Below are 233,296 nucleotides of genomic sequence, written 5' to 3' on the forward strand. Positions count from 1 at the left end.
CAGTGGTCTCACAGCTCTCTCTCTCGGCCCTAAAACACGAGAGCTCTCCTGGGTGTTTATAATAACAGCGGGCAGCTCTCAGGGGAGCACATCTGGCAAGTGCGGAATGAGGCCCACCGACAGCCACCTTCCTGCTTGGAGGCTCCGGCCACTCTGAGGACACACAGCCCTCAGACCCGTGTTCCCACGGGGCAGGGTTCCTCCCCCCTCCCCCCCTGTCTAGTCCCCAGGAGCTCAGCTGGCGGACAGGGGACATTTCGAGTCCATTTCCGGCGGCTTCCTGCGCAGCTCATCCCTAAGAAGGTGCTGTGGATTGTCTCAACAGTGTCAAGACGTGAAATAAATTCTGATGCGAGCGAAAGGCCAAGAACACTCCTGCTGGGGGAAGGGGAGGGGGAGGGAGACGTATGAAGTTCCTGGTGACATACTGCAGACCAAAGAACCAGCAGCTGCTCTTCGGAGCCCTGAGAGTCAACCCCTGGGAGGCTGCACTCGCTTCCCTATTATGGAGATGCGCTTGGGCCTGGGCCTTAGGAAGGACTGGTCCCCAGGAATGAGGTGGGAAGGAGGTGGGAATGAGGTGGGCAGCTCTCTCTCTGCCTTTGGGAGGCCACAGGCTGGGTGATGGCCTCAGGAGCCCTCCCTCCCATGCGACACCCATCATTACATTTGTTAGACCTGAGGCTTTATTGCTGGGTTCAGGGCCCAGCCCCCCACTTGGCTTTGGAAGAGGACATGCCCCTGCCTGTTCACAGCTCCCCATATGGGGCTGGCCCAGGACGAGGACGCAAACAGGGGGACAGAAGACTCGAATAGGCCGGCGTGGCTCAGGGGTTGGGCGTCCATCTATGAACCAGGAGGTCAAGGTTCAATTCCCGGTCAGGGCACGTGCCTGGGTTGCAGGCTCGATCCTCAGTGTAGGGCGTGCAGGAGGCAGCTGATCAATGACTCTCTCTCAACACCTTTGAGATAGAAAATCTGTCTCCCTCTCCCTTCCACTCTGAAATCAATTAAAAAAATATATATCTATAATAATAAAAGCACAATATGCTAATTAGACCAGACAGCCAAACGACCTTCTGGACGTCCTTCCAGATGACCTTTCGGACGAAGCTGGGGCTGCGAGGGCTGAGCCCCTTGCACAAATTTTGTGCATCAGACCTCTAGTATATATATTTATATATATATATATATATATATATATATATATATATATATATATATATATTTAAAAAGACTTGAATAGTAAAGTGATGACATGGGCCAGCATGTGTGCTGTTTACCTCTGTCCTAAGGGCACGGTCGCTTACGTGGACATAGTTGACTGTTTCTTTGGTGAGTTGGCCACACAAGTGTCTGGAGCCTCAGGGTCTGTCCTGTTAGCTGTGGCTAATGCACAGAGAGGCGGGGGAAGGGGGGACAATGGGAGACTCGTGTGGCCAACTCCTGGCTCCTGGCCTGGTGGCTGTGTGCACCCCAAGACAATTGTTTAACCTCTCTGAGCCTCAGCTTCTCACCTGCAAATTCAGACTCAACTGCAGAAGGTGGAACCTGGCGTGTGGAGAGGGGTCGCCGGGGGAGGCTGGCTGGGCAGCCAGCAGGAGGCCTCCGGGGGTCAGGGTTAGCTTAGCGCGTTCACTGAGGCCAGGTTCAGTGGTGCAGGCTCGGGAATCTAAAGCCCCTCTAACGCCCATGAGGTGCCCATTTTTTTCAGGAGTCAATTAACACTAACGTGGCTGCAGGTCCCGATCTGAGTGCCCTGCTGCTGGTTCAGAGTGAGAAGTACGGTCACCAGGAGGGGTCACCGGGGAAGGCGTAGTTACCCAGGTAGCAGGTGCGGAGAAGAGCCTTTGGGAGCTGTCGCTAGCAGCCTCATCTGACCCAAAGTCCCATTTCCAACAGCTTGTATCTCCTGGAGTAGAATGAATGCATGCCACAACCTACATGCATACATACTTTAAATATATATATACATATTTATATCTTGATTTATTGATTTCAGAGAGGAAGGGAGAGGGAGAGATCATCAATACTGAGAGAGAATCACTGATTGGCTGCCTCCTGCATGCCCCTCACTGGGGATCGGGCCTGCAACCTGGGCATGTGCCCTGACTGGGAATCGAACCATGAACCACCTGGTTCATAGGTCGATGCTCAACCACTGAGCAACACCGGCCGGGACATACATACATTTTTCTAAAGTGCAAGAAGAGGCCCTACTAGGTCATAGAGGCTCCATAGAGGAAGAAAGAATGAACGTATTTACAATAAAACCATGTATTTCAATTTGTGAGGGCGAGATGTTGGCATTTGTACTTAGAACCCCATAAACGTGACCGATAAGACATGTTGTCTTGGCGACTCAAATATCACAAGTAGTTTTGCCGTCGTTGGTGTGGTTGGAAAATCCTGCATATTCTCACACTGTGAACAAAGCCCTTGGGCTTGTGCCTAAAATGGAATTAGGTTCTAAGCTCAATGGATGATTATCAGGTGCAGTCAGCTGCCCCGGGGCCCCTCACACATACCTTCGCGTCCTAGTTTCCTATGGCCGCTGTAACCAATTACCACCAACCTAGTGGCTTAACACAACGCGAATTTATCCTCTTGCAGAAGTCGGGATCCAAAACCAGTTTCTGTGCTGAGGTCAAGGTGTTAGCAAGACCGGTTCCTTCTGGGATGTGAGAGGAGAGCCCGCCCCCTTACCCTTCAGCTCCTGGCCCACCTGCCTCAGGGCTTATCACTTCAGTCTCTGTCCGGTCGTCACGTGGACCCCGGCCTCTCCTGGGTCCCTCCGATAATGGGTGTGGTGATGACATTAGGCCCAACCAGGTAATCGGGGGTAACTTCTGCGTCTCAAGGTCCTACCGTAACCACCCTGCAAAGTCCCCTTTGCCTGCGGTGACGTGCACAGGTTGTGGGGATTAGAGCGTGGACACATCTGGGGCTAATATTCTGCCAACCAGACTTTTTAAAAATATATATATATTTTATTGATTTTAGAGAGGAAGGGAGAGGGGGAGAGAGAGATAGAAACATCAATGATGAGAGAGAATCATTGATTGGCTGCCTCTTGCACGCCCCCTACTGGGGATCGAGCCCGCAACCCAGGCATGTGCCCTTGGCTGGAATCAAACCTGGGACCCTTCAGTCTGCAGGCCAACACTAACCATTGAGCAAAACCAGCTAGGGCTGCCGACCAGACTTTGATTCCAGCTCTGGCTGCAGCGTGCAAGCCCGCGAAGCCTTCGACCTTCAGTAAAGGGCAGCCGGCCCCCAGGGCACCCCTCGCCGCTTGGCTTCGCTCCTGGACTTCTCCCATCCTGGTGGCAGGGCACACGCACAGCACAGCCAGGCGGTGAGGTGCACGCAGCCGCTGGAGGCTCTTGGCCAACAAGAAGCCATGACTAGAGGCTCCTGCCTCTCACTCTCAGGTGGGGTGAGTCCCAGGCACCAGGGCTGGGTGTGCCGTGTGCGGGGCCCAGGGGAGGTGCGGGGAGAACCAGGGGAGGTGCGGGGAGAACCAGGGGGGGCCCAAGCTCGGGCCGTTACAGGGCCATCGAGTTTAATGAATGTCGTTGGTGCCCATGCTCCTCGGCCGTGTTTGCCAAGCCAAGTCCCGGTGACAGTTCCGCCTCCATGTCGCTCACCCATGGACGGGGGCCGCTTCTAGGCCTGGCCTGACGGTTTGCTGCCTGTGTCCTGCCGGTCCCCACGCCCTTCCCACGGCGCTCCTTCCACGTAGCCCTGATTCAGTCCTTAGATTCTTGCCCACCAAGCGTTCTAAGTGGCCCATTGTCTGGTTCCCGCGACGACGGCCCTTCTAACCCTGACGCGGGGGCCCGCAGCACCCTCTCCCCGCCGGGCCAGTGCTGGCTCAGTTGGGACACCCGCGCCTCCGAGGGCGTGGGCAGGAGCCTCCTCCCAGTTCCCCCCGCCCCGTGGGCACCACGCTCGGTGGCTGCACTGGGAGGCTGCCCCCATCCTCCAGGACGTGCCGCCCCACCCTGGGTGAGCGTGGCCGTGGGCGCTCCGGTGGGAATTTCCTTGTTGCTATTCCCAAGGGTAAGGTGGAACCAAAATGGACAGAAGCTCTTAGATGAAGACATTCCGTGTTCTCACGTGCTCGTATGTTTAACTTCCCTTGTCCAACACCATATGGAAAGAGCAGGTATTCTCTTAGTTTGCCAGGAGCCCGCCAGCCCTCGTCAAGGAACCCACGTTGTGCCAGGGGCCCGCCTGGCTCAGAAAAGAGCAGCACGAATCTCTAATGACTCCTTGCTTTGTTACCCTGGGAAAGGCTCCAAGTTCAATGAAATCCTTTTGATGGAGGAGGGTGGAGTCCCGTCACCATAACAACAACAAGGTTGGCCCAGTCCTCAGTTCATGGTAGAGAGGATGTCACTCGCTGTCACAGCAACACCCTGTGGTGGGCTCGAGCATCCCCACTGCAAATGGAGACACGGACTTCCCACAGATGGCGGGCGGAACTAGCAAGGGCTGTCTCAGAGCCCAACCCTGAAGGATGGGAATAAAAGCAAAAAGGAGAACAGGGAAGTGCGCAGAGCGGCAGAGTAACTCCTGCTGGGAACCCTGGGGAGGGCCTGGCAACGCTGATCTGGAACCGGGGCAAGAACCAGGGCCAGAGATTGTATGCCCAGCAAAGGGCGTCTTGTAAAAACAATGCAATAAAAACGCCGTGGGTTTCTAAATACTCGGACTCTCTGCTGCCTCTTCTCCAGGACAATACACACGCCTCCTGTGAGAAGAGGACTGCAAACATTAAACACGAACTCGCTGTTCTGAAAAAACGCACATACAGCATTCCACTCCCCGACTGGAATTGCAGACCTTATGGAGTTGGCTTGTGATGGAAGAGTGGATGCGCCCTCGCTGGGTTGGCTCAGTGGCTAGAGCGTCAGCCTGCGGACTGAAGGGTCCTGGGTTCGATTCCGGTCAAGGGCACACGCAGGGTTGCGGACTCGATCCCCAGTAGGGGTGTGCAGAAGGCAGCCGACCAGTGATTCTCTCTCATCATTGATGTTTCCATTTCTCTCTCCCTCTCCCTTCCTCTCTGAAATCAATACAATATTTGTAATAAAAGAGTGGAGGAAGGACCGTATGAACAGAGTATTTGGCTTGGACGCGTCCTGGGTAGAATTAGGTCCCTGAGCTGCAGGTGGGTGTGGAGCACACCCTTGGACAGGACTCTGTTCTGCCGGGCAAGGTGGTGTGGGTTCTGCACACCGAACACTTGTGCCAGGAATGACTGTATCCAGCAACACGCAGGAGGGAGGCTTGTCACCAGGGCCTGGCGCTCAGCGCTGGCCGAGCCAGGTCTGTAACCTTAAACACCCGTGTGTCGGCCAATACCATTGAGGCCCCAGAGAAACGCTGTTCCACGTCGCTTGCCCTATGTTTTCAAAACAAAAGGTGACTCCACCTGCAGGCCGTGGCGTTGTGGCTGTGTCGCTGTCAGCGTGGAGATGGCCACGGTTTGGGGGGGTGTGGGGAGATGTACGCAGTGGGAGGATTTAGACAACAGATGAATGAACCTGCGAGGCCCTCTTCTCTGTATGGAGGCGATGGGTTCTGGGACATGCATTTTCTTCATCATCTTCGGATTTCCCGCTGCGGCTGGAGGCCCCCGCGAGTGCAGAATCTGCCAGCTGCACGTGCCAGCCGGAGGGCATTTTGCAATATTAAGCATCATATTAAACATTTTCATCGACCAGTCAAGACATAACCTTGTTGTATGTGTGTTTCTGTTTAAAGCCGTCTTATTTAATTGATATTGTTGGCTCATTAACATTGACCTCATGGCCAGCAGCACGTTAACTCATGTCTGAACGAAGCTTACCCAACACACGTGTTTCCTTCTTGCTCTGAGGAACGCTCAACAGCATCGCAGCGTGGGGAAGGGACACGTGGTTACAGCGCGAGAGCTGACCCAAGAGGGCAGCGCCGCCCGGTTCCGCCGGCTGCGCCGTGTGCACGAGGCGGCTCTGTGTGTGTCCCCAAAGGATCAAAAAATGCTGCGAGTACTGATTTGGGGGTAACAGATTTCAGCAAGTAGGTGAGTTCATCAATACAGAATTTGTGAACAAAGAGGTCAACTGTATGTAATCTAGATGCAACTTGTATGAAGTGAGATACGAACTTTTTATATTGTATTAACTAGTTGGGCACAGCATGCTAAAATACAGTTTTATTTTTATAAAAAGATGTAGTAAGAGTTCATTAAATTTTGCAAAAAGTAAGTAAGAAAGTTTATCTTTAAAGAATTTTGATTAAAATATTTATATTCATTAATTATAATTTATAATCTGGCTTTTAATTTTTATAGGTAAATTTAAGTTTTTAAGAAAAAATAACTTTAAAAAACCATTTTAGTTTTTACATTTTCTTTATACTGAAATGAAAATATATTAAAATTTGGCTTTGGATTGAATTGCCTTTATTACTTTTTAGATCATTACTGTTATGAAAAACAAATGATGTGGCCATCTTTATTACAATAATGTAATTCACAATGTAGCTAAAATGAAGACAAGAAAAATTAATTATATGGTACAAATACTGTGATAATATGTGAATTACTAGAGGCCCGGTGCATAGATTCGTGCACATTGAAAGGAAATTAATTAGAAGAAATATTTTAGAGGCTGGGGAGGGACCACAGGAGGTTGGCCAGCTGGGGAGGGTCCATGGGAGGGCTCCAGGGCGTGTCTGGCCCATCTCACCCAGTCCCGATCGGCTGGACCCCAGCAGCAAGCTAACCTACCGGTTGGAGCGTCTGCCCCCTGGTGGTCAGTGCTCGTTATAGCGACTGGTTGAACAGTCAGACACTTAACATGTTAGGCTTTTATATATATAGATACAAAGATACATGGCTTTATTTTGTTACACATCTAAATATTGTCAGCCCATCAACCAGCCATGTCCTGCAATAATAAAATTTAGATAACTTTGAAATTTTGTTGACTTGCAGTCATATAAAAAATCATCACACATATTTTAAAAATTTGTTAGAAAGATAAATTTATCAAGATAGGAGGATGGATGTGTTTTATTTAACAGTTTATTGGTTTGACTTATTGCTTCTTACCATTTAGACATCTGGCGTGTGCTCTTGCCCTGGGCCCACGCACAATTAGGGTGGGCCTGTTACTATGGAGACCGAGGGTGGTGGGGGGTTTTGGAGTCTGTATCCAAGAGAAGCAGCAGACCAGCCTAGAGATATTCTGACATTCTGATCAGGTCTAGCCCCAGATCTCAGAACGAGAGACAGCGACAGCCTCGAATCAATCCAGAAACCCGCCTACGATAGTGCTAACATGGGCCCAAGGTTGGAGACGGCCGCCCTGCGGGCTGGTAGTTGGGCGTGGAGAGGTCCGAAAGGGCCTGGTGGCCGTGGGGCCATGGCGGGGAGAGGGTCCTCAGGAAGCTGGTGGGGTCAGAGGCCCATTTGTTCTGATCAGAACGTGAGATCAAAGCACGTTGCCATCCCCTCTGGGACATGCTGTGGACCCTCCAGTGGGGCTGCATCGGGTCCCAGGTGAGATGCTCCCCGCCCTGAGCAGGGGAGGTCCAGGTGAGAGAACTGTGCACCTGGAGCTCCCCCCTCTGATCAGCCTCGGCCCAGGGCTCCTCCAGAGCGTGTTTACAAAAACCAAAGACAAAGCATGGAGGCCACCTGGCCAGGTGACATCGCCGCTGAGGATTGAAGCTGGGGCTGTGAGCCATCTGAGGGGACAGTCAGCATGTGTAAGGCCTCAGGGCGCACAGAAAGTGGCCCGATTCTCCTTCCAGGTCTAGCTGCGCGACCATGGATCATTTCTTTTACCTCTACGGGCCTGTTTCCTCATCTTGAAAACAAAACCATGGTCTTGCTGGAGACGTCATGATTTATCTTCCAGAAGGATTCCTTCTGTGTGTCTTGGACTCCAGCCAGTACCAGGATTACTTATTCCGAAAAGCAATTATTTTTTTTGTTTGCTGGCTTCAGGGGGAACCCAGATATTTTTATGATGGTAGGAGAGAGCCAGGCCGGCAGGTGCCCTTTGCCTCTGAGCCAGCATCTTTGGCGTTGGCCCAGTCTCTCTGGTTGAGGCCATCCCACCCTTGTTATGTGCTCAGACACGCTACCTTCAGGGAAGTACCCACAAGACAATGGGTCCCTTTGACAACACCAAGTCCTTTCGACTATGATAGGCAGCCCTTGAGTTCTAGAACGGGTTTCAGTTTGTAACTTCTTTAAACCATGACTTACTGTTAGTAACTTATTCAAGACCTATGTCCATGGGGGCTAATTATACCTTTGGTATGGCTGTGAAGAGTGAACAAGTTCCCGTAGAACTTCGTACAGTGTCTAACACATAATAAATCCCAATAAACATTAGCGACTGAGTCTTGCTCCCCTGAGGTGATTGGCTTTTTCTGTCAAGATGCCTGAAGACTTCTTTCTTTATCACACAAGGTCACTAACTTAATTAGAATATATTTTGGTCTTTCACACTCTGCATCCTGTTTTCTTGGAATAGAGTTTGTTCTGTTTAGTTGTATATTCAGCCCTTCTTTTCATGCAGATTTACTTGATTATATATTTAAATACATCTCCTGTCCCATATGTTGGGCTCTTCACTTCAGAGCCATCAGTTATACATATATTTAATGTTTTTCTCTCTTCCATATCTATTTCTTTCTCTTTCTCATTTATATTCGCTGTGACTGTCTTAAGCCTTTCCTCTACATCAGTATTCAAATTCAGCAGCATCTATTCAGTTTCTTCATACTTATAATTTTCTAGAGGCCCGGTGCATGAAATTCATGCGGGGGGTGGGGGCTCTCTCAGCCCGGCCTGCACCCTCTCCTAACCAGAACCCCTCAGGGGATGTCTGAATGCTGGGACCACTGGCTCCTAACTGCTCACCTGCCAGCCTGATGCACCTAACTGCTCCCCTGCCAGCCTGATTGCCCCTAACCACCTCTGCCTGCCGGCCTGATTGCCCCTAACTGCCCTCCCCTGCTGACCTGATCACCCCTAACCGCCTCTGCCTGCTGGCCTGATCAACCCTAACCATCTCTGCCTTGGCCCCTGCCACCGAGGCTTTGCCTGGAAGGATGTCCGGAAGACAAAGGATGTCTGGTCTAATTAGCATATTACCCTTTTATTAGTATAGATAGTTTAATGTTGTCCTTTGGTTTATTAAATCTGAAATCTCTCTTTTCATTTCATTTCTCTTGTCTTACCATCTTGTCTGTGAGTCTTTCATTGGGTGCATGAAAAGAACTGGGAGGAATTTCCGTCTGTTGCCGGAGCTGTGACTTCTCACTCGGGCTGCTGGCCTTTTGCATGCTCTATTTCCCCACCTCTGTGGGGGTTGTAGTGCTGTCATGCTCTTTCTTTTCGCTTTGCTAATGCTTAGGGAACTTCGCCCATTGGCTTTATTTGTTCGGATAGAGTGTGGGTGACTTCTGGATTCTCTTCCTCATGTAAATGAGATCACTGTTTTTCTCTCTCAACTTCATGTCGAGGTTGTGAAAACTGGATGGGCAGTGGGCGGGGTGCTGGAGCTGTGAATGCCTGGGCTCTGCCCTCCCTGCTGTGATACCAGAGATGCGTCAGGACCGAGTGCTCAGGGCTGGGTCGTGGGCACTGCTCCCTGGGGTAGAACCTCAGGGTTGAATTACTGCCCACATTCAGGTTATTGCTCGGACGTCTTCCCTTTGGTCAGATCAGCCCCATTGTTCACTCCCCCATGATGCCCGTTTCTCCCTCAGCCACTTCTACCACTTGTCAGTCAGTGGAGGAAATGGATACAGATACTCCCGTGCCCGGCTCCCCTCAGCTTTGTGGGTATTTGTGAGAATCGCAGGACGTGGCAGATTCTCCACGGCAGCTTCCAGGGCAGTAGGAACTCAGTTAGGAGCCAAGCCTCGCGAGGTTTCTTGGCTCCACCCAGGAATCTTGTTTCTTTTCCTGGTTCACCATTTTTGAAGTTTATTGCAGTAGGTATGCCTTTTTCCTTATTTGATTGCTGTTGGTGAATTTCATTCAGTTATTAATACTTCTTTATTCTCCTGGCAATTTTTGAGGTATTGGTGGAACAAAACTCCATGAGAAAGTTTCAGTCTGCCACCCAGAGTTCGTTATTTGTTGTATGTCACCTGACCACCCCACTACAACGGAAATTCCATGGGGCCAGAGCAGCCCTTACTCCAGGACAGAAGTATCTCTGATTGTCTCCCTACTGCCCTGTACACACCAACAGAGACAGCAGTACCCCATCCTTCCCCCCCCACACACACACAATTTCATAAGGACATGGATCTTGTTTGGTTTATCTGTGTGTCCCCAGATTCTAAAACAGTGCTTGGCATAGAGTTGGTGCTCAATAAAAATGTAGGATGGATGGATGGGTGGCTGGATGATGGGTGGATGGATGGATGGATAGATGGATGATGGATGGATGATGGATGGATGGATGGATGGGTGGATGGATGATGGATGGGTGGATGGATGATGGGTGGATGGATGGATGATGGATGGATGATGGATGGATGGATGGGTGGATGGATGATGGATGGGTGGATGGATGATGGATGGGTGGATGATGGATGAATGATGGATGGATGATGGATGGATGATGGATGGATGGATGATGGATGAATGATGGATGGATGATGGATGGATGGATGGATGGATGGATGGGTGGATGGATGATGGATGGGTGGATGGATGATGGGTGGATAGATGGATGATGGATGGATGATGGATGGATGGATGGATGATGGATGGATGATGGATGGGTGGATGGATGATGGATGGGTGGATGGATGATGGGTGGATGATGGATGAATGATGGATGGATGATGGATGGATGGATGGATGGATGGATGATGGATGGATGGATGGATGGATAGATGGGTGATGGATGGATGGGTGGATGGATGATGGGTGGATGGATGGATGTTGGATGGATAGATGGGTGATGGATGGATGGGTGGATGGATGATGGGTGGATGGATGGATGGATGGATGGATGGATGATGGATGGGTGGATGATGGATGGGTGGATGGATGATGGGTGGATGATGGGTGAATGATGGATGGATGGATGGATGGATGGATGGATGGGTAGGTGGATGGATGATGGATGGATGATGGATGAATGATGGATGGATGGATGGATGGATGGATGGATGGGTAGGTGGATGGATGATGGATGGATGATGGGTGAATGATGGATGGATGGATGGATGGATGGATGGATGGGTAGGTGGATGGATGATGGATGGATGATGGATGGATGATGGGTGGATGGATGGATGATGGATGGATGGATGGATGGATGGATGGATGATGGGTGGATGATGGATGAATGATGGATGGATGGATGGATGGATGGATGGAATCAGTCAGGAGGCTATCACCATAGTTTCATGCAGGGATGGTGTGGGCCTGAGCACTGGAGGCAGAAATGGAGGGGAAGGTGTAGATCTGAGACACATTGAAAGTTGCAGCAGAACCGAGTTCGATAACTCAAGTGGGTGAGTGGCCATGAAGAGAAGCAAAGTCTATCCCTTAAGGAAAATGGAAGACTCGGATTTTTAGTTGAAGGAACGGGTGTTGGCATTAGGCTCTTAACTGAGAGAAGGAACACAGAAACAGCAGAGGCTACTGTGTTCAATTCGGACTCGCTGGGTTTGATAACACGGAGCTGCCTGAGACACAGGGTGGTTTTCAGGGAAGAACAGGACTGGACAGTCTGGGGTGTCCTCAGCACAGGTGGAGGTGGAGGCAATGAAGTTAGATAAGAGAAGGGGCATAGGAGCGAACCACTTATCTGCATTTAAGATGGGGGTGGGATCAGAAGCAAAAAACCCCACAAAAAACCAAAACACCCAAACACAAACCAATTCCATAAGCTCCAGGTCCTAGAAAATGTCTCTAGAAATAGAAAAAAAATGATTATGCAGATATATTCACATTTGTGCCCAATCTGACTTCCTCCAAGCTGCCCTCTTCCCTGTTCTGCCCTACGTCCTCACCCCCTCCTCAAGTGTTTCCACAAAACTCAAAGAAAATGCAGATTTACATAATCTCAACTGTGTGAAACCCCTGCTTCAGCAGTAGGAATGGTTCGCCTTCACTAAAGCACACAGTATGAGTCATATGAGGTTCTGAAATTCAGCAGGAACTCGGCATTTTCATGCCCTGATCGGTGGGACGAGGGGTGGGTGTAGACAAGCACCAGCAGGAAATGCTGAGTGTCAGACAGGGAAGGTCCCCGGAGGGTTACCTTCAGCGACTCTGGAAACAGTGATGTCAGCACAAGTCACGGCAGGGAGATGGAGTCTTTGCTGGAGCAGAGACCCAGGCTGGGGACACTCCCCCTGCCCTCCCAGCCTTCCCGTCCCTGCCTGCACCCCCTCTATCCTACAGCCTTAGACTTCATGTAGGGCTGGGACGATGATTTCATCCTGAACCTCTGAGTCCCACCTCTGTGAGCTCCACACGAGGTCACACTGACCCGTGTGAGCCCTGGGCATCGTCGCAGGAACCGAACACTGGGGATTTGGGTGGAAGTGGAGTTGCCTTGGACCCCTCAGGGCTTTCGTTACTGAATTGCCACATGCAGAGCTGAGACAGGAAGTCCTGCCCCATCAGGCAGGTGGGAGTTTCTGTTATGTGTTTTCATCCAGTCAATTCCCCAGTCAGCTAGCTGAGGACTTCAGCATAAGCCTTATTGCCCATGGTCACGAACACCACACTATAATCATTAATAACACAAATGGCTAATTATTGCTAAATTCTTCTCCAGGAGATTGCCTTGGCCACAGGGGACCTGGGCTGTGGGGCCTGCAGCGCATAGGCAATGGCTTGCTGACACACAGAGGTACGAAAAGGTGACTGCCTCCTTGTCTCACGGTTGGACAAACTCCGGTGTAGTTCTTGTTCTAGAGCGACCCGTGGAATGAGGCTGCAGAAACCAGCCTCCGGGGAAGACTACACCCTGCCCCTCACATCCTTCCCCGGGCCTCGCCCTTTCCCTTTCAAGCTCTTCATACGTCAACGGCGGGCACCGAACCCGTCTCAGGCTCTGCTTCTAGTGACAATGGGGCCGTGGGCAGACCTGCATCCAAATGCATCTGTGTGCTGTGCGATCTTGAGCAAGACAATTGACCTTTCTGTGTCCTATTGTCCTCATCAGTGTTTGAAAGAACACTACTAATTTACCCTTCATGCCTTCTCATTAAGCTTTGACATTAGTCTGTGGGGTGGGGATATAGAGACTAAAAGGCATAGTCTGGCCCCCAGAGGTGCGGTGTTTCTCAAAGTGAAGGACTGGGCTCTCTCGTTAGAGGTTCCTGGAATCAGCCTCAGGGGAGCTGACCTGCATTTTGAGGAAAAGGAGACAGAATAAATGAAGAGAAGTTATCAGGGTGCATCGGACTTAATAAGAGCAAGGTCAAGGAAGCCTTTATTGGACGTTTTCATTCTATCTATATAACATATCTATGTCCCCATAGATAGCTGACAGTGGACCTGAGGGGATGCTGGATGACGATATGAAATGCATTCCCTGCTGGCCATCAGCTCTTGTCTGCGGGAATAGGAGACGGCAGTGGTGGAGGGAGCATTTCATTTCAACATTCAGCTTGTCGTTGCAGTTCCCTAAGACATGTAATACTAAGGAGCTGATGCACACTCTTGTGTTTGTACACGTCTGAGTAACTTTATCCGGAAAGACTCTGCCAGTCCTGCGAGGTGCTTGAGAGCATTTTCCCTGAAAGGGATAACGCATTGATGAGTCATGTGTTCTAGTCATAAAGTTACTCTCCTAAACCTGTTTAAACCACTTTATTGAGGAATAACTGTCATACAGAAAGCTGTGCAGATTTAATGTATACAACTTAGGTTTAGAGTTAAGTATTCTTAAACGCTGCATTTCTTCAGAACATTATTCAGCAAATTAAGACACAGGGGAACATATGGATATGTAGATTAGACTCTGACTTGTTAAATGTGAATATTTATGCATATATATGCAGAGAGAAATGCTGCCAGGCTGCAGGACGATAGTGAGTGTTATCTCTGGGTGGTGGGGTCCTTAGCGCTTTTGATGTTCTCCTTGCTTTGCTTTTTAAGCTTTAAGCAATATATTATAGTTTTCTGCAACATTAAGAGAGAATTAAAGAATAATGAGTGCTTTCTATATGCTAACCCTTTACATATCACATCATTTAATTATTGCAACAATTCCATGCCGTAGGTACTACTATTCTCCTTATGTTTACACGTGGAGAAACTGAGACTTTAAGAGATTAAGCAGACTGCCCAATGCCACAGAGCTGGGATGTAAAGTAACCAGCACTCAAAACAGTGGAAGCTTGCCTTTCCGAACCTGTCCCAAGTCTACTTACCCTGACTTATTGCCTTTCTCTTGGATGGATGGATGGATGGATGGATGGGTGGGTGGATGATGGATGGATGGATGATGGATGGATGGATGATGGATGGATGGATGGATGGATGGGTGGATGGGTGGATGATGGATGGATGGATGGATGATAGATGGATGGATGGGTGGATGGGTGGATGATGGATGGATGGATAGGTGGATGGGTGGATGATGGATGGATGGATAGGTGGATGGGTGGATGATGGATGGATGGATGGGTGGATGGGTGGATGATGGATGGATGGATAGGTGGATGGATGGATGATGGATGGATGGATAGGTGGATGGGTGGATGATGGATGGATGGATGGATGGATGGGTGGATGATGGATGGATGGATAGGTGGATGGGTGGATGATGGATGGATGGATAGGTGGATGGGTGGATGATGGATGGATGGATGGGTGGATGGGTGGATGATGGATGGATGGATAGGTGGATGGATGGATGATGGATGGATGGATAGGTGGATGGGTGGATGATGGATGGATGGATGGATGGATGGGTGGATGATGGATGGATGGATAGGTGGATGGGTGGATGATGGGTGGATGATAGGTGGATTAATGGTTTGGGTGCCATAAATAGCTCTTGCTTGCCCTATAACACTCTTTGGTGACTTGCACCCATGTTGGGGAATATTGGCTCTGTAAATGAAAGAGCACAGTATTTCTAAATAAAGGAACACTATCAGACTAATTATAACAATTATTTAAGCAATAACATAAAAACTCATGAAATCAAGTTATTCTTTAAAGTAATCTTCAACGGCTCATTGTAGGCATTGAGGAAACATGAATTATTTAATGTTTATAATGCAAGGGCGGCAAAGGGACACTTTTCTTAGCGAGCACTGGCGGGTTCACAGAGAGTCACAGCTGAAGGACTGGAGGAATCATCCCTTCTGCTACCTCATTCTGCTGCGGGTAACGAAGCCACAGCGAGGAATGTGTTTGTTTAGTGGTTATTTAATAATTACTCCATCTTTCCTACCGACAAAACTTCATTTCTCTGCGAGTGGCTCTTCTCTAACCTATTAAGTGCTTCCAGAACTCCGTTTCATTGCCTTTAAAATGGAATAGTAGTATCACCCACCTATGGCACGCTGTGATAATGCAATGGCCGATGGTCAATGGCGGATGTAAGGTGCCCGGACAGGCCTGCACCCGGCAAGCACTCAAGCAACTTAAATATCATTCGGATTATTACTCCCTAGAGGCAGGGACTGGGAGCGGCACTAATCAACTCTTAGCCTCATAACTGGACTAATCTCTTTTCTTTGTTATCTGTATTTGGTTTACTGTGCACTGTTAACTTTGGAACAGCACTCTGGTTAGAATAAGATTTTCTTGTTTTGCCTAAATACACACACACACACACACACACACACACACACAAATGTATACTATATGCATATGTGTGTATATATGTATGCATATGTATGCATGTACACACACACACACACACACACACACACACACACACACACACACGAGATTGAGAGAGAGTATAAAACATCCAATCCATCCAATCCCGATGACTCCACTTGTAAAATGCATCCAGAATCTGCCTCCTTCATACCACGGCCACCCTCCCCGCGGCCGCCTCTGCCCTCCGCCTGGCCACTCAGGGCCTCCACGGGCTCCCCGGCCTCATGCGCCCCCGCGGGCCTCCCCACGCCTGTCCTCCGCCGGCAGCAGCTGCGTTCCCAGGTAGGTGAGCAGAGTCTTGGAGGAACAATGGCTGGAGCTGGACTCAGGAGACCAGGTGGAGGAGGAGGGGCCCAGCCTATCCCAGCGCCATCTTCTGAGCTCTGCCGCCGGGACAGAAAAGCAAAGCCCCAGCCTGAGAAAGGCTCCTTCCCCAGCCCCCGCCCCCATGTACCCCTGCCCCGCCCCATGTACCCCAGCTCCCACCCCGTGTATCCCCGCCCCCGCCCCGTGTACCCCAACTCTTGCCCCCTGTACCCCTGCCCCCGCCCCTTGTGCCCCAGTCCCCGCACCATATGCCCCAGCCCCGCCCCCTGTACCCCAGTCCCCGTCCCCTGTGCCCCAGTCCCCGCCCCTTGTGCCCCCGCCCCCGCCCCATGTACCCCAGCTCCCACCCCATGTACCCCCGCCCCCGCCCCGTGTACCCCAACTCCTGCCCCCTGTAACCTTGCCCCCGCCCCTTGTGCCCCAGTCCCCGCACCATATGCCCCAGCCCCGCCCCCTGTACCCCAGTCCCCGTCCCCTGTGCCCCAGCCGTTCACCTATGAAGCATAAATAAAGGAGCCGGGCTGGTGTGGCTCAGTGGTTGAGCGTCGACCTATGAACCAGGAGGTCACGGTTCGATTCCCGGTCAGGGCACATGCCCGGGTTGCGGGCTCCATCCCCAGTGTGGGGCGTGCAGGAGGCAGCCGATCAATGATTCTCTCTCATCATTGATATTTCTCTCGCTCTCTCCCTCTGCCTTCCCCTCTGAAATCAATTTTTTAAAAAGCAAATAAAGGAAACGTCATTTAACTTGGGGTCTGGCAGTCTTGAAGGGCAGCTCTCCCCATTGCCACCCCGACCCCAGCGGGAGGACATTGCCCAGCAGGGGGAGGAGACGCCTCCTTGCCCAGCAAAGTGCCTCCAGCCTCCACCACCTCCAGCCTCCACTGGGGCGATCCTGGCCTGAACTCTTTTGCTGGCTGCCTTCAGGATTGGGATCCCGGTTACAGCCAGTCAATGACAAACTCAACCAATGAGGAGCCGTTACCACCCTGAGTTCTTCAAAACAGCCCCTCCCAACTCCCTCTTTTTCGCCTATAAATGCAAGGCCCTCTCCTCCGTTCTCCAGATTGCCCTGGGTTCACCACAGCCTGCTGCAGTCCCTCTGCTGTTTTCAAATAAGCCCATTTTGCTGGTAAAAAACAAAACATCTGGCTCTTTTATTTTTTAAGGTCAGCGCATCCTTAATCATGTGTTTTCATTTAGCACAGGGCTGGGCACATAATAAATTCCAAAGTAACCCCAGCAAGGCCTCTCTCCTGCTGGGCTGTGGACGGCAGGTCAGAGTGGACGGAGAGGGATTTAGATAAACGATGGAGTGAGTAGGACTGAGCGTACGGAAGTCACGTCTGATGTCAGAGGCGGTGGACGCTGGGGCCTGGGACGGGGCCGTAGGAGCTCCCCTGTCATTTTGTTAAATAAGGTCGTTCAGAGAAAGGTGGAATGATCTGTAAGGACTTGGCTCTCTACGGACTTGCCATGTCATCCACCTTGAACAGGCCTCATAAGCGCCCACTGGATGGTGCTGGAGCCACAGGGGACCGGCAGGGCGGAGGGGGCCCGCCTGTTTCAGGGCCCTGCACGTTCTGCAGCGGAGGGCGTGGCCCAGAGCCCGGCCTCCGAGGCGGTCAGCGAGTATTTACCAAATGCAGCAGGTGGCCGCCAAGTGAACGGAGTGTTCGCACATGGGGGTGCCAGGGCCTCCAACCGCACCACTGAGGCGTCCGGGTGCTGGTGTGTCTGTGACATTCAGGAGAAGCCTGGGTGCAGGCTCTGTCTCAGCCAGGGCTTGCGTTGAATTGACCTTGAACAGCCCTTCAGCCAGGGCTTGCTGTGAGTGTGACCTTGAGCAAGCCCTTCCGTCCATCTGGGTCGGCGCCATTGGCCTTCGTTAGGATGTGGCCTTGTTTCCTGGGCAGGATCGGGTGTGGCAGGGCCTGTGCGGGGCGTTTTTACATAAGCATCTCACGCAGCCCCCCCAGACCCTGCGGGGTAGGCAGCATGCTCCCATTCTGCAGATTAGGAAACTCATGCCCAGAGGGGCTCCCTGACTCCCCAGTCCACACGGCTGCAAATGGCAGAGCTGGGATTCAGGCTTGAGTCCACCACAGGCTTTTACACTAACGGACACGATGGCCAATAAGAATAAAATGAACAGAAAAAGGTCAGGCATTTGGCATCTCCCAGGACCACAGCAACCACCTCCTCATCGAACCCCTTGAGGAAGCATCGCTTTATTGCTGGGCCGGTCCTAACCTCTCTTTGATCTCACAGCCCAGGGAGAATACCCACCTTATCTTTTCCTGATTTATTCAGAGTCGTTTCAGACTGACTCTAAAATGGTCCCAAACTCATCCTGCCCCCAGGTGTTTGTGCCCGTGTGTATTCCATTCCCTTCCTCCCAAGTGTGTGTGTGTGTGGGGGGGGGGGGGGGGGACCTGGGACTTGCTTCTCAGCAGAGATGATATAAGATTGCAACTTCAACCCTGGCTGGTTTGGCTCAGTGGCTAGAGCGTTGGCCTACGGACTAAGGGATTCTAGATTTGATTCTGGTCGGGAGCACATGCTGGGGTTGTGGGCTCAGCCCCAGTTGGGGGGGGGGGGGAAGGTGGTGGTGCAGGAGGCAGCCGATCAATGATTCTCTCTCATCATTGACGTTTCTCTCTCTCTCTCCCCCCTCCCTCCTCTCTGAAATCAATAAAAAATAAAGTTTAAAAAAAAAAGAGCGGCTGTCATTTAAAAAATAAAAGATTGTAACTTGGGTCTTGTGCGCACACCCTCTCCTCTGCCTCCTTAGCTGGCGTGCTTTCATGAAGCACATGGTCACGCCAAGGAGGCCCACAGGGAGAAGAGCACAGGGCAGCCCTGCAAAGCCAGCCCCTGTGAGCTCGGGGGCAGCTACTTCCCCAGTCGACCCTCAGATGAAACCGCAACCCTGGCCAACACCTTGACGGTGGCCCGAGGCAGAGGCCTCGGCCACGCCACACCGATCGCAGGTGAACAGAGGCAATTCAGATGTGCGGTTTTAAGCCTCTACCATCCGGGTGTTCCCACCGCAGCAGAGCCCTAATACTCTCGCTTGGTTGCAGCTCCTGGAAGGCAGGGATGGTGTCTACTCGTCTTTGAAGTCCTAGTGCCAGCATAGGCTCTAGAAATCTCTGTGGCCTCCCTGAGCGGGTCTGTCTGCCCCCTCCCCCAACACACCCTCCACATTGCCCCAGAGAGATTGCTCTGAAATGCTCGTTTAATTGTGTCACTCTCTGCTTCAAACTCCCTGGGACTCCCTATCACGTTTAATAAAAAGCTGAACTATTTAGCACAGCAATCAAGGAACTTCATCACATGTCCCTGGACTGCTACCCCGGGCCCTTCTCCCCACGGCTCCCCCCTCCCGCCGCTGCTCGCTCCAACCACACCAACTGCCCACTCACTCCTCCCCCTGCTCCTCCAGGGGTCAGGGCACTTGCCCACGCGGCGTCCCGGCCTGGGAGAGTCTTTCTTCTTTGCCCAGTGAACTCCTGCTTGTACTTGAAGACCCAGCTCGACCATTGCCCTCTCCTGACGTCTTCCCACCTCCTCCCCGAGCCCAAGGGCAGCCACGGGGCCCCCTGGTACTCCACGTGCTATTATACCGCGTAGGACGCTGCTGTAATTCTTTGTAACCTCGGCTCCCCTCTAGTCTGTGAGCTCTCTGAAGACTTCTGGCCCTCTCCTATCCTTTTTCATATGCCTCTTCAGGTCCTTCTCTTTTCCCTCTCTTTGCCTGAAAAACCCGGGTGGGTTAATGAGTATGAACGCCGTGGCGTTCATAACAACACCCACGGCGGAAACAAGGTGCCCGTGGGCCGAACCGGAGCTAAGAGGCCGCGTTGGTGGACACACAGGACAAGCGCTGCAGACACCTGAAATGCCGCTGAGTGTGGTTTGCAAACACCAGAGATAAAATCTCGTGTTGCTAATACTGTCCCCCTTTGTCAGGGACAGGAGCCATGGAGGCCGCACTTCCTTTTTCTGCTGGAGACAGAGTCTATTTGTGTTAGAGCACTGCAGGCTGACCTTTCCCGGGGCTTTGTCCTTAAAGGCCCGGATGGGAAGGTTACACTTCCTCTCTGTTCTCAGAATATCCAACGACGGGGCGGGTCTGACTCAACGGCCCTCTCTGGCTCTCCTGGGCTTGCTGATGGAGACCACTCAAACCCAAGGCTGGCTCCATCCAAACCTCAAAGCACATGTCTGTGAACTTCATGCAACTTACATGGCCCTGGTGTTCTTCCTCACTACTTCCGTTTGCCCCAGGGGGAGCACAGATGTCAGCTAGTCCGTGCACCCCGAGAAGGGGACCTGGGAAGGGTGTGGACCTGAGGCTGCTCCTCACCGCTTCACCCGCTGAGCTTCACAACAAGAGCCGTCCTTTGTCACCAACAGGCCCCGCAAACAGGAGGAGACAGCTCCCTGGGGAAGGGGTGACTGTGCTGCAAACCCAAAGAGCCGACATCTCAAACTGACGACTCGGTTGAAATTGAAACACAGTCTTGACCCCACATTTCAACATGAGTGTGTTAAGTTGGCCAAGTTCATGTTTAACATGAAAGGCAGGGTTGCATCCTCTCAGCCCACCTCTTATCAGCTCAGGGTTGTTTCCAGACCATGAAAACAGGATAGATAAACACCCCTGGCTCAGACCATGGCCGGCCACGGCTGTCGGGTCTCCGCGCTTGAGTCCGCTTCCCAGCAGAGCCAATCCAACTGTGCAGAACCCGTTGTTTGAACAGCTGAAAAGTCTATTTGAAACTAGATCATTGTCTCCGTGTCCACATGTAACTGGAACCCTGTCTACCTGTGAGTGTCTTATGTTTTGTTGCAGGAATATTTCCAATCAGATCAGTGTTTTCCCTTTCCAGCCGCCCCCCCCCCCCCCCCCCGCCACCCATACCCTCTGGATTTAGGAGAGAAAAGTCTGCTGGCTGCCCTTGCCTGCGTTGGAGTCATTGATCATTTACCAAACACTTGTCAAGTCCCTTCTCCACAGCAGGCACTGCAGGTGCCAGTGGGCATGAGGCGTTAGCACTCTCTGCCTCAGTGAGAAAGAAACAAGAGGGAGCAGATTACAGCAGGTGCCGTAGGAGAGTGTTTGGGAAACATTTGATAAGTGGGTGAGCAAATGCACATCTATCATCACAGGGAAGCCCCAGTCCCACGGGCTGTGTCCGGGAAGACAGCAGCGAGGACAGGGGAGGTGGGTGTCAAACGGACTTCGTCCTCCGCATCTCAGTCTGGAATCATACCATTTGCTCTTTGCATTTTGCTCTTCCAGATTCTGTCCCGTATTTATTAGTAGCGGCAGAGGGAAGCAAGACTCTGTGTGTGTTAAAATAAAGAAGGCTATCTCTTTTTTAAAAATAGTGTTTTTAGCCCTGGCTGGTTTGGCTCAGTGGGTAGAGTGTCAGCCTGTGGACCGAAGGGTCCCGGTTTTGATTCTGGTCAAGGGCTCATGCCTGGGTTGTAGGCTCGATCCCCAGTAGGGGGCGTGTAGATGGCAGCCGATCAATGCTTCTCTCTCATCATTGATGTTTCTATCTCTCTTTCTCCTCTCTTCCTCTCTGAATTCAATAAAAAATATATTTTTAAAAATAGTGTTTTTAAAAGATTAAGGAATTAATCATGAATATTTATGTGTGGGGGAAGGTATAGGTGGCTGGGGGCGGTGGGGTTGTTCATAGAAGTGCCACAGTTGCTCACATGATCCAAGGGCAGACACAGGACCTGCCGGCCTCCTGGGAATGGGCTCTGGGAGCCGCCAGCCAGCCAGGGAGCCCCTGCCTTTCTCTCTCCGTGGCCTGCACCAGGCGCTGTGGCTTGTTGTTGTCTAGACAGGCCCGTCCCTCACTACTCCCTCCACTCACCCAGACATCCTCTGCTCATTACTGGCTTCTCCTTCACAGCGCTCACCCTGCTGCACGGCCCCAGGTTCACCACGTGGCCTTTCTGCTCAGTTCTTGTGACAAGGCTCCTCGCGTTTCCATGCAGGTCCTTCCCCAGCCTGTGGGTAGCTCTGGGGCCTGGCCTGGTTCGCGGCGGGCCCCGAGTGGTCCTCTGATTCCCAGCATTTCTAAAGGGAACTGGGCAGAGATTCGCTTGGAGGGGCCAGGGGCTGTGAACAGGCATCCCTATGTAGCTTTATGGATGTGGGCATAGCCATCTTGATGGCACTAGATTTCAGAGTTTCAAAGACGACTGCTCGGTAGCAATCCAGGCCCCTCCACCTCTGCTGGTGCCGTCCTGAAACCAGGAGATCAGACCAGCAGGGGGAGAAGGGGTCTCAGGGCTCTAAAGAAGCTCATTCTCGAAGCAACTATTTATTGAGTACCCGCTGTGCGTAAGGCAGTCCTAGATCCATTAGCTCTTGGATTTTTTCGGTATGAGATGCTAGAGTTTGGGAGCCCACTTCTTAAAAGCGTCTATTTTTTTGGAGTGCTTGGGGCATTAACACGTTTTCATTAAGAATACGATGGCCCTAACCTGTTTGGCTCAGTGGATAGAGCGTCGGCCTGCGGACTCGAGGGTCCCGGGTTTGATTCTGGTCAAGGGCATGTACCTTAGTTGCGGGCACATCCCCAGTAGGGAGACGATGGAGCCCTAGCCGATTTGGCTCAATGGATAGGGCATCGGCCTGTGGACCAAAGGGTCCCGGGTTTGATTCCAGTCAAGGGCATGTACCTCAGTTGCAGGCTCCTCCCTGGCTCTGGCCCTGGTCAGGGCACGTGCAGGAGGCAACCAATCGATGTGTTCCTCTCACATCGACATTTCTGTCTGTCTGTCTTTCTCTCTCCCACTCTCTCTAAAAATCAATGGGAAAATATCCTTGGGTGAGGATTAAAAAAGAAGAAGAACAGTATGGAGGCGGTATTATAATGATTGCCATTTTACAGAGCTCAAACTGAGGCAGGGAGGTTTTCAGCTGCCTTGCATTTCTTTTTCTTATTGAACTGCCCTGACTAGGATGTCCAGTGCATTGCTGAACGGAAATGGCGACAGCAGATATTCTCACCTTGTTCCCGCTCACAGGGGCCAGGGGCCAGCCCTCCACCATTCAGTCGTATGTGAGCTGTCGGTCTCTTCATGGATGTCCTTTATCAAGTTGGGGAAGCTGCTTTCTGTGCTTAGTTTCATAGCGATGGTTTTAAAGATTCCATTTTAAACGCGGGAAAACGAAAAGCCTGAAGAGTTAGGCAAACTTTCCCTCCAGTTGTAGGGAACCAGTACAGAACGTGGAGAAACAGCGACGAGCACAGATTCTGGCCTCGCGCTTCCCAGGTTCAGATCCGGGCCTGCCACTCACCTGCTGGGGGTTACTCAGGGCTTTGTGCTTCCATTTCCCGGCTGTAAAACGGGGGGTAACAATAGCATCTGCCTCAGTAGGTTGTTGTGAGGTTTGACATGTAGAAATGTTTATAATATGCTTAGAACAGTGCCTGGACAATAAAAAGTGCTATATAATATTTTTCTTCTTATGTTCGCGTAACATTCATGAAAGACAACTAGATTCTGCTTCAGGAAGCAAGCCAACCATGCTGGCTTCCAGATGTGGGTTTTGCTCCATCTTTCGCCCACCCCTTGCCATTCGTGGTGGCACAGTGAGAGTTTCAGGCTGGTAGAATCACCATCTAGCTCTACCTCCAGCCCAACCGCGGCAGGAACCCCGTGTGTATGTGGCACCTGACCGGCCGCCGGCCGCCTTGTGAGTGAGAATTCTTCACGCTGATTGTACGCGCAGGCAGCCCGGGTTTCTCAGTCCTGGGGAAGGCCAGTGAGGTCTGTTGGGTGACAGTGAGCTTTCCCAGGGCTGGGAAGCTCCGGTTCCGTGTTCACTACATGCACGGATAGGTCCTCCAGTTGCTTCAGCCACGACACCTGACATGGTGCTTGCATCTTCTAGAATACTCCGAAATAAACTCCACGGAGATTCCTGAGGATGGCGGCTCCTCTTTCTTGCCACCAGGGAACTGATTTAGGGACAGGGATAGGGTTGGCTTTTCTGCTTAACAGCGACCCAGATCCTGAGTCAACACCTGAATACACACTGGGCCCTTTTTATTGAGCCCAACGGGGGGTGAGAGAGGAATGAGGCTCCGTCCTTTCCTGGCGCGTTACAAGGACTGCCCTGTGTCTGATTCCCAGGAATCCTTAGTTGGGAGACCTCTTGGTTTTAGATCGAACATGAGTCTCTTCCTGACTGGGCAGCAGGTTGCTTTGCTCACATAAACAGTATTGCTCCATAAACAAGCCAGAGGGGAGATTGCTACCGGCGAAGTTAACATTTCCGTTTAAATTCCAGCTCCTGGGAATATCAAGGCTGATTCAGCCTTTAGATGTTTTAATCTCCGGAGCCTGGCAACTCTGTTTTCCCTTTTCACTAAATGCTACAGTTGAGGACTTAGAGAATTATGCAAAACACACTTGCAGTACCAGAGTTTAAAGGGGTAGGATCCCCAGTCGTATGGGCTGATGCACCTTTACCCCCCCTTTTTTTTGCTGATTAGGGGTGGGGGTGGGGGGTCTTAAAAATGAGCTACAGGATCCTGAGCAAAGGGTCTCAGGTTTTCTTGGTCCCAGGACTATCTTTTTCAAAAAAACAATTTTGAGAATTAAGTGGAAACATATGCCAAGGTCACATTTGCTGTGTGCATGTACTAACAGATAAACGTGCAAGGCAGAAGAAGCCTGTTTATACCACTTGCAACTGCACTGCAAAACCATCAACAGCTCACAGCCCAACCCATCTTCCAAAATGTTGGTGTGATGCATTTAAAATGTGCAGCTCTGCAAGGAGGCGCCCACAAAGTCTCTTCTGTGATTTGCATATTTGTGTACAAGAACACAAACCGTTTACATGGGCTTTTAGCCCGTTTTAAATGCTCAAAAAAAAAAAGGTCCCCATGATTTGCTTTGCTTAAAATGCACACTCAAAACTTTATTAAAAACATTTTTTCAAAAAGAGTTTCATAAAGCTAGACACCAGCAAGGCTTTACCGAGCGGTGGAAAATGGATCGTATATCTTTAACCCGCAGAAGTTAAAAGGCTTTTTTTTTTTTTTTTTGTTAGCTAACAATGGAAACTTTTTTTTTAAAAGTGTTTCCCTCCCTCGGTCTTGCCAAGCAATAGAAAAAAAAAAAAAAAAAAAAAAGAAAAACTTGTTCCGCTGAGTTCAACCCCAGACAGGCTCACAACTTCCTTCCTGCTTTCCTCCCCCACCCCCCGCCTTTCACCCTCCTCCCTCCTCACCGCACCCCCCGCCCAAGCCTTTTTTTTTAAATCTCACATTGAACAAACACTGAAGTCGCCGGGAGCAGACGCAGACGGGCACTCTCTCCTGCGCCTGGAAGGGCGCGCAGGGCCGGCCGCGTCGTCGCCGCGGGATCGCCGGCCGCGGAACAGCAGCGTTCTCCGCCGCCCGGTCCGCTTTTGTCTGCGCCGCTCGGGGAAGCGGTCGCCTCGGAGCCTTTTCACTTTTCAGGCCATCTTGTGCCTGGGCCGTGTCGTCTGCACAGGACCCGGGGGTCGGAGGCACTGGAGGTAAGTTTGGCGGCTTTTTCATCGCTCCCGCTTGGAACCTCTTTCCTCTCCCTCCCGGCTCCGGGGCGAACCCGAGCGGCCCGGGCTCTGGAAAAGCGCAGCGAGAGGGGCTGGGGAGGCCGGAAAGGGGGTGGATCCGGAGGCTGGCGCGGAGTCTGGGTGCGGGGAGAGCGGGGCGAGCCGGGAGGGAGCTGTCGGCGTTTCCCCTGCTCGCCTCCCAGGCCGCGGGCTCCGCGCCCCTCCCCGGCGCGCCAGGCGCCCCCCGCTCGGGCGGCCGGCGGCTCCGCGGGCGACGGCGAGGCGGCCCGGGACGCGGGGAAGCCGTGCACTTGGCCGCGCTGCCCGGGGGTTTCGACCTCGGGCCCCGGGAGGTTTGCAGAGCAGGGGGTTCCCGGCGGCTGCGGCCACGCACGCCTTGGGTCCCTCCGGGTGAGCGCGGGTCCCAGAGCCGCCGAGAGCCGCGTCCTCCCCCACGGGGCGCGCGGGCACAGCGGCCCCTCCGCGGGGGGCGGCGAGCATTGGTTCCGGGACCCGGGCCGAGCGGCTCTTCGCTCCCGGACGCGCGCAGGCGCGCCCACACCCACAAAACTCACTTGTTCGGGGGACAAAGCGGGTGCGAAAAACACCTCGGTTGCGGCCCCGCCGGGCGCCCAGACCTTCGTGGGCCGCGGGACGCAGCCCCCAGGCAGGGTCAGGGAGGTTAGCGGCCGGCACGCAGGGTCCTCCCGGACCGGAGCGCAGACGGTGGCGAGGGGAGGCAGGTCCGACCGGCTCCGGGTCGCTGCGGGTCGGTCCCGGGTGGCCAGGGAGGGTGGAGCGGGGAGGTCCTGAAGTCCAGGGGCGGGGAGGCCCCGTTTTGCCCGATGCAACCTGGGTTCGCCCAGGCGGAAGCCCGGAGAGGGTGCATGGTGCCCTCGCTCAGAGGCCCCCAGCACGCTTGGACCGAGTAGTGGCACACCGCCCCCTGCCCACCCGCGTGGCGCCGGGACGAGTCTTGGAGTTGGGAAGACACTTCCTGGGCAATAACAAACCAGGGGGAGGGTGGGAGCGCGCTCGGGAGAGCCCCCCCCCCCCCCGTGCTGGCCACCGACACCCCCTGGGCTGTGTCCTCGCGCCGAACCAGTGAGAGGGCCAGGGGCACCGGATCCCCGACAGGTGGGAGTCCGCGGTTCGAGGCGCCCCCTCCCCGTGCCCACACCCTCCCCATGGGGTCCTGACTTTTCTCCTTGTGTCTCCACAGGGCGCTGCGGTGTATGGAGCTCGGGGCGGGGGCTGAGCCCGCGATCTTGCCCCTCGCGCGCCGCCCAGGCCATGCCACTGCCTCTGCGCGCCGAGCCGCGGCCGCCGGGCCTCCGGGGCTGAGCCGGGAGCCGCGGGAGGCGGCGGGGCCGGAGCGGGGGCCGCGGCGGCGGCGCGGGCGCGGGACCCAGTACTATGGCTGTGTACTGCTATGCGCTCAACAGCCTGGTGATCATGAATAGCGCCAACCAGGTGCGGAGCGGCGCCCCCCGGCCCGGCAGCAGCGAGACGCCCCCGCCGCCGGGGAGCGCCACCCTGAGCCCCGGCAGCGTGTTCAGCCCCGGGAGGGACGCCTCTTTCCTCTTCCCCCCGACCGAGTCGTCGTCGCCCGAGGAGCCGGGGAGCCCCCGGGGCTGGCGGAGCGGCCGGCGCCGGCTGAACAGCAGCAGCGGCGGCAGCGGCAGCAGCGGCGTGAGCAGCCCGAGTTGGGCGGGTCGCCCGCGAGGGGACGGGCAGCAGGGCGCGGCCGCCGGCGCCCGCAGCCCCCCGGGGCCGGAGGAGGCCCAGAGGAAGCTGCGCGTCCTGCAGCGCGAGTTGCAGAACGTGCAGGTGAACCAGAAGGTGGACCTGTTCGAGGCGCACATCCAGGCGCAGAGCTCCGCCATGCCCGCGCCCCGCAGCCCGCGCCTGGCCCGGGCGCGATCGCCCTCCCCGAGCCCCTTCCGCAGCAGCAGCCAGCCCCCGGGCAGGGCCCTGGCTCAGAGCGTGGGCCGGAGGACCAAGTCCTGGGGGGAGCGATGCCCAGAGACCTCGGAGGCCGACCCCGCCAGGAGCGCCGGGGCTCCCAGCCCAAGCCTCTCCAAGGACCAGGAGGGAGTGGCACCTCTTCCCTGCCCGGCCTCCCTGCCGGGCTCCGGGGCTCAGGGCACAGCCCTTTCGGTGAGAATGGAGGAGGGGGTCCCTGCCCGCCCCCCCTGTGGCTCACCGTCCGCGATGGAGATTGACAAGAGGGTCTCCGCTCTGGAAACTCCGAGCTGCCCAGCTCCCTCGTTGGGCCAGGTCGGAGCGAACTCCTTGATGGAAGTGGCAGCTAGAGCCACGTCCCCTGGGCCGCACCACCCGCAGGACCCTGCCCTCTCGGAGCTGCGGGAGAAGCCCCGGGGTGTGCATCCCCCGTCACCCCCGGCCGCCCCGGTGGAGGGTAAGGGGCCGGCTCTGGGCGGTGAGAGGAGCCCAGCCCCAGAGGGCGGCGGGCCCGGCGGTGGAGAGCCCCCTGGGACGGCGGGGAAAGGCCATCTGCCCTGTGGCCAGCCGGGCTCCGGGCATCCCGAAGCGGGCGCCAGGCCGGAGGAGAGGACTGTGGACGCGCAAAGCGCAGGGGATGTGGGCTTGGTAGGGCCCGGGGTGACCCCGAGTGCGGCCCCGGCGGCCCGGGAGCCTCCGCAGTGCTCCAGCCGAGTGGATGAAGGGTCTCCGCCGCTGGGCTTGCTTGGGGGCAGCCGCGCCGCACAGCCGGGTGCAGGGGAGGCCGAGGCAGGAATTCCCGGTGGCGGAATGCTGGAACCTTTGCCCTGTTGGGAAGCAGCGAAAGATGTGAAAGGACCTCAGTGCCTCCCTGCGGACGGGGTGGGCGTGCAGCCTGGGAGCTCCAGGGCTTGGCTGAGCCCCATGGAGGAAGCCTGCCTGGCCTGGACTTGCAGCCTGGGGGTACCAGCCCAGGGGACTTGGGGAAGCCCCCCGAAAGACAGAGCCACCCACTCCGGCCCAGAGCTGCTCTCCCCGGAGCAGGAGGACAAGCCTTTGCTGCGGGAGGCCTGCAGCCCCGGCAATATCCCCGCCGTCATCATTACAGACATGGGTGCCCAGGAGGATGGGGTGTTGGAGGAGGCCCAGGGCAGCCCGCTGGGCATCCTGCCCCTGCGGAAGCTGTCCTCTTCCTCGGCCTCCTCCGCCGGCTTCTCCTCCTCCTACGAGGACTCGGAGGAGGACATCTCCAGCGACCCCGAGCGCTGCCTGGACCCCAGCGCCGCCTTCCTGCACACCCTGGACCAGCAGAAGCCCAGAGTGGTAAGTCTTGCCCTGAGATTCTTCTAGAACTTGAGTTGCTTTCATGCCCTCCTGCTTTTTCCGACTTTCTACTGAGTCACGGAGACTGGCCCGGGCCCTGGGGCAGTCACAACTTACTATTCTCTCCGGGTGTTTGTAGCTATTTCCGTGAACATCTTAAAAAAAAAACACAAAAAAACCATTTGTATGTAGGTCGCCAGTCACGTCTTAGGAAGATGGTGTTCTCGAATGTCACCAAAATCTTCCCTATGAATCCCCAGCGGGAGTGAGCAAAGCTGCTAAGGGGAACCGCTTAATGCTGCGATTCTTTTCGGCAGAGGACAGACGACAGGGCGGCATTGAATTGGCTCGGCCTCTAGGCTAAGAGGCCAGGAAAACGGGTGATGCGATCTTGCAACAGGGCCTGAGCCGTGGAGATGTGGTTGTGGCGGGTCTGTTGGGTGAAGAGCCACTGGGCCTCAGTAAGTTAAGTCAGGACCTGGCAATGTTCATGGGCCGGTGTAACTAAGGTGCAGTTTTGGTGTGTCAGTGAAAATAAAAACCAGGCTTTGCGTTTGTTTAACCACAGAATGTTGCATTAGGTCAGATTGCCCAGCTAGGGACCTGGGTGATGTCTCCAGGGTGGACACCACCTCATGGACACGCGTGCTGACTGGTGCGGGTACATGTTCAAGGGCATCCGTCCCGGTCCGTCGTGCTGACATCTTGTTTATTTCTGTTGTGGTTAATCTCAGTCCTCGGCTGTTCTCGCTCCGGGGACAATCAGAGTGTCTTACGGAAGACACGCGGTGAAGGTAGCGCTTCTGAAAGGGCCTGGACTTTCTCTCAGCTTTTCCAGCGTCTGGGGAAATTCCTCGCCCCGCCTGCGAGGGCTTCTGTGCTCCTGGGGAAAGTCTGCATGTTCCTGTCGCCGGCAGCCTTCCGATTGCATCTTGAATACCCAGCACTGCTGGCTGTGCCTCTGTGACTTCACCCACGGCGCCGAGAACTTTGTATTTCTACTCTCCGTCCTTGTCTCGGGTATCTTGGGCCTCAAAGCATGTTTGTCCCTCGTTCCCACTTCAGAGATCGCAGTCTGCCTTTTGGAAACCAGGGCATTTCTTTTCCTGAAACTCCGCTTTCTGTTGGTGGTCGGGAGGCAAAACGTGGCCCCGGTCGGCCTGGCATTCGGTGGCCGGGACGGGGTGTCAGGCCCACCGGGAGGGTGGCGTACAGGACGGTGGAAAGCGCCGCTCCCGGGAGACGGGCCGGCTTTCTCTGCCTTCTTGCCCACAGTTACAGGCGAGGAGGACACGGCCCTCTGTTCACGCCTCCCGTTTGCGTTTTGAACCCCGAAGCGGCGCTGGCACAGCCCAGGTGCTTTAACTTGTCCTCCCGCTTTCCGTTCGCCGATTCTAGCGGCGGGTCCGCAGCGCCTATGGGCTGGTGCTCAAAACAGTTAGGGCGTCTCGGGTTTGAAAAGGGCTCTCGCCTGGAAGAGAGTGGAGGGGCGAGAAATAATGACAGGTGACCCTTGTGTGTGTCTGTGTGTGTATGTATGTCCGTGTGTGTGTGTGTGTGTCTGTGTCGGGTGCCCGAGGGGAGCTGGCTGAGAAACCGGAGGGTGGAGCGGTGTTTTCAGCCTGCCTCTGTCCACCGCCTTCCTGCCTTTAAACAGGTTCCCAGACGCCCCCAGAGCAGGGCCAGGAAGAGTCCCTGCCCTCCTGCTCTCTGACTCACACGAGGCTGAGGCTGATGGAGAATGTGTGTTGGGGGTGAGGGGGTAACCAACTGGAAATTATGGGATCCCGGGGACATTGGGGCTTCTGGTTGAGTGCTGGCATGATGAGCTAAGTTTTCTGTTTCTTGTACAGATTGTTATGGTGGAGCCGTACTTGCGACACCACGACATCTGCTCATTGGCTCAAAAATCCCTTGCTTACCAGGTATTGCTGTTTTGTCTGCAGACGGCCAGACATCTTGATTGGCTGGGCTCCTCAGTGTTTCATAGATAACCCTGAGCCAGCTCTGTCTCAGGCGCCGCGGTACCAACACCCCTTTCTCTCCTCTGCCTTTGCTGCTTGTTTTTATCCTGCACCCAGGTGCTCACGCCCTCAGACGTGCTCACACTCACACGCCCTCACACATGTCCACATGCACTCACCTTCACACTCGCCATTCATCCTCACACATACACATACATTCACGCATACAAATTCACACACACCCTCGCCTGTGCTCACACACACTTGCACCCTGTCACACACTGTCACACCCTCACTCCCACACACACCTCGCACATGCTCTCTCACACACACACACACACACACACACACACACACACACACAGGCTTGGAGCTGCATGTTCAGCCCTCCCGCCCCGGCCCTGGGGTTTGAGCTGCTCTGCCTCTCCTCTGAGAAACAGGCTGCGGGTGTGACTGAGGCTGTGCAGGCGGAGGGGCCGCCCAGAGGAGCCTGAAGCTGGCTGCTTTGTGGGCTCTGGCCTCCTGGCCGCCCACCACTGCTGGGATCTCAGAGCCGGTGAGCGGGGAATTCAGAGGGCCTCGCTATAGTTAACAGCACGGGGAGAAGCACGTCCCTTGGAAATGCACTCTGACAATTACTTCTCCATTTAGATTATGCAAATTAGCCAAGGCCTTTTTCCTGGCAGGGAATGCGGTGAGAAGGCCACTCTCCTCATTTGCCCCCATGGGAAGGAACCAGAGAGATCCCCGGGGAACCTGCACAGCTTGAGGCCTTCCCCGTGGCTCCTGATGAGCCTGACAGATGCATCTGTCCCTGAAGCAGAACGTTCCGAGTTTTTGCACCTGATGTCTGTTTATAAAAGATGGGACTTGAAATTTGTTCGGCAGAAAGGGTATTACATGCCTTGTGTTCAGTGGCTTAAGTTCGGGCCTTTATTCTTCACTGGGATCTGGACAGAAGCGAGTTTCTCCGTGTGAATTTCTCTTTTAGTCTTTAAAATAACTCAAAATTAATCAGCAGTTCTTTACTTTCCTCTAGTATTCCATTCACTAGTATCTGAGCCATTGAAACACCAGGCTCAAAGTACTACATTAAAATATGTGTGCATATTACTTTAAAAAGGGAGATTTTATTGATTTGCACCAATATTTTACTATTAATTATGGGTGCAAAAAAACTCCCACACAAATGTTGGCTTAGCTATCTGTGGGGTGGGGATCGGATGGATATACAAAGAAGGATAGTATAACATTTTTTGGTTTCCCGTGCTTACTACTTGTTAAGGGCTATTAGAGTTTTGTTTCTTTTGCTTTTTTTGGTATTGACTAGTTTTGTGTGTTTTTTCCAACTACAGTTGACATACAGTATTATAGTATTTTTAGGGGTGCAGCATGGCGATTAGACATTTATATAACTTAGCAAGTGATCACCCCGATAATCTAGTGCCCGTCTTTGTTGTCTTGTTTGTGAAAAGCTAACTCGCACATGTACTAAAAAATTCCGTTTATAAGGGTTCTATGTGGTTTTGAAAAGTATACAATTTTTATTTGTGGGCAAACCAAATTAAAATTTAAAGGCCTTAGAGGATTACTTAAAAAAAAAAAGAATGTGGTGGTAAGTACTTTTAAGTAGAAAATTCTTTTCTGGATGAGAATGTTAAAGGCCCAGATCTGGGGGGGGGGGGGGGGGGGGAGAGGGGAAATCTGAGTCAGGTGAGTATGCAGTTTTCTTGAGACGGGGCCTCTTTCTTCTTTGTCCGGTTCGTGGATCGGATCTTTCTGGCAAGGCCTCCGCACCTTTCAGGTCTGGGAGGACCCTGAGTCATTTATGCGAGGTTCTGGGTGTTACTCTGCTCTGTTTGGGGACAAAGAAACCCAGACTCAGCGAGACAAAGGGACCCATGCGTGGCTCCACTCTTTGCTGTTTCCTCCTCTTAAAATGTGTCTCTTGCGTGAGGGTGATGTCATCGGGGTCTGTCTAGTTCTAACTGTCTGTGACTACGCTGTCTGTGACTACGTAATTCTAGACATTTGACCTAAAACGTGGTGTAGGTGACATTTCAGGGTGTCTGGAAGTGTGACAAGATTCCTTTGGTGTAGACCTCGGGCCCAGAGGCCAAAACTGGGCACATTTAAGTCTGTGCTTTTACTTAAGACCCATCAATTGATGTGTCTGTCATCTCTCTCTTCCCTGGAAGACTGGTTCTTTGTAATTTCATGTTGAAAAAGGCATCACGATAAATCATCAGTAGGATCCCAAGATTCTCATTAGTAACTAGACTGATATTAGGAGCTGCCCTGGTAGGATGCCAGGACATGCACTGAAACGTAAAACAGGCTGATACCCGAGGGCTTTGGCCTCCTCAGATGTTTCTGTTTGGAAAGTGAGGCTTTGCCTGCATAGAGCCAAAATATCACTTCAGAAGTCTTTTGTTTTTTAACAAAGATAGAAGGAGATGAGCCAGCTGAAAATTCTTTCAAGTAAAGGTGGAGGGCATAGAGAAAAGGAGAGGCTGATGTTGAGGCATTGCAAAAACACAGCTCAGAACTCACCTAGCCTTCAGGTTTTATAAGAAAAACATACTCAACCAGTCAGTTGCTGCTTCGAGAAAAATGTCTTTCAGGTGTAAGAGAAATCGCTTCCAGAACTTCTGTTTTCAAGTGCTGAATTGCTATGGAGTCACGTTTGTGATTTTGTTGGCACATGCCTGTTACATGCAGTTACAGATTAGATTAGTTTATTTGTGTTCCTAGGAGCATGGATAACATTGCTTATTTTATTTTGTCAGGTTTGCCTTTGTTATCTAAAGGTAGAATTTTTAAATATTTAATGGAGAGAATTTTATATCTTGATAGAGAAAACTTTGCAGACTTCAGGCCATCGGCAGGAACCTGAATGAATTCAGGAACTCTTCCAGGTCCAGTTGTGCTTATACATTCGATGTGGACGGTTCTGTGGGTTTTGACAGGAGAGGAGACCTCGAGGTAGGGCATTGCACGGTGTGCCCTGGAATCCGTGACCAGCATGCCTTGCAACGATTGTTTTCCTGACGAGGTAGAATTGGCATGGATGTCATTTTCACGAATCCGGGAGCGCATTGTTGATGAAATCACACCAAGCCCAACTGTGAATTCGTTAGAAATATGGGAAGCCCTTTATGTAGTCGGCCAAGTACCAGTTTATTAGCTGGATGTTGGGGATTTGTGTGCCCAGTTCCCCCGGGCACGGTGGTGGTGTAAGCGTTCCCAACATCCTGGAGCAGAAACACCCCGCGTGCAGCTTTCGCGCTGCCCAGCGGGTCCAGCCTGCCCGAGTGTGGAGGCCAATCTTGAGGTCTGGCAGGGTCCACCAACCTCGTCACATGATCCTGGAGTCAACCCTGGTCTTGCTGTAGTTCTCCCGCCAACCTTGACCTCACGGTGGTCCTTCCAGACACCTGGCCACTCATTTTTCCAGGGGCGGATTGTTACTTTAAAGACCACTCACGTCTCCTTGGCTGAAAGATACCATAAACGTGTATGACTTTGTTAGGCAGTGAGGCCTCTGTTTTTACTATTAAAAAAATAAAAACTTTTCTATCGCTTATATAATTAACGTGATGTGAATTTGGGGTTGGGAAAGGCTTGAGAGCTCATTTCTTCCAACATCCACATCTTACAGACGAGGAAAGCAAGCCCAGAAAGTATGCCATATAGTTACAGGGCCCACATTTGCATTCTCCTTTTCACTAACAAAACTTCACTAGTGGATAAACTCCTTACTCACCTTGGGAGATCTACCTTGGCTTTAAAGATAGTGCATTTTTTAAAAAACATTGTTACAGGCATGGGTGAGTGAATGAAGCAGTAGATGGGAGACAATATCTCATTATCTGTCCATAAGAGAAATGTTGAACCATCTGGAAGATGAAGAACAAAGAGAGGGGGAAAGAACAATTCAGGCAAGCTCATGGCTTATTCCTGTGACCTGGGCCCATAGGCGTAAGGGTGACAGACTGGGGTTTAAGAGACTTGGGGTGAAACCTCAGTCTGCAAGCCCTCTGAAACATGGGGAGAGTGGGCGTGGCCTCATGGGGTCAGAGGTCAGTGATGCAGTGTGTATATAAGTACCTGGCAAGCACCTGGCCCATAGTAGAGGCTCGAGAGATGCTGGTCGAGGTGGAGTTGGGAGACATCTTGAGTGCTGGCGAGGCAGTGTCTGTCTTGGGAAGTCATTAGGTCCTTCGGAAGTGACGCTCTGCATTCTCCAAAAAGTGTGGGTCCTGTAACCATATTCCAGGGTTTTGTTTAGGCCCCGCTTTCCTCCCAGTACAACCCTGGGAAGTGATTCTGCCTCGGCCAGAATGTCTGGAATGAAATTAAATTTCTCCAAGTCTGGTACCCACAGGCTACTGTGGCACCACAGCGGTCCCATGAAGGAAGTACCTCTCAGGGCGTGTTGGGGTGAGGCTGGCCTTACCTGCGAGAAGTCTTGACTGCTTCCTGGTGTGGTTTCCTTTTGCTCACTTGCAGGGCTGGGGCTATTTTAAGGCTGGAAATGAAAGAGACACACGGGCTTGCAGCAGAAGCGCACGCTGCACAGGCCTCGAGGAGTGAGGTCAATGATGACACCTTCCTGCTGACTCTTCACAGGGAAGACCTCTCCCAGAGAGGTTTCCTACTTGAAGGCAGGGCCTTCCAAGCTTTCTCTGATGAGAAAGGACTTGTAATCACCACCATCACCACCACCACCACCACCACCATCATCATCATCACCACCATCATCATCATTTTGCTGGTAAGCAACACGCAGGCTGTAGACCAACCTGTCGGGCGTGTTGTTCAGCTATTTCATGAAGAAGTCACTGTTGCCCTCGCCGATTTGGCTCAGTGGATAGAGCCTCGGCCTGCAGACTGAAGGGTCCCGGGTTTGATTCCGGTCAAGGTCACATGCCTGGGTTGCGGGCTCGATCCCCATAGGGGGTGTGCAGGAGGCAGCCGATCAGTGGTTCTCTCTCATCATTGATGTTTCTATCTCTCTCTCCCTCCCCCTTTCTCTCTGAAATCAATAAAAATACATTTTTTTAAAAAGTCATTATTAAAAAACCTGATCTTTCCTCTTATTGAGCTGTATTTTATTGACTGGATAGCACCTGATGGAAAGACATTCAACAGAAGGCTACTAGTCAATATGTACTACATTTTTTTATTTCCTGAATGTTTTACTTCTATTTTGCTCCCAACCAGCTCATAATCTTCACAAGTAACCAAAAGATGGTAAGCAAAAGAACAAACCCCTATAATTTGTATTTATATAGTAAGTGTTAATGTGGGGAGAGGTATGGTTTAATCTCCCGTCTCAGATTATGTAAAAGAACTTTGCTCTCAGCCAGGGAGGGTGATGGTTAATTTTCGACTAAAGTGAAGTTCGCTGTTATCCTGTTAATCTAGCATTTTACCTTTGTGGTAAGATTCTGGGTGGAAAGGGAAAATCAAGTGTTACAGCATCTCAAACAAAGGCATTGAGGTTATTTCCGTTGACCTGGTGGTAAAGATTAGGGTCTGCCTGGCCCAGCAGAGAGACTGTGCATTAGCGACGCAGGGTCTGGTCCCATCCCGGCCAAGGAGAACTCTCCCGAAAGGGAGGGCCCTTTGCTCACGGTCATAAAGTTGGTCTTCATGCATCAGAGGGCCCAAGCGAGGCACTTCTGCCTTTGGCTTTGGGGCATCGGCAATATTTTTTTTCTTTGCCCTTCTTATGGGATGCTCTGCATTCTGCGCCGCCCCCCCCCCCCCCCCCCCCATCCATTTAATCAGTGAATAAACTGATTGTACTGTTTCCCCAGAAGAAGTTGTAATGCATTTCATATTACCGGCACTTAATATTTTCAGGTGCTCCGGGGGTATGCAGCCTGCCCCAGGGCGGAGGGGTTTGGTTCCCTGGTGACTGGCCATCCGCCAGCCCCATCTGCAGTCTCTCTTGGTTCGCCGGGGTCGGTAGACCTGGGCCATGACCGGAGAGGTCACCATGCCCCCAGGCAGTTCCCAGCAAGTGTTTTTCCAGTTTCGCCGACATTCTTTCCAGGCTCCATTTGTTTTTTTCCTTCTCTATGGCAATTGATGACCGTGTCTAGAGAGGATAATTCCGCAGGATCTCCGTTGAGTGCTGTTTCCACTGTGGCTGGGAGCTGGCGTGTGCCCAGCCCTCCGCTCTGCGTGGCTGTGCGCGGGGTTCTCTTCGCCAGCGTGCTCTCTGAAGAGCAGATTTAATAACATGCGCCTCAGGGCCGTGCAGAAAAAGGACCTGGGCTGGGGGTATGGGAGCAGCTTGGAGTATCGCTTCTGTCACCCTTATCTAACCTGAATCTATTAGCAGGAAACTGAAAGGGCCTGTGTATGACAATGAGATAAACAGCTTAATCTCTTAAACAATGTCAAGTGGAAAATCCGACCGCAGCCAACAGCTTAAGAAATAAATGGCTGGGAGGTTTTGTTGGGACAGCAAATCCTGAGGCCCTGGTTGCTGAGACGAGGGTAGGAAAATTGGTCGCTGGGTGTGAAACTGGGAGGTTAGGAAGACAGCGTTCAGGTTTGAGAAACCCCTGAAAAACATTGGCTGGTGGAGGGGACGTTTTGAATGCGTTATCGTGGATAGTTTAGTCTCTGTGAAACCGCTGACAGCTTTTCCTCCTCTTTGCCGTCGTCATTGCGGCCATCACAGTGGTAGGTCCCCATGGTAGTGAGCATGTGAGTAATTCCAAGTGGTTTAGGAGACGCGGGGCCTCCTCTGAGAGCTTTGCTGGGCGTACCCGAGGAGTGCAGTGAGCTGGGAAGACCAGCGGTTCCCAGATGTGGCCTCTATGGGCTTTGTCTTCATCTGTAAAATGGGTGTATTGCTGAAGTCTGCTCCTTCATGTGGTCTTTGTGAGTCTCAAGTGAGATAAGTCTTTGTAGAGCCATGTTGAGAGAGTGTGTTCTTTCCTGCCCAAAGTCGTTTTAAAAGAGATGATGGACCAGGAGAAGCTCCGCCCTCAAGCAGGGTGGTCCCCGCTCCACGTTGTGGAAAGAGACCTTGGTAAGAACCATTGTTAAGGGCACAGCAGGGCGCGCCCTGCCGGGACGCTGCAGTGTGGGTGGGAAGCAGGGGTGAGCAGACAGACATTCTGGATCCCCTCCTGGTTCCACTTCCGCTGGCTGCTCGGTCTCGCCTCCTCCTGCCTGAGTGGCCACCTTGACCGATGTGGACTGTGGCCGAAGCTTCCTGCCCCTGTGGTTTGCTGACCTGCAGGTGGGAATGCAAATGACGGACAAGAGGGAAGAGTGGAGCGAGCCAGGAGGGCGTCGCCAGCAGGAGTCTGATGTTTCTGGAACAGGGCTCTCAGCTCCTGAGTGATCGAGAGGCCTCTGCACCCCACCTGAGCTCAAGGACACCTGACGGGGCCTGGAGTTTTCCAGGACGATGTGGTGTTCTTCTCGCCTGTGTCCTGGGAAGTGAAAGGATGGAATTCAGCAAAGTCTTGAGCTTTCAAAGCAAACGGGAACCCTGGCCTGTTTGGGTCAGTGGCTAGAGCATCGGCCCATGGACTGAAGGGTCTCGGGTTTGATTCCGGTCAAGGGCATGTACGGCAGAGAGCGGCATATGTGGGAGGCAGCCAATGTGTCTCTCTCACATAGATGTTTCTCTCTCTGTCTCTCCCCCTCCCTTCCACTCTCTCTAAAAATCAACGGAAAGAATATAACAAAACAAACAAATAAATAAAGCAGACAAGACATTCAGCAAATACAAATACGTGGCACCTTCTAAGCATGACGGGTGCCGGGCTAGATCCGGAAACCTCTGAGCAGAGCTGGGCCTCCGTTCTGGTGACCGCCCGCGTGGCAGCGTGGACCTGCGCCCGGCGGCCGCCCAGACAGCAGGCCTCTGCCCGCACCTCTGTCTGCACGTACCGGTGCCACAGAGAAGGCCTCATCGGTGCTGTCCCTGGCCTTGGGGTCTGCCCTCTAAGCAGAGCGGATGCCAACAGACATATTTGAGATGTGCACAACTCAGAACAAAGTGGAGAGCCATGGAACACGCCCGTTCATTCACTGCGAGCTATAAACCACGGGCTGGTGCAGGCCCCTGACCGCGGGAGCTGCAGTCATGTCGTGGGACAGGGAAGAGGAATGAAATTTTGTCAACAGCCGCTGGGGAAGGCGTCTGGGTAAAGGCTGGGGGGGGGGGGGGGGTTGCTCTCTGTTAGAAGTGGTCAAGGAAAGGGATTATTCTGGATCCAAAGACTCCACACAGATGGACGCTCGGCTGACAAAAGGTTCAGTGCGTGGGCAGCTGCACTGTCACATGGAGACCCGCCACCCGCACCCCAACTGACCAGAGCGAGGTGGTCAGGACGACTGGAGAGGAACTAATGCCCAGTGCGTGCTCACTGAGCGTGAACCCGTGGGAGGGAGGTGAGGGGGTAGAGAGCTCTGGTGTGGAGTCAGGACAGTCCTGGGTTTGAGCCCAAACTCCACCCCTTCCTGCCTGTGTGACCCGAGAGAAATGTCTTACCTTCCTGCCCCTCAGTCTCAACATCTGTAAAATGGGACGGATAGCACCTGTCTGAAGGCTGTGAGCCTTCAGTGAGGTAATGCGTGAGGCACCGGCACAGTGTCTGGACGTCCTAAATGCTCAGTGAACAGTAACTAAACTGCACGGACCTCAGAGGCAGCCATGCTAGCGGCAGGCTGGCTGAGCCCACAGTTCCCCCTTCCTCCCTGTGTAGGTGGTAGTGAGGGTGATGGCTGAGGGATGGCATGTCGCTGCTTCCCAACCGGGAACAGGCAGGCTCCAGGCCAGGGGTGGGCAAACTTTGTGACTCGAGGGCCACAATGGGTTCTTAAACTGGACCGGAGGGCCGGAACAAAAGCCTGGATGGCGTGTTTGTGTGAACTAATATAAATTCAAAGTAAACATCATTACATAAAAGGGTACGGTTTTTTTTTTTTTTTTAGTTTTATTCATTTCAAACGGCCGGATCCGGCCCGCGGGCCGTGGTTTGCCCACGGCTGGGCTAGGGGCGCTTCAGAGGAGGTTTGTGCAGGAGCAGAATAGTTCTGATGCGCAAAGTGAGACCGTCTGTCCGGGGAGAGCTGGGCGGGCCGGCCAGACCTGAATCCGCACCCTCCCTGTGTCCCAGACCTCGGCGGGGATTCACCTCTCTGAGCTGTGTTTCCTTGGCTCTAACGCAGCGGTTCTCAACCTTCCTGATGCCGCGGCCCTTTCATACAGCTCCTCATGTTGTGGGGACCCCCAACCATAACATTAGTTCCGTTGCTACTTCCTAACTGTAATGTTGCTACTGTTATGCCTCGGAATGTAAATACCTGATATGCAGGATGTATTTTCATTGTTACAAACTGAACATAATGAAAGCATAGCGATGAATCACAAAAACAATATGTCATTATAGATGTGTTTTCCGATGGTCTTAGGCGACCCCTGTGAAAGGGCCGTTCGACCCCCAAAGGGGTCGCGACCCACAGGCTGAGAACCGCTGCTCTAACGTGAAGATACTGACCCTCTCTCGTGGGCCGTCGTGAACATGAAGTGAGATCAGGCAGCACAGGGACCTGGCACAGGACGCGGGCGGGAGGGAGCCCGGTCCCGTCCTCCCGCCCCCGGCTGATGCGCGAACTGGCCTGCGCTGAGTCCTCCCCGTTCCTCCCGGTGATGACAGCAGCGGGTTTACTTTCCAGGGAGGCTCTCAGGCGGGGGAGGCCTCACTGTTACCAGGGCTCAGAACCTGAGGTTAAAAACAATGGGCTGCATTCAGCTGCGGGAGGGGGTCAGGTTACTCGCCTCCCCCCTCCCCCCGCCCCCCCCCCCCCCAGCCTCATACCTTTTGGAGGTGGAAACTGGCTGAGGTCATCCAGGCACAGGATTCCCAGCTTTGGGGGCCGTGGAAGGCTCCTTCCCTCCTCTCCCTCCCCTGATTCCTCCCTTTCTTTCTTTTTTTTTGGTTAATCCTCACCCCAGGATATTTGCAACTGATTTTTGGAGAGAGTGGAAGGGAAGGGGAGAGACAGACAGACAGAAACATCGCTGTGAGAGAGACACATCGGTCAGTTGCCTCCTGCACGCGCCCTGACCAGGGTCGGGGATCGAGCCTGCAACTGAGGTGCGTGCCCTGGAGCAGAATCGAACCCGGGGCCTGTTCAGTCCATGGGCGGGCGCTCTACCCACGGAGCCACACCGGCGAGGGCTCCCTGTGTTCTGGGTGCCTCTCTCAGAACCCCGTGGCTCACAAGGGCAAGAACGAGATGCACATGTCCCCCCACTGCTTGGCACAGAACATGTGTGACCGAATGGCCTGCGTGGCTTCTGTGCTGTGCCGGGTGCCAGCGGGCACGTGTTGATTAGAACAGGATCTTTCCCAGGCGAAAGCGAGGCTTCCCTTCCCTGCGGCCTCGAGGGCCAGGCTGGGCGGGGTCTCTGGGCCCACGTTGCCCACCCACCTCCTCTCTCCTGCCCAGCACGTCCCGCGTCACAAGGCCGCTCTCTGCCCTCGTCCTGGTGAGGTGCAGGGACCCCAGGCGGACCTGGCCTTCTGGACTGTTTGTTCCTCAGGGCAGGGGTGGGTGGTGGGGTGGAGGGAGAAGCCGGCCAGGTGGCTGGGCCCAGCTGGATGGACCCCAAACACAGCAGCTCCCTTTGGATTCCAGGAAGGCCTGGGGGACCCTGAGTTTGACAGGAGGCGGGGCTGGGTGGTGACAGGTCTCTAGAGCAGCTGGGCTGTTCCTGGGCCAGACATGCCCCAGCCTTGGCACCCGCCCGCCAACACGGGCTTTGCGAGGCATTTGGCGTGTGACGTGGAATCCTCTTTGGCTGTAACACGGGGCGGGCAGGCTGCAGTGTTAGCCCTTGGGGTTCGAATCTTTCCTGGGCTCGCCCTGCAGTGCCCGCGGTGGCCGTCAGGAGTCCAGGCACTGAGCAAAGGGCTCCTTCGCGGGGCGGTTTGGGGCCCAGCGCCCTTCCGGAGCACGGGGTCTCAGGCCTGGCCTGCGCTGACGCCTCCCCTGGCTTCAGCCTCCCCCGGGCCTTTGCAAGGATGCAGGGGCTGACCTCTGGGAGGAAGGAAACCACCAAAAGCATTTGCTAGCCTGTGGCAGCCTTGACCTCGAGGCGGCTGAACGGGGAGTTCTCAGTACAGTAACCCGATGGCCCAGCCGGGAGATATACACAGACCTCATGAGCTTCCATCGGCTAAAGCAGCGGTTCTCAACTTGTGGGTCGCGACCCCTTTGGCGGCCGAACGACCCTTTCACAGGGGTCGCCGAAGACCATCCTGCATATCAGATATTTACATGACGATTCATAGCAGTAGCAACATGACAGTGATGAAGTAGCAACGAAAATAATTTTATGGTTGGGTCACCACATGAGGAGCTGTATTTAAAGGGCCAGAAGGTTGAGAACCACTGGGCTAAAGCCATGGGAGCTGCACCTGTTACCTGGTGGTGTCACACTGTCCTTAAGCCAGCTCGCCCGCCCGCCTCCTGCAGGCCGTGGGTCGCAGGAGAAGCTGAGAGTCCTGCAGGCCCAGCGGCTCTTCCCGCAGCCTGTCCTTGGCGTTCGGACTGGCCTAGATTTCCTGCCTGTCCCTGTTGGCCTCAAATGCCACCTCCCCAGGGGAAGGCCGGCAGGTCCCCGGGAGCGGCGGGCCCAGGGGGATGTGGGCCAGCCGGGAGGAAGGCCCGGAAAGTCCCGGGTGGCCCGCGGCGGGATGGTTGCCTGGCTCTGACGGGTTTGCGGACACGTGAACCGACTGTGGGGAGAAGGTTTCAGGAAATAGTTCAATGTGACCCCGGGACCAGACTTCGTAGAAGAGAAGGGAGTCCTGACTCGAGGATTTAAAAGTTCCGTTGCACACAGGATCGGGTGGAGGGGCCTGGCTCGTCCGCATTTCGTAGGATGCTCCCGGGGAGTGGCAACGTCACCAGAAATTCCGCGTGCACAGCGGCGGTGCAGCCGTTACCGAGGCCCAGGACTTCGGCTGCACAAGCGTAATGACACAGTGGCAGTGTGGCTTCTGAAGGGTCTGGTGTGTGCCAGGCATGTGCCATAAATGACTGGGTTTCGTGTCTGCAAGGTGTATCTCACGTTCCTTCTTTTACACCGAGCAGATGAGGGTGCCAGTCCCAGGGCACAGCGGCTCAATGGCCAGGCTGGACTCCTGCTCCTTCCTCTCTGCCACCCATCACCTGTCACCTGGGGAGCCGAGGCAGGGGGCGGAGCTCCGGGCGAGGGGGCGGGGCTGAGGTGAGCTCTGGGCTCCTGCTGGAGGAGGATGGGGGAGGCAGAGGGGGCGCTGAGGAGGGGGCTGGCCCATGGCCGTGGGATGGTGGAGGGGTTAGGTGGCTTGTTGCCTCGGACATAGAGTAAAGGGAATTGTCTTTCCGTGGTTGCCCTGGAGTAAGTGGCGCTTTGGTCAAGATCAGTTTTCTACTTGCAGAACTAAGAGAGGATTCTTTGCCTCCTGAATGAATGGGCTTTTGTACAGAAACAGACTCCGGAGACCGAACCCTGGCAAGTGAGCCCCTGGGGCTGCCTGGCGGCCCAGGCCTGCTGGAGAGGAAAGCCGAGGTCCTAGCCGAGAGGGCAGTGACTGTTAAAGCGCCTCAGGCTCCCTGACCCTGGAGAGGAGGGACCCAGCCATCGGCCGCAGGCCAGGGCCCTGGGAGCTCTGCCTCCGCCTGCAGGGTGGGAGGGGACGCTCAGAGCTGCCTGCGGCCGGGTCTCAGCCTGCCCCGTGTCCTCAGGCCGCGTGGAGAGCAGCCATTTCTTGTGGCTCCCTGGACAGGTTGTTTTGCGCAGCCCTGGGCATTCTGGACCCTCCGATGGCACGGGGCAAAGCCCGCGGTGGATTTCTGTGTCAAACAGAGCGTCAGCCCCCGAGCTGGAACTGAGTGCGTCAGATCGCAGCGCCGGCCTCCAGGCCTGTTCGCAGGAGGCGCTGGATGAGCAGAGGGAGCCCCGTTACCCCGAGGGCAGGCGGACAGGAGGCCCGGCTTCCAGCGGATGCTGGTGTCCGGGTTCTTCCCCCGCAAGATCAGACTTCCTCCGAGCTCCGCTGGGCAGAGCTGAGCCCGGAGGGGGTGACGCTGGGAACGCCCTGGTGCCTCCTCGCGGGTCACCACCACCGGGCGGGCCTCCGGTGAGGACCGTGGGGGAGCCACAGGGGACGGCGAGCGGCCCGTCGGGGGCAGATCGGTCGCAGGCGGGTGGCCGCCGCACTCTCGGGCGCCTGGCCTTGGAGCTGGATTCCGCACCTTGGCCTTGCCAGCTGAGGTTCTGGTTACGGGGTCACTCGTAGGAGGGTGTCCGTGCTGTGTGCAGGGCTCGGCCGGTGCTGAGATGCGTGTCCAGCTTTCACTTCTTGGTGCTCAGAGGCCAGGCGTGCAGGTGCTGGGTCCCGTGGCCGGGGCGTGTTTCTGTGTTTTATGAAGAAGCCGGGTCCAGCGTGCTGTCCGTGCGCACCCCGGGCAGTGCCCGGGCGATGGGCCTCTCTGCACCCGCCCGCGGGGCGGCGCTACTGCTTGTTCCAGCCACGCTGAGCGTTACAGGCCGTCCATTGTGGTTGCAGTGTGTCTTCCCCGATGGTGTGGGACACCTCGTTACGTGCTAATTCGCCATCTGTTTATCGGCCTCAATGAAGTGATCTGGCTTAAAGAACAGCTCCACGGAGGTGCTGTGGGAACACGGCTGCGGGGACACGGCTGCAGGAACATGCCTGTGGGAACATGGCTGCGGGAACACGCCTGTGGGAACATGGCTGCGGGAACACGGCTGCGGGAACACGGCTGCGGGAACACACCTGTGGGAACATGGCTGCGGGGACACGCCTGTGGGAACACAGCTGCGGGGACACAGCTGCGGGGACATGGCTGCAGGAACATGCCTGTGGGAACATGCCTGTGGGAACATGGCTGTAGGAACACGCCTGTGGGAACACGGCTGTAGGAACACGCCTGTGGGAACATGCCTGCGGGAACACGCCTGCGGGAACACGGCTGCAACAAACCCTTGGGCGTGGACCCTCCCACCCCCCTCAAGGCTTCAGGTGAGGGCACTTGGTCATCTCCAGGTCCCTCCTGCCCCAACCCCTCTGACTCCTAAATAAACAGTCGTGACCCAGAGCAGCGCCCCCTGCCCAGGCTGGGCTCCCCCCGCCCCCAACTCTGTCTCCACAGGATCCCACCAAAGCTGACGCACAGGGGCTCTGCTTAAGGAAAGTTGTCTATGGATTGTGGGCCTGGACATGAACAGAAAAACAAAGGAACAAATGCAGAGTGTCTCCCTTCTATCTCCCTGGCCTCCCTCTGGGCCTCCTTCAAAGGCTGTGGCCAGGACCAGCCCCCTCCCCTCTGTGTGGGGCCCCTTCCCCCTTCCCCCTGCCCCCCCCCCCCCCGTGTCTCTAGCTGGGCCTGTGCTTCGGCTTTAGTTTTGCAACACGGGCTCACTTGAAGGCCCCAGAAACACTTCTCTTCTTACGTTAACAATAAAAATAAAGGAAATGTATGCATATAATTTAAAACCGTTAGGAGCAGTGTTGACCGAAGTAATTTTTCTCTTTCAACCTGAATCGCACCCTTCCACCCCAGACTGCGTGGCAGTGCTGCTGATTTTTAATTTTTGCCTCTTGCCTGCTGGGATTGCTCCAGTCTCAGGGCCTCTGGGGGCTTGGGGTCCCCCGGGAAGCAGGGTCGTCTGCGTAAGAGTGGGCCCCGCATTCCTGTTTTTCTGCCCGGTCACGTGTGTGGGACTCCACAGTGTGTGAAGTAGGCATCCTCGGTCTTCAGTTCGGTGAGTCATCAGAAACGACAAGGCGTGCTTGTTTCTTCCCTGGTAGAATGAAGTATAATATTTGCGAAATCTCCTTTGGTGCATTTGTACAGACAATCTGCACAAAGGAGGAATTGTTTTCTGTGTGGGCTGGGAGGGTTTTTGGAAAATGGGCAGAGGAGTTTACATGTGCCCCTGAGCCGGGAGAGTGGAGCTAGATGGGCACAGGCTTCCCACACAGCCCCCGTGGGCCGCTAGAATATTCCAGGACATTTAACGGTCCTGTGATTGGGCCCAAGACCGAAGATGTAGCTGAATCACATCCAGCTGGGTTGGTTCAGAAGTTTCCTGCTTTGGTAACTTTTTGAAAACCTAGGTTTGGTTCTGGTTTGAACTTGTTCAGGAGAGTTAAAAGAAAGAAAGAAAGAAATAACACTTCTTGTTACATTCCTGGTTCCAGTTAAAATGTGATATTTGTGCTTGGTCCGAGGTTGAATAAATAAAACGTATTAGGGCCCTAACCAGTTTGGCTCGGGATAGATCCTCGGCCTGCGGACTGAAAGGTCCCAGGTTCGATTCCGGTCAAGGGCATGTACCTTGGTTTCGGGCACATACCCAGTGGCAATGTGCAGGAGGCAGCTGATCGATGTTTCTCTCTCATTGATGTTTCTCACTCTCTATCCCTCTCCCTTCCTCTCTGTAAAAAATCAATAAAATATATATATATAAAAATAAAACGTATTAGGGCTGTTGATGAGCAGTGCATTTTGATTTAAGTCACTTCCCCAGGTGGCATCACTGTGGTGAAGTTTATTTCCCATGAACTGCATTCTCCCAGGGTGCTGAGAGTTCTTCTTTCTTAAATGTTCTGGTTGACTAGGCGTCGCCACACTTGTGTTTGCGATGATTCAGAAGCAACACGTCCCACTAAAACGAGCAGAGGTTTTGCTAAATGCACGGCCTTTGTCTTCCGGGGCCCAGGAGGGTCTAGGTTTTGCTAAATGCACGGCCTTTGTCTTCCGGGGCCCAGGAGGGTCTAGGTTTTGCTAAATGCACGGCCTTTGTCTTCCGGGGACCAGGAGGGTCTAGGTTTTGCTAAATGCACGGCCTTTGTCTTCCGGGGACCAGGAGGGTCTAGGTTTTGCTAAATGCGCGGCCTTTGTCTTCCGGGGCCCAGGAGGGTCTAACCGACTGTTTGTAAGGAGCCAGGGAGCTCCTTTCTGCTGCTGCTCCCGAGCTGTCCCCGTGTGCGGAGGCATCGACGTTAGGCTGGGGGGTAGGCTCTGCATATAAGGAAAGCTTTGTCCTCACCTTCTAGGAATTTCCACTTCATAGAGGAGTGAAATGCACACATGTACTGTGCGGCAGGCGTTGAATGGGGAGTTGGGTGACATGCCTGGAATACCAGCGATAGCAGACCCGGGATGTGAACTCAGGCATTCTTGTGGTTCATCCTCGCTGGAGGGTACTTTTTGAAGACTGTAGGGAGGTTGGGGTGAGGGGATGGGCCAGGGGGCAGGGGAGAGAAGGAGGAAAACATCGATGTGAGAGAGCCACATCCGTTGGTTGCCTCTCGCCAGGGCGGGGAGCCTGCAACCCAGGGATGTGCCCTTGACCCCAAGACCCCAAGAATTGAACCCAAGACCCTTTGGTTCTCAGGCCAACGCCCTAACCACTGAGCCACCGGCCAGGGCAAATCTAGGCATTCTTATTCTAGAATAGCGAGCGTTTCTCAGTTTGGGCACTATTGGCACTTTGGACTGATTTATTTTTTTGGGGGGCGGGGCGGCTGTCCTGTACACTATAATTAGCAGCATCCTTGACCATAGCCCCTCCCCGTGGTTGTAACCACCAAATGCCAACCAACAATGTCTGCAGACATGGCCAAATGTCGTCCCCCGAGGGCAAGTCGCCCTGGTTGAAAACCACTGCTTCTGCGCACCCCGGCTTCCCAGGTAGTCAGTGCTGTAGCACAGGCCTGTGTGTTAGGGTGGCAAGAACTGGAACTGTTTGGGGCCGTGGTCGGCAAACTCATTCGTCAACAGAGCCAAATATCAACAGCACAACGACTGAAATTTCTTTTGAGAGCCAAATTTTTTAAACTTAAACTATATAGGTAGGTACATTGTTATTAACTTAATTGGGGTACTCCTAAGGCTTAGGAAGAGCCACACTCCAGGGGCCAAAGAGCCGCACGTGGCTCTCGAGCCGCAGTTTGCCAACCACGGGTTTGGGGGAACCGCACTAAAGTCTCCCACAGACGCCACAGGCCCACACTTGGGACGTGCACGCACGGGCACTTGCCACCTCTTTGAGGGCCTCCTGGCTTGGCCTTAAACAATGGCCTTTTGCCAAACTCAGCGAGAACTTTTGCAAAAAGAGAAAACTTAAGACGGTCGACGTTTTTAAGTTTTCGAATCCTCTGAGTAAGTCCTCGAGGCCCTTGTCTGTGAGGACCCGGCCACAGGCCCCCATTTGCAGAGTTAGGACGGGAGAATGGGCGTGGGAGACACCGGTTCCGCAAGGCCGCGTGGTCTCACCCGGTGAGGGCGGCCGTCCGGACAGGCCGTTCTCCGAACGCAGGCGCTTTCGCTGGCGGGTCCGCAGTGCACAGCCCAGCTTGCAAGCGGAGCCCGGTGCCCTGCAGTAGACGGTGCCGCTGTGACCTGTGCATGTCTGGGGCCGTCCTGAGATAGAAGAGAGGGCGAGATGCGAGCAGAAGCCCCCAGAACATCCGAGGTGGTTTTAGGAAGTCTACACAAATTCCTTATAAACAGGTTCCGACCGCAGCCCTGTCCCGGGCCCTGTGGCGAGGAGATAGAGACGGAGCCTGGTTGCCGTGGGTCTAAAATGGGATAAAACCGGAAACCTGTGGGGAGGATGCAGTCCTTGTCACCCCTCGACAGAGGGGACACCGAGGTCTTAGAAAAATAGAAATAAAAATAGCAGTCATTGGCCACTTCCCTCCCCCACGAAGGGCTCTTTCCAGATCTGGTTTCCACTGTATTTCTGACCGTTTCTCTCCACGATGTGGAGGGAGCCAGGGCAAGCGAGGTGGACAGAATCGGGGGGTCGGGGGGGCACAGGCATCGACTCAGAGGGAGGCAGAATTGGTAAGTCTGGGCAGGAACCGATGAGCAGAACTGCAGCAGCTGCCAGCTCCACAGCTCGCCTCCGGGGTCTTGCTGGAATGCGTGTGCACAAGCGCGTATCTGTGGCCTCGAGCATGTGTACAGGCGTGTGCGTGCGTGTGGGTGTGGGGTACGTGTGCATGCCTGTGCCCCCGAAGGCAGGCTTCCGTGGAAGGCGGTGCAGATGGGCGGGCCCCACTGACCATCCTGGGGTTTGCTGGTGGCTGCCTGGACTGGGCTGTGTTTCCGCCTCTGCCCGGCGCTCTGGGTGCCCCGTGGTGCTCCCCCTCCAGCCTGCACTCTTCTTTCCTGAGGGCAGCAAGGCGGACGGAGCCCTTCTGGAAGCTTCAGCAGGCCGTGCAGAACCAGATAACGCAGCGGTTCTCAACCTGTGGGTCGCCACCCCTTTGGCGGTCGAACGACCCTTTCACAGGGGTCGCCTAAGACCATCCTGCATGTCAGATATTTACATGACGATTCATCACAGTGGCAACATGACAGTGATGAAGCAGCCACGAAAATAATGTTATGGTTGGGTCTCAACATGAGGAGCTGTATTTAAAGGGCCAGAAGGTTGAGAACCACTGAGATAATGTCAGAATGGAGTAAGGCTCAGAGCTCAGGGGCCTGCACGGACAGACCTGGTCAGTGAGCTGAAGGTTCCAGGCTGCTGCGTGCAGGGCCAGCTCCCCTTCCTCCCAGTCGGGTGCCCCTCCACCAAGGCCCCTCCCTGCTCCTTCCACACCTGTGTTTTCACAGCTGGGACATGGGCATGTGCTCAGCTGAGCAGGAAGCGTCTGCAGCGGCACCGGCTCTGGGAGGAAACGGAGGCCTGTCCATCGCCTCCTTTCTCGGTCACGCACGTCGTGAGGAGAGGCTGTGGTCGCTTGCCTCGCTTCTCCTCCCCTAGGATTGGGATCGTGCCCACAGTGCCCAGGAGGGCAGGGCACCAGACTGCGTGGACCTCACAGGGGCCCCAGTCCCCAGCAAGAGGCTCCGTCCACTGGGGACAGGCAGGGAGGGGGCAGGGCTGGAGAAGGGCCCCTTCCCAGTGGGCTGGCCCGCCCCTCGGGGAGGAAGGAGGTTGAACCCACTCCTCCCCGTGCGGTGAGGTCTCCGGAAGACACAGGTGCTATATATAACCGAGACCATTATCTCACTCTTGCTAAGTTTCCACCCGTGGCTCACTGTACCCCACCAAGGGTGCCGATTTCCTGACGCCCTTCTCCAGACCCAGGGGCCCGGTGCTGGGAGCGATGCTAGGCAATGGCAGACCCCCTAGCAGGTTCAGCTCCAACCTCAAAGAGACAGTGGGCAGCCCTGCCTGCGTGGCTCAGTGGTTGAGCGTTGACCTAAGAACCAGGAGGTCAGGGTTCGATTCCTGGTCAGGGCACATGCCTGGTTTGCGGGCTTGATCCCGGTGTGGGGCGTGCAGGAGGCAGCCGATCCATGATTCTCTCTCATCATTGTTTCTATCTCTCGCCCTCTCCCTTCCTCTCTGGAATCAATAAAAATCTATGTATATTTTTAAAGGAACGATGGGCAATAATACTCCTGAGGGCTTTTGTTGGCGCTTGTTGCCTCCATAAAAATGAGAGGCACCCCAGATGGGCAGGGGCCCACGGGCAGGGGTCTGGCCCGGGCAGGGGTCTGGCCCAGGCAGGTCGTTTTGCATCTCGGGCCCATCGGGGAGGGCCAGTGTCTGTGCCCCAGTGTCACAAGGCAGGGCACAGTGCCATCCCCACTGCAGGTGGCAGGGCCACAGGGGGCCACTCGGTGGGAATGAGCCTTAGGGTCACTCTTGATCCGGGTACCATGTCCCTAGGTCCACATCCATGCGGAGGTGGCAGTCCCTCTGCGTGCCCCCATCCTCAGGTGGGCCAGCGGCCAGAGAAGACCCCCCTGCCCTTGACCGGCGGCTGGCCGGAGGGAACACGCAGCCCCCTCGCGTGGCCAGAGCCACGGGCGTTCAATAGCAGAGAAGACACGTTACACCGGCCCGAGACGCTACACCGGCCTGAGACGCTGCAGTTGAAGGAAGCGCTGCCTGTTCACACCTTTCACAGCCCTTTTCCTGCTGTGTGAACAGAGGTGCTGCATCTTCGCTTTGCACCGGGCCCTGCTCACCCCATTCTTACCTGCAGTTCCCAGGGCTTCCTTCCCGTTTCCAGAAAGACAGACAACTAATTCCGAGGAATGACTGTGAAGTTAGGAGGTCCCCTGTGTCCTCTCCCCTCTGAAAGCCACGGTCACCAGCCGCTCCTCCCCACACGTCTTTCCCATCCAGCCTGAGCCTGCCGCCAGGCCGCTGGGAGCAGCACCAGGGCACCGAGAGGCGGGAAGGGCCCCGGCCTGTCTGTCGCTGGGCGCTGACTGCAGTTTTTGGCCACTCGGGGCTGCATCCTCCTTAGTCAGGGAGCCATTTCCCCACAGGCACCTGCTCTGTGCCCGTCCTGGCAGGACCCCGGGGACCAGGCAGGACCCGGCCAGCGAGGTTCCAGGAAATGAGGCCCCGCGCCCAGCGGCCGTTGTCACTAAGGGGTTGTGCGTGAGCAGGTCGGCAGCGCCACACAGAGCGAATCAATCCCACACCTGTCCGGGGCCCGGGGACTGGAGCACATGGCCGGCTGGAGAAAGGCCGTCAGCCACGGTGACCACAGACAGGGCGCCCCAGGCAGTGGACTGGCCGGGGCCTGCCTGCTGCCACTCCGCCGCTGGTGGACAAAGTCGTGAAAGCCACATTGAAACGAGGTAGGCCATCTCTCCTGCCTCAGCGGAGAAGTCCTTGTGGGGGGGCTGGCTGTGCTCCCCCCCACCCCCAGCCTCCTCCCACAGTCTGCACATCGTTTCCAGCCTCGCAGGGCCGCAGGCACGCCCGCCCCGCCCCGCCCTCGCACTGTAAGTGCCCGCCCCTCTCGTCTGTTACTATAAAATACACATCAGACCTTCCCAGACTCATCGGGGACACTGGCCACCCTCCTACTCAGGGCCAAACACACCCGAGGGGCCTAGTCGACACGGGGGTGGGGTGGGGTGGGGGACAGGGAAGCCACCTCTGTTCCCAGCGTGGCTGCAGGGAGGCCTGTGTGGTCTGGTGCCTGGCGGAGAGGGGAGATGCTGGGGCGAGGGCTCAGAGCCTCACGCAGGGGACGCACTTACACTGAAAAGTGCTTGCTGTTCATCTGGGATTCAAGCCCGACTGGGTGTCCGCACTCTTCCCAGGGCAGCTCTGCCACTGCTTTGCGACGTGTGTGCGCCCAGAAATGGAGGCCTCTGGCGGGGGCCAGGCTCCTGGCTTCTGCTGCCCGTGTTGTCACTACCTGCTGTGCCACCTGAGTTTTCCTTAGGCTGGGAGGGCACTTTTGTACATGGAGATGGGACCGCCAGGCCCCTTTCTTTAAAAAAGTAAAAAGGAGGGACAGGTCTTCTCGTGTCTAAGGCAAAGGTCTTTCTCTGCAGACACCCGTCTTTCTCATCCATTAGACTGTGTCACATGCTGGTGCCTGGGTCAGCCTCTGGCGTGAGAGTGATAAACCGTTAGCACTTTCTCCTGGAACAGCTCTCAGGAGGTGCATTCTGCTGCGTTCCTTCAGAGGCAACGTGGACGCCCACGAAGTCAGGGCCCCGCTCTGTTCCGGCCTCGTCCTACCAGGGAGTGGAGGCGGTGCTGATGTTTCATTTGTTCTCCTGGCTTTTTAACGCGCCCTTCACCATGACAGAGAAGGAGCCCGAGGAGACCAGGACTCCCTCCTGGAGCGCCTCAGTCTCTGAGAAGCTGCCTCACGTGGTTTCCCACAATTGGGACGCGACGGGGCTAATTTTCCCTTTTGATCTGGTCATTTTCATGGCATCTCACTCATTTTCGTGCACTGACATAGGCCATCCGCGTGTCATTGTGAGCGAATGTATAATAGTCATAGCATCTGATTTTTATCAAGTACTTACCATGGACCAGGCATTGTTCTCAGTGTTTTGCGTGCATTTTTTAAAAATTCCTTATTGTTTAAAGTATTACATACAGTATTACCTGTGTCTCCTTTTCCCCCCATTGACCTCTCCCCGGCCACCCCACTCCCCGTGCACGGGTCATTTTACTTACATTCTCGTAGCCCTCCCTTTTCAGATGAGGAAACAGGCATGGAGAATCTAGACGCTGACGCGGTCTGGCTTCTGAGCCTGTGCCCGGACCACTGCGTCCTTTCCATGGGCTGCTCTCACTGTGGCCGTGGTGGTCACTCTAGGCCAGTGGTCGGCAAGCTCCTTAGTCCACAGAGCCAAATACCAACAGTGCAACGACTGAAATTTCCTTTGAGAGCCCAATTTTTTAAACTTAAACTATATAGGTAGGTCCATTGCTATTCACTTAATTAGGGTACGCCTAAGGCTTAGGAAGAGCCACCCTCAAGGGGCCAAAGAGCCGCATGTGGCTCGCGAGCCGCAGTTTGCCGACCACGGCTCTGTGCAGCAGTGAGCGTTTCCGTGACAATGGCCCTTCTCCTCTCGCGTGAGCCGCTGCCTTGGGAAGTGCTCCTCTCGGTGGCGCTGTCACCAGAGCCCACGGAGATGAAGGCTGTCACCTTCCCCCTTCCTCACGGGGAGACACCCGGCTACGCGACATCCGCAGCCTGAACGCTCCTGCTTCTCCGCCGCCATTGGGTTTTCTTCGTAGTTTGCTCTTGTCTCCTCGTCCCTTGACGTTTAAGTTTGTCATCCCTTCGTCTCTAAGTGGGATTCCGAATGTTTCCTGGGTAAACCGCCTGCTGGTCCCCGTGGCGCGACCGTGGCTTGAATGTGATGACAGTACCTGTTGGTGGCGTTTTTACGGAGTCAGCGCTCCATTGTTACTGATAAGCATTTTTCTATTCTGGGGCTTTCTCTTAAAATGGTGCTTTATTTTGCAACGATGTTCTCCCTCCAGCTGACTAACAGATCCTTTTTGTTTCTCTTGTGAAATTGTTCTTAACTGCCCTGGCCTGGAATTAGGGACCATCTGGCACTCGAGGGCAATGGTTTTGACTCATGTTTCTTAATGCAACCAACTTGAAGGAGAGGATAGAACTGTGCTTCAATCCCCCCCCCCCAGCCCCCCGCCCCCTGTGAAGACTGGGTTTCTTAAAAACCCCTTTCTGAATGCCCAGGAAGCAGTTTGGCTCCGGGCTGGTGCCTGGGTGCTAACTAGCTGGCCACTGGCCATAGAGGCCAACCCCAGTCCCTGGCCATCTGCACACCTTGACAACAGAGTGGTGACCAACACGCCAGGCCCAGAAAGCCAGACAGAGCGGCGGCTGGAGACTTCACGGAACCCTTATAATTAGATGGAAAAGGCCTGTCACTCACGTGGTGCCCTCCTCCTCCCACGGGCCCCGAGCAGCTGTAAGAGGTGACATATAATTTGCTCTGTCACCTGAAGTCCTCCTTGAGTTTTCTGGGGCTTCTGTGTACAATCCAGGAGCCGGGCCAGGGCAGGGGTTGTTAACCCCTTTGCGGCCTTGGGCCATCTCCTGGGGAAATGCCCTTTCACTCACCGGTTTGAGTGCCCTTTCAGGACTTGTATGGCTAGAAGCCCATCTCGACTCCAGTCTAGAGCAGCCGTGGGCAAACTACGGCCCGTGGGCAAACTACAGCCCGCGGGCCGGATCCGGCCGGTTTGAAATGAATAAAACTATTGAAAAAAAGGACCGGACCCTTTTATGTAATGATGTTTACTTTGAATTTATATTAGTTCACACAAACACTCCATCCATGCTTTCGTTCCGGCCCTCCGGTCCAGTTTAAGAACCCATTGTGGCCCTCGAGTCAAAAAGTTTGCCCACCCCTGGTCTAGAGTCTACAGGGTTTAGAACCCAGAAACTTGCTGATCTCTGAGGTCCCTTTCAGCCCAGAAAGGCCCAGTTCTAGAAAGTTTCCGGTCATGGAACCTAGGGATGCAGCGGAGGAAGCAGCTGTCAGATTTTTTTGTTTTTTATTTTGTTATTTTTCGGGGTTGAGCTCAGCCTTGTGATACCCTGTTCTTTCCCTTCATCTTATTCTTTAAAACTGTGGTGCTGCCGCTGACTGAAGCTATTAAAATCTTTCTGGCTTCTTGGGGGTTTGGGGGGGGGGGTAGATGGGTTCTGGTTATGTTTCTGACCCTCACGGCACAGGGAGGGGGAGCATCTGCCTGGATGGGACTGACAACTGCCAGCAGCTACCAGCCTGTGCTCGCTGACCCCTTAGCCGTTAGCAGCTTGGGACGAGAGAACGGGCCGGTGGAGTCGATGTTTTTGTGAGCAAATGGGTGCTTGGGAGCCGGGAGAGAGGAAAATGTCCCCCGGTTGCCCCGAGTGCCTTTCCTGCACCTCCAGGGTGACTTGGTGAGAGCTTTGCTCCAGTTCCCAGGGACTTTCCTAATTCCTCAGATGACCTGCTTGGGAGGGAGTTGGCAGGAGTGACTTGGACCTCAAACATCCATTCTCAGGGGCCAGGAAAAGTCCCCAGGGTCATTTGACTTCAGCTGGAGGGGAGATGCCCTCAGCCTCCTGGTGGTGGGGGCTGGCGCTGACGCCCAGGGGTGGAGGCGGTCAGAGAGAGGGAAGTCCGTCTGCAGGAGTGTGAAGGTCTCTGTGCTTGTCTGCGTTCACGGGCGCTTCTGAGTCTTTGGTTTGACCCAGAAAGTTGATGTGGCCGGGGCAGGGGGGAGAGACCAGAACCTTTTCCCTCCCTCTGGCCACCAGAATGTCTCTGGAAATGAGAGGAAAGTGATAAAGGAGTTAGCGCCTAACTGGTTTGCGGAATTTTAGGACGGTTTTGCCGTGTGGGAGAATGGTCCGGCTCTGCCCCGGGTACAGGTGCTGTGCTGTTCGTGTTTCCTTCCTATCCTGGAACTCATCTCTGAACGCTGAACACCTTGGACCAAGCAAGAGCTATCCTCTCCTCTCTTCCAGTCCTAAGTTTTAGGAGGAGTTTGTTTCAACATGCAGAGGGACCTACCACTTTAAGAAAGTTCATTCCGGTTCAGGATTTCCCGTGAAGTGGAGGCCGTGCGAAGCCACAGGTTTCCCCGTGTGAGCTGTGGAGGCGAAAGCCTCTGACCGCTGGCCCAGGCCCTGCCCGGTGGGCCGCCGTCTCTTGCTGAAGTAGCCAGTGATCGCGGAAAAAAGCCTGGCTGTGCAGTGGCCAGAATGATGCACTGCTTTGCTTCAAGCCCCTGTAAACGGTCCTTCCCCGGACCATTTCCATCTCCAGCGGGTCTGTCGCATCCTTCCGCCTGTTCCTCCAGCGGGAGGGCGTGTAGCATCCCCAGAAAGTCCCAGAAAGAGCGATGCTTGCTGCCTGTGTTTCGGTCTCACCGTGACCCAGGAGAGAATCCAGCTGTGTGTGTCCCTCCAGCCTCACACATCTGCATCAGCGCGCGCGCGCGCGCACACACACACACACACACACCACACACCACACACACACACACACACACACACACACACACACCCACACGGAGTTTTGTACAGGACATGTGACCAGGGACGGTGGTTGGTGTTGTGGTGTGGCTAGTGTAGGTTACATAATAATTTTTTTTTAAATATATTTTATTGATTTTTTACAGAGAGGAAGGGAGAGAGATAGAGAGTTAGAAACATCGATGAGAGAGAAACATCGATCAGCTGCCTCCTGCACATCTCCTACTGGGGATGTGCCCGCAACCCAGGTCCATGCCCTTGACCGCAATCGAACCTGGGACCTTTCAGTCCGCAGGCCGACGCTCTCTCCACTGAGCCAAACCGGTTTCGGCTACATAATAATTTTTAAAAGGGCAAGTTGTTGTATGACTTTCTTGGTCGTGTACAGTTAAATTGGACGTCATGTCCTAAGAATGAATAAGGCGATTGATGCTGTACACATGCTTGTCCTGTTCATGTGTGCGTGCTCATTGGTGCAAAGCGGGTGGGAGTGAGCTGGAGACTGAACTGTGGGAAGTTCTCTGGGTTGAGCAGGTGGCGTTAGGGCCCTGCCCTCTCTGGGTCTGAGGTCTGAGCAAATACCAGCCGAATCCTGCCCCTCCCCGCCTCCCGCCTGGGGCACAGTGTTGGCTGAGGAAAGAAATGAGGTCTGTTTGGGGGGTGGGAGGGCGCGCATCAGTCCTTGCACAAAGTGAACCCAAGTTGGGACCCAAGTCCGTTCCTCGCGCACAGGGATGGGGGTCCTCGGAGCCGATCCTGGCGTCGTCCAGTCCGGCTGATGAGTGTGAGCAGCGGCTGCCAAGCTGGTCATGTGAACGCGGACCGACGTGCAAGCACTGGAGAGAGATGGGGGGGGGGGGGACGGGACGGACACGCGGGGAGCCCCACCGACCAGCCCCTGCTGTCTGAGCGAACGAGGTCCGCAGGCGCAGGCCGCCCCTTTCAGGCAACAACCCCCCCAGAGAGCAGCCCCCCGCTTCACACGCGTCTACATCCACCCCGTTGGCAAGAGGAAGCCGCCATCAGAGGCGCCCCGGGGCCGCGGGGCTGGTGAGCAGCCCGGATCCTCTGCAGCGAGAGGCCGCGGGGTTCCCACTGTTGGGGAGAAAGGCGGTGCCTCGCGGTGCAGGCCCCGCCCCCTCCAGGAGGAGGCCCCGCCCCCACCCTGGGCACCGCCCCCACCCTGGGCACCGCCCCATCACGTGGCCGCGCGGGGCCTGCCGGGAGGCGGCGCCCCTCCCCGCCGCGAGCTTCCGCGCGTGGGCGGCCTCGCTGGGCCCCGGCCGGGGAGGAACCGCGGGGAGGAAGGGCCCCCTCCCGGGGCGGCTCCCCCCGACCCCCGGGGCCCCGCCCGGGCCGGCCGTTTCGCCCGGAGCCGCGGGCTGAGGGCGGGGCGGAAGGACGCGCGGTCTCGGCTTGTAAACAACTCGGGGAGGAAGGACACCCGCGGCCCCGTCCCGGCCGGGCGAGCAGGGGGCGCTCCGCCCTGCGCCCTGGGGAGCGCGCACCGGGGTCCTCACGCCCAGGCGGCGGGGCTCGGTGTGCGCCCCCCTTTCCGGCGGCACCGCCCCGCCGCCCCTGCGCTCCGGCCCCTCCTCCCACCCCGTGTCCACCCGCCCGCGCGGCTGGGGCGAGCCCAGTGCTGTCGGCCTGGTCGGCCTGGGTGCGGAGCTGCTGGCGCACCGGGCAGGCTGGTTGCAGATGTTTTCTGTTGTGCAAATACACCTCCTGCGGTTGCACCAGCTCAGACTCCCCGACAGGGCCCGTGCGGATGACCTGCTGGAGGGACAGCTGTTTGCTCAGAAAGGAGGGAAAAGGGAAACGGCTCAAACCCGCGGCGGGGAGGCGGGCAGGGGAGGCGGGGCGAGGATGCTCGCAGGTGAAGGTCAGGAAACGCAGGGCCGGAGGAGCCGCCTATCTGGGCTCCTGGGGGCCGGCTTTGCAGTGGTTCTCAACCTTCCTAATGCCGGGACCCTTTAATACAGTTCCTCATGTTGTGGTGACCCCCAATGTCATTGTTACACATTGAACATCACTAAAGCATAGTGATTAATCACAAAAACAATATGTAATTATATAGGTGTTTTCCAATGGTCTTAGGCGACCCCTGTGAAAGGGTCGTTTGACCCCCAAAGGGGTCGCGACCCACAGGTTGAGAACCACTGCCTTAGATTGACAGCCCAGGCCTCCAGCCCCACCCACTGGAGTGTAGGAGGGCGAGGCCCGGAGGCACCCTGTTACTGCATCTTCATCCCACCTGCCCGCGGAGAGATAGAGGAGCTGCGTTTGGTGCCTGTCCCTGTGCCTGTGACGGTGAAGCTGTGCTCTCCCCGTGCATGTGTGGCGAACCCAGCTCCTCTCTGGCCAGTTGCTTCCCGCCTGTTTGACCGAGGGCGGCCCTAAGAACATGGGCAGCCCAGCAGAAGGCAGTTCTTCCGGGGAACCTCACCATGAAGAAATCGGGGGGCCCCAAGTGGATCTGGGGAAACAATCGTCCTGCTCAGCACGTTTCTGATGTCGTTTTCTTGTCCCTGCTCCCTGGCGTTTTCTCTGGTCTTAGGCCAGCGTTGCCTGCCGTCTCTGATCCTCCTGTGTGAGTGCATGCGAGTTGGAGGAGGGAGAGGAGGAGAGTTTCTGATACGGGACCCACTGGGCAGCAGGAGATGGCGTTGGGACTTGTGCTGCAGAACTAGGGGGTGTTGATGGCCCCGATGCTGTGGGTCAGGAAGGAGGACTGTTGGTCGTGACATTGAGCCCTCTCATCACGAGGAGGGAGGGGGTTCCTGGGTGCCAGTCGCCACGGCTTGAGAAGACCCCACTCCTACGTCCTGCCTCGCCGGCAGCTTACTGAGCAGGTCTCTGTGTCCGTGCGGCGTAAGACCCTAGGCCGTTGGAGAACGCAGGGAAAGTCGGGTTTGTGAAGCAGGGCTGTTGTTAGCAAGATGGAGAGCCGCTGAGCGTTGTAGGGATACCTTTGGGGCGGTGCATTTTGTTCCGTAGCAGGGACACTTCCTCCAGAAGCAGGAGTTCTGGCTTCGGCGGCCCAGAGTCTCGCCTGCAACGCGCACAGACCCTGCATGGCTGGCTTCTGATCACAACGCCAAGAGCATGGGAAGTTGGTGCAGGCGTGTTCCCGTGGAGAACTGCAGGTGCCGTGTGCTGCCATGGAATGCGCTGTGTGAGCTAAAATCCAGAGACACGGGGAAAGCTGCAGAGGCTGACAAACCCAGAGCCAGGAGAAGACAGGCTCTACCAGCCAGTGAGCGCCTCCGAGTCCCCAGCATCGCTTCTCGGTTCTGTGCCTCTGGCTCTGCACCAGGCCGATGGTGTCCAGCGGTCGGGCAGCGTGGCCCGTGGAAGAAGTTGGCTCTGGAGTCCACGGTGGGGTTTCTCTCCCAGCCCGGCCGGTTACTAGCACCATTTTAGGTGATGACACTGTATTTATCTTCGGTGAAAACCTTCCTGTACTGTGTTAGGAACACACGAGGCCAAAAGTGGTAAGGGATTATAAATTAACTAGAGGCCTGATGCACGAAATTCGTGCGAGAGTAGGCCTTCCTTCCCCCGGCTGCTGGCACCGGCTTCCCTCTGGCACCTGGGACCCGGGCTTCCCTCGGCTGCCAGCACCCAGGACCCGGGCTTCCCTCACAGCCCCGGCTTTGTCCGGAGGACATCCGGTCTAATTAGCATATTACGCTTTTATTATTATAGATTAGGTCATCTGGAGACCAGATGGGCTGAGCCCCCCAATGGCGCCAGCACCCAGGGGTGGAGAGGCAGAGGTTGTCAGGGATTCTAGGTGGGTTTTTTCGGCAGAGAACTCTCTGGGTCTGGATCCTGGGAAAGTCAGGAGGGGAAAGATAAAGGTCTGAGCAGTGGCATGTGGCCTAAGCGACAGGGAACATGGGTGGTGACGTGGTCTAAAGGTCAGTGCCCAGGGCAGGGGCATCAATGCATTGATTTGATCAGACCTAACGCACTGGGTTTGCATGGGGATGGGTTGATGGGAGTCAGGTGCTTTGCCTGCGTGGTCAGTGGTACTAACGTTCCTTCTTTTAAGTTAACGAGGCTGTGCTGTCCTGGGCGCTGTGGAGGTGTCCGAGGCAGGACGGCTGTCAGGAGCTGACAGGAGGACGGTGGCTCGCTGTGGAGGGCTCACTCTGCCAGGCAGTGCGCCCGCTGCAGTATTCTGGCTTACCGACTCCTGGTCGCGGGCCTGGGGTGCGGGCCTTAGTATGTCTGTTGTGCAGGTGAGGACACAGACACAGGTCAATTAGGTTCTCAAGGTCAGAGAAGATTCCAGGATGTGAGCTGGGAACACAGCGGCTGGTCTGGAGTCTGGGCTCTTCGCTGCTCTCGCGACCCTGCCCCTCAGTGCCAGTGCTGAGGTCAGGAGGTCAGCGCTGTCAGCAGCCTGGGGTCCGGCCCCTGCACCGCGGCTCACTCTGTGACAGCGCCACTGCAGCCAGGAGCCTCCGCATTCCGCTTTCCTACGGAATAAACGGCCCACTGAGTACTTCCCTTCGGCCAGCCGAGACCTTTCCCTCCCTCTTGGCCTGAGAGGCCCTTATTATCAACGCGTTAGAAAGCCAAGGCTGTTCTGCATGGGAGACGGTGGGGGTGCGAGGAGGCCGGAGGGCATGGAGAGTTCAAGGAGCCGGAGGAAAACTCCAGGCATTGTTCTTGCCCGGCAGCTCGGCCCTGGGCCTTCCCAGCTGTTATCGTTCCCAGATGACACGGTGTGACACTGGCTCCAGCTCTTCCCTGGCTTCTTGAACTCCGAGCGTACGCGTGCAGCAGGTGGGAGAGGGCCAGCCGCAGATCTGAGCAGACGCGGAGCGGACGCTGCCCAGGGCCCTTGCTGGAGCCCCGCAGCCCATGTGTGAGTACCCAGCCCCCGGGCGGGAGAGGCCAGCCCGGGCCGCTCGCTCAGGGACCGGCCGGGAGGGTTGCCCGTCGGCAGCAGCTCTCTGTCCCCCCTGCGGATGCTGCCTCTTGTCTCTTCCTCCTCGGACCTGGACCTGGGTCAGCAGCTCCCTGTCTTTGGGATTGGCCACCGGAGGAGGGTCTTTCTTTTCTGTCCTCCTCCGGCTTCTGGGGAGTTAGTTGTGACCCCTCCCATGTGGCTGGACAGGGCCTGTCCCCGGGCCTCTGCCTTCTTCGAGCAGTTTAGCTGGGCCCTGCACTGAGCCTGCGGGGGCACGAGGTGAAACGAAAAGGCACACGCTTTCCACCTCTGATCCTGGGAGGTCCCTGCTCCTCCTGCCATCGGTTCAGAGCATCCACACTCGTGTAAGAGAGGTTTCCGGTCACCCACGCACCAGCCGCGCACCCCCGGCCCTGCTCCCCGGCCCTGCTCCCCGGCCCTGCGGTCAGCGGAGTTCGGTGCAGACGTGAGCTGCCTGCCGCGTCAGGGGCCTCCAGGAGTCAGAGACCTTCCTCACCTGCGGCAGCAGCAGAGCTGTCGTGAGCACCCAGGCGGGGCAGGCCCCGTGCCAGGTGCCGCGGGAACACATCCAACCAAACACCCGCCCGCACGGAACTGCTCGGTGTGGTGATTCCCCTTGGCCCCTGACAGCTACACCCATGACATTTAGGGACAGAAAACAAGATGTAACCGGTCGGGCAGAAAAAGCCACGCTGCCTTTCAGCGGCAGCGCTGGCCTGCCTGGGGCTGGGTGGCCGCCCTCTGTCCGGGCGCAGCCAGGACGCCTGCCTCTGGTCTGGGCTGTGACCTGGGCTGCCCGGGCGGCTCTCAGCTCCTCTCTGGACCCCTTGGGTCTGGATGGAAAGGCCGCTGTTCTCGCTCAGCCCGCGGGCCCTCCCCTGGGACGGTCCCTGACGGCGGCTTCGGCTCCTGGGCACAAAGGGCACTTGGGGGAACTGTGGCGGGGACGGGCTGCCTTCCCTGCAGCGTTCCGTTTGGTGGTTACTTTCCCCTGAGCGCTCGGCTCGGAGAAGCAAGGCCGGGAGCCTGTTGCCCTCTGTCCTAAGCCTCGGACCTGCACCCACCCTGGGAGGTCTCCCCGGAGACACCAACCCACCCTAGCTGAATGCCTGGCATGGGCATGGCTGGGGCCCAGGTGCCAGGCAAAGCCAGAGACCATGGCAGTCCTGGGGCGCCTGTGGCTAGGACAGCTCTGGGTTTTCCCTGGGTTCTGTGCTGAGGAACCTGGAGCTCTCTCTCTCCTCCTCCTCCCCGCCCCCAGTATCTTCAGGCACAAAGAGAGCCTTCCCGCCTCCCGGCAGGCAGCGGGGCCAACAGGAAGAGGGAAGATCCCCACGCCAGGGCTGGCATGAGCTCGCCCGTCGAAAGGGGGAAACCCTGTTCCTCATGTTCTCTGCTCTGTGCACTTGTGGCTTTTAGATTTGCTTATCGGTGGGGAAAAGGGAAAGACACTTAACATTTGCTGAGCGTTGGCCGAACGCGTCCCGCCGTGAGCGCGCCCCACGGTGGTTCCTTCCATCGCCTTGCTGACCAGGAAGCCGATTGGAAAGGTTAACCGAGTTGCGACAGGCACGCAGCCTGAGCCAGTGGGTTTCCTCCTGGACTCACCAACTGTTGCCAGTGTTTGCCGATGTTCTCTGGGTCAGTGAATTATATTGCAGGACTCACATCGCAGCACCTCCACGTTCAAGGGGACCCGTGTGCTCAGGTGTGATGGGCTCCCAGGGGCCTGGATGAGCGAACGCCGGGGCTGTGTCCTCCTTAGCGAGGGACACGGGATCTGTCCTTCCTGCGGGCAGCCAGCACCATGCAGTGTGACCCATGCTGCTCTGCTTTCCTGGTTGTGGGGACAGGTTATGGCAGCGGTTCTCAACCTGTGGGTCGCGACCCCTTTGGCGGTCGAACGACCCTTTCACGGGGGTCGCCTCAGACCATCCTGCATAACAGATATTTACATGGCGATTCATAACGGAGCAGCATGACAGTGATGAAGTAGCAACGAAAATAATGTTATGGTTGGGTCACCACATGAGGAACTGTACTTAAAGGGCCAGAAGGTTGAGAACCACTGGGTTATGGGAACTTCCTTGGCCCCCAGGAGGCACTGCAGGGGGCTCAGGCCCGCAGCGGAGGCCTGGCCCGTCCCCTGTGCAGCGGCTCAGCCCTGAGACGCCGGGACCTCAGTGAGTGTGATACAGCCTCTCAGCCCTCGCCGCGTGTTAAGGTGCCACAGGGCTGCTGTTTCTCATTGTTCAGCCAGCAGTGAGCTCTGCAGAGAAGGTCAGGGTCTCCACTGGAACCCTGAGTAGTAGGGGCAGCTCACGCTCCAACTAGGAAATGTGTCCTCGGGAAACAGGAGAAAGTCAGGGCCCGGCCTGCGTGTTTCCTTTCGAGGCCGTGGCCGTGGCCGTGGCGGAGGTGGAGCCGGCTCCCGGGTACGTAGAAAGCGGCTGCTCTCTGCGTGTAACAGCGTCGTCTGTGACAGCTACACACGAGCTGCTGACAGCTCTCTCTGTGTGCCGGTCTGATTCTCATTAGATCCCAGAGTGAAGCTATGAGGCAGATATTACCTTCATTTCATAGATAGGGAAACCGAGGCTTAGAGAGTTTAAATAATTGGCCCAGATCGCAGATCGCACAGCTAGTAGCTGGCACAGCCAGGATTTTAGCCGAGTATATCGAATTCCAAAGACTCCCGGAGGGGCAGTACTGGGTGGGTAATGCGCTAAGCCGGGTGTCTGGAGTGAGAAACGGGATGGACGAAGAATTAAGGGGGTAAATATCAGGGCTGTGGAGGCGGCCTGGGGGACATTGCCTTTTCCCTGGCTCTGCCCTTTCCTCTCCTCTTCCTGGTCCAGGTCCTATAGGGTGTCCCAAAATTCACGCAAGAAGTAATTTTGATAGAAAACACAGGTTTATAATTGAAAATTGTAAATTTTTATTGATTCATAAAGTATACAGTATAGGGTTATGTATGGAATAGCACATTGGGTCAATGGCTTCCACGGCTTTGCTGTCACAGACGCAAAGCTGTGGTCTTCATTGGTCTTCATTGTCCCTGCTCCTGGGCCATCATTGGTACTTGGTAATGCTTATCAAATTGAAGGGATTGAAATCAAAGGGCAACAGATATTAGAATCTGATCCAATAAACCAAGTAAAATTAGGCTTTTATTTTTTGTTGTTGTTGTTAATGCTCACGCAAAATTCAAATCTTGCGTGAATTTTGGGACACCCTATAGGTCCCTTTTCTCCCTCTCCCTCTCTTCACCCTCACCCTGCTGTGCTACTGGCATTTGGTGGGTAGAGGCCGGGGAGGCTGTTACACATTCCTCACAGGGGAGCAAGGAATTTCTCTGTCCAGAGTGTCAGCGTGGCCGCGGGTGGGAAACCCTGATGGCCGAGCCTGGGTTTCCACCTGCTTGGGCGGCTCCGCTGAGAGAACATGTGAAAATACTGGATGCAGCCGTGAAGTGTTGTGCGGGCACCCAGCTCCTCAGGCATCAGTCAGGGTCGTGGGCATCCGTGCCCGTCAGTAGTGTAGCTGTCCCCAAGGTAAAGAGCTCCGCGATGACGAGTAGACGGGCATGGGCGTGGGCAGGAGCCCGCGGGGTCCCAGTAGGAGCGCTCCTCCGGCTAGGAAGGGCCCGTCACCGGCAGCGTCCAGGGCGTTCAGGCAGCTGCAGAAGTGTCCAGCCACACGCGGGGGCAGGCTTCTTTCTCGGTCACTTCGGGCCACGGGGTGAGACCTACGCACGTTCTCCACGGCCCTCTCCCTGGTTCTGAGCCGCCTGGGGAGACGGAATGCGAGTGGTTTGCTGAGACTTTCTCTCGGTGAACCCATGTCAGTTGTTAGCGATTTCGGCTTTTCCCTGTCAGCGTTCCCGGATCCCTCGTTCTGTAACCCAGCGCTGTGTTTGCCAGTCAGAGGCTTCCAGAATCCAGATTGGCAAAACGCGGGGCAAATATTTGCCCATCTTTAGTCCTCTGAGCGTCCTCGTGTTCCCTGTGCTGTCTTAAAGGTGACTAGCACTGGTTTTTTGAACGCAGAGTTGAGTTCTTTCATGGCTGCCTTGAAGGCGAGGATTGGCAAGGTGTGCTGTGAGGACCCCCTGTGCCTGGACCATCCGATAATTTGAATTCTCTAAAAAGCACCAGTGTGGGGCTTTATGGGTGGACTTGAGTTACCCAGGACAGAGGAATAAGATACAAATCAACTAACATATGCTTTCTGTCTGACCCATGATGTCAGCCATGACCCTCCGATGGGGTTGGTCCAGGTGGTCACGGGCAGCATTTTAATGAAATAGAATATTATTCCCTGGAATAGGAATATTAGAGTGCATTGCAGAAAGCAGTATAAGTGCTGTTTTGTGAAACTGCTGTCTTCTGTTGTGTGTGTGTGTTTGAGAAAATATTGGCATGCTAGCGGTCAGACTGCTTACAACGGGTCACAATGGAAAGGGCTGGGAGAGCAACAGGCGGTGGTCTCCACAGACGCGCGTGGAAGGGGCTCTGATGTCTGGACGTCACGTTCTAAAGCAGTGGCTCTTAGGGGTCCCTGATGTCTGTGAGAAAGAGGCTCTCGGCCTCCCTTGACTGTCCAGTGTAGAGCAGCCAGGGAAAGGCCGGGGGCGGGGTGGGGGGCAGGATGGAGGGGCCCGATTGCTCCCTGAAGCCCCCGGCAGTCTTAGCGACGCGCCTCCCCGTTCCATCAGTGACTGTAGTCCGGCTTCTGGGAAAGCAGGGCTCTGTTGTTCAGAAGGGTCTGGTGCGACTGCCGCCCGATAGTGGTACCAGGACCAGAGGCTGCTTTGTTCCTGACCAGCGAGCTCTGTGACGGCCAGGCCTGAGGCAGCTGGTCAGGGACTCCAGCTCAGGAAAGAGCCCCCTGGGTCCAGGAGAAGACGAGAGCCATGGACGCAGGAGCCAGATGTTGAGGTTTTGTTGTCTGCTCGATGTTGGTGCTTGTCAGGCAAAGCGGAAAAGGAGAAATGAGAGTGTTTACACCAAGCAGAGTTGTCTCTTTAAAAAAATTTTAAAAATATATTTTTATTGATTTCAGAAAAGCAGGGAGGAGGGAGATAGAGACATCAGTGATGAGAGAATTTTGATCGGCTGCCTCCTGCATGTCCCATACTGGGGATCAAGCCCACAACCCGGGCATGTGCCCTGACCAGGAATCTAACCGTAACGGCGGGAACGTATGGTTCATAGGTCGATGTTCAACCACTGAGCCACACTGGCTGGGCTAACATTTTTATTGATTGATTTGAGAGAGAGAGGAACTTGGATGTGTTGTTCCACTTATTCATGCATGTGTGGGTTGATTCTTGTGTGTGCCCTGCAGCCTTGGTGTTTCAGGATGATGCTCCGACCGACTGAACTCCCAGGTCAGGGTAAAGCATGTTGTTTCATGAAAGAGGTTTGTCTTACTTCCTTTCTTTGTCTTCCTTTTCTCTTTCTCTCTCTCTCTCTCTCTCTCTCTCTCTCTCTCTCTCTCTCTCTCTCTCTCCCTTTCTCTCCCCTCCCTCCCTCTCCCTCCTTCCTTTCCTCCCTCCCTCCCAGGTTGGCATGCTTCTTGAACCTGGATATTGATATTGATACATATTGGGCAGTTCTACAGTTGAAGGATAAAGCCCTTGAACTTGAATGACAGGCTCCCTCCGTCCGGTGGTGGCTGATGGCCTCCCCTGTGATGGTGGCTCAGAAACAGCCAGTGCTGAGTGCCCAGACCCCAGGCTCTGGAGGAGGAGGCCGGGTTTGGAGGCCGCGCTGAGCTTCAGCTCTGTGGCTGGTGGGTGGGAGAGGCCGGGGGAGGCGGGGCTGGTTGATGAGGATCCCAGGGCTGCAGGGCCGGAGTGCTTTCTTTAGCAGCTTGCCCCTTGAAAAATGCCGTCCACGTCCCGATGTATTTAAAGAGGCTTTTGAACTTCTGTTTACGAGATACATTCCCGCCGTTTCATGTGACCTGGGACACAGCAGCTGGGATGATGTTCTTTTTACCCAAATGGAAAGTTGGGCTGGGCAGGGGCCTTGGGAAAACTTGAAGAAGTTAAAAAGCCAGGCAAGCAGGGTTTTAAGTTTTAAGTCATCCTGAGAGGCAGCCTCGTGGCCTGGAGCCAGGTGGCTTAGGGTTGAATCGCAGCTCTGCTCCCCGGGCGCATTGCTGAGTGTCTTGTCCTTGGTAAAGGCCCATGAAGCTAAAGACGGTGCCTTGCGCATAGTAGGCCCTTGGTAAGTGTCGACTTCCCCGGCCTGTTGTCCTTGTCTTCCCAGGGCTCTTATTTTTGGTCACAGGCCATCAACCAGCAGATCATCCATTTGGGCTCCCGCAGGTACCCGGGGGCCCAGACCCGAGAGTACTTGGACTCCGGGTGGGCTCTGGGCGGCCCCGGGGACCCACTGAGAACTGCCCTCAGGCTCAGGGCTGATGCAATCTAGCGCGGCTCCCCCACCTCTTCCGTGTTTGTTTTGGTTTGGGGTCATTAAAGCTGAATCCACAAGGACGCGGTGGGGAGGAATGGAGGCCAGGCACACGGAACACGTTTGGAAGCAGAGCTCGTGCTGTTGATGGCGTAACGGACAGCTTGGCTCCGTCCCGCGTTGTAATCTTCAGGGAACGCGGACGCTTGGTGGGAACCGTTTCCTTGAAGACATCAGCCTTGGTGTGAGCAGTCTCCTCTCACTGCTCCTCCGCTGGAATGACCTGCTCAGCTCTCCATGGGGCCAGATGCACTGGCCAGAACACTCCTGCACGTTGCTGGGAGGCGGTACCTGCTCATTCGAGGCCCTCCCCTTCCTGCTGTCGATTCAGGCCCGGCTGCGGCGCTCACATACATTTGGGGGATTTTCGGGGGATTTTCGAACGCCTGCCTGCTTGGCGCGCAGAGCTCCCCAGCGCGTGGCCACCGCCTGCCTCCTGCCCGTGCGTCGCCAGCCTTATGCTCTGAGGTTGGGAGGAGGATGGAAGAAACTGATCGTACAAACATGTGTGAAGTTAGCTCGGCGAAGAGAATATGCATCCTTGCCCCCAAAGAGAACAAACGAGGCTCTAAAAGGTGTGGCCCATATGCCATTGTAACCGTTGGGGGGGTACCGCTCAGGAGCGTCACGTACATTCACGCTGTTGTACCTGGCGTTCGCCGCCGTCTCCAGAACTTGTTCACCTTCCCAGCTGAACGGCTGTCCCCATTCAGCGTGGGCTCCCCTTCCTGCTGCCCCCGCCCTGGCAGCCGCCGTTCCACCTTCTGTCTCCGTATGTTCGACGGCCCTGGTACCTCCTGAAAGTGGAATCACATAGAATCAACCCCTTTGTGACTGCATGATGGTAGACAGTGTCTTCCAGATTCACCCGTGTTGTCCATGTGTCAGAATTCCCTTTTCAAGGCTGAAGGGTATTCCATGGCACGGATCTAGCACCCTCTGTTCCTCCGTCGGTGAGCACTTGGGTTGCCGCCACCTCTCGGCTGTTGTAGGAAACGGCTTGGACGTGTGGAGGCGAGGCCGGCTTTCTCTGCCTCCTGTGAGGTAGGCGAGGTGAAGAGACAGTGTGCCCCGCGGGAGGGAGGGAGGTGTGTGCGGGTGCCTGTGTCCCTCTGTCTGTCTCAGTTTATGTATACGGGGTGTAAAAGCCCTGTCTTACACCCAGAGAAACTCTCCCTGCCCCCCTGGCTCGTCAGAAACTCTTGATGGGAAGGTACACAGGAGGCCCGCGTGAGGCCAGCACTGAGGGCGGGAGGCAGGTGCAGCTCCTCCCGGGTCCTGACGGCCCAGGTGTTCACTGCTCAGCAGCCTCACCCGCCTGGGCCTCCTGTACCGGGATGGCCTGTTACTGTAGGCCCCGCGGCCGTGGGGGTGGTGGGAGGTCCCTCCTGTAGCCTGGCAGTCCTGGGCCAGAACCAGTCCTGTAATTTCCTGGCTGTGTGACACTGGCTCAGTCATTTAACTTCTCGTAAGCTCGGTCTTTGCATCTAAGGGGAGGTGTTTGTGTGTGTGTGAGAGAGAAGGGGGGCGGGAGGAGAGAATGAAACACAGCATACCAGAGGCTGTTAGCCCAGCACTTGGCTTATGGCACACATTTTAAAAAAGACGTTAGCCCTGGCCAGTGGCTCAGTGGTTAGAGCAGGTTCTATTCCTGGTCCAGGGCGTGTACTTGGGTTGCAGGTCCACTCCCCACCCTTGTCCGGTGCACGTGGGAGGCAACCAGTTGATGTGTCTCTCGCACATCGATGTTTCCCTCCCTCCCGTCCGCCCTCCCCCTCACTCTTTCTCTGGAAAGCAATGGGAAAATATCCTCGGGTGAGGATTAGCAGGAAAAGAAATTTAAAAAGTCTTTCTACCTTTATTCTTCCCTCCTCCACCAGACGGGAGACCAGACCTTGTGTTTCGCTTATGTGGCTCCCGGGCCTCCACTGTGTGGACACGGTAGCGGCTGCTGGTGAAGGCTCGCCAGCCTTATGGTGAACACATATGTGGAACAGGCCAGGCCCCCGCAGGGCTTTTCCGCCGTGACCCGGGCGGCAGGACGCCCTGGGTGCACGCAGGCCCCGGGGGACCGCGGAAGGAAGCGTGGCTTCGTCGGGGGGTATGTTCTGACTTGTTTGAAACACAGGAACCCAGAGCCGGCCTCACTGCTTGTTGGTCATCACCTTGTCTGTACGTGGAGTGCCTTTCAAAGCTTATTCGGTGGAACTTCACAAATAGGCCCGTTGTCAGATGTCTTGGCGAGAAAACCTCTCCCAGTGGCTTCAGGAGTTTTCACAAAGCGAAGCGCTCTCCTTGGAGAGCTGTTTTGATCAGAGTCGCCGAGGGCCCGAGTGAGGGGTGGGGGGAGAACTGACTCAGCACCCCGTGCCGACCGAGTCCAGACACCAGTGAAGTGGGGGGGACTTGTGTGTTGGGGGAAATTGAGTGGTTGGTGATGGGAACAAAAAGCGTTCAAATCCGTCTTTCTGGACCCCCTCCCTCCGCACCCTCTCCCAAGGGCACCTGTCTGGTTTGACCAATGAATCCTACCAGCCTCCGGGGGTACTTGGTGGCTCAGGTGGGGAGAAGGGCACAGCGTTGTTGGGGTTCCCCTCGCCAGGTAGAAGGCAGGGAGAAGGTTCCAGCACCAGAGCTCTGCGTGGACGGGACAGGCTGCTCCGCTCACGGCAGGTGGCCCGGCTCCGTGGTCCCGAGTAGCCGCAGAGCATGGGCTCCTGCTGCCGTCAGGGCTGCTTGGGCCCCGGGGCCCCCGAGACACCACCCCTCCCCTCCCCTCCCCTCCCCTCCCCTCCCCTCCCCTCCCCTCCCCTCATGGCCTTAGTGTTTATTATCTAGCAGGATGGGGTGGCTTTTCTCTTCGTCTCACCCACGTGGGGCTGTTCATCCTTAGGAAACAGGCAGATGGGGAGCTTTCTCCTGTGTCAGTAAAAATACGCAAGAACCGAAAGGGTTGCTGCGGAAACTCCCTCAGCTGGTCCTGCAGACCCTGGTTCGGGGCAGCTCCTTCCGTCCCGAAGGCCTGCGGGGGTTGGGGGGCTCCTTGGAGGTGAGGGGTGGTGCCCTTGGACCTCGGTCTTTGTTGTCTTGGCCACAGGCCGCACACAGTGGCCCTTCAAAGTGAGGCGCCCAGGCTGGGGGACCCGCGCACTGGCTCCTGGGTGGCCCTGTGTCTGTGCCAGGCGGTGTCTCGGGAGGCGGAGGTGCGGGTCTCCAGGGCAGTGGGGCTGGTGGGACTGGGCTCAGGGCCTCCTCGGCGGTGCTGGCCGCAGGTCGCAGGGCCAGAGCAGATTCTGTCTCCGAGCTCATGTACCTTCCTTGACTGTGGGCACCCGAGTCCCGTGGAGAAAGCTGCTCCCGGGACGGGACGGGAGGCGGGGTGTTTCCAGGCCGCCCTGTGCCAGGGAGCAGAGACGGGCCGGGTGTCACGTGGGCCCGCGGCAGGTGGCACACAAGACCCCAGGCCCGACCGGCCCCTTTCGAGGCCATGTTGGTGGCCAGTAGGTAGTGGGTGAGATTTGTGGACTCGTGCTGCCCAAAGACCTCCCGGCGCGAGGAAGGCGCGGCTCCTGCCTCCCGCTGCCTTCGGTCCCATGACCCCTTCCCTCAGTGACCAGAGTTGATCTTGCTCTGAGCGTATCGCAGCCGAGTGTAAGTGGTGCTGTAAGAAGACACTGTTTTGCCCTGCACGGGCTCAGTGGTTAGAGCGTGGGCCCACAGACCAAGGGGCTGGGGGTTCGATTCCCAATGAAGAGCACAGACCTCGGTTGCACGTTTGATCCCCGGCCCTGGTTGGGGCGTGCTCAGAATGTTTCTATGTCTCTCCCCCCGCCCCCCCACTTCTCTCTTCCACTCTCTCAAAATCAATGGAAAAAATATCCTCTGGTGAGGATTGAATGAATTAATGAATGAATGAGAAGGTTCTGTTTTTTGCACACAGATTCCATACTGGAAACCCAAGGCAGCACTGGCTTGCGCCACATCCGTGAGGCGGGAGTGGTCCACGGTGCCCGCACTGCCTGGAGGCCCAGCCGCTGTGCATAACTCTCCTTTTCCTCTGGCCCTGCCGCACCTCGCCCTCTGCTCAGCCCTTCCCTTTGCCATTGGAGCAGCCACAGGGGGCACCCAGGGCGTGGTGGCAAGGACAACCCCAGGGAGGCGGACACACACCCAAGCGCTCTGCGATGCCTTCCTCCAACGTCACGCACAGCGACGCAGTCCATTTCCCAGAGCAGTTGGTTAGGCTGGAGGCAGGGTCAGGGTGGAGATGACGCCCTGGGTGGTCTGTGCTGGGGAGAGGGGCCTCACAGGGCAGCCTGAGGGGGTTCGGGCCTCTCAGAGGGTGGGGAGGCGCTGCAGTAGCTTCGTGTCCCCCCCCTTCACGCCCCCTCCCCGGCTTAAGGAAGCTTGAATGGGCTGATCCTCTTGAATCCTTCCCGTTTCCCCAGGCCCGAGGCTGGGCTGGCCTGTGACCTACGCGGACCCAGTCCTGTCATGCTGTTCTGTGAGCCCAGGGGAGTTTTTCCACTTCCTTTGGTGGAAACCACGACCTCCTTTCCAGTCAACACCAGACGGGCCAGCAGTGAGCTCCGGCCCTGGGTGTCCGGGGGGTGGAGACGTTCTTCAGCAGCCGGAGCCTCGCTTGTTGAGGCAGGTCAGGTGCTTCTGAGCCTGCCCCCGGCCCACCCGCCTCCAGCACCTCATTACAGCAGACAGAACCGGTTGGGAAGCCTGCTGGCCCGCATGGCTTTCTCCTGGTTCCCCGAGGTTCCCGGCGTGCGTGTGGGCTTATATGCCAGGCTGAATGGGCTCCTCTGTTCGGTAGCAGCTTGTCCTGTTCCTCTGGGGGGATCTTCACCCTCCCCGGCTCCTCCATCACCGCTCCCCACTCATCTGCCCAGGGACAGCCTCTTCCTAAAACTCCCCACCAGCCCTTGCGGCAGAAGCAAGCTGTGTCATTCCCCCAGATCTAGGGCCTCGTGACCAAGAATGGGGATTTTTTCTAATGATTTTATGTGTTTGGGCTTTTCATTTGTCCTAAACCTGTGGTTCTCAACCGTGGCTGCACATTAGAATCGCCTGGGAATCTTTCTAAAATCCTGATTTCTGGGCCTCATCCTCCGGAAATTCTGTCTCTGTGATGGGGTGGGGGCACAACATGAGTCACAACAGAATTTCCAGAGGACGAGGCCCAGAAATCAGGATTTTAGAACGATTCCCAGGTGATTCTAATGTGCAGCCACGGTTGAGAACCGCTGTCCTGAACACTGAACTAAGCGCATGTGACATGCTAACCATCCCAGCCGAGCGAGACCCAGCGCTGCCCGGGTGGAGGAGCGGAAGGTGTAGCTGGCCACCGAGACGTGCAATCATCCCAGCGCCAGGTGTGCAGGGACAGGGCGGGGCGCCGCCAGGCAGCGGTGACAGCTGCCCCGGGGTGTGCTGGGAAGCCCCGGGCAGAGCGATCCGATCCTCCGGACGGTTCCCAGAATCGGGAGTCAGCCTGGTCCTCCCTGTTGAGTGGACTTCAGTGGCTGGACAGGGAGGAAGTCAGAGCCCAAGCTGGAAGATCCAACAGCCAAGGGACCTGAGAGAATGTGGCGGGACCGGGAAATGGTGAGTGGCCAGTGGCCAGGGCCTGGGTCTGAGGGGGAAGAGCTGGCGTGCGAGCTGAGTCTTGAAGTGCCACACTCGGAGGAAATTAAAACACCCTGTGGTGACGAGAGGACGTGGCCAGTTTTTGAAGTGGCTTCCGCCAACCTGGGCATGGGGAGTAACCCTGATGGCGGGGTGTTTGGGCGCCTCTGAGCGTGTTGTTCCCGTGGAAGGGACCGTTTCCTGCCTGGTGCGTGGAAGGCTACCTCCATCCTTCCCCCCCTTGGCTTCAGTGTCTGCTCGGGCTTTGAAGGGACACAGCAACCGGTGGTTTTTCCTGACCTCATTCTCCTGGCCCCGTGTCGGCCCCGTGAATCAGCCCGGTTCTGAGTTCCGTGGGTCAGGAATGTGGACCCATGGGCGTGAATGGGGGGGGGGGGGTAGGCTGATCTGATGGACAGAAGAGCACCGCGGCCTCGGTGCCTGGCCTCTGCGCCCACCTGTGCGCCCTCAGGGGCGTGACGTCGTGGGGCCCTGTGTGCCCCTGTGCTCTTATTAGAAATCGTCTTAGTTAGGTGGAGAGACGGCCCGCCTCCTGGAGTCTCCGTGACAGGCAGTGATTGCTGCCCGTGGACATCATTTGAAGGGCCTGAGGCCCGGGAACCTCGCAGACGTTGATGCGGGTCCCTCTCCCCGGCCCTCCCAGGGCTGCTTCGCCGGGGTCCGAATGTGGAAAGGACGCTGCCTGGGAAGGGCCCGAGGGAGCCCGGCTCTGGGACAAGGATGGACTGCACCTGGGAGTGCCCCTCCCTGTTTAAAGAAGTGCTCCCTTTGTCCTCCCTCCACACGGGGCATGCCAGGCCGGCTCCTGGGAGAGCGTGGTGGGGTCTAAGGCTGGCTGCCCCTCTCCTTCTGGAAGCCCGGCCAGGCAGCTGGCCGGAGAGGGCCAGGTGACAGGTGAGCCAGGTTGCCCCGGCCTGCGTTCTGTGGGGGCTGCACCTGCTTGCACGTGATGATGCTGTGGGACGCTGTCTGGCCCTGTTTCCTTCCCTTTGGTTTTGTTCCTAATGGCCCCACTTCGTGCCAAGGGCAAGAGAATTCTTGGTTGGAGAGAACTGGGTTCTGTAAAGGGGCTGTTTTTCTATGAGTTCAAGTTCACTTACTCTTCATATTGGACATTTCCCCAAGACGCAGAGAGCCAGATGGGCTGTCCGAGTGGGGCAGGCCCCTGGTACTGGCAGGGTGTCCGTGCCTCCTTGGGACCAGCAACTTAGAAACTCTTTGCATAATGCCGTGTGCTCCCCTCATTTCTTTCATTGTGTTTTAATATGAACTTTGGGAAGATGGGAGCTTACACTCCGGGGCGTAGACCATGTAAGTGCTTGGTGGTTGGGGTTTTAGTTCTTCACCTTGGCCTTGGGCGGCCGCTTTGCCCTTTCTCAGATGAGAGAGGAGAGAGGCACAGAAGAGGGTGTGGTGTGCTCTCCAGACCAGTTTTAGAATTGAGAGTCAAACCAGCCACCACCCACTCCATCGCCCAGTGTGCCATTGGCTTTAGGGGGCCAGGCGACAGAGCAGGTGGAGAGAACTGGGTTCTGGTGCACAGACATGGATTCAAGCCCTGGTTCTGCCTCTGATGAGTTCTGTGACCTTGAGAAGTCACGGGATCTGCGGAGCTGTTTTCTTTCTGGTGACCCGGGGTAACCTTCGTCTCTGCCATCACCTGCCTCGGGCTGAGCATCATAAAAATAACGTGTGGAAGCCCCAGCAGCTCCTCAGACGTTACAGGACAGAGGAGAGGAGAAGGAGAGAATCCTGTTGAAAGGCGGTTCCTCATGCCGGGCTCTCAGAGCATGAACCCCCGTCTCCGGGGCCTGGGTCACGGCCACAGGTCCCCAAGGTCTGTCTCCCCCACCCAGGCCTGCACGCTTTGTACAGAGCAGGCGACAGACCCCGTGCTGGCTGCCCTCCAGGTTCCGGCTCCCCTCAGAGCGTCATGGCTCAAAGGAGGAGTAGAGGGTAGGCGTGGGCCTTGGGCAGACAGACCTGTCTTGGGCAGAGCTGCTTGGGTGACACAATCCGGGGTGACACAATCCAGTCTGATCACCGCCCACCATGGGAGGCAGAGCTGTGGCCAAATGCATCTGGTCTCTCCCTCTGAACACACACCTTCTCCTGAGGCTGAGCTTGGAAGTGGCAAAGGACCCGGAGGTGGGAACAAAAGCTGGGGCGCCCTGGCACTGGGGCTGCCCCGCCTGCCTCCCACGCCACCTTTAGCTGGTTTACCTCCCACAGCTTCTCCCCAAGGAGCTATGAATCTTGCTCTGCCAGATTCTGAAGAAGAGGGGGCTTTTCTTGAGAACTCGTACCAGCTAATCCCGTTTGCAGCTGTTTGTTAGCAGTCGTAGGCATCCTCTGCTGAGGACCTACATGCCAGGCAGTGGCCCGGTACAGCTGGTCTCAGCACAGCCCTGTGAGGGAGTGTTAACGCCATCCGCATTTAACAGACGAGGAAACGAAGGCTCAGAGCCATTAGCGGGCTGGGCCTGTGTCGCACAGCGGGCAAAGGGCTGCAGCCGGGATTCAAATTTCTGTTTGCTTGGCTCCAAAACCTTTGCTCCCGCTGCCACCTCACCTCTCGCTGCCCATCAGCAAGTCCCTTGGGCTTGGCCTGTTCTGCAGAGCCCTGGCCAGCTTGCTGAATATACGTATGCTTTTCTAGCTCTCGGGCTAATAGGACCAAACGCCAGCCAGTGGTTCTCAGCGAGGCTGCGCGTTAGGTGATCCAGCCAGTCTCTGTACCAGACTGCAGCCCAAACCAAGTCAGTCAGAACCCTGGCACTTGGACCGGGACCACTACGGTGAAGCTCCCAGGTGATGCTGATTGTCAGCCAAAATGAAGCCCTCTTACGAGGACACCTGGCCTGCGGCAGGGGGGCTCCTTTGAGTTGCGGAGGCAGCTGCCTACGCGCCTTCAGGAGGCCAAGGAATTCTGCAGCCAGTCCTTTAGGGGGCCCGCTCCACGGGCCACAGTTTCCAGATCGCGCTGTGAAGGCCCTTTTACTTAATAGTGTCCTTCGGCCTGTGGGCTTACAAGCAGCACCGAACTCCCAGCGCAGGCTCCCCGGAGACGGATGCTGGCACCCAGGCTTTTGTTTGGAAGGGGAGGTGGGCATCGTCTGCAGGGTTACCAAGACGATGGCCGGCGAGACCTGGGTGCGCATCCTTTGTTAGTGCTCAGGTTGGGGCATTTAAATGTCGCAGGTAGGGAAGGATAAAGCACAGATCCAACTCTGCATAATGCAAACACATGGAAATTGGGTTTTAAAATAAAAGGCTACTAGTTTTTAAATCCAATCTTGTACCTTGAATAGGTGTTCCTTGGTTGCCCAGGCAACTGCAGGCAGGCAGCCTGACATCTGGCAGGCCTGGTTGGATCTGAGCGCTGGGTTTATCAAAATCCAACACTTAGCAGATCGGTGCCCTTGCCAGGGTGCCTGTGAAGACTAAAGAGAATGGATTCAGCCTCTCACACAGTGCCAGGCAGAGTGCATGCCCAGCACACGTGCATGCTCCTCCCTTCCTCCCCTGCCCCATGTTGGTGAGGGGTGCCTGCCCTGCCCGCCCAATAGTAAATGAGGTGAAACCCCTAAGAACAGAAGGGCTGGTCGAGGCAGGAGTGTTACCCACCGGCCAGGAATAAAGGAACCGCCTGGGTTCTCCTTGGGAGCCCGCCTAGCCCCGGGGCTGAGCAGTGCCGGGTCGTAGACCTTCTCACTGGACATGGGAGTGGGTGACGACGTTTCTGACCCAGGAGGAAAGACCACCAGGACGCAGGAGTGGCTTTGCCACCCTCGGTGAGTTTTGGTTATGCAGTGCCTCTGGTAGGATCACCTCACAGGCTGACCCTGTCCTATTGGGGACGTTCCCTAGCAACACCAAGGACCATGCCCGCTTCACTTACTGGCAGGGTGTGTGGAGGGGGAGGGGGGAGGTCTTGCATTCACTGTTTTTCCTAGGGACGGGCTAGCTCTCTGGCTTCAAGGCAGGAGGGCAGCATCAGCCCTCTGGTGAGAGAAGGCATTTAAGACGCCTCTTGGACAACACTTCCCTGGCTGGCTTTCCTCGGTCTGACTTTCCTTTGGTTCACATTGCAACGAAGCTGCCTGCTCTCGACAAGTTCCTGTCCTGGGTGTCATTCTCTTTGCGAATGCCCTTGGTGTCCGTCCCCCTTTTCTCCCCAAACTGTGAGATGTTGCTTTCCTCTTAAATAAGAATCGCCAATAACTTAATACAATTCATCATGGTAAGGTCCGCTCTCCAGTAACTCCTTCCTGGACCAGGACCCGAAAACATTCCGCATGTATCTCCTTAGGCCCTTGGGGAGGAGTTCCTGATCTTCCTGCGGTACTGGGCTGCCCTCCAGCTTTCCTACAGTCCACCGGAGCCTCGATGCCGCCCTTCAAACCTAAAAGAATGCGAATTGAAGAAGCCGGGCGCTGATGTGGGCCATTGGGTGCTCGCTCAGCCCCGCCCACCGCGCTCAGCCCCGCCCACCACGCTCAGCCCCGCCCACCGCGCTCAACCCCGCCCCGCCCTGTCAGCCCCGCCCCGACCGCGTTTAGCCCCGCCCTCCAGCGCTCAGCCCCGCCCACCCGGGCAGCGAGGCTCCTACCTCTGCTTTTCTGGTTGAAAATTCAGCCTGCGGCTGCGCGGTAGTTGACCCACGCTCCCAGTGCCAGGCTGCGAGGGGGTCGGTCTTCCCAAGCGGGTCCAGAGGCGCAGGCGCTGGGCGGAGGTGTCGGCAGCAGCAGGAAAACAACCGTTTTTGGGGGTTTTTCGCATTTCCCTTTCCCCCCCTCCGGCTGTGGCCTTAGTTCTCCCCGCTGGAGAGCAGTTAACTTTGGTGCAAAGCGGGGTTAAGGAGTCAGACTCTCCCTGAACCCTCTCCCCAGCAAATGCAGTTTAAAACAATGACTTCTACGTTTATTCAAAACACGTTACACATCCATTGTAGATAACTGGATAAAGCTAGAAAACTATAAAGAAATGAAAATCACCTGTGCTCACCCGGTTGGATTTTTTTTCCCCCTAAGCATTTAAAAAAATTGCTTTCATACTGTCAAAAGGCTATTTAAGTACACTCCTTTGGGTTACTCTGATAAAGAAGAAAATTTCCATTCTCTTATCTGCCTGCTCCCTTAAAACCACTTCAAAAGGGAAGTGGAATATTAACGCAGGTCAGTCCCCACAATTCGGCTTTCTTTGACATTCTCCCAAGACCACGGAATTTCAGAGTCGGCTGTTATTTTTGAGCTCATGTGGTTAATCCTTCCGTTTTGTGGACTGAGACCAGAGTGACAGGCCTTGCTAGGGGATGCTAATTAGCCCAGGCCTGGACTCGGCTTGGCCCCCGGCCCCAGGAGCACTCAATATGACCCTCATTTGCAGGTGGGAAATTTAAAGTCAAGCCGGGAAGGGAAGAGGGAAGCATTAGAAAGGGACAGTTTTCCTTAGAATTCTGGTACATTCTGATTTCTTTTTACAAATGAACACGAAGTGACATGTCCTAAAACTCCGGGTAGAGGCTGTTCCCACTGGGAGAAAACACCAGCACGAGATGCGTCAAGGCCTGGCTCTGTCCGGGAGCGGCACCCGGCTCTCTGGGCCGCGTGACCAGTCCTGGAGAAGTTGGCCCCGTGAGTCCCCTAGCCCCTAGCCCCCTGCCAGCTGTGTGCCTTCCTGGCCAGCCAGCACTCTCTCTCCTCTATCGGCAGCATTTCTGCCGGGCCTGCCCCCTGGCCCTCCACTCTGCCTGCCCTGTTTTACCTGCTTGGTAAACACCTGTGTTTACCTGTGCTTATTCGTTGACACCCGTGTCACTTCCTGGGAAGCGTCACTCATCACTGGGGAAAAGTCCTCCCTTTGAGCAGCTTAGAATAAGTTGATTGTGAGGATGGTTGTCAAGACCAAGGAAGAACCTGACCAGAGCCTTAGCCCAGGCTGGCACTCTGACTGGGACGTGTCATGGTTATAAAAAGCCGCCTCCTAGTGGCCCCAGCTCGTCTTATCGCGAGGGAGAGGACGGGGCACAGACACGCGGGCCCGGTCACCCAGCTGGTGAACGGCCGAGCCAGAATTCTGAGCCGGCTCCAGAGACCACGCTGCTAACACGAGACCCGACTGGTTGGTTTCCGACCGGGCTCAGCCCTTTCCCTGCGTGGCAGCGCGCGGAGGCCGTCTGCACGGGCGTCTCAGGTTCCTCCCTCTTGAGTGAGTCTGGGGTCTGGCACACTAGCCGCTGGCCTTCCTTTGATGTCTTTCCGAGGATTCACGTAATGCCTGTACAAGCTTGACACCGCAGGCGAAATAAAACAACCCACGAACTGCCCGTAAGATGGACGAATTAATGCGTGACACGATGTCTACAGGTGAAGCTGGTCACCTGTGCTCACCCTGGCCGCGGGGTCAGGGTCAGTGTTCGCCACGGTCTCCCCCCGCCCCCCCTCCCCGCCCCCTCCACTCTGACGGACGGAGGAGGGTGCACGGAGAGGTGCTCTTGACATCGTAGCTGTTAGTGGAGGGAACACGTGCATGTGAGGGCTGCATGAGCTGCCTGTTGCCATGGAAGGAGGGGTTCTCCAACTCCCCCCATCACTTTCTCTGGCTCCAACACCTGCAGCGGTTCTCAACCTGTGGGTCGCGACCCCTGGAAATACATCCTGCGTATCAGATATTTACATGACGATTCATAACAGTAGCAACATGACACATGAGGAACTGTATTAAAGGGTCGCGTCCTTAGGAAGGTTGGGAACCACTGTAGTCTCTGACACGGCCCGGAGCCCAGTGGAGTCAGTAGGTGCGACTCCCAGCAGGCCTAGAAGGTTCCGTGGGAGCCCGCCTCCCCACCTGGAGCCACAGCCAGAAGGGGTCTGAGTCCCAGGCCTTCTGATCCTGGGGCAGGGCTTGTCTGAGGTTCAGATGAGGTTAGAGAATTAGGAGGAAGGAGACGACCTTAAAGCCACCTCTCCCCTCCCCTCCGAAGGAAACCTCAAACAGCTCCTTCTGCTCATCTCCTCCCCCCCCCCCCCCCACCTCTTCCTGCTTTCTCTGCCTTGACACAAAGGTCTCTCCCCAGCCTGGTGGCACCTCGCCTGGGCGCTAATAATAGCGAGGGTAGATCTGCCAAGCAGGGAATCAGGAGTCTGTGCTCTGCGCGGCCATCCTGGCAGCCTCTGGGGGCGACTTGGTAAAAACCCTTTGTGAGCAGAATGAGCCTTTGTGTGGCCTGGGAACTCCTGTCCCTCCCTGAGGGCGACCCCTCCTGGAAGGAGGACGGGGGTGCCTCTGGCCTGCACGGTCTTAGGAAAACATCCTTTCAAATAGCTCTAGGCCTCCAGCCCGCGAGGGCTGGTTGGCATGGCCAGGGACCCGCCAAGGTGACCAGGGAAGAAGTGGGGACAGAGAGGAAGAGAGGGTGAGGGTGAGGCACCTCCGTTCGGCGCTACTTGAAAGGCAACACAGGGCCCTTCCCTGAGTCCTTTTCAAAATAAAAGAAAAGTGAAACCTCTTGAGGTTTCCTCTTTAAAACAAAATCCAAAAGCCTGCCGCCCCATTCAGCGGGGTCTTGGAACTTGCGGGGATAAACTCACTTAGAAATTACTGGAGAACCTCTCTGGGCAGCCACCTCACGTTCCTTCTAAGTCCAGATGGGATGCACATCGACGAAGGGATTAAAATAAAACACTTCCAGGCTTGGGGTTATTTTCGAGGCACGTTTGCCAGAGAATCGCTGGCGCTTGGGCCTGCTGTGTGGTTCACAGAGGGCTTTCCCAGATGCTTTCTCACTGGGTCGTCGCAGTCGCCTTGGGAGCCGGGCTGGGCGTGTCTGTTATCATCCGTGTTTCACTCACGGGGACGCCTCGGGTTTGGAATGTCGAGTGGTCTGTTCAAGGTCGCACGGTGGGTGGAGAGAGCGTCTGAGCTCAGCCTCACCTTAACTGTCCTGCTTCCCACTGAGCTGACCCAGGTCCCTCTGAACTTAAATGAACTCACGGGTTCTTTATGTTGCCTGGGGGCCTGCCGGTCTGTGCTTTTCCGAACTGCTTTCTTTTCTTCTGTAGAATTTGCATGTCAGATTGGAGCCAAGATGGCGGTGTTCACGGGCCCGCCCTCGTCGGCTTCTGCTCGGGCGTAGCGGCGTGGATTGGCTAGGGGTGCCCGTGATTATGCTCTGCATTGCCTCAAACACCAGGGCTACCTTGCAGGTAATCATGAGTCAAGAGGCCCTGCACAAAAGGCACCAGGCAGCAGCCAGATGTTCATTTTAATAAATGGAAACTATGACTCAGAACTGGGGCCAATCTGACCCTCCAGGCAGGCAAATTAAGCCGTGGACGTGACGTCGTCATCTCTGGATTGTAGAGAATGTGGGAGCAGGGGGCCCGGGCTCAGCCAGTTTCATTTATTTCTTCTCACTTCTTCTATTCAGTCTTGTTTATACTCCTCTGCCCAGACTGCATTGAATATTCTACCGAAATTCTGCAGGAATGCGGGTAGATTCTAATAAGGCTCAGAAGGCTGAGTTGGGGAAGTTCTCCAAAGGAAATGTGCCCCAGGGGGTGCGTGTGAGAAGCCCAAGTCCAAGAAAGACGTTGGTCCTGCTGATAGTGACAACCGGCCTCTGTAGAGCCCGTGAGAGTTTCCAGAAAACCTACATGTCTCTCTCTGCCTTACTCCACACGGGCTCAGCCGCCGAAGACGTGAGCAGGGCGCTCATATCTCCCCGTCTCATAGAGGAAGTGGGAACCCAGAGGCCGGGAGGTTGAGTAACTTGCCAGGAGTTCCACAGCTAGGAAATGGCGGGCTGGGCTCAGTGCCGCGTTCTTTCCAGTCCGCCTTCCAGCCCGCCCCCCCCCCCCCCCCGCCCTTGTCCTCCCCGCCCCTCCCCTGCGCTTCCAAGGCTCCTGGCCATTCATTCCCTTTGCTTAGAGCCACGCCCCACCTAAGCATCTCTAAAACCCTGATGCCTCCCCCCCCACACATGTAAGTCTTATGATTCAAAAAGTGAGCTCCTATTCACGTGGAGGAACCCTAAAAGGAAGAGCGAAAGGACAGTTGAAGTGCTGAGGAAGAAGTCACTAGAAATTGCTAAAAAATTGCCCGCGTCTGCCCTGGTCTGTGCCGTCGGCGCGGGGTGAGGGGCGGGTCTCAGGCAGAAGCTCTGGCAGGCGCTCTCCGTGTGGCCGCTGCGTGCACGCTGCCGGTGGAAAGTAGTAAGGGTTCCATTTTCCTGTTTCAAGCGAGCGTTTCCCCCTTGGGGTTAGAGTAACCACTTCCTCCTCAGCGCCCAGGGGGACGTGGTAAACACCCGTTGCTGCCGCATTCCCTTCTGAGAGCCTGTGGGTTCCTTTTTTCCCCTCTTGACTTTGCACATGCAGGCACACACAGACACACAGACATGCACATGCACACATAGACACACACACATGCACACACAGACACACAGATATGCACACGCACACAAGGACGCGCACACACACAGACACGCGCACACACAGACACATGCATGCGCGCACAGACACGCACACATGCACACACAGACACACGCACACACAGACACACAGATATGCACACGCACACACAGACACACACACAGATATGCACACGCACACACGCAGACACACAGACAGACATGCACACATGCACACACACAGACACACACACATGCACACACACAGACACACAGACACAGACATACACAGACACACACATGCACACAGATACGCACACGCACACACACACAGACATGCACACGCACACACAGACACACAGACGCAATGCACGCACAGAGACACACACAGACATGCACACGCACACACACAGACACACAGACATGCACACACACACAGACACCCGCGCGCGCACACACACACACACACACACACACCCGGGGTTCTAAGGACAGGCCTCCTTCCCCTCTGGGTGGCAGTTCTCAGGCCTCTGCAGGGGCCTGGGAAACAGAAAACCCGCCCTGGTCGGATGCGAGCCTGAGGCTTTCGTCCTCCTGCCTCATTTTGGAGGGACTCGGTGGGAGTCGGCTGAGGAGGGATGTGGAGCCGCTCCTTGTTGGAGCCGCTGGGTGAGCCGGAGGGGAGGCGTGGGGGCGAGCAGCGTGGTGGCCGCCTCGGGTCACTGGGATGGTCGGGAGCAGACAGTGGCCGGGAGCCGGGCGGGACTTGGCGGTTAGGTGATGGGACCAGGGAGCAGACGGGTTCCGCAGACGCCGAAAGGAGTGGGGGATGTAGGTAAGGGGTCAGTAAAGGGTGAGTACATAATTTAAAGAGAGGCCCTCGTTTAGATATTTAAAAAATATGCCTGGCAAAAAAAAAATAAAATAAAAAATAAAAGCCCGGCTGGCATGGCTCAGTGCTTGGGCATCAGCCTATGAACCAGGAGGCCCCGGTTCCATTCCCCGTCAGGGCACATGCCTGGGTTGTGGGCTTGACCACCAGTAGGGGGCGTGCAGGAGGCAGCCGATGAATGACTCCCTTGTTATTGATGTTTCTCTCTTGCTCCCTCTTCCTTCCTCTCTGAAATCAATAAAAGTCTATTTTTTTAAAAATACCTTAATACTTTTTTCGTCATTGCTGGTTTGGGTTACAAGAACTTCTTCTGAATCCCTCTGCCCCCAGATTTTCTTAGAGCCTTTGAGACCATGGAATTTGTCACCAGAGAATTATTGTGATGTGGGGCTGATGGCCCCTGACCCTCGGGGTGGCCGCTGACCCTCGGGTGGCCGCTGACCCTCGGGGTGGCCGCTGACCCTCGGGGTGGCCGCTGCGACCAAGTGAGACAAGGAGGGCTTGGAGGCATCCGTGGCTGTAAAACCTCAAGGCCCCGCTCAGCCAGCCATGCCTGCGACGGAGCCCCAGACGGGGAGAGTCCAGCCACTCCTGGGCCTGTGCTTGCCTGTGTGCATCAGCACAGACAGCACGGAGCAGGCCGCGGGGCCCGTCTGGCAGAGCGCTCTGGGCAGAGAGCACGAGCTTCCTGCATCTCTGGCAGGTTTGCACGACCGTCCAGATGCGGAAACGTCGATTGCAGACAGGCTTGCCGTGTCTCCTTCGGTGTGCAGATAGGCGATACACTGAAAACCCAAGGAATCTAAACATGTCACATGTACCTAAAGCGTGTGATGTGTAGTATGTATCGATCTATGCCCACAGGCTCCAGAGGGCCTGTCAGACCTGTACGTCCAGAGAATGTAGGAAAATGGGGAGGTGGCTGCACTGGTGGCTGACTCCCCCCTGGCTGGCAGGGTGCTCTGGGCAGAATAGGCAGGCACTTCCGGTAGCTCTGGTAGGTTTACGAGGGCCTTCCCCCAGTCCCCCCCGCTCCCGGGCCAGACGGAACCTACATGTCCACAACTTGTCCGATGCATCCCTGTTTAATTCTATTATCTTATTTTTAACGTTTATTTCAGAGAGAGGACGGGAGAGGGAGGGAGAAACATTAATGATGAGAGAGAATCACTGATGGGCTGCCTCCTGCACGCCCCCCACTGGGGCTTGAGCCTGAAACCTGTGCATGAGCCCTGAGCAGGAATTGAACCGTGACCTCATGGTTCACGGGCTGATGCTCAACCACTGAGCCACCCAGCTGGGCCGCTGCCTCCCCGTGTTAGATGGGAGCATCTGGAAGAACATCCTTGGCACCGTGCAAGCATTTCTCCCTTGTCAGACAGGGTGCTGGTTAGGACCGGCATTGCCTGAGTGGCAGGTTCTCTCATCCCTGGAACCAGGGTACAGAAACCCTGTTTCTGGAACCTTCCTCCTGTCCATCTGCCCAAGGCCACACCTCTCCGAGGAGCTCCTGCTCACACCTGAGATTCCTTCCAGGACCCACCTCCCCCCGAGTGCCCCCGAGGCCGCCCCCCACCCAGACCCATAGGCAGGCTCTTCGTCTCCAGCCCCAGCTCCTTCCCGCTTCCCGTTGTCAGGGTGTTCGGAAGCCACCTTCTTCCAGGGGCCACACCTCCAGGTGCCAGTGGGAATCGGGAAGCAACCAAGAGACAGTCATGGTCTGAAGCAAAGAGGTTTTTAATCCCTCTTCCTCGTACCTGGACACTTCCCGTGGCCTCAAACGTGGTCCTGTTTCGTTTTACCTTTTCTCATGCGCTTTCTGTTCCCGGATCTACTCTACACACAGAGTGAGTGGCCCTTTTAAAACATGAGCCAGCCCGGCTGGTGTGGCTCAGTGGTTGAGCGCCAACCTATGAACCAAGAGGTCAGGGTTTGATTCCCGATCAGGTTGCAGCCCGATCCTCAGTGGGGGGCATGCAGGAGGCAGCCCATCAGTGATTCTCTCTCATCATTGATGTTTCTCTCTCTCCCTCTCCCTGTCTGATATTATATATATATATATTAAAGCATAAGCCAGATCATGACACTCGCCCTCACAACCCTCCAGTGCCCTCCCCTGGCTGACATCCAATCCAGACCCTCAGTTTGCCTGAGGACCCGTGCGTGCGGGGAGGCGCTTCATCCCAGCTCCCCTTGCTCACGGTTCCAGCCTCTTTGTTGCTCTTGTCGGCCTTTCTCCTGTCCAGACACTGCCTGGGGCCGCTGCTCCTGGCTGTTCCCGGGAGGGTGCAGGGCTCAGCTCCCCACTTCCTGCAGAATGGGCCACTCCTTCCTCTCCACCTTGCTGTATTTTTCTCCAAAACACTTGCTGTCTGATGTCGTCCGTATTTATTTATTCACTAAAGGCCCGGTGCATGAAATTCATGCACGGGTAGGGTCCCTGGCCCTGGCTGGCCGGGACCTTCCTTCATTCTGCAACACCCCCTGGTGGTCAGCATATGTCATAGCGAGCGATTGAACTCCTGGTCAAACTCCCGAGGGGACACTTGGCATATTAGCCTTTTATATATATAGTTTGTCTCCGTCCACTGAGAACCTAAGCCCCTTCCAGGGTAGGGACGTGGCTGTGTTCACCCCAACATCCCTGCACCCAGGACAGGCGCGTGGTGGGCACTCTCGTATCTGCCCTATGAACGAGCAGACGAATCCATTAGCAGCCGCCTGGACTGAGCTGTCGTTGAGCATCGAGTTGGCAGCAAGGCTGCGAAGATGGTTTTCAAGGCCCCTCTCTCTCAAGGAGCGCGGGATTTTGATGGCAGGTTCCCACGCTGCCTCCACCACTCCTGTCGCTGAGTGTGCTTTGTGAATATGGGGGTGGCCCCTCCCCTGCCCCATCCCGGCTGCTTGTTATGGAAATGGCCCTCCCGGGTCCCATGGCGTCCGCTCAGGGCACAGGGCTCGTCTTGACCGCTGGAACCTGCTTGGAGAAGGAAGCTGTGTGTCTCTGTCGGAGGAGGGGGCTCCCTGGAGGGCGCTGGGTCCTCAGATCAACGCAGGAGAAGCGCTGACCGTGTTGGGGGACACAGCAGTGGTCTCTTCATGGAACCTGCCGATGTGGTGATCACACCTTTTAAATTGTGAAAGCAAACCAGCTATGGTACAGACATCTCGAAAAAAAAGAATGACGATCTATGAGATCAGTGTCGGCAAACTCATTCGTCAACAGAGCCAAATATCAACAGTACAACGACTGAAGTTTCTTTTGAGAGCCAAATTTTTTAAACTTAAACTGTATAGGTAGGTACATTGTTATTAACTTCATTAGGGTACTCCTAAGGCTTAGGAAGAGCCACACTCAAGGGGCCAAAGAGCCACATGCGGCTCTCAAGCTTCAGTTTGCCGACCATGGACTATGTCATCATAACCCTTCCCATACAGCTGAACATATAGATTCTGTTGATTACCCGTTACTTGGTTAATTTCTGCTTTATCTTCAGAAAGGATTTGAGGATGCTTAGAAACTTACATGCAGTGCCTTAGGATATAACCAATGGCTCATAAATCTGAGCAAAGGGTCAAATAGCTTTATGGAAATCAGTATAAACTTGAAGCACAGGAATGCATGCTGATACAACGATTCTTATCCACGGGTCCGTTTCCTCCCAGCCTCTGAAAGGATGTGCATTTTTGTAGCCGATCACTCTCCCCCGCCCCGCCACATGTTGAAAAATCTCCGCTTCTTTCTCTTATTGTTCGGGCCTGGAACGATCCGTGGTAAGGATGTGCCCCTCATGGACTTAGCCATTCCTCTATTGTTGGATCTGGGGTTATTTTCGATGCTATTGTTAAATAAACAATGGCATCATTAACATCTCAGTGCTTGTAACTTTTTCCATATTTTAGAGTGTTTCCTTAAGTGGATTTCCAGAGGTGAAATAGCGTTTGAAAGGTTCAGACACTTGTGTGGCCTTTGAAACATATTCCTGGGCTGCTTTCCCCGAGGGGATGTCCGACCAGCCCTGGGCGCGTCTCAGGGGCACGTCCATGGATTACTTCTCTGTGTTTTGTAACCTAATAAGGAAATAGTATATTGCTATCTCCATTTTGTGTCTGTTAAATTATGTGTATGTTGCTAACTCTCAGCGTTTTATTTCACCTGTTTACTTGAGTTCTTTATGTACCAAATGGATTGACCCTCCCATCCTATATAATAAAACCCTAATATGCAAATCGACCGAATGACAGAACGACCGGTCACTATGATGCGCACTGACCACCAGGGGGCAGATGCTCAAGCAGGAGCTGCCCCCTGGTGGTCAGTGCGCTCCCACATGGGGAGTGCCGCTCAGCCAGAAGCCAGGCTCACAGCTGGCGAGCGCAGTGGCGGTGGCGAGAGTCTCCCGCCCCCATGGCAGCGCTAAAGACCCCTCTGGGGGAGCAGGCCTAAGCTGGCAGTTGGACATCTCCTAGAGGTCCCGGACCAAGAGGGTGCAGGCTGGGCTGAGGGACACCCCCACCCCCACCTCCAGTGCACAAATGTCATGCACCAGGCCTCTTGTTATAGTATATTTTGTAAACCATTTTCTTTAGCTTATTTGACTTTTACTTTAACTTGGGGTTGTTGTTTTATGCCTTTGATGCTTAAAGTTTTTATACATTTTGTGTAGTCAGAGCTCTTGGTAATGCCCTCTGTCATTTCTCACCATTTGCCTCGAGACGCTAGTCCAGGCTCATCAGCCTGCAGTCAAGGCCGTGGTGCTGTCAGCTCAGTTCTCCTTCCCCGGAGGCTCACCTGTCCTCTTGAAGCTTTCTTGTCAGGAACGTGAGCCAGTGACGGACCGAGCACACTCAGCACGTAGCGTGGATGAGGTTTCTTTAACGGCCTCCTCTTCTGTGTGACAAAAATTACTTTCCGTAGCAATCAAGAAATAAAGCATGAGAGCAGCCGGAATTGCAGACAGTGAAACTTTTTTAAAAATACGTTTTTATTGATGCTTTTTAGAGAGAGAGGAAGGGGGAGGGATAGAGAGAGAGAAACGTCAGTGAGAGAGAGAGAGAGAGACATTGATAGGCTGTCGTCTCCTGCACGCCGCCCAGTGGGGATCAAGTCCTGACCAGGATCAAGTCCCCCCCAGGAGCAGGGGACCTCTTGGTTTACGGGTTGACGCTCGACCACTGAGCCACACCGGCCGGGCGCAGACAGTGAAACTTGCCTATTGGATTTTGTGTACATGCTCACACCAGTAAAAAAAAAAAAAGTCGGGGAGTCATGACGGATCTAGCAATACCTGTTAAATGCATTAGTGCATGTTTTGGAGAGAGGGGAAGTTGGCACTTACATGTTGTCTACAGCTGTAATGAATGGCATGACCGTGCCTATTTTTGCTCGCGTGTGAGTTCGTCAGGGACCGCTCTGTCTGTCTGCCCTGTAGTGGACCGCAGAGCACGAGCCATTAGTTTTAACTCTGAAGAGTTTCTTTCAGCTGAAGCGACAGATAGAAAAGGCCTTAAGCATACCGATAACGTTGTCACAGATTTCCCGTCGACGGTAAGCCAGAAGTGTAACCTGCCCTTCGCTGTATTTCTTTGGGGTGGATGCCACGTCTCTGCTGCCGAAACACTTTAAACAAACAGAAGCTCCCAGGGATCTCGGAGAATGACAGGATGGAGGGAGACGGATCCGGTGTCTTCGTCTTCGTGCGGGGCTGCCGTTGTTTACTTCTGGCCTGAGGTTTATTTCTGGGCTGTTCTTGGAGCTCGGAACGTGCGGTACCGCGGGGTTTGGGGACAGCAAACCGGGCCCCGCAGCGGGCTGGACTGTGAACCTGCTCTTGAAACGTGTCTGTGCGTCTGCGCTAGGGGCTGACTCGATAGCTGCGCGTTCTCTGAGCTAACTTCCATGTGGGACACGATATTTATTCGAGGTAAACAGCAGGCGTGAATTGGAAGCTCACGTGCTACTGAAATGAAATAGCAGCGCGACAACTTTTTAGAAAGAGACAGGCGGTTTGGGGAGCGGGGGGGGTGGGGGGTGGGGGGGAGGCTCGCGTTCAGTCCCGTCGACAGCGCCTGGGGAGGCTGGAGAGCGAGCGGTTTTATCGCTGTTGCGAGTTCCTGCAGACAGCCTGCCCTGCGTCGGGGGCTGTGCACTGCGCTGCCGGCCTCTCGGGCGCACTGCGCCCACTGCCCACCCTTGGTGCCAAGGTGAGCTTGGCTGTTGGCGCTTTTTCTGTTTCTCTGCTTTTGTTCATGTTTTTGCAGACCTGAAACCCTACCCCCAGTTTGCACACACACACCCTCTGCCACCTTTTCCATGACGCTTCCTAGATGTATTTCCTCTGTTCCCCAAGAAAACAAACGTCCTGCCGCCCAGTTTCTGTGCCTCCGTAAGGCCCCTGACATGGCTACCCTCTATTGTGGTTATTCAGCCCTGTCGTGGCCTGTGGGCTCCCCGGGGCTCAGCCCTGAGCCGAGTCTGTCGTGTCTGGCACGTGTTGTGGGGTTGGAATGGGTACAGATTGTTCTAGGTGGTAAGGTGCAAGCCGTGGGGGGTGACGCTGCAGGGCCCCCAGAGTGTGGGTTCCATAGACAGGAGAGGGGGGCCTGGGCCTGGAGCCTGGAGAGAGCAGAGGGCTGGTTAGCTCTCCCCAAGGAGGGAGGCGGATGAGGGAAGGTGACGCGTTCGTGGAGCCCGCGCTGGCCTGGGTGTGAGAAGACTGGATTCTCCCCTGCTGAGCTGTTCCCTGGGCTGGTCCCTCCCCGCTGGAAGGGGTTTGGGAAGCTAGGGGAGGTTTAAAGCAGGGGGGCCTGCTGGCATGATGAGATGTACATTTTAGGAAGATCTCCCGGGCTGAGGAGAGTGGCTGCGGGAGGGCAGGCCCGGAGATGGGGACGCGGTCCTAACCCAGGGGGACAAGAGCAAGGGCGATGGTGATGGGGACGAGGGAGTGGTCAGGGTGCAGAATCACGCGACTTTGGTGGTCTGCTGAGTGTTCTGGAAACACGGTGCTACAGTCCCCGTAGCTGCTGAGAGATCTCAGGGTCACCCCCAACATTTGTGACCCTCGTTTGTTCAGCTCGGCCCGTCAGACCTGCTGGGCAGGGGTCCCAGGTCTGGGTGCCCTCGAGCCCCTCGCATCTGTGATGCCGGCTCAGGAGCTGGTGAACAGGAAGACGCCCTCTTGGCCTGAGAGATGAGCACTTGCCACACCGCCCGCCACCTTCTCAGCTGGGCGGGCCCTGGGGAAGCAGCCGATTGGGTGGCCTGTCATCGGCTGCCCCCACGCCCACCACAGGCACAGATCCCAGCAGGTCACCTGCTGGCTCTCTAGGCTTCCCCCCAGAAAGCCCGAGCTCGGACATTGCCTGTGGGGAAACTCTGGGGCAGGTGGGGGCTAAGACATGTATCGCTTAACCCTCTCTTGTCTGCAGAAGCCCCTGGTAGCTGGCCCTCTGCAGTCATTTCTGTCCTTTCCTGCCCCTTTTGGCAGGTTGTGGGGGCAGAGAGAGGACGGCCGAGGGCCTTTGGGGCAGATGCCAGTCAGCGCTCAAAGTGCCGCAGAAGTCTGCACTGAAATACCCAGTGCGCCCGCTGCCCTGTGCCCGCTGCCTCCTCCCTAGCCTGCTCCACAGGGTGATGCGTCCATAGCCAGGATGCTCAGAAGCCATCTGAGTGTCTCCTGCCCAGGCTGGGTCAGGCCAGCAGCCCCAGAGGCAAGGCGCCCCCAGTTCTAAGTTCTGCTCCGATGAGAGGCAGAGACCAGTCAGAGCCTGCCGCTCTGTCAGCCGTGACCGAGGGACACCCCACTTCTCTGGTGGCAGGGGATGGGGCAGGCGGGCAGGGTGGGTGGCTGGGTGGGTCTGTCTCAGCCCCTCTAGGTAAGGACCGCTGAGCCATCTCTCCTACTTCCAGTCTCCCACTCCCACCTCCCCGGCTACTAACCCAGTCAGAGGCCAGCTTTCTCTGGGCGTCTTATTTGACCCTGTAGACCCGAACGGCCATGTCTTGCTGGCATGTCTGATGCAATCGGGTGTTCAGAGCACTCACTCCCCTTGTTCGCCTGCGTGGCCCTCCCTGTGCCTTGTCTCCTGTTTGCAGATGGAGAACCGGGTGCTCAGAGGAATAGGGGCTTGTCCACGTTCACATGGCCTGGGTGGGCTACAGGAGACCAGGCCCCTGGCTGCCCTGCTCTGTCCTCTGCCTCGATCCCAGGGGTTCAGCTCTGACGCCGGCCCGGCCCGGCACAATGAGGCTGCTGGCCGGCTCAGCCACGGGGATGCCACCCAGGAATGCGAGCCCCGTATTTCAAAGAAAGTTGGCTTTTGTGCGGGAAACGTCCTGATTTTTAAATGTTGGCAACTAATTCAGAAAAGAAGAAAGTAATCGTAGCCAAAGAAAATACATCGGCTGGCCACTGGCTGGACTCTCTGCCTGCATCATTAGGTCACTTGTCACCAACTGGCTTTCCCCTGGGTCTGATTCAGGGTTGGGGGGGGAAGGGAAGAGGAAACAGTGTGAGAAGCACTGGGCCACCTGCGGTCCGCTGGCCGGCGCTCTGCAAACGGCCCAGCCCCTGCCTTTCCCGGGCAGACCCTTGCCATGCTCCTCCTGGGTCAGCCTGCACCCCGGGAGCCGAGGCAGCCCCCCACCTGCTTCCTTTTCCAAAATCGAAATGACGGCGCTTGGAAACGTATCTTCCGTCGGGTTTTTCCTTGGCGACCTCACTCACACAGATGGCCCCTAATAATAGCAGTGAAAGTGACGGGGAAGAAACCAGCCCCTGGTTCTGTTCCCTGGAAGTCGTGATGGTCCAGCTCCCAAGTGTGGGGCGTCCCCAGAGGCCGCTGAGGGGAAGGCCCGCGAGAGCTGTGGCCACGGAGCCCCCCCAACCCCAGCCCCCTCTCTGGGCTGGATCTCTGAAGCTCCTGTTCCCCCCAGTGCAGCCAGCAGCCCTCTCTCCATAGATTGGAGACAAAAGCCGTCAACACCTGCCGTTGTCCTGTGCCCGCAGCCTGGACCTTGGTGAGACCTAAACCCCATTCGCCCTGAGCAGCTCCCCCCTCCCCCCCTCAGGCCCTCGAGTTCCTTTGCTTCAGGGCCACTGGCTGGAAGGACTCTCCGAGGGCGTTCGCCCTTCCCCGGCCTCTCATCCAGGACACATTTCTCAGATAAGCCACTTGCATCTCGCATGACGTTGCATTTCCCCCCACTGGGTGGGAAGGGGCCGAGAGACTCTCAGAGAACTGCTTTCGGGGTCGGGCTGTGAGGCGGAGGGTGTGGCGGGGGAGACAGCAGACCTGGTGCCGCACGCAGCCAGCCATGGCGTGTTTGTGGGTCTGCGTCTCCGTGAATCGGGGGAGAACCCAGGAGGGACTGGGTCCCACCGCAGTTTGGTGAAAACCCATCCTGCTTGTAAGTAGCCCAAGAGCTGCTGTAAAACACCTCAACGTGAAACAAATATTCCCTCCCTGTCGCCTAAAGCAAAAAGTGAAGGAAACAGACGTGGAAGGTTGGGGGGGGGGTCCCTGCTTCCAGCGGGCGGGAGACAGCCCCACACCCACTGCAGCTGGGTGGGCAGGACCCCCGGGTCTGTGCCCGATGAGGACGCAGCCAGGGTGAGCCCCTTTGTCCCTGTTTGCTTCCCTGGGGCGGGAGGCGGCCTGCAGCCTGCCCCTCGGGGCTGGGAGGCTCAGGACCTGGGGAAGTGCTGGGTAAGCACTCGGCCCGGTTGACAGCGCGGTGAGGGGAAGGGCGGTGAGTCAGTCTGTTTATGAAAATCACAGACGTCAAGATGGCCCGGGGGACAGCCGCGTGCTGAGAGCTGACGCGTCTTGGGGGTTCACTGGTGTGTCTTTTTGGCAGCCGTTTCCGGTGCCTGGGGCGCTCCACGCGTGAACAGAGGCATGGCTGCTGGGCGCAGAGCTGGGGGCGGGCGGGCGGGGGCCTCGGGGCCGAGCCCGGCAGCCTGTGGCCGCCTCCGGCTCTGGGCTGCTTCCCTCCACGGCCTGCCCTCCCGCGTGCTGAGCGCCACCCGCCACAGGCAGGCCCGTGTCCTCTGTCAGGAGCCTGAGTCGCACCAGCGTATCTTGCTCAGAAATATTTTCTAAATATAGTGAGATATTTGCTATCGCTTGTAAGTTCGCATGTGGTTTCCAGGCTCTTCCAGAAGATTCCCTGATAGAAGTTCCTTACGTGGGAGTTCGCAGAAACCTGGGTCTGGAGTTAGTCCAGAGTAAGCCCCTTCCCAGATCTCTTCCCAGCGCTTCCTGGGTTCGCAGAAGCGGGGTCTGGCCTGTGGGTGTCCTGGGCCTGGGGCAGGAGAAACTCTAGCTGGTGAGGAAGGCTCGTCCCTCCTGCTGTGCTCAGGCGTGCACTTCGGCTTCTTCATCTGTAACCTGAAGGCTTCCCGTCTGAGCGAAACCTGCGGAAATACAGGGCGGCCACAGAGCTGGGGCACGGGAGAGGTGTGCTTAAAGGCTGGGCCGGGAGGGCAGCGGGGAGAGGGGGCGGCGCTGTTTTGTTTTGTTTTGTTTGGACGATATGTTTTTATTGATTTGAGAGAGAGGAGGGGAGAGGGAGATAGAAACATCAATGATGAGAGAATCATGGATCGGCTGCCTCCTGCACGCCCCCTCCTGGGGATCCAGCCCACAGCCTGGGCACAAGCCCCGACCAGGAATCGAACCGTGACCTCCTGGTTCCTAGGTCGATGCTCAACCACTGAGCCACACTGGTTGGGCAAAGGTGACGTTTTCGATTCTTCATCACTTTGCAGAAAAGGCCCTTTCTGATCCTTGGCTCTTCATATGCCATCCTCCAGCGCGGAGATAAAGACGTCTGTTCCCACGTGGGCCGCTGGGCCGGGCTGCCTGGGGAGTCCCCTGGGAGACAAGCGGAGGGACTGGTTTCTGACCACAGGCCCCGGGACGAGGGCCGGGCAGGGAAGGCCTGCAGGAAACAGAAGAGCCGCGTGGCCCCGGCTGGTGGCTTCTGCTTGCGGCTCCCTCACCCGCCGTCTCTCAGCTTTTAAACGGCTCCTGGGGTCTGGACTTCCAGAAAGATCTGCTCAGCAAGTCCACGCTCCCCCAGGGTTCATTTCGCGGCACGAGCAGGATGGCTGTTGGAGGCCGGCTTCCTGCGGCCGTAGCCTCGCCTCTGCCCGGCCGTCCTGCAAAGGGGGGGGGGTGTGTGTGTGTGTGTGAAGGCCGGGGCTGGGCTGCAGGGAGAGTCCGGAGCCTGTGCCAACATCTGCGGAGCCAGCACGGAGCCCCCCCAGGGGTCGCCCCACACCCAGGCCCCTGCCTCGGGGCTGAGACAGGACACGGGAGAGTGTGCGGTGCTCACCTTACCGAGGCCTCTGTCTGTGTGGCAGGCGCTGCACGTGCGGAATTTAATCCTGAAAACAAGGGGCGGGCGATAGCCCCATTTCATGGATCAGGAGGGACCGGAGCTCAGAGAGGTTTGGTAACTTGCCTTACACCACCAGCCAGGACCTAATCGGGGTCTGAATCTGGGCTTATCTGGCCATAAGAGTACCGGTGACAAACAAAAGGAAACCAGGCAGCCGGCCAGCGTGGCTCAGTGGTCGGGCGTCGACCTATGAACCAGGAGGTCACAGTTCGATTCCCGGTCAGGGCACATGCCCGGGTTGTGGGCGCGATCCCCAGGGTGGGGCGAGCAGGAGGCAGCCGACCCATGATTCTCTCTCATCATGGATGTTTCCATCTCTCTCTCCCTCTCCCTTCCTCTCTGAAATCAATAAAAACATATTTTTAAAAAAGGAAAGAAAGAAACCGGGCAGCCTGGAGCGTGATGATGAAGAGCTCGGGCCCCGGAGCCGACTGCCTGGGTTCAACCCCGGCCTGGCCACTTCCCGTCTGGGGCACCTTGGGCAGGTGTTTACTCCCTGAGCCTCCCTGTCCCCGTCTGTGGAATGATGAACGCCTGTGCCCATAGGTTGAGGTACTCAGGTTGGACCTACATAATCCTTATCAGGCGCTTAGCACCGCCCCTGTGCAGTGGGCACTCGCTGTGTTCGCCACCTATGACGGGTTCTAGGAGAACGTGCCGCTTGCTGCCCATCTGTCCCCCCCTGTCATCTCCAGAGGGCCGAGAAGGAGGGAGGGAAAGCCTCGAGCCCCCAGAACGGGGAGCTGGAGGGGGGGGGGGCGGGGCAGGTGGGCCCAGCTCAGGAATGGGCCTGGGAGGGGCGCGGGGTGCTCGGTCGTCCCAGGCCTTCGGTGCCAGTGTCGCTGACCGCGTGGCGCGGGCCTCCAGTAAATTTCCACGCTCGCACACTCGCTTTGATTCTTTGCATTTTACCGAAGTAAAAACAAAACCTCTGGGGAGGGCAGGGGACGGGTGTGTTGCGGGGGGCGGGCCCCAGCGGGCAGAGCCCCGGATGCCCTTTCCCAGAGGAAGCGCGCCTGTCCTGTGGGCTCCGTCCAGTAGGAAGCCGGCTCAGGAGGCTGCCCCGCTCCCAGGCCCCCCCCCCCCCCGTTTCCTGCTATTGTTGGTCCCCAGTTCTGGTCCCAGCAGCCTTTGATTTGAGGCCCCGCCGGCTCCTGGTGAGAGGCTCGCGGGCCTCGGTGCACCAAGCATTTCCTACGATTTCTGCTGCTTCCTCCCTCCTGCCTCCTGCCCCCAGGCCGCCAGTATTTTTAGCTCCCAAGAGGATGGGGTCCGGGCGGAGAGGGGGCCACTGCGCCTCCCGATGGGGAAAGCTTTGTCATTTCCATTTTGGGCGAAGGACACCTCTCTTCTGGGGTCACCAGCACCAGGCTCCTTTTGCGAGAGAGGCCCCAGGGCTGCCAGCTCCTGGGAAGCTGGGAGGGAAGGAGGTGGGTGGGCCTGGGGCAGTCACAGGGGGCCCTCCACACCCTTAGGTGCCTGGCAGGAGACCCCTGGGCCAGCCAGGCTGCCAGCTGTCCTGGGGCCTGGGGACACGGAGAGGAGGAACCCCAGGCAGATTGAACAGGAAGTTCCCACGAATTTGCACACACACACACACACACACCCCTCCCTGGAAAAGCCTCTGGAAAAATCCAGGCTCGAGCAGGTGAGCGTGAGGGAGTGCCAGGGGTCCCAGGGGCTGGGTGTGGCGCTCCCGCCCTGGCTGTGCCTTGGCTGTAAAGTTCTCTGAAACTCAGGTGGCCAATGGCGTTGTGCACCCACGTGTGCCTAGCCTGGGCGTGCAGCGTGCTGGCCTAAGTGCCAGTTCTCTAGAAGCTTCCCTCTGCTCGGAGACACAGAGCACCCGAACCCTGTCCCGCTAGGCCAGCGGTTCTCAACCTGTGGGTCGCGAGCCCTTTGGCGGTCGAACGACCCTTTCGCAGGGGTCGCCTAAGACCATCCTGCATATCAGAGATTTACATGACGATTCATCACAGCAGCAACATGACAGTGATGAAGTAGCCACGAAAATAACTTTATGGTTGGGTCACCACATGAGGAACTGTATTTGAAGGGCCAGAAGGTTGAGAACCACTGCATTAGGGGGAGGGTTCCAGGAACGGCGTGTGGCTGGACTAGCCTGAGAAGTTTCATGGGGAAGGTGGGGCTCATCACAGATTCCGGCGGGATCAGCTGGAGGGACAGGCGGAGACGGAGGAGGGAGAACATTGCAGGTGGGGCGGGAGGGGCCGGCCCTGCTGGACCAGAGAGGCACTTGGGAGAGGAGTGTGGGGAGTGAGGACAGAGGGGTTTGGGCTGGTCTGTTCCTGGTGGGGCCCCCCTGCCTCCTGTGGGTCGGGGAGCGGGCGAGGGAGGTGGCCATGCTGGGACCTCTGGGTGCTGCCCTGGGCCCAGACACTGGGCCTCCCGGTGCCACAGGAAGAAGGCCGCTCATCAGGAGGGCACTTGCTCAGGGTCTGCCCAGCTTTGGCCAGAAATGCCGCCGGAGTGGACTGGCCAAGGTGGCTCCCTCAGGACCAGCCAGCCAGGTGCCATTTTACAACAGCAGCTGCGGTCTGCCCGGGTCCTGTGCGCCCAGCCTGACCGGGAGCCGCAGTCCCTTTGATGCCAGCAGAAGCGGGGAGGCACAGCCCTCACCCGGGAAAGGAGCAGGCTTCTCTCACGCCCGCCCGCGGCGGCCAGGGCGCTGGGGAGGGGGGCCGTCCTTCTGCCCCGGGCCTGCTGTGGACCGAGGCGCTCTCCGCCCACCCTCACTGGCGGGCCCTCGGGAAGAGGGTGCGAGACGCTGTGCCCAGCGTCACCTCCGCCAAAGGTGCCCTGCGCCGCCCCGCGACGGCAGCATCACGTGACCCGGCTGGGAGGGTGGGAACAGAACAGCCCTCTGGTCTTTTTCAAACAGCGTTTCTGCATTTGGTTTTTAGGGGAGTTTTCTTGTTTGTGGAAGGGGCAGATGGTCAGCCTTCAAAGCCGGACTTTTATTTTTAGCCGGAGCGACCGCCCTGCCAAGTCCCGGGGCCTCATCTTTCCGATCCTTGGAGTCGTGGTTCTGAAAGGCCTTTCCCCCTCCTCCTCCTCCTCCTCCTCATCCTCCTCCTCCTCCTCCTCCTCCTCCGCCACCACTCTCTGGCAGCCAGGTTCCAAGCAGGCCCACCTGCCAGGGCCTGCACCCTGCCGTCCGGGGCCCTGCCGGCCGCACAATGAACAAAGCTGGCTGCTGCGAGGAGCGAGGCCGCGCCCCAGCCAAGAGAGGCACCGTCACCAGGGAAACCCTCCCTGTTTGAGAAAGACCAAAAGGAGAAGGAGGGAGAAAACAGCTTTCTTTCCAAACATGGGCACCTCGGTGGCTTTCGCGCGGACGTTTCCAAGAGCAGAGCGGAGCCCCTGATGCCCCCGCGCCCACTGCGGGGCTTTGTGGAATGCGCCTTCCCTGCGTGGAGCGTGTCGCCAGGCCGCTGGGAGCCGGCCTGAGGGAGGGCGGGGCTTCCCCATCCGAAAGGCCACTCTTTTGACAAAGCACTGGCTGTTTATCTGAGCTATTTTTTAATGTGTGTGTGTGGGGGGGAGGCAGCTGGCCCGGGGTCAGGGAGAGAGGGTGGGGGCCGTTGCTTTGTTGGCTGAAACAAAACAAAATCCTCCAATTAAGTGGTGAGAACCAGGAAGCTGTGTGACCTCGGGCAACTCACTCAGCCTCTCTGAGCATGTGTTAGCGCTTGCGGGATGGAGATAGCAGTTTCGGTGCTGTGAGTGAGCATTGCACGAGATTTCCGCAGTCTCGGTGCTGTGAGGGAGCATTGCACGAGATTTCCGCAGTTTCGGTGCTGTGAGTGAGCATTGCACGAGATTTCCGCAGTTTCGGTGCTGTGAGGGAGCATTGCACGAGATTTCCGCAGTCTCGGTGCTGTGAGTGAGCATTGCACGAGATTTCCGCAGTTTCGGTGCTGTGAGGGAGCATTGCATGAGATTTCCGCAGTTCAGTGCTGTGAGTGAGCATTGCACGAGATTTCCGCAGTCTCGGTGCTGTGAGTGAGCATTGCACGAGATTTCCGCAGTTTCGGTGATGTGAGTGAGCATTGCACGAGATTTCCGCAGTTGCGGTGCTGTGAGTGAGCATTGCACGAGATTTCCGCAGTTTCGGTGCTGTGAGGGAGCATTGCACGAGATTTCAGCAGTTTCGGTGCTGTGAGTGAGCATTGCACGAGATTTCAGCAGTTTCAGTGCTGTGAGTGAGCATTGCATGAGATTTCCGCAGTCAGATGCCTCATGACATGTTCGATGCTTAGAACGTGGCTTCTTTGCCTCCTTCCCCCACCAGCCAGGTCCTCTCCATTCACAGGCAGAGCCAAGGATTCTGGCAAATCGTTAGGAGCATCGCAGAGCCCAGAGGTGATTCCCCTTTTCTGACATTTTAGAGAGTTCTTCTCATCGCTTTTACTCTTAAAAACAGTGGAGACTTTTTATGATGATTTCAAGATGAAAGTGAGCCAAGCGATCAAACTACTTCAGTAAAAAGGGAGATGCTGGAGGGAAAAGGAGCAAATTGGGGGGCAAGTCCGTGGGAAGGAGGTTGAAGAGAGGTAAGCCCCGTTATAAAGTGACACAGGCTCAGCAATCTCACTGTTTGCCCCCAAAACGCCGCCCATCGCTGCGCCTCGCGGAGTCCCACAGGGCAGATGGGTTCTCTGAAAAGCTCTTCTCCGTCGGCAGCTGTGCTGACCTCTGACCCAGAAACCGGTGAAGACACCTGGGCTGCGGCCGCCTCACCCTCTCCCCGAGTCGCAGGTGCCGCCTGTGGCCTCCCCGGGCCTGGCCTCCGGGGGGCGCTCTGTGTGCGGTGACTCGCACGGTGGCTCATGCTGCCAGGCCGCAGTGCCTGACCCTCGGGAAGTGCCCGGGGGATTCTTGCCCATCCATGTGGCTGGGAAGAGAAACTATTTCCATTTTTAAAAAAAACAGCAGCCCTGGCCAGTGTGGCCCAGTGGATAGAGCGCCGGCCTGCGAACTCAAGGGTCCCAGGTTCGATTCCGGTCAAGGGCATGTACCTTGGCTGCGGGCACATCCCCAGTAGGGGGTGTGCAGGAGGCAGCTGATCGATGTTTCTCTCATTAATGTTTCTAACCCTTTATTCCTCTCCCTTCCTCTCTGTAAAAAAAATCAATAAAATATATTTTAAAAAAACCAAACAAACAACAGCCCTGGCCAGGGTGGCTCAGTGGATAGGGCGCCGGCCTGCGGACTGAAGGGTCCCAGGTTGGATTCCGGCCAAGGGCATGTACCTTGGCTGTGGGCACATCCCCACATGTGGGGAGCATGGACTGGAAGGTGGCCTGCCCATGACAGTCTCCAGAGCACTGCATAGGTGTATCATTGCCTCATCGGTTCGCACTGTGATCCCGGGGGTGGGCAGGGCATTGCCGTGCTATCGTGCCCAGTTTCCAGATGAGAACACTGAGGTGGGAAAGCGAGCCCTGGGCTGCTCCACCTCATGGCTCGGGAAATGAACGCCCAGGCTGCAGGCTGCCCTCCAGCCCAGAGGCAGGGGATTTTAGAACCCAGACAGAGAGGAAGGAGTGTGTTGCTTCAGCCTTAAATTTAGGGGCCGTGAAACGGGGTGTCGGGGTGACGCGGGATGTGAGCAGCTGTCTCCGGGAGGCCTGCGTCTGGGAGGCAGCCCAGGCATCGCCGTGGCTGACGGGACAGGCGTGGCAGGGCCCTGAGGAGACATGGAGCGAGCCCCCACCTGCCTGGCACTTGCTTCCAGGCTCTGACCAGGCGCCCGGTGGGCAGAGCAGCCCCTCGCGCACCTGACATGTGGGCGTGGCTGACTGGTGACTCCTCGGGGACACCCAGCCAGGTGGGCCAGGAGCGGGGGTCCTGGCTCTGGTCGGCTGACACCCAGACGAGAAGCGGGTGCAGGTGTCGCCGGGGCACGTCGGGAGGGGTGTCGGGCAGAGGAAGGGGATGGGAGAGGGGCCTCTGAGCTGAGTCCTGTGCCTCCGTGGCCGTCCTCGTGGGGGTCCCCGGTGGCGACAGTCCCGCCCTGGCAGCTGGGGGCGGCTGGGGGTGTATGGAGGCAGGAGCTGTGCGGAATCTCAGGCCTGAGTGTGAGCGGGAGCTACAGTCGCTTCCGCGTGGTGACCGTCCCACGTGGGTGAAGCAGTCCTCACAGCAGAGTGTGTCCCCCGTGTCCCTCCCTTCCCGCCCACCCAGACTAGGTGGACGAGCACGCGTTCGGCTTGGAGGGGCAGGCGGTGGCTGGACAGAGACAGGAAGCAGACCCCAGGCGCGGTGGCTGAACGAGGAGGAGATGGCGCTGGGCCTGGGTGGCTGACCGTCCCGGTCCCGGTTCCAGTCCTGGTCCGGTCCCTTGGGGGAGGCTGGGCTGGCACCACGCGGCTCCCTCACCTCCTCCTAGATGAGAAGGAAGGCCTGAGGGAGGAGAGAGCCAGGCCAGACCCTGAAGGACCTGCGGAGATGAATGAGGGGAGGCCTGAAGGCGGGCGACCATCCTGTCCCTCCTGCCCACGGGCCCTCCCCTGCCCCCAGCACCGAGCGCAGCGGGGAGGCCGTGGTCACCAGCAGAAGGCCAGCGGGCAGAGCCCAGTGCCCTGCGGGCCCAGGTCCCCTGTCTCCACCAGGCAGCAGGGCCGGTTCCCACCGGGCAGCTCGGCCGGAGTCCTGGGGGTCACAGCGGCGTCCATGCGGGGCTCCTGCTCTGCCATCCCCGTCGGGCGTCCTCACTGGGTGTGGACACGGGCGCGCATTTCCACTTGATCCCACGCAGGATCCTGACAGTCCTAGAGCACCTGTGGGTGGGTGGCCAGAGGCCCTCAGCCTGGCCTGGGCCCTGCCCCCCCCCCCCCTCAGTCCTTTGGGCCTGTTGGATAGAAGACAAAGGCCTATCCCAGTCACCCCGCCTGAGGGTGGGTGTCCCCGGGGCGTCATGCGGAGGAGGCCCGGAATCCGGTTAAACAAACAGGCAGCACCAGCAACGCTGCCCAGGCGCCTCCCAGGCCTGGGCCGCTTCTGCCCGAGCCTCCCACGGCGCCGTCCTCCTGCAGGCAGGACACCTGGACTGCGGGCTGTGGGCACAGGCTGGCCGCCTGGGCTGGAGACAGTTCCGCTTTCTGGAGCTCACTCTCCCTGTGGCGTCGGTCACCTCAGCGTGAAGAGGGCTGGGGTTTCCTGGTTGCAGGATCCCTCTCCCACGCCAAGCCCCTCTCCGCATCCTCTGAGCATTCAGCGCCTGTCGGATCGGGTGCGAGGGGAGGAAGTGTCCGAGCAGCGCCAGAACCCGGTCTGCAGGCCGCCTGGGTCCTCGGGGACCGCCCCCCCCGCCCCGTCTGGCTGTTTGCTGGTTCTTCCCTCCTGAACTGAGTGAGCTGTGCAGCCCGAGGACCAACCTCTTACAGCCGAGGCCAGGGCTGTTCCCGACCAGCAGACACCACCGCCCTGCGCTCGGATGGAGACAGCAAAGCCAAACCCGGTGCCCGTTAACCCCAAAGTGCGGCCCCGAGGGCCATGTCGCTGGGCTCCTCCGAGCCCGTAAGCCTGGGGGCTGCCCCAGCCCTCGCTCAGGCCCTCAGGGGGCTTCGTCCGCAGCACGGCATCCGGGCGTGCACCGTGTCCAGCCCACCCTGTGGCCCGCGGCTGGCAGGGGACACCTCCGCTGTCCTTTCCCTCGGCCGGCCCTCAAGCACATCTCAGGAGCGGGATTCCCGCCACAGTCCAGGCGCGCTTAGCTGGTCTGATGGGAGCCCTGTGCCACCGGCAGCTAAGCCGGGAGGGGCCCTGTCCAGCCCCAGAGTGGGCTGTACGGGGGCCTTGGTTGGCCAGCTGTGGAGCATCCCACAGGCCAGGAGCCCCCGCAGGAGCCTTGCTGGCTGACAGGCTTGGCCGCCGGTGAATTGGTTTGAGTTCCCAGACTGGCCAGGGCGGAGAACGGAACGGCTTTGGGGAAGCAACTGGACTTGCTGGGCCTTGGGTTCCTCGTATGGCAGAGAAGATGCTTCTCATCAGGTGGCTGTGAGGGTCGGCGGGGAGGCCATCAGGTGCCCGGCCAGCGCCTGGCAGGTAGAGGGAGTCCATAGCGACAAGCCCTGACACCAGCACCAGGCCCGGCGGGCGGGCCTCCGTGCAGCTCCCAGCGAGGGGCCAGCAGGGACTGTCAGGCCTGTGGGCTTTGGCCACATCCCAGGAAGGGTCAGCAGGGGGTGGCCAGAGGCCCCTGGCGATGGGAGGTGAGGAAGGACCAGCCGTGAAATCGGCGGGCGGCCAGCACTGCCCGGCGGGGACAGCGCCCTTTGCCGCCCTGCTCGAGGCACCTGAGGCTGCGTTGGTGTCTCAGGAGCCCAGCCCGGCGGGGGGAGGGAGTGGGGGCCCAGGAGGCGCCCGATTCCAGAGGAGAGACCGAGGCCATCGAGAACCGCCCCGAGACGGGAGGGAGAGCAGAGCTGAGAGGGCTGCTCTTCTGCATGGCATTCCCGCGGGCAGTGGGCTGCCCTCCTTTCTTGCCTCATCACCTGTCACCTCATCACCTGTCAGGTGGGGGCCGTGGAGGGAGGCTGTGTGCCCGGCCGGCCCTCACCCACCGCCTGGAAAGCAGCTTCCCCTGCGAGTGGTGTGGTGCCTGAGCGGGGGCCCTGGGCCCTGGATCCTCAGAGCGGAACTGACACCCGAACTCACCTCCACCCGCCGTTTATCTCCGCTCCTGCGGCTGGCAGTGGGGCGAGAGGGCCACCCCGCAGGCTCCGCTCCCTGCTACTTAAAACCCCGGGCAAACCCTGCGTCCCGTGTGCAAGCCGCCCGCGTGGAGTGTCCACCGCCTCCTGCGCAGGGCAGCGCGGATGGAGGGCGCGGGTGGCCGTGGCCGACGGGGCCCCTCTCGTGGGGAGATGCTTCCTCGTGGAGGAGGCTAGGAGTGGGGAGGCCGAGCAGAAAACGTCCCGTTGCTCTGAGCTCAGTGATGTGGGGAGGGAGGGTCGTGGGTCTGTGAACCATCAGAGGGCCCCAGCCCCGCTCTTTGCAGCCGGACCCCTGGTCTTTAGCCTCGGAAGAGAGGGCCAGGCCTGGAGGCTTCGAGTTCCCGGTTCCCTGATCTCTCCTGCCTCCCGGGTCGCGGGCTGCAGGCTCAGCGTGTCCCCAGGTCTCTGGAGAGCTGCGTCCCGACAGGGTGGCCTGAGCCAGCCCAGCTCCGTGGTCTTTGCTCCTCAGTAACTATGGCAGCTCCTCCGCTCAGCCCCAGCCTGACAGCGCCCGGGATGGCTTCAGAGAGCCCGCCCTGAACCCAGAGCTGAGGCTCCCCCATGACACCCCATGCTCTGCTGATGGCGTTACCTCCTGCTGGGACAGGGGGGTCTGTGTTATGCCCATTTTACAGGTAGGATAATAGTGCCTCAAGGCGGGTCAGGACTGTTCAAGGTCAGTCAGTGTCAGTGAGGAGGGCGGAGCCAGGACCCAGACCAGGTGGGCCTGCTGCCCGCACACCACATCACCTGCTCAGCCAATCCGCGTCCTAGGCCCCTGTTCCCCCGAGCCACCGTCCCCAATGCCTTCTTTCCTTCCCGAGTCCGTCCCCCATGCCTGTGCCGAGAGCCGCCTCGGGCCTTCCTTCCCACAAGTGCGCCTGTGCGGGGCCCCTCCCTGGCCTGGGACACAGCTTCCCTGGGTCCTCTGTTGCCACCGTGTCTACAGATGAAACATGAGGTGACACTGCAGCAGGTGGCAGTGGGCCTCGCCGATCATCCTCGGAGCGGCCTTGGCTGTTGGGATGTGGGAGGTCATTTCCCAGAGTCCTAGAGAGTCTGTCGGTCCAAGGAGTCTGGGGGACCAGCAGTTCCTCCTCCTAGACAGGCGAGGAAACCGAGGCACGAAGGAAGGCTAGGGGGTCAGCTGGGGGGAGGCAGGGGGTGGGGTCAGCCCTGGGTGAAAGCACTGCCCTCCCCCACCCGCCCTGGCCGGTCAGACCCGCCCCTCCGAGCTGGGCTGCAGGGACGTGACCAGCAGCTGGCGGCCGCGCGCTCTTCCTCCGGCCCTGCCCTGATGTCTTCCCGGGCGTCCAGCCGGGCTGGGCTCATCGGTCATTAGGTTTTTCCATTGTTGCCTCGGCATTGTCTGCCTGATTGTTTACCAGCCTTCTGGGCGCTCAGATAAGAAACGCCTCCCTTCCTTCGCCTTCTTTGGCGATCTCCATCGGGGACCTGGAAAAACACGGTCAGTGCCGGCGCAGCCCCGTCACGTGGCCGGCTGAAGCGGGACCAGGCCGTGGCTCTGGGACGGGATAGGAACGGCCAGGTCGGGAGGGGAGACTTCCTCGCCTTAAACAGACCTTAACTCCGGAGCTTGATGACAGAGTGGTGTGTCGGCGAAGAGAGAAAGGGAGACGGATGTAACCTTGGTCTAACCTTGGTCTAACCTTGCTCCAGCCTCCGCAGCCGCGTCCGGCCAGTGGGACGGGAGTGAGGGCTCCTCGCCCTCCTCAGGACCCCAGCTCCCCTCTCCCAGCAGAGCCTGTGGCTTTCACTCTGGGTTTGGCCGTGAGGGTCCGCCGTCTCAGGAAACCCTCTCAGTTCAGATGCTCATCGCCCCGTCGGGGCGCGCGTGTTTGGGGCCACTCGGTCTTTTTTCAGCTCGATGGCCTGTTTTTACTAAAGTTCACCCAGGGATGTTTTCCCAGAGAAATGCTTACTGCTGGGGGAAAGGGGATATTTAAAAAGTAGTCACATTACCCGGCTGGTGTGACTCAGTGGTCGAGCGTCGACCTGTGAACCAGGATTTGTTTGATTTCCGGTCAGGGCACATGCCCGGGTTGTGGGCTCCATCCCCAGTGTGGGGCGTGCAGGAGGCAGCTGATCGATGGTTCTCTCTCATCATTGATGTTTCTATCTCCCTCTCCCTTCCTCTCTGAAGTCAATAAAATTATATGTATTTTTTAAAAAATAGTTGTATAGGTGAGGGTTTAAATGCTAATTTCACCACTCACTTCTCTGCGGCTCAGGTTCTACAAATGACCATAATGCTTGTTGGGAAAGAAGGTGCGTGATGAATGTTAGTGCTCCTTTCTGCCCAAGGAGCCTCTCCTACACATGCACACTCACGCACACACATGCACATACACATACATGCACACTCATATGCACACTCATGCATGCATGCATATGCACATGCCCACTCGCACACACATGCATACTCATACACACGCACACTCACACATGCATGCATACACAGATGCACATGCACACTTGCACACATGCACATACATGCACATACATGCGCACACGCACACGCACACACACACATACACACACACACGTGTGAGCGCCCAGCCCCCGAAAAGGAGCAGCACCGAAGGGGAGAGACCCACAGGCCTGCTCACTGCATGTGCCAGGGGAGCTCCCTTTAAAATCGCTCTTCTAACCACTCGCGGGCCAGAGGTGCTCTGTCGTTATTGCGTCTACAAGTGATGTGAGCGGACAGTGGCGTGGGTGACGTGCCCTCCCTCATCCCCTCTGAGCGGCCGCGGCTGTGGGGCTGGAGGACGTCACTTTCAGAGCCCCCGAGTGTCCATCAGGCCGAGGAGCTGGGGGGCCAGCTGTCTCCCCTCACGAGCGTGATGAGGAGACTGAGGCCTGAGAGGGTGGGAAGGGGCAGCGTGAGTTCAGCTGTTCCCTGACGGGAGGGGGGGCCACGGAATGGGGGTCCGCCCTGGACTGAGACCACCCTTCCCCCTCCTCACACCCCGAAGCCTCCTCCGTGGAGGTCCCCTTGCTTCTGGGCGTTGGCTCAGCCTTGGCGAAGCCCCTCTGGCAGGTGAGGCCCCGAAGGCGCCCGCGCTGTGGGCACTGTGGGCGTGGCCCTCTCGCCTGCCGCGGTGCGCACCCTGCTTGGATCTCACCCTAACCAGGAGGCCGCTCTCGTGCTAACGCCCAGCTTCTCATTGGCTTGTTTCCAGAGCAAATCATGGAGGAAGATAAAGAACATGGTGCACTGGTCTCCCTTCGTCATGTCCTTCAAGAAGAAGTACCCCTGGATCCAGCTGGCGGGACACGCAGGTAGCGGCTCCCGGCTTCTCCCTGGGGGTCGCCCAGCTCGTGGCGGGTGGGGCTTGGGGGTTGGGGGTGAAAGTGGCCAATCAGCTTCTCTGAGACTCGCAGCGGCAGCGGCAGCCATGCTCTCGAGATGTGGCCCTAACGCTGCTAGCAGATGCACAGCTGCCATCCCCTCCCCAAACACGCACCCCCCGGTCTTGGTTCTTTTAGTCTCTCTTAACTCGATAACACAGATGACGTTGTAGGCCCCCATTTGTCATCTGGGACAAGGAGGCAACGTCTGCGCCTTCATTGAGCATCTGCTGTACCCCATCGCCCGGGGTCGCAACATCAGTGAAAATGCAGCATCTGCTGGAAGGGGGCTGTAGGTGGGAGACGGGTGGCATGCTGGGTGCGGGTGCCAAGGCACCAGGCAGCCACGTGGCTCTAGTTTGCTTCTCAGTGACAGGGGGAGGGGCACCTGGAGCCGAGCCCGGAGCTGCCCGGGCCACACGGGGCCCTTTGGTGGCGTCCTCCGGGGCATTCAGTGGCTGTCCGTGGCCTGGCCTTCATCATCAGCCAGCACGGGGCCTGGCGTTTCTCTTATACCCCAAGCACATGGCTCAGCCCAGGCTCGGGGATGGACGCACTCCCTAGGTGCCCCCTGAGGGTGTGCTCGGCAGGGGCATGGCCTGGGGGGCGAGCGTGGACCCGGCTCTCAGCCAGGCTGCTTCCTGGCACTGAGCCAGTCCTAGCGGGGTTTCTCCTGAGACCAGAGACGCCTTCGTTGCCCGAGAAGCAGGAGTGGTGATGGGTGTGGGATGGGGATGGCAGTGGAAATGCAGAGAGAGAGTAAGCCTTGGCACAGACCTGCCACTGGCCCTGCCGCCCTCCAGCAGTGAGCGCTGGTCCCTCCATCGTCAGATGGAGTTGCCGTCAGTGTGGGGGCTGGGACGTGCACCCCCTCCTCTCAGCGTGCTCGGTCCACAATGGAGACCTTCAGCCCTGCGCTTTGCAAGCCCGAGGGGCACAGGCCCGGGGTGCGGGGCCGTGGGGAGCCCTGTGCTGAGGCCCTCGCTCTGCAGGGAGTTTCAAGGCGGCTGCCAACGGCCGGATCCTGAAGAAGCACTGTGAGTCGGAGCAGCGCTGCCTGGACCGGCTGATGGCCGACGTGCTGAAGCCCTACGTGCCGGCCTATCACGGGGACGTGGTGAAGGACGGGGAGCGCTACAACCAGATGGACGACCTGCTGGCCGACTTCGACTCGCCTTGCGTGATGGACTGCAAGATGGGCGTCAGGTGAGCCAGGCTCCTCCGCGCCCGTGGCAGATACCGGGACGGCATCCGGGTGCCCCCGGGTCCTCGTGGGTGCATGGGCGGGCCCGGGGGTCTGGTTGGACCCTATCCTCACCCTAGCCATGTCCCATTACGTGCAGAGGGGACTGGGACCCTGGCTTTGACCCCGATGGCTCCCCCACTCGGGTGAGCTAGGGTGGGGCAGGAGCACTAGCTGGTGGGGCCCAGTTTGGTGCTGAGTGTCCCCAGGGAGGGGCAGAGGCCCGTCTGGTCCAGGGGCTGCGGGGGTAGCAAGGGGTGGCTTCCTGTTACGTGAGCTTCGAGGGGATGCTCTTCCCATCCCCCAGGGTGCTTCAGGCCCTGGGCCCAGCACATTGGCCAAAAAGGTTACCTGGGCCCGTGTACAGCATTGGGCCACCCCCTCCTCCCCAGGACGCAGGCTCCCCCTGATGTCTGCCCAGGACATAAGCAGGAGAGGGGCTGGGAGGAAGGAGGGGAGGAGACTGGGCCAGAGCCTGGGTTAGAGGGGAGTGGAACGGGAGGCGCTGAGACCCCGCCCTCAGCCCTGGGCCCTGCTTGGCTGCCCGGTTTCCTCGTCCCCTCCCGAACTTGGACCCTCAATCCCGGGATCGCCATGCGGCTCCCTCTCCTGCTGGGCCCAGGGTGGGGGCTCGGCGTGGCTGTCGGCCTCATGGTGCCCCGTGCGCTGTGGCCGGAGAGCCGCCTGCTGCCGGGGCCGGGCAGGCAGGCCGGACACTGGCCCTCCGCTCGCCGGGCAGGCCAGGCTGCGAGCTGCACACTCGGAGCGGAGCTTGTTTGCTTTGGATGGTTAAGCAGTTTTATTTCTTATAAAGGGAAATGGAGGAGGATGGGAGAGAGGGAGACACAGAGAGAGAGAGAAGCCAGGAGGCCACGGACACCCGCTTTCCTTCTCACTCCTCCGGGCGCTGAGTCCTAAAGTCGGACCCGCAGGCGGACGCTGTGCTGGGCTCCGTGGTGCTGACCCAGGGCAGGGCAGGTGGGAAGTGCAGGTCCCGCTGTGCTCTCACACTGTCCCTGCCTCCCTGCGCTCTCGGGCCCTCGCCAGCTGCAGCCCACAGGGAGGAGACGACGTCCCCGTCCCTCCGGCCACCACCTGGCACTGCCCTTCCCCAGAGTCATTTCTGTCCCAGGAAGCGCCCCTCCCTGTCCCTGGGGCACCAGGACGGAAACTTATAAATAACCTGGTTGGTGTCCATTCAGACCCAGCCAGATAGCGTGCACCCTGGGGAGAAGATATAGTAGTTGGTTCTGAAAGGGGCTGTGCCTCACTGCTCCCTGGGAGGCCGCTGGGCACACGGGCCCCTCTGCCCAGAGCTGCCCTGCCCCCATCTCCTGTGCTTCTGCCCACGGCACCCAAGGGCTCTCAGAAGGGCCCAGAGTGGGCTAGTGAGGCTGCCCCACCCAGCTCCACCTTCCCTGCCTTAGAATGGCCCCTTCTGTGTCCCCGGGTGCTGTGCTGGGTATTCCCAGGTGCTGTGCTGTGCATTCCCAGGTGCTGTGCTGGGTTCCCCGGGTGCTGTGCTGGGTATTCCCGGATGCTGTGCTGGGTGCCCCGGGCACTGTGCTGGGTTCCCCGGGTGCTGTGCTGGGTGCCCCAGGTGCTGTGCTGGGTATTCCCGGGTGCTGTGCTGGGCACCCCGGGGCGCTGTGCTGGGTGCCCCGGGTGCTGTGCTGGGTGCCCCAGGTGCTGTGCTGGGTTCCCTGGGTGCTGTGCTGGGTGCCCCTGGGCCTCCCTAGGTCTGAGCTTTGACACGGGAGGTTAAGGGACCCTCAGGGCCATAGTCCCAAAGCGGCACAGCCCTCACTTGCCCGGCCTCCACCTGTGCTGGCCGAGCCGGGACTCTGCCGTTTCCCTGCGTCGTGCGGAGCCCTTGGCCTCACGCCTCCCCCAAGGCCAGCATTCCCAGTCCCAGGCCCCAGAGCGTGGCTGTGCTTGGCAGAGGCGGGAGGTGGGAGGCGAGAGCCCAGCGTCTCCCCCGGGCACAGGGTGAGACCTGTCACCGAGCAGCGGTGGGAGGCAGAGCACGGAGCATAGGGGGGGCCTGCAGAGTCCTAACTAGAGGCGCCTCGGGCCCCGGGCCCACGTGGACCTGCACACACGCTGCTCTGGGGACTTCCTTAGACTTGACCCTGTGCCTCTGTCACGTGACCTGCCACTCAGAGTCAGCGTGTCTTCCTGGCATCGGGCCAGGGACTGGGGTGGAGACCAGCGCCGTCTCCTGCACCTCTGCCATGCGCGGAGCTGTAGCTGGCTTTGGGGTGTCACCTGTTGGCTCTCCACCGCCCCCCCCCCAACCCCCCACCCGCCATATGAGATGGAGGTATGACCTTCCCAGGGGGTGGGGGCGTCAGGCAGCAGGGCAGCGTGGGTGGCTCCCTGCCGGCCCACAGCCCCGTCCAGCGGTGCCTCCTGTGGGCATCCCTGCCCAGCCCTCTCCCTCCCGGAGGCGAGCAGCGCTGCCCAGAGCGCAGGCCCTTTTGGGAAAAGCCTGTGTGGCAGGGCTTTCACGGCGAGGCTGCTTCCTGTTTGAGGAGCTCCGAGGGCTCTTTGCAGAAGTGGGGCCGCCCACCACCCGCGGCCCTACAGTGCGTCAGGGACGTTTGGGGAGCACCCCTGCCCAGCCATCTGCACACACAGGCCCGCACGCAGGGCTCGGTGCAGACGCAGCCGCCCTGCCTCCCAGCTCTCATCGCCGGCTGGCTCAGCACGCACCGTGGTGTGAGCACGTGTGGGCGCGGGCGCGGGTGCAGGTGGTCAGCCAGGGGCCGGCTCCTGACGCCCTCACCACCTCCTGGAAGGTCAAATGACCAGGCCCAAGGTCACACCCAGGGGTCTGGGTTTTTCTTCATCAGTTGATGAACAGTGGATTCTGGGAAAGTGTCTCTACAAGGCATCGTGCATTTGACATGCAGTCTGCTGGGTCCTGACCGGCAGCTCGGGGTGTGGGGGGAAGTACGGAGTGAGGCCAGGACAGACGGGCGAGTGGGAGCGCCGGTTGCCACCACAGGCTGCGTGTGGGCCGCTCCGCCCACGCAGGGCCCGGGACGAACTTCCCTCTCCACGTCGCGCTGCACATGGCTGTCCCGTGAGGGGTCACTGGGTGGCCGGGGAGGAGGGGAGTTTGCAGGGGGGCAGGGAAGGGGTTCAGTCTCGGGCTGCTGTCCTTTACCATCCCTGCTGCTGTCCCCCCTAGTGTCCAGGGGACCCCACGCCCAGGTCAGCTGCGGGCCCAGCCTGCCTTGCAGAGGGCGGGATCCTGTGCTGGTCATTTGGACACATTTCTCTGGCTTTTTGGGCTGGGGCTCAGGCGAGAGGGGGCGGGATGGACTGAGGCCTGGTGGCCACGGGGCAGGATGGGCAGGGGCGTCTCCGCAGCAGCACGGAGGCCACGGAGCCCCGGCTTTGTCTCCTGTCCTGGGTGTCTCCCTCCAGGCCTGTGGCCCCTGGAGAAGCCACCTTCTGGCCTGACCGTTACTCAAGAGTCATCTAAGGCAGCCGTCGCCAACCGGGGGTCCGTGAGGTCCAAAAGGTTTGGCGACGGCTGATCTGAGGGCCGGCCCAGCCCCTCAGGCTGCCCCAGAGCTGGGAGCCGGAGCTGGGTGGGCGGGGGACCGACAGGCACGGCCTTCAGAGGGTGCTCTGGGGAAGGCCCTGGCCGCGGAGAGGGGCAGCTGGTGCCTCTGCCCGTGGCCCCTGGTGCCCAGCAGCGGCCTCACCTGGCTGCCCCGCCCCGCAGGACCTACCTGGAGGAGGAGCTGACCAAGGCCCGGAAGAAGCCCAGCCTGCGGAAGGACATGTACCAGAAGATGGTCGAGGTGGACCCCACGGCCCCGACCGAGGAGGAGAACGCCCAGCGGGCCGTGACCAAGCCCCGGTACATGCAGTGGAGGGAGACCATCAGCTCCACGGCCACCCTCGGCTTCCGGATCGAAGGCATCAAGGTGAGGCCACCAGGGCGGCCAGTGCTCCCGGGCCCCACCCAGCTCCAGGTGGGGGGCGGGGGGTGGGGGCTGTGCTCTGCCCTGGGTCTCAGGCCCCTGCCGAGGCCCCGCTCCTCTCCTCCGCACGGGCCTGGTGTGGGCAGCCCGGGGCGGAACTTTAGAGAAACTGTCCTGCTCCTCAGGCCGGGACAGGCAGGTGGCCATGAAGGGCGCTGGGCTTGGAGCAGGTGTGGCTCCAGTTCTGCCCAGATGAGTCCCTGCTAAGGACTCTGCCCTGAGCCCAGGCCATCCTGGGCCCTGGGAACCCACGGGGAGGCAGGTTGTAGGATGTGGTGGGGGAGCTGGCCCCTCCACCCAGGACCCGGGATCCGGGGTCGGGAGTGAGATGCAGGCCCTGGAGGGAGCGCACGGGCCGCCTCCACGTCCACGCCAGGGGGGGTGGGGGGGGGGCGGCTGCGCCCAGGCTGCAGGACCAGCACTGCCCCTCGTGTCCCCAGGGAGCTCTGCGGAGGCTGCACGGAGCCCCCCAACGCCAGGGCCGCCCCTTCTCTCTTCAGTCTCCCCAGAAGGGTCTCAGATGCTCTCCCTATGCCCCCCCTTGCTGTGGGGCTTGAAGAGCGAGTTCAGTCACCCCCAGAGCAGGGCTGAGAGGCGTGGCCTGCAGGGTCTCCGGCAGCCTGCCCCCCCCCCCCCAACCGGAGGGCGGTCCCTGCAGGGTTCCTGGTTTCTGTTGTCAGTCACTCACTCTCGGCCCTCCTGGCCCAGCTGTAGAGTCAGTCGGGTCAGGGCTGGGCGGTGGGGGCCCTGCTGCGGCAGCTGCAGCCTGGCGGGCTCCGCAGCGCCCTCCGATGGCGTTTAGGGGTATGGTTCTGCCGTTGGGGTGCCCTGCAGCTGACGGTGGTGAGCCGGTGTGTCCGCCTCCCCGGACAGCTGCTCTGCGAGCCGTGGGCCCCTCCCCGTCTCCCAAACCAGCTTCTCTGTTTCACATCCAGCCTCCGGCTGGGCGCACCCCGCAAGCTCGGCGTCTCCCCCACGCTCATTGCCCTTTCCCTCCTGAGACGCCCCGCCTTTCCCGTCACGGCTCCCTCCTCCTGGATGTCCTGGGCTCTGTCCCTGGTCCGGCTGCGGGGACAGCCAGCCGCCCACCTGCTGGGGCACAGGCCACCGGCTCAGAGAGCAGCCCTGTCTCACCAGCAGCCCCTCCCTTCGGTGCGGGAAAGGCTGATGCGAAGTCCGCCCGCACCCGCCACCCGCCCGCACTCGCCCCTGTGCCCGCAGGTGGACACCTCGCTGCCCAGGGCCAGGCCTGGCAGGCGCGGCTTTCTCAGACCCCTGGGGGGTGAGCCGGGAGCCTGCCCCCCTCCCCCCGGCCCCTGCTGACCCCTCCCGGCTCCTCCTCAGAAAGAAGACGGCTCGGTGAACCGGGACTTCAAGAAGACCAAGACGCGGGAGCAGGTCACCGAGGCCTTCAGAGAGTTCACCAAGGGGAACCCTAATGTCCTGGTGAGTCCGGGCACCGGGGGAGCGGGGGGGGGCTCGGCAGAGTGGGGTGCCCACTCCGCAGGGACGCAGCCGGCCACAGCGCAGTGGCCACGGTGCCCACACAGAGCCCGACCCACGCTGCTGCTGGGAAGGTGAGAGGAAGGTGAAATGGTTGCCAGCCCCATTCTGCGGGCAAATGGGGAAGCTCGGCGACACTCACTCACTCTCCCTCGCTGCCACCTCGCGGCTCCCAGAGCGTTCTCCGTCCTTTAAGAGCCGTCCTCTCCGGCGCTGGCTCTCCTCCGCAGCCGCTGCGGCCAAGCGCTGTGCTCAGTGCTCGTCCTCATGGCAGCCTCTGGCGCGGGTGGAAGTTCTTGTCCCCATTCCACAGATGAGGAAACAGAGGTCACAGTCACACGGCTAGGGCAGGACGGAGAGGGGTCACCGAGCTGGCAGCCGGCTGGCCCCTGCACCTGGCCCTCCCAGGCTGTGAGGCTGAGCGAGGGAAGGGGGGGTCACAGCTCCTCCCCGGGAAGAGCCTGTGAGCGTCTCTCAGCCTGGAGGTGCAGGTGGCAGAAGTTCATGACACAGTGACTTCCCTGACGGATGCTCTGACCACTGGGATCAGGACCCCGACCCTCCCATCAAAAGCAGGGAGTCATGCCTCGCACCCCGGGGCTGGGAGCCCTGTGACAGTCCCACACGCAGGCACACAGCTGGGAGCCCTGTGACAGTCCCACACGCAGGCACACGGGCTGGGAGCCCTATGACAGTCCCACACGCAGGCACACGGGCTGGGAGCCCTGTGACAGTCCCACATGCAGGCACACGGGCTGGGTGCCCTGTGACAGCCCCACACGCAGGCACACCGGCTCGGTGCCCTGTGACAGTCCCACACGCAGGCACACGGGCTGGGAGCCCTGTGACAGTCCCACACGCAGGCACATGAGCTGGGAGCCTGTGACAGTCCCACACGCAGGCACACGGGCTGGGCACTGAGGCGCCCTCTAGCAGGGCTGCAGGGCAGGGAGGATGGGGCAGACACATTTTCTCCAAGGAGACAGGGCTGCTGGAGCTGGGACACTCCCTCCCTTTCCACTGGGGAGACTCCCCTTGACCCCTGGGCATGCACCCTCCCTTCCCCGGCCTGAGGCTCTGGGTGCCGGGCCACCAGCTCCTCACAGAGCAGCTGAGAAGCTGCTTCCTGTGCCCCGAAGGGAGGGGTCTGCTCCGGGGCCATGCCCAGCGGCTGGCCTGCCCGGTGGCACTGAGGGCTGCTGCGCCTGTGTGGCCAGGCTTCCCCAGCGTCCCTGGGGCAGGCGGCACCCCAGGCCACACATCGGCCTGTTTGTAGGGCTCCATGGAGAGGCCCCTGGGGAGGGCTGTGTGGCTCTCCCGCTCGCTCTGCCCTTTCAGAAGTCAGGGCGCTGACGTTGGTGTCAGGAAGACGCCGTGGCAACGGGCTCCCAGGGTGCTGCCTGCCCCTGCCCTGCATGCCGGAGTCAGCTTAGCCCCTTGTGAGCTGCACCGGCCTCGGGGCTGGGCCTCTCCCCCGGGGCCTGCGGAGCCATGTGGCCTGGGAAAGTGCGGCCAGGAGCCCAGCCCCGGGTCTGCTCTGGGCCTCCCCCTGACACGCAGTGACCCAAATGGGGCTTAAAACCCAGCCCCAGCCCCAAGTGTTTAAAGCCCGTCATCTTTCTCTCCCCAGATCGCCTACCGGGACCGGCTGAAGGACATCCGGGCCACCCTGGAGGTGTCCCCCTTCTTCAAGGGCCACGAGGTGGGTACTGGGCCGTGGTTGCCCTGGGCAGAGCTGCGCTCGTGTGGCTGGGGTGACCTGGGCCTGAGCGGTGAGCCCGCCTCTCTCACTAACACGTCTGCCTGCTCCAGACGCCCAAGGGGCGCTTTCAGGGTGACAGAGGCAGCCCCCCAGCGGGGACCGCGTCATCCGCTCTGCCAGGAGCCTGGGTGACCCCTCGGGACTGTCCTGCCTGAGGCCGGGCCGTGCCCTTCCTTCTCCCCGCCAGCCACCCCAGGTGCTGTGGCAGGACTTCAGTCCCACACGCCCGAGGGTGTCAGGGCAGGAGCTCTCCGAGCTGCTAGAACAGCCGAGTAACCCCTGTCACCCCGAGACCTGCAGGACCTCCTGCTCCCACCTCCGTCCGCAGGAAACCAGACACCTGAGAGAGAGGGTTTGGAAATTGTCAGCAGGTTCCTGGAGGGTTTATAACAGCGGTTCTCAACCTTGGCTGCACGTTAGAATCACCTGGGAATCTTTTTAAAATCCTGATTCTGGGCCTCGTCCTCCGGAAATTCTGTTTCTTTGTTATGGGGTGGGGCCACAACGTTAGTAACAAAGAAACAGAATTTCTGGAGGATGAGGCCCAGAAACCAGGATTTTAAAAAGATTCCCAGGCGATTCTAATGTGCAGCCAAAGTTGAGAACCACTGGTTTATAGGATCCTGACATCAGCCCCACGCACACGGGCAAACACGTGCACACACAGCTGCACACACACGTGTGCGCACACAGCTGCAGCCTCGGCGTGCCCGCCGCCCCCAGGAATGGTTAGGCTCTCGGGGGCCTTCCCTCCCCGTGGCCTCGCTGAAGGCCCGCTGTCCCGGGTCCTCGCTGCTCCTGGGCCTCTGTCTTCGCAGCTGGATGCAAGGTCTTTGTTCAGCCTGGAGCCTCCCTCGCTCCATCCTGCCTGCTTCTCTGGGGACGGGGCTCCCGGAGGCCTGGCCTGGAAGGACGGGGGCCTCAGAGTCGCCTGGGACCCCTTGGCAGCACAGGCTTTGTCTCGCTGCCTTGCTCTCTGCTCTCAGCACCTTTGCGTTAGTCCTTGAAGTTTATTTCTCTGTGCTCTTCGCGAGTCTCACTGGGAAACAGAAACTGAGGCTCTGTTATTTCTCACCCGGAAGAAGCCCTTTCTCTGGGTTCGGCATTTCCGGGGTCTCCCCTGCCCTGCCCAGAGCCCCCAGCCCTCCCTGCACCCCAGCTCCTGGCCCCATGTGGGTGACGGGGATGAGGGCCTGTGGCTGTTTCTACCTGGGAAAGCACTACCCATGCCGTTGCTCTGACCTGCCCAGAGCAGGGGGCCCTTTGGTGCTGCTGCCCCTGGCGAAACCATAGGCAGGGCCCAGCTTCAGACACCCCGCCAACCTCTGCCCAGGACTTGCAGGGGTTCCTTCTGGGATGGGGGCGATCCGGCCTCACTGCCTGCCATTCTGGGGTGTGTGTGTGTATTTGGACAGGGTCCTTCGTCCCCCCCCCCCCCCCCCCAGTGCAGAGTGTGGCATCTCCTTGGTACCCTCCTATCACATGGGCAGTTACTCAGGATGTTGGGGAGTCAAGGTCTAGGAGGGGAAGGGTGAGCCCTAAGTCTTAGCTGCGGTCTGCAATAGTGGAAAGTGTGCAGGCTGCGGGGTGGGGGGCGGGGGGCAGGGGGCGGAGAGACTCTGCCATCGGGACTTCCTCCTGCCGCTGCCCACACAGAGGGTGGCTGCTGTCTGGAATCCCATGTCCTCTGCCCCTCATGGTCTCTCCGCGGGCAGAGGGGCAGGCTCGGGCCTCACCTGAGCCACCTCTCCAGTTCCATCCGGTGTCCGGGTCCCCGGGAGCCAGGTGCAGCGGGAGGGGAGGGGAGGGGAGGGCAGGCGGCTCCGGCCCCCTCACCTCCCTGCTCCCTGCAGGTCATCGGCAGCTCGCTGCTCTTCATTCACGACAAGAGGGAGCAGGCCAAGGTGTGGATGATCGACTTTGGGAAAACCACGCCCCTGCCCGAGGGCCAGGCCCTGAAGCACGACGTCCCCTGGCAGGAAGGGAACCGGGAGGACGGCTACCTCTCGGGCCTGAACAACCTCATCGACATCCTGACGGAGATGTGCCCGGGCCCCGGCGCCCCTGTGGCCTGAGCCGCCGGCCCGCCTCCCCCCGCCTGGCCTCCCTCCTCCCCCTCCCGCCTTCTCCTCCTGCGCGTTCTTTCACGTCCACCGGGGTGCCAGCCAGAACTGACCCTCCAACTGCACTACAAGACACTCTGCAGAGGAGACGAGGCTTTCTAGTTCTTTTCCTACTGAAGGGCTTTGGCGCTGGGCTCCCATTTCTCTCCGTAAGCAGGTCTCCTTCTAGAAGCGCAGTGCCCACGCCAGGCTCCGCTGCCCGCTGCCCCCGGGGGAGGTCAGTTGGGCTTCCATCTGGCGGGAGGCTCGGGGCCCGGGGTGCCGCGCCTCCGGGTGGGCTACCTGTGGGCGCTTGCTGCCCCCTGGTGGCCAATGCCATTAGTGCCGCTGCCCAGCACAGCCAGTCTGCCCATCCTCCCGGGCCCGCTGGGGCTGTAAGAGCCTGTTTCAGCGGCTGCCTGGTGCCCGGCTCTCTCGTGTTTGGGGCACAGAACCACCGGGAACGCGTGTCGGCCCTGAGTAGAGCACCTCCGATGAGCAGCCGGGGCTCCAGGACGTGTGGGGCCTTCATGGTCCCTTTGCGGTCGGTGTTGAACTCCTCCAGCGTTGGGCCGGGCCCGGGAGCCAGGAGCAGGCTGTGCCCCCGGGTGTTGCCTCCCCAGTTCTTCCATCTGCGGTTCTCGCCCATGACTTCAGAGCTTCCAGGCCGCCGCCCACCCTGAGCCAATTGTGCTGCCCACTGCCCCCTGGCCTGTGTGACATGCCGGGGGTGGGCCAGGGCCAGGCAGCCCGGGGGAGAGAGACCTGCATCGGACACGCCTGCCCTCACCACTCCCCCCTCCCGGGTGGCACTTGGTGGCCCTGCCTGCTCGCCGGGGTTCTCTCGTGAGGCCCCGAGTCTCCTGCAGCTCTGGGCAGGGTTCAGGCCAGCCCTGGGCAGGGAGGAAGCCGCAGGAAGCCGGCCCCTGGCATCTGTTTTCCCCCCTGAAATAGGTCTTACATCCTGAAGGGCTGAGCCCTGTACTTCCCGTGTGGTGTGGGCAGGTCCGGGGCACATGTGGCGCTGGGTGTGCCAGCATCTCTTCCTGGGGACCAGGTCGCTGGAAGGCTGGTGGGGACCCAGCTGTGAGCCTTATTCTAATTGTAAAGCAAGTGAGCGTGTATCACCGAGAGGGGTGTGAAACTTGCGTGACTTTTGAAGGCAGAGTCCCGGCTGTGGCCATGTAGAGCAGTGCCCCGGGGCCCCCCTTGTTGTTGGGGGAGAGTTGGGGAGCAGGCCAGCAGCCACTGGGGCCAGCTCCTCCACGGAGCGCAGCTTCGGGGACACGTGGAGACCGTGGTGCGCCCAGGTGTGCGTACCTGCAGGGACCGACCCAGAGGAGGGCTCCCCGTCACCCGGGGCCTCGGGGGGAGCTGTCAGCTTCGCCCACATGACACGGTTCCCCTTTCACGCTGGGTTAGTGACAGTTGGTGGGGGCGGAGGGTGGGGCGCGAGGATGTAGAAGTTCAGATTTTAAAAAAGGAAATCACTTTTCAACTTCCTGGCTCTTGTTCAAAACAGGGGTGAGCTCTGGTGTGGGCCGACCTGCTAAAGGTCGCACCCCCGCCCCACCACCTGGTGATGGGCACGTGAACCAGGAGGCTGAGCCCCAGCCGTGTCCGGGGGGGTAGGGGGTGGGGGGGGCTCACTAAGGCAGCCGCCAGGGCTCTAAGCTGCGGGCTGGCCAGCAGTGACCTCCTGTCTAGGACGAGTTTGTTATCCAGCACATTCCTGCTATGAACAAAGCGCCTGGGACCAGCGTCCCTACTAAGAGAACGAGGAGCACTTTAGCGGCAGCAGCGGCTGCAGACGCTGCGCTGATGGGCAAGGGGTGGTTAGTGAAGGACCCGGCTGCTCGGCAGTCCTGGGCTTTGTGGCATTTACGTGTGAAATTGGCATCTTTTCAGGGCTGTGCCTTTAGGGGCGGGTCTGTATTTACTGTGCTAGTTCCCTTCCAGCACCTCCTCTCTCACCCTTTTCCCCTCTGACCTCCCACCTCCTTCCACGACCCTGGAGTGAATTTCCCAGGAGCTCCCCCCGGGCTGTCTGAATGGCCTTCCCCACCCAGCCCGGTGCAGGCCTGGACCCTGGGGCTGGCCACGCCGGTGCGAGGGGGAGCATCCTCCCTGCCTGTCCTGCCCTCACCCCCTCCCCCTGCATTCTTGGGGTTCAATACTGCTTGGCCTTCGAGGAAGGTTTTCTCACCCGCTCGGCCCGGGCTTGCCTTGAGAGTCATGTAAGAAGTTTTAAGTTATATTTATTTTGTTGTTGTTGTTAATTGCACAAAACACTAAGACTGAGGCTGGATCTGTGTCTCCTCTAAGCTCCGCCTTCTTCCTGAACCTCCTTTCCTGCTGGGGGGAGCCCGGATGCAGCCCCCCCCCCCCCAGCCTCATTAGCTGTATTTAGCTTTGAATTCCTCTGCGTCCACCCGGTCACCCCTTGTGTATACATAACCCAGCCTTCCCGGGAAGGAGCAGAGTGTCGCCGAGCCAGTGCCTTTTCTCTGGAGGGGAGGACGCCCCGAGGGGTCTCCTGCCCTCTGCACCCCGCTCCCCGAGTCACCGTGGAGAACACTGAACTGTTACAACCCGCACAGGCCTGTCAGACAGGCTGCCGCGCTCTGTACCTTCCTAATAAAGGCCTGGAGACCACCGTGCTGTCTGCAGTCTGTCCTCCCCCGCCCTGGAGGGGGGGGGGGTCGGGAGGGGCCTGGAAGCTGGAGGATTGAGTCGGGCTGTGATGACCTGCGGAACAGGGGTCTGATTGAACAGCGTTTTAATCTGCAAAGGATTTAAGACGCGCTCCAAAGCTAGTCTTTGCTGCCTCTTCCACAAAACCTTCAGCGTAGCCCAGGGCCCCGACCAGCCACCAGCCATGCTTCCCCGGCATTGCCCCCCAGGCTGGGGAGCCCCTACAGCCTCGGGGGGCTCACATCTACAGTCTCCTTTTTAAAAAAAAAATATATTTTATTGATTTTTTACAGAGAGAAAGGGAGAGGGATAGAGAGTTAGAAACATCGATGAGAGAGAAACATTGATCAGCTGCCTCCTGCACACCCCCCAGTGGGGATGTGCCTGCAACCAAGGTACATGCCCTTGACCGGAATCGAACCTGGGACCTTTCAGTCTGCAGGCTGACGCTCTATCCACTGAGCCAAACCAGTCGGGGCTGCAGTCTCCTTTTTAAAAAATACGTTTTTATTGATTTCAGAGAGAAAAGGAGAAGGAGAGGGATACAGAAACATCGATGCTGAGAGAGAATCACAGATTGGCTGCCTCCTGCACGCCCCCTATTGGAGATAGAGCACGCAATCTGAGCACGTGCACTGACTGGGAATCAAACCATGACCTCCTGGTTCATGGGCCGACGCTCAACCATTGAGCCATGTTGGTCGGGCTCTGGTCCCCTTTTATCCCGGTTTCAACTCCATGAACAAGGCTGTGTCGTCTCCATTTTACAGATGGGGAAACTGAGGCTTCAGAGATCAAATACCTTGACCTGGGGAGTAAGTGGGAAGCGGGGATTCGAATCCAGAAATTGCCTGGTTTCCAAACCGATTCTGTCTTCCTACCTGGGAGTGTGTGGGGGGCACAGGGCTTGGCCCAGGTCCCAGGGGTGGGGCCGAGCTCTGGCCGCCCAGACCCTCAGTCAGCCCGGGAGTGTGTGTGTGTGTGGCGGGGGGGGGGGCATGGGGAGGGACCCTGAACCGGGAGCCCTCTGACCCTCGGGCACTGTGTATCCCAGGCTCTGTGACCTCAGGGAAGCACAGCCCTGCCGCCCTCTGTCCCCTCAGCCCTGGGACACAGACTCAAGTCACCATTGCCCCTCCCCGACCCACCACAGCAGCCGCAGTGATAGGGCAGCAGATGAGGCCACGCTCTGCGGTCACCTGGCTCATGGCCTCCCACAGAAAACCCAGCCTGACAGACTGACCTGTAGACCCTGAGCGACGGGCGAATGATGACTCTGACACACGGTCTGTGAAAGAGAGGCTAAGGGGCTGCCTGGCTAAAGGGACGCAGCAGCCCAGTTCGCCTGCCTCCTTCGGCTTTTGTTGCAGCAACAGCTTGAACTGAAATTAACCCCTAGATACAATCAGCTGGGCAAGCATCCTTGAGAAAACACATGCATCTGCAGTCTTTCAAACAAGGACTCTGAAGTCTAAACATAGAGATTCCAGTCAATGCCCGGGTTCAGGCTTGTTTGGAAAAGTCAAGGCAGGGGCTGCCGCCTCGGTAAGGTCCCCCAGAGGCCCCCGGCCTTTCAGGGAATCCTCCTTACAGACCTTCCAACCAAGCCCCGTGCTTCCCACACCAGCACATCCCAGTTCTCGCAAACACCCAGAACAGCGGGCATCTGTCCTGCGTGGCCGGCCTGCTCCTGGCACTCGGGGGCCCCCGCTCAGCCTGAGGGGACGCCTTCCGCAGAGAAGTGTGGAGGGAATAGCAGATGGCCCCGGGCAGGGGTCACTCTCAGCAAATGGGAGGGTGGCAGGGTTTTCGTAAAAGCAAAGGAGAAATAGTCTGATAGCATGCTGACGACAAGAACAAGGTAACAAGGGAAGCGGCTCCCTGAGTAGGTGCCGGTCTCAGCCGGCTTGGGCTGCCCTACGGACACCCTGGCCGGGCGGCTGGACACAGACATGCAGCTCTCCTTCCGCGGCTGGAGGCCAAGGTCAAGCTCTGCAGGGTCTGGCCTCTGGGGGGCCCCTCTTCCTGGCTGGCAGGTGGCCGCCTTCTCAGGGTGTGTGTGTTTGGGGCGGGGGGGGGGGGGGGGAACTCTGGCGTCTCTTCCTCACTACAGCCCCGTCATGATGGCCTCACTTTACCTTTCTCGGGTCCTCACAGGCCCCTTCTCCAAACACCATCGCGTGGGGTTAGGGATCAGGGGGTGTGGGGGGCACAGGCATTCAGCCACAGCAGTGCCCTTCTTGCTAACTAACTTCACGCGCTGTTTCCAACCCCACCCTCCGCCTGTACCCCCCACACTTGTGAGTAAAGCAGGTGGGGTGCAGGGGGAGGGGTGCCATGCTCATCTCTGGTTTTCAATGTGGCAACGTGTCCTTGGGTTGTTTTAAAAATAGTTTCTGCAAATCATGGGCAAGCGCATCAGGCTGAGAGAGTGTGCTGCCGCCAGCAGCCCTGCGCTAGTTCAATGGGGAACACGTGTGGGGAGAGCGAGTGACAGGGTCCCCGTCGGGGGAGGCCGCCCCCTTCTGGACGGCCATGTGCATTACAAGGCACCTGAAGTCATTCACCTTGCAGGTCTGGAAGCCCCATTGCCCAGGGGGCCTCCTCCCCCTTCCTCCCCCCAACCCCCCCCCCCCCCCCCCGTCCCTGATGCCCAGGGCGACAGCTCCTTCCTCTCGTCACTCGTCACTGGTCCCAGCCCAGCCACACCTTTGCCCTGACGAGCTGCTGAGACTGGTGAATTGCACTAATCAATGTTCAGATCTGAACCAGTCACACCCCCAGGGTCACCCTCCTGTGTCCTGGATGCAGAGAGCCCCCTGTCCAAGGAGCCCTTCGCCGTGGTCGTGGCTCTGCAGCTCGCGTGTTTGACAGATTGAGCACAGGACTGTGTATAGAACAGCCGTGGGCAAACTACGGCCCGCGGGCCGGATCCGGCCCGTTTGAAATGAATAAAACTAAAAAAAAAAAAAAGACCGTACCCTTTTATGTAATGATGTTTACTTTGAATTTATATTAGTTCACACAAACACTCCATCCATGCTTTTGTTCCGGCCCTCCGGTCTAGTTTAAGAACCCATTGTGGCCCTCGAGTCAAAAAGTTTGCCCACCCCTGGTAGAGAACCACAAAGGGGTGAATTTCAACATGTAAACCGTGTCTCAAAAAACCTAACTGAAAAGGTAATTGCCCTTCACCGTGGAGTTAAAGGCCTGGGACGTCCCCTCGGGCACCGTCCGCGTCTGGGAGTGATTCTGTCCGCTCCTGTCTCCCGCGTCACCACCGTTCATGCTTCGGTCGGCACCAGCTCCCAGAGGCGTGATGTGCATGCGTTCTTACTCCTCCTTCCACACGGTTGTTACTTGCAGAAACCAGGTGTTGTGTCTGCTCTGTGAGGCCCCAGTGTCGCTGGGAGGGTGTTTTATAGACGGGATCCAAGTCCGCCTCCCAGGCCTGACTCCGGCAGGGCAGCAGATGAGGCTGCGCTCTTCGGTCACCGTCCCTCACACCCTGGGCCTTGGCGCACACGCGCTTCCCACTCTCAGATGTCCCCAGACTCGCCCCCCGATGACCTGGGCCCCAGGGCTCCGGGCTGCCGAGGGGCCACCTCGAACCATGCCTCTTGGGTCTCCCACGAAGAACAAAGCCCGGGCCTGGCCAGGCGGCTCAGTTGGTTAGAGCGTCATCCCCGTGCGCCAAGGTTGCGGGTTTGCTCCCAGTGAGGGCGCGTGCAAGCATCAGCCAGCGAAGGCATGATAAGTGGGACGACACATCATGTCTCTCCCTCCCTCCCCTCCCCTAAAACCAGTAAATCTTGTTTAAAAGCCTGCGAGTGAGATGCTTTCGCTGGAGTTGCAAGTCGTTTTGGAAATCCCGGTCAGGCCACCAAAGCGCCCTGAGACGGGACTGGGCTGTTCATCCTGTGTTTGCTCTCTTCCTCTGTCTGCCCAGCGCCTCGCGGCCCGAGGGGACGTCTGGGGGCTCCCGGGCCTGCTGCCTGGGCTTCTTTGCGTGGCGAGTCCCCAGCCCTTCAGAGAGGCAGGAAGCCCATGGGAACAGCCTGCCTCTGTCCTAGAGAGGATTCTGCACAACGTGTTTCCCATGTCAGGAGGGAGGTGGGAGGTGGGGAAGGGACCAGGTGCAGGTGCGCTTCGTACAGGTGCTCGACCTGCTTCTGCTGCTCCTCCCGGCAGGTGCGTGACCCGCTTCTACTGCTCCTCCCGCCAGGTGCGCGACCTGCTTCTAACTGCTCCTCCCGCCAGGTGCGCCACCCGCTTCTAACTGCTCCTCCCGGCAGGTGAGGGACCCGCTTCTAACTGCTCCTCCCGGCAGGTGCTCGACCGCTTCTAAATGCTCCTCCGGCAGGTGCGCGACCCGCTTCTAACTGCTCCTCCGGCAGGTGCGCGACCCGCTTCTAACTGCTCCTCCGGCAGGTGCGCGACCCGCTTCTAACTGCTCCTCCCGGCAGGTGCGCGACCCGCTTCTAACTGCTCCTCCCGGCAGGTGAGGGACCCGCTTCTAACTGCTCCTCCCGGCAGGGGCGAGACCCGCTTCTAACTGCTCCTCCCGGCAGGTGCGCGACCCGCTTCTAACTGCTCCTCCCGGCAGGTGCGCGACCCGCTTCTAACTGCTCCTCCGGCAGGTGCGCGACCCGCTTCTAACTGCTCCTCCGGCAGGTGAGGGACCTGCTTCTAACTGCTCCTCCCGGCAGGTGAGGGACCTGCTTCTAACTGCTCCTCCCAGCAGGTGCGCGACCCGCTTCTAACTGCTCCTCCGGCAGGTGAGGGACCTGCTTCTAACTGCTCCTCCCGGCAGGTGCGGGACCCGCTTCTGCTGCTCCTCCCGGCAGGTGAGGGACCCGCTTCTAACTGCTCCTCCCGGCAGGTGAGGGACCTGCTTCTAACTGCTCCTCCCGGCAGGTGCGTGACCTGCTTCTAACTGCTCCTCCCGGCAGGTGCGTGACCTGCTTCTAACTGCTCCTCCCGGCAGGTGCGTGACCTTCTTCTAACTGCTCCTCCCGGCAGGTGCGCGACCTGCTTCTAACTGCTCCTCCGGCAGGTGCGAGACCTGCTTCTACTGCTCCTCCCGGCAGGTGAGGGACCCGCTTCTAACTGCTCCTCCGGCAGGTGAGGGACCCGCTTCTAACTGCTCCTCCGGCAGGTGCGCGACCCGCTTCTAACTGCTCCTCCCGGCAGGTGCGCGGACCCACTTCTAACTGCTCCTCCCGGCAGGTGTGTGACCTGCTTCTAACTGCTCCTCCCGGCAGGTGAGGGACCTGCTTCTAACTGCTCCTCCCGGCAGGTGCGCGACCTGCTTCTAACTGCTCCTCCGGCAGGTGCGAGACCCGCTTCTACTGCTCCTCCCGGCAGGTGAGGGACCTGCTTCTAACTGCTCCTCCGGCAGGTGAGGGACCCGCTTCTAACTGCTCCTCCGGCAGGTGCGCGACCCGCTTCTAACTGCTCCTCCGGCAGGTGCGCGACCCGCTTCTAACTGCTCCTCCCGGCAGGTGAGGGACCTGCTTCTAACTGCTCCTCCCGGCAGGTGAGGGACCTGCTTCTAACTGCTCCTCCCGGCAGGTGAGGGACCTGCTTCTAACTGCTCCTCCCGGCAGGTGCTCGACCTGCTTCTAACTGCTCCTCCCGGCAGGTGAGGGACCTGCTTCTGCTGCTCCTCCCGGCAGGTGAGGGACCCGCTTCTGCTGCTCCTCCCGGCAGGTGCACGACCTGCTTCTAACTGCTCCTCCGGCAGGTGCTCGACCTGCTTCTACTGCTCCTCCGGCAGGTGAGGGACCTGCTTCTAACTGCTCCTCCGGCAGGTGCGCGACCTGCTTCTACTGCTCCTCCGGCAGGTGAGGGACCTGCTTCTACTGCTCCTCCCGGCAGGTGAGGGACCTGCTTCTACTGCTCCTCCCGGCAGGTGCGCGACCTGCTTCTACTGCTCCTCCCGGCAGGTGCGCGACCTGCTGCTACTGCTCCTCCCGGCAGGTGTGCGACCTGCTTCTACTGCTCCTCCCGGCAGGTGCGCGACCTGCTGCTACTGCTCCTCCGGCAGGTGCGCGACCTGCTGCTACTGCTCCTCCCGGCAGGTGCGCGACCTGCTGCTACTGCTCCTCCCGGCAGGTGCTCGACCTGCTGCTGCTGCTCCTCCCGGCAGGTGCGCGACCTGCTTCTGCTGCTCCTCCCGGCAGGTGGGCGACCTGCTTCTACTGCTCCTCCGGCAGGTGCGCGACCTGCTGCTAGTGCTCCTCCCGGCAGGTGCGCGACCTGCTGCTACTGCTCCTCCCGGCAGGTGCGCGACCTGCTTCTAACTGCTCCTCCGGCAGGTGCGCGACCTGCTTCTAACTGCTCCTCCCGGCAGGTGCTCGACCTGCTGCTACTGCTCCTCCTGGAAGGTGAGGGAGCTCCCGGGACGGCCAGGGGGCAGGGGGAGAGCACAAACCTCCCAGGAGGCGGTGACGGGGGCTTTGTGTCTGAGAAACCTGGTTCCCTGAGAAGAGGCCGTGGCCTGGCTGGTAGGGACTTTGCAGGCTGGACGAACAGCAGGCCCCGGGCTGAGGGCCGAGAATCCAAGAATTCCCGGGGGCTTCGGAACGCCACGCTCAGGTGCCGTTCTCACGAGGGCTCAAAGGAGATGTAAACGTAGGGACTGAGATCCAGGCCCCGCCTCCCCTGCCCCCAGGAGCCGGCTAAGTGCTGGCCAGCTCGCCCGGCATCCCCGGCTCTGCCTCGCCTCACGGTCGGGGTGACGGGAGAAGATGGGTGCGTGTCTGTAAGCCCCACTGGAACCTTTTCTATTAACACTTTTAATTGAGATCATTGTGCATGTGTCAGCCACACTTTTTAAATGCTGTTCTCCAATATTCTTGGTCCCAGGAGAGGTCAGGTGGAGTGGGAAGGTGGGAGGACGGGGTGGAAGGGATAAAATCGTGTCACATGTAAGTGCCACATCCGTCACTCATCCCACGTGGAAAACAGTTACACGTGTGCCCAGGCCTGGCGTGCGCGCATGTGCGCGTGTGCACACGGTCACAGCCGAGAGCCCGGTGTGGGTCTCACTGTGGACTTGGTCGGTGGGGAGACGGTGAAGAGTGAGGGAGTCAGAGGAGGCTTTGGGGGCAGAGACTCAGTGAGGACATTGCTGTTACTGTTGTTAGTGAGAGAAGCTCATCCTGAACGAGTTTATGGAAAGACAGAAAAGGAAGGAAGGAAGGAAGGAAGGAAGGAAGGAAGGAAGGAAGGGAGGAAGGATTTAGATAGGGACGGAGGGAGGTGCATGGGTGGCTTGTGCACTGAACCGAGGCGGGCGAGGCAGCCGTGGCCGTGGCCGTGGCTGTGGTCATGGGGCCACGGGAGTGACTCTCGCTCCATGGCTCTCTCTGCTGTCTCTGTCGTGTCTCACTGCAGCCTCCTGTCTCCGAGAGGCGGACTTTGGTCCTGGGCAGCGCAGGCCTCTGCACTGCAGCCTCGGGCCAGGGAGCAAGCAGCTGCCCCCAGGCTGCAGCTAGAAGGCTCTCAGCAAAGCCCCCGCCCTGCAGGTGGCTCTGCGAGAGGGCCCTGCTATTGGCCTGGGTGGGGGGCTGGGGGCTATGATTGGCAGGCGCCCCCAGAATCACAGGGAAGCAGGGGAGGACCTGGCACTGAGACAGGGTGTGAGAAGAACCAACAAGGGCACGGTTTTGTCTGACCCTGGACTTGAGCTGGGCCGGGGCTCACAGTGAGGAGCAGGGCCTTTCCCTGGGGTGAGAGTCGCCCCTAGCGCGCCCGGAGCTGATGTGCCCGCTGCTCTGATGCATCGATCAGGCGCTGTCCGCTGCCCGCCACCCGCCACGGTGTCAGATGACGCCCTGGGTGTGAGGAGCAGCGAGCACCCTTCCATGTGACCATCAGAGTCAGTTACTGGATTTCACCTGTGAGATGCCTCTGTCTGGCGAGAGCGCTGTGAACTCTGATCTGTTCTAATGGACTTGGTTCCCTTCCTCCACGAGTATGAGAGCTGCTAGGTCTTCACCCAGTTTCTACAGATGTTGGCTGGCCCGGCCGCTGTGGCTCAGGGGTCATGGTTGGATTCCCAATCAGGGCACAGGCCCGGGTTGCGGGCTCCATCCCCAGTGTGGGGCATGCAGGAGGCAGCCCATCAATGATTCTCTCTCATAGTTGATGTTTCTATCTCTCTCTCCCTCTCCCTTCACCTGAGAACTCAATAACAAAAATATTTTTAAATGAAGAAGCTGAAGGTGTTGGCTGGGCCGTGGACTGTGCCCTGCCGATTCCCGCCAAGGGAGCACCAGGCCAGCCCGTCCCTGGTTGTGGCTGAACCTCTAGCTCCGAGTCCAGTCACTCCTCGCTTCTTGTTGATGTGGGAGACCTTGCCATGCGTACGTCCGCGTCTGCCTCACCAACCCCTCGCACAACCAAGACAAGGCCATGAGTTTCACCTGCACACGTCTTCTTGGTAAACCCAGGCTGGGTCCTAGAGACCAATTTAATGTGTAAATTTCTGGCTGCAAAGGGATCAGATTATCAAAGATATGGCCCTGGGAGGAGGAATTGTAGAGCCTCCCGGGAGGAGAGGAGTGTGGGTGAGAAGGTCTGAGGAAGGCGAGGCTGCCCCGGGGAAGGGGCGGAAAGGCCGCCGACAGCCAACGCAGCCGACAGAGGGAGGAGCCTTGGGGAGCCAGTCCACAATCCGTTCGCTTATGAACATGAGAGCACGCAGGTTGGAGAAGCCACCAAGGTCACGTGGTGTTTATTACATAGAAAAGGGGGGAAGGGAGAAAAGCTTTCCAAAGCCGTTTTCCAGGATTTAAAAAACCACGAACTTGAACTACGAGACGTGTCATGCTTTACGTACTAATAACAGGAACGCGTGTGAGTATATAAATATGTACACGGAGATTTGTACAAAGGCTTTGTCGTCTTACATGGTATTTTCATTGCATGTACAGTAATGGTGCTCGAGTTACAGATGTCAAAGCTGGCGGCGCTGAAGAAACTGGAGCCGCACTGGGCGCGCGGAGACGCCAGCCCCGGGCCGGTCGCGGGCCTGTCCCGAGGCCCCGGGGAGCCAGGCTGTGCGTGGGCGGCCCGGCTGCGCGGCTGGGACCAGGGCACGTCGGAAGCTTCCCTCCATCCCTGACATCAGATTCCTTTCTCTCTTGGAACCCAAACGGCTCCGGTCACTGGGGGGCTGGACCCCCTGGGGGCTGGCCCCCGGAAGCTGGTGGGGCCGCTCCCAGGGGTCCGGGTGGGAGGGAGCGGAGGAAGCCTGGGCGGTGGGCGAGCGCGTGTTGTCAGAAACCGAGAGAAACGCACAGCGACTGACGTCACGGAAACAGGCCCAAACAAAGCCAGTCACAGCGTCAAAACACTGCAGCTCACGACACAACACTCACCGTGTGTGCACAGAGCCAGGCTTGTGTGTGTGTGTGTGTGTGTGTGTGTGTGTTTGAAATGAAAGAAAGAAGGAAGGAAGGGAGGGAGGGAGGGAGGGAGGGAGGGAGGGAGGGAGGGAGGGAGGAAGAAGGAGGGAGGGAGGGAGGGAGGGAGGAAGGAAGAAGGAGGGAGGGAGGGAGGAGGGAGAAGAAGGGAGGGAGGGAGGGAGGGAGGGAGGAAGGAAGAAGGAGGAGGAAGGAAGAAGGAGGGAGGAGGGAGGGAGGGAGAGAAGAGGGAGGGAGGAGGGAGGGAGGAAGGAAGAAAGAAGGAGGGAGGGAGGGAGGGAGGAAGAAGGGAGGAGGGAGGAGGGAGGGAGGAAGGACGAAGAAGGAGGGAGGGAGGGAGGAAGAGGAGGGAGGGAGGGAGGGAGGGAGGGAGGGAGGGGAAGAAGGAGGAGGGAGGGAGGAGGGAGGGAGGAGGGAGGGAGGGAGGAGAAGGAAGGGGAGGGAGGAAGGAGAAGGCGGGAGGAGGGAGGGAGGGAGGAGAAGGGAGGAGGGAGGGAGGGAGGAGGAAGGAAGAAGGAGGAGGAAGGAAGAAGGAGGGGAGGGAGGGAGGGGAGGGAGGAGGAAGAAGGGAGGGAGGGAGGGAGGGAGGGAGGGAGGAAGGAAGGAAGAGGGAGGGAGGAAGGAAGGAAGAGGGAGGAGGAAGGAAGAAGGAGGAGGGAGGGAGGGAGGGAGGGAGGAAGAAGGAGGGAGGGAGGGAAGGAAGAAGGAGGGAGGGAGGGGGGGAGGAAGAGAAAGAGAGAAAGAGAGAGAGGGAGGGACGGTGGCACCGTGTACAACAGCGTGGACTTAGCCTGTGGGCAGGGCGCCCGCCCGTCACAGCCACCACCCCTCTCCCTGCGGGTCACGGACCGGCACCAGCACAGAATGTGGGGTGGCCGTGACCGTCCTCCTCCTCTCCTCACTGGTCCCCACACAGGGGCAGACGGTGGGGCTGGCGTTGGGGGAGCAGAAAAGGCCTCAGAGGAGAGGCTGTCTGCAGGGTGGGACGAGCCCAGAAGGCGGCCCCTGTGCCCCGTCCTCTGGAAGCCTCGCCTCCCACTGAGCCACGCAGTGCACAGTGCGTGGGGGTGAGCCCGGCGGGGGGAGGGGGCTGAGCCCTGGCCTGGGGAGGAGAGAGCCCCGACCAGGTGCTGGAGAGGGGAGACGGCACATCGGGGCCCCAGGGGGCTGACAGGGCATGATGCCACCGCCCAGGCTGGCAGGCGGGGCTGCTGGACGAGACGAGGCCCCTTGGAGAGGAAACCCCACCTGAACCTCCAGCAGCCCTGTCCGTCTCCCAGCATGCAGAGGGGCTGTGGGTGAGCACGTGTGTGTGTGTGTGTGTGTGTGTGTGTGTGTGTGCAGTATGTGCGTGCACGTGTGTGCACAGTGCGTGCGTGTGCGAGTGTATGTGCACGTGCGTGCGCGCACATGCATGTGTGTGCAGGGTACATGCCCGCACATGTGTGCTGTGTGCGCATTGTGTGCGTGCATGTATGCAGTACGTGTGTGCACGTGCGGTGTGTGCACATGCGTGCATGTGTGCAGTGCGTGCATGTGCACGTGTGTGCAGTGTACGTGTGTGCGTGTGTGTGCAGTGCGTGCGTGTCTGTGCTGCGGCCCACTGAAGGGTGGGTGTGCGGTCGGGCTACTGGGGATACCGGGCCCGCTGGGGTGGCTGGCATTTTGGCAAATCCAGGCAGGAGAGGGGGAGGGCTGGGGACAGATTCCACAGCTAAATCAAAGCGAGAGACAACTTGTACCAGAAACTTAGACTCGTACAAGTGGGACCAAGTGGGCGGGATCAGGAGGGGAGAGTGGAATTGGGGCCGGTGTTTCTGTTTTACCAGAAGGAGTCCCAGAGGCAGGGTCCAGCCTGAGTCCAGGAGGCCCGGCCGGTGCAGGAGAGGACCCTCCCCTCCCCCATCCCATCCTTGCTCCTCCCCCTCTCCCTGTCCCTCTCTCTCTCCCTCTCCCTGTCCCTGTCCTTGTCCCCCGCCCTCCTCTCCCCTCCCAGCCCTCTACCCTGACAGAAATGGGGGAAACAATGGCTGCCCAGGCCCCTCCTTGTTCCCAATTTACAGATGGCTAAACTGAGGCCGGAGCCGTGGGAGAGACCAAGGGCACCAAGGCAGGAACTCACACCCAGGCGGGAGGGTGCTCAGGGGCCTCCTGTCTCATGGGCTTTAGGGCGGGTTCCTGAGCATCTGACCAGGAGCTTCCACAGCCGGGACCCCACCCGCACCACCAGGACCCCATCCCCACAGCCGGGACCACACCCCCACCGCCGGGACCCCACCCCCACCGCCGGGACCACACCCCCACAGCCGGTACCCCACCCCCACAGCCGGTACCCCACCCTGCTTTAGCAGCGCTCCTCCAGCCAAGCGGCCTGGCTCAGTGGTCCAGCATCAACCTATGAACCAGGAGGTCAGGGCACATGCCGGGTTGTGGGCTTGATCCCCACGGGGGGCGTGCAGGAGGCAGCCGATCCGTGATTCTCTCCCACCGTTGATGTTTCTCTCTCCCTCCCTCTCCCTTCCTCTCTGACCTCAATCGCGCGCACGCACACACACACACACACACACACACACACACATTTTCAAACGCTCCTCCACCGCCAGCCCCTCTGGGGAAAGCCCTCCAAACAGAAGGGCAAGAGGGATAACAACAGCAGCGAACAAGGCCTGCGACCGCCCAGCGAGGACCACACACGGAAACGACCCCCAGCGGCTTCCTGGGCAGGGCTTTCTTCCGGCATCACTGACGGTGACAACACTGGCCGGAGTCACCGAAGCCCAGGGCCCAGCATCCCTCAGGCTCTTCTCAGGTCGGACGCTCCTGGCTCAGCCCCAGGGGCCCGAGGAGCCCTCATCACCCCCTCCCACCTCCCCTCCCCTGCCCCAGTGGTCAGTGATGGCCCCTCCGCAGGGACCCTGCCCCCAGCCTGCCGTTAAGGTCCTGCCAGCAGCCTCCGTCCACACCCACAGGCCGTCCCCCGGCAGGGCTCACTCCTGCACCAGGTCCCCCGCGGCCCAGGGACGCCCCCTCTGACCAGCGTCACACAGCCAGGTCCCAGGAGTATCTCACTTACGATGGAGCTCTCTGCACCCCGGTGACCCCCGAACACCCAAGGCCAGGGAGTGTCCTGGGGGCTCCGACTGCTGACAGGCCAACCTGAGGGAGCCCTGTGCGTGCTGGGCCATCGGCCGGCCCAGGGCTGTGTGTCCATCCAGCAGGCGGGCGAGAGCCCTCCGTCCACTGGCTGGTGTGTCACCTGAACTCTGGCCCCGACAGCCTGCGGCCACCGCTCCTTCTCTAATGAGGCCGAGTCCGTGGCTGATCAGATGGCGCTCCTGGAGCAGATCCGCCCACGTGGCATCCTCACAGCTCCCCGCTCAGAAGACCTGGGGGTCCACCCTCCAGTTACCTAAACAGGGGCTCTCCCTGAGCCTCAAGCCTCCTCAGGTTTGGAGACGTCTCTGCGCTAGTCACTCCACCCAGCACTCGTGGGGACACCTGTCACTCAAAAGAACCCCACCTGCGCCTGGACTGTGTCACTAAACATGCAGCATAATAGCTGTCCCTCCTCTACCCTCAGCCCCAACCCAGCCTGGAAAATGAGCTCCTCCGCCCCCCCTGTGGGGGTGCCCCCGCCCCAGACCCGTCACCACTCCGGGGAGCCGCAGACGGGGTGAGGGCTGTGGGCGGAGGGCGCTGGGCCATGTGGTCACTTCGCCAGCGGAGGCTGTTTGATCTGATTCCGGGGAGGCCCTGAGCGCAGGCAGCCAGCAGCTCCCTGCTCGGCCTGGAGGATGCGAAAGGGTCTCCTTTCTGATCAACCCGCGCTGGTCCCACTGGAAAAGCACAGAAGCACATGGAAGCCCGAAGAGGCCTGGGTTGGCGTCAGGAGACAGGAGGGAGGAGATAAAGACGGGGCCAGGGGTTCAGAAGGCAACCCTGCCCCAGGCAGCCATGGCGAGGTGCTCCTCAAAACTACAGGATCAGTGGGAGGGGGGCAGAGATCAAGCCAGGAGCAGAGAACTGGGGGGGAAGGGAGGGGGCGGGGGGAGGGGAAGGGAGGAGTGGCTGGAGGGGATGCCAGGGAGCTGTCCGGCCACAGGGACCCCAGGCCGCTTCCCAGCAGGACTGTAACTGAGATGCCCAGGGGATGGGGTGGGGGACCACTGCCCCAGGTGGGGGGTTAAGAGCAGAGACTATGCAAACAGTGGCCCCAAAGGGGCTCACGAAGAAGCCAGGGGCCTAACCGGCTGTGGCCCCAGCATCCCATCCAGACAGGTCACTGCTCCGGTTCTGGCCGGACTCTGGCTGAGCCCCAAACGACAGGAAAAGCACCCCCCCCACCCAGGGACACCCCAGGGGCACAGAGGCCAGTGGGCTGGCAGCCGGCTGGGGCCAGGGCGCAGTTGAGCGATTCCTGTGTTAGACGGACAGTGAACACAGACACGTGAGTGTCCGCCTCCTCACTAGCATCGCGGAGGTCTTCCTCCTCCTTTCAGCGGATCCGTGACCCCAGGCGCCTGGCAACTTCCGCGGTCCCTGCCTCCCGTGGGATCTGCTACATCGCAAGGCCCCCCAGGGCCCATCGGCTCTTGGCCCCAGAGGCACCGTGTCACGTGTGTGATGGAGGAGAGCTGTTCCAGGCCGTGGGCTGTTAGCACATGTAGGTTACACGCCTCCTGCTCCCCTCAGACCCAACATTCCTGAATCAGAGACCCAACCACTGCAGTGATCTCAGAAGGACTGGGGCCAGGAACGGTGTTAAGTGAAATGGGGAAGGCGCTGGGCTGTGCGCATGGAGACCCGGGTGGCAATTCCGTGGGTGACCGTCTGACCCCACAGTTTGCCCAGGCGCGGGGCCCCTGCCTCCTTCTCAGGGAAACAGGTCACAACACACGCAGGCCCGCAGGTTCCCGTGGCGAAGAGCTGGGGTGCGAGCGGGAGGGCAGGGCCAGTCACACCGGGGGGATCCGTGTGTCCCCTGCCACCAAAGCTGAGGGCACCGCAGCCTGTCCACTCCGCTGGAGCCCGTCCCTTCTCTCTCCGCCTGGTGCCGCTCCCAGGAGGCCACTCACATGCGCTGGGGGCCCAGAGGCAGCGTCCACCACAGTCCTGCCCGTGGGAGCCGCTGCTGCCTGGACGGGCCTTGCGGCCTGGCGGTGTGCCCTGGCCGTGGGCGAGGAGAGGGGGTGGGTGTGGGGGCACATTCCAGCCTCTGTCCGCATCCCTGTCTCTACCCCACCCCCACCCCGGGGATGGGGGGGGCTCTGGGTGCCGCGCAGACAGGGCTTTCGGAGCGGGGAGGGGCTGGCCGCCCTCAGAGCTGCGGAGAAGAGCAGATGTGTTTCCAAAATAAATAATCGCTTTAAATCCTCCCTTTCCTCCAAACCAGGAAACAGCAGAGACAGCCTGGGAGGTCCTGGTGCTGCCGGGCGCCCGCACGGGACCCCCCGGACTCTCGGGGTTCCGGGCTCACAGCTGCTGAGGGATGCCCTGCTCCTTGTAGCCTGCGAGGAAGAAGCAGAGGAGAGGGTGAGGCACCCACCTGCTTCAGGATTTCTCCCGGAGCCGCCCAGACGAGGAGCGGCTCCTGAGACCTTTGTCAACGGCCCACAGGGTCCAACCGTCCCCAAGGGCGTTGGCTGTTTCATGGGAATCCAAGGGGTGAATGGAAACGGTGGAGCGTGGGGTTTCCTGGGGACATGGGAGGAGGGACCTGGGGGGGGGAGCGCTGGGAGGTGATCCACGCCCCCTGAGCCCACAGCCCTGCACACAAGCGGCCCCCCCAGGCTGGCCTGGCGTGAAGGTGCCCGGGAAAAGGTGCCAGACAGGCTCCCCCAAGTGATGGGCGCCTGGTACGTGTGGATGGAAGGAGGAAGGAAGGCAGCACACAGGAGGGAGTGAGCATGCGTGTCTTCAGCTGGACGCTGGGGGCACAGGCAAAGGTGACTGAGGGTTTGGAGCCTTTAGAACATTTGGTGATAATTGTGAGGCCACGGGAACACTCACCACATCGATATTAGAGATTTGCTGCTTGTTTATTTGGGTATAAAAGGGCACTGTGGTTGTGTTTTTTAAAAAAGGATACCTACTAAAATATTTAAGGATAAAATTGTGGGTCTTGAATTTTGAGTGGTTACCCCCTATTAGCTGGTGACTCGGCCCAAAGAGGACCTTTGGTGGGCTTAACTTTTTTTCCTCTTTATTTATCCATTTATTCATCTATTTTGGGTGCTGAGAAATCCAGGGCTGGGGGTGGGGGCGATGCAGGGAGTAACTGATGAAACAAGAGCAGCCTTGAGCTGACAGTTGTTGGGCCTCAGGCACTCACTGGACTCGGCCTTTATGTTTGTTTATGTTTCAACATTTTCCAAAATAAAAAGCTAAAAATAGAAGCCAGTTGACCAGCTGAAAGAGGGGACGAATGGGGCATCTGGGGTGGAGGGGTGGAGGGGAGGCAGCCCAGGCCCGAGGCTGGCACCCACCAACAGACTCACCTTGGGAAACTTGGAGAACACAGGATGTGAGGCAGCATGAGGAAGGAAAGGAAAAGAAAAAGAGAAAGGAGTCTGAAAACAGAGGGCAGAGGGGCTGCTGAAATACAAAACGGGGAGGATGCTCAGGCCCGGGTGATGGAGCGGGGTGGGCTCACGGTGGCCAGTGGCCAGCCATGCAGCCCCTGGTGGCCCCTTTAGGCTGTGGGCACCCGAGGGCTCCTCCTCCCCAGGAGTCCTGCCCCGTGAGGCACTGCCAAGAAGCCCTCTCCAGGCCCCTCCTTCCCTCCACAGCTCAGCCACGCCCCCTCTGCTGCTCGCCTCCTGCCCCTCACTCTCTTGTACCCCAACACCTGTCTGTCTGGAGGTGAATCCTGGATGGACCTGAGCAGGGTCAGCTGCAGAACAGGTCTGACCACAAGAATCCAAAGGTACTGAAGTGCCACGTCTGGCCGGGCTCGGCTGCGTCTGAGCCCTGTGGGTCACCCTTGTATAAACAGGAGCCACACATAAAATCTAATGCCCGGAAGGCAAGCAGGTTTTATCTTGCAAACGTCTTGGATCAATGGCAGTGACTGCCTGAAGCCCCCATCGTGAGATTGTTCAGCAGAAAGTGTAGCAATTGATTGGTAATGTCTGCCATGGGCAAGGCAGTAGAAAGAAGTGACTGTAAAATTACCAAGTAGTTATTGACCCATGACCAAGACCATTTGTTGTTCCCTGTTATTTGTTTATTGTTAATATAGAGTAGAGTCCCAGCTGGCTTGGCTCAGTGAATAGAGTGTTGGTCTGCAGACTGAAAGGTCCCAGGTTCAATTCGATTCTGGTCAAGAGCACATGCCTGGGTTGCAGGCTCGATCCCCAGTGTGGGGCATACAGGAGGCAGCCAATCAATGATTCTCTCTCATCATTGATGTTTCCGTTTCTCTCTACTTCTCCATTCCTCTCTGAAATCAAATATATATTCTATGTAATAAAGAGGTAATATGTAAATTAACCCTCATGCCCTCACAAGATGGCTACCTATGACCAGGCCGGCAGGGGGTTTAGCAAGGGACAACCAAACGGCTGAACAAGCAGGCTGCGTGGGGCGACCAGGCCAGTGGGGGGGGGGGGGGAGGGCAGTTGGGAGTGACCAGGCCAGCAGGGGAGGCAGTTGGGAGTGACTAGGCTGGCAGGGGGGGCAGTTGGGGGTTATTAGGCTGGCGGGGGGGGGGGGGCAGTGAGGGGCAACTAGGCTGGTGGGGGGCAGTTGGGGGCTTCCAGGCCAGCAGAGGGGGGCAGTTGGGGGCAACTAGGCTGGCAGGGGGAGGCAGTAAGGGGTGACCAGGCGGGTGGGAGGCAGTTAGAAGCGACCAGGCCAGCAGGGAGGGGGCAATTAGGGGTGACCTGGCTGGCAGCGGGGGACAGTTAGGGGCAACCAGGCCAGCAGGGGAGGCAATTAGGGGTGATCAGGCCAACATGCAGAGGCAGTGAGGGGCAATCAGGCCAGCAAGGGGGGGGGGTAGTTAGGGGTGACCAGGCAGGCAGGCAGGTGAGCGATTAAGACCCAGCGGTCCAGGATTGTGAGAGGGATGTCCAACGGCCTAAACCGACAGCTGGACATCCCCTGAGGGGACCCGGATTGGAGAGAGTGCATGCTGAGCTGAGGGGGAACCCCCCCCCCCGCACGAATTTCGTGCATAGGGCCTCTAGTGTGCTTGTAAGTTCCTCATTTTAACTTCTACTTTGATCTGTATTTCTCTGATTCCCCTCTTAGGAGTTTTTTTTTTGTTGTTGTTGTTTTATGGTATGGTATGGTATGCTATGCTATGCTATGCTATGCTATGCTATGCTATGCTATGAGAAAGATCTTCCTGTATGGTTACAACTGAAAAGTTTTCTTCATTTTTCTCGAAGGGGCTGGAGGGATCAGAAAGGGCAGCCTCTGCCCAGCCAGGAGTGAAGTCAGGTGTGGTTATTCCCTTCAAACTCGTCATCCTGGGACACACTGCGTTGCTGCTTGGGGCCATCCAGGCCCATGGCACCATCTCAAGAGTGGCAACTGTTCATCCTTTGAGGTGGGTTTATTTTGGGGGACAGTGCAAGGACACCTTGTGCTGAGGTGGGTGAGCACGTCTGGGGCGAGGGCGCGAAAGTGGGTAGCAGCGAAGTCTGGCGGGTTTTCTGGTGCAGCCCCCAGTCCATCCCCAAACAGTGCTCTGAAACGTCTGACATGAAGACAGCACCCGGGGAAGAGCGTACAGACATCCAGGGGGCTGGCTCTGACCCCAGGGGAGGCTCGGGTTGGGAGCAGTAGGAAGGGTGGGGGTGAGGTTCTGCATTTGATGACCCTGCAGCCCAGTTATGGCCCCACACCCGCCAGAGCAGACGGGGCTCTGGCTGAGTCAACAGCCTGAGGTGATGGGAAGTGAGGCAGCGACAGGTCCCCGCCTGTACTTCGGGGCTTCTATGTCCTCATCTAGGGCGAGGCGAGGGGGCTCTGGGTTATCGCTGAGCCCCAGGCCCCATGGTTCCTGGGTACAGCCTTGGTGTGGAATGGCTGGTGAAGGGCCACGCAATCCCAGTGAGGAAGGAAGGCTTTCGAATCAAGCGACAAGGAGCTTAGTTTAAAGGAGACATTGTGCTGCTCTGGCTGTAAAACGCAGTCACAGGGTGTCCGCGGGCAAATGCACCACGTGGCCTTTCCCTTCTCTCTGGAAAGTGCATGACGCAGGCGCAGGGCAGGAGGCACAGGGACCCGAGCTCCCTGGCTTGGTCTCTGCCTGTCCGCGCCTAGGAGTCCCTGCAGGCGTGGGGCTGGGCGTGCAGGGAGGCAGGAGGCACGGACACGGACACCCGTGAGGAGGACACAGGTGAGCCCTCGGGGAAGGAGCAGGCTCAGCAGATATCCCGGCCACGCGCCCAGCCCTGAGGGTCACAGACACCCAGACCCCAGTCAGCCTGCTCCTCCTCCAGCCCCGCTCCATCACCCGGTCCAGCTCCGCCCACAATGAGGCGTGGCCCATGGCTGCTCCTCCTCCAGCCCCGCCCCCTCATCCTATCCAGCCCCGCCCCCGCTCACAAGGAGGCATGGCCTATGGCTGCTCCTCCGGCCACGCCCCCTCAACCAGCCCCGCCCATGAGGGGCTGGCCCGTGGCTACTCACTGGCCAGGATGACCATGTCCATGCCCCAGAAGATGCTCATGATCCAGCCCACCATGACGATGGCCGTGAGGATCTGGATGAGGGCGGCCGCGATGTTCAGCCAGAAGACGCAGCACACGTGCCTGTCGGGGAGGTCGGTGCGGGCCCCGCACAGCACGGCGAAGGCCGAGACGAACGTCCCTATGAACCGAGGGGACAGCGTGTTAGGTGCTGGAGACGCCGGCATGCTCCTCGCCGCCCGGCCTGCCCGCCCCCGGGAGCCTGGGGAGAAGCAGCCTGTGTCCAGCCCCTTCCCGCTCACACCGGGGCCCCCCTGGAGGAGGCCCAGCACGGGGCTGCCGCGGGCCTTGGGGACACAGGGGTGCCGTGGGGGCAGGAGTGGTGGCATGGGTGGGGTGGGGGGGGGGCTGCTCAGGGCTCCTAATGCCTGGAGAGGGGCTTGCCCCAGCCTGTCGGGAACTGAGCTGACATTTTGAGCAGGAGAGTGATACCCCAGGGAGCAGGGATCTAAGGAAGGTGACTTGTGGGCAGAGTGTTGGGCGGATTGAAGTGTCTGAGAACCGAGCATTGCCCATGAACCAGGAGGTCACTGGTTCGATTCCCGTCAGGCACATGCCCGGGTGCGGGCTCATCCCAGTGGGGGGCGGGCTCATCCCAGTGGGGGGCGGGCTCATCCCAGTGGGGGGCGGGCTCATCCCAGTGGGGGGCGGGCAGGAGGCAGCTGATGATGTTTCTCTACCCCTCTCACTTCCCTTCTCTCTAAAGATCAATTTTTTTTAAGTTTTTTAAAAAGAGAACACTACCCAAGTAGGACGCAATGAGAGGAGCAAGAGCACATGGAGGTCTTAAGTTCAAAAGCACAGACGCCGCTTCCTGCCCAGCCACACTGTGCTCGCTGTGCTCCCCTCACCAGCATCCCCTGGACTCTGCCACCCCTGGAGGTGGTCATTGGCACCCCCGTTCTACAGATGGGGGACAATTCCAGCCCCGAAGGTGGTCATTGGCACCCCGTTCTGCAGATGGGAACAAGCCCGGAGAGGCTGAAAGCCTTGCCCACACGGCACAGCCCCATTCAGGCCCAGACCTGCCCGGTGTAGAGCCTGCCCTCGCCTCGGTCAGGGCGCTGCCTCCGCAGACTGGAAACCAGGGGAGCTGGGATGGCCGCCCTGGGAAACAGGAGGGCGGTTCCTCGAAAAATTGATTCCCAAAGGAACTGAAAACAGTCTCCCAGGGCACCTGCACTCCCTTGTTCACAGCGCGTTATTCTCAATAGCTAATCATGGAGGCGGCCCGTCGTCCATAGATGGAGGGATGAATAAGTAAAACGTGGTAGATCCACCACGGAGAGTATTCAGCCTGGAACAGGAAGGGAGTTCTGGCACACGCTACAGCATGGAAGGGGCCGGTCACAAAAAGACAAAGACTGTGGGTTCCACGTGTATGAGGTACTCAGAGGAGTCACATCCATCCACAGGAAGTAGAACGGCGGCTGCCGGGGGCGGGGAGGGGGGCAGATGGGGAGTTTGGGTTTAATGGGAGCAGTTTCCGTTTACAAGATAAAAACGTTCTGTGACGGATGACGGCGTCGCTGCACAGTCGTGTGGATGCACTTGACACCGAGCTCTGCACTGAAGGGCGGCCGAGAAGGTGAGCTCCCCGTTGTGTGGATTTTACCGCAATAGAAGGAATTGGGGGGACAGAGACTCGTGTGAGAGGGGACAACCTCAGGCGGGCGGTGTGGGAGGGACTTCTGGTCACCACTCGCTCTGCTGCCACATCGACGCAGTCGTGGTAACGGCAAGACGCCTATAAAAACGCAAGCGCGCTATGTACAGCTGACTTGTACGGCATGCACCTATCACACCTGCAGTCGCATTACTTTAGATACATTACTATTAATGAACTCATTAATGATAATTTGGATAAATAATTTCACTAAGAAACAACAGTGATAGGCCCCTTTTGTCATATAAAAGTAACATATGCCACAGAAGGAATAAGTGCGTGGATTTATAGTATAAAAACATCTTAATCAAGTCAGCAGGAAACTTAAAAAATAATGTTAGCACCATTTCATCCGGAGGTGTTAATTATGTAAAAAAATAAAAAGCCCTCCCCAACAGCAACGTGTTCGTTCTCATTCACGAGCATGGACCAGGCGCCTGTGCGGGGTCCTGGGAACGGAGTCCACGCGGGCGGCGGGGCTTGGCCCACGCCCACCCCCACCCCCACCCGGGAGCACACGCTCTGGAGGGAACACTGGCCACAGAGGAAGAGTGAGGAATTCCGAGTGGTCGTGTCAGGAAGACGCCTCAGGAGAGGCAGGGATGGGGCGAGGTCTGGAAAGCCCAGGGAGGGAGGGCAAAGGGCACCCCAGAACCAACCCGCGGGGACGTCCGGGAGCTCAGAGGTGCGGGGACTGCGTGGCCACGGGCTGCTGGACACGGGGAGGAAACAAGGCCAGCTCAGACTTGGGTTTAAAAAAACATGGAAGAACGAGGCTGAGGTGGGCAGCGGTCAGACGGGCGTGGGACCCACGCAACAGGCTTCCTCGCCAGGCAGCTGGCAGCCCTGGGAAGGGTTTCCACAGGGAAGGATGCAGCCAGGGCTGTTTCAGAACCGGCCCCCAAGGGCTGTGGCCCCCAAGGGCTATGGTCCAAAGGGCTGTGGTCTCCAAGGGCTATGGACCCCAAGGGCTGTGGCCCCCAGGGCTGTGGCCCCAAGGGGAGGATGTTGGGAGGGGTGAGGAAGAAGGCTGGGAGGAGGGACGCAGCAGAAATCCCGTGGGAAGGGCAGTGGGGGAGACCGTGGGAAGGACCCCCGGAGGAAGGGGAGGCCGTGTCCCCAGGGTCAGCGGCCAGCTGTGAGACGGGGAAGGCGGGGCCAGGGCGCAGGGTGAGGTGCAGCCCTCAACCAGGCGGGAAAGCAGAGAGGTGTGTCCACCCGCTGGGGAGAGCCGCTGGGGACGGGGGTGGGGACCGAAGTGAATGAGGTCACCCCAGGAGGGCAGGAATGCAAGGGAAGATGCTGAGGGACACTGGGCTCTTAGGCAAGCGCATAAAGGGAGTACAAAGGGGACGAGGGGCCAGTCAGGGCGCTGAGGGAGGCGTCAGGTGCGGGAGAGGAGAAGGTGCGGGGGCCCCCTGCTGCAGAGAGGGGAGGGACCTGCCGCGGCCCAGCGGCCAGTCTGAGAGAAGGAATGACGGACGGGAGCGGATGTCAGGGGTCAGAGGCGAGAATGAGGAGTGGATTCCAGGATGTGGCGAGGACCAGCCATCCAGGGAGAAGCGCAAGCGTGTTCACCTGCGAGGAGACGCTGCTGGGCAGGGGCGGTGACAGTGGGACCCGACGGGGGCGACACGGGTGTCAGGGGTCCTGATCAGATGAGACGGTGAGGGTGAGGGTGGGGGAGCTACAGTAGATTCCAGCCTGGTCTGTGCATCAGAAACCTAGGGCTGAGTGTTTCAAAAGCCGGTTCCAGGCCCCACCTCCAGGCCCCGGAGGCCCAGCGGGGTCAAGGGATTGCTGGTTAAGAATAACACATCCCCGACCTGATTCCAACGTGCAGGTAGGGTTGCAAATCCCGAGGGAGATCGGCCTCGCAGAGCCAGGGCAGGAGACACCCGACCTGCAGGAAGGAGCCCACGATCCGGCCCTCACTGTGCGCAGCGCCCCCCACGGGGCTCAGTGCTGGGTGGTGGGGGGCGGGGTGACCCTCTGGGGACAGGCAGGGGCCGGGCCTTGAGCAAGTGCCTGGGGCGTCAGGGCCCCGCCAACACCAGCAGGCACGGAGGACAGTGAGCTGTGCGGTCAGCCACCGTGGGCGTGTGAGAACCCCCAGAACCTGGGCAGGGCGTGTGCTCTGTGTCCGTCCTCCCGGGACCCCCACCCCACGGAGACGCAGCGAAGACCCCACAGGCTCTCACCACAGCCCCCGGCTGCCTTCCCGCTGAGGTCACCAGCTCCCAGGAGCCCACGGCTCGGCCCAGATGCAGGCGCAGGCGGCGGGAAGGGAAGCCTGGGTCCCCTCTGCCTGGAGTTACAGGGTCCTGGGGGAGCCCCCCAGCCTGGCTCCCCCTCCCCCACCCGCTTCTGGTGGGCCCTGTCTTCTGAAGCAGCTGCTCCCCATACAAAGTCCCCCCCTGGGACCCAGGCCAGTAAGTTAGTCAGAGCCAGACGCCACCTGCAGCTGGCTCTGCAGCCACTGACTCACCTGGGTGTCTTCTCACTCCTCCCGGGGGGGAGGGCGGGCACAGCCCTCTTTTTTTAAATATATATATTTTTATTGATTTCAGAGAGGAAGGGAGAGGGAGAGAGATGGAAACATCAATGAGGAGAGAGAATCACTGATCGGCTGCCTTCTGCACGCCCCTCACTGGGGATGGAGCCCGCAACCCGGGCCTGTGCCCTGACCAGGAATCTAACCCTGACCTCCTGGTTCATAGGTCCACGCTCAACTACTGAGCCACGCCGGCCGGGCCAGCACAGGCCTCTTCCCAGCACAACCTTGAAGGGAACTTCAGGGCAGGAAGGAATCGGAAGGGAGGTGTGGCCGGACTTCCCAGCCGATGGGGACAAGCCACTCCCTGAACACAGGTCCCGCTGCCGCCTGCTGCCAGGGCAGAGCCAGGACGTGAGGAGTGGGAGGTCACGTTCAGGGTCAAGCTCAGCCCCCGAAGCTTCCATTCTCACACCTCAGGGGACCAGACGCAGTGGGGGTCGTGCTAACAATACACCTCGCTAGGCCCACACCCCGAGGTCCAGTTCCGAGGTGCGGGCATCACCTCCTCATCACGTGCCGTTATTTCAACGGGAAATGGAAGTGGAAAGGCAAGAGGAGTGAGTACAAGTTCACAAATGATTCCGGACGAAAGTCCTTGAGAGGAAGAATCAGAATAGCTTGAAAGTGTACAGGCCGATGCGCCCGTGGCTACTCGAGCCGGAGACGACAGGGCTCGGACCTCATGGGGCTCGACGCCTGAGCTTTACACCTTCTGTTCTGATTCCTTAAGAAACGGGGCAGGTGCCCGGGCATGTGGCTCAGTGGTTTTAGCGTCGACCTATGAACCAGGAGGTCAGGGTTCAATTCCCGGTCAGGGCATATGCCTGGGTTACTGCCGGGGTTGCGGGCTCCATCCCCAGTGGGAGGCATGCAGGAGGCAGCTGATTGATGATCCTCTCTCATCACTGATGTCTCTCTCTCCCTCTCCCTTCCTCTTGGAAATCAGTAAAAATATTTAAAATAAAAAGGGGCGGAGATATTTTGGGGGAGGCACTGCCTGGTTTCTCAGCTCAACAACCTCGGGGGCAGAGGATGAGGAGAAGGTGCTTAGACCCCCCTGAGCGAGACGAGGTGTCTGAGAGGGCAAAGGGGTGGCTGTGAGTCCGGGATGCCGGCTCAGGGTCCGAGGCTGCGGGCTCTGTGAGGACAGCGGTGTCCTCATTCAGGACCCCCATCCTGGCAGCGAGGAGCTTGCCGAGAGCAGACAGACTATGCAACCGAGAGAGACCGTGCAAGTCAAAGCACAGCTCTTGTACGTCCCCCATCCGGGCCCTCCAGTTCTCCCACGCAACCCACCCTCGCCCTCGCCCTGTGCCCGCACCAGTGCACCACCCGCAGCACACAGACACCCGTCCGTGCCCTCACCCTGTGCCCGCACCAGTGCACCACCCACAGCACACAGACACCCGCACGGGCCCTCGCCCTGTGCCCGCACCAGTGCACCACCCGCAGCACACAGACACCCGCCCTCGCCCTCACCCTGTGCCCACACCAGTGCACCACCCGCAGCACACAGACACCCGCCCTCGCCCTCGCCCTGTGCCCGCACCAGTGCACCACCCGCAGCACACAGACACCCGCCCTCGCCCTCGCCCTGTGCCCGCACCAGTGCACCACCCGCAGCACACAGACACCCACCCTCGCCCTCGCCCTGTGCCCGCACCAGTGCACCACCCGCAGCACACAGACACCCACCCTCGCCCTCGCCCTGTGCCCGCACCAGTGCACCACCCGCAGCACACAGACACCCGCCCTCGCCCTCGCCCTGTGCCCGCACCAGTGCACTACCCACAGCACACAGACACCCGCCCTCGCCCTCACCCTGTGCCCGCACCAGTGCACCACCGCAGCACACAGACACCCGCCCTCGCCCTCGCCCTGTGCCTACACCAGTGCACCACCCGCAGCACACAGACACCCGCCCTCGCCCTCGCCCTGTGCCCGCACCAGTGCACCACCCGCAGCACACAGACACCCGCCCTCGCCCTCACCCTGTGCCCGCACCAGTGCACCACCCGCAGCACACAGACACCCGCACGGGCCCAGCCCATGGAACGCCCTCGTGAGCGGGGAAGCACGTCTCCAGCGCAGGAACAGGTCCTAGTGGCCATCCTGCCACCCCTGACCCGTTAGCGATGAGGCTGTGACCTGACTATGACGTAATTTCTCTGAGCGTGGGTTTCATGGGAGAGAAATCATGCCGGGAGCTGTCCCTGTACAAGGAGGAGGAGGGAAAGGAACCGCTCGCCCTGCTCCACGCCCGGCCCCTCCCCTCGGCCCGAAGCACCAGCCCAGGTGCCCACTGATCCCCCCCACCCCCCCCACCCCGGCCTCAGGCGCGCTGAGGGGCTGCCGGGACCCCAGGATGGAGGAGCCGGGCAAGGCAGGGGGGCATCTTCAGACGGATAAGGCGCTTAACGTGAGACGGCATGGGGGTCCGTCCTTAGCGCTGCCAGGCCACGGCCCGGGCCTCAACTTCTCCCACCGAAAGGCTGCACGGCATCGGGGTGGGGGGGGGGCACCACTGCCACAGATAAACCCATTGCCTGCCGTGCAAGGACAGAGAAACAGACCGGCTCTCCGTCCCTCCGCCCCGGGGTCAGGCTGCTCCCACTGGGCCAGCTGGCTGCGCTGGGAGTTCACGATGCTGGTGTTGCACCGCGCCCTGTGCTGGGAGCAATCTCTGCCTCCACCTCCCGGGCCAGGTCCCTGCTGAGCTCCACCATGTGTTCCCAGCCCCGGGCGACCGCAGGGCAGGGAGCACAGAGCGGGACTGTGGGTCTCACGGGAGAGGGGGGCGCAGCAGGAGGCCCCGGGACAGACATGCAACCAGTTCTGAGCCTTGTCATGATAGAGTCTGAGCTTAAATGCCAGAGGGTGAACCAAGGACGCGGGACAGGACGGGGGTGGGGGGAGGTGGGGTGGGATGGGATGGGATGGGATGGGGTGGGATGGGGTGGGGTGGGAGGGATGGGGTGGGATGGGATGGGGGATGGGAGGGGAAGGAAGGGGATGGAGTTGGGTGGGGTAGGATGGGATGGGGTGGGGTGGGGTGGGGTGGGAGGATGGAGGGATGGGGTGGGGGGATGGGGTTGGGTGGGGTGAGGTGGGGGAGGGGAGGGGGTTGGGTGTCGTGGGGTGGGGGGATGGGGTGGGAGGGATGGGGTGGGGTGGGGTGCGGAGGGGTGGAGAGGGTGGTGTGTAATGAACGGGAGCCCGGCTGACACTGAGGCCTTGAGGCTGGGCTGTGCCCTCCCGCTCTCCGCAGGACGATGCTGACAGGGTCACTCGGGGGAAAGAAGGGCCAGGGCAGCAGGCGACAGGTGAGAGGAGACAGCACAGCTCCATCTCCTGCGGGTGCACCGGGCGAGATGGTTCCCACGGTCGGACGGCTGGACTGAGACTGAAGCAGCGGCTCTGCCCACAGTTCGCCAGGAGCCTGTGAGTCAGCGCAGTGAGACCCTGCCCGGGAGCCCCAGGGCCCTCAGGGAGCGGCTGCTGCAGGAATGGAGGGGGGACCCCGAGGCCTGCGCCCACCCCCTGTCTCAGCGGGTGTCCTTCCCCTCAGGGGTGAGGCCCAGACCTCTGGGTTCATGGGGGACCCGCATCCAGTCACCCAAATGCAAGCAGCACGTACGACGGGCCTACCGCCCGCTCAGCGCTGAGCCAGGGACAGCTAGTAACTCTCTCCGGCTGCTTCGGGCGCGGGGACCAGGCCGCCTGGGGTCTGCGGCCACCACGTGTGCGGCAGCTGTGCCAGGGCTGGGCCATCCCGGTGCTCTGGGGGTGCCCGCAGGTGCCCCCGTGGCCACCCGGGCCTGCGGGAGGACAGCCCTGGGGTGTGGGCCGTGGCACCCTGGGTGGCCTGGAGCAGTTCCCATCACGCCCCTGGGCCCGGAGCCCGTGGTCCTGGCACAGAGCCGCCTGTTCCTTAAACTCATTCCCGGTCTTCCATCCCTCGTTTCCCATGTGTCCACGTAGTGTTCCTGACGCACCTGCCAGGCGCCAGGAGCCGGGCTAAGTCCACGTGGACCCGGACAGAGAGGAGTCCCGGCCTCGGGCGTCCCGGTCGGGAGGAAGACACGCCAGGCACAGAACCCACCCCCGTGTGGCCAGCCGCAGGGCGGAGCAGCATCACCGGGGACAGAGGGGAGCAGCAGGAGGCCAGGCCCAGTTCGGGCCACACCAGCCCAGGGCCCGAGGCCTTGACAGTGAGGCGCTCCTCTGGCCCCCAGTTTCCCCACCATGAGATGACGATACTGATGGCAGCCTGCCAGGCAGCGGGGGTGCGAGGGCTGTTCGGGCGTGGAGAGCGCTTAGCACACAGAGTGCACGGAGTGAGGGGCGTAGGAGCACACGGAGCCCCGGTCCCAGGCTCGGGGGGGGGGGGGGGGGCAGGAAGGCGTCCCCGCAGCCTCTGCTGGAGGAGACCCTGCGCTAGGAACCTGGCATGAAACCAGGTCTCCCTGACGCCCGCTCAGAGTGGCTGGTGGCCAGCGGCGCCTCCTCGCCTTCTAACAAACGCACGACCGCGGGCTCACGGCAGCCTCATGCAGGGAGGCGCACCACCCGCCCACAGGTCCCGGGTCGGCAGCTGGTGACAAGCACAAACACGAAGGCTGCGCAGCGACTGGGCAGGTGCTCCCAGGGAAATCACAACAGCATGTACACAGCGTGGGACGATCACACGTAATCTTGTATGTGGACGAGAGCTGCAGTGGACGAAGCAAAATAAAAACAGTTTGCCGTGCAGAGTGATAGGTCGTTTTTTCAAAAAAAAAAAAATTCTCTTTCCAGTTGAAGCGCTTCAGGCACCTGTCAGGGCCGGCTCCACAAGGACGGTGGCAAACGGCCTCTCACTGGCCGCAGAGAAGGCGGGAGCAGCGAGCATCCGAGGGGGCAGGCGGCACGCAGGCACGGGCACAGGAGAAAAGGCGAGGTCGTGGGGCTCGGCTGGGGCTGCGACAGGGCACCCCGAGCTCCCAGGAGGCCCTGGAGCAGCCGTTCTCAACCTGTGGGCCGCGACCCCTTTGGCGGTCGAACGACCCTTTCACAGGGGTTGCCTAAGACCATCCTGCATATCAGATATTTACATGACGATTCATCACAGTAGCAACATGACAGTGATGAAGTAGCAACGAAAATAATGTTATGGTTGGGTCACCACATGAGGAACTGTATGTAAAGGGCCAGAAGGTTGAGAACCACTGTTAGCGGATGCCTCCGTGGCAATCTGTTCATTTTAAACCCTCGCTGAAGGCCTGCGTGTTCCAGGCGGTGCCCGGTGCTGGGACGTAAAGGGGAGTAACATGCAAACCCTGTTCCTGGTGTGGCGACGCGGTGCCTCTTGGGTGCCCACCCTGTGTAGGCACCTGCAGCTCCCGCGTGTTCGGGACAGCACAGAGAGGGGGGGCCACACCCGGTACGGGAGCCAGCAAATCCCTGTTGGTGAAGCCTGTTTGAGGGGGTTACTTCCAAGGTGAAGGCCACACACACTCCTGCAAGTGTGGCTCGTCCCTTGGCCCGAGCAGCGACTCAGTCCTGCTGGCAGCACGCCGTCCGCGCTGATCCCGGTGGCCCTGGCAGGAAGCTGCCCCGCCCAGCAGCACGCGGGCCACCCGCAGGGCCCAGGCCGCAGGCGCAGGTGTGCCTGCCGGGCCTGTGGGAGTCCCCAGCCAGACAGGGAGCGCCTGAGCATGAGCGTGTGCCCCCTAAATCTCTGGAGCCTGAACCATGTCCTGCTGCCAAACAAGAACCACAGCATCCACCTCCATACCACCCCCAACTCCCTTCACCCCCTGCCCCCCTCCCTCCCCCGGGTGTCCCAGCGCCCTGGGCGGGAGCTGCTTTGCCTGCTCACTGGGAAGGACGCCCTGGTCGGGGTTTCCCTTCAGGGCAGTGGGTCTCAACCGTCTGGCCCTTTAAATACAGCTCCTCATGGTGTGATGCTGGAAACCATTTACTGTCTTTATTAGCTGAGCATAGACAGAGACCCCAAACGTTAGTAACCTTGAAGCCCTAGCAAAGGTCAGGGCTGTGTACCACCCAGTTAATCTAGATAATGGTAGCTGAAGCAACCTCCCTACCTTTAATCATGTAAATTGCCTAAGGGTCATGTTATGACCTAATCTGTGTGTCACTGAAACCTCCTTACCCTAGGGCTGCCCCAGACAAACCCCCTCACCCTAGGGCTGCCCCAGACAAACCCCCTTACTCTAGGGCTGCCCCAGACAGACCTCCTCACTCTAGGGCTGCCCCAGACAGACCTCCTCACCCTAGGGCTACCCCAGACAGACCTCCTCACCCTAGGGCTGCCCCAGACAGACCTCCTCACCCTAGGGCTGCCCCAGACAGACCTCCTCACCCTAGGGCTGCCCCAGACAGACCTCCTCACCCTAGGGCTGCCCCAGACAGACCTCCTCACCCTAGGGCTGCCCCAGACAGACCTCCTCACCCTAGGGCTGCCCCAGACAGACCTCCTCACCCTAGGGCTGCCCCAGACAGACCTCCTCACCCTAGGGCTGCCCCAGACAGACCTCCTCACCCTAGGGCTGCCCCAGACAGACCTCCTCACCCTAGGGCTGCCCCAGACAGACCTCCTCACCCTAGGGCTGCCCCAGACAGACCTCCTCACCCTAGGGCTGCCCCAGACAGACCTCCTCACCCTAGGGCTGCCCCAGACAGACCTCCTCACCCTAGGGCTGCCCCAGACAGACTTCCTCACCCTAGGGCTGCCCCAGACAGACCTCCTCACCCTAGGGCTGCCCCAGACAGACCCCCTCACCCTAGGGCTGCCCCAGACAAACCTCCTCACCCTAGGGCTGCCCCCGACAGACCTCCTCACCCTAGGGCTACCCCAGACAGACCTCCGCACCCTAGGGCTGCCCCAGACAAACCTCCTCACCCTAGGGCTACCCCAGACAAACCTCCTCACCCTAGGGCTGCCCCAGACCAACCTCCTCACCCTAGGGCTGCCCCAGACAGACCTCCTCACCCTAGGGCTGCCCCAGACCAAATAAAAGGTTGGAGCAGCCAGAGTATCAGGGGGAGTCTCTCTCTCTCCTTGAGTTGGACTTGCCCGCCTGGCTCCCCGACATTTCCAAATTATCTCGTGTCTTTTTCTCTCATTTGTTGTGCGGCTCCTCTTTCAGATACCGAACCCCACTCCACGCTGGACGTGGAAGGAAACTAACTCAGCAGTGTGACCCAACCATAGAGTTATTTCCATTGCTACTTCATCACGGTCATGTTGCTACTGTTATGAATCGTCATGTAAATCTCTGATATGCAGGATGGTCTGAGGCGACCCCTGTGAAAGGGTCGTTCGACCGCCAAAGGGGTCGCGACCCACAGGTTGAGAACCGCTGCGCTAAGACCTGCAGAACGGGACAGGCCGTGTCTGTGGCTTGTGCTCTTTCTCTGGCCTCCTGTCCTTGTCTCCGGTGTGACGTGGTTGACCTTGATGGGATCGTGTGCCCTTGGGGACAAGCCCGGGTGGCTGGCTTCCTTTGTAAGCAGGTCTCTACCAGGTCCCGCAGTCCCCCGCCCCGCCCTCCCGGGGGCTGCCCACAGCAGCACAGAAGCGCGGCCACGGGGACCCTCTTCACTGAGAAGCTGGTTCCACAAGCCCAGGAGGTGGGCTCCCCCGGTCCCTGCAGGGGAGGAGGGGCTGAGCCCCGGAGACAGGCAGCCTGCACCCCGGCTGCTTCGGAAGGGCGGCCTGGCACAGGTAAGTGGAGCCACGCCCCGGCCCCAGCCCTACCCGGTGGCCTCAGCCGTCGCCGCCCCCTGGGGCACCCACTCGGGGCTGGCTCTTGCTCATGGTGTGTGATTGGCACCCGGCAGAACTCAGCCCAGGATGCCTCGGCCGGCACCACTCTGCCGGGAAGGGAGCAGGAGCCGGCTTCTGGGAGGCTGTGCGGTCCAGGAAGTCGCTCCCCGCCTCAGGGTCTGGGAAGGGGACAGCCCTCAGGGCACAGCCTGACAAGAGGAGCCGTGCGAGCAGCATGAGCGCTCCATGTCCCAGACTGTCCCCCCCACAAAGTGAACACAAACAGAACACAGACCAGGGAAAGCTCCCCAAAGGGTTTGGGGACCAGATCCCATCCCCTTCCCTGAGTCACATCAGAAACATTTCAGATATTCGAGCAATCGGTGCACAGACAGTACCTCAGAGTGCGCGGCCATTCTGCAATGCTGACTGTTTTCCCCGCCCACGTCAGCACATGCGCCTGCAGGAGCTGCCCCCCACTCCCCACCCCCGCCGCCACACACACACACACGTCGGGACTCAGGGTCACAGTTCATCCTGATCTCACAGGAGTCAAATACTCAGCTTAGTCGCCCACTCCATTCACCTCCCTTGGCTGCAAAGCACCTATTTCCGGAAATGAATGTCACCCTCTAGGGAAGCGGTTCTCAACCTGTGGGTCGCGATACCTTTGGCGGTCGAACGACCCTTTCACAGGGGTCGGTCACCTAAGACCATCCTGCATATCAGATATTTACATGATAATTCATAACAGTAGCAACATTACAGTGATGAAGTAGCAACGAAAATAATGTTATGGTTGGTTCACAACATGAGAAACTGTATTTAAAGGGCCAGAAGGTTGAGAACCACTGCACCTAGGGTGAGCCTTTTGGAAATGATTTAAAATTTTCCAAAGAGCCGGGCAGTGTGGCTCAGTGGTTGAGTGTCAAACTATGACCAGGAAGTTCGATTCCCAGTCAGGGCACGTGCCCGGGTTGTGGGCTCGATCCCCAGTGTGGGGTGTGCAGGAGGCAGCCGATCAATGAGTCTCTCTCATCACTGATGTTTCTATCTCTCTCTCTCCCTCTCCCTTCCTCTCTGAAATCAATAAAAATAAGTTTTAAAAAAAAAGACTGTGCTGCCACCGTGAGGGCAGATCCTGGGGGGCTGGGGGGGGACGGGGGAGGTCACAGTCTTGGCTGGTCCAAGCCCGCAGCCCTGCTGGGGCCGATGGCACTCAGGCAAAGAGGACCACCCATAAAAGTGCGTCTTGTAGATGTGACCTTCCCTGAAATGCAGTGGCTTTTCGCACACGGAGCCAGGCCTCCCCTGCAGATCCAGGCTCAGCACATCACCTGCCGGAGAGCCAGCCCCCTCCACAGGCTCCCAGAAGCGGGTGCAGCAGAGAGGCAGGTGTGGTTTGTGCGACGCGCCCCGATGGAGCGCCAGCAGGCTCAGGCCTGGACGGCAGGGTGCGAACGCAGCGTCGCCAGCTGCTGCACCAGCCCCCGCTGGCTCTCCGTACTTACACCGATGTTTACAATTAGTGCAGGCCCCTGTCATCCCGAGGCTGGGAACTCACCTGTGTTTATGCTTTGCTTCCCAAGATACCCACTGGAGGGTCCAGCCACTCAGAGCTGATGGCCCTTCGGATGCTTTGAGCTCGAAGTGACACAAACCAACTCAAACTAGCCTAAGTGATAGGACGCATTTATCATCGCAAATGACAGGATGTCCAAAGGTGGTTCAGAGGTTGGATAACTAAGAAGTTCAATTGTGCCACCAAGGGCCTGGCTCCCTTTTTTGGGGGGCGGGGCGGGGGGGGTTAATCCTCAGTCAAGGATATTTTTCCATTGATTTTTACGGAGAATGGAAGAGAGAGGGAAAGACAGAGAGAAACATCAAAGTGAGAGGAACATGTCGACTGGTTGCCTCCTGGACACGCCCTGACCAGGCCTCAGATCAGGGAGGAGCCTGCAACCAAGGTACGTGCCCTTGACCGGAATCGAAACCAGGACCCTTCGGTCCATAGGCCGACGCTCTATCCACCGAGCTAAACTGGCCAGGGCGGGGCAGGCTCGCTGCCTCTCTCTGCGCTGACACGCTTGGTGCTGGCTTCAGCCACAGCCCGGTGCCAGACGGCTCAGCAGCTCCAGAAGCTCGGCCTTGACAATTCCCTGACTAACGATCGCTGGGTCACCTGCCATTTCTGAACCAGCCACCCACCCGAGGTATGAGGTTCCAGGACTGGCTTACACTAGTCATCTGGGTGCAAAGGATGCTGGGAGTCAACCTCACTGCCACCACACACAGCCCTTACTGGGAAGCCGTGCCCCTCTCGCCTTCACTCTGGGCACCCCTCCTCCCAGGCCACCAGATGCTCCAAGTCAACCCTAGAGACCACGTGAGCTGTCACAGCTGGACATCCGGCTGAAGTTCAATTGTGCCACCAAGGGCCGAGCTCACTTTTTGGGGGAGCGGGGGGGTATCCCTGGGTGAGGATTAACCGCCCCCCCCCCGCTCCCCCGAAAAGGGAGCCCGGCCCTTGGTGGCACAATTGAACTTCTTAGTTATCCAACCTCTGAACCACCTTAGAACAACACCGTGTTTTTAAATGCCCTGCCCAAGTGCCCATCAGCAGAGGACGGATACACGGAGTGCGGTGGGTCCCGACAATGAACGTTATTCAGCCTGGAGAACGGAAACGCTGACACACGCTACAGCACGGTAAACCCTGGGCACAGTAGGCTAAGGCCGCATAAGCCGTCACCAAAGAACAAGTACTGTCTGGTCCCAGAGACAGGAAGGAGGATGAGGTCACCAGGGAGAGGGGGAGGGACCTGGGAGCTCAGTGGGCACCGAGGGTCAGTCCGGGATGATGAGAAAGTTCCCGAGAGGGTGGGTGCAGCATCGTGAATATACTAATGCCACAGAGTGTGCACTTAAAGCGCTAATGTGGCGCATTTTATGTTGTGAAAACTTTGCCACAATAAGAATGACCTTGGCTGTCTACTACCTCACCCGTCCTTGGCAACCTCAGCAGAGGCGCGTCTGCACCGGGACCTCCCGCTCCCGCACAGCGTGGGGAGCCCTGGTCCCGTGTGATCTCTCCTCCCTGAACGTAGCCTCGTCACGGCTTGAAAGCGGAGGAAGAATCCCGCCTTCTCCTCTGACTTGGATGCCAAGCGGATGAAGGAGGTCCGGCCCACAGGGAGGTAGAGTGTGAAGGCCAATCGGGGATCCGGGCCCCCGAGGGGCACTCAGAGCTGGGTCCCCAGAACACACAGCGGGCCACCCCGACCCAGGGCCCTGGTCCCTCTGACAGCACCCCGCAGCCACCTGACTGTTGTCACCCCTCTAATGAGACCCGAGCAGAGCCAGACCATCACTCCACCTGCAGGGGGCGCTGGGCGAGGCGCTGCTAGCCTTTGGGGACACCCAGGAGGGAAGCACGGTCAGTGGTTCTCAACCTGTGGGTCGCGTCTCCTTTGGGGGTCAAACGACCCTTTCACAGGGGTCGCCTAAGACCATCGGAAAACACCTATATAATTACATATTTTTTTCTGATTTTTTTAAAATATATTTTATTGATTTTTACAGAGAGGAAGGAAGAGGGATAAAGAGTTAGAAACATGGATGGATGAGAGAGAAACAATGATCAGCTGCCCCCTGCACACCCCCCACTGGGGATGTGCCCGCAACCAAGGTACATGCCCTTCACCGGAATCGAACCTGGGACCCTTCAGTCCGCAGGTCGACGCTCTATCCACTGAGCTAAACCGGCCAGGGCTCATACCTGTCCTTTCCTAGGACTCGATACTGCAGCGAGAATGAACTCCCTGGCATGCACCCTGCGGGGGCACGGGGCACTGCCTCCGCTCACCCACTCCCACCTCCACGGCTCTCCTGGCCTCCCAATCCCCAACGACTTCTAGTCCTTCCACGTTTGCCATCTCCTCCTGCCCTGCGGGTGAACGTCTTCAGTTTCTGCTTGTTCATCTCCTCCCAAACCCCCGTCTCTTTTGGGGGCCCTGGGCGGAGGCCTCCCTCCCCCTCCCCCGCCTCTCACCTGCGCACGCAGCACGGAGCGCACCCGGTTCACGAACTACCGCTTTCAAACAGCCACTGGGTGCCTACCTACCCCTTTTTGTATTTTTTATACAGGGCATGGCTGTGCTATTTCTTGTTAACGCCACTGTCTTTTTAAAAAATATATATTTTTGTTGATTTCAGAGAGGGGGAGAGAAAGAAACATCAATGATGAGCATCACTGACCAGCTGCCCCCTGCACGCCCCCCCATTGGGGATGGAGCGCGCAACCCGTGCATGTGCCCGGGAATCGAACCGGGACCCCCTGGTTCATAGGTCCCCACTCCTAAGCTTCTAAAACAAACCATTTAAAGGTATTATTTCCTAAGACCCCAGGATTATCCGCTCACAGCCCGCGCTCTCGGCCCCCCCCTCACCCCCCCCCCCCCCCCCCAGCTTCTGCTGTTCCTACTCGATTCCCAACTTTCAGCGCCACCTCGGCGTCCCACCTCGGCCCACAGAACCTGGGCCCATTCACTCCGCTCCCTCGGGAACCTCCCCCCGCGCCCGCAGCCCCAGCCCCGGCCCCTCTTCCCCGCGACCTGGGCAGCCAGTCGGAGCGCTGCACCCCGGGCTGTCACCTTCTTCCTCTGCCATCGTCCCCGCGGAGGCCGGGCACCCCTGCGGCTCCCGCGCGCGGGGAGTCTCCGCCCTGCGCGCGCCGCCGAGCCCCTCCGTCGCGCGAGGCCTGTTTTTGTGATGAATCACTATGCTTTAATTCTGTTCAGTTTGTAACAGTGACATTGGGGGTCAGCACCACATGAGGCGCTGTATTAAAGGGTCGCGGCATCAGGAAGGTTGATAACCACTGGGTCAGACAGAGCGCTTCTGCGGCTGATGGACTTCAGAAGCAGAGCCACTGGGGGAGGCGGCCTCTCTGGGCCCTGCAGCCTCGGGCAGTGCACTGCGTTCCACGGGCTCAGCAAGCAGGAGCATGAAGGGGGGCTGAGCTGGGGAGGGCGGCCTGGGGCCAGGCCGGGCGCCAGGGCAGGCTCTGGGGAGAAACGCACACCAGACATTTCCTATTAGGGCAGGAGACGGCGGCGTCAGGGCTGGGTTTGTGCTGGAGGGTTGACTGAGGCCGGGACCGGGCGGCTGAGGACCGCATGCAGCTCTGTGGAGAGCTGGTTCCTCTCCCTCTCGGAAACGCCTTTCGGGAAGTCAGATAGGCTCCCAGAGCTGCCCCACGCTGTCCTCACCGGCACCGCCGTCGGGGGCTGGCCCGTGGCCGGCTCTCACCCACTGCCCACACATCTCCATTGCCACTTAGCCCCCCCACTCAGCTCCCCACGGCCCAGGGGCCAGCCCGGCCTGGCTGCCGAGTTCAGGGACCTGGCTCACCTCCATCCTGCTCCCTCCCACACCACCCGCCTGGGTGCCCCGCTGGCGAGGGGCCCAGAGAGCGGCCTATCGGAGAGCCAGGCTGGCCAATCTACTTCTCAGGGACCCTCAGCTCCCTGGTGGGGGCGGCTCCTGGCTCTGCCCCTTCCCTGAGTGTCCCCCTTTCCCCCCCATGTGAGCCTGGGCAGAGCAGCAACCTTCCCCGAGGGCTTGCTCCCCGCCAGGCCTGTCCCAGGGCTCAGTCTGCCAGGTCCCGAGGAAGGCGCTGCTTGCCCGGGCGGTGGTGGGACGGGTGGAGCGGGCTGCAGCTGGGGCCAGGGACGGGCACCTGGCTCTGCCCCGTCTACCCTGGGGCGGGGCAGTGGGGCGCTTTGTGCCTCAGGCTCTCCGTCAGCCCGATGTTAGGAGCGCCTGCTGCTCCGCTCAGGCAGCCCGGCTGCCACGCACAGCACCTCCAGGGGCGGCTTGACCACCGCCGGTTCCTCACAGTCGTGGAGGCTGCGCAGTCTGAGATCCGTGCTTGCCGGTGGTCACCAGCTCACGGCTCTCACATGGTGTCTCTTCTTGTAAGGGCGCTCACCCCATCCAGGGCCCCACCCTTACGGCCTCGTTTAAACCTTAATGGTCCCCTACAGGGCTCATCTCCAAATACAGACACAGGCAGGGCGAGGGCTCCAGCGTGCAGATTTGGGGGGGACACACTTCCTCCACAGCCACAGGCGGGACGTGATGGGGCGCTGGGCTGCGGGGATAGGGTAGGCGGCAGGCGGTTTAGTGATGGTCCCTCTTGGTCGAGACCAAGCATGTCGGGCTCAGGGCTAGCGCGGGCCGAATAAACATGGCGTGCGGCCTCGCCCAGAGCTTGACGTGCTTGGTGGATCAGCAGCTGCTGCCTCTGCTCAGGGCCCGAGGTTTCCACCTGCAGGAGGCGCTAGTTCAGAAGGTCCCTCCTCCGCCTCAATCTTCTCTGTGTTTTACATGGTGCTGAGGGCATCGCTGGATGCTCTGACAGTGCCGTGTGCTTTGGATGGGCCTGTTGCTAAGAGACAAAGCCCAGAAGTTTCTTTAAACGCCCAGCTCCGTAAAAGCACATTCCTCCTCACTCACCGCGCAGTCTCCTCCTGGGCCCCTCGGCCACACCAGCAGCTGGTTTCTGGGCTGCAATCTGAGCCTCCAGTGACCCCAACAGAGGAGCCACTTCAGAGCTCGGGGGATGGCCGTGGGCAGACGGAGGGCCCGTCCTGGCTAAGGACGCCTGTGGCGCTGCGCACGGCTCCTGAGGGCGGCCTCCGGGGAGGGACCCCTCGGCTGAGGAGAGGAGGGGCCCTGACGTGTGCTGACCGCCCCCCGCCCCCAGGACCAGCAGGCTGTGGGCCTGTCCTGGGGGCTCCTTTTAGGATTTCTGTTCCCTGGAGAGAGGCCCCGAGTTAAACATGCTTCAGCCACGACCTCTTCCTAGAGACGGCTGCGTAGCCCTGGCTTCGGGGCCACAGAGCGCCCCCCATGAGGCTCCCAAGAGCTTCTCTCCAATGGGGTTCCTTTCAGAAAAGCAAGTCCCCCGGCCCCACCCCGCCCTCCTAAGCTAAACGAGACTGCGAGGTGGAACTGGACGGGACCGTTAGCAAGCGTCCCAGGTTCTCACACTCTCGGAGGTTCAGGACGCACCCCCGTCGCATTCCCGGCTGCTATTCTGTCCTGATGACCGCGCACCTGCGGCGAGCCGGGCAGGGGCCAGCCTGGAGGGCAGCGCTGTGGCCCAGTCCTGCCCACGGGCCACGGTCTGCCCGCGGGCTCACACCACATGGCTCCTCTCAGACCTACTAGTCGTTGGGAGGGCCGGCTTCACCCCAGTCCCAGTTCCAAGGATGATAATAATGACATTTATTTTTAAACAATTAAAAAACGAGCCCTAGCCAGTTTGGCTCACAGACCAAAGGGTTGTGGGTTTGATTCCCGGTCAAGGGCACATGCCTGGGTTGCAGGCTTGATCCCTGAACTGGTTGAGTGCGGGAGGCAACCAATTGATATGTCTCTCTTACCTCTCTCTCTCTCTCTCTCTCCTTCTCTCTTTCTTTTTAGAAAATGCAAGTTTCCTCCCACCCTCCCTCCCTCACCTCCTTCCCTTCCACTCTCTCTAAAAATCAATGGAAAAATACCCTCAAGTGAGGATTAACACAAAAATGAGCAGAGGAGCTGAACAGACATTTCTCTAAAGGAGACGTGGACGGGACAGGGCCGTGAAAGAAGCTCAGCATTGCTCATGGCAGGGAGTGCGAATCACAACCACAAGGAGATGTTACCGCACACCTGTGGATGGCTGTCAGCAGAAAGATGGGAACTAACGAGTGGGGGTCAGGGTGGCAGGAAGGAACCCCTCGAGCACTGCAGGTGGGGGTGGAAATTGGTGCAGCCATTATGCAAAGCAGCATGGAGTTTCCCCCCAAAGTTAAAACTAGAGCCACCAGATGATCCATAACCCACGTCTGGGATACGCCCAAAGGAAACCAAACCCCTGTCTGGAAGAGACAGCTGCTCTCCCTTGTTCACTGCAGCATTATAGTCGAGACATGGAAACAACCTGAATGAATGAATGGACTTTAAAATATGACATATCTATATCTGTGTAGTTCAGCCTTTAAAAGGAGGAAAATCCTGCCATTTGTGACAACATGCATGAAACCTGAGGCTATAATGCTGTGAAATAAGACACAGAAAGAGAAATAATCTCACTTACATGTGGAATCTTTGAAGCAAGAAAAGGCCAAACTCCTAGTTACCAGAAGCTGGGGTATGTGTGTGTGGGTGGGGGGAGGGGGATTTAAATACAGGTATCCTTCAGAACTAGGGAATAAGTTGTAATCCTAACTATGGTCCAAGCACAATTTTAGGCACTTTACATGCAATTGCTCATTTCACCTTTAAAAGAATCCTACGAAGTGGGTACTGTTATTATCCCATTTGCCAGTAAAGAAACGGAGGCACAGAGAGGTTAGTTAACTGGCTCAAGGTCACACAGTTCGTTATCCAGTAGCAGAGTGGGATCTAGACCCTCAGCAAAATAAGGAAGTTATACCCAGGAAAAGGTCCCAGCGTTTAGGGAAGCACCCCCAAAATAAATAAACGAAGCCTGGGCCCCTGGCTCCACATCCCCAAATGCCCTTTGCTCTGCACCCACGGGGGCTGTCTCCCCCCCAGGCCCCAACTCTGGGCAGGGCGGCAGGCGGTTCTGCTTCTACTTCTCCCTCCCAGAGAATATAATCTTCTCGTTCCTGGCCTTCCTGACCCTGGAGTGGGGGGAGTGTCCCAGGAGGCAACCCCCGGGGCACAGCACCCTGGCATCAGTGCCTGGCCCCAGGGCAGAGCCCCTGTCGAAGGACACTGCTCCTGCCCAGAGCAGGGCAGTGGCTGCAGGGGGGCCTGGCTGCTGCCTCTTCCCTGCTGCCGGCTACTGGGGCTTTTTCAGTTTTAAGTGAAATGTGCGTTAAGGGAGGAGGCCGGGCCGGCTGCAGGCACCGAGGTTCCCACTCAGGACGGGGCGGTGAGCCACCTCGGGCAGCTTTCCACGTCACGCTCCTCGGGACATTTCAGGCCAAAGTCAATGCCTGGCCGCCCTCCAAGCAGCTGGACGGTGTCCCTGAGGCTGGCGCCTGTCCTAGATGGGCTCCCCCCCAGGCTGACATCCGCGTCCCAGGCGGGGAAGCCCAGTGGCAGAACGGCCGCCTTCCACCCGCAGCCTCAGGCCTCGGCCTGCTCGCCCTGGAACGAGCCTTACCCGGAGCCTCACGACTCTAGAAGCACAAAACGTCCTGTAACGTCTCTCGCTCATCGCTCTCTGTTTTTCAATAAACACAGTTAAATCACAAGGCGGCAGCGGTAGCAGCGGCTGCTGTCGCCAGAGCCTGCAGACTGGACTGCCCCCTGGCCTTTTCCCGCGTGAGGGCGAGACCGTCAGCCGTGAGCTGGTGCTCTCGCCTTTCAGACGTGCACGAGCCTCTGCACGAACCCTTGTCCTGTGCACATTTGGGCACTGGCTGTGCAGGCTCACACATACTCATGCACTACGTATGCAGACTCACACCTGTATGCATACATGTGTATGCAGGCTCATGTGTGTACACATAACAGGTGTACATGTTCGCACACACGTATGCAGATTCGCATGTACATGTACACGTTAGACATGCAGACTCACATGTGTGCAGACATGCAAGGCACCAGGTGTATGCTCACCTATGTATGCACACATGTATGCAGGCTCATGTGTGTACGCACAACATGTGTACACGTTCACACACAAGTATGCAGATGTACATGCACGCGTTGGACATGCAGACTCACATGTGTGCAGACATGCAAGGCACCAGGTGTGCAGATGCGCACATGTATGCAGGCTCGTGTGTGTACACACAACAGATGTACACATTGACACATGCATGTACATGTGAGTGTGCCGGTTCACGTGTACATGTGCACACCAGACATACAGGCTCACACATGTCTGTGCGCACTGGTGTGCAGGCTCACACATGCACACACATGCAAGGCACCAGGTGTGCAGGCTCACAGGTGCACACACCAGGTGTGCACACACAGCCCCTCCTGGGCATCGCAGCGTGGCTGTCAGGGAGCGGCAAGGAGCACTCCTCGGGCAGGAAGTCTGACACGTCCTCCTCAGGGGCCCTGTTCGAATTTCCTGCGCTGCACACGTTGTGACAGTCCACACAATGGCTTTCTAGTAATTATTACTCCTGACTCACAATTCTGCATGATGCAAAGCCCGCGCTGCGCCCAGGTGTTCAATTACCCGCCAGCGAGCCCTCGCCGGCACTCCCGCCTTTAACTCCTTTTACGGTCATTTCTCTTCCAAAGCGCTTTTCGTTATTAGAAAATCCTCTCTGTTCTGCGTCTCCCCTGACCCCTTCGTATGTTCCGTTTGCTGGGGAAGGAAGGGTAACAGGGAGCTCAGGGAAGCCCCACGGAGCCCCAACAGCCACCCAGCGTCTTGGATAAGAGGAAGCCGGGTGCCTTCGGGACCGTCTGCCTCTTTCTCTAATTAAAGCTGCTCTTGCTCAACCACCGGCATTCAGGACGGCTATAAAGCTGTCCGCTTCTCACCCATGTTTCCTTTGTGGCCGATACTGCTGTGCTTTTCCCTCCTGTCATTTCCCATTGCGGGTGTTCAGCGTTGCAGCGTGTCATGCACGAAAGGGGGGTTTTTCCCAACGAATCTGCACAGGAGGAGAAAGGAGCCCTCAGGCTCCTTACGTCCCTCGGGCAGCTCCAGGGTGTCCGACCTCGCAGGCTCTGTGCAGCCGAGGTTTGGGGAGAGACTGCCGGTCACCTGGCCTGGGCAGGACCACCGAGCAGCGAGGGCGCCCAGGGCCCAGCACCCTGTGGCCTCGTCCAGGGAGCGGCCGGCCTCTCCCCCCAGGTCTTCCCAGCAGCCTCTCGTGCCCACGGTGCCGTTTGGAGCCAGGTCTCTCCATAAACTCGCACTCTTGGAACCAGATTTGCAGCCTGCGAGGGAAGCAGCAATGGGCCGGCTGCCAAATTCACCACCTACTCCCCCCCTCCACTCGGCGTATCAACCCCAGCCTTTAATGTGCAAAAATCCCCACAAATATCATGTTTATGGAAATTACATCACCATGGCAACTGTAAAGGTCTCACAAGTATTTTTAAAATAGCAAATTGCCAGAACCCACTTAGAAAAACCTAAAATCTGTTTCCTTCTGGGCATTAGTGAGCATACGGGTGGCAACAAACACCAAGTGGGCTTCGTGACGCGACGGCCGAAGTCAGGGACGAGGGCCCTGGCCCTGGCTTCACGGGGCCGAGGTCTGAATCTGGGAAAGTGAAGTGTGACTCTGGTTTCTTTTCCTAAAAAGAGGTTGCACTTTCGATCTATTCTGGAAAATGACACCAAGCCCTTCTGGTGAGAGGATTGTGTAGAGACCTGCCTTGCTGACACTGATCTCTTCCTTTCTAGCCCACAGCCCTGGCGTGACTGCCTTCCCCACCTGCGGACAATCCCGTGGTTAACTCAGGACTTCAGCCGCTGTGACTTAGCCCCGCTGGCTCTCTACTCACAAAACCCGCATCTCAGAGGCTGCGCACAAATCCCACGGAGGGGAAGGCCGGGCGCGGCCTGTCCAGCTGGAACGTGTGTGCGTCTCAAAGTGTCGCCAGAATGGCACCAGAGGGGGTCCTTTTGCGTCGATGCTGCACTAATGGTCGGCGTCTTTTGTAAAGACGAAACGCGCTGGGCGTATTTTGATGACTCTTCTCACAACAAGGAGTCATTGGGGCTTTTCCAACTCGAACAGTGAGGCTCTTGTTGCGAGTGGAAGAAGATCAAACTGTGAATAGACCGTTTTATTCTCTAGCTGATCTCCATCTCCATAGAGCAGTGATGGCGAACCTAGGACACGCGTGTCAGAGGTGACACGTGAACTCATTTTTTTGGTTGATTTTTCTGTTAAATGGCATTTAAATATATAAAGTAAATATCAAAAATGTAAGTCTTTGTTTTACTATGGTTGCAAAGATCAAAAAGTTTCTCTATGTGACACGGCACCAGAGTTAAGTTAGAGTTTTTCAAAATGCTGACACGCCGAGCTCAAAAGGTTCGCCATCACTGTCATGGGGGGCGGGGGCGGGAAGGGGGGCAGAAGGAAATGGACAAAGAGCAAAATGGTGGGTCCTAGGGAGTGGCAAGTACCGGGACTGGGATGGGGTTTGCTTTCAATGTCCTTTCAGCGCAGGAAGGGTAAGGAGGACACAGGCCAGCATCTTCCAAAATGATCAGGAAGATGGAAACGTATCCTGTAGTCGCTTGAGAATGGCGAGCTGGTTCTGGACGCTCGGCCGGTCTGTGGACGCGCGTGAGGGGAAGGGGACAGGTGGACCGAGCCATGAGCAGGTGAGAAAAGACAGGGCTCCAGGGTGAAGGAGGGCAGTGGCTCCTGGGGCCACAAAGCTGCCGGGGATCTGGGCTTCCCGTGGTCAGGGCTGGGGAGTGCACGGGGCAGGTGGGCAGATGCGAGATCTCTGGGCCAAGCACAGGGGCCAGAGCTGCCCAGGGAGAGGCTGAGACTGGTGCCTGCGTTAAGCAAGAACATGGAAACCCATAAAGGAAGTTGCAGGAGGAAGAGTGCCGGTTGGGGCCCTTGGAGCTCAGCATGCCTGCAGCCCGTGCCCCGGCCCCCCAGCCCCGCCCCCGGCCCCATGGGAGCACGGCATCTCACCAGGAGAGCCATTTGGAAGCTGGACGCCCACGCTCGGCAGCCGGCAGGCGCTCTGGCTCCTGTGCTGGCTGTTCCAGAGCTTCCAGGAGGAAGACGTGAGAAACCAATCTCTTTAGGAAAACTAGGGAGGCATGGGGGTGGGGGTGGGAGGCAACAGTGCTGCCAGGGGGTGGTCAGGGTCCCACAGCCCAGTTAGGGTGCCAGAAACAAACATCTCTGTGCCAGTGGGCGTCCCTGCAGGAAACAGAGGCCTGAGCCCCGGGCCTGCTGAAGGGAATATTCACAGAGGCCCAGGAAGGACCAGGGAGCCCACGGGAGATGAGATGCTGAGGATTAGAAGCAGCAGAGGCCATTCCCACCCTTGGGCCTGAAGGGGAAGGGAGAGGGAAGGGTACACTGTCTGAGTCTGGAGAGGGCTGGGGTGGAGGGAGGACTGCAGGACGGAGGCCATGGTCGTGGTCAGGGCTGGAGGAGCCAACACCCAACCTCTCCCCTCCCTTCTTCCATCCCGGCCTGTGCCTCCCACTGGTCAGCACACGGGGAGCAGGTGAGGCAGGCCGGGGCGGGTGGAGAATGGATGGGGGAGGGCGGGGAGCAACGGGGTGAAGGCTTCCTCTCCTGCCACCTCTGCAAGCACAGGTCTCCCTCCTTCAGACCTGAGAGCATGAGCTCAGGCTTGGAGCAGAGCTTCCGTTCACTTCCTGACTTAAAGGCGCATGGCACATCGAATCCTATTGCTTTTACAATCTCCGCTCCAACCCGGAGGCAGGAACGATAACCACCCTGGCTCCAGGTGGGTACAGAGTGGAGCTCGGACAGAGACAGAGAGCGCCACTGAGCCAAGGGTGCTGTGGGGACAGCGCCGGCATGAGAAGCCGGCGGGGGGGGGGGGGGGGGGGGGGCTGGGCTGCAACCCAGCAGAACCCGCTCCCCCAAGAGCTCACTCTGTCAGCAGTCTGCTGGGGTCCTGCCAAGTGCTCTGCACTGGCTCACACACTAGGGGGAGACACAGAGAAGGTGTAGTCAAAGAGGTAAGACTAACCCACATGATGAATGAAAACCCACAATTCGACTGGTAGGTAGACCAGATAACCCAAAAGAGGAGACACTTGATTTCAATGCATCTTAATTTCATCATTGCACCCCTTACCCCCTAGCTGGTACTGTCTTCAGACTTATGTTAAGAATCAGGTGTGGCCCTGAACAGTTTGGCTCAGTGTATAGAGTGTCGGCCCGGAGACTGAGGGGTCCTGGGTTCGATTCTGGTCCAGGCATGTACTTTGGTTGTGAGCTCCATCCCCAGTGGGAGGCGTGCAGGAGGCAGCTGATCCATGTTTCTCTCTCATCGGTGTTTCTAACTCTCTATCCCTCTCCCTTCTTCCCTGTAAAATCAATAAAATATATTTTAAAAAATAAAAAGAATCAAGTGTATTTCCCCTCATGATTGGTGGTTGTGCTGATCCCCAGTTGTCTGGGCGTGGTGGGTGGGGAACCCCACGCAGAATGTGAAATGATGTCTCCCCAAACAGCACTGGGGAGACATCAATGCTCCCCGACCCCCGGACTGTGCTTCGGTTGATCGCCAAGCATCCTGACACAGGGCAGACCCAGCTCTCGAGTCTTCAGGGAAACCTGCACCAGGAGATCGAGAACTTTCTGCGACACCGGCTGCACTGGGCTTAGGTGAGAAGCTATAGGGGGAATCAAACGCACAGCAGTCTTGCCCAAGAGTGGGCCCAAGCAATCAGGTATCTGGCCAAAGCCGTGGCTTGGCGTGGCTTTCCTTTCGCCCCGATCACTTCCCAAGGCCCTCTTCTCAGGATGTATCAGACGCAGAGTCTGGCCTCGGCACTGAAGCCCAGGACCAGCCAACTCTTTCGGTCAAGCCCAACCTGCATGGTTCGGTGCATCCTCCGCTGCCCCCCTTTCTTTCTCCAGCCTTAAAACCCCACTTATTTGGGCCTAAGATGGTCATGTTTTTGTTTGTTCCCTTCTGAGTCAGGCCACAGAAAGGTTCCAGTTGTGTGTTCAGCTCACATGACCTCTCAGAGTAGCCAAGGCTCAGAGGCAACGCGGCCATGCCTTCCTGGGGTGGCGAGGTCACTGGCTGTTGGTCTGAGGTCCAGGAATGCTTCTTGGACTCCATCCTGACATGTCAAAAGAGGAATGACCAAGAAGAGAAAGAATTCTCCAAATAGCTCTGTAGCACTGGGATCTGGTCCAGCTCTGGCCGAAGCATTTACATTCCTGATCGGCCCCCAAGGACGGCTACCAATGCAGCCCGTTCAGTTCCAACCAGCCCCTGCCAGGAACCTAGCTGTGGGCACTGGCCCCAGCTTTCTGGGAAACTCACTTTCGTAATAATCGAGCCTGCCCTGTGGAGCGGAGGGACAGCTGACACCCAAAGGCTGCGATGAGCGTTGGTGCGACCATGGGCTTTTAACAGCAGGGACCCCTGGGCAACCTCTCTGGAGGGTCTGGGATCTGCGAGCCAATGCCACCTGTACCCTGACTTCCTTCCTGTGGCTCCAGGTGGCCCTGAGTGGGTTAGAGCTGGGAGAGAGGCCTTCAGTGATGAGAAAGGATGTGACTAACGTCCGGCCCAGTAATTTGGATTTCGGTGCAATTGCTGGGAACTGTATGAGTATGTTTGGCTTCTAACCATATGATATTTTCACTCCTTGTTTTAAAATACTTTCAAACTTACAGAGAAGTTTCAAGAATAATACAGAGAACTCCATGCTCCCTTTACCTAGACTGCCAATTTCTAACCCTTTACATTTGTTTTATCCTTCTCTCTCTTGCTTTCTTCATATTATTATTTTTCTGAACCACTTGTGAGTAGGCTGAATATATCATAGGCCTTTATTCCTTAATATTTCAGTATGTTTGGCTTCTAACCATATGATATTTTATCAAAGAACAAAGGTATGTATTCTCTTACATATTCATATTAAGGATATCAATTTCGGGAAATGTGATATGGATATATTTTTAAATATATTTTTATTGATTTCAGGAAGGAAGGGAGAGGGAGAGATAGGAACATCAATGATGAGAGAATCATCTATCAGCTACCTCCTGAACACCCCCCACCGGGGAATGAGCCCACAATCCGGGCATGTGCCCTGACAGGGAATTGATCCGTGACCTCCTGGTTCTTAGGTCGATGCTCAACCACTGAGCCACACCAGCCAGGTGAATATAATATTTTATCTAATCTACAGTCTATATTCCAATTTTTTCAATCATCTTACTAATGTCCTTATTGGTATTCATTTTTTCTCTAGTACCAGATATAATCCAAAATCATCCTTTGCATTTAGTTGTCATGTTTTTAGTCTTTTTCAATCTTTTATGACACTGATATTTTTGGAGAACACAGGCCAGGTACTTCGTAGAAAGTCCTTACGTGGGGTTTTCTGATATCTCCTCATGACTCAGTTCAGGATTTGCACTCCCAGCCAGAATACCGCAGAAGTGATGCGGGTCCCTCACAGGACATCACATCAGGGCATGTGCTGTCTGTCTGTCCCTCCTCACCGATGCTCATTTTTATGAGGTTTGAGATATAATTCACAGACTGTTATCTCCACCCTTAATAATTCAGTGGTTTCAGTATCGTCAGAGTTATGTAACCATGACCATAATCAATGTTAGATCATTTTCATCACTTCCGTCAGCATCACTGTCTAGTCCTCCACCCGCCCCCGTCCTCCCCCGACAATTACTGCTGCCTCTACAGATGGGCTGGTCCTGGACATTTCATAGCAGCGGCACCGTGCAGGATGGGGACACGTGGTCCTTTGTGACTGGCTGCCTTCGCCTAGCACAGTGTTTGCAGGGTCCAGGGAAGGTTGCTGTTTTTTCACCAGGCACGATGCTACTGGCTTCCTCACGGTAAGATTTTTCTCCCTGAAAGTTATAAGCATTCTGCAGAGGGACACTGTAAGCTCATGCTAATATCCTGCTCCTCATCAAAATTTCCCCCTAGATTTAATTTGATGGTTATTGGCCAAACCAATCTTTATTACAGCAGTTTGCTAAGCTTGAACATTTCCACCCCCCACTTATGTGTCATTAGGGATACGACTCAAAAAGACGGATGGTGCCTGGCTCTCCTCAGTGTGACTGTTCCCAACCCACCCCCAGAGAGCAGGCCCGGTGCCTCTGTGATGGGGCAGCCAACATCCTCCTCTGCCCACGTCCCTCCCCTGAGTGACCAGACCACCAAGGACTCCTCAGAGACACACAGGCTGTGTACAACCTCCCCCTGCCCACCTGCCTGCCGCCCTGAGGACTCCGTCCCTGTGTCCCTCTGAGCTAGGGATGCCGAGAGGTGACAGGAGAACCCGTGTCCCGTGGATAAGGGCTCACTAGCTTAAAGGAGCCAGACCCTGCTCTTGGCTCCACCACCAGCAGGCAGTGCGCATTCGTGGCCTCACTTCCATCAACACCTACGCAAAGGTGTTCGGTGCTGGGGAGCACAGAAGGTGAGGAAAGCGTAGCCCCCATCCTCCAGGAGAGGATTCAAGAATAAGAAGATTAAGACAATAACAGAAGAGCCAGACTTAACGACCAGAACTGAAGAAGAGCAAGAGAAGTGTCCTACGCGGCTTGAGAGGCCCAGGAAGGAGGAGCTCACCACACGGAAGTGATCAAGACAGGCTTGGAGGGGCACTGGAGAGGCACCTCGACGGCTGTGGGGTTTGGACATGATGGTGGGAGGGAGGTCCTGGCAGGAGCAGAAAGCCCTGGGCAGCACCTGTGAAAGGCAGGGGCCCAGCTCAACTACACAAAGGGAGGCAACGAGCAGGTGAAGCTCATGGGTCCTTGCGGGCCAGGGTGGGATGAATGGAGCTCCGGGACCAGGGGGAGCTGCTGAAGATTCCAGAGCAGAAGAACAAAATGGTCAGAGCTGAGCCACGCGCAGGGATGTGCTTAATCTGCTAACACAGAAATGTATTATCGTGGCAAGACCAGAGCCGCCCTGAGCTGGGACCCAGGACCCAGGTCCCTCTGATGGGCGGATGGCGCTCCCCCCTGCCGCGTGGCCTCAGGGCGACCCTCTCAGAACCAGGCAACACCCACTGCCAGGGCCCACGCCCATCTGTCTCCTCCTGGGAGATGGCCCACGTCGCAAGCCATGCTCCTGGCGCCGTGCTATTCCGTTTTCGTTGAGGAAGTTTGCCTTCTTGGTGAAATGCTTCTTTTCAAAACAAAACAGAAAATAAAATATGACAACCTCCCAAACACTGTTTGTTCCGGAAGCCTCCAGGCTGCTTGTGTCTGGCCCATCTGCGGCGCTCACGTGGGGCGAAGATTCCTGCCCAGGCAGCACCAGGGAAGGCGACCCGAAGGCTCCCAGCAGTCACTCCTCCCACAGCACCTGCCGGAAGGTGCTCTGTCACTCACCTGAGCTTCCGAGGCTCAGAAAGCGGTGGAATAGTGAGACCGGAAGGCAGGGCAGGGGAAGAACTTGCTGTGCCTTGAAAAAGCGACTTTGATGATATGAAACTACATCTCAATAACATTGTTAGTAGGAAGAGGCTGGGCAGTGAGAAGGCGTCCGTCCAGTGATGGGGTCCTCCTCCGCAGCCCTCACCAGATCTGTATTAAAGGCCAGCGCACTCATTCCATTCAACAAAGAGCCATAAACCACCCAGCACCAGCCAGACGCTGCGGTGGCAGGAGGCCTCGGGCTGGGGCAGGTGATGGTGAAATTTAAGAGCCTTGGGTACCAGGGGAGCCCTCTCTTCTCTAAAATGAAGACGTTGGAGAGACCCTAAAGCTGTCCTGCCCTCAGAAAGGTGGGCCTTTTTAAAAAAAAAAAAAAAAATTGATTTCAGAGAACAAGGGAGAAGGGGAGAGAGTCAGAAACTGTGGGGAGCCAGCACGGCCATGGCACACTCAGCCCCAGGGCGCCTTATGTGCCATGCCAGCTCAGCCTGGTTCAGTGACCCTGAGTGGGGGGGTGAAAGGATTGAGAAAAGACAGACAAGAGAATGAAAGCTGGGTCTCGGTGGGACGCTGCTCCCTGATGAGGAGACAGAGCCCACAAGCCTGCCGCTAATATAATATATTATATTCATAAAGTATCCAGTATAGGGTTAAGTATGGAATAGCAGCATTCTCGTGAGTTTCAACCTCACTCAACTACATGCACCCGAACTCTATCACAAGGCACGTGGGGCTACGTGTTTGGACCATAGGTTCAAGCTTATAACCACAGCCGTTGGCTATAATTGTGCTGGGAGGGCCCTGCCCTCCAGCTGGGACTTGCACGTGGCAATGAGAGGACCCTGTCCTTTCATTAGTCCGAGGCTTGAACCTGGCCAAAACACCGTAACCGCGCCCCACAAGAAACATCAGTGACAAGAGAGCATCATTGATTGGCTGCCTCCTGCATGACTGGGGATCAAGCCTGCAACCTGGGCATATGCTCTGACCAGAATCGAATCATGGCCTCCTGGTTCACAGGTCGCCGCTGAGCCCCTGAGCCACGATGGCCAGGCTGGTGGACCATTTTCTTGGTCGAGGTTTTAGGGCAGGCTCTTCTCCACAAATACCAAATTGTTCTCAGGGTCAAATTTCTCAGTTAACAAAGACCCAGGTCTACCAAGTGCTGGGCACCCCAGGGGACCCTGGCCATGGCCCCCACATGCTCCAGGTTCCAGCACAGCCCTGGTCTCATGTCATTTTACTAGAGGGCCATGCATGAATTAGTGCATGGGTGGGGTCCGGCCGCCCACCCCCGATGCGGGGGGGGAGGGGGGGCGGTTGGGAGTGTGGCCAGCGGGGGGGAGGGGCCGAGGGCAGTTGGCTGGCCAGCCCCGCCCCGATCAGGCCAGTTGGCCACCGCAGTGTGCATCATAGCCACCGGTTGTCATAGCCACGGGTCATTCCGGTTGTTCCGCCATTCGGCCGCTTGGCTTTTATATATATAGATTCCTTCAACAAAAATGACTCCTTTGATGTAACTTAAGACCTTACTTACTGGGAATGCATCATTTACTCCTGTGCTGTGCCTTTTGGTTAGGAAGACACTGTCCCTCACTGCTGCCTCAGCTTTTCTCTAGGAACGTCCTTCCTAAGGAACACGGCTTGGAGAGCATGTGCTCAGCGGAGCCACTGCGACCCACACCCGCTCTCCCCAGGAAGCTCCATGCTGAGGACACTCCTGCCCACGACACACATCCTCCCACGACCGGCCCCCCTGCCCCGGTGATGGGGCCTCAAGACTGTAAACCCCCAAGTTGCAACAACTCTTCCCTGGGCTTCCTTCAAACAGGAACCTGAGAACAGTCCTCTAACTTTCTATTGATTTCAGAGGGAGGAAGAGGGAGAGGGAGAGAAACATCAATGATGAGAGAGAATCATCGGTCGGCTGCCTCTTACACTCCACAGTGAGGGTTGATCCCGCAACCCGGGCATGTGCCCTGACCGAAAATCAAACCATGACCTCCCGGTTCATAGGTCTGCACTCAACCACTGAACCACACCAGCCAGGCAGTCCTCTAATTTTCATAGTGAAATAACTAAGAGGTAAATCCTATAGGGACATCTGTGTGTGTGCATGCACATGTGTACACATGTACACACACACACACACACACACACACACACCCATACTCATTCACCAGTCTGATGCTCCCACAGCCTTCTACACAGGGACAGATGCCTCAGGCCCAGGGTTTGGGGAGTAGGATGGCAAACCTCCCACTGGGTGTGGTAAACCAAGTCCTGGAGAGCCTGCTCGCCCCCCTCACCCTCAGCGTGCCAGGCATGTGAGCTTTGGTCAGGCCCAGGAATGCCCAGTCTCGGCTCTGGGCGTAGCCGGGGACCAGGATGTTGGAAAAGGCAGAAGTGCCTTTTGGTCCCCGCCCAGCCCAGATGCCACTCTGAGGAAAATCCCAGAAACGGTCTCGGGACAAAGGGAATTTTGCTGATGTTAATCGGCAGTGATAACCCTTCCCGGCCATGCAGGGCATTACCATGAGCAGAACATAATGCTCTTGCGAGGTGGCTGAGCAGGGATTACTGGTTCCATTTTGACCCGGAGAAGTTAAGTGACCTGCCCAAGGTTCGATGCTACCGAAGAACCAGAACTAGCTCTGAGGTTCACCCCACTTTCTTTCCTTTTTAAAATGTTTTTATTGATTTTGAGAGAGAGGACGAGAGAGAGAGAGAGAAACATCAATGAGAGAAAAATACCAACATTGATCGGCTGCCTCCTGCACGCCCCCTGCTGGGGATCAAGCCCACAACCTGGGCATATGCCCTGACCGGGAATCAAACCTGCGACCTCTTGGTTCATGGGTCAATGCTCAGCCACTGAGCCACGCTGGCCGGGCCTCCCTACTTTCCATGACGCTTGTGGCTTCATGAATGTGACACAGAACTGGAAATGTCACTTAGCTGGGTGCCCTCGGGGTCACCCTGGACAGCTGTTGCTCATTCCCCCGGGAGCCGTGCTCTCTCCCCCGTGAACCTGAGATGGGCCCAGCAGCCATGTTCTCCTTCCCTCCATAGAGCACACACCGCTGTCTGCACTTAGCACAACCCACCTTCCCACAGAGGGTCAGCTCCCTGCAGCAGGACCGTGTGAGGCGGAACCGTGTGAGGCGGGACTGTGCCTTCCGTGACGTGGTCTCAGCTGGAGCCAGGCCTGGCCCGCCGCAGGAGCAAGCACATGTCTGCTGAGGGACATGCTGTGGAGGGTCACTAACTCCCAGGAGGTCAGGCCTTTAAGGGGTGAATGAGTTTAAATGCATAGGCCCTGCCCCAGCATGACTGGTGTCCTTATTAGAACTGGAGATTAGGACACAGACAAACACAGAGAGAAGACAGCCGTATACATGCCAAGGCGAGAGCCCTCAGGAGAAACCAGCCCTGCCAGCACGTAAAACAGAGTTTATTCTTATATTAGTATTTATTATTTACTTGTATAGGGTGTCCCAAAATTCACGCAAGAAGTATTTTGATAGAAAACACATGTTTATAATTAAAAATTGTAAATGTTTTATTGATTCATAAAGTATACAATATAGGGTTATGTATGGAATAGCACATTGGGTAAATGGCCTCCACGGCTTTGCTGGCACAGACACAAAGCCATGGTCTTCATTGGTCTTCCTTGTCCCTGCTCCTGGGCCATAATTGGTACTTGGTAATGCTTATCAAATTGAAGGGATTGAAATCAAAGGGCAACAGATATTAGAATCTGACTCAATAAACCAAGTAAAATTAGGCTTTTATTTTTTTGTTGTTGCAAAATCCAAATCTTGCGTGAATTTTGGGACACCCTATACAACTGTAAACCTACTTTTGCCCAACCCATATACTGTTAAAGTTCATTTCACCTGTTTCTTTTTACTTTTTATAATATAAGTGCTAGAAAATTTTAGATTACATCTGTGGCTCGTGTTATATTTCTTCTGGAAAGTTCCGGCCTAGGGCTTTGTGGGTCATAATAAGGACCTGAGCTTTTACTCTGGGGGACATGGGAGCCAGTGGAGGGTTTCCAGCTCAAAAGCGACATGATCCGACTCACTTGTGTTTTAAAAAGGTCACTCTGGGTTGAGAGACTATGAGAGGTGTCAGTAAAGACAAAGAGACCATTAAGCAGCCACTGAAATCGTTCAGCAGAAGCTGGAGGCTTGAGAAGTGGTCGGACACTGAGGAGATTTTGAAAGTAGAGCCGAGAGTATTTCCTGGCACCAGGGTATGAGGAACAGAGGAGTCCAGGATGAGTCCCAGTGTTTGGCCTGAGCTTCTGGAAGAACGCCATTTGTGTGATGGAGAAAGATGGGGGGAAGCAGGTTCAGGGAAGAAAAGCAGGAATTTGGTGTTGGATAAGTTAACTCCAGCGTGCCATGGCCAGCGTGGCTCAGTGGCTGAGCATTGACCCATGAACCAATGGTTCCCAAGGGGAGATGCTGAGAAGTCGGTTGAATATAACACTGGAGCTCAAGGGAGGGGTCCAAGCTGCAGATGTGGACTTGGGAGTCTTCATCAAAAGGATGCAATTTCAAGCCAGGAGACTGAGCCGGAGCATCAAGGAAGTGAGGTGAGTGCAGGCGGAAAAGAGATGAAGATCAAAGTGAAGGTCAAGAGCAAGTGCCCTGGGGGACTCCCAGGTTTAGAGGTTGATGAGCTGAGCAAAGGATACACGAGGCATAAGGAAAAGCAGAAGCCACGTGAAGGCAGCATTTCGGGGAGGAGGAAGCGAGAATTGTGGCCACTGCTGCTGAGAGGTCCAGGAAGATGAAGACAGAGAACTGACCACTGGAGCAGTCAGCAGCCTAGACGTGCTTGCTGATCCTGATGCAGCATTTAGGTGAGAGGCAGAGGCAAGGTTCAAGGGACTGGTGACAGCAAACCCAGGCCACTGGTTCAGGGCACTCAGCTATGAAGGGGGGAGGAGAAGGGCAGTGGCCAGAGTGGGTGTAGGATCAACAGAGGCTATTTTTAAAAGATGGGGGGGGGAAGTTCAGCAAGTGTGTGTGGTTCCGGGAATGAGTTATTAGAGAAAAATCTTATGATGCATAAGAGTTAGGCACTTACATCACCCCCATCTTGGTTCTACTCTTCTCCCAGCATTACCCAGTACCTTGTTATTGTCCCATTGTCCCAGCATATCACTATTGCAGTTCATCTATTGATTACCTTGGTAATCTTTATTTCTTAACCTATTGATTACAGACAGCATCTCTTGATCCCCCACTTTATATGAGGAAGGTATTCACACCCCTCCTCTCCCCTGTACATGTCAGTCAGCTTTGATGGGTGTGCTAGGACAATAACAACACTGTAAACAAAAAAACCTTACCGACTCAGGCTTATTTCCCATTCAGATGCCATGCCCTGCCCTGCCTCTGATTTCCTCTTGATTCTGGAAGCCGGTTGAAGAGCAGCCCCCGCCTGAGACCTGCCACTCTCAGGAGAGAGGGGAAAAGAAGGAAGGCAGAAGCTCACAATGCCTCTTGAGGTGTCTGCTCTTACAGAGCTTATGTCATTTCCACTTACATTCCATTGGCCAAAGCAAGTCACATGTCCAAGCCTGACACCAATGGGCAGGGAAGGAAGGATTCCCCTCCCACAGGGGGCGTGGCAAGCCAGGGGAGGACAGTGAATAATTGGGAGCAATAACCTAATCTATCACAGTTGCCCTTCCCTTGTCTTGCCTATCTGCCAACTACCAGCTGTGCTTTTCATTTTTATTGTCCAGGTGGAAAGCCTTTCCGTCCTCCTTTCTAGCTATTTTAGTCTCCGGTGCTTTGTCTGCGTTTGGTGTTAGAAGCTGGAAACCACTGAGCAGCCTTTACATCGTATGACGAAGCAAATACTTTTTGCTGCAGAGTCAAAGAGAACGAAGAGCCCATCTTGGGCACCACTGGGCCAGGGACAGGCCCTGCGCACTTAAGGGAGCCGTTCTCACTCTCCACCACTTGCTCAAAACCAGGCCGCGTTTTTATTCGCTGCCTATGGGAGCTAAGCCTCTCATAAAAATGTCTGGGTTTTCCAGAAGGTGTTGATTGCCTCTCTTTCACAGTTGGAAGAAGAAACCTGTGCCTTCTTCCCCGGGTCCCTAATCGCTTCCAAATCTTCCCTTTACTGTTTGGAATCTTTCCGTCCTTCTTGAGGCCTGCTGACCCCCACTCTCATTGGGCAGGCGCCTTCGTTTGGGGACCCTAATAGAAACTTCCTTTAGCATAATGTTCTGACTTTCCTGCAGTTACCAATCGCCTGTTTTCCTTTCTTACTTCCTGCTGTGTGTGTTCTATCACCACATTAATTCCTGGCAGTATCCCCTTATTATATATGTAAGAATAACTTACATATATTCTACTCTGTGGAAGGTCCCCCCACCCCTCACCCCCATCCTGAGACCACTTTCCTGGTGCCTCCATCCTCCTACTCTAATAAGACAGACTGCTCGCCAGACCTGGGGACAATTTCATCCTGAGGTTGCCTTTCATGGCTGCCATGAATTAGATACATTATTCCTGAATCTCTTATCTTTCTTCTTGGTTGACACTGTTGTTTCCTAAAATATATCCTCAAATAACTGCCTTTAAAAGGCTGAGCCCTGGCTGGTGTGGCCCAGTGGTTAGGGCGTCGGCCTACACACCGAAGGGTCTCTGTTTGGACTCCCAATCAAGGGCGGGTACCTGGGTGGCGGGTTCACTCCCCATCCCCGGTCAAGGCCCACGTGAAAGGCAACCAGTCGATGTGTCTCTCTCAGACTGATGTTTCTCTCTCTCTGTCTCTCCTCCTCCCTTTCCCTCTCTCTAAAAAAGCAAAGGAGAAATATCCTCATGCGGATTAACAAAACAAACAAAAAAAGGCTGAGTAGGATATAAACTTCCAGGTGCTGGCCTGCCTCGCTTCTATAAAATTAAGCTAATATCGCCCTAACCGGTTTGGCTCAATGGATAGAGCCTCGGCCTGCGGACTGAAAGGTCCCAGATTCGATTCCGGTCAAGGGCATGTACCTTGGTTGTGGGCACATCCCCAGTAGGAGGTGTGCAGGAGGCAGCTGAGTGATGCATCTCTCTCAGCGATGTTTCTAACTCTCTATCCCTCTCTTTTCCTCTCTGTAAAAAATCAATAAAATATATATTTTTTTTAAAAAATTAAGCTAATATCTATTCCTGGAGTATAATTCTAGTTAATAAATATTCACACAAAACATGCTATATCAAGGAGAATTAAAATGGTTGCTGCTCTCAAGGAACTTACATATAGACAAAGAATAAACTCCTGAAAGAGTAATAAAAAGTCAACAATGGAAACGATGCCTCAGGTAGAACCTAATAAATATCAGTTAGAGCCTTAGGCCCAGAGAGAAGCTAGAGTGAACCAGCCAGTGATGCTCTTACAGGGGAAGCAAGACTTCAGTTGAGTTCAGAGAGTAGGCAATATGTTCGGGGTAGATTTGAGTATTTATGAATATTCAGCAGTAGACTAATGGCCAACATTAGTCTGACAGAAGGGCTGACAGTCAATGGAAGCTCCCTTCTGTCCCACTTGCCCTCCCACTATCGGAGTTACCAACATTTTCACTTCAACAAGTCAATCAAGATATAATTGTAAAATATGAAAGTGTAATTTTACCCCTGACCAATAGACACACTCTCTGGCTATTTAGGGCCATAACAATGAACTTCCCTACATGTATGAGGATTGCATATATCCTTATAACTGCTCTACTTGCTGGACTATGCAGGTACAGGCACTGGTCTTTATTAGTGTAGTGTCACTGAATAAGACTGGGTCATTCTCTTTACCATCCTTTTTTTTTAAAATCCTTAACAGAGGATATGTTTCCACTGAATTTTAGAGATTGAGGAAAAGGAAGAGAAAGAGAGAGAGAGAAAAACACTGATTGGTTGCCTCCCTCACACGCCCCAGCCAGGGATCGAACCCGCAACCTAGGTATGTGCCCTGCCCGGGAATAGAACCTGCAACTTTTTGGTGTACGGGATGACGGTCCAACCAACTGAACCACCTGGCCAGGCTTCATCATCCATATTTTAAATTTGTTTTATTGTTCCAATGAGGAGTCAGAAAGACCATAAATCACTTCTGCTCCCCGTCCACTCCCCGGGAGAGGAAACATCCCTCTTATTGGCCGGAGTGTTATCCCAACAGCACCACTGCTTGGGTCAAGAAGTCACCAGGGGCCCAGCCTGTGTGGCTCAGTGGCTGAGCATCCACCTATGGTTTGATTCCTGGTCAGGGCACATGCCCTGGTTGTCGGCTCCATCCCCATTAGGGGGTGTGCAGGAGGCAACTGGTCAATGATTCTCTCTCATCACTGATGTTTCTATCTCTCTCTCCCTCTCCCTTCCTCTCTGAAATCAATAAAATATGTATTTTAAAAATAAAAAAATAATGAAGAAGAAGTCACCCGGGGAACTGTGAAGACTGTGCCTCTCCAAGGCAGGTAGGTCCTCCATGGACCTACGACGCCTACGTCAGAGAGAACACGCGCCTTCATTCACCCCAACACTTGCACTCTTGTCTGACTTGCAAATGAGGAGAGGACTGGAGGGAAGGAAACTTCCAGGAAGAAGAAGGCCTTTGGGCCAAGGGTCTGCCCAGTTCTCAGAGAGCGGGCCCACAGTGAGGGTGGGAGAGCCTGGGCGGTGATGGGTCTCCTCACTCTAATGCTGCTCCCACGGGGAGCGGCAATACACTGCTGCTCTGCCATGGGGCGCTCATCGAGTTTAAACACAGTTCACATCAGCTGCGCCGATGATCTATGCTATCTTGGCTGGTTTGTTCGCCATCACATCCCCAGTGCCCGGGGGATGAATGCGTGAACGGATTGAAATGAGCTGCATTTCCGCAAAGAGAAGAGCCCGACATGAACGTTCTGTTTTCACCGGAGCTTCAGATGGGCCAGGAAGACCCGGGGAAGTGGCGGGGAGGCAGGCGCCTGCATTTGCCTGGGCTGGTGTGTCACAGGTGGAGGGGAGCAGAGAGATCCAGTGCTCAGAAGAAAGGTCCGGAAAGGCACCCCCCCACACACACACACACACCCCGAGATGGAGCCGGAGTCAGCTCTGCAGCAGGGCCCAGAGCAGGAGCGGCCACCACCTCCAGGGCCCTCCCCATGCGCCAGCCCGCTGCGCCCTAGGTAACCTCACGCCGCCCTCCCCGCAACCCGGAGACGCACCTCTGATTCGCAGATGAGACCCTGCCAGGATCGCCACCCCTCCCGGTGGGGGGCGGGGTGGGGGGACAGGGGCTGTGCACCGTCAGCTCCACAGGGACTAAAGGAAACACGCGGGATTCGCGCACTGAAAATTCGGGAATCTGCGCCCGGGACTCACCTGTTCCACTGCTTTGCAGTTCCCTTGCTTTCTCAGGTTTCTTACAAGAATCCCACAGGACTCTGCCTAACAAAGGGAAGTGCATAGAGGGGACACTGGGTCCCTAACGGGGGTGGCAGCCAAGGGGCCCAGGAGGTGAGGCCGGGCGGGCACAGGTGGCAGCTGCGGGCCCCTCGCTCCGCAGGGCCTGGTGCGGCGCCCCCGCCCGGCGCCAGATCCTTTGTTTCCTCCAGGGACCCGCGGGTGGCACTGACCTCACTTTTTAAAAACACTGAGTGGACCCGGGGGCAGTCCGGCCGGTGATGGTCACGCGGCAGGGAGGCGGCGGTGCTCGCACTCCCGCGGGTGGTTCCTGCGCCCGCGGACCCCAGCCCCGCGCCGGCACGAGCCCCCCAAACGCAGCCCGCAGCCCGCGCCGGCACGAGCCCCCCAAACGCAGCCCGCAGCCCGCGCCGGCACGAGCCCCCCAAACGCAGCCCGCAGCCCCGCCGGCACGAGCCCCCCAAACGCAGCCCGCAGCCCGCGCCGGCGGCGGGGGAGGCACGGGAGGGGGCGCCGCTGGGACCTCCGGCCGCCTCACCTGCTCCCGCGGAGGTGCTGCCCGGCCCGGGCCGCGGGCGGAGGGACCCGCGGGGGAAGCGGCCCGTCCTGCGCGGGTGGCTGCGACCCTCGCCCGGCGCCGAGGCCCCGCTAAGCCGCCAAGAGCGAGGCCGCGGGGAAGGCCGAGCGGAACAGAACACACCTGAGCTGAACGGACCTCGGTTCTCGGTTCCCGGGAGCCGCACGCGGGCACCGGGCTGGCGGCCAGGGTGGGCTGCCCTGACGCGGGCGGAGCGGTGCCCTCGGTCCCGCGCGGGAGTGGGGAGGGCGCCCCTTGCAGGAGGGACAGCGGGCGCCCAGCAGGCCAGCTGGGGGGGGGGGGGGCGTGCAGACGGAGAAGGGAGTAAAGAGGGGTGCTGGGGAACGCTCTCCCCTCCCGGACGCACCCGCTGCACCCCTGTCCCTGCGACGGTTTTAAAATTTGGAAAGCGGGGCGGGGTGCGGGGTGCGGGGGAGGTGTGGGGGCACCAGGGTCCCTCCAGACGCCAGGCTGCAACACAGAACTGCACGGGCGCGCTCTCCACGTTCAGGGGAACAGGTGGAGGGAGCTGGGGTCACCTCCCGCCACGCGGGACCCCGTCCCACAGGTGCCCGCCCGGCCGGTGTGGTACAGTGGGTTGGGCCCGTCCTGCGCACCTGGAGGGCTGGGGTTTGGTTCCAGGTCCGAGGTCCGGGCACATGCCCGGTTGCCGGTGGGGGGCTCAGCATCTGGGGGGCGTGCAGGAAGCAGCCCATGTTTCCCTCTCCCCCTCCCTTTCTGTCTCAAAATCAAGTTTTAGAAATCTTTAAAAACACACAACCCCACAGGTATCCGAACTAACCACCCCGTCCCCTCGGCGCCCCGTGGGGCTGCTGGCGGAATCGCGTCTCCGAAGGCAGGTGAGGGGGTGTCTGGTCACGAGCGCCCCCCCCCCACGGCCGCCCCCTCCTGAGCCCGCGGCCGCCTTCTCCCGGCTCCTCCGACTCCCCGGACTCCCGGGACGTGGGCGCCGCCACGCGTGACCGCCGGCGCTCCTCCGGCCGGTCCCAGGCCCCTCGGAGAAAGGGCTGCGCGGCGAGAGCAGGGGCAGGGTTTCGGGGCGCCTGGAGGGAGGGGGGTCGGGGCGCCGCCCGCGGGCTCCAACATCCCGCCAAAGTTTGCGGCTCTTCGGGCCGGACAACCTCGTTCACGGGCGGGAGAAGGTGAGAGGCGGGCCGGGGCGCCGCGCCCTCCAGGCGCCTCTCCAAGCGCCGCCGCCACCGGCCGGGGGCGCACCGGCCCCTCCCGCCCCCCCCGCGCCCCCCCCCGCCCCCCCCGCGCCCCGCCTTACCCAGCCCCGGCACGAAGGTGTTGAGGAAGAGGCAGATGACGGCCACCGGGAAGGGCATGTAGGGGATGGCCGCGCGCAGCGGGCCCTTCTTCTCGCGGACCTGCACCACCACCCCGCTGGCCGCGGCCGCCCGGGGGTCCGCCGCCGCCGCCGCCGTCTCGGCGTCTTTGTGCGAAGGCTCCATGGCGGGCGCTCGGGGGGCTGGGGCGCCGGCTCCGAGGGCGGCTCCGCGCCGAGCTCCGGCGGCCAGCGGCTCCGGCGCCCGCGGCTGGCAGGACCCGCACGCCGCTCCCGCACGCGCCGGCCTCTGCGCTCCGCGAGCTCCCGCTCCCCGGCCGCGGGCGGGCAGGGCGGCGTGACTCGGTGACAGCGCTCCGACGCCCCACCCCGCCGGCCCCTTCCCCGCCCTCCTCCCCGCCCCCTCCCCACGCCCCCAAACCGCCACCTGCAGATCGGGGCGAAGGGAAGAAGTGGTGGAGCCGCGCGGAGGGGCTGGTGTCCAGGACGGGAGGACGGACAGACCTCGCCCGCCCCAGACAGGGGCTCGGCGGGACCCTCCGCGGGGACGCTGAGCACCGGCCGCGTGTTCTCGGCGGGCGGGGCCGGGGAAGCCGGAGCGGGAGTCCTTGGATCTGGAGGAGGCGGCCTTGCACGTTAGGGAGACGGAGGCGAGGAACCCAGGGAGCCTGGTGCCTAGTAGGCCTTCAGGTCATTCTGATTGCACGGATTTGTCTCCCGGAGAAAAGGCGACCTTAGGCTCCGAGGTGGAGTGCGCAGCAGGAGGCCGCTCTCGGCAGGCGGATTCGGCGCGCCCTCTGCCCGCCCGGCTCAGCTGGTTGAGCGCCCTCCGTGCGCCCCAGGGTTGCTGTTCGCCTCCCAGTGAAGGCAAATTCCTGGGTGGCGGGTTGGACCTGGAATGGGAGCGTAGGGAAGGCCACCGGTCTGTTTCTCTAACTCCCTGTCTCTGTCTGTCTCTCTCTCTCTCCCTTCTCTCTCCCTCTAAGCATGTCCTCGGGTGAGGATTATAAAAAAAGGGGGGACCCTCTCCCCACACACACACAAATACACACGCAAAAAGCGGAAAGAAATGCGCTTGCGGGGGTGGGGGTGCTGGGTACCATCCCCGGAACTGCCCTGGAGGAAAAGCAGGCCTGTGTGTGCTCGACGGGGTGGTTAGAAAGCCAGCGAGCACACAGCGCCGTCTGGCGTTGGCGATGCGGCAGTGGGTAGAAGCAGGAGGAACAGGCCGTCTGTGCTTGGAATTACATTTTCTGAGTCACGCCGCCCTCACCGCCACACCTGGAAAAAGGGAACTTTCAGGATGAAAGCAACGCTTCTTGCCTTCGGGGTTCAATGCATGAGAAGTTTCCAGAAGTTCAGCACATCGTGGGGAGAACTGGAAGGAAGCAAATCCACTTCCCAGGAACCCTCTTCCTCCCGGAGTAACACAGGGCAGGGCTCAGAGGGAGGCGCCCAAAGACCTGGGTTATTCTACTGCTATCTGATTAAAATAATGTTAAAAGCAGTCGGCCAGCAGGGGCTAGGGGTGACACTGGTGGACACACACACACACACACACACACACAGTAACCAGCTTAAGCCTGGCAGTCAGCGGAGAACAAGACTAAACGCTTCAGTCTCTATTCAGCCACTAATTTCCTGTGTCAGGGGAACTCGTCTAGCCCTTTCTGGGCTGGAGTTACTGGGATTATGAAATCAAAGCAAGCCTCAGTTTAATAGACATTTATCGAAGGCCTCGGATGACTTATCTGTGGGGGCCAGAAAAGCCTCTCTCTGCTGTGGAGGTTGTCATAGGGGAGGGGCATTAACACCCCAAGGATCGGGTGATAGACAGTGGCCCGTGCAACTGCGGGAGCTGAGGTGCTGAGGAACCAGGAGCCTATCTGAAGCCAGCTCCAGTGGTTGGCCTCCCAAAGAAGGTGATACTGAATGAGACACGAGCGCTGACCAGAGTTAGCTACTTGCTGGAGACTTACTTTATTTTTTAAGACCAAGCTACTTTTATTAAAGACTAGAGGCCTGGTGCATGAAATGTGTGCACTGGGGGCGGGGGGGGGGGGGTAGGGGAAGGATTCTTCAGCCTGGCCTGCACCCTCTCGCAGTCCAGGACCCCTCAGGGCATTTCCACCTGGATTTCCACGGGGAGTGGGCCTCAGCTGACAGTCAGACATCCCTCTCACAGTCGGGAGCCCTCACTCCTTACCGCCCACCTGCTCGCTGCTCCTTAGCACTGCCTCGGAGGCGGGAGAGGCTCCTGCCACCACCACTGCACTCACCAGCTGTGAGCAGGCTTCTGGCTGAGCGGCGCTCCCGCTGTGGGAGTGCACTGACCACCAGGGGGCAGCTCCTGCATTGAGCGTCTGCCCCCTGGTGGTCAGTCCATGTCATAGCGACCGGTCGTTCCACCCTTTGGTCAATTTGCATATTAGCCTTTTATTATATAGGATATTATATAGGAGAGTGTGCCACACAGATTTAAGCAATTATGTGTTTACATGATCCTTTGCCTCTCTCCTTAATTCTCTCTCTGGTTGGATATTAATTTTTTTAATAATTGAGATTTATTTTCTTTTAAACAAACACTTCTTTATCCAAGCACTCCCTGCAGACACCATTCTAAGCACTTTACACATTTTAACTCATTTAATCCTGACCACAACTCTATGAAGTATTATATGTTACCCATTTCACAGATGGGGAAAATGGAGCCCAGAGAAGTTAAGGAACTTGCACAAGGTCACCCACTAGTAAGTGATAGAGCTGGGATCTGAATGCAGACAATCTGGCCCAGATCCACATAACTGCGCAGAGACCTAGAATATATCCTTAAATTTTAAAATATTCTTCCACAGAGAACCTGGACTGTTTTAGAGCCACGCAAACTCGATTGTTCCTGGAAGAAAGGGTTTCAGAGGAGGAAACGGATTCACATCCCCCAATTTCCCAGATGATTCACTTAATTACTGGGGGTCAGAAGGAGGTCGAGGCAGAGCACCAGCATGTACAAAGAAAGGCATGGAGGCCTAGAAGGGTAGGAACATCCCAGGAATTGCAGTGTGGCTGGACCAAGCTCATATGGGCGGGGCAGGAGATGGGCCGGAACCTCGGAATGAAGGGCACAGGAATTGGGACTTGGTCCTGGTGGCGATGTGGAGTCACTGGGACATCTGAAGCAGGTGTGCGGCGTAAGTGTCCCAGTTACTGTTCTGGACGATGTAAAACATGACCCAACATTCATTGGTGTGGCCCAACCATTTTGTCATGATCACAAGTTTCGTGGGCCTGGAAAATGGCCTGCGCAGCTGGCCATTATGTCTGGAGGCTCAGCTGCGAAGACTCAGAGGAGGCAGCTGGAACAGCTGGGACAGAGCACTCACTTCCGAAGTGATTCTCGGGGCTGGTGCCTGGACTGGGATAACTTGAAAGCTGACTCCACTGGGACTGTTGGCTGGAGCACCTGCCCGTGGCCTCTGTACGTGGCTCTCTGCATGTGGCCTCTTCCTGTGGTCTCTTCCTGTGGCCTCTGCACATGGCTCTCTGCACGTGGCTCTCTGCACGTGGCTCTCTGCACATGACCTGGACTTTTCACAACATGGTGCTGGTTTCTGAGAGGACAGTCTTCAGAGGGGCCTTGCAGGACCCGTGGACGCTAACCTCAGCAGTCACACAGTGTCACTCTATGACCTCTACTGGTTGAAGCAGTCACAAAGCTGCTTAGATTCAAGGGGAGGACACCCCATCTCTCAGTGGTACAATGTCAAAGAATTTGAACCCCGGCTTTAAACTCACCATAATGCGATATGGTTTGGGGAGTAAACCATCCGTCAACAGTGTGGAGGAGGGACTAGAGAGGGCAAAGTTGGGTCCCACGAGAGGGGACGTACAGGGATTGAGACTGGGGGAGGGGTAGTTCCCCAATGCAAACTGGATGTTATTAGCGAAGAGGAGAAGTTGAGTGTGAGGGTCTGAGGGCACTCAGGGGTGGCAGGCACTTGTTGACCAGCATGGATGATTGTCTGGACAAAAGTTGGGATAGTTCGCCTGTCTGGAGCTTAGCAAAGCAACCTGGGCTGCAGATTTGGGAGCCATCAGCACACAAATGGTAGCGAAAACCCCGTATACAATGGTGGACTAAAGAAAGGGCCCAGGAGGCGCACTGGAGGGCCCTGTGAATTCCGCACAGGGGAGGGGAGAGAAGGAGGTTTGAAAGGAGACACACTAAGAGTTTCATGGGAGCCAGAAGAGGAAGACGTTAGGGAGGGGCAGACAGCAGAGTCCAAGGCCACAGGGGAGCCGAGTAAGACCCAAAAGTGCCCGATGGATTTGGCACTGAAGAGGTTAGCTCACTGGAGTCCCAGCTCAAAAATCCCACCCACTTGTCCATTTCTAAGGCATTTGTCCATTTCATCGAAGTTGTTGAATCATATAATTATTCATAATATACTCTGATCATCATTTTAATTCCCGTAAAATCTGTGATGGTGTCTCCTCTTTCAGTCCTGACAGTGTTCATCTGGGCTTTCCCTCTCTCTTCCTGATCCTCTCCCTAGGAGTTCATACCACACCCATCTGGCGTTGTGATCATGGCTGATGTTGAAAAGGGTTTAAGATCTAAGCTATTTCAGGTAGGAGGAAGCCTCCAAATAAAAGTTAAAACCTTAAAAAATAATCCCCCTCAAAATCAGACACAAACATGACAGGGAAACAGATCAAACCGTTGGATTACAACAGCCAAATCATGCATCGAGGCCAGGCATCGGGCCATAAAGACAAAATCTGTTTCCTGGCCTTGTTCTGTCATCAGCTGAATAAAGTGCCTCAGCGTTGGACCTCTTTTAGCTGAAAATATAGTAATAATTTTGCTAAAGTCGGCTTCCAAACTGTGCAAGTAATTCATACAGCAGCAGGGCTGCCTCCTGTTGGCAGACTGGCATTGTAGCATTGTCAGTAGGAAGACAGACTTTGCTTAGAGCTCTGTGTCTTTGAATAATTTCTTAACCTCTCTGAGCCTCAGTCTCCAAAATTGTAAATAATATCTATCTCATTAATGTATGTGTGAGGAAGGATTAAGTGAAATATCATGCGTAAGGCGCTCAATAAATGGCAACTGAGTCAGGAGCCTTTTCACCCCGAGTGATAGAAACCCAACCCAAATTTAGCTTATGGGGGGCAAGGGGGCGTTTATAGATCTGATGGCTTTTGACGGATCAACTTGTCAAGGCTGAACTGCAGTCCCCAGAATTCCCGTTCTAAGCTGTTTGCGTTTAGGCTGGGCTCCGGGGGATCCTCTCTCAGGAGCTGGAGGAAGGAAGGGAGGCAGTGGCCATCTTATAGCAAACATGCTCCTTCTTGGGGTATTTAACCAAATGCTAACCTCGGTGCTTCACCAAGGAATTCTGCAGGTGCGATCACGTCCCTAATCAGTTTGGTTTAAGTTCATCAGTGGGTGATAATGGGGTGGGGGTGGGGGGGCCGGACTTAATCAGTTAGAGCAGTGGTTCTCAACCTTCCTGATGCCGCGACCCTTTAATACAGTTCCTCATGTTGTGGGGACCCCCAACCATAAAATTATTTTCGTTGCTACTTCATCACTGTAATGTTGCTACTGTTATGAATCGTCATGTAAATATCTGATATGCAGGATGTATTTTCATTGTGACAAATGGAACATAATGAAAGCATAGTGACTAATCACAAAAACAATATGTAAATATATATGTGTTTTCCGATGGTCTTAGGCGACCCCTGTGAAAGGGTCGTTCGACCCCCATAGGGGTCGCGACCCACAGGTTGAGAACCGCTGAGTTAGAGGCACTTGAACGCAGGCATAGGCCTTCTCCAGGGAGACTCACCAAGTAGCTGCTGGGCTGACAACTGCTCTCCCTTCCCTCTCGACCTTCCTCCCTGACTGCAGCCTGTGAACATCCAGCTCAGCTCGCACCGTGGGTGTCCAGCTGCTCGTGACCACGACACGATGAAACCGCCTGCACCTCTAATTCCTGTGCCTCTGGCCTGCCCTGCTGGCCGGCCGCCCACAGGCAGGGCCCATCCATTGCCTTCATTCCCAGAGCTGCTCCTCTTCCCAAATCTCTACTACCAACCAATGCTGCACTGCCAGCTCCCAGGGCGACTGTTAAACAGTCTTGTTCCTTGCCCTACACCAAGCATGCCAAACTCAAAGGCTAACATGGGCCAAATAAGCAAGGTTTGAGTGCATGTGGGCTGCAAAAAGCAAAAGCTTCCATTTTCATAGAAACGTAGGTTTATTTCGATAGAGACATGCTGAGTACAAAGGGCCGAAATAAATGAGTCATCGTTAACATAAAATAATAGAACATTTTAATAAAAACTAGTATTTTTTCTTGAACATTGACTTACCAGACACTGAATAACTGCACAAATTAATAAGGGTAACGCAAATAAACCTATTTTTCTTGTTCTCCGAAAGTGAAATATTGCCTGTTGCGCACACCAAACAAGTCAGTCCAGAACTAATGAGGTGGCCACCGGCTGCTAAATTATTCGCTGCTGGTATTAGTGGAGAGAAATGGTGTGCCTGCGCGTAAAGGAAATGAATGCAACAGAATTATAGTCATCAGTCATTAGCGAACGTTGTAGTTCGTCAATGATGTATAACAGGATATTGTAAAAAGTTACGAAATTTTTATTAAAACGTTTCTTACCGTTATATTGGCTGGGTCGCAAAAATACTCGTTGTGGGCCCATGCAGCCCGCGGGCCGCGAGTTTGACGTGTTGCCCTACACGGCCTCTAAGGACAGAGAAGGACTATTACTGCACTACATGTAGAGTCTTGGTGATCAGAGAACATCTTGCGATGAGCTCTAGGGAGGGGACGCGGGTCTCTTTAAGAGCCCTGCAGCAGACGCTCAGACTAGGGCGTCACCTTGGCCAGTCCCACTTCTTACGCAAACAGCTGTACATTTTCCTAACGTTGGGGAGGCTGCTGCTGCCGACCAGGTTTCCAGGAAACTGGATGCCGTGAAGAGAGGGAGCAGGAGATTCCTGCCAGCAAAGGCCAGATCTAAAAGCAGCTGAAATCGAACAGATTTCATCCTCTTAACAACCAAGGCCTCCTGGACCTCGGCAGGAGCACAGGCCCCATTCCAAACCCGAGGGAAGGAGGAGCCGGCCCAGCAGGCTCTTCCCAACACGGAGAAGGAGCTAAAGGGCAGGGGGTTCCCCGGAGAGGACTGGGCAGCCTGGCGCACACCTGTGACCAGTAGCCAGGTCCTCACTATGGTAGCCTTCAGCCACCTGTGGCTACTTACAGTTAGTTAACGTTCAGCAAAACTTAAAATCCGGTCCCTCCATTGCACTGGCCACATTCAAGTGCTCCATGGCCACGTGTGTCCGGGGGCTGCCACGCTGGGCAGTGCAGACGGGGAGCAGTCATCTCCGGAAGTCTGGTCAGACAGCACCGAGTTGGATTATGGTCGGGCTGCACATTAAGAAGTTGCAGCATCAGAGTGAGTGGCTTAAAGACATAACGGTGTACTTCTCTCTCTCTTTCCCACAAGTCTAGGGCAGTAAAGCCGCTCCCCGAGGTCCTCAGGACGAGTTATGTTCATTTGGTTCCTTCCATCGTGACCCTGCCATTCCCGGGGCAGATCCTTCTCCTCATGGTCCAGGGTCCCGGATGGTGCGCCAGTGGCAAGGGCGGGGGGAGAACGGGGATGGGGGGTGGGGGGGCATAGGGGGGAGAGGGAAGCAGAGAGTTCCTCCTTCCTTTGAAAGGCATCACCTCGACCTGCATCCCTGGCCAGCATTTGTCATGTGGCCTCACCTGACAGTGAGGAGGCTGGGAAACCTTATTCTGGTCAACAGTAAAGAGTGGATGGCGGCGGACAGGGGAGTGTGGCCGCTGCGGGCATAGCGGTCTCTTCCACGGCGGTTGGGCATCGCTGAGCCAGTGTCTGCGGCGTTCTCTTTCTTGTGACCTCTCTGCTCTCTCTCTCCCTCCACTTTCCTGTCTCCTCCCTCTTCCTTTGACCCCATCCCCACTGCACCCCCTTCTGTGTAGCAGGTACCACGCTCAGCTCTTCCACACACACAATCTCATTTTCCTTCCACAGCCACCCTGTGGGGAAGGAATGAATTATGCCCGTTTTACAGACTGTAGCTCAGAGGAGTTCAATAATGAGAGAGACTAGATTGGCCCAAAGCTTTCTCCCCAGATTCACCAAATTCCACTTGCTTCCTCCTCCCCCTGGCCAGGCCCACCTCTCCTTCTTGGGGCCTCTCCCCAGCCTTTCTCTCCTCACATCTAACCCCCGCCCTGCCTCCCCTCACTCCTGGATTTCATTTTCTTTTCTGTCTCCCAATGCAACAGGCCAGCCTCACTCAGACAATGACTCGCTGGTTCCACTCAGCTCCTAACACAGGAAATCTATTAAGGTGTAATCAATCTATAAATCAGCTCTCCTGATTAAACCTGCTGCGATTAGGGTGGCGTTTCTCTGTAATTTCAGCTGAAAACCTGAACAATAAATCACATCGACTGACAGGACCAACAGGGTTATCTCAGAACACCTTGCCTCTTCCCGCCTGTGGCCCATCTGGCCAGGCCCTGACCACAGACGACCTCGCTCCCGGCTGCCCCAAGGCCAGAACGGACCTCTGACCTCGGGCTGGAAGTCAAGATCCTGACCTTCACAGAAAAGGGGTCGCCCAGGTGGGCAGGAATCCTCCAGCGCTCTCGTCCTCCCATGCACAAACGCCCCTCCCCCTCGAGGGCACAGGCGTAACTCTCCCTCCTTCAGTTTCTGGGGTCTCTCCCTCCAATGGGTGCAGAAGTGAGGGGCCGGGGCCTAACTGGCCTGGAAACCACGTTTGACTTGGACTGTTTCTCGCAGGAGCAGAGAGACTGCAGGCAGCAGTGGGCAGGACGGTGGAGACCAAGGAGGAGGAGGCTGGCTCAGGGCAGGTGGTGAAGGTGCCCTGGAGACTGAAGGAAGGTCCCTCTCCCTGTCCTGCTCCCGCTCCAGAGACCCCAGTGGCCTTGGAGCAAGGGCCCTTGGTCGAGGCAGGGGCGCCGACCACTCCTGCCCCGAGATCTTCCTCAGGGTCAAGCTTGGGCTCCTCCCACCCCCACCCCCCAGCTCTTCTCCCCTCTGCGCCTGCCACCCCCGGCTGAGCACGGGCGGGCCGCCCTGGGTGTCTAATCAGTGTGATCAGGGTGCTCCCGGCAGTTCCCAAAGCGGCACCTGCAGTTTGTGTTGTCAGCTGTCCCAGGCCGCCCAGAAGCAGTGGGAATCCTAGAACTGATGACTCCCCAGAGGATGGGAGGAACTGGGGGGGGGGGGGGAGATCAAAAGAGAAACAGGGAGGAGAGAGAAGGAAGCAGAGAGGAAGAGAGACAGACAGGCCGGGACAGAGAGAGCTTGCCTCTTGCCTTAAAGGTGACCTGCATGGGGCACAGGGCTGGACCTGGTCTCACGGGTCCTCTGGTGACACAGGGGGACGTGCAGCCCTGTTGTCTGGCAGGCACTACAGACGGGTCTCTTGGCATTTAGCTCCTGGGAGCAGGTTGTTTCCTCTTCACCACTCAGCACGTATGCCAGCATCTCCAAGGCTCCAGGGGGCTGCCGTGCTGCAAAGGCCCCCCCAAAGGTCCTCAGGCCCGTGCCCAGGGCAGCTCCTCCTGCCCACTCCCATCCCCCACACTGCAGGGCCCTGGGGGCTGCCTCCGAGAGCCCCGTGTGGCTGTGCCCTGGGAGGTGGGCGGGGCACATGCGCACGCCATACCGAGAGGCACTGTCTTGTGGCAGCCACAAGGGGCATTCCTACTTCTGTCACTCTCCAACCACCTGACCTTGGGCCAGAGACTAGACCTCAGAGACTCCGTTTCCACAGTTGGAAAACAAGGACAATGAGCATACCTGCCTCTTCGGGTTGGCGTGAGGCCTGACCAGAGATCGCCTAGCGTGTGGTTGAGCACAGACCGGGTGCTCAGTAAATGGCACGCGTGACGTTACCGTTGCTAACACTTTAAGAGGAGACTGGGCAGGTCCCCGATGCCGGGTTCTCTAGTCGCCTCCTTTGCAAAACACAAGCACGCGGGGTCTAGGTGACTGACCAGGGGTCCTCGGGGTTGGTGTGAAGAAGGAGGCATGACCCTAAAGCGTAGAAGAAAGGACCCTGTAGAGCAGTGGTTCTCAACCTTGGCTGCACATTAGAATCACCTGGGAATCTTTCTAAAATCCTGATTTCTGGGCCTCATCCTCCGGAAACTCTGTTACTCTTTGTTACTCATGTTGTGGCCCCACCCCATCACAAAGAAACAGAATTTCCGGAGGATGAGGCCCAGAAATCATGATTTTAAAAAGATTCCCAGGTGATTCTAATGTGCAGCCAAGGTTGAGAACCACTGCTGTAGAGTCACTGTGCCGGGCCAGCACAGCCAAGGGTTCGGTGAGCCTGAGGGGAGGTGGCAAAGAATTAAAGATAAAGAGAATAAGCTGGGTCTAGGGCAGTGATGGCGAACCTATGACACGCGTGTGAGGGGTAACACTTGAACTCATTTTTTTGGTTGATTTTTCTTTGTTAAATGGCATTTAAATATATAAAATAAATATCAAAAATTTAAGTCTTTGTTTTACTATGGTTGCAAATATCAACAAATTTCTATATGTGACACGGCACCAAAGTTAAGTTAGGGTTTTTCAAAATGCTGATACGCCGAGCTCAAAAGGTTCACCATCACTGGTCTAGGTGGATCTCCCGTGGCTGGCTAAGGCCACAGAGAGACACACAGACGCAAGCTGAGCCTTTATTTTATAGCCAGAGGTAAACAAGGTAGTGGTCACCATAGTTACAATGTTCTTGTGAGTTTCACTTGCACTTGCTGCACCTCCCACAGCCCATTAGCTTCCTAGGAAGGATCTAGGGAGCATCATAAGGTCAAGCCTAATTATGCTAAGAGGGCTGTGCTCTCTAAGCTGGGACTTGTTTGTGGCTTTGCCAACAGGTCAGCCCGAGGCTTAACCCTATAGCCGATCCCTATAGTAACGAGGTAAGTGGTCATCTCAGCAGAGTGAGGAAGAGTGACCACCCCTTCCCAGCATCCCCATGGACCATTCCCATCACTCACTAGTTCCCGATCCCTAAAATGTCCCCCACTGGTCACTTCTTTGGGATGAGGTGCAGTGGGGCCTTGACTTACGACTTTAATTAGTCCCGAGACTGAGCTCGTTAACTCAAATTCCTGTATCAACTCAATGCAAAAAATCAGCCGAGAGACAGCTGGTATCTCAAAAAACTAGTTAGTCAGGACACTCGTAAATCAAGACCCCACTGTACAGTCCCCGGACAAAGATTGAGTCCCTTTGGGGGACTTATTTCTTTGATCTAAGTATTGCCACCTCATCAAACACCTTGGGGGGGGGGGTGGTGAGTAAGATGGAGAGTTGAGTCTTCGATATCTGCTGAGAAGAGTGGGTCTGGGGGACTTGTTCATGAGCGGGTCTGCGGGGGGAGGTCTTAGCAAGCAAGGGGAGGGGTTAGCGTGGGACTGGGGCGGGAACATAACGGTGAAGGGATTTTGCAGGTGTAATTAGGGCCTCAATGAGCGGGTTGTGAGTTAAGGTGTGTGAGCCTACCTTAATGAGGTGAGAGCCCTGAAGAGGGACAGGGCCCTCCCTGCCCAGAGCAGCTCTCCCGCAGGTGGAGGGAGTCAGCGGCCACGTGGGGAGGCCACGTGGGGAGGCCACGTGGCAGGGAGCGGGCTCCTAGGCCTGAGAGCAGCCCCGCGGTCACAGGCAAGAAGATCAGCCCTCTCAGCGGCCTGAGCACTCAGAGGCGGCTTCTTCCATCCGACCCTCCCCAGGAGGCTGTGGCCGCTGACACCTGGGCTGCAGCCATGAGACCTAACCCCAGGGCCCCACCCCCCAGACTCCAGACCCAGGAGCTCTGACAGGGTAATGTGTGCTGTTCCAGTCACTGAGCCTGTGTGATCCTGACAGTGCAAAACTGGTGTAATGGAGGGAATGCGCCCTGGGCTGGAGGCGGGAGGCACTGGCGACAGGCGCCCGCTGTACACGTCAGCCCCTTCTCACTCCGCTGGGGCCAGCCCTGACCCCCCTGAAACCTCTCCCTAAAGCTGCTATGAGAAGGGCAGCATCCCTGGGTCACACTGCCTGGAGGCCTCACCCAGGCAGGACCAGCACCTTCCTCCCCTTGGTGCTCCTGGCAGTGGCGCCCAGCACCCTGGCTCTGGCCCTGCCGGCCTCCTGCCACCTTTAGGCAGCCCTGGGGCCAGCCCTGGGTGAGGAGGCCAGGTATCCCCGGAGTGTTGCCTCCGACTAGCGGGCACAGACTTGTGCTTGGTGCTGGCGCTGACTCTGAACCCTGACTTAATCAGCTAGAGCAATGGTTCTCAACCTTCCTAATGCTGCGACCCTTTAATACAGTTCCTCATGTTGTGGTGACCCCCAACCATAAAATTATTTTCGTTGCTACTTCATAACTGTAATTTTGCTACTGTCATGAGTCATAATGTAAATATCTGATATGCAGGATGTATTTTCATTGTTGAACATAATTAAAGCATAGTGATTAATCCCCAAAACAATATGTAATTATATATGTGTTTTCCAATGGTCTTAGGTGACCCCTGTGAAAGGGTCGTTTGACCCCCAAAGGGATCGCGACCCACAGGTTGAGAACCGCTGCCCTAGACACTCAGCTACAGAGAGCATTTTCACCTGGAAGACTGTGGACTCCCGTGGCCTCCCTCTCACGTGCCCTGACATGTGTCCTGCGATCTGGGAGCCGGCGCTGCCCTTGGCCTTCCAGGAGAGCTGCCCAACAGAGTCCGAGCTGAGAGGAGCATATGGGCTCCTGGCGCATCCCCCTCTCAGGGCGGTGAGGGTGGGCCATGCGGCTGGCTCGGCCGAGGGATACTGGCCAGCGAGAGGCTTGAGAAGCACTCGCACAGGGGCTTGCCCCTCAGAATGTTCCTCCCGGGAAGCCGGCCGCGCTGCTGAAGGAGCCAGTTAGGCCCCCGATGATGGAGGCCACGTGGAGAGAAGCCCTGGAGAGGGGGGTGGGGGCATTTTGGATGTTCCAGCCACGGACGGGCTCCCAGCTGAATGCAACCGTAAGAGCAACCTAAGCCACACACGGGGAGCAGAAGAACTGCCCACTGAGCCCAGCCACGCTCAGAATCATGATCAATGATAAAAGGCGGCTTGAAGCCACCACGTTTTGGAGCGGGTGGTTATGCAGTGCTGGGTAACTGAAAACCACCGACAGAACCTGGCGGGGGGGTGGGGGGCGCAGTTTCTGGGATCGTATAGCCAAGCTTTTTCATCCCGGGTCAGCCAGGCGTTTGCAAAGAGCACACACCAGCTGGCTCAGCTGAGAGATCGCAAACATATTCACTGGGGATACTGGGAGCCCTGCCACGCAGAATTAAATTAGAAGGAACCAGTGGCTGATGGGGAGGCGAGAGGAGCCTTTGGCTTGAGCAAGTCAGAGAGCCCTGGCTGGATGACAAGTTATGCAGAACAGCTTGGCTTTGCTGCAGAAAATGGAATTATGCTTCAATTCAAATTCCTTGCCACTTATAAATTACTTTTTATTTTATTACCCTGCAAGCCGCCACCCAGGCCGTCCTGGATGCTGTTTGGAGACGCCAATTGCTCTCCAGCGCTGTGAGGCTGCGACTCGTGCTATCCCCAGTGGCTGGGAGGAGAGGCTTTTTCTTTAGGAAAAAAAAAAAGGTTTGGGGACATGTCAGTGGTGATGTCTTAGAAGTAAAACACAGCAAGATGTCCTGGGTGGTGCGGCTCCGGGTCAGAGCACCAACCCACGCACTGAAGAGTCTTGGGCTTCAGAGTACATACATGGGTCCTAACCGGTTTGGCTCAATGGATAGAGCGTCGGCCTGCGGACTCAAGGGTTCGATTCCGGTCAAGGGCATGTACCTTGGCTGCAGGCACATCCCCAGTAGGGGGTGTGTAGGAGGCAGCTGATCGATGTTTCTCTCTCATTGATGTTTCTAACTCTCTATCCCTCTCCCTTCCTCTCTGTAAAAAATCAATAAAATATATTTTTTTAAAAAGAGTACATACATGGGTTGCAGGTTCAATCCCCAGCTCCAGTTGGGCAAGTACAAGAGGCAACCAATCGATGGGTCTTTCTCACGTCGATGTTTCTCTCTCCCTCTCTCTCTCTCTCTCTCTCTCTCTCTCTCACACACACACACACACACACACAATCAATGGAAAAAATACCCTCAGGTGAGGATTAACAACAACAACAAAACAGCAAGATCAATTGGAAGTTATAGCAGCAGCGGGAACAAGGAGAAGTAATGCGAAATGTTCTAGAACGGATGCTGTCCCAGCCTCCTTTCCATGCCTTCGCTCCAGAAGCATTGACTGAGCACCCGCAGTGCCTGCCTTCCAGGAACTCACTGTTCCAGGGGAGAGACCGACAGGTGAGTCAACCTTGCCGGCCTTCCACCGACCACACGGCCGGATGGCTGTGGTAGCAAGCGGCTCTAACCGCCCCCTCCCCTCAGAGTCCGCACACCTGTGTGGCTTCGGCAGCCCCTCCCCACCTGGGAAGTGGCCCTAAGAAACCCAAGAGCCGGCTGGTGTGTAATGGGTGGGTTTGTGCAAAGCACCACAGGCTCCCAAGTGAGAAGACAGTAACTTTACATCAAAGACCCATAAGTTGTGGATTCCTGGGTGAACGCACTATTGCTATTCTCCAGCAGGACTTTCTAGATCAGCTTCTGGGCAGACAACCCAGCGTGAGAGCCTTTTTTAGCGGGCGCCACTCGGGAGCAAAGCATCGCTGTCGTCTGGCAGGAGTGTCTGGCAGCAGCTCCCACTGCAGCAGGGCCTCCTCCATCGCACGCTGGGCTCAACCTCCCCGCCCAGCTCTCAGCTCTCCCCGGTGAGCCCAGGGCTGTGGTCGGCAAGCTCATCAGTCCACAGAGCCAAATATCAACAGCACAACGATTGAAATTTCTTTTGAGAGCCAAATTTTTTAAACTTAAACTATATAGGTAGGTACATTGTTATTAACTTAATTAGGGTACTCCTAAGCTGGCCTTTGCTAAAAACGTCCTCAATCGGATTGAGGTACGTTCGCTGAGGTCGACCCCATCCAACTCTCCCATCCACACTCGTCTTGTAGACTTGTTTCGTCTATCTCCTTTCTTTCAGCCTCTCTATCTGTCCAAACCGTCTCAGCATACCTTTCTCCGTCCTCAACACTACATCTTCTTTCACTCCACAACGCTCCCTAAAATTAACTTAATGAACTTAAAGTTTTAAGTCAACTTCGCACTGTACGTGTGCGCCCGCACGTGGTATTTTGTGGAAGAGCCACACTCAAGGGGCCAAAGAGCCGCATGTGGCTCTCGAGCCTCGGTTTGCCGACCACTGGCCCAGGGGCTCTGGGAAGCCCTCAGGGCAGAGGTCAAGCTGTGAGGTTAAAAGCAGAAGGACACCTGCACTGGCGCCTCCCAGCACCACTCACTCATGCTCCTCCCAGCTCCCTTCATCCTCCGGCTGCTCAGACCTGAGCCCCTGGGCTGCCCAGTCACCCGAGGCCCCTCCTGGCTCCCTCACAGGAAGGCCTTCTGCCGGCCACACCACGCCAGGTGCTGCTTTGGGTTCAACACAGCGACTCTCTCTCTACAAGGCCTAAGGGGTTCTGAGGGCTGGGTCGGAGGGACCATAAGATATGGTGGCTGGTTACGCCTTCCCCACTTGAAGAAAAGAAGGGAAATTGGGAAGGAAGGAGGGAGGGAAGGGAGAAAGGGGAAAGACTGCGAGCAAATAAACCCCACATTGTTACACGTCTATTCAGCCAGCTTAGTGTGAGGACACTGAGCAGCTCCAGGGTGATCCCCAGTGCGTGTTGGGGGGGGGGGGCGCGTCCAGGAGGCAGCCAGGTGGGGCCCGCCATTCCCTGGCCTAGGGCCGCACTGGCTGCTGCAAAGCCAGGGGCCTGCACACCCTTCCCGGGACCAGAAGCTCCGCCTCACGCTGTTTTGCACTTGATGAGTCAGACGAGTTAATGCTGTGGAAGGATCGGGCGGGCCTGGTGGCCTGGTTGCCCCTGACGGACACTTTCCCCGGAACATGGTGCACCGGGGGCCACTATGTCCTTCCCGGTGCGATTGATTGGTCTCTAACCAGACTTCCTCGGACGAAAGGGAGATGTTTCCTTTTCCCATTATGAAGGGAAGAACTACTCAGAGGAGGCGGGGAAAGGTACAGGAACGTTGTAAAAAGAGAGAAACTGCCTGTCGTTCCGCTGCTGAGACGAGTGACTTTCATAGTTTGGGGGACATTATGCCCCATTGGACACCTTTTACTTTTTTCCAATTTAAGAAGATAAATATTTAAATAAATAGGTGCTAAGCAACCTGGCAATTATCACGACACAGAAGCATCTCGGTAAAGAGCTGCCCTCCTAACCTCCCAGCAAGGTTTTCCCTAATAGCCACTCTCACCCTGTTACAGAGGGGGCGGGACTCTCTCACTCTCTCTTCTTATGCTCTTTTTTTAAAATATATTTGTATTGATTTCAGAGAGGAAGGGAGAGGAAGAGAGAGAGAGAAACATCAATGATGAGAAGGAATCATTGATCGGCTGACTCCTGCACAGCCTCTATTGGGGATGGAGCCCGCAACCTGGGCCTGTGCCCTTGAACGGAATCGAACCCAGGACCCTTCAGTCCACGGCATCGCTCTGTCCACCGGGCCAAATCGGCTGGGCTCTTCCTATGCTTCTAAATCAATTATTTATTATTTGAGCTCTCACCCATCACAGTCACAATCTCCCCTTTGAGAATTACAAACGTGTTCTCTAGCTTCTCCAGTGGCCACCCAGAGACCTTGTGCATACGCAGAAGTTTAACCCAGCAGCAGCGTGAAGACGGTACAAATTCTGTGTCCTCCAGATTCCTATGTCACAGCCCTAACGCCCCAGCACTCAGAAGGTGGCTGTTTTGGAGACGGGCATTTAAAGATGATTAAGTTCAAATGCGATCAGGCGGGTGGGCCGGATCCACTCTGACAGGGGACCTGACCAGAAGAGGAACTTTGGACACAGAGAGACGGCAGGATGCGCACAGAGGAGAGACCGTGCGAGAAGGTGGCCATCGGCCAGGCAAGGAGAGAGTCCTCAGGAGAAAGCAAACCCGCTGGCACCTTGGTCTTGGCCTTGTAGCTGCTGGAACTGAGAGAAAATAAATCACTGCTGTTTAAGCCACGCAGGCCACCGTGCTGTATTATGGCAGCCGAGCAGCCTGATGACTAGCTGTGCAGCCTCGGGCAGGTCGCCCCGTATCTCCGATCCCGGCTCCCCACCTGCAGCCTGGGCCGTCACAAAGCTGAGAGCCAATGTATGTGACCCGCAGTGACCCCGTGTGCAGGAGGTGGTTAGAGAAGGCACAGAGGGGCGGACTGGCATGCTTCCCTCTCAGGAAAGGGGGTTTGGTTATCTGCTACCACATAACAAGCCACCCCAAAACTCAGTGGTTTAAGGCATCAGTAAACATAATCGGCTCCTGCGGATGGTGGTTGACTGAGCAGTTCTGTTGGTGAGCCTGGGGGGCTGCGGCTGCTGCAGCCGGGCGGGGCGGGCGGCGGGGCTGGCTGAGGGCTCGGGCCCTCAGTCTCCATGTGGCCAGTGTGGGCTCTTTTCCTTGGCAGCTGGATCCCAAGTCCTGAGGGCGAGTGTACACGAGGAAATGGAGCTGCTGGGCCTCTCGGTCCTGGCACTGGCGGAGCGTCATGTCCCCTGCAGTCTGTGGGTGAAGCAGTCACAGGGCTTTTTCACGTAACATGATGCATCCAGATCCATCCGCATGGTCCCACATGGCAGTGTTTCATCTTTCCTTATGGTGAGTGGTATTCCATTGTGTGTATGTATATATATAGAGAGAGAGAGACACATGTGCACTAACATATATATGTATACTTACATATATGCATATACACCTGTGTGCCTATACATATATACCTATAGGCACATATACATATACACATGTGTACACACACACACATATATATATGCACATCTTCATCCAACCATCCAGGTTTAAGGGGAGGAGAAAGAAATCTCCTCTTGACAGGGAGCGTGACAACAATCCACTACAAAATGGGAGGGGTACTGTGAATATACACATATTTGTTTATATTTTTAACAATTGCCTGAAGACTAGTAAAAATTACCTATGTTCATGAAAGTTACCTACGCAGGGAGAGAGAGCAGGGTGGAGGAGATAGGGATGGAAGCCAGACTTCTCCAAATATATCTTGTTATGTAGTTTTGGCTTTGAATTCATAACACTTTTTAAATCAAAGAGGTAAAAAAAAAAGCGCAAGACAAAAATCAAAAACAAAAAGTCAGGCGTCTAGCTGCATGCTGCATTGGTGGCACAACAGCACAGAGAAAATGATTACTTCCAATGAACTTAAAAGACCGAATTTGATTACACTCTCCTGGTGGGATGTACTGTAAGGGCAAAACAGATCACAAAGAAATCTTACGCTGGATTCAGTAATCTTACTGTTAGCAGCAAGATGCACATAGCTACTTTGAAACTATTATAGTTAAACTGTCAAACGGAGAAAATAAGTCATTGTGTTGAAGTCTTTAAAAATCAAGCTTTTCAGGAAAGAGAAAAGAAATGAAAGTATAAATACAACCATGTTAAGTAAAAACCCTATAATCTTACATTTGAATTGAAAGTATCGGTAGAACTCAAGTTGGTGTTTTGTTTTTTTTTTCCTTTTTAGAAGCCGGAGGATTCATTCACTTTCCTGGTATATGTGTTATGCTCCCGTGAAAAGTTTAATTTTAAACAATTTCCTGAGCTCTGAGGACTGGAAAGTGAGCTGTGGAAGTGATGACAACCCAGGAGCATAAGCACTCTGACACCAGGGCGGCCTCTAATACCATTTCCTCCCAACGCCAGGCTCCTTGGAGGAATGACCGGCTCTAGGTTGAGAGCAGGAGATGCCTAAGGGGAGGGTGGGTACCTTGTTACCGAAAACAAGGTCATGTCAAAGGGCGGAGGAGCCAGGCCCAGGTGTACCCTCCAACCTTAGAACGCGATAGCCTGACCAACACAGAGGAAGGACTGCAGTAGATCCTGGAGACCACACACATAAAGTCTGCAGGAGCTGAGAACACAGGCCCAGCTCAGCTGCCGGGCCCAGTAAGAGCCCGTCAAGCAGGCGGATCCCAGGAAACTGAAGATAATGTGGCTGCCAATGGGTGGTAGGTGATCCGGGTGCGGGGTGGCGTTGGTAGCTGAGGGCACACTCAGGCATCCCCGAGGACGGAGCTGGCCTCAAGGTCAAGGACACGCCAGGGGCTGGAAGAGCCTGGCCGGCTTCCTTCCCAGGAACGCCAGGCAGCAGGTCCGCACACAATGTCGTCACCAGCTCAGGTTAGAGGGGCCCCGAGCTCAGGCACAGAGGGTGGGTCCCAGACCCTGCATTTGGGCTGGAGGGTCCTGCTGCACTGGGGCCCTGAGGGGGGGCTAAGCCGTGGACACCCCCACCCAGGACGTGGCCGACCAAGCCCAGAGGGCAGGTGGGCAGGAGCCAGGAAGGGGACTGAGCAACCCCAGGTGTGGGAGGAAGCACTAAGCTCATTCCTGGGGCTGACATACAGGAAAAGAAGGGAAGAGCGAGCCGGCCATCTTCAAATGCTACTCCCTCCAGGGTCCCTGTGGTGTGAGGCCCTGCTCCGCCTCCGCCTGCTGTTCTGCCATCTGCGTGCCGGGCTGACCGCCCCCTCGGCTGAGTTGACCATTTTGTCCCCTGAGCGTCAGGCGTCACAGCCTGGGGCGTGAGCGACAGCCCACTGAGCATCACATCCTGGTCTCCCTGCGCCCACGCCTGACTCACGCCCCGGCCGCCTGCACTGGCCGCTCACACCCCCGGCCGCCTGCACGGGCCGCTCACACCCCCGGCCGCCTGCACGGGCCGCTCACACCCCCGGCCGCCTGCACGGGCCGCTCACACCCCCGGCCGCCTGCACCGGCCGCTCACAGCCCCGGCCGCCTGCACGGGCCGCTCACAGCCCCGGCCGCCTGCACCGGCCGCTCACAGCCCCGGCCGCCTGCACCGGCCGCTCACACCCCCGGCCGCTCACACCCCCGGCCGCCTGCACGGGCCGCTCACAGCCCCGGCCGCCTGCACCGGCCGCTCACACCCCCGGCCGCCTGCACCGGCCGCTCACACCCCCGGCCGCCTGCACGGGCCGCTCACAGCCCCGGCCGCCTGCACGGGCCGCTCACACCCCCGGCCGCCTGCACCGGCCGCTCACAGCCCCGGCCGCCTGCACCGGCCGCTCACAGCCCCGGCCGCCTGCACCGGCCGCTCACACCCCCGGCCGCTCACACCCCCGGCCGCTCACACCCCCGGCCGCTCACACCCCCGGCCGCCTGCACCGGCCGCTCACACCCCCGGCCGCCTGCACGGGCCGCTCACAGCCCCGGCCGCCTGCACGGGCCGCTCACACCCCCGGCCGCCTGCACCGGCCGCTCACAGCCCCGGCCGCCTGCACCGGCCGCTCACACCCCCGGCCGCTCACACCCCCGGCCGCTCACAGCCCCGGCCGCCTGCACTGGCCGCTCACACCCCCGGCCGCCTGCACCGGCCGCTCACAGCCCCGGCCGCCTGCACGGGCCGCTCACACCCCCAGCCGCCTGCACGGGCCGCTCACGCCCCCGGCCGCCTGCACGGGCCGCTCACGCCCCCGGCCGCCTGCACGGGCCGCTCACGCCCCCGGCCGCCTGCACGGGCCGCTCACAGCCCCGGCCGCCTGCACGGGCCAGCAAGCTCCTCCTCTTGGGGACAGCGCCACTCGCTCAGGCACCTCTGCAACCTGCTTGGGATTGTTCTTAGAGAAGCCTGGGCATCCCTGAGCCACGGAGGCGCTCTGATCCGTCCACAGCTGCCCATGAGAGACCCAGGGCTCCCCGAGGAGGTCTGGGGGCGGGGGGGGGGGGGGGGGGCGTGGGGGGCGTGGCATCTTCAGTGACAGGCCGAGGAAAGGCATGAGTTGGCAAAGGCCTTTGGCCTTCACATTCAGCCCTTTTGTTGTTCTGATAAGAAGGGACTGAAGCCTCACCACGATTTGTTGGGCAATTTGCAGACAAATGAGGGACAGACTCCAGGGCACCCGCTAACGGCTCTCTGTGGAGGGCGAGCTTCTGTTTTGCATTAACGGGGGCTGATGAATGTCTGAGGAGAGGCGTTCGGACTTCCGTGCGGGTGGAAGGGTCAGCCAGCAGGCAGCTGCGGTGCCAGCCAGGCCTTTGGCCTACGACGGCACTCATACGCCTTCAGGCACGGGCGCCTCCACCAGGGCCGGGCCTTAGCTCAGCGGCCCCTGAGGACTAATACACAGAAAGCCAAGCCCTCGCCGCCTGGAGCTGCACACCCAGTGCCACCTCTGTGCACGCGCTGGGCCAGGCCCCTCCCTGCTGCCGGAGGCTGGCAGTCCTGGCAGACGCTCAGGGAAGTCGCCCTTGGCCCACCATGCCCCGACCCCAGCCAGAATCACTGCCCCTGCGAGTCTCCCCCCTCGCCCCGCCTCCCCTGAGCAGCACCCCTGCTGGGAGCCCCCTCTGCCCTAAGGCCTGCAGTGCCAGGGTCACCTGGCAGGCCTCCCTGTGGGTCGTGGCGGGACACACGTGAGCTCAGAATGTCAGCCCAGGGCCAAAGGTTCAGAGTTGGTGGTTCAGACAGAGAACAGCAAACACCACACACGGAATTGGCACAAAGGAAACTGCTCCCTCTCGAAGGCGCCAGCCCACGGCTCCACTTGTCCTTTCCGGGAACCACAGATGTCTGTGACAGCTGAGATCTGTCTTCCAGAAACAGGAACCAGGAGGTATTTCTGGCCCAATTAAGCGCTCCTGCCTGACACGTGGCAATGCAGCCGCACCTCCTCGCATCCCTAACCTGAGAAACATGGGCTCTGGCCTCGGGGCGGGGCCTCCTTCCTGCAGGTGCCCCCACCAAGGCCACAGGTACGGGTGTGGCCAGGAGGGGGTGTATCTAAAACAGTGGTTCTCAACCTTCCTAATGCCGCGACCCTTTAATGCAGTTCCTCATGTTGTGGTGAGGAATTTCATTGTTACAAGTTGAATATAATTAAAGCATAGTGTTTGAGCACAAAAACAATATGTAATTATATATGTGTTTTCCGATGGTCTGAGGCGGCCCCTGTGAAAGGGTCATTCGACCCCCAAAGGGTCGCGACCCACAGGTTGAGAACCGCTGCTCTAAAACGATGTGGTCAAGAGCGCTGTGTTTTAACCTGGACCACCTCCCCGAGAAAGGTTGTTTCCCCAGGTAGGGATTTTCCCTGGAGTTAGGAGTTAACAGGACTAAGGATGGGAATGAATCAGTCAGACCCCCTAGTGTTACAGAAATACCATGTCCTACTTATGAAGAACTTGGACTAAGACTGTTGGCAATAAATTTGGGACTTGTTGGGCCCACATCCCCAGGGGTCTGCCCACCAGAGAAAGCACCAAAGCCTATAACCCTGGAGACCCACCGACACAGGGCAGTCCCAGGGAAGGCAAGCAGCGAGGCTGGGAGGACATAACCTTAACTGGGTAGGATAATCTCCTTCAGTCACTTCCTCGTAGCTTATCAGTAGAGCAGTGACCTTGGAATAGCCCTCATAATGGAACACAGAGATTCACCTAGACAGGATTAAACTCAACAGAACTAGATTAACAAACGCCCTAACCTTTGGAATAGAATGGATAGGATTAAAATCAACTGGTATAAATACAGATGTAATAGGACAATAGACACAGAACCTGGCTGGAGAACCTGGCTAGGCTGCTGATCAACTGAACACTGTCTCCGTGTCATTCCTTCATTCTTCACGGACTCCGTCCACACCTTTGGGAACCCCTGGACCTGCTGGGGCTGGACCCCAACAATTGGCGCCCGAACAGGGTTCCCCTAGATGGCAGAAGAGTTGGCTGACAAGAAGGACCGTGATGTGTCACCTTCCAAGGAGGAAAGGAAGGGATCTCGGTCACCTGACAGAGACCGGGACCGGAAACCTTCCCCTTCTAAAGACAGAAAGCAGCATTGTTCAAGGGATAGGCGTCGAGGGGGCAGCCAGTCTGGCTACCGTTTCCAGTCCAAGTCTACGGAAAGAACAACGGCACCGAGAGCGAGATAAGGAGCGGGATCGGAATAAGAAGGACCGAGGCCGGGCTAAGTGTGGGCACAGACGGGACAAGGACCGGAAACATCCCGTTTATCTCCTGGACGAGGAAAAGATTTTAAATCTCGGAAAGACAGAGACTCTAAGAAGGATGACGAGGATGAACATGGTGATAAGAAGCCTAAGGCCCAGCCATTACCCCTAGAGGAGCTTCTGGCCAAGAAAAAGGCTAAGGAAGAAGCTGAGGCTACGCCCATGTTCCCGTCCAAAGCAGAGGCGGAAGCCCTGAAGCGACGGCGGCAGGAGGTGGAAGAGCGGAAGAAGATGCTTGAAGAAGAGAGGAAGGAAAGGAAGCAGTTTCGAGACTTGGGCAGGAAAATGTTAGAAGACCCTCAGGAGCGAGCACGACGGGAGCGCAGGGAGAGGATGGAACTGGGGACCAATGGAAAGGAGGATGAGGAAGGGCCGCAGAAGATCCGGGAGAAGGATAAGAGCAAGGAACTGCAGGCCATTAAGGAGCATTACCTGGGTGGCATTAAGAAGCGGTGCCGAACGAGGCATCTCAATGACCGCAAGTTTGTCTTTGAGTGGGAGGCATCTGAGGACACACCTACCGACTACAACCCACTGTACAGAGAACGGCACCAGGTGCAGTTGTCGGGGCGAGGCTTCATTGCAGGCATCAACCTAAAGCAGCAGAAACGAGAACAATCACGTTTCTATGGAGGCCTAATGGAGAAGAGGAGGACACTGGAAGAAAAGGAGCAGGAGGAGGCAAGACTCCGCAAACTTCGTAAGAAGGGAGCCAAGCAGCGCTGGGATGATTGTTGTTGGTCCCAGAAGAAGTTAGATGAGATGACGGACAGGGACTGGTGGATCTTCCATGAGGACTACAGCATTACCACCAAAGGTGGCAAGATCCCTAATCCCATCCGATCATGGAAAGACTCTTCTCTGCCCGCACACATCTTGGAGGTCATTGATAAGTGTGGCTACAAGGAACCAACACCTATCCAGCGTCAAGCGATTCCCATTGGGCTACAGAATCGTGACATCGTTGGTGAGGCTGAGGCTGGCAGCGGCAAGACAGCAGCCTTCCTTATTCCGTTGCTGGTCTGGATCACTACTCTTCCCAAAACTGACAGGATCGAAGAGTCAGACCAGGGCCCTTATGCTATCAGCCTGGCCCCCACCCGTGAGTTGGCTCAGCAGATTGAGGAAGAAACCATGAAGTTTGGGAAGCCACTGGGCATCCGCACTGTGGCTGTCATTGGCGGCATCTCCAGAGAAGACCAGGGCTTCAGGCTGCGCATGGGTTGTGAGATTGTGATTGCTACCCCAGGACGTCTGATTGATGTGCTGGAAAACCACTACCTGGTGCTGAGCCACTGTACCTACGTGGTCCTGGATGAGGCAGATAGGATGATTCACATGGGTTTTGAGCCAGACGTCCAGAAGATCCTGGAGCACATGCCTGTCACCAATCAGAAGCCGGACACGGGTGAGGCTGAGGACCCTGAGAAGGTGTTGGCCAACGCTGAGTCAGGAAAATGTAAGTACTGCCAAACGGTCATGTTCACGGCCACCATGCCCCCAGCCGTGGAGCGTCTGGCCCGGAGCTATCTTCGGTGACCTGCCGTGGTGTACATCGGCTCTGCAGGCAAGCCCTAGGAACGCGTGGAACAGAAGGTCTTCCTCATGTCAGAGTCAGAGAAGAGGAAAAAGCTGCTGGCAGTCTTGGAGCAAGGCTTTGACCCACCCGTCATCATTTTCGTCAACCAGAAGAAGGGCTGTGATGCTTTGGCCAAATCCCTGGAGAAGATGGGGCACGGTGCGTGTACATTGCATGGTGGGAAGGCCAGGGGCAGCGGGAATCTGCACTGTCTACCAGGGGTGGGCAAACTTTTTGACTCGAGGGCCACAATGGGTTCTTAAACTGGACCGGAGGGCCGGAACAAAAGCATGGATGGAGTGTTTGTGTGAACTAATATAAATTCAAAGTAAACATCATTACATAAAAGGGTACGGTCTTTTTTTTTTTTTTTTAGTTTTATTCATTTCAAACGGGCCGGATCCGGCCCACGGGCCGTAGTTTGCCCAAGGCTGGTCTAACCTCAAGGCTGGGGCCAAGGACATTTTGGTGGCTACAGATGTGGCAGGTCGTGGTAGCGATATCCAAGATGTGTCTATGGTGGTCAACTATGATATGGCCAAAAACATTGAAGATTATGTCCACCGCATTGGCCGCACGGGACGAGCTGGCAAGAGTGGTGTGGCCATCACCTTCCTCACCAAAGAGGACTCTGCTGTGTTCTATGAGCTGAAGCAAGCCATCCTGGGGAGCCCGGTGTCTTCGTGCCCCCCAGAGCTAGCCAACCACCCAGATGCCCAGCACAAACCAGGCACCATCCTCACCAAGAAGCGCCGGGAAGAGACCATCTATGCCTGACACAGCACCCTTCCCACCGGCTTCAAGGCAGGCTCTGAAGCCTGTTCTTCAGGGCCCGCACATCTCCCTTTCCAGGTCCTCACTCTTACGGGGGCTTGGGAAACACTCAGACTGCTTGGCTAGGCCCTCAGGTGTGAAGGCCTGAGCGCGGGCTGCAGAGGAGGGGAGCTGCTGCAGGAATCGGGGAGAACAAATGACCACAGGTTTGGGCCCAGCTCTGCCCCTCTGGCGGACTCGGGGATTGCCAGTGTCAGGGGCAGCCAATGGCTTTGCCTCCCAGGCTGCTGAGAGGGTTTCTTCGCACAGACTTGACTGCATAAGCTGCAGCAACAGTGTTGCCCTCCATGACCCAGGGGATCGGCACTGTGAGGATTATGAACCTTGGACTCTTATTGTCATTTTGGTAGCATTTGCCCTTTTGGATTATAAAACAAGGTGAGAGCCTTGTCTAGAGCTGTGCACGGCCCCTGTGCCAAGGGGTGCTGTGCACCTCAGGCATCTCTGACCCCGGGAAGTTTTTTAGATGTGGGTCAGGGCGAGCCGGCAGTGTCCATCTTGAAGTCACTGAGTAAAATTTCTGTTTTCTATTCTCTGAATAAAATAAAATAAAACGATGTGGTCAACGTGGGGCATCAGCCTCCGGCAATGCACCGGACGATTGTTTTACAAATGACCGGTATCTCAGAGCTGGGAGAACGCTCTGCGGCTCCTGGTGGCCATCTCCGGCGGAGGACGCAATGCCGCCAGCAGTGGGTTTCTGACTCGCAGGCTGGCAGGGTGAGACCAGTGATGGCGAACCTTTTGAGCTCGGCGTGCCGGCATTTTGAAAACCCCTAACTTAACTCTGGTGCCGTGTCACATATAGAAATTTTTTGAAATTTGCAACCGTAGTAAAACAAAGACTTATATTTTTTATATTTATTTTATATATTTAAATGCCATTTAACAAAGAAAAATCAACCAAAAAAATGAGTCCACGTGTCACCTCTGACACGCGTGTCGTAGGTTCGCCATCACTGGTTAGTCTGTTCTGGCAGGAGACCGGAGCTGAGCCTGATCTCTGACCGAGCACTAGAGAGGGAGGTGGCTGGAAAGACAGACTGGATTAAGTGCACACGTTCGAAAAGCTCTCACGTAAAACATATCAGCTCTGACGTACCTGGCCGTTCGAAAGGCCCGGCTGGGTGCAGTGAGAAAGAAATGGAAGCAAACAGTTCCAGCCTGCTTCCCTGGCTGGGCCCCGCCCGCCCTGATGGGGGTGGGGGGTGGCCTGTCCTGGGCCTGTGGGTCCCCAGGTCTCTGCTTAGGGAACCCTGCTGTTCCACCCGCAGCCTCCGCTGTGAAGAGCCCCTCCCTGAGGACTGACGGCCTTGGAGGGGGTCCGAGCCCCTTGCCATTATGTGGGCGCTGGCTGTGATGGGCATGGGCACTCCCCCTCCAGGCCTCTCTGTGGGAATATAAGACAAGGACCCTGACATTTAGGGGTGTCTCCATGCAGGATAGGTGAGGGGCTGGGCGGTGGGGACAGAGCAGGGGGCGATCGGCCCTTGTTCGTCTCCGTAAGGGCCGCGTGGCGCTTAGTACAGAGTTTGTGGTGTTCATTTCTGAAACGCGTGTCCAGCGGTGTGGGCACCTGGTAGGATGCCAGGAGCTGTGGCTGGGTGTGGGCGTGGTCAGGTTGAGGGGGACATAGCCAGCTTGCACCCTCGGAGCCAGATTAATGACATAACGTTGGTTACCACTGATTAAACACCTACCTAGGCCGGGTGCCCTGCAGACATTTAACATAGAAACCCCTATGGGTCCCCGGCGAGAGAAGTGCTATTGGCCCCGTGTTTCAGATGCCGAACCAAGGCGCAGAAGGGTTAAGCAACTTTCCCAAGGTCACACAGCCTGCCACATAGGCAGTGGTGAAATCAGGACAGCCTGACCTCAGAGCCTCTGACTGCTGCCTTGTGCCCCTCCTCTTGCAAAGAGCAAACGGGGGTAGGGGATAGGACCCAGAGCCTGGGGGCAGCAGCCTGCTCCCTGGGAGGCCCCGGGACTCCAGGGGAGCCCTCAGGCAAGGGGCTGCGCTCACAGAGGAGGCCGGTCATGGAGCCTGTCTTTCTATCCAACAGTCATTCAGCAGAACCAGCCAGATTCCCCGCCAGCTGGTGGCACCGCAGCTGAACCTGTTGATACCAGTGGTGGTGGTGGCTGGTTGAGATGCGTCCACACAAGTTGGCAAAGAGCTGTGGTCCTGACATCTCCCTCCCAAGCCCCTCGCCCTGACCGCGCAGGAGCCCCACACTCAAGGGTTAACGCCTGGCCCTGCACGGGGCCTCCTGGATGGTGGTCCAGGAGTGGCTGGCGTGTGGTCAGTGCTGGTCCCTTTTTTCGTTATTTTGGAATTCTCCTCTGGGCCCCGCCCTCTGGGGCACTGCCATCTAAAAGGGCCTCCCCAGCCATCCTGAGCTGGGATGAGGCGGCCCCCCCTGCCCCGACCCAGCTGCGTCTGGGGCTCAGCCTCGCAGCACGGAGGGTGTGGCGCTCAAGGCCGGTGGCAGCCAGGTCTTGTCAGAGGCCACATAACCAGCTGGGCAACACCCAAGCTGCCTGAGCCAACTGTGGGGCCCTGGTGAGCCAGGCTGGAAGGATGGTCCAGGGGAGGGTCCCTGGCGGCCTGTAGGGACCAAAAGCGCAGGAAGTCAAAGTCTGTGGGGTGGGACAAGGCCCGGGAGGGAAATAAACCTCAAAGACAGAGCAGAAAGCACAAGAGCGATGTGCTTGGAGGCTTGGAAGGTGAGCATTGATTCCAGTCTAAAGACGGGTGTTTCGAGACAGCACGGCCATGGCACACTCAGCCCCAAGGCGCCTCATGTGCCGTGCCAGCTCAGCCAGGTTCAGTGAGCCTGGGGGGCGGGGCAGGGCAGTGAAGGATGGAGAAAAGAGACAAGAGAAAAAGCTGGGTCTGGATGGGACACTGTTTCCAAATGGAGAGACAGCACCATGGACGACAAGCCGTGTCTTTATTTTATAGCAGATTCCACAAGGCAAAGTAAGGGCGTGGTCAAGATGTTTACAACATTCTCTTCGGTTTAGAACAGCCATGGGCAAACTACGGCCCGCGGGCCGGATTCGGCCCGTTTGAAATGAATAAAACTAAAAAACAAAACAAAACCGTACCCTTTTATGTCATGATGTTTACTTTGAATTTATATTAGTTCACACAAACACTCCATCCATGCTTTTGTTCCGGCCCTCCGGTCCAGTTTAAGAACCCATTGTGGCCCTCGAGTCAAAAAGTTTGCCCACCCCTGGTCTGGAATCTACTCAATTACACACACTTGAACCCACATCACTCAGGCACGTGGGGCCACGTGTTCGGACCATAGGTTCAAGCTCACAACTATAGCTGTTGGCTATAATTGTGCTGGGAGGGCTCTGCCTCCAAGCTGGGACTTGCACGTGGCCATGAGAGGACCGTGCCCTCTCGTTAGTCCGAGGCTTGAACCTGTCCAAACACTGTAGCCGCTCTCCACAGACAGGAGGTTATATGGGTGCCTGGGGCCAGGTCCACACTGGGCTGGTTGTGACCTGCAGCCTCTGAGCCTGGGGCGGGGGGAGGGGGGGGCCTGGACGCCCACAAAGCCATGAGGAAGGTAGCAGTGACTAGGAACGGACAGCATGCTATCAGCCAGGACAGCACTGGTCCTCCCTCCTGCCCCAAACCCCACTTCCACTGAGTGTGTCCCCTCCGCACATTCTGACTTAAAGCGCCATGCGGTTGTCTCTGAGCCTGAGCACATAAAAATGACAAAGCTTTGTCGATGCCACTCTGCTCCGTGCTGCCCCGGGCCTGCTGCCAGCCTCCTATTGCGTTAGCTGCAGCTCAATGGATTTTTTATTACAGTTGGAATTAGATAACTGGAAGATGGATTCAGTGGGCTGAGGGAAAACAGAAGTTTAATCAAAGGAAATAACAGAGTCGATCTGGTTCTAGACTGCAGGATGTGCCGGCGCGCCCAGCAGGGCCTGCTGACGACATTGCTCTCATCCTCTGTCCCTGAGCCTTCCTCCCCCAGGTCTGCCCACAGGAGCTTCAGAGGTGACTCACCCGCAGGTGGAGGGGCAGTGGGCCGTCCAGGCTCTCAGAGCCACCGGACTCGGTCCATGGGGGTGGGGGGGAGGTCAAACCCAGGGTCTCCAGCCTCCTCATCAAATAGCTGCTGAAGGGGCTGGTCCTTTCATCTCTCTTGCCCTGAGGTCCTGGGGCAGCTGACAAAATGATTGTAAATTAAGTGTTGGGGGCCTGTAGGCTTGGGTGTGGCCAGAACTTGTGTGGCAACAGGACAGGGTCGGTGACCGTGGTTCTCAACCTTCCTAATGCCGCGACCCTTTAATACAGTTCCTCATGTGACCCCCAATGTCACTGTTACAAATGAACATAATGAAAGCATAGTGATTAATCACAAAAACAATATGTCATTATAGATGTGTTTTCCGATGGTCTTAGGCGACCCCTGTGAAAGGGTCGTCCGACCCCCAAAGGGGTCGCGACCCACAGGTTGAGAACCGCTGGTCTGTGAGGAGGGGAGATAAAGTGTGAGACCTTGGGGCGCAGCTGGGCGTGGCCTGTCGTTTGAGTCATTCCTTAGTGGTCGGTTTTAGCCTGTGTGAGGGGACTCGGGGAGGCACCCCCACGGGGAGGGGGCAGAGGCAGGCAGGGGCTCCCAGGGGCAGCGTTGCTCAGTCCCAGGGCTGTGGCGTCTGCCGGGAGCCAGGAAGGCCCGAATCCCAGGGCTCCCCAGCCCGGGCCACGGCCGTGAGGGGACTGGGCCCCCAGGACAAGGTGCAGCTCAGGTCCCCATCAGGTGTCACCCGGGAGAGGCTCAGCCTCCAGGAGCCCTGGTTTCCTGTCTGCAAAATGGGGCTAAAAATCCCACCCCACAAGGCTGCTCTGCGGACTCGATGGACTTCGCAAGGGGTGGCCGCCTTCAAGGTGTGCCTTCGCCGGCTGGCTTTGGTGCCGTCGCTCTCTTCAGCTGCATCTGTCCCCATGTCCGCGTCTCTGCGACGACATCTGCCTCCATGCGTCTGTGTCTGTGTCTATTTCTGCATCTGGATCGGGAACTCTTTGCCTTCAGATCTGCCTCCCTACCTGCATCTGCCTCAGAGCCTGAGCGCTGAGCTCTGGCCACTCTGAGGTGACCCCAGGCAGTGGCTGGGGGGGTCTGGGTGCGGGACTAGGGCACATATTAGCAGGACCGGCAGGCCCAGGCCTTCTGGGTGATGCAGACACTTCAGCCCAGCTCGCAGATGCCCCAGATCCAATTAGCTTGGCAGACAGGAGAGCTCAGAACAGCCTCGCATATTAAATCCTGTGACTGGCTCCAAAGACACCCCCCGCCCCCGCCCCCGCCCCAGGCTGTGTGCTGGGGAGAACAGACACAGGGCACCTGCTTAGCTGCTTCTGTCAGGCCAGGGTTTTGGGGTGAGCCATGTTATTTTTATTTATTTATTTTTGTTTCAGAGAGGGAGAGAGAGAGAGAGAGAAACACCAATGATGAGAGAGAATCCTTGACCGGCTGCCTCCTGCACGCCCCCTACTGGGGGTGGAGCCCACAACCCAGGCATGTGCCCTGACTAGGACTCAATCAGTGACTCCTGGTCACTGGTCAATCAATCCACTGAGCCACGCGGGCCCGGCACAAATGCGTTTTTGAAAGTATCAACCCAAAGACCAGAGACTAGAGAGGAGACAGTTATAGATAAGAGACTTTGACAACATCGGGAAGACAGAAAGCAGATGGAGGAGGAAAATGAGCAGAGGAAGAGGTAAGCCGAAGTGCCTGCGGAGGAGGTTCTGCTGAGAAGCGAGCCAGTTTGCCCGCAGGGAAGGCGAGGCCCACGGGCAGGGGCGGCGGGTACAGAGTGTGGTCAGGTGTGGGCGGAGAGAGGGAGGTCTGGGTGGGAGTCTACACAGGGGAGACCCCCAGACTCCCTCCTTTGCCCCACACAGCTGGGCAGCTCACATCCTCCTCCGACCCTACCCAGGTGAACATGGGGCTACCAGGCAAAGGGAGGAGTGCGGTGTGGTTCGGGGCTGCAGTCTAACACTTCAGAGTGGATTTCTGGGTCCTATTTGCTGCTCCTGCTGCAGGCATCCTACCCCCAGGCAAGAGAAAAAGATCACTAAATCCTGACATTTGGCGATTTCCAAGGTCAAAGCCCCACCTGTCCTCATGCTGCACCTATACTGAGCTTCCAATAAGATTTATAGAGCCTGGCCGGCCTGGCTCCGTGATTGAGCATCGACCTATGAACCAGGAAGTTATGGTTCAATTCCCAGTCGATGCACATGCCGGGTTGTGGGCTCCATCCCCAGTGTGGGGCGTGCAGGAGGCGGCCGATCAATGATTCTCTCTCATCATTGATGTTTCTATCTCTCTCTCCCTCTCCCTTCCTCTCTGAAATCATTTAAAAAATATATTTAAAAAAAAAGATTTATAGAGTCTCTCGGAACCAGGGACAGATAGTCAGTCAGGGAATAACAGATATTTCAGGAAAGACTCCAACATGAAAATGAGATCAAATCAAAGGCAGGCTGTGGGGTTGTCGGAGCATCTGAGACCGTGCAAGGCCCAGAAGACACGTTCAGAAGGAATTCTAGTGCAAATTCTCAGAGAAATAAAAGAAGACTTTGCCCTTCGTGGGAAAGGAAATAATCAGAGAACAAGAACAAATTCATGGCCTGGCTGGTGTAGCTCAGTGGATGGAGCATTGTCCCATGGACCAAGAGGTCCCAGGTTCAATTCCCGGTCAGGGCACATGCCCAGGTTGCTGGCTCAGTCCCCATTGGGAGCATGCGGGAGGCAGTCGATCAATGTGTCTCTCTCATCGATGTTTCTATCTCTCTCCTCCCTTTCTCTCTGAAATCAATAAAAATACATTTTAAAAAAGAATGAACTCATGTACATTAAAAACATATTTAGAAATAGAAATTCAGTAAAGGAAAACCTGCCATAAAAGAGAACTAACAAAGAGGACAAAAGGAAGATGAGTTAAGGAGATTAAAGAATCAAGAAGACAAAGAAACTAGGTGGGAAGAAATAATTTTTAAAATATATACAAAAATATTCATGGAATAGGAAGGCATGAATTTCTACGTTGAAAGGGCCCCTTGAGGGTTCATCATTGCAAATGGGGGGAAAAGACCTAGACTAATTTTGAAATTTTAGAATACCAACAATGGGAGTGTTGTATCGCAGCAAATCAGCAAGCTGGACAAGATGCCTTAATCAGCCAATTAGTTAGGAGTCATCGTTATTGCGTGCAGGTTCAGAGCAGATTACCTGTCAAATTCTGAGCCCCACATACAGGAAGTCTCCCGTATTTATACTCTCAGAGCCTCTTTGTTTGCAGATATTACCAAGGGCTCTGTGTGAGTTGTTGTTACAGACAGTTGTCACCTTGAATACATAATGAGTTTGTACTTGGCGTAATTATTATCAGTATTAGTCACAGTGGTCGGCAAACTCATTAGTCAACAGAGCCAAATATCAACAGTACAACGACTGGAATTTCTTTTGAGAGCCAAATTTTTTAAACTTAAACTATATAGGTAGGTACATTGTTATTAACTTAATTAGGGTACTCCTAAGGCTTAAGAAGAACCACACTCAAGGGGCCAAAGAGCCGCATGTGGCTCGAGAGCTGCAGTTTGCCGACCACGGGTCTATTACATTGGATAGCTAGCTTGCAAGATCGGACAGTTAAGTTTATCTTTTTCTATTATTTGAACTAAAAACAAAGTTACTTTACAGAATAACAGACTCTCTTAAAGCGACAGAGTTTGTAATGACAGAGTTTACAGAACAAGGGATTATCTAACAATAGCAGAGAATTTTAAACAGCAGTTTTCTATACAAGATGGAAGTTGCTATGCTCCGGGAGATCCAGAAAGCATGTAGAGCTGACACAGGGCACAGCAGAGCCAGGTGCCCGAGTAGCGCGGACTGGCTGCAGCCACACTGGAACCAGGACACGGGCCGGCGCCGTCAACATTTCTCCGGGGAAGAAGCTTGGCTTTCAGCTGAGCATTCCGTTTCCAGCCCCTGTCAGTCAGGGTTGCATTTTTTAGGTGTAAAGGGACCCAAACAAATAGCTCTTCCGTGTATCCTGTCTTCAAACAACTGCTGAAGGATGTACTCTACCAGCGCCGGCCGAGGCCAACTGAGAAGACACTGGCTGGGAAAGCAGAGCTGAGGCTGAGCAGAGCAGGAAGGCAGCGCTCTGAGTGGCAGCTGGGCGGCGGGCCTGGGGAAGGAGGGAGATCTGCTCGGGAGGCAGCTGCCAGGGGGAAACGGGACCCATACTTTATTTTTTTAAATATATTTTTATTGATTTCAGAGAGGAAGTGAGAGGGAGAGAGAGACGGAAACATCAGTGATGAGAATCATTGATCGGGTGCCTCCTGCTCGCCCCCTACTGGGGATCGAGCCCGCAACCCAGGCATGTGCCCTTGACCGGAATCGAACCCAGGACCCTTCAATCTGCAGGCTGACGCCCTATCCATTGAGCCAAACCCGCCAGGGCGGGATCCATACTTTAAATAAAGGTCTCACTGCTCAGAAGCCATATTATTAGGCATTTGCAAGAGCTGAAGGAGCAACTGGGAGGCCGGGTGGTGGGGAATAAGGCAGGGCATGTAGAAAACTAGATAAATTTAAAATGAAGTAATTATTAACTCCAAGATCAACAAAGGAAGAAGGATACATAATCACTGCATACTACTTGCCCTGCTATAAACAACATCTACAGAGTTGTAATAATTAAACACTGCCTACTGATATTCATTAAAAATACTGAAGCCATTCTCCCGACAGGGTAGAAAACAAATCCGTGTCTGCCATAACAGGACACCAGTAATTTCTAAATTTGGTAAATGGAGAAAAGCAACATACGCACATTACTTAGAAATACAGAGATAAACACCAGAACACACAGCTCGAGTGCATTTGTTTCCCACAGCTGCGTAAAAATAACCACAAACCTAGCACCTCAAAACAGCACGGATTATTGCCTCACAGGTGTCACAGGTGTGGAGGCTGGGCCTGGACCCTCCGCGGTGTCTCCCCAGGCGGTGTCCACACGCCCGAAGGCTGGACTGAGGAGGGATCGCCTTCTAAACTCACTCAGGTAGCTGGCAGAATTCACTCCTCTTTATTGCTAAATGACGTTCCTTTATATAAATGCTAGAGGCCCAGTGCACAAATTCGTGCACAGATGGGGTCTGGCCAGCCCGGCCTCAATGGGGGTGGATCAGGGCCAGGCCTGTTGGGAGGAGGAGATGGCAGGAGGTTGGCTGGCAGACCCACCCTGATTGGCCCCCCATGAGGGCTGGGCTGGCTGGGGGGAGGGGCTGCGGGCGATTGGCCTGTTTGGGGTGGGGGGCTGATTGGGGGCAGGGCCAACCATGGGGAGGGGCTGTGGGCTTATCAGGGTGGTGGGGGCCAGCTGGGGGAGGGGCTACAGGAGGTTGGCCAGCCAGCTCCGCCCCCTATTGAGGTGGGGTGGAGATCAGGGGTGGGGCTGGCTGGGGGAAGGACCATGGGGGGGGAGGGGTTATTGGCTGGCTGCCCTGCCCTCGATCAGGGTGGGAGAGGTCGATAAGGGGTGGGGCCGACCAGGGGGAGGGGCCGAGAAAGGTTGGCCACCGGCCCCACCCCCTGATCCTGCTGGTTTGCTGGCTGTAGTGGGCGTCACAGTGACCGGTCATTCTGGTCGCTGGCTTTTTATATACATACTCTTTATTAAGTGCCAGACCCTGTACATTATTTCATGTTCGTTATCTCTTAACCCTCACATCCATTCACAAAGGAGAACTGTGATCGCCACTTTGCTCTGAGGGGAGGGAGGCTCAGAGAAGTTGAGTAACTTTCCAGAGGCCACCCAGCGCTCGGTCCAGGATGTGCACTCAGCCTCACTCCACTGGGTTTCGCTGCCGTCGCGTCGTTCCCTCTGAAGCCTGACCTCACCCTGTGTCCCGGCTCTTCAGCCACAGGTACCTCACCTTCCCTGCCAGCCCAACCCACAGGCCCTGGGGACAGCGGGAAAGGTCTGGCCACCTTCCCATCCCACGGGACGCTGCACACTGGACACGGAGGGGAAGGGGTCAAAGGAAAGGGGCCGGAGCACCGGGGGCTTGAACCCCATTGCCTGCACCCCACACCACGCCACTGTTGCAGAAGAAGGTTTATTTAGTTTTATTTTTTATTTTTTGCAGAAGAAGATTTTAACAGACTCCCTTGGTTTTGTGCTCAGCTGGAACGTGCTCGCTGCGCCTATCAATAGGAGAGGCAGCGGGTGGCGAGCAGCTTGCAGGGTGGGTGGTGAGACTGCCGCTGCGGGCGGGCGCCGTGGCTTCCCCTCCCCTCCATCCCCTCGGCCCACTTGAACTGAGCTGCTTCATTCACAACCTGCCGTTTCCCTGTTCCCCGGTTCCCTGCAAAGGCCCCTGGGAGTGAGGCTGCAGGGCGAGTGAGCACGGGGTAGCGAGTCCCCTCGGGCCTCAGGCGCCCACCTGGGACTTCGGGGGGCAAGCCCAGCTCCAGGGGAGCCCTCCCAGGGGCCTGCAGCAGGGGTCACGGTGGCAGAGGCCACCTGGGCAGGGCTCTGCCCAGGCCACCTGCCGCCCGGGACTGTGCGGCCCGCGGGCCTGGCCTCCTCCACCCGCCGCTCTCCTTGCTCCCTCTTTGCAGAACATGTCTTTTTCCAAAACAAAAACCTCTTGATCTGCTTCCCCTCCACACAGCCCTCCCCCAGCTATCCCCTCAGGAGGCCTCCCTGCCCCCAGGAACTGCGTTAAACTCCCAGTTCCTCGCCCACCAGTCCCTTTGGGAGCGGGCATCCTATGCGTAATTCCCCATCAGGCCCATTAGGCCGTCACCCCCCCTCTTCGTCCCCCCCCCCCCCGTCCCCTCCCCGACAGGGCCTAGCCCACCCTGTTCCTGTGGTTCCCCAGCACCCGGCACAGTGCCTGCATCCAGCAGATGCTCAGTGAGTAACTGATTCCTTGAAATAAAGTTTTAAAACTTACAAATTAAACAATGTGTTAGAGGTATGTATATTGAGTGAGCCATAAGGAAAAGGAAGAGAAGTGTACACCCAGAATCAGGATGGTGATCACACCATTTAGGTTGGCTGTTCTAAGACAAAACAAACAGAAAATAACACGGGTGGGTGTGGATGTGGAGACACTGGGACCCTTGTGCATTGCTGGTGGGAATGTGACATGGTGCAGCCACTGTGGGCAACACACAGCAGTTCCTCACACGATTAAACAGAATGACGTTCCACCCGGCAGTTCTCCTTCTGGCTGCACACATAGAAGAACTGAAAACGGGACCTCAATGTTCACAGCGTCATTATCCACAGCCACCAAAGGGTAGAAACAACCGGAATGTCTATCGGCAGATGAATGGATGAACAGAATGTGGTGCGTGCGTACAGTGAAACGTCACTGAGCCTTAAAACGAAGGACATGCTGACCACGCTACAACATGGATAAACCTGGGAGACATCATGCTGAGCAACATCAGCCAGACACCAAAGGACGAATGGGATGTGAACCCACTCAGGTGCGGCCTGGAGTAGTCAGTCATAGAGAGAAAGTCGGGTAGAGACTGCCAGTGGCCGGGAGGGAGGCATGAAGAGCTACTGTTCAGTCTGCTTATTTAGCTTCCGTTTGGGATGATAATGTGTTGGAGATGGACAGTGGCGATGGTTGCACAACAGTGTGACTGTGCTTCATATAACTGAACTGTCCACGTAGAGTGATTGCAGTGGTACGGTTTATGCTATGCATGTTGTACCTCATTAAAAAAAACACAAGATGGTGATCAGCATAGGGGGAGGGGGAGGGATGCAAAAAGGCTACGGCTGTACTGGTGGTGGGTACCTGGGTACACATTCTGTTATACTTACTGAGATCATTATACTGATTGAGATGCGAGAATGGGGCCTGTATCCAGCCACTCCTGCCTCCTCTGCATGTTATGTACCTTGTTTCATGAATTCTAAAACACACACTTGACAATTTTAATCTTACCCTAGCTAGTTTGGCTCAGTGGATAGAGCATCGGCCTGTGGACTGAAGGGTTCTGGGTTCGATTCCGGGCAAGGGCACATGCCCGGGGTTTGGGCTCAATCCCCAGTGTGGGGCATGCAAGAGGCAACCGATCAATGATTCTCTCTCATCATTGATGTTTCTCTCTCTCTCCCTCTCCCTCTCCCATCCTCTCTGAAATCAATTTTAAAAAAAATTTAATCTCTCTGAAACTGGGATGCATCTCACAATCGGTGTTAAAAGGAAAAAAATAACCTTGTGCCATAATTTTTTCCAAAACAAAAACTTCTTGATCTGCTTCCCCTCCACACAGCTTCTTCTTTATTATCAATCTCCCCCAGTTATCTCCTCAGGAGGCCTCCCTGAGGAGATAACTTTTATCTTTTTTGGTGGGACATAAAATAATGATGCTTCTAATAATGATGCCTTAGATTAGATGAAATATGAGGTACGTATTTGTAAGTAAAAATACTGTATGTGTTAAAAATATCTTTAATTTTTAAATTGACTTTTAGAGAGAGGAAAGAGGAGAGAGAGAAAGAGAGGCTGAGAGAGAAACATCAATCAGTTGCCTCCCATACATGCCCAGATGAGGGGTTGAACCTGCAACCTGGGTATGTGCCCTGACCAGGAATTGAACCCACCACCTTTTGGTGTCTGGGATGATGTACCAACCAACGGAGCCCACACTGGCCAGAGCTGTGGTAATAAATTTTTAAATAGCAGCTTCGTTGGTATATAACTCATATACAGTGCAGTTGGAGGAGGCAGAGAGAGGAGATGAGAGACTGGGGCCAGTGGGGTGCCGGCAGGTGTTCATCAGCCAGCTCTCCGGGGAAAATGCCCTGGTTGTACATCTGCCCATTGCTGTGGTGTAAATACTCCACCTTGAGAGATTTCCAACTACCAACCTGATGCTGAGTGGGAAGGGCAGCGTACAGTCGGCCCTCGGGAGCCAGCACGAGCCAGTTTCAATGCACTGGTGGCAGGAGAGGGCGGTCTGGGAAAGTCTCTCCCATGTCCTCCCACCCTCGGTCCGACAGGGGCTGCCTGCCCCAGGAGAACAGCTCTCGCTCACAGATGTCCACCCACAACTCCCTCCTCCTGACTCTTCCGGTTGGAAATAGCTTCTCACGGATGCTGGTCCCCACGTCCTCACTATCCTGTTTCCTTTCCTGGCTCCTCCATTCTGCACGGACACCCCTCAACCTCCCTGGGCAACGTGCCTCCTGTTTCCCGAGGGGCCTGGGACTCAGACAGAGTGGGTTGCCTTTCTGTACAGCGTGCACGGGGACGCCCTCCTGACCCTGACACTAAAGCAGGGAACGAGGGAGTGGGAGGGGGTTGGTGTGCTGGCCCGTCCCGTGTCCCCACCCCCAGCCTGGTAACCGTTTTTTCTCATGTTTGCGCATGTCCAAGACTGTGCAGATCACAGCCATCCGTTGCTTTTCTTCTGCGCTCCTGAAAGCGTGCTTTGTTCCTGTGAATTTCAGCAATGCTCTTTCATTCCTCATTTGAATCTTCCGCTGGGCCCCATGCCCAGGGCACCCGTGCCAGAAGGAGCTGGTAGAAAGTCCACCTACAAAAATGACAGTTAAAAACCAAAGAAGCAAAAGCGAATAACAGTCCGCTCATGAGAACTGCTGAATGTTGGACCAGAGCGGCTCCTTTATGTACATTTAGAAGAATTCCAAAGCCCTAACCCTACCCTGTGAAGTAGAAATCAGCACGATTTGTACTTAAAGTCAAGGTGAAAGCCACAGCGGTGAAGCCGCATTCTGAAGTCCCAGCGCCTTGTACAGTGAATGCCTGAGCGCCTGCAGCCTGCTGGGCCAGGCTGAGGCCAGGACACTCCCGCTGTGGTTCTGCCCCCACACCCCTCCTGCCCCCCGCCCTGCTGTTAGCCCCTCTGTAGGCGGGTGCCCACACTCACTGCAACAACCAAGTGGCCCCCTGGCGCCGGCCACCCAGCCCATCTGCAGAGGGGAGGTGTCTTGGTGGAGAGAATGGATTCTTTCTGAAGATTAGGATGAAGGTTTGGATCTGGGCTGAGGTTTATGGTGGCTGATCTTCAGCTATGTGGTCAAACATTCCTCCGAATGCTTTTCTGAGGATGTTTTTGAATGATATTAACATTTAAGTCAGTGACAGGGGGTGAAAAAGGTTGCCCTCCTAATGCGGGTGGGCCTCACCCAGTCATGGACAGTCTGAATAGAACAAAGACTGACCTCCCCTGAGCAGGAGAAATTCTGCCAGGAGGCGGCCTTCAGACTTGAGCTGCAACCTGGCTCCTTCTGGGGTCTCCAGCTGACAGCCCCCCAAGGAAATGTGGGGCTTGCCAGCCTCCAAACAGGTGAGCCAGTTCCTCAAAACACATTTTTCTTTGTACACACATCCAGTCGGTTCCGTTTCTCTGAGGAACCGTACAGAGCTGTGATTGCGCTAAGGGTTAAAGTTAAGGTTAGGATTACGGCAGGGATTACAGTCAGGGTTGGGAATTAGGGGTAAGATTAGAGGAAGGGGAAGAGTTAGGGTTAGAATTGAGATTCGGGTTGTAATTGATGTTGAAGATGAGGTTAGGGGGTAAGGCTAAGGTTTGGGTTCAGGTTAGAGTCTGGGAGAGAATGAGGGTTGGGTTAAAGTTAGGGTTAGTGTTAAGGTTAGAGTTAGGGTTAGTATTAGGATAGGGATCAAGGGGATTTAAAGTTAAGGTTAGGGTTAGTGTTAAGGTTAGAGTTAGGGTTAGTATTAGGATAGGGATCAAGGGGATTTAAAGTTAAGGTTAGGGTTAGTGTTAAGGTTAGAGTTAGGGTTAATATTGGGATAGGGATCAAGGGGATTTAAGGTTAAGATTAGGGTTAGTGTTAGTGTTAAAGTTGTGATTGGTGTTAGGGTTCGTGTTAGGGATGGGGCACCTGTACGCGGTGTTACTCTGATCGTGGTTGGAGGCTAGATGAGGGAAAACGATTTCTAAAGGGGAGTGTGAGGAGTAATTGACAGTTGAAAGCTTTACTTTCTCCTTTTCCTCCTCCTCCTCCTCCTCCTCTTCATCTTTCTCCTGCCAAATTATCTCCTAGACATATTTTTTTGGCTTACAGCTTTGGACTGCAGGGTTTCTCTGTAAAATCACAGCGTTTAGTAGTGGAAACTTTATCTTCCTTGGAAAACGTACCCAACTCCTTGTGGCAAGATCTGCTAACCTAACATCCATTCTCCCCATCTCCAGCGTAACGGAATCCTGATTTTATTTTGAGTTTCTAGTCATGCTCCCAGCTAGAAGCTCCATTGCCAGAGTCCCTTACAGCTGGGTGTGGCCTGTGACTGCTTCCCTGTCCTTGACAAGCGTGGGAGGTGGTGGGTGAGGCTTCCAGCACATCTTCTTTGAAAGGAGATCATGCACCGCTCTCCATCGTCCTGTTTTCTGCTGCCTAGGACTAGAGTTTAATGGCTGCAGGTGCCTCCTGCCACCTGGGCTGCCTCACTCCCGCCTGCTTTTGCAATAAGAGAGAATAAACCCTCTGAGCCTCTGTGATTTGGGGGGTTACGGTTTTATGCAGTCAAGCCAGACCCAGGCTAACACAGCCCTGGAATGGCGTTACCTACTCCCCCCCTCCCCGCTGTGCCTCTGCCATGCGCACACTCAGTCCACGGTCCCATGAGCACTTGTTCATGTTTCCAGTCTGCATTCCTGCGTGACTCTGAGGCGCTGGACAGCAAGAACTTAGGCTCCTGGCACAGGTACATGCCTGGGTGAGGGCCCGCGAAGGGGTTTAGTGTCCTTCTTGTTGCTATGAAACATGAAATCCTGGCTTCCTTGGTCCCTAGTCTAGCTGTTCTTTAACTCTGATTTTTTAATATGAGCTTCCTAAAGTCAGGGACTCCACTGGGCTTTACGTAGCAACACCTTCTATCCATCCTACCATTTTGCTGAGCACTTCATATTGACCAAAGGGCTTTGGTGCCTTGAGCTCCTGCGCTCCACATGCTAATCAGAGGTGGGGGAGGGCAGAGGGGGGGCTGATGTGAGAAATGAAACAGACCAGGCAAAGTAAACATCAACACCAGCAGCAATTCCACCTCATCAGGCAGCTCCGAGGCAGGGTTCTCAGAACCTCTCTCCTTGTCCGACCTTCAGGGGGTGTGGAGCTGGGCTCGGGAAGACACGGGTGACTACACTTCATCCAAGTAGCTAGGCAGGTGGCAGAAGCACATGGGAAGAGACTCCACGGCACATGTCATCAGGGAGATGCACATTAAAGCAATCGTGAGACACCACCACACGCCTATTCGAATGGCCAAAATCCAGAACCCGGCACCACCGAACGCCGGCCGGGATGCCGAGCCCCAGGAGCGCTCACTGCGGGTGGGAATGCAAAATGGCGCAGCACTTGGACGACAGTTTCCTGTAAAACTAAGCGCACGCTTTCCATGGGAGCAATCACACTCCTTGGTACTTACCAAAGGAGTGAAACTTACGTCCACACCAAACCCCTGACCAGGCAGGAAGCTGCAGAGGGGCCAGGGCTCGAGCAAGTATCCCCAGGGAACCCGCTCCCACTTTCTTGGTCGCAGCGTAAATAAGTAAGAAGGAACAGCATGCATGTGAGAGTGGACTGCTGTCTTCTGTCTGAGCTGTCACATCCCACGGCCTAGTAGGGCCTCAGAGTGGATTTTGTAACATCAGCTGTGCCTGGCACCCCCACCTCCATCAAGAAAAAAAAATCGCTGGAGGGGGTTGATGGGAGGGAAAAGGGGACATATGCAATACTTTCAACAATAAAGATTTTATAAGAAAAATCTATAATAATAAAAGCATAACGTGCTAATTAGACCAAACAGCCGAAGGACCTTCCGGACGTCCTTCCGGATGAAGCCATGGTGGCCGAGGAAGAGACGGTTAGGGGCTATCAGGCAGGCAGGCGAGAAGTTAGGGGCATCAGGCAGGCAGGCAGAGTGGTTAGGGGCAATCAGGCAGGCAAGCGGTTAGGAGCCAGTGGTCCCAGATTGTGACAGGGATGTCTGACTGCCAGGATCGGGCCTAAACCGGCAGTTGGACATCCCCCGAGGGGTCCCAGATTTCGAGAGGGTGCAGGCTGGGCTGAGGGACACCTCCCCCACCATGCACGAATTTCGTGCATTGGGCCTCTAGTCGACATATAAACGGACCCATGCAGTCCAAATCCGTGTTGTTCGAGGGTCGACTGCAGTCCCATTTGTGGAGCAATCCACAAGCAACACATTGTGTAGGATACATATCTCACCAAACACGGAATTCAGGAGAATGGCTTCTCCTCGGGCAGAAAGGACGACGGTGGGTCACAGAGGTGAGCACAGAGCCTTTCCGTCAAGCTGGGAGTGATCCTGCTTCTTAAGCCAGGTGCCGGTCGCAGGTGCTTAACAACTCCAACATCTTAGAATCGCCATCAGTGGTGATGATGTAGTTGTCGTTGCCTGAAAAATACCCTAACCGATTTTTTTCACTTAGATATCTTCTTGATGCATGCACAGAATGACACATGACAAAAACCTAAATCTGAAAGACCTCTTTCAACAAGTATAAATTTAACAAGTCCAAGTGACAAGAAGAATACAAAAGAGAGGGCCGAAGAGGGCGCAAAGCCAGCTGGGCGGAGTGAGGAGAGGTGGGGAGGGGGGGTGGTGATGAACTGGAGTTCCCGAGAATGCGAGGGTCGGAATTAAGGGGCCAGGAAAGGAGGGTCTAAAAGTACAGCTGGGAATTATACGTCGGATTTGCCCTTCAAGAGACTTGAGTCCAGGGTGCAATTACTCTTCAATTATTTACTCCGTTTCCCTAAGTGGCTCTTCAGATGTGACCCAGCTCCAGGCCAGAACTGTGGGGGCCGAGGCCTCCATAGGCTGCCTTGGGCACGTGGCTTTAATTTGGTATTGATTAATTTATGTCTGCTCTTTGGGGGGAAAAAAAGAGACCTGAGATGAAGCAAGTCCTAACCTCTCTGAATCTCATTTTCTTCATCCGACAAATTGGGCTCCTGATGCCAAGTGGCCAGGTGGCCAGGTGACCAGGTGGGGGGCAGTGAAGATGAAACAAGACCCCAGGCAGAGCGCCAGCATGCGCCTGGGGCCCCGCAAAGCTCTGGAGCTGCGGGTTCCCTTCCCCGTAAGTACTGTGGCCGTTTGGTGGAAGCCTAGGACTATTTAAAGTGAGATGAAGGGGTAGACGTGCCCGAGAAGCAAAATCCCTCTCTAAGTGCAGGTGGTTATTACTGTAAAGTGCTTTGCAGACAGGAGGTTGACAAAGGAAATAACCTGTAATAACAGCCTGTCCACGGAATCTCAGGTGTTCCACGCCTTCCCCAGGGCTCTAATGGCGGGGGAAGGGGAGGCGGGCAGGGAGGCGTTTCAGTCCCTGTCCTTTACAGATGTTGTCAGGGCAAGGGAGGAGTGACTCAGTGTTCTCTGCCTCCACCTGAGCCACCCGGGCTCAGAGAGGGGACCCTCTGGGTTCCCCGGCTCCACGTGATGAGCCCACATACTTGGACTCCTAAGTGGGTGCTCTCTGCGCCAACCAGCACGATCTGACAATCGGAGCCCCTGAGCTGTCCGTACCAGGGTGCGCTGCCAATAATCAAACGCCCGGCCCGCATGGCTCAGTGGTGGAGCATTGACCTGTGAACCAAGAGGTCAGGGTTCGATTCCCCATCAGGTTGCGGCCCAATCCCCAATCAGGGGCGTGCAGGAGGCAGCCGATCAATGATTCTCTCTCATCATTGATGTTTCTCTCCCTCGCCCTTCCTCTCTGACATCAATAAAAATATGTTTTTTAAAATAAAAGGAGCCCGCAGTCAGGTGTGCCCGGGGCCTGCTTCTCCACCTGCAGGGGCTGCTCTGGCGTATGGGAGCCAGCACAGAACCGGGTGGGGCGCCCCTGACCCAGCGATGAAATCCTCTAGGTCAGTGGTCAGCAAACTCATTAGTCAACAGAGCCAAATAGCAACAGTACAACGATTGAAATTTCTTTTGAGAGCCAAATTCTTTAAACTTAAACTGTACAGGTAGGTACATTGTTATTAACTTAATGAGGGTACTCCTACGGCTTAGGAAGAGCCACACTCAAGGGGCCAAAGAGCCGCACGTGGCTCGCGAGCCGCAGTTTGCTGACCACGGCTCTAGGGAAGCCTCTTAACCCAGCTGGAAGCCCTGTTGCAGCGTGTAGAGCCCGCTGGAGGCCCCAGAATGACACAGAGGCACGCCACCCCTCAGCCCCCCCTTTCCCCAGGGCCGGAGACCATGTGAAATGCGCTCTCGCGTTCACCTGCGCCTGGTTTGCATGTGACTGGCAGATTTCTGCACAGCCTTTGAGCGGCCCTTCTATGCCTCCCGCCCACCCTGGATCTTGCCCTTCCTCGTCCCGGGAAGAGCATGCTTTCAGCCCACGTGCCTGGCAGCCCCTTTTGTGATTCCTGAGCATGAATCCCAACTGTCACCTGGGGCCAGCGCAGCCTTAGCTGAACCTGTCACCGTTTCCGGCTCAGTCACCCCCCTAACCACCTACACTCGCCTGCTTTTAAAAAGGCACTTGAAGAACTCCTCTCCTTCTCCATCGAGTTGCTCTACTCCTTTAACTTGAACTATAGAGAACCTGATGGGCCCAAAGTCAGGGCCCGGCCCAGGCCTCGCTCGTCAATATTCCGCTTGGTGCTTCTCTGTCCACCATGTCCACGTGTTGCCCAGGTCCTCGGTGGAGAGTGGCGGTGGGCAGGCAGGTGGGCAGCTCTGCCCTGATCCCTCGCCCTCTCTTTCCCACCAGCCGGTGAGCTGAGACACGCTATCCTCGCATGCTCACAGGCACCCAGCCCCCAGCATGGATACATCCCCCGAGAAGCGAAGCAGAAACCGCCCACCCTCCCCCCAGAGGAGCTCAGGGCATAAGAAGAAGATGGCTCCTGGCTTGTTCAGTGCCATCAGCCGCCAGAGGGTCTGCCCTGGGCTGGAGACGACAGTTCCAGGACAGTTCCAGGAAAGATCGTGTCCTTGGCCAATTACACCCCACCCCCCAGGTTCGGGGCCTCACAGCGCCGCAGAAGAGCTGGCTCGGATCCCAGAGGGCCTCAGAGAGGGTCGCCAGGGTTGTTAAAATGAGGTGATGGAGAGAGGCTGCTGAAAGGATAGCACCTGGCGCAGGTAAGCTGCGGCGTTGGGGCTATTCTTGCTATTATTAAGGCAAAATGCTCTGCAGGCTAAAAGCTAACAAGGGAGAAGTAGAAATAGCTGATCCAGCCCTTACCGGCTTGGCTCAGTGGATAGAGCGTCGGCCTGCGGACTGAAGGGTCCCAGGTTTGATTCCGGTCAAGGGCATGTACCTTGGTTGCGGGCACATCCCCAGTAGGGGGTGTGCAGGAGGCAGCTCATAGATGTTTGTTTCTCTCTCATCGATGTTTCTAACTCTCTATCTCTCTCCCTTCCTCTCTGCAAAAAATCAATAAAATATATATTTTTAAAAAATAGCTGATCCAACGACCCTAGAGTGTGCTTTCCTCTTCCCGAAGTCCTAATGCCGTCAGAAACAGAAAAGGCGACTCCACAGAGTGGGAATCCTAGGCCTTGTGCCCTCTGCCATGTGCTGTCTGCAGTTCGTCCTCTGAGGACACGGGGGCTAATGGGGTCCGATGCAGGGACATGCTCACCTGGGCTCAGGCAACACCCCAGCCGGGCCCCTCTGCTGAGAGCAGGCCACGGCCAAGGCCAGGCAGCGACCCTTCGCTTTTCAGAATCGTCCCTCGCTCCCGAGAGCCTCCTGCAGAAGTGCCTGCTGCCGGCGGGATGTCTCTCTCCCTCCTTGGAGGAACTGGAATGGCTCCGTGATCCCATTCAGCCACTGCCCTCAGCGCCTCAGGTCTGAAATGACAGCCCCTCCACCCTCCTCCAAAGAGCAAAGGACAGGTGTTCCAGGAGCCTCCAGCTCTTCTGAGCAACATCCACGGAGCCATACAGGAGCTGCTGGGTTATAGCCTGTGCTCAGCCGGCGGTGCAGAAGCAGGTGCGGGAGTGGGCGCACTGCCCCCAGCCCCCAGGAAACCTGGAGGAGCCGCCCTGTCTTCCTGCCACCGCGTCCCCCGGAGGAGAGCAAGGCACCACAGTGAGTGGGCTTTGTTCTCGGCAGGGCCGCTGACTGACTTCAAAGATCCTCCTCTCCACTCCCTCGCTCAGCAATGGGTGTGATGTGGGGCCCCCACTGAGTCGAGCCCGCGGGGCCTGCTGAAGGTCAGCCTCCCGGAACCCTCCTTAGTCACCCCCTCATGCAACTGGTGGGAATGGCCAGAGGCAGACTTCAAATTACTTACGATTGTTACAAGATTGCTCAATACAAAAAAAGGTCATTCAGTCCTACATTACCTAAATGAGCTCTCTATTTAAAGCTAGAGGCCCCGTGCAGGAACTTCGTGCACTTGGGGGGGGGGGGGTCCCTCAGCCGGGCCTGCGCCCTCTCACAGTCTGGGAGCTCTCAGGGGATGTCCGACTGACGGTTTAGGTCCGTTCCCCACCCCCAAGCCTGCCTACGCCGGCAGTTAGACATCCTTAGCGCTGCTGTGGAGGTTCCCACCACCCGCCGTGCTCACCAGCTGTGAACCCCGCTTCTGGCTGAGTGCACTGACCACCAGGGGGCAGCTCCTGCATTGAGTGTCTGCCCTCTGGTGGTCAGTGCGCATCATAGCAACCGGTCATTCTGCTGTTTGGTCAATTTGCATATTAGTCTTTTATTATATAGGATGCACACATTCCTTCGGAGTCAGAATAAAAGGCCACTTGTACCTTAATCTCTAGGTGGTTGTTTGGGTCAGGACCTTAGTCACCTTGCAAAATGAATGTTCTCTCCCCCAAGCAGCCACCCAGGCCAACCTGTGGACTGGGTCCAGTGTGGGGACTTCCAAACTAGCAGCCCAGTTACAGTGATCCCAGATGTGATGGCTGGGTTTCCTGGCTCTGTCACTCCCACCATCTGGTGGTAGTTCCGTGGACATGCAAATTAGCCAGCCAGTCATGCTAATGTACACAGCATGAGGGGGCCTCATTAGGATGCAGACAGCCTCGTGGGTCGGTTTTGAGTCATAATTCAAACATTCTACACAAATGTGCTTTCATCTCCCTTAGAACAGAATCAAAATTCTAAGGGCAGTTCTGTTCTCCTAGTTCTTCTCAAACTACCGCATCCCAACGAGCCCCTAGTGCAGTGATGGCGAACCTTTTGAGCTCGGCGTATCAGCATTTTAAACAACCCTAACTTAACTCTGGTGCTGTGTCACACATAGAAATTTGTTGATATTTGCAACCATAGTAAAACAAAGACTTATATTTTTGATATTTATTTTATATATATTTAAATGCCATTTAACAAAGAAAAATCAACCAAAAAAATGAGTTCGTGTGTCACCTCTGACACCCTTGTCATAGGTTCGCCGTCACTGCCCTAGTGAATGGGGAGTGGAACCTGACCCTAACCAGTGTCCCCCCAGCCAAAGACAGAGCTTGTAAACACCTGGCGTTCAGGGACCATTTCCATCTGTTCCTACATCCCTCGCACGATGTCCCCTGCAAACACCTGCACTCAGGGTTGCAAATGGTTTTGGATGATACTGGAAGCACCTCCTCCACCAGAACCCATGTGGGTAGAGCTGGTCCAGAAAGGGCCGGTCATTGTACCTTAGCCTCCTGCCATAGTGATTGGTTGACAAAGGGGCATGTGACCTAATTGGGGCCAAACATAGGTTTCCTGAGATTAGCTGGGAGAGACGCTCCTTCATCGGGAGTGGCCACGTCAGGAGGATGTGCGTCCAGGGCAAATAACACAAGCAGGGGTGAGCGAGGCCAGAGGGGAAGGGAGAGACGCTGAGAACTTTGAGTGACAGCAGCTCTGTTATATAAGCAGATTTTCTACTTACAAGAAAGTTTGGTTTTCCTGTTAAACCCAGAAGTTCTGATAGTATGATGATTGTGTATTCATGCTATTACTTTCGCATCTCCTTATGGCGTTCACAGAGGCAGTGATTAATAAGTGCTCATTGACATTCTAATTAAGGATGAAATATAGTAGCTAAAGTTCTTCCATAGCTATGTTGTGCTCTCACGAGCTTTAAGCTAATTGCCATGTGGCGGTCCACAGGACAGAGTTCCATGGACTACAGGCTGCCCAGCTCCCATCTCACTCTTAGAATATGTCCAACGTCTCCTGGACAGTCTTACTACCTGTTCACTTATCTCTTGCCGCCGTGGCCAACCACGATTGTGCAGTCAGATTGAAAAAAAGGAAACTGTTTTTGGAATGGACCACCCAGCTTATCACCCTGTTACCGTCCCCTAGAACCTAACACCAGCAGTCACAATCATGATCATAATCATGTGACACATTTATACTTACCTAGGTATTTTATTCAGCCCAGAAGGACCAAGTGTCCTTCGTTCACCAGGGATGATCAGGCCTCGGCAAATTGATTTAACTGAAATTCCAAAGAAATTATTCGAGAAACCAGAATGACTATTTATTAACTTAGAATGAGAAAGATGGCATTTAGTCTTTAATTGACAAGATGACCAGAGAATGTATGTTGAACACTCTGAACATTGTCTTCTTGGTAAGAAAATCTACTTGAGAAATTGAATTAAGAAGGCCATTGGGTAACTGAAAAAAGACAAATGGCCTTGGATAGCCACGTTATTTATTTGGATCAAGCAGGGATAACCAGACGCCTCCTGCTTGTCCAACGGTCAGATGGCCATTTCCGCAGGTCATTTCCACTGCACTCCCTCCAACAGAGAGAGCCACAGACTGCTTAAGAAATCCTTACATATTGAAAGTGTCTTCTCTGCCTCCTTTGTGTATTCAATATGTTCTCATCGTTCCCAGTTCTACTAGTTGTCTCCCCAGCACCCATTTCCCCGCCCCCTGACAGGACTCCAATTTAGTTCACCTCCTGCAGCCCCTGTGCTTCAGAGAAAGTCACTTTCGACCAATATTAGGAGTAGGTCTGATTAGTCTCAAGTTACTCTCCTATCCTTTGCAGTGATTGGTTCCCAAAAGGGCATGTGACCTAATTTAAGCCAATGAGATGCACGGCTTCTGCAAACGTTATCCTACTTGACCAAGAAGCTGGACTTCTTGGGCTGCCAACTTGCACCAGCCTGAAGATGAAGCCAGCCTCCAAAGGAGGGCTGGGTGAGAGAAACAGCCAGAGGCTCTGGACGGCATCCCCCCACACAGACACCCACCCTAGGACGGGAGTGTGCAGGACGTGTCTTTATGGTTTAAGAGAGTCCAGCTGTGTGTTTTGTTACTTGTAGCCACAGGCAACCTGGCTGGAGCATCCCCTCATTTGAGGAGTGTTTGGAGAGACAAGCGTGTGTGTTTGGTGTCCTAGGGCTGAGCACCTAAGCTCATCTCCTTTAACCAAGTTATTTGATTAGACTCTGACCCAGCACAGTGGGACTAGGGCTCTCGCAACCAAATTGTAATTCACTAACTCATGAACTTCATTTGCTCCCGTTCAGAAAGGCTCTTCAAACCCAAGAGAAAGAGTAAAGGAGAAAAAGGGAGGATTTGAGAGTTTTACATAAGAGAGCTTGGCCATGAGGGTCAGACTATCCCACCAGCCTAACAGCAACTCAAATGACAGATTCAGAGCCTGTGGGGTGGCATAAGGGGAGGGGACAGAGAGGAAGTGAGAGTTTTATTTATTCTGGAAAACTGGCCAAAGCCAGCCCCCAGGCACCCAGAGCCTCCTCTCTCTGTCTCCTGGGTTCTTGCCTCCCCCTTCCCAGATAAGACTGCTTCAACCTGCCTTTCTTTGAAGCACAGAAGCGTAAGATATTAATATTCCCCAGAAGTATCTTTAAAATGCTGTAATGCCGCATAAAACTTCAAAACAGTAAAACAAAGATGGCTCAACAGTGTATGTAAGCCAATTCTGGGAAGAAACTTTTATTTCATTTCTTAAAAGCATTAAGTGAGAAACTTTTCATGGCACGTAGGCAGAGAGCTTCCCCGGACTCTACCACAACCTCTGGCCTGGGAAGGAGAAGACATCTGGGCTGGAAGCGTGAACGGTGGCCTTGGAGGCCAATGGCCGCCTTGCTGTGTGGCCCCAGAGCGCAGGACTCACTCCAGGCCAGGCTACCTCCCCAGCTGTCTTCCCACTGCCTCCCGCCATCTCCCCCTCATAACCACCCAACTCTCTGGCTGGGAGAACAGCATCTCTGTGATTGGTACTCAGCAGGCAACGTTATTGGTTCACACAGTGATGCATTGATAGCAAAAATGGATTCCAGAGCAAAGCCTGATGCCGCCCACCATCAAGGGAGAGGAGTTTTGCCCTAATCGGATTGGCTCAGTGGATAGAGCGTCAGCCTGTGGACTGACGGGTCCCAGGTTCGATTCCAGTCAAGGGCATGTACCTTGGTAGCGGGCACATCCCCAGTAGGGGGCGTGCAGGAGACAGCTGATTGATGTTTCTAACTCTATCCCTCTCCCTTCTTCTCTGTAAAAAATCAATAAAATATATTTTTTTTAAAAAAGAGAGGAGTTTTGCTGAACAAAGAGGAGGTTCTTAGGGAAAGAGAAAGAAAGGTCATCTGGGCTAAGACATGGAGAAGGAAGCACAGTGGACTTCCTTTGTAATCTTGGACAGAGTCTCTTCTAACAAAATCCAGGAGTCACAGAAGAAAATATTGGCAAATTCAAACATATAAAAATAAAAACCTTCTGCATGACAAAGAACAGCATAAACTAAGTCAAAGGCAGACAACCAGCAAGGGAAGTACTTGCAATTCCTATCTCAGAGGGTTAATCTCTCCAATGGATAAAGACCTCCGAGAAATCGATAGAACAAAGACACAACTCAAAAGAAGAGTGGGCAAGGAATATTACCAGACAGTTCGCAGGAAAGGCAGTACAGATAGCTCCGAAGGAAGTGAAGACGCCCAACCTCAGACGTAACAAAAGAATGCAAATTGAACCTCAGGGAGAAATACATAAAGAACTCTCATAACTCCATATTCAGGAGACAAGTAACTCAATTAAAAAAAATGGAAAAGAGATTTGAAAAGACACTTTACGAAAGCTTACAAATGGCCAAGCACATGAAAAGATGCTCAATATCATTAATCATCAGGGAAATGCAAATTAAATTTATATTAGATACTGCTTTCTATATACCCACTAGAATGGCTAAAACTTAAAAGACAGTCCCAAGTGTTGATAAAAATGTAAAGCTATTTGTTGATAGGAGTGTGAAATGATACACTTACTTTGGGAAGCAGCCGGCTAGTTTCTTATCAAG

The 233,296-nt window shown here is 57.0% G+C and overlaps 3 protein-coding genes across 5 annotated transcripts; 2 read left to right on the plus strand and 1 right to left on the minus strand.

Annotated features, from left to right (window-relative positions):
- The first annotated feature begins 25,657 nt into the window (after positions 1-25,657).
- ITPKB (inositol-trisphosphate 3-kinase B) lies at positions 25,658-120,625 on the plus strand. 2 transcript variants are annotated; one of them, XM_036354552.1, is made up of 8 exons: positions 25,658-25,796; positions 27,037-29,102; positions 107,189-107,288; positions 108,350-108,563; positions 112,340-112,544; positions 113,946-114,047; positions 115,735-115,806; positions 117,720-120,625. In XM_036354552.1, the coding sequence occupies exons 2-8, from the start codon at positions 27,231-27,233 to the stop codon at positions 117,939-117,941; spliced, it is 2,787 nt and encodes a 928-aa protein (XP_036210445.1). In that variant the 5' UTR covers positions 25,658-25,796; positions 27,037-27,230; the 3' UTR covers positions 117,942-120,625. The 2 variants fall into 2 exon arrangements, with proteins under 2 accessions (XP_036210445.1, XP_036210446.1); XM_036354553.1 differs by lacking the exons at positions 107,189-107,288; positions 108,350-108,563; positions 112,340-112,544; ... (1 more) ...; positions 115,735-115,806; positions 117,720-120,625 and adding an exon at positions 29,837-32,671.
- A 12,365-nt stretch (positions 120,626-132,990) lies between these two features.
- On the minus strand, positions 132,991-181,539 carry STUM (stum, mechanosensory transduction mediator homolog). 2 transcript variants are annotated; one of them, XM_036355054.1, is made up of 4 exons: positions 181,204-181,539; positions 139,739-139,918; positions 136,594-136,602; positions 132,991-135,603 (listed from the first exon to the last, which is right to left on the minus strand). In XM_036355054.1, exons 1-4 carry the CDS (start codon positions 181,385-181,387, stop codon positions 135,569-135,571), a joined length of 408 nt encoding a protein of 135 aa, XP_036210947.1. In that variant the 5' UTR covers positions 181,388-181,539; the 3' UTR covers positions 132,991-135,568. The 2 variants fall into 2 exon arrangements, with proteins under 2 accessions (XP_036210947.1, XP_036210948.1); XM_036355055.1 differs by lacking the exon at positions 136,594-136,602.
- A 22,680-nt stretch (positions 181,540-204,219) lies between these two features.
- On the plus strand, positions 204,220-206,875 carry LOC118678873 (probable ATP-dependent RNA helicase DDX23). The gene is given in 4 exon segments (XM_036354993.1): positions 204,220-204,413; positions 204,415-204,509; positions 204,512-206,308; positions 206,529-206,875. Coding segments are annotated over 4 exon segments (2,433 nt in total).
- The last annotated feature ends 26,421 nt before the right edge of the window (positions 206,876-233,296 follow it).

Source organism: Myotis myotis, unplaced genomic scaffold (assembly GCF_014108235.1).
Source record: "Myotis myotis isolate mMyoMyo1 unplaced genomic scaffold, mMyoMyo1.p scaffold_m19_p_21, whole genome shotgun sequence".
NCBI classification, from domain to species: domain Eukaryota; kingdom Metazoa; phylum Chordata; class Mammalia; order Chiroptera; family Vespertilionidae; genus Myotis; species Myotis myotis.

Bases quoted from the DNA above. Each gene is read 5' to 3' on its own strand.
- STUM (XM_036355054.1), bottom strand. From the start codon at position 181,387: ATGGAGCCTTCGCACAAAGACGCCGAGACGGCGGCGGCGGCGGCGGAC. The intron at 139,919-181,203 runs GTAAGGCGGGGC...CTCGGTTCATAG, and splicing joins CACCTTCGTGCCGGGGCTGG to GGACGTTCGTCTCGGCCTTC.
- ITPKB (XM_036354552.1), top strand. From the start codon at position 27,231: ATGGCTGTGTACTGCTATGCGCTCAACAGCCTGGTGATCATGAATAGC. The intron at 107,289-108,349 runs GTAGCGGCTCCC...CTCGCTCTGCAG, and splicing joins CCAGCTGGCGGGACACGCAG to GGAGTTTCAAGGCGGCTGCC. The intron at 108,564-112,339 runs GTGAGCCAGGCT...CCCGCCCCGCAG, and splicing joins GACTGCAAGATGGGCGTCAG to GACCTACCTGGAGGAGGAGC.